Below are 284,348 nucleotides of genomic sequence, written 5' to 3' on the forward strand. Positions count from 1 at the left end.
CTACTTTAACTAAAGTATTTGTGTACTTTGTCCACCTCTGCTGAAGTACTGATGACTGCAAACTACAGCTGTTTAGTCCTGCAAATACTTCTGATACAAAGGAGTGTTACTGCTGCTGTTGCTAACCTGGATAGCATTTAGAGATCATTTTCTGGGTTACTGACTGCTACAAGGTGCTGTGTAATATGAACATACCTTTTATTGTCCAAAGATCAATCATAAATCAAATCATGAAATAAAATTTAGGCAGCGGAAAGAGAACACAGTGTGGATGTTTGCTGGCTTGCACTAACTGCCTGTGTTTTCAGCTGAACAGCTGCCCATCCTGTCTGGTCTAATCCTGTTGCTTCTTCTGCCCTAATCGGGTGCCCACTGCTTGCCAGTCTTCTGGACCAGCTTGATGACCATGGAGCTTCCTGCTGTGCAACGATGTGCAAACCTCACCTGCATGAACTGACTCTCCTGATGTTGCTGCTGCATATTCAAACTATTTAATCAGAGCCTTTGCTTCACCTTATTTTCCTCTTTTCTGTATTTAATATTCTATATTAATGTTTAAAGCTTATTCTCTGTTTATATTGCTCTTGTATTATTGTTTGCTATCCAGTGTCAACCACAGGAGGATGGGTTTTGAGTCTCAGCTCAAGATTTCTTCCTCTTGCTCTTAGGGAGTTTTTCTTGCCACCTGAAATAGGAAACCTGGGTGTGATCTTAGACTCTGAGATCTGTTTTATGCCGCATATAAACACAATAACTAAAGCAGCTTTCTATCATTTGAGAAGTATCACTAAAGTTCAACGCTTTCTATCTCAGAGCGATGCAGAGAAACTTGTTCATGCATTTGTTAGAAGCAGAGTTGATCACTGTAATGATCTTCTCACTGGACTTCCTAAGAGAACAACTCATAAAAACACAGCAGCACAGATTCTAAGAAAAACAACACAGAGAAATCATTTCACTCCCAATTTAAAAGATCTGCACTGGCTGCCTGTGTCATTCAGAATAGACTTTAAAGTCCTGCTGCTAGTTTTTAAGGCTCTAAATGACCTTAAAGCACCGCTTACATCACAGAGTGTCTGTTCCAGCATGTGACCTTAGATCTGCAGATGACCTTCTGAAAAGGCCTTCTGTAAAATACAGAAATCATGGAGAGGCCTCATTTAGTTATACTGCTTCTAAACTCAATTCACCTTTTATTAGACAGTTAAAAACATATCTCTTTAACTTAGCATTTATTTCAAAGTCTGTCTTTTGGTATTTATATATTAATTTGATCTGTGTCATTTTCTTATATGATTCTAAATTAATACTTATAATTTCCAGTATTACTGTATGCTTTATCAGCTATCTGTAAACCACCAGCATGAAAAGTGCCATATAAAAAAAAATAATATTATCATTATTACTGTTATCATTATTACTGTCACCATTGGTGGTGCTCATGGGGGTTTGGTCCTGGATTTTTCTGTAAAGCTGCTTTGCGACAACACCCATTGTAAAAAGCGTTATTAACAAACTTTGACTACCATAAAACAGCAGTTTGCTCCAGTATTTCATTCCTTTTCTCGCATTCACTCAGTTGAGGCACGGTTTTCCCTACTTGCACACTGTTGTGCTTTTTAGACCAAGGATTGCTGCTATTACTTTCTGAAACCTCACTATCAAACATTTGAACGTGTCTCAAATGGGCTAATGTCATCATTTCAGCTGGTCCACGTGATCAGAGCCAAACATTACGTAGCACATATTTATCCTGCAGTTTTAGTGTCTTGGCACCACAACAGTGCTTGCCAATTCCAGTTCTGGGGAGATTTCCGCTATGCTAACACACCTGACTCAGCTCTGCTGATAATTAGACCATCGTGAGTTGAATCAAGCATGTCTGAACAGCAAACACACTGGAAACCAGTGCTGTACAAACCTGCAAAAAAACCAGACTCTCAGAAGAGATGAATCAATATGGAACTAAATTACATTCAGTTTCACTCAACGGAGCTGAGATGTGGGAGCTAAATATAGTTTTGAAAGTCTTAGTTTTCAAGGTGTCACAACTATAAGAGTCTTTTGTGTGTTTAAATCAGCTACATATCACACCACGATTAGCAGAGCACTCCTCTGGAGATGGCAATGATGTTTACTGATAATTGTTTTAATTCACACTTAGTGAGACTGGATAGATCAGCTGTTTATTACACTGTATGGGTGTAACAACAAGAAAGTTGCTCTGAATTGAATGAATGGTGTTTTTTAAAGGTTGTTTTTGGTATTTTATGGTTTTAAAGCATTTTCAGGAACTCATTTCATTGTAAGCAGTTAAAATTACTTTTGTCATAACCTTAAACACTGAGACATCTTTGACAACAGTTATTCATAATGCCAATACTTTTTGTTCCTTGCACCGTGTTGTTCCTGGAGGAATGTAATTTCACTCCACTGTGTATTTGTACATAGATGGAATGACAATAAACTTGATTTGACAATAGTCATCATTTTGACTGCATACATGAGACTGTGTTTATTGTATTCTTTATGGGATCTTTTTTCCTACTATTCCAGCAAGTTGGATATATTTTAGAAGCCTTTATTCAGTAGCCTTCTCGTAGTGACTCATTGACTTGTTACAGAATATCGGGAAAGGACTGGTTAATAATTTACAAAGTAAAGTCTAGAACAGAACAAAATGAAAACAATAGAGGTAGACAAGTCAGACAATACATGCTAGGCAATAAAAACATTGAGAAAGTGACTAGAAGAGTATAGAAGAGAGTCTAGGGCACAATACAGGAGAGAGTAAAGGAGAGAGATGTTGTGAGATAAAGATCAGTTTTTGATTATATTAGGAAAGGGTTCATCAGCGTCAACTGCAGCCAGATATGTGCCATGCACACCAGTGAGCGACCACCACAACCTTTTCTTTTACTCCCTATTATATTGCTGCTTTCAAAAGAAAACCTTGTATCTCTCCATTTTTGTCGTTTTTCAGTTTTTGACATAATTTGAAAATACCTGTTACCCTTTACATTGTGTGTAAATGAACCAAACAAAATGACCCAAAATCACTTGGGGAAAAAAAAGTCTGGTTCCATTGACTTACATTTCAAGTGAAGGTTTTTTTCATTATCATGTAAAGTTACCATATATATATATATATATATATATATATATATATATATATATATATATACATAGGTTATAGGTTTACTTTTTTCCTTTCCTTTTACTTTTTCCCTTCTCAAATACATAAATAGATTTGATAATTAACATGTTTTCTCTCTTATATACTACAGACACATTTCAAATATGTTTTATATTATTATTGTATATACTGTTATATTATTAATTGATAATTACCACTTTCTCTTCTTAGTTGTTATATTATTATATTAGTTTTGCAGTTGTTGTCAGATGGTCATTCTGTGATGAGGGTAGCAGGACAAAAAAATATCCATCCATCCATCCATCCATCCATCCATCCATCCATCCATCCATCCATCCATCCATCCATCCATACATCCATACATCCATCTATTTTCTAAGCTGCTTCTCCGTCAGGTGAAGGGGGTGCTGGAGCCTATCCCAGTAGTCTTCGGGTGGAAGGCAAGATACACCCTGGACAGGTCGCCAGTCCATCGCAGGGTAATGTAGATATCCAGTACAAACAAAATACCCAGTAAACAGACCCATTGACAGTTCTCTCTTTTTTCATTTTGTCCCTCTCTCAAAAGCACTTCATGGCTTTGAGAACAAATAAGTCCTCTTCTGATGGCTGTGTTAAACGTTTTTGGAGTGATGTCCTCTACCTGTTTACAGCTATGTGTTAATTTAGTTAAAAGATGGAAGAGGAGCTCAGCTGGACTGAGTGATGTTGTGCTTTGTGTACAGTTGCTCATCACTGTCTGTGTCGAATCTATAGAGTTACATTGTTTAGTAATGGCAGTATTTTCCCTGAGAACCAAAGAACCAACCTTTGGCTATGTGTTGGTTGAATAAAATAAACTGAGCAAACTAATTTCACAGGTTCATCATAAACAGTCGATGAAAGGGAACTTAAGAACTCAATGAAAATGTTTTGGACAACCTCAACAATGACTAGTCAGGTCTGATGTGCAGATACTGATCCACACATAACAAAGTATTAAGATCAAAACCATGGGAGAATACATTAAATAAAATAACCACTGTGCAGTTTGTAATCTCACTCAAAGCTCATTCAAACAAGAGATTTTTTTAAAGGTTATATATTACATTACCTGAAGGCAAAGTGAGATTTCATTGAGCATTGGCTGATAAAAAAACTCTTCTTTAACAAACAAAAAAATGGCTTTGAAGCTCAAAAAGAGTCTCACTGGAGGAAGCCAGAATTCACACCATTACTTCAGCTACCTGTCCATGACACCCCCTGTGTGGGGACAGTGGCTACTTCAGCCATTCACAGTCTGTCAACTGCCTCCCTGAAGCTCCAATTTCTGACAAAGTGGACTGTTTCACTGACTGAAGCTGAGATCGAAAACATTTTGGATAAACGATGACTCTGACAGGGGGACACAGGAAGAAAAAGGAACAAAAGCCCACTGCTCACCTCATATTCTCTCTGGGGCTGGAACACTTGACCTTGGTTGTGGAAATGAAAGTCAAAATGATGTTGTTGCTGACAGATGTGAGGTGGCAGAGGACATTGATAAGCCCAGCAGGAGGTCTCCAGGGGTGGTCTCAGAGATAGTGGATATGGAGAGAAGGACAAAGGAAACCTCCACAATGGATATCTAAACTCCTTTTTCCTCTTCAAAGGAAATTATAGTAACATTATTGTCACTGTTGTAAAGTACTGTGCAAAACTTACCCTTCATGTTTAATTTCTAGTGAACGCAGCCACTAAGTACAAGTTTTCAGGACAAATTTCTGAGGGAAATAGATATACATACAGTGTATCACAAAAGTGAGTACACCCCTCACATTGCTGCAGATATTTAAGTATATCTTTTCATGGGACAACACTGACAAAATGACACTTTGACACAATGAAAAGTCGTCTATGTGCAGCTTATATAACAGTGTACATTTATTCTTCCCTCAAAATAACTCAATATACAGCCATTAATGTCTAAACCACCGGCAACAAAAGTGAATACACCCCTAAGAGACTACACCCCTAAATGTCCAAATTGAGCACTGCTTGTTATTTTCCCTCCAAAATGTCATGTGACTCGTTAGTGTTACTAGGTCTCAGGTGTGCATAGGGAGCAGGTGTGTTCAAATTTGTAGTACAGCTCTCACACTCTCTCATACTGGTCACTGCAAGTTCCAATATGGCACCTCATGTCACAGAACTCTCTGAGGATCTTAAAAGATGAATTGTTGCGCTACATAAAGATGGCCAAGGCTACAAGAAGATTGCCAACACCCTGAAACTGAGCTGCAGCACAGTGGCCAAGATCATCCAGTGTTTTAAAAGAGCAGGATCCACTCAGAACAGACCTCATGTTGGTCGTCCAAAGAAGCTGAGTGCACTTGCTCAGTGTCACATCCAAATGCTGTCTTTGAAAGGTGAATAGGTGCAGGAGTGCTGTCAGCATTGCTGCAGAGATTGAAGAGGTGGGGGGTCAGCCTGTCAGTGCACAGACCATACGCCGCACACTACATCAAATTGGTCTGCATGGCTGTCACCCCAGAAGGAAGCCTCTTCTGAAGTCTGTACACAAGAAAGCCCGCAAACAGTTTGCTGAAGACATGTTAACAAAGGACATGGATTACTGGAACCATGCCCTATGGTCTGATGAGACCAAGATTAATTTGTTTGGTTCAGATGGTCTCAAGCATGTGTGGCTGCAATCAGGTGAGGTGTACAAAGATAAGTGTGTCATGCCTACAGTCAAGCATGGTGGTGGGAATGTCATGGTCTGGGGCTGCATGAGTGCAGCAAGTGTTGGGGACTTACATTTCATTGTGGGACACATGAACTCCAATATTTTCTGTGAAATACTGAAGCAGAGCATGATCCCCTCCCTCCAGAAACTGGGTTGCAGGGCAATGTTTCAGCATGATAATGACCCCAAACACACCTCTAAGATGACCACTGCTTTATTGAAGAGGCTGAGGGTAAAGGTGATGGACTGGCCAAGCATGTCTCCAGACCTAAACCCAATAGAACTCCTCCCAATAGACGAGCGCAAAGTCTCGAATATCCACCATCTCCGTGATGTTGTCATGGAGGAGTGGAAAAGCATTCCAGCGGCAACCTGTGAAGCTCTGGTAAACTCCATGCCCAGGAGAGTTAAGGCAGTTCTGGAAAATAATGGTGGCCACACAAAATATTGAGACTTCAGGAACTGTCTCTTAGGGGTGTACTCACTTTTGTTGCTGGTGGTTTAGACATTAATGGCTGTATATTGAGTTATTTTGAGGGAAGAATAAATTTATACTGTTATATAAGCTGCACACAGACTACTTTTCATTGTGTCAAAGTGTCATTTTGTCAGTGTTGTCCCATTAAAAGATATACTTAAATATTTGCAGAAATGTGAGGGGTGTACTCACTTTTGTGCTACACTGTAAGTCAAAGAAAAATTACCTTGGCTACAAGTCTCTGGAACTGACCTGGAGGGATGGAACACTGTTCTTTCAAAAGATATTCCTTCAACCATTGTCACATTGAAAGTGGTGGAAAGCGCTGTATAGCTCCAAAACTATTATGATAAAATGTCTCAACTGGCATCAGTGACCGTGAAGGCCATACTGTTTGAATACATTTTTAGTAAAGCTGCAGTCACGCTGGACTGCCACTTCTCTGTTGTCTTTGCAAGGGAGAAGCAAAATTAAAGCAGCTGTTTTTGGTCCTGTTTTGAGGTGGTTTTAGAGGGAACATGTTGATTTAATGTATTAAGTTAACATTATGTTAATGTAGCTGATAACTGCTAATTCACCTTTAAACTTGAAGGTTGGTGTGCAGACAGCTGGTCACATAGCAATGCAGACAACAGTCTTGCCTAGGTAGTAGCTAATGAAGCAGCAAAGAGAAAGACTTAAAATGAACATCAGTGATTTGGAGTTGACTTATTTGTATTTATAAACACTCCAACTGGTTTCCTGATATGTTTAATCTGCAACGGGAAACTGTCAAAAACTAAAAAATCACATAGCTGAAGTTAGCTATAAAGTCAGTTTCCCGTTCACCAGCTTTTGTTCAAATGTTCTCGTTTCACCTTAAATGGTGCAGCAGTTACATTCTGTCACCTCAGGCCCCATTTAAGGTGGAATGGTAAAATAGATATAAAATGTTGTGGTATTTGACCTAGATGAAAAAGTGAAAAGTGAAGTTTAACACAACCACAAACAAGTTTACATTGTTTATTTCATTACATTTTTAATTGAGGTGTGATGACCGCTTTAGCCTGTCTTCCATGGCCTGTAGGTGGAGCTATTCAGCAGAGGAAGAGGAGAACAGCCACCAGAGAAGGGAGGACAACAACGATGGGGACAAGAGGCATGAAGCTGGGACTTGAGTCTTGAACTCCACTGCCCAGGTCCGCCTCTGGCTAGACTGCACCTCACATTCGATCCAGGTGGCCAAGCTGATGATGGGGAGGCAGAGCAATGTACTGTCTGTCCCTCTTGGTTCAGGTGTCCTTAATGAGAGCCTGCTTATGCTGATCTGGTGAGGGCAGCATGAGCGCATTTAAAAAGAGCAGAGAGGGAACAGAGAAAGAGAGGAACGAGCAGCAGCAGAAGAAGACAAGACTGAAGGTAACATGGGCCATCCTACACACCCCTACATACAAAACTATTTCAAATGTGTCAGATTGAAATCAGATGCCTTATCAGATCCTGTCTTATTTAAACATCACATATTTAATTTGCTCTTTGTTATTGTAATGAATTATCATGCCTAGATCAAAAGATCTTCAGAAAGAAAGTTGTAGATCCCTATGAGTCTGGGAAGAGGTTTAAGAAGATACTCAAAATATTGGAAATCAGTCATGCTACTGTCTAGAAGATCATCTAAAATTGGAGAGATTTAACGCCACTGCTAACTTGTCCAGGCCAGGCTGTCCTAAAAAATATAACCAAAGCTCACCTGTAAGATACTAAATGAAGTCTCCGAACCCCAAAAATTTCATCATAGGATCTCCATTCCGACTCCAAATAATAACATGATTCATTTCTTAGTCCATTTGTCATGAAATGCTCAAACAATACAAAAGGCAATTAAAGGCAATTGTTTTTTTTGAACAATGTAAATGTATGAATACTGATATGAGTAACTTTATGAGCTGCATCATAGTTTGATGCTTCTCACTAGAATTCCTTCTGCATTTAATCTGTTTGCTGACATTGAAAAATTGCGTTTCCCTTATGGACTCTCTCTCTTGCTTATCTCCCGCTTTCCCTCTATTCTCATGTATGCTGCGTGTTTACCAGATGCAAATGCCTTTTTGTGCATGCCTGGGAGAATTTGCAGTGGTTAATAATACAGGATTACATTATGCTTACCAGTATGAGCTCTTATAGTGGTGCATAATGGATTACGCTGTCACTGTCAACCCAACACAATAGAAGGCGAAGTGGAACTGGTCCCATTCTTGATAACCACAAACAGCAACGCTTGCTTCTTGTATTCTTTTCAATTGAGGATAATCTGAGCTTCGTCTTTGTAAACGTTGAAAATTGCCAACTTTTCAGTGGTAAAACCCACTGTTGAATAATGTGCTCTAAAAGTACATGCATAGTCTACACTTGTCCTGATATCTTCATTCATTTATGAATAGCTTCTGGTAAGTGGAAACATCTTAGTGAATAATGTTTCTCACTATTAGACTATTCTGAGAATATTATATGTTTATTTAACATTGTGTCATGTGTTTTAAGCATTTTTATCTAATAAAATGCCATTTTCTATTGGTAGATAATCTTGTTTGAAGTATTATTCCTCAAAACAAGCAGAACACATGCCATATCCTTTGAATAGGCCACCTTTTATGTTTCATTTTTTTCCAATATACTAAATTAATTAAATAAATGGACATTGTGCATTAAAATGTGCAGAAATATGTTCTCTGTAGAAGATGTTTTCACTTATTTTCACTTAAAAAATCAACAAAACATGCAATTTGACCAGGGGTTCACAAACTCTAGCATACAATTGCACCTCCTGGAGTGTTTAGTACATACTTTTGGTGAATGATGCCTGTGGCGAGTAGCAGACTCATACAGCATACAACAGAAATGACTACACTAAGGGAAAACAGACTAAGCCCTATGATTGACTTTAATTGTAATCATGTAGTTTAAATAAATATCACATTTAAACTATATCTAATAAATTAAATATCTCACACACAGCTTTGTGTTAAATGATCTTTTATCTAAGTTGTTTCAATGGAGCCAAGACCACAAGAAATTGGAAATTGTTATTAGTTAGACATCCTGCCTTTTGTTTTTCTTGCTCCATGTGCTTTTGTTGTTGTTTTGGTCTTTATCTCTTCCCTGGTCCTGACTTCTTGTCATCTGTCTCACCCGTCTGTCGTCTGTAACCCTGCCATCTCATTAGTTCCAGGAGTTTTTGGTTTGTGTGCTTTGTGTTGGTTTGGCATTGTTCTCTCAGGCCCTGTTTTTGTTATTTGTTGTTTGTTATCCAGTTTGTCCTTTTGTCTTTTGCTTTCTTTCCATCTAAGTAAGTTGTCAGAAGTATTCCTTCTTGCTTAAGTCACTTTTGTAGATTAATTTTCTTCTTCTTTTTTTTAATAAAACAAAGGACTTGCACCTGCATTCTGATCTCGACCAGCATTACAGTTATTTACCGAACATTGTTTAACATAAAATATTGTATGTAATTTACTTGAAACAAAAATCTATTTTGTAAACTATTTTTTGTCATACAATCCCCCACTACCTCGCCCAGGACCTCAAAAATTGTTTGAACACCCAGGCATAGAAGAGTCTAGGCTAAATGTTGCTTGTTATAATGTGCAGAGCTGTTTCATTTGTTCATGGTTATTATGCCACATGCAATATACAATGTTTATAGATCTAAAAGCAAATTATGAGCTCATGTCATTAAGGTTAAGGCAATAATGGTCTTGTCTTGCTGAGATCTGCAGTTTAACCCAACGTATAGCCTCATTGCCACTCTAGTATACTGCCCTGACATTTCCTTTTGAGCATAAGAGACTTAAATAATTAAATAAGTGCCTATTAAGTTATTAAGTGTCATTTGCTTCTTCTGATCTAGCAAATCAAAGAGTGAAAGTAATAAGAAGTGCCCCTTGCTAAAAAGGTTTCATAATTAATAGATTTTTGACATGAAAGTCAGGGCATGCGGTTGGAGATGGGTGCAGCTACAGTACAGCTGCTATTACTCAAGCCTGTGAAGCAACACTGTAATGTTTTCATAAGAAGAGGGAGGAGATGGAGGGGTGCTGGAGCCTATCCCAGCAGTCTTCGGGCGGAAGGCAGGATACACCCTGGACAGGTCACCAGTCCATCGCAGGGCAGACAGACAGACAAAGACAGTCACTCACACCTAGGGGCAATTTAGCACGTCCAATTGGCCTGACTGCATATCTTTGGACTGTGGGAAGAAACCCACGCAGACACAGGGAGAACATGCAAACTCCACACAGAGAGGACCCTGGCCGCCCAGCCGGGGAATCGAACCCAGGCCCTCCTCGCTGTGAGGCGACAGCGCTACCCACCACGCCACCGTGCCGCCCTTGATGCAAAAATGACTGCTAAAAAAATTTAAATAGTAGACTTTGAGATAAAAGTCATATATCGCAAGTAATAATTTGAGATAAAAGTCATACTGTATGATATTTAGAGAACAAAGTCATTATATTTTGAGAATAAAGATGTAATATTTAAAGAACAGTCATAATATTTTGAGAAAAAAATAGTTAAAGTGGCATTAATACCAGGAAAAGTCACAATATTGTGGCCAAAGGGTTTGCTCAAGGAAGGTAGCAACCTTGTTATGTTAAAATAAGGGGTGTTGAAGAGTTGCTAGAATTATATTTTTGTATCAATTTCTCCCATAAAGAAACACTCAGTCTCCTGACACATCAGCACCAGATTGTTATAGTATAGTAGCGGCTGAAATTGCTGTGTAAGAAACTGTGTTTATTTAGAATAACCAGACAGACTGGAAAATTGTCTGTTTTGTTGAAGGAGAACTCGCAGGCAGAGGCCGCATACATGGCTATCTGTGGTTACATCTTCATGCCATTCAAAGAGGGCATGTAGTTTCACAGGATGATAATTAAAATGATTGATCCCAAAGAGTGGAACTCTGGCATGCTCAGTGTCGTTGCTGGTACAACAACAGGGGCCCCAGTGCATTATGGCAGTCTCATTAAAATTAGCCCACTTTATCCTCGAAATACCATGAGTTTATTCTTGTAACTTTGTTATCACAATATTACAACTTCAGAATTGTATGACTTTATTCTTGAAATATTATGATTTTATTTTCAAAAATACAACTTTATTCTCAAAATATTGCAACTTTATTCTCCAAGTCTATGTTTTTTAACAGTGGACCTAAAATGCCATCGTAATAAGGCTTATTGATAGATTGATAGATAGGATATTGATAGATAGGCTTATTGATTGATAGATAGGATACAATTTTATGTTAGACAAAAATAACAGATTTGCCAAAATAATAGGTTGCCAATAGGTTTGCATCCATACAATGGCAAAAATTGCCAAATGACTCTGTCCATCAGTTTCAGACTCCATGTAAAAAACAGTGTTAATATTCATTTAATTTTTTGTGTAAACACTCATCTCGAGGGGCTTAGGTTTTTACATTGCCTGTCAAAAGTCTGGGGACACCACATCATGTGTAGACACTTTTGTCAGAATTTGTGCCAGTATTAGTAAGAGTGCTAGCTTGGGAAGCCCTATCCCACCCATTTTATACCCTTAATTTGATATCAACACTCAGAGATGTCCAGCAATTTGGATCAAAAGAGTTTCGGTATGTGCTTTCAACAATAGCTTGAAAAAGAAAATTGTCAAAGTATTATTTAAGACAAAAACTACTGTTGAACATACTGCTGGGTGGTTGGTCAGTGGGTAACATCTCTGCCTTCTACACTGTAGACTGGGGTTCAATCCCCACCTGGGCAAACACCCTACACTATACCAATAAGGGTCCTTGGGCAAGACTACTAACACCGCCTTCGCCTACCTGTGTAACAATAATCAAATTGTAAGTCGCTCTGGATAAGAGTGTCTGCCAAATACCGTAAATGTAAATGTACTGTTGATACCAAGGAGGACACATAAACATGGTGCTAAATATATGCAAAGGGTTAGTACATAGCTGCGTTATGCTAGCAAAATCTTCATATTCATATCTGCGTATTAAACTGAAATATAACAGAGGAAAAATCTCAAAAGAAAGCAAGGTGTCGTCTAACTTGGAATCACAAAGCCCATACTGTTATGATAATGCTAACTGCTATATTTATGGACGGCTACCTGCTGGCTTTCATGTCTTACTCAGAGCTAAAGCGTCTGTAGGTTGCTGGTGTTAACTCATTTACACCTCGTTCACGCCAGCCACCTCTGCTGCTGGCAGTAGCCTTGACTCTGATTGCCCGCCAGCCCTGCAGGGATCAGTGGGAAGCCAGCTGTATTGCTTGTAATTCATAATGTTTTCTTGTTCTTTTTCAGAAGTTTTACAAAGCTCTGGTAGTTTCCATGGGAAGAGGAATTTTCATGGGGATTTCATGCTGTGAAATCCTTCCAGCAAAATGAAAAAAAAAAACAGTATATTCTTGCTTTCTGAATTCACACCGGACATACAGACTTCATGGAAAGAATTGCACTAGAGATTACTTGGTGGCCACAATATCAGGCATTAAGTGTTAACAGTCGCTACTCATCACAGTGCTTTGAAAAAAATATTTATTCCTTCCCAATTTCTTCTATATTTTGAACGTTTGTCACACTTGAATGTTTCATATCATCAACGTACACTATATTGCCAAAGGTTTTCACTCACCTATCTAAATAATTGAATTCAGGTGTGCTAATCACTTCCATGGCCACAGGTGTATAAAACCAAGCACCTAGGCCTGCAGACTGCTTCTCCAAACATTTATGAAAGAATGAGTCGCTCTCAGGAGCTCAGTGAATTCCAGCATGGTACCGTGATAGGACACCACCTGTGCAACAAGTCCAGTCGTGAAATTTCCTCACTACTAAATATTCCACAGTCAAGTGTCAGTGGTATTATTACAAAGTGGAAGTGATTGGGAATGACAGCAACTCAGCCATGAAGTGGTGGGCCACATGAAATAACAATGCGGGGTCAGTGGATGTGCATAGTGCGCAGAAGTCACCAACTTTCTGCAGAGTCAATCACTACAGACCTCCAAACTTCATGTGGCCTTCAGATTAGCTCAAGAACAGCGTAGAGAGCTTCATGGAATGGGTTCCCATGGCAGAGCAGCTGCATCCAAGCCTTACAACACCAAACGTAATGCAAAGCGTCAAATGCAGGGGTGTGAAGTGTCTCCATTGGACTCTAGAGCAGTGGAGATGTGTTCTCTGGAGTGACAAATCATGCTTCTTCACTTAACAATCTAATGGACGAGAATGGGTTTGGCAGTTACCAGGAGAACAGTACTTGTCTGACTGCATTATGCCAAGTGTAAATTTTGGTGGAGGGGGATTATGGTGTGGGGTGTTCTTTCAGGAGTTGGGCTTGGCCCCTTAGTTACAGTGAAAGGAACTCTCAGTGCTTCAGTAGACCAAGAGATTTTCGACAATTTCATGCTCTCAACATTGTGGGAACAGTTCCCCTACCTGTTCCAAGATGACTGTACACCAGTGCACAAAGCAAGGTCCATAAAGACATGAATGGGCAAGTATGGTGTAGAAGAACTTGGCTGGCCTGCACAGAGTCTTGACCTCAACCCAATAGAACACATTGGGATGACTGAGTGGAGACTACAAGCTTCTCATCAAACATCAGTGTCTTCTGGAAGAATGGTCAAAAATTCCCATAACCACACTCCTAAACCTTTTGGAAAGCCTTGCCAGAAGAGTAGAAGCTATTATAGCTGCAAAGGGTAGGTCAACATCATATTAAACCCTATGGATTAAGAATGGGATGTCACTCAAGTTCATATGCATGTGAAGGTTGTGAATACTTTTGGAAATATTGTGTACTTTAAACATTGGACTGCCAGACCTGTTGAATCAAAATATTACTCCAATAGAACCTGTCTGGCAATGTGAAGCAAGCTAGAAAGTCTCAAAAAGCAGCATGTGATGCCACAGTCTGCAGAGATTCAAACATAGATGCCCACAGCATCCACAAATGAAGAAAACTTGAAACAGCAGCGAACCTACCCAGGAGAGGTCGGACTACCAAATTTCAGTGCATCAATGGCTCTTCTGGGAGATCACAAAAGAACTCAGATCACCTACATCTAGAGAACTGTAGGCCTAATTTACCTCAGTTAAGGTCAATGTACACACTTACTCAATAAGAAAGACACCGAGCAAAGATGGCATCCATGGGAGAGCTGCAAGGTGCAAAGCACTGCTGACCAAAAAGAACACAAAGCCTCATCTTGCAATTGCCAAAAAAAGGTCTAGATGATCTCCAAGAATTTTGGGATAATATTCTGTGGGCTAACAAGCCAAAGGTGAAACTTTTCGGAAGACAGGGCTCTAGTTATATCTGGCAAAAAGCTGACCACATTAAGAACATCACACCAACAATAAAACACGCTGGTTGTAGTGTCATAGTCTTGGGCAGCTTTGCTTCTGCAGGACCTGGAGGACTTGTCATAATTGATGGACCCATGAATATCAGGCTGAGCTATTCTCAGGTTATAGACTTGTGTAATAAACTTTTGGGTTGGTTGGCCCTGGACTTATAAGGGGTTAAGTTGAAGTATTTACTAAAGAATTCACTGAAAAGCTGTCACAAGGTAAAAATGTGTTACAATATAAAATATCTTATATTCATTTCTTTTACACTTCAAAAGTCAGAGTTTAAGCTTGTGCTGCATAATAATAAACCCAAAACTACAGTTATCTTGGCACTGACATAACACTGCAAGTTCCATAGAGACTGAATCCCATAGATAGCTGAAACACTTGGCTTTTTCCCATATCTCACTTGAATTGTATCAGCCAAGACATGTTCGTTGTCCAACTTTCACTTGCTAGGCAAACATTACTAAAAACACTAGAAGTCAATACAAGTCAATAAACTTTTATTGTGTTTTTATAGAAATATACTGTTTATCTTGATTTTTCAAATGAACTTGTTAAGGTATAGAAAGTCATATTGTGCCCTACATCATCAACAAGTCAGCACAACCTTAATAAAGACCTGGTTGTGGTTTAAGCAGGTTATGGAAAGTTTTGGGGTTGTATGTACAGAAAAGATTGGGGACACTATTAACTTCTAGTGCTCGTCAGTAACACTAGCCTCATAGCTCCATACCTAACTAAAGATGTCAGTGTCTTTTGGTTATATGTCTTTCAGAATAGGAGCTTTCTATTTAAAAGATAATGTCTTTCTCAGTCATTCTGTATGTCAGACACCCTCTTCCCTACACCAGTGTTTGTAAAGGAGCTCAGCCACCACAGTGCTATAAAGGGCAATGAGGAAGCCTTCGGAATAACTATGAGGCTGGTGACCTATCAGCAGAGCTGCCGGCCTTGGAGCATCTGCAACCAAGCACAGAGCATTAAAGGAAGGAGTGCTCGAAAGGTTAGACATTATTCTGGGCTTTTTCTTCTTCTTAAAATACCAAGGTGGTCCACCATGTCATTTAAAAAAAAACATAAAAATAAATAAAATACTTTTGAAACTTATGTTAAAATCAGGATGCAGAGAAGTTAATTAGAAGCTAATCCAGCCATTGTTTTGACCACTGCAAGTTGACCAGAACAGTCAGAATTCGGTAAAGAAACCTGGGGTCACACTCAAGTAAAGGTATTGTTACTTCACAAAAATAATGTCCCAAGTAAAAGTAGCCTGCCAAAATCTAATTCAGTACAAAAGTATTAGTCCAAAAACGCTTGAGGTGCTGAGCACAGAACTGCAGTGGAACATCTCAGTATATCCAGCATCTATATGAGAAGGTTTGCTCTTTTTGGATCATTTTGGTCTGAAATGAACACTAACTTTTGCTCCACAAATGATCACAAATACGAAAAATAACCAATTGATTCACAGTTCACTTAACTATACCGAATATAAGATGTAACACTTTATTGTAAGGCAGTGCTGTAAGTGGGGTTCCACTTTATAGTGTGTCTCTAATTATGATGTAGTTACACATAAATAACATATGCAACAACTCTGTAATGGTGTGGTAATATAGGCATTGCTTTGGGGTAATGCAGCACATTTGATTAATGTTATAAAAGTTTTAGATAAAGGGACATCTACTGTACTGTCAACGTTGAAACTGGTTACAATGTCACAGCACTAGCAAAATAAATGCTAGCTAAATGTTATGAAAACTGGCTGATACAGTGTAAGTAATGTCTTAATTTAAGTTATTACATACTTTTACGGCTGGAAAAAAATTGTCTGATTACAAATGTATTTGTTATTATGCTTGTGTAATTACATGAGATAGTATAGGCTTACAGCTATTTAGATAAACTCATGTAATTACATGAGGCAAAACTGAAGTTGGTGCACGTGTTATTACATGAGGTTTACTGCCATAATCCATCTGTAATAGTGATAGTAATAAGTCATTAGTAGTTAGATTGTTATTGCATATGTTGTTCACATGTAACTACATAGTTATTATAGAGACTTAAAATAAACTGCGACCCACTGGGGCAGTCTGCCTTTTGTCACTGGGGTAGTACCCTTAAGGGTACCTCAAGGTTATCTCAGTACCTTTAGTCAGGGAACATAATTGTACTATAATCCACCGAAAGTTGTATTGACTCCACACACTCCATCTCATCTCTAGGGTTTTATTTTATTGTTTAATGTTTTAAAACATTAAATTATTAAAAGGTACAGAGGTACTTTTCACCTGGAAAACTTTAAGATTCACAATTAGAACATTTACATTTTTGTACCTTGGTGAACAAAAAATGCACCTGTACAGAACCTTTGTTTCTCTTACATAAGCTTGTCGTGTCAACCAACATACATTTATGTAAACATCTGTAAAGGCTTATTCTATGTTAGTTGCCATCATTTGTTATAAAGGCTGCTTTTGTCTCAATTTAAAGAAAATATGCTATTACAACAATGACGTTCCCAACACCAGGTGACGATGTATTCATCATGGTGCTGCATTTTCTAAAGTAAATGTATGCATTTTCCATCATCAAGATGTAAACAAACTCACTCAGATTGGTTTGATATAAAATGATCAGATGCAGAATTTAATGGGTCAGAATAATTCAGATGCTCGCAATTCTAACAAGCTTCAAGACTTTAATAAAAAAGGGGAAATCCAAACTTGGAGATTAAACAGGCCAAGGTCAAAACCAAAAACAACCAATCAAAGGCCTGTAGAGACATCCAGAGAATAGTCTAAAAAAGCCAAGTCCAAAAAAAAAAATGCACAAAAAAAAAATAAGCAAGAAGGGCCAAGATGAAAAAAAAGAGACATAGAAATAGGACAGAACACAAGAAGAAAAAAAGAAACAGTAACACTCTTTATGCTCAGGAAACTGGGGCAATACTTTGCAAGGAAAATCAAACAGTTTAAACACAGCGGAGAACAGGTGTGACGATCAGTATTCAAGCCAGGCAGATTTGTGATAGCCTGATGCCTGAGATTTCTGAGTCACATGATATCCCCTGGGATTCTGGGAGTTAGAGTGGGGTAGGGGGGTTGGTGTCTGCAGAGGCAGAGAAGGGCGTGACAGAGAAATGTACTGACTCCAGTGATGGGGATAGGAACCAGGGGTCACAATGTCTACAACACAAATATAGCCATTTTATTTACTATCCAAAATAATCAGGAAAGCAAAAAACAACAATAATAATAAAGGGTTTTTATCATTTCATTGACAGTAAAATGGTAAAACTGAGAAAAAAGAAACCGCCAAAATGGCCCACATGACTCTCTATGTGCCTTTCGTTTCACTTTAAAATATATTTTCGGCAATAAATTCTCAAAACTATGAAATCAGTGTCTCAAGCATCAGACAGTACATTCCCAAAAACTTATGTAATAACTTTCTTTGAGGGAGTTTTTAGAGGAGGACGTCTGGTTCTTATAACCACCACTGTGAACAATTGTGACTCGGTAAGTTTCTCTAGAACAGAGCATTTCACACCAAACCGCTCTGAATGACTCTGTTTCCATTTTGTCTGTTTAATTATAAAGAATTGTCCAACAATGGAGGAGAATTAGCCTTAAAGTGCATTTAATTTAGTGTTGTTAAGTAACTTAAGATAAGTAATTGTAACAAAAAAAGGTAAGTAATTAAGACTGGTTTCTTGGTGACCATCATTTTTGTTTTTGCCTTGAAGGTAAAATGATTCCATTGATTTCTTGTCAGAGTTTTCTCAGCAGATCCTCTAAATGAAACAATTGTGGCAAATGTTCAGCTCTTACATTATAATTGTCTGTAAGCTTTTCTGCTGTGGCATTCACACTGCAGCATCTCTGAGCTGAGAAACCACAGCTCTGATCCCTGTGATAGAAAAAAAAGAAAGAGAGCAAAGTTGTCGACCACTGGCTAAAGGTCAGTAGTGGAATGATCTAAACGAGTGAATGTTGTAAAGTGGATTATGAGCCTCATCCAGCCAGAGCACAACACACTTTATAGAAATTGAGTTTTCAGTCTGGCATGAATGTCTTAGCTGGTATTTTACAACGTCCACTTACTAGTCTGATCCAGACATCAACAACTGGTGTCAATATCTGTGCTCGAACCTTGGCACACAGCAATGACAGTGACATATCATATCATGCCAAATTTCATATGCTGCCATGAGTTATCATGACTGATTATGTCAAGTAAAATAACAGTGTCATGTAAACACTACCAGTAATTATTATGGCAGATGCAATGTTTGTCTTGGTGGCCAAACTATATTCACAGCAAAATATTAACTTCTTATATAAGCTATCATAACAGAAAACACTTTCATGTTACATGACAGGTATGTTTATGTTATGGTTACGTCAATGTTGTGTATGTTAAGAGCTCAACATGTCATCAAATGATTGTTCCAGTCATAGACTTGGTATTTAGCTAGGAAATTGAGTTATTACTGTCTTATTGCTATGCTGGTCAAATGCAATTACTTCATTAGATATTTAGATCATTTAGATATTATTTACATATTCAGTTACCAATTCATTACAAAGACATTCAATTTTCATTCTTCTTTGACAGGATTTTCTGCAGTCTTGATATTGTTTCTGTTTGTAATGATGTCAAAACATGAGAAAAAATTAAAAGATGTTTTTTACTAGTAATAGTAATAAATAGTAATAAAATGAAAACTTCCAAAGAAAAAAAAACTCTGGTAGATAGCTCATTCATTTAAATGAACTGTTGCTTCACTGTTGTGCTGTCTCTTTTAGGTTTAACTGTAAATGAATATTTAGTCATTAGTAATTACATCATCCCAAACTGCAAGTCAAGAGTTATTACTGTTGTTTTGCTATACTATTTAAATGTAAATGCATAATTATGTAGCTAATTATAAACTTAATTACACAATGATTTACATTCTTACAGCCACCTTAAAAAGTGCAGAAAAGGGGTCAGCAAAATGTATTTCTTTTACTATGCTGTTGTAGCTCCACAGCAGAATTAGATTTCTACGAAAAAATAGATGAAAATCCCCTTTTGCAGGAAAATAAATCTCTGCTGGTCGTTCTAACACAGTTTTAACAATAAATGGTCTTAAACACTGAAGTTAATCTACAACTGATAATTCATCCTTTAACCCTGTGGTGTGCAGACTACTGGTTACCATAGCAAAGCAATGCAACAGTCTCACTTAGCTAGTAGCTAACAAAAAGGCAAAGAGAAAGATTAAAGACAAAAATGGATAATTTAGAGATGAATTGACTTATTTGTGTTTATAATCACTGCTGGTGTTTATAATCACTCCTGGTTTCCTAATACTTTTAATCCGCAATAACACTGTCAAACACTACAAAGTCGCGAAGCTGAAATCAGTTTCTTATTTGCAATGTCCCGTTCCACCTTAAATAGAGCCACAATTACATTCAGATGCCTGAGGCACCATTTAAGGTGGAATGAGAAAATTGGAACAAGAAGCTTAATGCAGAGCAAAATAAGTCAGTGTTTTTGTTTATATTTTTAACCTGTGCTAGTACATCAGCACATATTAAGACATAATTGCAGCCAAGATGATAACATGGACATACAATGTTGTGGTCAAAATGGTTCTTCTTAACATTTGGGTTGCTGACCACTTGCTTATTAGAAATATTTAAACAGTTGCATTTAAGAGTGTATCTGCAACACTCAGCAGCAGATTTTTGGATATAATTTTAACATGTTAAGCATGATGCATAGAAAACAGATCAGTATCAATTTCACATATGAAATGGCCGCTAAAAAGATATTGCAATATAAGAAGCATTTTTTGAGTCAAAATGCCACTTTTATTTATGTCCTATACATGTTACTTCAGTATTCAAAATGCAACAAACAACTTTTCGATTCAAAATGCTTGTGTGGCATCTGCCTGACCCCCGCGCCCTGACGATGATGGCTGTGAGAGTGTGGTGGGGCCCGAACACCCAGTGGCAAAGAACCTCAGTGAGGATGACAGGGACAGAGCCACGAGTGTGGAGGGGGCAGAGTGCAAAGCCCAAGTTCTCCCGATAGATGCGAATCCGAGACACCCACAGAGCCGGTCACAAGAGGCACAAGAGCAAGGAGTGAGTCCCGAGGCCCAGGCCCCGCCCCCTGTTATGCAGCGAGGTCACTTCACTACACCTCACGTTTGACCCGAGTGGCCAAGCTGCCAGTTGGGGGTTGGGGGCAGTAATGAGGAGGCGGAGCAGCGAGCTCTCGTTTCCTCTCGGCTTGGGTGCTCAGCTGATGCTGATCTTGCTGGCAGCGTGAGCACCTTTTAAAGAGCTGAGAGGGAGCAGAGAGAGAGAGAGTGAGTGTGAGGTGAGAGAGAGAGAGAGAGTGTGAGGTGAGAGAGAGAGAGAGAGAGTGTGAGGTGAGAGAGAGCGAGAGAGAGAGAGAGAGAGAGAGAGAGAGAGAGAGTGTGTGGTGAGAGAGAGAGAGAGAGAGAGAGAGAGAGAGAGAGGGACAAGCAACAGCAACAAGAGACTGACGGAAGAGCTGAAAAGCTTGAGTAAGAGATTGAAAAGTCTAGCCAGCTTAAGCCACTGAAAAGTGGCAGCATAGTTTTGGTTATTTGGGTGGTGTTTACTTTGTATATTTATTTCTGGTGAATAAATATGGCTGCTGCAACCCTGAACCCTGCCTCCAGTCACACCTCAGGCAGTTTCTGACTGCATTTCCCAGAATGCATTGGGTGATTACATGCATGAGCAACTTCCCTTCCAGAACAGACTCCATTGCCCACAATCCCTTGGGAGATCACATGACTTTGGACAATCGCTCATGCACCTAACAGTGTTCGCAAAACCCCTGATTATTAATACCGTGCACCTGTGTTTGTTGTCATATGACTCATTTAGCCTAGTATTTAAGTGCATGAGTGCCAAGTCAGACCCCAGAAATGCAAGGCACCGAGCCCTGGACAAACTCCATGTGCTAATACCCACAAAGGAGTGGGTTTCAAAATCTGTTATGTTGCCAGTCACAATATGCTTGTCATCCACAATCTCTTGTTATTTCAGCCCTGATTGATTCCCGAAACCCAGCTTAAGGTGGGAGCGTTGGATGGAGGACCAGTGGGCGCCAGCATGATTTCCCAAGACTCAGATCCATTAGAAGTACAAGCCAGCGCCCTACACATAGAGACCTTGTCCTTTTAGTGCTTGAACATTCTGAATTCAAACTCCTCCTAGGACTCCCATAGGTTGAAAAACATAACCCTGCCATATTGTGGTCTGAGCACACCATAACTAGACAGTCTGACTTTTGCATACAGTCCTGTTTCCGTACTCCTACTGTAACCCTTTGTTCGACCTCAGTAGAAAGCCCCAATGCTGAAGCTCTGTGTGAAATCCCTCCTGAATATATTGATTTGAAAGAGGTCTTTAACAAACACAATGCTACTAGATTGCCCCCTCATAGGCCCTATGATGCAATAGACCTAATAGAAAACCTTGTTTTCCCCAAGGCCACAGTTTATCCTCTAACCCAAGAGAAACAAAAGGCTCTTGATGTGTATATTGACGAAGCACTGAGCCAAGGGTTCATCAGACCATCCACATCACCCATTGCCTCAAGTTTTTTCTTTATTATGAAAAAAGACGGGGGCCTACGTCCCTGTATAGATTATAGGGCCCTTGACAAGATTTCCAAATCCTATCCTTATCCACTTCCCCTGGTCCCTGTGGCCTTAGAACAACTTCAAGGAGGTAGATATTTCACTACATTAGACTTGCGATGGGCCTATAATCTCATCAAAGTAAAAGAAGGAGATGAGTGGAAGACTGCATTTTTGACCACCAGGGGGCACTACGAATACAGGGTGATGCAATTTGGGCTCTCTATCGCCCCCTCTGTGTTCCACGCCTTCATTAATGACATTCTCATTAACATGTTAGGGCAATATGTCATTGCCTATTTAGATGACATCCTGGTATATTCATCATACCATGTAAAACATGTTAGAGCAGTGCTGCAGTAACGTTTGCAAAATAACCTGGATCTAAAAGGAGTTCCACTTGCAATCTGTATCCTTTTTAGGTTATGTCATAAGCCAACAAGGGGTAGTTATGGATGATCAGAAAGTAGATGCAGTGATTCAGTGGCCTGTCCGTAAGACAATAAAGGACCTACAAAGGTTTTTGGGCTTCGCTAATTTCTACCGCTGGTTTATTTGTAACTTCAGCACTATTGCAGCCCCTCTCACTTCTTTGTTAAAGGGGAACCCCAACAGAATTATCTGGAATCCCCAAGGCAGAAAGAGCATTCTGGAACCTCAAGAAGGCTTTCATCCCTGCCCCAATTCTGAAGCACCCGGATCCACAACAACCCTTTATGGTAGAGGTGGACACTTCATAGACTGGAGTAGGTGCAGTATTGTCACAAAGAATTGGATCTCCCAAAAAACTGCACTCTATAGCCTTCTATTCATAGCCAAAAGTTATCACCAGCAGAGAGGAACTATGGGATTGCTAGCAGTAAAATTAGCATTGGAAGAATGGAGACACTGGCTGGAAGGGGCTAATCATCCGTTTTCTGTAATCACAGACCACAAAAATCTCCAGTATCTCCATAATGCTAAAAGGTTAAATGCTCGCCAAGCCAGATGGTCTCTGTTCTTTTCTAGATTCCAATTTAGTATCACCTACAGAACTCATGTCTCTCATGACAATCCCATCTGATTGGGCAAAATATTTGATTTGGGCAGAGATGGCCCAAAACTCATTAACAAGTTCTGTTACAGGCATGACACCATTCCAGTGTTTCCTAGGACACCAACCAGCTTTAGCCCCTTGGACTGGTGCACAGACTGACATCCCAGCTGTGGATGAATAGATGACTCAAAGCAAGCAAGTATGGGAAGATGCTCATCAGTGAATAGAAGAGGTACTTCAGAAACAAAAGGAGCAAGTGGACCGCCATTGAGGCCCAACTCCCATGTATCAACTCGGGGATAGAGTGTGGCTGGCTACGAAGAACTTCCGACAACCATAGGGAAGTTGTAAGAAACTTCAACCCAAATATATTGGGCCATTTAAAATAGTGAAACATATCAATGATGTTACCTATAGATTGGACTTACCCCCTCACTTTAGAGTTTCACAATCCTTTCATGTTTCTCTACTAAAACCTGCTATAACAGGGCCATTGGACAAGGTTATGCCAGACGTTACTCCACCCCCAACAGAAATGATAGATGGGGCTCCAGTTTATGCTGTCCATAGGCTGCTGGACTCCAGGAGACGTGGGGGACAGCTGCAATACCTGGTTGACCAGCAACTCTGTTTCTATCTATATAAGAACAACATATATGAAAAATTCCAATCTGGTTTCAAGCCCCACCATAGCACAGGGATGGCTCTAGTTAAGAAAACACATGATCTTCTTCTTGCCTCTGATCAAGGCCACGTATCTCTGCTGGTACTGCTCGATCTAAGTACAGCTTTTGACACTGTAGATCACTCTATTCTTTTAGACAGACTACAAAACATGATTGGAATTAGAGGAACAGCATTATCCTGGTTCACATCCTACCTCACTGAACGGTTTCAGTTCATACAATTAAACAATGTATCATCTAATTATACAAAAGTGAAATATGGAGTTCCACAAGGTTCTGTTTTAGGTCCTCTGTTATTCACATCATACATGTTACTATGAGGCTTAGTTATAAATAGACATGGAATTAGTTTCCACTGCCACGCTGATGATACACAGCTGTACATATCAGCCAAACCAGATGATAAATCCAGATTAAATGAAATAGAAGATTGTGTAAAAAATACAACCTTCTTGGTCCAAAGGTTGCTCGGAATAAAGGCTCAGATTTAATGTTAAATCTTGCAAACTTCTCTGTAATACCTGGTTCAGTAGCTAAAAATCTCATTCAGATCTAATATTTAATCAACACATAGGTATTATTACAAGGACAGTGTTTCTTCACCTCTGAAACATTTCAAAGTTAAGAAATGCATTATCCCTACATGACTCTGAAAAATTGGTACATGCCTTTATAACTTCAAGTCTAGACTATTGCAATGGTGGAATAATCTCCCAGTTAATGTTCGGGACTCTGACACAGTCTCAACCTTTAAGTCTAGACTGAAAACATATTTGTTTAGTTTAGCTTTTGATAATTACCCTTCCCCTTTAGATAAAGGCAGGAGATCCATGGGTTCATGGACATAGAGGCTTATGGAGATATTGGTGCTGTTGACCCATCACTTCATGCGATCACACAGGTTTGTTGACGGTAGAGTGGGGGGATCCCAGTGTCTCAGGGTACTCTCATATCTATGTTACCTTCTGGTTATCTCCTTTTAGTTTATGCTGTTATAGTTAGATCTGCTGGAGTCACTAACCACACTCTGGGGGAAATCATTTTTATTACAGTCATACTCCTGAGCAGAACTAATTTTGTCTCTTTACTCTTCCTGAGATAATGACTGCCCTCCCACCCTTGTGAAGACTGACCATCAGAGCCTCCTCCTCACCATCACCAACCCGCTCTCCTGTTCATTTGTGCCAACTGCAACACCCTCAGTTACATCACTGTGCCTTCTAGGTGTTCCAGCACCTTGTACCTTGAGATAGGATGGGACTGTTTCAGCTCACTCCCACTTTTCATAAAGATTCATTCAGAGACTGCTTCAGTCAGAGACCACCTCTACCAGTGCAGTTTCTAAAGCTTTACCATCCAGTGTTCCAGTGAGATCCTCTTAGCTTCAATTTGATATTTAGCTTATTAAATTGTAAACACTGTTTGACCAGAGGAGGACGGGTCTCCCCTTGTGAGTCTTGGTTCCTCCCAAGGTTTCTTCCTCCAGACTGAGGGAGTTTTTCCTTGCCACCGTCGCCTCTGGCTTGCTCACTGCTGTACATTGTTGTAAAAAGTGCTATACAAATAAACTTGACTTGACTTGACTTGACTTGGAAGGGTATGGTCTGGAAGAACAGTGCTGGGTGTCTGCTAAAGATATCTTGGACCCGGCTCTGATTGCAGACACGAAAGCAGTCTTGCTCTCTTCCTACGTGTCTCAGGACTTTGCAGGAGGAGGGTTTGTTGGTCAAGCACCTCGGCAGTTCGGAGAGCCAGTGGTGCGCGTGGTGGTCATCCTTGCCGGCCTCGGTCCAAGGCTCGCCTAGACTCTTTGGCGGGGGGAGTGCTGTCATGCCTCAGGTGGATTCAGACTGCATTTCCCAGAATACATTGGGAGATCACATGCATGAGCAACTTCCCTTGGACTTGAAGTCCTGAATGGTCTTCATTGCCCACAATCCCTCAGGAGATCACATGACTTTGGACAATCATTCGCGCACCTATTAGCACTCGCTATCCCCTGATTATTATTACCATGCACCTGTGTTTGTTGTCATGTGACTCATTTAGCCTAGTATTTAAGCCTGGGCTTTAGTCATAGTGATTGTGAGGTATTGCTTCTTCCTGAACATACTGAGCGTTTACTGATCTGTTTTATGACCTGGTTTTTGGATCAGTGTTTTTGACTTTTTTGGCTTGTTTCTTTGACCATGACTCTGCTCATTCCTTTGGTTTTGGCTGCCTAGTGTTATGATCACTTTGGTGATTCTCTGGTGCTTTTTGATTATGACCCACACATGTTTTTTGACCACACTTTTGCTGAACATTAATAAAACCCTGTTTGCATTTTTCATTTTCAAGCGTCTGAATTCTGTCGCACCATCACACCGAGGTAGCACACGCCCTGGTACAGCTTGTATTTCTTTTTTTTTTCTAATTTAATAGTGTTTTTCATTACACATTGTATTATTGGCATAGCATCAGAGCAAACAGTAGAACATTTTGACTTTTAACAAGCATTTTTGAAGCATTTTAAAATGTCTTCGTATATGGTGGAGTGTCTCGATTTTGCTCTAATGGCAGTGTGCACTTAAGTTGGCTCCACATATATGCACATCTGATGAGTCTGATGAGCAGATCAAATCCACTTGAGAGTCATCTAAAGATGAACTTCACTGAAAGAGGTAAGAAAAAATATATAATATTTTAAAGGCCATAACATGCTCAATACAACACTTTAGCAAAAGTACACTAGATGTACACTAAAAAAGACAAACAAAACTGTTGTACTGACTCCAAGAGTGATTAAATGGAAATGTGTAGCATAATTGTTTTTATTTTTTGTTAATTGCCCTTTTTAGAAGAAACCAACACTTGATGAAGGTTAGGTTTAGGATTAGGGCCAGGATGAGCATAAGGTTTTGGGTAAGGTTAGATTTTGCATAATGAAAGTAACATATCACCAATACATCTACTTAATGTAATAATATCACAACAGAACTTCTACAAGATATTTACTTCAGTGCATTCAGATGCTTCACTGCTGCTACTTCCCTGATGTTGTTGATGTGATTTTGATCATCTCTTAATAGTTCATTAATCACCCAGAAAGGACTGCTCAAAATAAAGTGCTACCATTTTTTGAATGCAGTGTCTTCAATATTTCTTCTGTTTTATTTGTCATTACTTTTCTTTGTTTTACTTTTTTTTTATTCTGAAAATTGCTATTCTCAGATGTTAAAAATGGTCCCTACTGTGTATATCATCTTTTCTTGTTTAATGATGTCTGCATATCCTTGCTTTAGTGCTTATTGTAGTGACTTTTATTTTTCAGTGAAAAAGCCTTTGCTACAAAATTCTGTTGTAGAAGGACATGTCATGACTGTGCTTCAAAAAAATTCAATGGCCAAAACTGCCCATGTTGTCTGACATGATTTTAATTTGCCCAATTTGCAGAGCTTATATTGGACAAAATGTAATATTTACTGGTTAATGGTAACCCTGGAACTAAGGAGCTGCCACACTCTAAACAATCAAAGCCAAAGATTTCACCCACAAAGAAGAAAGTATTTTGTAAATTTATATTTATGATTTTGGAATTGAAGCTCTTTGAAACAAAATAAAGACGTTTTGGTGAAAGATTTTACCCTTACAATCTGTACTACACTGATATTTGTAAGTAGAAGAAGAGATATTTTATTATGATTTGACTTTGATGGTATGTTATTGTGGGTATAATTACATAAGAATAGTAAAGTAAACTCTTACTTTCTAAGGCTTTGTTGCCAGTTCTTGCTTGTAAGAGTTTACTGGATGTTATTATCTGATGTGTTATTATGCTTCAGAGGTCAGTTGTCCTTACTCAATGACAAGCGAGTGCCGCTTCCAAAAAAACTGAAACTCAGACGGTGCATTTCATACATTAGATCTTTAAATTACTTTATTTCTGATTTCATCATCAAAATTTTTACAAAACATGTTTTTTTCTGACAATAATATACTCAAAGAAGAGCCATAGTTTTGCATCTGGAGCAAAAAAAAATGTTTTGACCTGCAAACGGACAAAGAAAAAGACAAAAAACAACAACAAACTAACAGAAGGATTTGAGATGATGTAGCACTTATTTACATCCTGCAGGGAAAAAAACAAAAAAACAACAACATCAAGATCCCCTTGACTTCACACCAGACAAAAGCAGAGAAACAAGCTTTTCACTGGGATTGTTGAGTGAAGGAGAAAGGTTGGAGGTTTTCAGTCCATTCCTTGGGGAACCCTGCCAAGTCCACATTTTCATTCTGTTCCAGCTTCAGACATGCCTCAGTTAAGTAGTCAAAGGCTGTTGGATGCCGATTACCTGCCTCAGGTGTGAAGGACAAACTGAAAAAGAAATAAATGTGGACCACTAGCAGGTCCCCAAAGGACTGAATTGATACCCCACCTGGACTGGAGAGTCATTTGGAGTACAGGAGAGAAAATCTTTAAGAAAAGGGGAAGAGTATTGCTTTTCACTCTGTTTGTCGCCCCTACCTTAACTTGATGGGGGGGGTCATTATGATCCAGAGATGCCACATTTGCACGAATCATTAATTTCTCATAATTTCTCACTTCTTGCTGATTTGCCAACACAATGCAACCCAACTCTGCCTTTTGTTTACAGATATTATTACCAGGGAAAGCTTGGTTATTAATGTCATTTAAGGCCGCTGCTTTCAGCTCTCACAGGTCAGCTTCTCAGATCGTTTCCATGATGTCCTGAGGTGTTTTTTTTTGTTTTTGTTTTTTTTTAGCGGAAAGGGTGACGCTTTGCAAGGATCAAACAGTAACTTTGTACTACATCAGTATTCAGATAGCAGTGAGATGATGCAAAAAAGAAGGGAAAAAAAGCCAATTTAACAGAAATGGCTTGAAAAGTTGAGGAATGGCTTGATTTGACTCTTGCCTCCTGGCTATATACAGCAAACTACACAGATACAGACAGCCATTACCCACAGTATGAACGAAGCGCATAATTCAGCACATTTACAACGTTGGATCATCAAGCTGTGCAAGCATGGCTGTTTTCCAAGGGTCAATTTGGGGTCATCTATTTTAAGACTTTTTTATTCTGTGGAAATGTGGCATATGAGCCTCTTAAGATGCCATCATTATCATTATTATTACCACCAATTGGTTCCTAGATTTTTTTTTACAGGTGAATGTGGTGGAGTCTTGCCCAAGGACTCTTAGTTGTATAGTGTGTAAAGGCTGCCAAGGTGGAGAATCAAACCACAGTCTATTACATGGAGGAAAACAATGTCCGATGAATGAAGTCATTTTATTCAATGGTTAAAATCTCGTAGTTATATTCTTTTACAGCTACTATTGCTCAACTGGAAAAAACTTTATAGAATGCTGGAAAAAATAGCATTCAACCTAATGAGAAGCTGTAGAATTTTTTAGTCATTTGAAGCAGAAAATTAATTTCACGTTTTTATTGTGTATGCATAGGTAATGTCACACTGTTTAGAGTAAAGTGGGTGCAGTTTTTTAATTGAGCTTCCTTTTGTATAGCAAATTTGTTGCCATGCTTAGTTTACCTCTACAGTAATGCTAATTTCTGCCAATGGAAGTCTGTGTATTTGATTGTGCACTATGCTAGAGGATTTCACATGGACACTTTTTGGCTCTTCTATATTAATCACAAACATTTGGAGCTTGTAAAATACCTTCTTCATTTGTGACAGACATTAACATATATATAAGCAGTTTTACAATCTCTTTCAGTAAAGATTCTGGCTTTGAGCTGCTGCTGTTTTTCTTTCCTAACATCTGACCGAAACCTGGTTAGAATATTGCAGTCAGTTAGAAGGCCCAGAAAGAGGTGCCCAGTCCTAGTCCTGGAGAACTGCCATCCTCCAGCCCTAATCTATCACATCTGATCCAGGTAATGAATGTTTTCAGAGGCATCTAAATTTTAGAGCCAGGCGTATTGGATCTAAACTATCCAGTGTGGTAAATCTCCCTTACTAGGCAACCCTGGCTTGGTCCCACCTTCAGATGATCTGCCCACATGGAAATGAAATGAATTGATATCTTCTGCACACAAAGCTGGCCACAACTATTGGTATTTTGCTTGTTGAATTCTGATTGGCCATCTGCATGTCTGTGTATATGCGTTTTCATGCAACCATTTTTATCTCTTTTTTATCTCTTTTAAAACTCTTATTTTTCCAGCTAAATATTTGTAAGCAACACTGAACTATTGCCTGCTTTGGACATCATTCCAAAGCTGCAGGCTGTGATTTGTTATTTTGCATGTCCATCAAACAGCCTCTTCCTGACAATGTCGGTGGTTCTTGCCCATGTTATGTAGTGAATTTTGCCAATAGACATAAGTCTGGATTGTGACTACGTCTGACCTAGGATGATGTTTTTTTCCATCACAAAATTGTCCCATCCATGGCAAATCAAAATATATCTGGTTAACTTCACTGTAATTACATTAACAGCTAATCTGAAGCATTAGGTCTTCAGTTTAGCTCCTGAAGTTCTAAACAATGGGAGAACTCACTTGATGACATCTACCTAGATATGACAGAGAAAAAAAAATCTTTGTTGAACAATTTTCCATTGGGCATTTTAAGATTTTATACCTTTTTTATTTTGAACCAAAGTCTAAAAATGAAATAATACTAGTAGCACAAAACTTTCAGAGTTTAAATACAAGTATGATTGTTCAATAACATGAAAATCAAACACATATTACAGACATTGCAGAAACGGTTAGGTCTTTTTTGGAACCCCCTCTGAAACCGAACATTATCTAGCTACGCTAAGCAACATTATGTGGTACAATTTCTCATTAGCTTAAATGAGATTTCTGCCAGTGTTCTTTACAGCTTATCCAACTCTGCATTGTTTCCAAGAATGAACACATTTGTGGGAGGAGCACTGAGAAGTCAGTTGTATCTAATTGTCTTCTCAATTACGTTGGACGTTCTGAGCGTACTGATACATGGTTAGACTTGGTGGAAATTAGAGAAACTGCGGAAACTGTGGATCCCAAAACAGCTCCAGCTGTTCCTCCCTCAGGCTGAAGCTAAACTGGCTGCAATGACAGCACTAATGTTGCTCTGCCATGTGCAAGCCTGCAGATAAGAAAGTGCACTGTTCCTGTGTGTTTCTTTTCTGTAGAGATGAGCAGGTATGTGTATATATGGGTGTATATGTGTGTGTGCATGTGTGTGTGTATGTTGTCAACAGTCTCCTCTGTAGTTTTAGGCTTTCTGTTAGAAAACACATTTGGCCCTCATCCTTATTCTCGTTTTTTATTTTTATTTTCCCGCTGTTCCCTTTAGCCCCTCTGGAGATTTGCATTTAGCCACTCCTCAGAGCATCGACTCGCATACACATACATATGAAAGTCTTCTGCAGCCCTTTAATTCTTCCGCCCCTGAGCAAAAAACGTGTTCTCAGTAGAGACTGGAGCTGAAACGCTGGGGAAAAGAGAACAAACCCCAAAAACAAACAAAGCAGGAGGAAAAAATAAAACGCCTGCCAGCATCGCCCAGCTTCCGCTTTCGTAACAGAAGTTTTGTGTGCACATGAGCTTTGGTTTTGCCTCCTAAATATTCACCAGCTCGCCCCGGCAACAGCACATGCAGGAGATAGCGGCAACACAAACACTGCTGAAAGTGAAATCCTACCAGTCTGAGGATTGAAAATGAACATTGTGAGCCAGGTAGCACAGCAGTGAATTTAAATGAGCATAATGCTCCTGCATTAATTGGACTAAACCGCCAATCTTATGCTACCATACACATGCTTACAGTAAGTAATTGGACAGTGACACCATTTTTGTTGTTGCTCTGTAAGTCAGCAAACCTAAGCTGCAAAGTAATGATAGCTGAGGTTAGAGCACAGAATGTCAACTATTCCAGTGGGCTTTTTATACTTAGACTTCCAATTCTGGGGAATTCCACTGATTCCTGCATAATAAAACAGTTAAGACAAAGTTATTCTAAAAAGGTTGATGCTAAATGTGCCATTCTAGAGATGTGGAGTCAAAATTGTTCACAGTGGTGGCGATTAGGAGCCAGACATCTGAAGCGTTAAATGTCTGTAAGAGTTACCTCACATTAAGTTATTATATGAAATGGTGTTGAATGCACTGCCTGATGCCTTAGATGTGTTTTGGCCTAAAACATACCTTTTTAAAGCCATTCAATGCGGAGAGGTAAAAGCTTGGTGTCATAAGGCAAAATAATCCTAAAAGCACTTTACTGTCAATATAACATACTATGAGACATTGCAAGCCCTGTTTCCTATCACCATCAAGAAACATGAGCTTCTCTTTAATGAACCACTCTGAACTTTATTTACATATCAACCATTGAAATATGCAGAGGTTTAAGTTGAAAACTGCATGGAATTCACCTTTAAGCAACTGGTCAGTTGGCTGTTTTTTCTTGGTAGCTGTGCATTGCCGAGTCATCAGATCGCCCGCAATAACTATCGAAAGGTCTAGAGTTGTTTCTAGATGTGGCATTTGCATCTAGAATATGTTACTGCTGTCTCTGAATGTACCATGGTGACCAAAAATGAGAGACTAAATATGTGACACCCTTGATTGGGTGAAAGAATCCCCTGCTTCTTTAGAGACCACCATCATTTATTTAACCTCCAGTCAAAACTGTCATTCAAAAACTCCTAGCAACCACCTGCAAGACCTGGTAGACCACTAACACTGTCATCATCAGACAAATGCTATAAAACTTAAAGCTTTCATCCTTGAACAAACAAACTAAGAAGTTGCTAGTGGTCTCACAACAATGGACTGGCCACCCCAGTCCAGACCTCAACATCACTGAATGATGATGGGTTTACTAGGATAGTGAGAAAATGAAAGTGTTTCTCTTCAAGGATTCTTAGGGGAAGGTGATGTTTTATATAGTTCAATTTTTTGCTTAAATGTTTTTTGCATGGTGACATGGTTCTTTAGATTGATGGAGAATGTGCTGTATATGGTTCAGTATGAAACCTTTTTGAAAACAACATATAAAAGGGTTCTTCAATTGTTAGAATCTTGATATTGTAACAATAGGAGAACCGTTTTTGGTGCTATATAGAACCATTTTTCAAAAAGTTCAGTTTACAGCACATTCTCCATGAATCTGAAGAACCATGTCACCATGCAAAGAACATTTTGATTGTGCAAAGACTCTGATGGAATCATCTTTTCTTAAGAAGGTAGAACCCATCCTTCTAAGTAGACATACAGCCTTTAATAAAGAACCCTTGAAGAACCTTGTTTTTATATGTTTAGTTTATATGTGTAGCCTACTAGCTAACTTCTTGATAGAGGCTTTGTAGTGGCAGACCACATAAGACCATAGTAGTGGATAACTGGAGAGTAACTGTTGAAGAGATCAAGACGGCTGTTCAGGGAGTACAAACACGTCATCCATTAAAGAGCAGAGTTCAGAGGGTTCACAGCAAGATGCCAACCATTAATAAAACTTAAGGAGAGAAAGGCCACATCGAGTTACAGTTACAGTAAAAACAAAAATCATCCCAAAGCCTGTAGATTTTTAGGTCGAGACTAATGTATTGAAATGAGATGGAGATTCATTTCTACTGAGTGAAGAAATGAGAAAACTAGAGAACACAAGCTGCTTCTGATCCAAAGCAAAGCACCTCATCTGTGAAACATGGTGACATAACTAGTGAACCTGCATCACTCAAAGCTAGCTTCACTCTGAATGGCACTTCCCCATGCAGCATGACACTGACTTGAAGCATGCTACTAAACTAACTACAGGCCAAAAAGTGGAATGTTCTTGATGGGCAACATCAATCACTTGAACTGAACTTCACTGAGCATTTCATTTACTGAAAAAAAGACTGAAGGAAGAAAGCCCCATGTAACTAGGAAGAATTGAAATGAACTGAACAGAATGTACACAGCATCTGGGGATGTCTACAGATTGCAGTCTTTTGAAGTGTCTTTTGATTGGGAAGAATTTGCAGTCAAGAACTAAATATGAGAGTTTTATTTTATATAACACAACAGTTAATTCTAGCTTCAGCCTCAGGTCCTCGGTCTGTATGTTTTGCACGTTAAGCTGGTACAACTGTCAGAATTTTGTCAATTCTGATTGGTTATCCACATGTCTGTAGTTACCCACTTCCGTGTGAATGTAACTGCTCTTTGAAGCATTTGGTAGTTTTTAAGTGGAATACCCTTGTAAGTTTGCCAACATTTTAGTTTGCTCTGGTCATGGCATTGGTTTTTGAAACTCTTGTCCTTACGTATCACATGAAACAATAATCTGTGGTTGGTTATTATGTATGTCAGTCAAATGTCCATGGACGATGTTAAAGGACAAAATACACCTGACTGTCTGATGATAAGCTGAAGTCTGGCGTGCAGTATCACAGTTGGTTATAAACAAATAGTCTTGTTGGTTGAAATATCTTTTACCCATGTTGGTATATCCTATTATAACTCATTTTTAATTGTATTCATCATATTACTGTCCTCTGGTTGATAATCAACAGAAATAGTACTATGTGTTCAGAGAAGGTTGTTTTCTCAGGACTTGAATCTAAGTTTACTGTTACGTTTTTGTTAGAAATAGTTTTAATATTTAATTATTAATAATAAGTTATACATTTTATATTATAGTTTTAAAATGCTCAACAGACTGAGAAATCAACAAATCATACTGTGATTTATAGTAGACAGGGCAAGTTTTGTGAGAAAATGGCACTTTAGGCCTCCTGGAAGTTCTAGACACATTACTGGCTGTAAATATGAGCCATAGTCTTACCAGGTTTCAGTGAATTGTTTGAAATGGAAAACAGTGGCAGCAGCTCCATGGCAGGACTCTACTGGAAGAAAACTGATACATGCAAGCTCAAATATGTGTTATTGTCTTTCAGAAACTTCGAAATAAAAATTAGTAGTATTTTACAAGCTTCATATATCTATGATTAATCTATAATTAAACAGTCAACGAATGTGAATTTGCACCACTGTTAGCTGTTAGAGATGCCATAAGGGTGCTAGAGAAATATTGAGCTACTGTAGTGTTTTTTGTCTTATATGGCCCAAATTGAAGGCCTATATCTAATAACCATAGATTGACACTGATATATGGTTCACTTAATGTAGATATAAATGCCCTCCAAAAGTTGACATTCTGCACTTTAACCACACACCCTCTGTTTTATTTGGAATCCATTGCGCTAGAGTACAAAGAACTGACACTGTCCAATTACATTATATACTTCAAAGAAATAATTCATGCTAAAATCGCTGACAAAGAGTAGCCAGTAGCCACCTATTAGCACATTGTTTTACGGCTATTTGCTTTCATTCAAAATTAGGAACATTAGCATTTTTATCTAAATTGCTTTAAATTCTGTTACAGTGTTTGTGTTGGTGTGTGTGTGTGGACTTTTCTTCTGTTTAGAAATTCACCAGCTTCCACACTGTTCCTGACCAAAAAAAAAAAAGTCACATCACGTTTCTGTCAGTTTAGAACCAAAGGCTAAATCATTGTTCTAAATGTCCTACAATAATGCACTGATCAAAGGATAGATTAATTGAAAAGGGGCTATCCCCTTGGCTGGACGCTGCCAAGGGGAGTTGGGCAATGCAGGCAGAAAGGAGCAGGCAGACAGCTGATGTGATGCGACCTGTCACACTCTTCATGCCTGATTGGGTCAGCCTGGAGTGATGGAGTGAATAGGGAATGTCTGCCTATAAAACATTAGAGCCATACTTTACAAAACAAACCAACTCGCAGTCATAAGGAAACCTTGTAACTCTGTGATTTACATTTTACCATTTGTCCTTTATATTCTATACACAAACAAGAATCATTTGCAATCAATGATTATAAATCATTAATAGACGTTCCTTACTGCTACTATAAAGTATAATAAAGAAATACAAGGTTTTCTTACAACAGCAATCATATGTTCTCAATGTGAACCAACAGAGACAAAAAAATAAAGCATCAAAAGCACTTTGTGCTCTATAGTGAAGCAGGGCCTTGAAAACCACATTAGTCAGGTCAATGAGATACAATTTTGGATTGTTTAGAACACACCTTTCAACCCCCCAATGGCAGCTGTAAAGGACCCTTTAGTAAACAGTGCTTAGCATACAAAACCCACTAATTTAGACACTGAAAAATAAACCCAGTAGGCTGTTTTAGTGTGTATACTTGTGTGTGATAATGTGCTCCATGGACAGGGGTTTAAAAAAGCTCATGAAAGTGAATTTCCATTCATTCAGGAAATTAAAATGTCTTTATTTTATCATGGCTGTGGACTAAAGGTTAAAAAGTCAAATGTTACTCAATGACTTGATAAACCCGACTAAGAAATGAGCTTATTTGTTTTCTCACTTGACTTTCTTTAATACCTGAACGTCATTTCTGAAATGGGTCTTTACTAAAGTGTACAGAATTTGTGTTATTTTTGTGATTTATCTGCACATCAATAAGTCTAGCACATATAACTAATTATGTCTTGCAGGGTCATATCTTGCAGTAGCATAAACAGTCATGTAGGCCCTCGTTACTTTTTCAAGAACTTTTTATGAAAGCGTCATGATATTGCTTCTAAAAATTCAAGAACAGTGAACTGTTAAAATTAGCTTTAGAATATTTACTCTGTGTTTATTCTTTGTTCCTGGTTGTAGTTAAATATTTTGCAATTTTAAATATACAAGAAACTCATTTAGTTCCCATTTCCATTGATGATTCTTTAGAGAACAATTTTTGTAAATTAGTGTGAATGTGAGTTATAAATCTCCACTTAGAAAGAATCTTGAATTAGTATAGAACCTATATTCTGTAGGAAGGTTTTTTACATTTGCAAATCTGTAGTTCAAACCTGATACTTTACAGAACCAAAAGTGGTTCCTCTGTGGCACTGGCCGAAGAACTTTTTTTTATTAGTGTAGTATGTATTACTTTGTTGCCTGATTTCTCGCAAAGGTGATTATTTTTTTTTGCAAACATTCACAGACATGAACTGTCCCAAAACCAGTCAATGTCTGGCTGTTGGCTTGGAGACAACCAAGATAATGGAAGGTAATTTTAAAATCTTTTGCTTTTTCATGTTTATTCATCATATTTTGAGTGACATGGCCTTAAGCCCTGGCAAAGTAATGTAACTGAACCAATATTATAATTATTACAGCCAGTAACTTTGTTGGTGAGACTCTCCCATAATACCAAACACACAGGCTGACTTTTTACAGATGAAACAACATGTCCAGAAAATAGAGGGATGCATATTAATGCTGTCTTTCACATAAAGTCCAAAACTGACAGACCAATACTTTTAATCAAGTTGACCATTTAGAGCTCTGTTGTAATGGTTGCAATTCAAGCAATTGTGCTGAGCACTCAAATTCCATTGGTGGTGGAACCCACTATTTTAACCAGTATATGCACCTTATAGCTGTTAAAAGAAAAGTGATGGAGGGAATCCATGTTTTCCCATTTTCTTCTGCTTTTTCTCAAGCCTTTAAAAAAAATGCTTTGGACTTGATGTAAAGGATGCGCTGCATTGAAAATCACACAACCTTGAAAAAATCCAACTTGTTGTTAAACCTTTTTAACCTGTTGTCCACAGCCATGACACAATACAGCTTGCTGGGCAGCCCTTGGAATTATTTGGGGCTTGAACATCACAGAAGGGCCGGATGATATTGTGCAATAGTGGAGCATTCTGGGTAATTCACAGCCATTAACAATAATATCAAACCAACAGCTCATATATCATACATGAAGCTTTGGAACACAACACAAGCCACTCTTATTGTACAAATAGATAATCTCTTTTTTTTTTCTTTTTCTTTTTTTTTGTATATTGCCAGGACTTTTCAAAACTGTAAAAACAAAGCAAGTGGAAGTGGTGGTGGAGGTGAATACTCTGCAAAACAATGATGTTCCTCCTGTTTGGAACAGTCGCAGGAAAATACTGTTGTAAAATGAAACCGGGGCATGGACACAAACGTGGAAACAACGTTAAAACGATAAGATATTCAGTTTAAACTTTACACGGTCAAACTCCAAACATCTTGATGGGTGATGAAAAGCAATGGGCACAATGAGATGTAGAGGTGAGGAGGGAGCAGATATAGAAAAATATCGATCTTTAAAATGTGGATATATTACTGAAGATGTCTCTCTGCAGAGCAACACCGAAAGCCCCCCTCCCGACACAATAGACATCCGAGAGCCCGCATGTGTGTGTGTGTCTGTGTGTGTATCAGAAGAAGCAAACAACATGATACTTTTTTCTCTCTATTTACAAGATAAACATGTCCTGTTGAATCTGTGTTCATTAATTAGCGTCTGCAAACATTGTGAGTCTTTGAGTGCCTTCAGAGTGATGTCTTTTTCCCAGCTTTCTCTTTTTAGTTCCTCTTTCCAGTTTGAGAGTGAAATCTGCCCTCTGTTCCAAACATTCCCACAAATCCTAGGATTTGGGAGTGTTTGAATAATAACAATATAAAAAGAAGAAAGAAAAAAAAATCCGGAAAATCCACACTAGCTGTTAGTGAGGTACAAGAATCCACATTCATTGTGTTGAGTCCGAACACACAGGCACGCAGGGTGACAGAAAGAAACAAAAAAAGAAATCCGTGTTTACAGGCAATAATTCCGATATTCTTTCATTATTCCAGGAGGTCCATGTACAAGTTGCAACGGAACACAGAAACAGTTGCAGGTCCACACTGCACTATCAGGCATGGAAAACGGTCTTCCTGTAGACTGGAACATGGCTTCTAGTGGCAAACATGTACTGCTTTCTCTATGGTAGAACACGAGTAGGGCTGGGTATCGTTCAAACCTTTTTTAGTGCCTACATTTTGATTTCAATACTGATTTTGTTTTCAAATATAAGTCAGAAATGTAGCTTAAAGTGGAAGTTCATAAGAGGTGCTGGAACTGGGTATCTTTACTGACCACAACAGATTTTAGACTAATGAGGAATAAGCAAACTGGTGACTAAAGTTGTCTATACCCCTCTTTCTTTGGTGCTATACACCATTCTAAATACTTTAAATACCATACACTATAGAATACACATGTATGAATTAGGATTGTATAGAATTAGGGACCCTGTTTGAATCGATCACTGGTACTATATAAGTAGGTGTTACACTAGCTAACAAACTAACCAAGCCCATTAACCAACAATTTTTATTATTATTACGTGGTGGGGGCTGGGTGATCAAAAGGCAGGCCAGCCTGAATATAAACTCATCAATTGGATCAATTTGATCAATTTGTTAAGTAGATCTAAGTAAATCTCTTTAAGTACTCCACAGAGCTTTGTATAAATCTGTGTTACTTCATGAGGTGATCTTGAACAATGGCAGAGGCCATATAAGGTCAAACTGTTTAACCAGTAAGCCAACTACGAGGCTGCTGGTACAGTCTAAGGGCTAAAGGGCAGAAGCTTAACCCCCTTCTGGTGTCTATATTTGCACGTTCCTAAAATTGACTACTTACGCATAGAAATTTTATGTTGTTTGATACTTTGTAGTATTGTTATAATTTGTTCTGTACCATAAAAGTATTGAGCGATACCCAGTCCAGCTCAGGAGGCTCTCATAACCTAGCATCAAAATCTAAAGTCTTAAAATATCCAAAGCTAAATCCTTACTATCAGTGGGAAATGCAAGCTATCATCAAAACCAAGCAAACAGGCCTCAACAGGGGAACAAGCCAAACATATACTTATCTCTACAGTTTCAGCAATAACCTTACCCATTGTGAAGTCCAAAAAAGACATTTTTCTTTCCATTTTTTGTTCATTTCTGGGTAAATGCTGAACGGATTGAGGTGCAGGACTTCTCTGTTAAAGGAAAATCTGTATCTATTGCCCAGTTTTTTTCACCTCTTTCCTGTGGAAGCTCTCTTTTGGCTTCCCCTCATTAAAGATTTTTGCCTTGTTACAGCGAGTGTCAGCAGATAATTGGGTGGGGGTCTTTGAAGATGGCTCAGAAGGTTTTAGAGGAATGTGACTCCTACCTCAAACGCACATACATACACATACACTATAACTGTCTCTGTGAAGAGACTCTTTTTCTAGATGCAATGCACCTCATGAACCTGACTTGGAACTTACTCACTCACTCATGTTTAGTAGGCTGAAGATTCAAGACAAGGGGTTGCTATAAGCAAATAAATACTTCATACGAGTGATGCTTTGCATCAGAGACACTGTGTGTCCCTGTTCTTCACTTTAGGGTCAATGTGTTGGGCCATGAATTTGTGGGTTGGAGGTTTTGGTAGCAATAAAAAGGAAATTTGAACTGTACATCTGAAAGAACACTTGATCTTTGGTACGTGTGCACACCCGCAGGAGACCAGGCCTTCCAGGCTTTTAATTAAAACTTTTTTCCAGTGTCGGAAGAGCAGAGATACCTCAGCGATCTCTCCATTTGAAACGGCTCATGTCTGGACAGACATCATTTTAATCAAATAATGGCGCTATTTATGACCACTGGCTGATAACTTAAATGAGAATAACAGCGAGAGGTCTCTGAGCTCTGGTAAACATTAATTTGTTTCATTCCTTCTCTCTCATGCTGCCTCTTTTTTCGTCTTCCCATAGCCCCCCCCACCCACCTCTTTCTCCATCTTCCGTCACAGAAAGAAAAAACTTGTTTATTGCACATTCCTTTTCATTCTTTTCGCAGCGTGAGCGAATCGCCATTATCAGCTCCTCAGAGGAGACGTCCTGTTGGGCTGGTGCAAAGAAGAGGAGGCAGAACGGGGAACCAAAGCGATGTTTAACGTGCCATGCATGTTACATCGGCTTTCAATTTTCCATTGAGTTGGACTTTGCATTGAAAAAAAAGAAAATAGATAAAGAAAAAGAATAGAAAAACACAAATGAAATGAAATCCCATCTCCCCATACACAAGCTCACAAATCAAGCTTCTGAATTTCTCAGCCATGTTGTGGATCCATTCATTCTCTGTGTGAATTTTTTTCCTCTCTCTTTTCCCTGCTCTCTAGAAAAGTGTTCACTTAGAAGAAGAAGTAGAAGAAGAAGAAGAATCCTCTCGACAAATTGCGCAGTTCCACTCATCCAGCAGGATATGGATCTTCAACCAAGAACAGCCTTGTACTCCATGGATTCGGTGCATTAGCATTAGTGTCCCTCAGAAATTTTAGAAGTAGAAGAACCCTCCTAATGTTCCCACAGTTTCAGCCCCTCTTGGGGTTAAGTACAGTGGAACCCAAGATCTCCCTCTCCACCTGGTGCATTAGTGCACTAGCATTAGCGTCCGAATGTCAGGGTGCTAGTGGGGCGCTCGGTGGTTGGGTAGCTTATGGAGCGTTCTGTGCTGGGATAGGGGATGCTAGGCCCCTCTCCTGGAGCTCGGATGGTCGGGGGAGAGCAGGGCCCAAGGGTGCCAGAGCCAGACGGCGGTACAGCGGGCAACGCCACGGTCTGGATGGTGCTCCTATCGCGGGGCACTAACTCATCCAGCCCTTCCAGGCCCTGTGGCGGACCCTCATAGCTCATGTTGAGACGCAGAGGCTGGTGAGCCTGGCAGTAATCCACCACAGGCTGCTCATATCGGTAGAAGGTCAGAGCGCTCATCTGGTGAGGGACCTGCACACGGAGGGATAGAGAAGAGAAAGAGGGAAGAGGAAAAGACAAAAAAGGGTTTTGCAATGAAATGTGTAGAATGTATTTAATTCAATGAATTCCACACAACAGTTCATCAAAGCTGAAACGACTTTTGTTGAGGAGAACATAAACATGCTGATAGGGAATTATGACTTTAATACTGAAGGTGCTTTATGGTCAGGGGTTCAAAACCTAGAGAATAAAGTAAAAATCCATTCTTCATGGAGTTAAAAAGCCTTTATTATAACATGCCCATGAACATAACTCCTCTCAATGTTAGTAGGCTCACAGTAAAACATAAGAGAGCTTTTTGTATTTACCTATATTATGATAAATGAAGAGTGCCATTAATTTTCATTTTCTTCTGAAATACATTTTGTTTAAAAAACAAATCTTGTAAATAAGTTCAAATTTATTAGGCTTGTTGTGTGACGTTTTCTTCTTTGGTTTTGCACAGTAGCTATAAGTTTATGCCCCACCAATTAGCATTTCTGCTAATCAAGAAGACTACAAGATCTACAAGATTTCAATAAAAATGCTAATGCAGCTGCATTTTGTCCTAATTTCTACACTTTATGACTGTTTATGGTTCAGTAGAAATGAATATCAGAGATCAGCATCTGCCCTCAATTCAGTGCTCAATTGAGCTTTTTTTAACATCTTGAAGCATCTTTAGCATCTCACAGACCCTTATCATCCTCACTCATTCACCCAACTAGGTATTTTTTTCAACCAGGATTCATCTGTACTACATAATATTCCTGCATATTAATACATATCAATTGTGCAACATATGGCTTTTTATGCCCATAGAAACTTTTCGCAGTGGAGGCAGGAGCAAGTGTGTTCAGTTGCATGACAATCAGTCAAACTATGGCTAGAAAAGCACTGACCTCCTGCAGACTGAGTGGCTCTAAGCTCAATAGCACTGACACTTAATTGGTAAACAAAAGTTTGCAGTTGCCATCGCATTTCTTAAACTAGTTCAAGTTCATGAAGGGTTTATTTTCATATTATATTACATTATATTTTGTATTCAGAAGACAGCATATTCAGAAATACAGTCACATTCTCGCACTACAGAAACGTTCCTACATATAACATAAAGCGCAAGGAAGGAACAACAAGGGGTGGGGGATATGAGAAGGGTATTGCACATATTAGACAGTACAACAGACAACTAATAGCAATAAATATCAACAGCATTAAAACATTCCAGATATCTGGCAGTATATAGGTTGAGGAGATATACCAGTACAGTGTAGAAGAAAAACAAGTAAAATACTGCATGATGTAATGTAATACACTGTGGAGAACAACATAGTATGAGATACCAGGTGGGAGGTAATATACTCTACCATTGCATATACAGTATAATGCAATATACACAAATTACTATAGTGCAGTATATGCAAATGCAGTATAGAAGAAAGGAACAACTCGCTCGCTGGACTGAGAATAACCCACCAAATAAGCATATCAAATAATATCTGCTCAGTAGTGGTCCTGCAGGGGTTCTGCGCTTTAACGACCTAGTCTTATTACATACTAAGGCTTATTATTCAGTAACTACAGGAACTTCAATGTAAACTGGTTGAGCTCTTTTTAGATCATAGAAGTGAGCTCACCGGCAGGGTAAAATGAACAGGGCAAAAGCAAAGTATGCAGAGAAACAGATAGTCTACAGTATGTAAGTGCACTCATATGGTAAGTGGACTTGATCAATGAGCATGACTGTAATACATAGGTGTACATAATAAAGTGGTCAGCAAGTGTATGTGCACATGTACCTGCAGTACAGTAGAATAGTCATAGACAACCTTTCATTCATTTAATTTCCAGTCAAAAGTACAGGGTTTTTTATTTGAGTTGAGGTCTGGACTCTGGGGTGGACCGTCCATTGTTCTGAGAACAGCAGCAGCTTCTGTTTCATTTGCAAACTACATCTACACATACTTGGGGAGGCTATTTTAACCACAAAAAAAAGTTCTTTCAACTCATTTTGGAAACTTCTTGGTTCCTTTCACTTTCACCCATTTCATTATTCAAATGGATTGTCTTATACAGGGAGATTCACTCGAAAGAGGCCCTGAATATTCTGTTGTAGCTCCCATTAGGCTGAAGCAATCTGAACCAATAAAGTAGCAGATATGTCTGTCCTCTTGTATCACCCTGTTGAACCATAATGTCACCAGTAGTAGAGATTTCACATCTGCTACACACTCACACATGTTCTATCAGCTCTCATCCTTTACCCCTCACACTTCAACCCTCCTCCCCTCATGTACTCACACAAACACTGGCAAACAAACTCATAATGGAGTGCTAGTGGCGTACCTCGGAGTGTTTTCCCAGAACCCCCTGCAGCGTATTGCTTTAAAAGGGCCCAATTACCAGAGGTTGAAAACGAGCAGCCAGTGATGTGAGCATGACGGCAGTCACAGCAAATTAAGTGAGTGCTGGGGACGAAAGAGTGTGTCGGCATGACAGACGATGGGGTTTTACAAAGGGGCTCCTGACAGAGAAACATAAACAAAACAGCCGAGAACAACAAGCGCACAGCGACTCGAGAGAGAGATAACAAGGTACGGGTGAGAAGCTGGGTGTGTGAGCATCTATAAGGAAAGAGTACACTCCAAAAACGGGGCGTGGCAGAGCAGGTCATGTTTAAGCTTGGTAGGAACTTGCCCCTAAGGGTGGGTAGGGTAGTATGGATCCATACTGACATACAGGTATTGTTACATCAATGAAACAAGGGTAAAGATAATTACGGTCAAAATCTAGTTTTTCTGTTTTTTATATTCACTTTGAATACAGCAGCTGCTCTTTACATCACATAAGTATTTCATGATGAATAGAAATGCTCCAAATGTATTTGGACAAGTCTTGTTACATTAACTAAAACTTTAGCACTGTTTTTTCCTTCTCTTGAGATCCTACTAGTGTGGGTTTCCTTTCTTTCACTGATGCTCACAAGGGTGATTTGCATACTAACAACTTCTCATTGTGAAAAACATAAATACAATTACCTGTGGATTCCCTGTTTATCATTCCAATGGTATATACTAAACAAAGTGAGTGAAAATGTAAATTTTAATCAATGAAAAATGGCATAATTGATTTTAATAGACTAATCATCACAGCCTAATTTAGAGTAGAATAAACCCATACTTCAAATAAATTATTGTTAAATTATATGTCTCAAGCAGAATTTAACATAGCCAAGCATGTTAATTTCCTAGACCTCGTCTCGTACAGAGTTCCTCTACAGAACAACAATGAAGCTTATTGGCACATCCAGCATCTATTAGCATATGAAGGTAGTTAGGTTCTTCTTTTCTCTTTTTTTCAGATCCACCAAAGGAATTGCTGAGATTTGATGAGCTGACCAGAAGTGAGAGCTGACCAGTCACAAAGCTGTTTACAAGCTGAACTAACAGAACCGAATGGAATGAAGCTCAAACAAGGAATTAGGAGCTAAACATAATGATTAAGATGAGTCAAAGGTCAATTCCTCAAAACCCTACTTAAGCAAAAACATCTAAGCATGTGAAAATCCTCAGAGAAGTACAAATGCATCAATGCGGTACTTAAGTACATGTAGATAAATGGAAATGAATAAACGCCAACCTCTACTAGTTCCAATCTATCTAAGAGATGTAGGAGATGGACATGATATCCAACCATCTATTTAGAGAGAAATGGCGTGTGAGTGTGCTTCAATCACCTGTCAATCATTCAATCATCAGAACATCAATAGCTTGCAGTGGTGTGTTACAGCGGTCAGGCTTTTATAGGTAGTACTTTCACCAGTCAAGTAAGATTTGCCAGTCAGATGCACACTAGATTGAGGTTTTATTTCAAAGAAGGAATAAATCATTTACGCAATGTTTCCCCTAACCTCAACTGTATTCAGTGAACCAAGGCGTGTTTGCTTCTTTGGTTTTGCACTGGAGCTACATGGCTAATGTAGCTACCCAGTAATGGGAGTTTTACCCTGCCAGTTAGCACGGTGTTAACCGCATGCCTACCTCATCAAACATTTGCTTCAAACTATGTGGAGCTGTTAAACCATCGCAGACTTGTGTGGTTTCTGACACTGTATATCGTTATCTACAAAAATGGACAAAGGTATGTAGCGTAGCTAAAAACAGTAGCAGAATCCATCTTGAAGCTTGAAATTCCACTGTCCTTTTGTCCACTTCCATACAGTACAGTATGCCACACATTATCACAACCAAAGTAAGCAAGTCTAAAATCAGTGTTGTGTCATTGTGAGTAAGCGCACACTGTGTCCAGAACAGATGGGGTATGCTAGCATGTTGACTAGCTGTGTTTACTGGCAGAGAATAACACTTCATCTGGTTGCACACTGGCCTGCTTGTGACAGCTTTGGCATGGTCTTCCTGTTTCAATATCAGAGGTCAGACCCCGTCCACCACTGGAGGACCCTTCCGATATGTGAGTGAGCCAGCAAAAACCACAAGGAGGAGGAGGGGGAGGCTTACAGTTACAAAACTGAAAGCAGTGTGCTGCAGCAAATGGGAAATAAACAAGCAAGGGGTAGGAAGAGGTGGTTGCAACGTGCTTTTAGTGAGGGTGGCCAGTACAAATGCTTTTTTTTCTTTTTCTTCTTTTTGTGTTTTGTTTTTTGTTTTTTTTTATAAGTGCTGACTCATTGTCAATTTTATCAGATCCCTTTTCCACACAGGTGGACTCTGTAGTTCTACAATTACATATACAACAATTACTATAGTCCACCTGTTTCTCTTTTCTCTGCATATTTTGTTAGCCCCCTTTCACCCTTTCCTTCAGTGATCAGGAGCCCCACAACCCCCCCCCCATTACTTAGGTGGTGGATCATTTTCAGCACTGCAGTGACACTGATGTGGTAGTGTGTTGTGCTGGCACGAGTAGATCAGACACACCAGTGTTGTTAAGGTTTTCAAACACCTTAGTGTCACTGCTGGACTGAGAACCAAACAGATCCAGCCAACAGCTCCTGTGGACAGCATCATTTGGCCACTGATGAAGCTCAAATAGACCAACACAAAGAATGAATATATCTATGCAAGGTAATAAATTTAGAGATCCTCTACAGAGAACACATTCCTGGACATTTTTGCACTTAATTACTGTTTATTTGCTGAAAAACATAATTGATAAATAAATAAACAGTCCCATAGGTTAGCCCTGCTTTCCCCTGGACATATTTGCCCTGAAGATGTATGAAAGCACAAACACATAACCACAAATACTCCCTTTCTAATTCTGCTGCTCTTTTTAGCCTATGAATGCACACACTCTCATACTCACACATGCACACACAGATGAACACACACAGTCTTGCTGTATATTTCTTTAACTCAGATAAACACACACAAGTACAAGCAGATTTATGTGGAACACAGTGAATCGGTTTGGAGTTAATACTCGATAATTAATCCATGGCACCTGATGAGAGAGCGACAAGGAGGAGGTGATTAGGAGAAGAGAGAAACACAGTGTTTGTGTGTGTGTGTGTGTGTGTGTGTAGGTGTGTGTGTGTGTGTGTGTGTGTGTTTAGCGTGCATGTGCAAGCGTGTGTGTGGATTAATCCTCTGAGTGCCCATAATGTAATGAGTAAGCTCAGCTCAAGGGAAATAGGTATCAATGCACACTTATTAACCCCTTAAACCCTATCTAAGAACAGGTATTATTTGGGTGGATCATTCTCATCACTGCAGTGACACTGATGTGGTGGTAATGTGTTAATGTGTGTTACGCTGGTGCAAGTGGATCAGACACAGCCGTGCTGCTGTAGTTTTTATATACATAAGTGTCACTGCTGGACTGAGAATAGTCTACAAAACAAAATTATATAGCAAACAGCATCCTGTGACCACTAATGAAAGACCAGCAAGGTAAGAATGTTTAATAGGTGTACAGTGTGTGGACACAGTTTAAAACTCCAATAGAACTGCTGTGTCTGATCCACCTGCACCAGCACAACACACACTAACACACCACCACCTCGTCAGTTTCACTGCAGTGCTGAGAATGATACACCGCTCAAATAACACTTGCTCTGTGGCGTCCTGACCATTGAATAACAGGGTTAAAGGGGGCTGACAAAGTATGCAGAGAAACAGATGGACCACAGTAGAGCTAATAAAATGGACAATAAATGTGGACACATACATGAATATACTTTATTTATACATGTAGGACACCATGTTCTGACAATGTGAGTATTTCAGTGGAGCACCTAAGAGTATGCTAGAGCTGCAGCCACACACGCTGGCTCAGCATTTTCTCGAGTGAACTGTGAGCGTTAAGAAGTCAGTGGTAATGGAATTAGCTGTTAGTCTCACACTGACACACTGAGTGCGATGAAGTGGCTTAATTGGCTTACATTGTTCTTTTCATTCTTGCAGAGGGAAGCCATGTTGATTGATAATACACTTGTCATGGTGCGTGTATGTGTGTGCAGTACTGTGTGTGGGGGGGTAAAGATAATGGTGTGTATCCACGAGCATAAGAAGTATCTCTTGAAACAGGTGGTGTGGCTCAGAACGCCTGCACTCTGAAAGAAGAACAGACTAAAGCCTTCACAGTATTTGTCACTGCCCTTGCTCCTCTAGCTGCTGGTGCTGTAATTTGGAGTGGTACATGGTGTGCTCCCTTTGACTCACTGTCTTTTGCTCCATTACCCAGACTCCAGTTTCTTGTCCATTGTGACAGAAAGAGACTGCTGGGGTCTATCAAGAAGAGTCTGGATCAAGCAATTTTTTGTTAAGCTGGTGCCTTTAAATATTAAATGAATATATAATTATAAAAATAAACAGTACACAAATAACTCAAGCATTATACAGTGCACTGGAGCACTGCTGAACCATCTCTTCAGTTGGAACTGGATCAATATTAGGGAACATATTGTGGAAGTTATCACTGTATCACTGTATCAAGTGTGTGAGATCATTCAGATAAGTATGCACTTATTATTGGTGTGTTTGGATAGGCTAAAAATATAGCATTGCTGATAATTGATATATTCCAGCTCATGTTTTCTTGTAACACAAACTACATAAAGACCATTCTTTACATATGGAAATAAATGATTAACGCGAGAAGTGCAGGTTAAACAGCAGAAACCATTCTTTTTTTAAAGGCCTTAAGGTGTTAAAATTTCAAGGCAAACCGTTTCATTCACTCCCCAGTACATTAGAAGTCTTCACAGGCATTAAACCGAAGCCTAAACACAACACAGTCTGAGTATGTAAACCTAGATTAGTCACAGCCTGAGTAACTAAGCCTGGATTAGTCATAGTTTAAGTATTTAAACCTGGATTATTTACAGTCTGAGTATCTAAATCTGAATTAACTATTCTAAGTATTTAAACTTGGATTAATCATAGTCTGAGTATTTAAACCTGGATTACTCACAGTCTGAGGGACTATATGGATTAGTAATAGTCTGAGTTTTTAAACCTGGATTAATCATAGTCTGGGTCTCTAAACCTGCATTAATTACAGCCTGAGTAATTAAAGCTAATCATAGTCTGAGCACCTAAACCTGGATTAATCACAGGCTGAGCACCTAAACCTGGATTAATCAAAAGCTGAGTACCTAAACCTGGATTAACCCTTGTATGGCATTCATGTTGTTGTTACGCAGTGATCTGGTGGATCCACTGCATTATCGTTTTTAAAAATCATCATCATAACAATTTATGTAAAAATGCCAGATGTTTAAAATATCAGAAGTGATCACTGTAAGATTCTCCTTTACCAGCTGTAGCCAGTCAGCAGCCTGTCCATGTTGTCCACCCTCACACACACACACACACACACACGCACACACACACACACACACACACACACACACACACACACACAAACAGCAGGCCATGTAGGAGGAGAACAGAGTAAAGGGACACAGAACCTCCACACTTTTATTTCCCGCAGGCTCACCCCGACGCCACATGTGTAATAAAAATGTGTAAGTGGTTTACAGTGTGAAGTCTTTAAAATTGTGTTATTTTATATGTTCTTCACAGAAAATGTGCAAAGGCCACGAAATCTGAGGTTAAATTAATGATAAATCACATCATTTTTTATTTTGTAAACTTTGAAAACGAGTCCCATGGAGCCAAACACCACACAAGGGTTAATCATAGTCTGAGTATCTAAACCTGGATTATTCACAGCCTGAGCATCTAAACCTGGATTAATCACAGCCTGAGCATTTAAATCTGGATTAAAAGAGAGCCCAGAAATTTTTAGGGAGCCGTCTGGCAGTCACAGGGCCCTTCAGCAGCTATTTATATCTCATATTCATTAGAGATAGTACTGCTATGGACTGTAAAGTTACTCAGAAAGAGACTCAGAGAGGAAAAGGAAAGAGTGCACAAAAGAACACATAGAATTTACATAGTCATGAAAAACCAGCTTGAGCCCTGCCTGAAACTTTATATTTTATCAAGCCCCATCAGGTCAGGTACCAGACCTTTAATATGGACACTGAGCTGCAAATTTGGCCAGTTTTGAAATAATCATGCTTCTGATGTCACAACTATGAATACATTCAGCCTGCAGCCTTTTAGCCCTGCTGATTCACACTGAAGTTATGTGGAGTGTTGTTACTGCAGATGTGAGAAAACAATTAAACGTTGGATCATCGCATAGTCTTCTAAAGCATCCACACTTCTGAAGCGAGTTCTTCCCATTTCTTATGTCCCCGATTTATTCATTTACGTATAAATTAAAAATACATACAACATCCTGTTTAATTCTAAAGGATAAAATGAGGTTGGAAATGAATAACAACTGATGATGAAAGTGGACTTGTAATGGTAGAAAAATCTAGAACATAGGCCAACACTTTAAACTGTTTCACTTATTATGCATTAGATGTACAGTTTATGCTAAGTGGCTCGGTGATGACACCATACTTACATATTTGCTACAATTCAGGCATGTGCATTAATTATTCCGTAAAGTTGGGTGCTTCAGCTTCAGCTGCAGCCATATGATGTTTGGCTCTCTTTGTCACAGCGTGTTTACCACTTTCTAAAAGGAGAAACAGGGTCACGCTCACGTCTAATGCAGGCTCTCCGTCTGGCGACGGCTCGTCCTGCACTAAAGTACGAATGCATTTATGCATGAGGCTGATGGTGGCGGTCGCTTTCCTGTGACATGTGCAATCGGGGAGTGGGGGAGCGAATGTTAGGAGCCATTCACTTTCACGGGCCAATGAGTCAATTCCTGTCATTTAGAAGCGCAGGCCTGCGAAGCAATAAGATAATGCACGGCAACATGTTATGGGATGTCACAAAGTTGAATTGATACAATTTGCATGCAACGTGTTTGTAAATCAACTTGCGTTTGAAGAGAAGTTCCTTAAAAAAATCTGTTTGCCATTGGCTGTAAAGAAGGCAAGGGGCAATTTCAGAGCAAGTATAACTCGTATTCATCACAATTTGGCAGATATTTGTGTTGCAGCCGAGAGCAGTTAAATCGTTCTGTGGAAGTGCTTAAGAGTGTCTCAGTGTGTGTGTGTGTGTGTTTGTGTGTGCGCTGGAGTGTGCGAAAATTTAATGTGGCGCTGGCGTGTGCGGGGAAGATGACACAGATGTTGCACTGGGGGCCTGTGTGACAGTGAAGCCACCAGACACGTTTTCAGTGGAGCAAAACACATGTCTGAGGGCGAGCTCAGGCAAGCGAAACCAAATCCAAAAAAAAAAAAAACAGCAGGGGGAGGAACGAGGTGGAGAGGAAAAGGAGGGAGTAGGGATCAGCTGCTATAGACGGGGCCAGAGACTGACTTTAAAGAGACCGTCTGGGCTAAAAAGAGGTTAGAACAGCAAGAAAGTCAACAGCTAGTGTATCCATGCCAGCTTCCATTCGACGTTAGCAAGGCTATTTATTTGAACTATTTATTTATTTTTAACTTCTGACTTAATCCTATTAAACTGAGCACTTCATTGGCAAGCTATTCTGAGAATCTGGCAAATTTGGCCCATTTAAACCTTCAAGGTTTAGTCTGTGACTCTCTAGATTTCCTGTATTTTTGCATATTACAGTAAATGGCTTCAAATCCACATACAAAAATATGATACAAGCACAAAACACCAAGACATTGAAGAAAAAAGTTTTGCAACATCTACATCACCTGTGTGAAACAATGTTATTGCCTCTTAAATTCTTCATAACTGGTGGTTCCCCATTTAGGCCCAATCTTACTTTTATTTCTACTTCTTGTTTTCAGGTGTCACCTTGCCTCATTGAACTGAATTTCCCCTATGAAATGTGGCAGCCCTGGCATAGAAAAGAACATTACTTCATTAACAGGCTACTACTGGTGCTCTGTAGGTGAACCTGCCATTCTGCAAGGATATCATTGGAAGGTAAAATCCAGCAACCTCGCTGCTGGGCTTTAATTACATTTAGAACCTCTTATGCCTTCAAAGCAGGGGACAGTAATTTATTATCGCCCCCCCCCCCCCCTAATTCTTCTGTGATTTGAAGTTGAAGTCACCTATTTGCCAGCTTCTCATTTGAACTTTCCTGTTCCACCCTAAATGGAGCAGCGGTTACATTCTGGCGCTTCAGGCGTCAGTACTTCTGGACTGTATAAGGTGGACCAGAAAACGTAGCTAGCTCGCTAACAAGACATCAGCATACTCTTAGTGATTTTCTGTGCTTGTTATGAAGAAACAGGCCATGTAAATACCAAAAAGTATTCACTCACCCATCCAAATAATTAAATTCAGGTGTTCCAATCACTTCCATCACCACAGGTGTATAAAACCGAGTACCTAGGCATGCAGACTGCTTCTACAAACATTTGTGAAAGAGTGAGTCGCTCTCAGGGGCTCAGAGAATTCCAGAGTGGTACCGTGATAGGATGCCACCTGTGCAACAAGTCCAGTCATGAAATTTCCTCGCTACTAAATATTCCACAGTCAACTGTCAGTGGTATTATGACAAAGTGGAAGCAATTGGGAATGACAGCAACTCAGTCACAAAGTGGTAGGCCAGGTAAAATAACAGCACGGGGTCAGCAGATGCATACTTTGCAGAGGTCGCTGACTTTCTGCAGAGTCAATCACTACAAGCCTCCAAATTCATGTGACCTTAAGATTAGCTAAAGAACAGTGTGTAGAGAGCTTCATGGAATGGGTTTCCATGGCTGAGCAGCTGCATTCAAGCTTTACTTCACCAAGTGCAGTACAAAGTGACAAATGCAGTGATATAAAGCGATGCCACTGGACTCTAGAGCAGTGGAGATGTGCTCTCTGGAGTGATGAATCACACTTCTCCATCTGGCAATCCGATGGACGAGTCTGGGTTTGGTGGTTGCCAGGAGAACGGTACTTGTCTCACTGCATTGTTCCAAGTGTAAAGTTTGGTGGAGGGGGGATTATGGTCTGGGGTTGTTTTTCAGGAGTTGGTCTCGGCCTCTTAGTTCCAGTGAAAGGAACTCTTAGTGCTTCAGCAGACCAAGAGATTTTGGACAATTTCGTGCTCCCAACTTTGCGGGAACAGTTTGGGGACGGCCCTTCAGGTTCCAACATGACTGCACACCAGTGCACAAAGCAAGGTCCATAAAGACATGGATGAGTGAGTTTGATGTGGAAGAACTTGACTAGCCTGCACAGAGTCCTGACCTCAACCTGATAGAACACCTTTGGGATGAATTGGAGTGGAGACTGCGAGCCAGGCCTTCTTGTCCAACATCAGTGTTGGCCACTTCTGGACTTCTGGGAAGGTTCACCACTGCTGTGAGTTTTCATCATTTAGAGACAAAGGCTCACAACATGGTTCAAAGGTGTGCCAGAGTCTAGAAATGGCTTTGTAACCCTTTCCAGACATATTCCAGATATATTTCAATAACTTGCAGGACAGTGTGATGATCGTTGAGATCTTGTAGCCTAAATCGCATTGCTGGGAAGGTTCTATTCTATAGAAGTGATGTTTAGATAAAACAGGGCTGGGAATAATCAAGGCTGATTGTGTCTAATTTAATTGATCTTAGTACTTAACTAAATTCAAGTAATTATTTCATTGAGTGACTAAAAATATAATTCCTTTTGTACACTGGACTGTGATGTACTATGCTCTAACAAAGCTCACACAGGTGATGCAGTTGTTGAAAAACCTTTTCCTTCAATGAAAGAAAGAAAAAAAAAGGTTTTGTGTTTTTGAAGGTTCCTTGTATCATATTACATTTTGTATGTGAATTTGAAACCATTTAGTGCAACAAATATACAAAAATAGAGGAAGGTTTTTATCATGTTTGTATTCTGAATGAGCAAGTAGCATAACTCCTCTAGAAGTAGAAACTCTGTTTTCATAAGGTTAATGTGGTTAACTCTGCCACTAAAGCAGATACACTGCATGCATATTCATGTTTACCACAGCATACCAGGATGAATGGTACTTTCTTTGTGATATCATGTTTCCTATCACTGTATAAAAGATTCACAAGGCTGCCTTTTTTGTTGCTTACAGTGAAATTCGAGCTAATTCAGAGCACAAATCAGTAAATACTTGTATTGCTTTGTTTAATCAAAGTAATGACAAAATGTATGTGACATATAATCAAATTCATGTGTTTTCATGTTGAGAAAGTTTGTTTGTGAGATAAACCAAAAAAGATGAGATCATGTTCTTCACACATCACTTAAAGGCAACTTCAGCACAGAGAAATGATTAAAAGACAAGTGCAGATTAAATGTCAGAAACAGCATGTTTTCACACCATGCTTAAAAGGTTAACCTTTTTGTGCAAAGGATAAAAATCCCTATTTCTGCCTTTTTAACTACTAACATGAAGGAAGCACAGCATGACTGCCATTAACTACCACTGAGAGAAAATAAACTAATACACATGCTTACTTTTTTAATTTTGGGTGTTCTTACTTTGTTCTCTCTTTGATGGACCGCAAGTTTCCAACATCAAAACATCCAGGAGACACAATAACAGAATTTGTTTTGTTTAGGCAGTTATAGTTCTATAAAAAAGTAGCCCAAAAAATACATGAACATTTGCACCATGCTTAAAAATGTATTATTTTTATTACGTTGGAAAGCAAACCATCAAACCAAGTGGTATTTCTTTTATAGAGGCAATTTCAGGAGGGTGATTTTCTTTCAGCAAAGACTTGTTTTAAAAGATGGCTGGGCATTATTGTTTGAGCAGATTCTTTGCAGACATTCATACGTTTCTGAGTTCATGATCCCATCAATGGACACAACTTCAAAGACCTCATATGAGAAAAAAAGATATATATTTCTAAAAAAGATACATTTCTGTGTACCTGACTTACATTTCAAATGTATCAAAATCAATGTTGAAATACATTGCAAACACTACAATGTATTTCAGAATATATTGCCAAATAGGCACTGAAGCACTGTGACAATGCAGTTATGATTTGATATCTTGGTACATTTTATGTGTTAGTACCACATACACACAATGGTTAATGCAAAGTGCAATGCAAAATACAGAAGCCAGAAATCTGTAAAACTTAATACAATTGGAAAAAAAAAAATTAAAAATGAAAATATTCAGAAACTACATTTCAATGCCTTTTGTATATTTAACAAGCCAATTTGTGTCTATTTTCATATATTTCTAAAATACATTTAACAAACAAACAAACAAACAAATAAATAAATAAATAAATTCATTAATTCCATATGGGACACCGCTGTAAGAAATCTGCCTCTGTGCTTTACAGTAGCCTTAGTCCATTCTTTTTGGAGCTTTCCTCCAGCTTTCTCCTCAGGGAGAAGTTTATGCCCTATTAAAAGTGTTTTTCTGTGAAACAATATTTTGTTTAGCATTTTATGAAGGAACCTAAAGAACCGAAAGTTTCAAATACTTTTATAACATAATGTTGAAGTTCATGTTTTGCATGTATATAAAGTTACACAGAACATGCATGTATAGATGGATTTGCCATTCTTTCCATTTTAAATCAGTTGCAGATGCTGGTGTCTCTACTACTAGAAATCCTCTATATCAAAAACTATATAAAAAAAAAGTCACCCTGGTTTTAGATTGAATCCCAACATGCCCACAGACATCCTTAGAACAAGTTCCAATGTCTGAAGTGCCCTTCAGCTAGATACTTTATCCAGTGTTGCTCCAGGGGTCCTACAACATGGAAAGAATAAATGCGTTATGTTGGCCTGCCCGTCAATCACTGTGTAAAATCTTGCAGAAGTAGTTCTTTTAGCTTCTAGGTCAAGTCTCCACTGATCTAACAGCTGTTGAATTAGCTGGGTTACTAGAGCTCATGTTAGCTTCTTTGACTGATCTATCCATCTGATAAATGATTTGCCCTGAGGCTTTCAGTTCGAATTTCAACTGGGCATTCAGCGATGTTGATTTAGCAGCAGTAGGAAAGCTGACGATTACCTTAGCCAAGCCCTTTTGGCTTTCAAATTACTGTTGGTCATGTTTTTCACTGAACAATCCATTTGGTAAATGAATGGTTCAAGGCTTCATTTCAGTATCCAAAGACACCACAGACATTGATTAGTTTTAGAATCCTACAGGTTCTAAAGTCTCAAAGGCAGCTTTGGCCCTGAGCAGTTCAATTTACCCCAGGGGTCCTACAATCATGTACCCTGGCCTTGAAAAAAAACTAACCTTGCTGTGTTACTATGACTTTTTAGTCTCAAATGTTGCTGAAGCATTTGATGCTAATTGTCATCAAGTCTCCATTTATCTAATATCTGTTGCATTTGTTATATAGCTCAATGAAATAAGCAGAACAAGATCTGGGGCCAGATTCACAAAAGTTTTCTTAAGAAAAAACTTGCAAAGGTTCTTAAGACACCAAGACACTAAGAAGTTCATAAGAATGTCCGTAAATGCAATTCTCGAAAATAACTTAAGAAGTTCTCAAACATTCTCTTAAGATAATCTTAATTATTAGTTTTATTTTCTTAAGAAAATCTTCATTATTTTGTTATGTGGACTGCATTGCGTTCTACTCTGTACCACAAATGATGTGAGATACATTCAGAATTCTTAATAACTGTTCTTTATATCATTTAGTTTAATCCATCCAGAGGAGCAAAATGGAAGAATATTAGCAAACAAGAACTAGAGGTGATGGAGAAAGAAATAACCAACAGCAAAAATCATCAATGTAAAGTCAATAATTGTGGAGTGATGGATGAGGATGGTCAAGAGCAGCAGAGGTAGTGTCAGTAATAAATTTAGACATTGACCTTGTCAAATCTTACAGCCTAAGACAAGGCTGTCATAGTGAGGCTATCATAAGGATAACAAAATATATAAGAACATAATATTTTCAAGAATAACACTTGCTGTTAGAATTATTCTTAAGAAAATAATACAATTCTTGAGATGTTATTTTAAGAATAATCATTTCACAACATTTTCCTTAAGGTTGAAGTTATAAAAAAACACACACTTAAGAATGTTTTCTTTCTTAAGACCCTTTCGTGAATCCAGTGCCAGATTCTAAACCTTCGGTTCATACTATGTTTATGTTTGTTTGCAGAAGAGGGGATGTTGCTATGATTCGAATTTGATGAAGTTTTTGCTGTTGTATTGTTTTACAGAAAAATGTATACAAATATATTCTAATCAGTGAGTTCAGTGAGTTAACTGGAATGCTGAGGCTAACAGGTGCCAGTGGTCCTGGTTGCTTTTCGTGCCACAAAGTGACGACCCAGCATTTTCTCCCAGAACTACAGAACCCATCCATCTGCGTCTGCTTGCATTTTCGCACGGTCCCAGTAATGAATGCTTCCAAAATGTAAAAAGGGTTTTTGGCTCAGCTTGAGCCCCCTCTGCCCGACTTTAATCAGGAATATTGGGAGGCAGTGTGTGAACCTGACTTTTAAAGATGAGCTCTAATCAGACATGGCCGTGAGAGTTGGACCGATGCCAGGCCTTTGTGTGGGCCTCCTCACGTCTATCTTTCTTCATCTCCGCCTCCTCCACTATCCCACTCTACAGCTCTCCAATTTGATTTGGCTTCAGAGAGGCAGGCCATCTAAAACTAGACATTTTAACTGGAAAAGAACAGCCTTGTCCGAACACACTCGTGTTTGAAAGTGATCGATGCTAGAGTTTCACTCCCACCTATGGTTCGATCTTGTTTTCTTTTAAACGTTATATTTTTCTTCAATTTTTTGTTGTAAAATGTCAGGACGTAGGGTTATATATTCCATACATGAGGATAACATAACGCTGCTGTCAGAACAAAACCTTGTATCTTCAAAATGATAACTTTACAGGAGAAGGATCAAACATACATCACTTTTAATGTAAGTCAATGGAACCAGATTTTTATCCAAGTCATTTTGGGTCATTTCTTTTGGTCCATTCATCATGAAATTTACGTACAATATAAAGCACAACAGCCACTTTCAAATTATGCCAAAAATGGAGATATGAGGTTTTGTTCTGACAGGAGCGATATGTAAATATATACAGTACTATATGATTTTAGGCATCTGGGAACATTTTAATTGATGCTTATTTGGTCACAAAAATCACTAACAGCAGAATAAATACAAATAACATTAATAAGTAGTGATTTTACATTATATCATTGTGTTCATTTAACCATTTCCAAACCTCTTTTTTTTTAAATACCACTATTAAATGTAGTCATAAACCAATACCTAGTTTTACTAGTCAGTTTTCTGTTACATGAAGTCAAATGTGTTGGTAATGGAACTTTACAAATCTGTGAAGATGAAAACTGGAGCTACACTTTGGTCTTCTACTTAGATCACAGGATATCAACTCCTTTTGTGAAAACAAGACATTCTTGTTATTGTTTTTATATCTATTTGCATTTATTCTAATGATGTGTGGTAATTTTCCAAGCACAAAAAACAAGTATTCATCTTTTTAACATGATCTGTCATTGCCTTGTATGATTTTAACTTAATATCCATAATTTCTCCTATTATGATAAAGCTTTATCACTCATCTCTAAAGCACTTTGCTTGAGGGAGGCAGGCTAAAACCAGACATTTAAACTGGAGAAGAACAGCCTTGTCTGAAGATGTTTCAGCTCGAAAGCGATCAATCTTACTTTCACTCCCACTTGTGGTTCAGGCAAAGTCTTGTTATCTTTTTTTCATGATAGATGCCGATGAGCAGTACAGTTGAAAGGATTTGTGTACAGTCAATTTCAAAGGCCAAAGCAATTGTCCAGAGTTTACTTTGCTGCAGATGTTCTGGCTTGGCTTAGCAAATCTTTTCAAACTCACAAAATGACTGGAACTTTTTGTGTCGTTCTTCTTGCAGTGCTCACATCTTCAGAAAAGCTTTTATGGCAGTATCTCTTGTAATTGGTATGAAAAGCCATACAATGGAATAATCCATAGCCTAATAGGCATTGATGACTTAACTCACATTCCAACAGAACATGCATTAAAACATTTCTCTTGTTTGCTTTCTTATGCAAGTTAAAGCCAATGAATGAAATACACTCAGAATGAGATAAGAAGACATACGGAAACATGATCTTAAGATAACTACAGTGTAATATTTATCTTGTATGTATGTATGTATGTATGTATGTATGTATGTATGTATGTATATATACTCATGTAATACCTTAAATACTTGACATTTCTACAGAAACAAAACTAGTTCAACTCAGGTTTTCAACTAATGATCTTTCTGTAGCTCTTCTTGACAATCCAGCCCAAGTAAAAGATCAAGAAGATCAACAAACTACAGCAACATCCATCTAATGCAAAAATGTTAAAATGCAGTAATGAAAACCTGGAGTGAGTAGTAATTATTTCCATTCGCTCAGTTGTATGAACTAAATTCAGTCCTCATGGTCCGCTTAGCTGTCCGTTCTTTGTGTGCACTTTAAAAAAAATCTGGTGTTCTTACACAGCCCTGGCTCTGTAAATGGTAATTAAACAATGTGCCTTGGGCCAAGACACACCACACTATTCAAGCCAATCAGCTCATGCACAGCAACAAAAAAAATGTTAAGAAGGAGAGATCAAAAAGAGTTGAAGAGCAAAAGATCTGAAGAACAAAGACTGAGAAAGAAGTTCTTAGATCAAGCAAGAGTAAAGAGCTGTGTTAACATTGATGATGGCATTTCAATGGTGGAGAGACCTCAGAGAGCAAAAAAGCATGAAAAGGGATGAGGAGGTTGCTCTGTTTAAGCAATACCAATAGTTCAGCAGTGTTTCATCCTGTTTGCTAATGTTTGTGTTAGCTGATTCCAACTGGTTAGCAGCAACTGTAGCAACATTTTGCTAATCTACAACCTAGCCAACATCAGTTACATTACTTTTAGTGTTGCTGTTGTCACCTTGCCGCTGCAAGTCCAAGAATAAACTAAGACTAACATTGGCAAAAAATGCAGTATATTGTAAAGTATGTGCAGTGCTGTCAGAGGCTGGTTACCATGTAAACCATTTAGAAATGCCTGATCAATCTGGGACTCTGGAACATTCAGTAACACAGCGTTCCAGACACAGTGTCTAAAGTACAATGAAAGCTCTACAGAAAAAAAAAAGGACAAAATGTGCAAGCACACACACACACACACACATAGTTATTTTATATAATGTCAAGACAAATAAATGGTTTGCAACACTGCTGTTGGAACAGACTGTTGTGTCTCCATTTGGTCATTTTTTAATTTTTGGAACAGTTTGAAAATGCATGCTGCTCTTTACATTGTGTGTAATTTTTTATGATAAATGGACCAAAACAAATGTCCCAAAATGACTTGAAAAGACGTTCCTTCTCCTGTAAAGTTGTCATTTTAGACATATGAGGTTTTGCTCTGACAGCAGCGATAAGTAAGTGTCTGTATTATAATGTCCCATATTTACAGCACTTTGCCAAAATCAGAGACCCATCTTCATTTATTTAATTTGCAGTCAAAGCTGCTATAATATAAAAAAGTTATTAATTTTTCCATATATATATATATATATATATATATATATTACACAGAAGCCTCAACAACTAATTATCAAAATATTTTTTTCAGTGTTTAGTGTGTCCACCCTTTACTTTTATTACAGCTTTAGTTCTTTTCAGGAGACTCACTTTCAGTTTTTCAAAGAAACCTGTGGGAATATTGTTCAGTCTTCAGTTGCTTCTCACGTTAATTGCTTCTCATGGTCCAAGTAATCCCAAACAAACACATTCAAAGTTGAGGTCTGAACTCAGGGATGACCACTGGGATGTTCACTATTGTGTGTAGAGCAATTAGGACATGATGTTTCTGTCATTTATTGTGTGTCTATCACTGTATAAAAGATGCATGAGGCTTCTTGTCGGATGCACTGTGTTTTTTTCTGAATGAGCACATAAGCTCACTCAGAGTGCAAATCGGATGAGCAAGCAAAGCAATAATTGATTTATTTAATCAATAAAGATAAAGAATGACTGATGTGTGACCTGTATTCCTATTCATATAGTTGCTTGTTCAAAATTGTAGCTTGTGAGACCAGCTAAATAATTACATATGAATTTTCAACTTTGTTTAATTGCATTCTTTACATACTTACTTTTTTTCTGTTGGCCATAAAGGCCTAAGCCATCTAATGCAGTTGTAATGTTTGCAAATGACTGCATTAATTAGGCTTGAGTCAATTGATTATGGTATTATAAATTGTTGATAGTTTCCACATCTCACCACTGTCAAGTCTGATGATTTAAATGTCTGAAAACACTCAGTCTGCGATTTTAAAAATGCACTAAAGCAATAACTGTCCTGCAATTTGGTTTCTTATAATGAGTTTTTTTGTACTGTTAGTCTATATGCTGAATTGGCCGTGACATGTTATCTGGCTTCAGAGCATTCTGTAGCGGTGAGGTCATTTTTTCCTTGCTTGCTAAAGTGATAAAACCATGCAGCGCTTTCCACACATGGAATGGCTTCCTTCATCAAAAAGACAGTGTGCAGCTATAGTAACAGTAGGCTTTAGGCTACTTTATATGGTTAAGCTTTAGTATTTTTATTTTTTAACAAACAGGAACATCTTTTTTAGACCTTCAGTACCAAACCACACTAAAAACAAAGTTAGCTTCTAACAAAGTTTCTGACCAGAAAACATGGTCACCAAGAACAGGAAATGGGAAAAAAAAGAACATGAGGGGCTGTTTGAGTTGAAAACTGAAAAAATATGTCACATAAACAATGGACTAAAATGAATTAAAGTACATTTTCAAATGCATTTTTTGATCCAAGTAAAATTCCATTCTAATTTGATTCTATTCGCAGTTGAATGTATATTGTGGTAATGAAGTTGGTGTATACTGGCTCCATTTCACTTCATTAAATGGAAAAGTGGGCCATAATTGAATTAAGTTCACAATTTTTTTTTTTAACCACAGTATTACAATATCACAAACCTGGCATTTGTCACCTCCCATTCCCGGCTTTAGTGTCATTAATGAATTGTCAACAGTTAATTAGAATTGTGTTGAAATTATCATGAAGATGCCTGATCGTGAGTCCAAATTGAATCAAACAGTGGACTGATTATCATTACTGTGCACACTTACTGGGAAGTGTCTTTTCAGTGTCATTACTGCAGTATAAAAAACCCCAACCAGTGTCTCACACTGCTTTAAACATGTCAGGTATCGCAGCAAGTGTGCGTGTGTGTTGGGGTGGTTTGTGGAATGTGTCAAGACGTTTTACACTGAAGCCGCCATTTCATGAAACGTGTTTGAGCAGTCAGAGGAAAAAAACAAACTGTAAAGTGTGACTGCCAAGGTAACAGGCTTGGATGGCAAAACACAAAACAAACAGGCTTCCATCATGAACACTCACACTCACAGTGCTCTGGATGGGGCTGCTTTCATTTATGAATTACAGCGCTTTAAAAGCAGAAGGTGGGTGAGTTCTGGTGTGTAATTACATTTTTGTGTAATGTTGTCCGCTTGCTCGCCCTGCGCGTGGAGTGATGGCATTAGAAAAAAAACATGTTGCAGTGTTTCAGAGGCTGCTGTAATGCTGGGTTTGTTAACTCTATGTGTGTGGGTGTATGTGTGCGCGAGTGTGAGTATGTATCAGTGAATATTAGTGTATTAGTGCGAGAGCATGTCCTCGCTGGGTGTTCTCCTGAGCAGGCGGCTCTGCAACCAATCTAAATTAAAGTGTTAACAACAACTTATTTGAAAGTAATTATGATAGATAGTGCTCTATGAAATTAATGAGGGGGCGTATGTTTTTCATCTAGGGAATTAATTAACCATGGGCCTGGAAGAAGAGTGGTCGAAAAAAAAGAAAAAAAAAACACATTTGGTTGGTTCCATGTGTCACTAAAGGGTTGACAGAGCATGCACACAGATCAACATATGCACTGAACACTGGCAATCAAAGGTATTTGTTCCCCTATTTTTTTATGTATTTATTTCTTTTGCACTTTGAAATGAGAATGATTTATTTGATGGGTTGTAATAACCAAACATATTAAAGAGTAACCAGGCTTAATCAGAGAGAAGCAATACCACGTGTAAATATTTGAGATAATAGTTTACAAACACTGACTGGCCACTTTATTAGAAACCCTTGTAGGTCAACCTTGCTGGGGTACAGTTAAATGCTGTAGCGCATGTGTTGATTCACAGTTTGACTTGACATTCTTCAGACCAGGGACCGGCAACCCAGATGTTAAGAAAAGCCATTTTATACTTTCAACAAAAATCAAGCCACTTTGGGAGCCACAACATTTTATGTCCATTTTACTGTCTTGGCTGTAAATACACCATATTTCCAAAGGTATTCGCTCATTTGCCTTCACACACATTTGAACTTGAGTGACACCCCATTCTTACTCCATAGGGTTTAATATGATGTTGGCCCACCCTTTTCAGCTATAACAACTCTTCTGGGAAGGCTTACCGCAAGGTTTAGCAGTGAGTTTATGGGAATTTTTGACCGTTCTTCCAGAAGCGCATTTGTGAGGTCAGACACTGATGTTGGACGAGAAGGCCTGGCTCACAGTCTCCGCTCTAATTCATCCCAAAGGTGTTGTAGCGGGTTGAGGTCAGGACTCTATGCAGCCTAGTCAAGTTCTTCCACACCAACTCACTCATCCATTTATAGATAGATCTTGCTTTGTGCACTGGTGTGCAGTCATGTTGGAACCTGAAGGGTCCGTCCCCAAATTGTTCCCACAAAGTTGGGAGCATGAAATTGTCGAAAAATATCTTGGTCTGCTGAAGCATTAAGAGTTCCTTTCACTGGAACTAAGGGGCCGAGCCCCACTCCTGAATAACAACCCCACACCATAATCCCCCCTCCAGCAAACTTTACATTTGGCACAATAGAGTCAGACAAGCACTGTTCTCCTGGCAGCCGCCAAACCCAATCCATTGGATTGACAGACGGAGAAGCGTGATTTGTCACTCGAGAACATGTCTCCACTGCTCTAAAATCCAAAGGTGGCACTTTACACCACTGCATTCTATGCCTTGCATTGCGCTTGGTGATATAGGGCTTGAATGCAGCTGCTCAGCCATGTTAACCCATTCCATGAAGCTCTCTACGTTGTTGAGCTAATCTGAAGGCCACATTAAGTTTGAAGTTCTGTAGCGATTGAGTCTGCAGAAAGCTGGTGACCTCTGCACACTATGTGCCTCAGCATCCGCTGACCCTTCTCTGTCATTTCATGTGGCCTGCCATTTCATGGCTGAGTTGCTGTCATTCCCAATCGCTTCCACTTTGTTATAATACCACTGACATTTGACTGTGGAATATGTAGTGGCGAGGAAATTTCATGACTGGACTTGTTGCACAGGTGGACGGTACCACGCTGGAATTAACTGAGCTCCATAGAGCGACCTATCCTCTTACAAAAGTTTGTAGAAGCAGTCTGCAGGCCTAGGTGCTTTGTTTTATACACCTGTGGCCATGGAAGTGATTGGAACACCTAAATTCATATAATATATATGAATATATATATATATATATATATATATATATATATATATTATAAAAATATACAAAATAATTTGGATAGGTGACTGAATACTTTTGGCAATATAGTGTATGTCTCAGTATGTGCTAATGTCCTAGTATAGGCTAAAAAATAGAAACAAAAACACAGACTTACTTTGCTCTGCTTTCAGCTTTATCTCAGCTGTAGCCTCTTTTCTCGTATCTCTGACAGGAAACTTTTCCATGAATGTGAAATAGTTTTTTGTAATATGTCTCTCAATGTTTGAATTTTTACAGAGCTGAAATCAGCCTCTCATTCACCAGCTTCTTATTTCTTAAATGAAATATACTTGAATGTAACTGCTGCACCATTTTAGGTGGAACGGGAAAATTCAAACGAGAAGTTGGCGACTGAGAGAATTTTAGAGTTTCTTGTTGCAAATTAAACATATCAGGAAACCATCTTATAAATGCAAGGTCATTTGACTCCAAATGATCAAAGTTCTCCTTAATTATTTCTCTTTGCCTCTTTGTTATCTACTAGCTAGCCAAGACTGTTATCTGTGTTGCTGTGTGACTAGCAGTCTGCACACCAACCAACCGATGTAGCGGTTCTACATTAAGTCCAGCATTTAAGTAAATACAGTAAACATACAAATCTTTGCTGTCAGGGCAGAACTTTGTCCATTTTTTGGTATTTTTATTATTTACATCATTTGACAACTCCAGCTGTCCTTAAAATTGTGTGAAAATATAATGGCAAAGGGATCAATATAAATTGTTCACATTTCTAAAAAAAAAAAAAAAATCTATTATGTTCCAATAAAAGTTTGGAAGGTTTTTCCATTTTGGAAATTTTTAAGGTTTTGTTCTGACAGTGAAGGACTGAACAAATATAGCAGATATTTCTGATAAAATGGACAGTGAATATATGTATAAGGTAATGAAATTGTCAATCAAAAATAACTTTCTTGGCAGCTTCACATTCTTTCTTTATGTGATTATAGGTTAGTAGCCAAAGCAATTTCTAACTGTAAGTTGTATAAGCAGTCACCTAGGGCCCCTGTGCCAGGAGGATAAAGAGAGGTCAGGTTAATATTTACACAAATGTCAGAGGGCAATATAGAGCTAGAAGCAGTTTCACTACATTAAGATAAAAGATTATGGAGAAACAAGAGGGTTGTTTTTTTAATATGATGGAAATATTGCTTACTATAACCAAAAACATGAAAACATAAGGTACGGTTTTCACTTTAACCCCTTCAAAACTTCACTGGGGGCCCAAAGTTTTATTACACACTTTTGTAACCAATGAATACCTCAACTAGTTAGCACTAAAGTCACTGTAGTTACTGAACGATAAGCCTTAGTATGTAATACGCCTAAAAATTTAAGGGGTTAAAGCTTATTTCAAACCTACATACTTCACACACTAAAGTCTGCAGTTTGGTTGGTTTCACCGTCCAGTGGCTGAAGTGCACCAAATTATATTGTTATTTATAATCTTTGATTGGTGAGAAACACTTGTCTTCATTAATTCACCTCACTCACATTCATGTTTTCATGTATCACACTAAAAATAATAAACTGTACTTAATCTCTGCTTCTTTATCATTGATTGGTTTAATTATGAAGTTTGAATTCACCCAATCAGGTCACTGATGTCAGGCCCAACTTTTCAAAAATACTTTCTGCAATACCTAAGTCAGATATTTTGCTACTTCAGTGCTCGCCTTCTGTTGTACAGGCCTCTGTCAAGAGTCAACAGAACAGAGTTACATGGTTTGGTGCAAACCCAACTACAGATGGCACGTTCACACCTATCAAAATGGACTGAACTAAAGAAAGAAATTGAGTGGTACCCACCAAACAAGGTAGGTGTGAAAGTGCCTTAAGAGCGCACATTATCTGAACAATTTCAAAAGGAAGCAAAATGTTCCCAAATGTTTGATGTACTGAGTACACACTCAGACAAACACATATACTCTCTGACAGCACAAATATGTGGAAAAAGTGTTTTTACCAGAATCAAATAGTTGTGTTATGTTGTGTGTGGGGAAGCCTTGACCGGAACACTTTGAAAATGAATGTGCTGAAATGGAAGGCATTCATGTGTGGCTGGGTGGCAAAGGCGGCAGAAACATTCCTCCATGCCTCAGTTCATCATGAAAGGGCCAAAGCTGCTTTGCAGCCTTACAGCAAGGCAGCTAAATGACAAAAGGAAGGAAGTGTCTACCAAGGTCTCCCCGTCTATCCCTTGCTTGCTGTAATGCACTGACACTGGGTTCTCCGAAGTTCGCTTTGTTTAGGCCAGCCAAGCATTCCTGCTAACAGCAGGAAGGCGGAGAGAAGGCATGGATCGATATTATTAACAGACACGATGCAGTGTGTTGTGCTTCTCTCTGCGAGTTCTTTATCAAAGCCTGGCCTCCACCACTTTGATCTGCTATTCCTAAAGAGGAAAAGATAAGGCAGGAGGTCCAGGGGTTCTCTCCTGACTTCCTGTGCTCCTGCATGCTAGCCAAGTTGCCTGGATTAGACACCTGCTGGGGCCTTGCTGCGTTCACAAAGAATGTACAAGTAGGAGGGTTGAACTAGGAGCAGGTTTTGCTCCATCTGAGACAATCGCTGTCATTTGATCAGGCTTCTCCAGCTGCAGCCAACAGTGTGAGTTTTAGTGCAGTTTTGAGCACCTGATTCAAATTGACAGCAAACAATCTAGTTGTTCATGAGTGGAATCAGGTACTAGGCTGTATTTAGGTGGTATAAAGTTGAGCTGCTCAAAACTTACTAAAACCTCACTCTATCATGTGAAACCTCCTGGACATTCAACCACAACAACCATTCCAACTTTCTGAATGCTTCATAAAAGAAATAATTCTGTGAAAAATCTAATTTACTCAACTTTCCACCCCAGATGTAGTTGATCAGCCAAGGTATGTTTGCTTCCTTAGTTTGGTACTAGTGTTTTGAAGCTAAAGCCCTATTCTTTTTCCATGGGGGGGTGGATTATTCCAATGTACCTCAGGATGTCTGTAATGTTTAGAAACAATTTGAATGGTATAAGAAATCGTGATTTAAATGACAGTGATAGGAGTGGCTTCTCAATGTTTGTGCCACCATCGCATCAAATTTTGCCATTCCAGGTTCAATTTTGCTGCAGTTGTTATTATGATGCCTGAAAGGCCTGAATGAACTGCAGCATTATTAAAGGTTGAACAGGAAAATTCTGGTGAATAGGAATCTGAATTCAGCTTTGTCAGAGAATACAAGTAAATTATTATTTAAGAGCATCCTTTCTTAAGAAACTCCTTTTCTACAGGATATGATAGTATTTTTAACAACATATTGATATGCACGGGATCAATAACTTCCAGTTATTTTTATGGCTTCTTTTACAGAAGGTAAAAGGCATCTGGATCTTTACTGATACACGAATGAAAAGTCTGTAAAAAAGACTGACCTGGAACATTCAGATGGGACTAAAGTCACTGAGAAACACTGATAATAAATACATTATGCCACCTCCTCATGCTAAAACTAATCTTATCTAAATAGGGCTTAACACTGCTAATATATCCTATTAACAGAGATTAGTAGTCAGCCTAACTTTTTCTTTAAATACTTCCCCAAAACGTCCTTCAACCTGCTCAAACCATATAACTTAAATTTTAAGGTTGCACAGACATTAGGTTACAGTATGACATACTGTGAAATGAAGATGTCACTGTGTCGCTGAATGCTGCAGGCAGCTGTTGTAGACAATTCTGACTACCTTTGATGTGCCCACACAGCATACAGATGCTATATATTACTCTAGAGTTGTTTTTTCCATTTATAAATTACTCTTATTCTTGAATTTTTACATGAAGATATATGTTTATAAATAGAAACAACAGAAGCTGTGAATCTAATCTAGCATCCATATGCCTGCATGACTGCATGCATGCAAAAGGGGGACAGATTTTGAGGGGGAGTCAGATTTCGGCACAACACCTGTCAAAATAGCTGCCCACTGACTTCAGATACACAAGGAAGTTTTTCCATTATTATAGATAACAGTAAGTGACTGTGTCCTAAACTGTGTGAGCTAAATAAACCTCGGTGTGGTTTAAGTGAGTTGAAGGCAGAGTGGGAAAGTTTTGGGGAAGTATTTACAGAACAGATTTGGGTGAATGTTGACTTCTGGTATTTTTTAGCAATGTTTAGAGGTGGATAAAGTAGGCCCAAAACGTAAAAACCATCCTAAGAATCTTTAGAAATTATTGTTAGCCAGCTAACAATAGCATGGTTAACTATTCAAGCTGATCAATATGTGCTGTTCTTTTTTGTCAGCCTGCTGTTACTCAAGCTACAAAACTGCTAACAAATACCATTTGTACCTTTTGTAAGTCGATGTTTGCTAGATATCAAATACAAAAATGTAAATGTACTAAATTTGCTATCTAGTAAAAGAATAAAATGTGTTGCATGCAACTAAAAAAAAAAAATTAAGAAGAAACTTAAAAACATCATTAGTTAATTTTCCTATCCTTGGATCACCACCTTACCTGTGGTGGAGAGGTTTGCGTGCATACATGATCCTAGGAGCTATGTTGTCAGGGGCGAAAGCTGCTGATAGGGTCTCCCAAAGCAAACAGGTCCTAGGTGATGGGCCAGACAAAGGGTGATCCAAAAACCCCATATGACGGAGACCATCAGGGCCCAGTTTCCCTCACCCGTATTAGTGTTACCAGGGCCTCACCCTGGAGCCAGGCCTGGGGGAGGGGCTCGTCAGCGAGCACCTGGTGGCCTTTACCCATGGGTCCCAGCCGGGCTCAGCCCGAATGAGCTACAAAGGACCACTCTCCCATGGACCCACCACCTGTGGGAAAAGCGCTTATGGGGGTCCGTTGCAATGTGGATCGGGTGGAGGCCGAAGGCGGGGGCCTTGGCATTCCAATCCTCGGCTACTGAAACTGGCTCTCGGAACATGGAACATGACCTCTTTGGCAGGGAAAGAGCCCGAGCTAGTGTATGAGGCTGAGAGATACCAACTAGATATACTTGGGCTCACCTCAACACATGGCGAGGGCTCTGGATTAGACTCTCTTGAGAGGGGTTGGACTTTCTGGAGTTGTGCAGGGTGGTGTCAGGCAAAAGTGGGCTTACTCATAGATCCCTAGTTCAGCGCCTGTACGTTGGTGTTTTCTCTGGTGGATGAGAGGGTTGTTTCCCTGCGCCTTCGGGTCAGGGAATGGGCTCTGACTGTTGTCTGTGATTATGCACTGAATGGCAGTTCGGAGTACCCGGCCTTCTTGGAGACCCTGGATGGGGTACTGGAAAGTGCCCCCTGTGGGGACTCCATTGCCTTGCTGGATGACTTCAACACTCACGTGGGCAATGACAGTGAGACCTGGAAGGGCGTGAGTGGGAGGAACAGCCTCTCCGATCTGAACCCGAGTGCTGTTTTGTTATTGGAGTCTTGTGCTCTCCACATTCTGTCCAAAACAAACACCATGTTTGAACACAAAGGTGTGCATAAGCGCACATGGCATCAGGACACCTTAGGCCACACTTTGTTGATCGACTTTGTAGTTGTGTCATCAGATTTGCGACCATGTGTTTTGGACCCTAACCCGGGTGAAGAGAAGAGCGGCGGTGACCACCGGTCACCACCTAGTGATGAGTTGGATCAGATGGCAGGTGAAAATACCAGACAGCCCTGGCAGACCCAAACGTGTTGTGAGGGTTTGTTGGAAACATCTGGCAGAGGAGCCTACCAGAAAGATCTTCAACTCCCACATCTGACAAATCTTGACCACATACCGAGGGAGGCTAGTGACATTGAGTCCAGGTGGGCCCTGTTCCGTGCCTCCATTGTTGATGCAGTGGATCGGAGCTGTGGCCGCAAGATTGTAGGTGCCTGTCATAGCGGCAATCCCCAAACCCATTGTTGGACACCTCAAGTCAAGGAAGCCATCAAGCTGAAGAAAGAGTCCTGTCAGGCCTGGTTGAGGCAAAAGATGGGTACTGAAGGGCAAAGCGGGTTGCGGCTTTGGTGGTTGCTGAGGCCAATCTCGGGTGTGGGAGGAATTTGGTGAGGCCATGTAGAAAGACTATCGACAGGTACAGAGAAGGTTCTGGCAAACCGTCAGGCGCCTCAGGAGAGGAAAGTGGTTCCCGATCAACAACCTGTATACAGTGGGGCTGGAGGGCTGCTGACTTTGACAGGGGATGTCATTGGACAGTGGAAGGAATGCTTCAAGGATCTTCTCATCCAGACCAACGATCCTTCCCTAGAGGAGGGCATTGCTTGGAGATCCGAGCAAGGGTCCATCCATCACTCGGGCTGAGGTAGCCAAGGTGGTTGGAAAAATCCTTGGTGGCAGAGCACCGGGGTGGATGAGATCCAACCGGAATTCCTGAGGGCTCTGGATGTTGTAGGGCTGCCTTGGCTGACATGCCTCTGCAACATCGTGTGGACATCTGGGGCGGTCCCCCTGGAATGGCAGACCGGGGTGGTGGTCCCTCTTTTTAAGAAAGGGGACTGGAGGGTGTGTTCCAACTATCGGGGGGGTCACACTTCGCAGCCTACTCGGTAAGGTCTATGCAGGGGTCCTGGAGAAGAGAGTCCGACCGATAGTCGAATCTCAGCTACAAGAGGAACAATGTGGGTTTCGCACTGGTCGTGGAACACTGGACCAGCTTTTTATCCTCACCAGGGTCCTGGAGGGTGTACAGGAGTTCGGTCAACCAGTCCACATGTGTTTTTTGGATTTGGAGAAGGCATTAGACTGTGTCCCACGGGGGATCCTGTGGGGAGAGCTCCGGGAGTACGGGGTGAGGGGCTTGTTGTTACAGGCCATTCAGTCCCTGTACCTACAGAGCAGGAGCTTGGTTCATATAGCCGGCAGTAAGATCAGATTATATTTCTCGACTGTCTTGGGAATGCCTCGACATCCCTCCGGAAAAGCTGGAGAAGGTGGCAGGGGAGAGGGAGGCCTGGGCCTCTTTGCTTAGGCTACTGCCCCCGTGACCCGGACTCGGATAAGTGGATGACGATGGATGGATGGATTTATGGATGGATGGATGGATGGATGGACTTGAAAACATACCATGAAAGTCCTGTGTTACAAAGAGATGATGGATAGAATAACTAGATACCTTAAAGAATAGTGTTTTTTATTTAATTTCATTTTGAATTTCACTCCATCTACAAAGCTATGAGATGCTGCTTCTCTGCTCGTCAATCAGCATTGCATTACAGAGGTTTGCACAGAATATTGAGTTTTTGGGGCGATTGTACATTACCTGCTCAAGCTTCAGGCAAATTAATAGTTACAATAATTACAAATTAATAGTTACTTTTCTGCATTTCTCCTCAAATACATAGTATGTCTTCATAGAAGTATAAATTTGCTTTTAAACAGCAGCCAGAAACCCTGATCCAGATCTTACACTGAGATACTAAAGGTGCAGTAAAGCTGAGAGTACACTTCAAACAACAATGACAAAGTAAATCATTTCAACAAAATGATATGCTGGATGCTAAACTGATCTCCTGATTAACTTGACTGTGAATGGTTTGTGTCACATGGTTGTGTGTGGTAGCAGTGCTGAGTGTGTTCTTTTTAAGTTGTTTTTAAGAAAGCACATTGGCCTTAGTTCTTTCATTGTTTGAAGTACACTAATCTGTACCTTGGTAAAGTACCTGTGCCTTTTTCCCATCACACAACAGAACCGTGAAAGTAGGTGGGGTTCCATGAAGGTTGTGTGGTCATATGTTTTCTTCTGTGATACTGATGTTAACAGCAAACACTAGTAAGCAGTAGCAACAATGGAGGAGAACCCATGTTCTGATTTACCCTTCACAGAATCGAAGATTCTGGCTCTCTGAAATTGGTGGTTATCTTACTCAAGCACAGCCATTATCCTCTTTGCATGCTGTGCAGCATGTTAGTCTAACAAAAGCTAACTGAGGGTTCGAGTCTCCTGTGACCAGTTACTTTCCTTTTTTATCTCATCACCCTTTTAATTTGATCACTCTCTAATTGGTTTTTGTAGCTCATAGCTCCTTTCATTTCTTTTCTGAGCTCCTTTCTCCTGATCGCAACAACTAACATAAGGGTCATGAGTTTGATCCTTACTCAGAGCGAACTCCCTGGCATGCTACAGCGTTTGACCAATCAATGAACTGCACTATTTCTATCTCCACCCATATGTTCCAACTCTGCATGCTTAGTATCATGGCAAGAAAACTTGCCAATATCAGCATTCAGGTATAGCACTATTCAGTTGGCAGTGGAAATCATGATAAAATACAAGAACACAGATTTGTAAGCATATGGTGCCGTTCTGCACTGCCCAGTGGAAAAAAAGCACAGTAACTGAGAAAGGGACTTCCATATCCCCTCCTTCAGTATAGAGTAATATTGGGCAGTGTGCTGAGTTGCTCGCTTTCCATTTGGGACACAAAAACAGTTTTCCTTCCCATCCTTGTTTGGGCTGATTGCTTCTGGGGAGTGACACAGGTGATAAACGACAGGCCAGTAAGAGCTGCCTATTGCCGAGCCACCACAAGAAAAAGGGACTTTGAAGACAGAAGCGAGGCTATTTGTGCTTTTGCTGTCCACTGAAGAATTATAGCCAATGCTTATGAACGCATAATTCATAATAATGCATTATGTTGAAAAGTGTGTAAGAAGGACACAGACACTGCATAATCCACATATCACTGAAAAGTGACCAGCTTAAGGGTTCCACATGCTCTCTATTCATTGATATGAAAAAAAAAGAAAGACATAAAACGCTGTGCTTGAGGCTTTACTGCCATCCAGACCTAAAACATGCTGGAAATGGCTTCCATCCACTTGAGTGGAAATCAAAAGCCATTATTTTTTCAGATGAGTGACTATGAAAAGATGCTCTGAACAGCCTATTATGAAGTAATAGTCTACTTAAAAGTTGCTGATAAGGCCTTGTCAGAACTTCCTCCATTTTCCGTTTGATGCTATTAGAACTTGCACTTGCCGTTGGTTCCTATTACCCATAATAATTTTGACCCCTGTTGGAAATCCATGCTAACGTCACTATCACACCCAAGCACTGACACTCTTTTAGCTCTTACGACGTTCTGCATGAATCGCTCGAGAGAAAACCGTTCATTAGCACAGCTCCATGGCTCACAGCCCTTGGCCCCCTTGTGGCCCTTCTTTTATTATTAATTTATTTCCAACTTCTCTGAGCGGTGACGTCCATGAGCAGCGGGGGTCCTGCCGCAGTGCCAGTTGAATAGAAGGGTGAGTAACCCTCAGAGCAGCAATTACCCTAATCACTGAAGACCCCATCAGCCTCCTGCTCAAGCTTTTAAGCTAGTGGAGAGCCAACCTCGAAAATCCTGATCATCACAACTCTCTAATCAGGCACTAATAAGCGCCACTGATAGCGGCCCATTTGTCCTCCCACTGGCCCCTGCGCTGTCAGATTTCTCTGCAGACTTCATTCTCAGAGCTGCACGAATCCACAAATTTAACAAATCTGTGTTTCAAGCCTTGGAATTCAAGCGATTATATTCTTGATGCTGTACATTTAAATATGATTACCTAATCAAACAAATGAAACATGGTTATCTGATTAGTCACATTTACATACACTGTTAGAAATAAAAGTTCTGTGCAGGTACAATGTTCATTAAGGTACAAACAGTTAAATGGTCCCTCCCAGGTACAACAGTGGTTTTAAGATCCAATTGTTCACCTTAAATAACTTTACATATTTGTACTTTTTATAACCTCATGTTACAAAACAGAACAATAAAATAAAAAGCCTGGAGACGAGACGGAGTGTGAAGTCAATAGAACTTGTGGTACAGTTATGTTCACTGACTAAAGGTACTGAGATTTACCCTTGAGGGTGCCACCCTGGTGACAAAACAGGGACCACACTAGTAACAGTTTAATACCTTTTCTTTCTGAGAGTGTACAGTCATTGGCATAACTAGGTTCTTATGGCCCCAGTTCAAAACAAATTGCCCCCCTTGTGAAAATTTGCTTGTTTTCCTGCTATTCTTATGTCTCAAGGAAGTTGAGATGGCGTATGCCATTCCACTAACATCAAACATTAACGTTAATGTTTACATAAGGCTTTAAATTTACATCGCAATTATTATACATCATATTCAGCTGGCCAAAGAAGACAGCTTCACTCTTTCCTGAGAAGCCTTGCCTTGTGAGTATGTGCCTTGTATATGTTTTTAATATAATTTTAATGGAATAATTTTGATATTTTAATATTTTACAGCTGTAAATAAAGAATGCATCATGTTGCAGGTTGTGAAGGATCTATTTGAAAATAGATCCTTTTTTTACACCTAAACACTGATCTTGAATGAACTGCAAGTTGTAATTTCTGCATTTGCTTTTGATGATTAAAATTAAATTAAAACAACTATTGCTAATTGGACCATCAAAGGCTTAACAGCAATATTAGTCGACATTGAATCAGATTGCAGGGGAAATGCCTCGAGGAATTCTAGTGACCCTTTTTTTCCTGTCACTAAATTCCAGGGATTTGCAAGGAAAAACAAACAGTAAGAACATGATGGGTTTGGCTTCATCCTGGGTGTAATGACACCTCTGTAGCTCAAACTGTGCCCCCCCGGTCCCCATTGCTTTCTGCTCTGAAGCTGTAGTGCTGTTCTGGTTTTCAGCGCCGGCCGTCCCCCTCCTGTCACATCAAATCCCCCGATGGCCAGGGCTGCTGTGGGCGAGGGACGGGGATAAGTAAACAGGGAGATGGGGCCCGGATTAGGCCCAGCCAGACATCGCATCACATTACAGATGGCAGGTTTAGGGAGCGGGATTTGCACAGAGCCCGCTTTCGCTGGGAGATTTCTCGGGGGAGGGAGTGAGATGGTTTATAGCCGATGGATGTGTTATTGTGATAGGTAGCCTGGTGATGATACTGTACTTTGAAATAGATTTGCGATTATCCTTTCAGAGGCATTTTTTTTCCAATTTTTTCCTGCTCTTTCTTTCTCTCTCTCTCTCTCTCTCTCTCTCTCTCTCTCTCCCACTCCCTCTCTCTCTCTCTCTCTCTCTCTCTCTCTCTCTCTCTCTCTCTCTCCCACTCCCTCTCTCTCTCTCTCTCTCTCTCTCTCTCTCTCTCTCTCTCTCTCTCTCTCTCTCTCTCTCTCTCTCTCGCTGTCCTCTTCCTCTCTGTTAAAAGTTCTCACACCTCCACAGAATCCCAATGACCCCATTTCATAAACATGCCAGCAGAAATAGGAATAGGGCTCTGAAGCTGCATGCCTCATTCTGGCAACCAGAAACAATTCACTCTGTGTGAGAATGTTCAAGGGGGTTTGGTCATGCACCCACCACTCCCCTCAACCCCTGCCAGCTAGTCAGAAGCTTGGTGAAGGGTACAAATCAGTGGTATTAAGTGCGGAGGTGCCTCCGGCTGATTGGCGCATAATTTGAGTAGCTTTTTTCCAGACATTTCTCAAGGCCTCGGCTCTGATCAGTTTAATTTCTGCTCTGACTTGGGGCACTGGCCTAATCAGAAACACTCTCTCTCTTTCTCTGCAGCCTACATGGCCGCTTACCAGGGCCAACAGGGCAGAAAGCTGTTTAATAAAGCACAGTTGCAGTTGAACTCGAGCATTGGGAAATACAATTACACCGCAAAATGCAGATTCTACCTTTTAAAGCATGACTGTTGACTGCTTGTAATGCTCTGACTTGGCGGTTCTTGGACACTTGTGGAAATAGCTGAGTTTATAACTAAGACATAGACCCTTTTTCTGTGATGTAGTGATGTAACAGCATGGGTATGTTTCTACAGTCACGCTGGAAGAGGTTACCTTCATTTGCTAAACACTCTCAGCTACTTTGTTGAGTCAACAGAAATACGATCACAGCCTGGCGGGTGTCACAACACCAGCATTTCTCATGCTTGACTTGCAGCCAGGCAACAGAAGGGATTTGGCAATGGGTCAGAGGGGCCAAGCTGCTATTAATAGCACTGATTTTCTTTGTACGTGCAAAAAGCCCATTTTGTGTGGTGCGAGATGATGTCCCATAGCCAAACCTCCTAACCGCTGTGCCATAGATCTCCCTTGGCAGCGAGCTGGGTGCCTGCGGGCAGTGTCAATCTCCATCACTGAAGCCCTTTTTCCACTGACAAGGCACTGGAGCCTAATCTTAAACCTTTCCCATGTTTCCACTGTACACAAACCTGGTTCTTTGCCATTCTAGCCTCATTAACCTGCAACCCAGTGACAAAAAAAGCTGTGAAGCAGGGTTACATCATGAAGCTGTTTATAGGAAAAAAAGATCCATCAGCAGTCCACAGAAGATACCACCACTTTAATCCATTAAAATCCCAGGCTTATGACATACTGTACTTATTATTCAGTACCTACATGGATAACAATGCAAACTGAATTATTCTTAGGTTATAGAAGTATGTAGTAAAATGTTGGACCCACCAGTGGACCCTGGCCATTTAATAGGTTAATGGCAATGCACAATAAATTGCTAACATACTCCAACATTGCTAACAAGCAGTTAAAATTAATGTCGGCAATAGACATGATTTCAGTTATATCACTGTACTACATTTTAGTGAAAGAAGTTGTAGTTTCATCATAGACTTTTTTAGATACACAGAGTAGCTCTGGTTTCTACGCTGTCACAATGGAATCCCATACTTTATTTGATGATATTGGTCTGAGCACCTTCCACTTTGTGGATCACAATGCTATCCTTTCATACTGAATGTACTATCTAGAACAGGGGGGCTGTTATTTAAAGTTTTTCTGGTCCACGTTCTTGGCTTGATGTAATAGTAATATGACGTAATTGTGGCAGTGGTGCCCTGCGGAAATGGAGTGGTAGTGCACATGATCAGAAAAACAGTAGATTGTAGGTCAATGCAACTCAAAAATATATAATTACAAAGGAAAATAGTACAATTATGTTCCTAAACTAAAGATACTAAAGACTACAGTTTGACACCACATCACTACAGTGCAGTGGCATGAAGGGCTGGTTAGTACCCTTTTTTCTGGCAGTAATGAAACTAAAAACATGACACCCATTAATAGGATCCAAAAAAAAAAAAAACCCAAACAAGTCCATTTTGCAATTCTCTAAATTACGCTCTGTGTGTTATCTATTATGTGTTACAATATTGTGATAATATCATAAAGGACATTAGTTGGCAAGTTATTATTGTGATTAAGTTCCTAATTAGCATACAGCAACCAAACGATGAGGGTCTCAAGGATTTTCATGTCAACAGTGTGACCACAACAATTAGGTCTACTTCTTAAACTCGATAGGTCTTCCTAAAAGCAAAGTTGTTTACACCAGCAGCACCACTACAGCATGCGTTCGACATATATCTCTGAAAGTGTTTTGAAAAGCTCTGTTCTAAAGACAGTGTGTGGAGCTCGTACGCCCACATCCAGTTTCGTAATCATTTGGCTATAAAGCTGCTGTCTTTGTGGACACTGCTGACATATCTTTGCCTGTCCCGGCCGTCTTCTACCCATCTCAGGTGCTCTTCGAGACGCCTCTTCTTCTTCTTCTTCTCCTCCTCCTCCTTCCATCACCACTAACTTCCCTGCCACAGTTTCCATAGCAATGGCAGCCGGTGCCCATGACGACTGAATGCTCCGGCCCAAAGCCGGAGCTTTCTGAGATAACTGCAGAGGCTTTTTTTTTTCCTAAAAAACCTCTTCACAGACTCTGTTTTTCTCTCAACATTCTCACGATCTTTCCATCTTTCTCGCTTTGCCTCAAATGCTGTCTCTCTTTACCCTCTTTGTCTCTTCCCCCATTCCTCATCCCTCTCCATGATTCATGCCTCTCTTTCCCTCTCTCTTTCTGTGGCTCTGCCTCCTCTCAGTGGCTCTCTTCCAGCTCCTCTGTCACATTCGTGTAATTCACCTTTATGAAAAATCCCAGCAAGAACGTGACAGCCTCAGAAAAAAAGGGGAAAAAAAAGTGCACTCTGACGCCTGTTGAAGCCTTCATAATAACAGCTCCTCCCTAGCGTAGGCCGGGGAGCGTAAAATAATATGTCTGTTAGGGACTAATCTCTTTCGTTTAGCATTTCTTTTGGCTGAGAGAGCAGTGGAGAGAGAGAGAGATGCTGAGACAGATGTGGTGGGATGAATGAAAAAGAAAAGAGCAGAGCAGAAAAGCAGGGAAGCAATACGAAAGAGAGAGAGAGAGAGAGAGAGACGTGTGATGTGGGTGGATGGAAGGATTGATGGCTACAGATGTTGCTGAGAAAGAGGCAGATTTTTGGGCAGAAGCAGAGAGGGGGTGGATGGGGTCTGCCCTGAGGTTGATCCAGATGTATAGGAGGCAGCTGAAGTGTGAGACAGGGTTACAGTGATTAAAAAAAAAGAATGCAGATGGTAAAAGCACTCTGTAATGCTCTATCTATCCACATTAGGTACTACCTTCTTTCTATAGTCATTGTCCATTTTATCAGCTACACTGACCATGTAGAAGCACTTTGTAGATCTACAATTACAGAGTCCATCTGTTCCTCTGCATACTTTGTTAGCCCCCTTTTACCCTGTTTTAAAATGGTCAGGACCCCACAGGACCACAACAAAGCAGATATTATTTGGGTGGTGGATCATTCTCAGCACTGCAGTGACACTGACATGGTGGTGGTGTGTTAGTGTGTGTTGTATTGGTTGGTGCAAGTGGATCAGACACAACAGTGCAGCTGAAGTTTTTAAACAATATATCCACTCCGTGTCCACTCTATTAGACACTCCTACCTTATCAGTTCACCTTGTAGATGTAAAGTCAGACGATAGCTCATCTGGTGCTGCTGTTTGTGTTGGTCATCCTCTAGTCCTTCATCAGTGGTCACAGGACGCTGCCCACAGGATGCTATCTATCCATGCATCCATTTATATGTGACTGTCTATCTTCCTTTCTACCTATCTTCTCTATTATAGAAATAAAGCTCAGAGACACAGCTCTAGCACTGGAGCAGGGTGCCATGGCCAGCGTGTAGCCAAGCGTAGGCTTTTCTGTACTGATGTGGCAGAAAATTCAGGCTGACAGGAAACGAGCACAGCAGCTGTCCCCCGGTTACTGCATCATGCCGCCTGTACAGACGAGAGCAACAGTGGCAGCAATGAAAACTAAGACTTCAACAGTGAAGCTAGTGACCCTGTGACCTAACATCAGCAGTGCCACGACACACACAAACTCCAGACCCTCCAACAGAGACATGGCAATGAAACTGTTTGAGCACAGGAAAGGGGGTTGAAGGTGTGGTCAGTTTTGGCCTTAGGTCATCTCCTAAATGCTGGATCCAGAACTACTAGTGAATTCTGTTCTGAAATCATAGTCGTGGTGCAGGCAATCAAACAGTGGGAATTCTACAGAAGCAGTCAAAGCTGAATACTGTTTACAAACAAACACTGCATTTGAACTACATACTATTACAAATATACTCATGGCCATTTTATTAGAAACAGCCACCTTGTACTTCCACTTATTGGACACTTTATTAAAAACACCAACCTTGTATGTCCTCTCTCTGGCCACTTTATTCGAAACACCTACTTTGTAATTCCACTCACTGGCCACATTTTTTGAAACACCAACCTTATACGTCCACGTACTCGTCATGTTTTTTTACAAACACCTACCTTGTACTTCCACTCACTGGAGTTACAAGAGAGGAGTTTCTAATAAAGTGGCCTACAGTGTACAAGCTGTATTATCAGCTATCCGTTACCCTCAAATTAAGGAACAAAGCCAAGTGTCCAAGAGACATACTTTCAATTCAGGTCTGCCACATGAGAGAAGGCAAAGTGACACCCGGACACTGCCTGTCAAAAAGTCTGAGGACACCTTGCTCACTTTTTTGAAATGTAAATTCTCACTGAAACTTTATAATTAAGTAAGAAAATAATTAGCATAAAGCAGCTATGTGCTAATCCTTTGGGTATATTTATTTTCAACACTCAGCCTTATGTTAATCAAAGTATCTTCCTTGGTATGAAACCAGGTTTTGCCTAAATAATGAATTGGCAGATTTCTTTCCCTAATTATTGTTAAAAGCACAGATTTTCACCTTTTTTTTTTGGCCCAAAAGTGGTTTAAGGAGGTTGAAGTGCTGATGAGTGCTGACACTACTGATTTTGAATGAAAAAATGCTCTCTTGCTAAGTGCATTTCAGACTATAGCTATCTCTGAAGGCTTCTCCCCTTGCACTATGCATGGCAGCCTTCAGCCAGTGTTTCACATCTTTTTTGGGCTGTTATATTTAATCTGGCTATTACAAGTACACTACACCCTGTTGCACTTACTAGAGTAAATGTAGGAGGAGTCAGATTTTGGGATTTTAATATACACTGCTCAAAAAAAATAAAGGGAACACTTAAACAACACAATATAACTCCAAGTAAATCAAACTTCTGTGAAATCAAACTGTCCACTTAGGAAGCAACACTGATTGACAATCAATTTCACTGCTGTTGTGCAAATCGAATAGACGACAGGTGGAAATTATTGGCAATTAGCAAGACACACTCAATAAAGGAGTGGTTCTGCAGGTGGGGACCACAGACCACTTCTCAGTACCTTTCTGCTTTCTGGCTGATGTTTTGGTCACTTTTGAATGTTGGTAGTGCTTTCACATTCGTGGTAGCATGAGACGGACTCTACAACCCACACAAGTGGCTCAGATAGTGCAGCTCATCCAGGATGGCACATCAATGCGAGCTGTGGCAAGGTTTGCTGTGTCTGTCAGTGTAGTGTCCAGAGCCTGGAGACGCTACCAGGAGACAGGCCAGTACAGGAGGGCAACAACCCAGCAGCAGGACCGCTACCTCCGCCTTTGTGCAAGGAGGAACAGGAGGAGCACTGCCAGAGCCCTGCAAAATGACCTCCAGCAGTCTACAAATGTGCATGTATCTGCACAAATGGTTAGAAACCGACTCCATGAGGATGGTATGAGGGCCCGACGTCCGCAGATGGGGGTTGTGCTCAGAGCCCAACACCGTGCAGGACGCTTGGCATTTGCCAGAGAACAGCAGGATTGGCAAATTTGCCACTGGCGCCCTGTGCTCTTCACAGATGAAAGCAGGTTCACACTGAGCACATGTGACAGACGTGACAGAGTCTGGAGACGCCATGGAGAGCGATCTGCTGCCTGCAACATCCTTCAGCATGATTGGTTTGGCAGTGGGTCAGTAATGGTGTGGGGTGGCATTTCTTTGGAGGGCCACACAGCCCTCCATGTGCTCGCCAGAGGTAGCCTGACTGCCATTAGGTACCGAAATGAGATCCTCAGACCCCTTGTGAGACCATATGCTGGTGCGATTGGCCCTGGGTTCCTCCTAATGCAGGACAATGCTAGACCTCATGTGACTGGAGTGTGTCAGCAGTTCCTGCAAGATGAAGGCATTGAAGCTATGGACTGGCCCGCTCGTTCCCCAGACCTGAATCCGATTGAGCACATCTGGGACATCATGTCTCGCTCCATCCACCAACACCACGTTGCACCACAGACTGTCCAGGAGTTGGCAGATGCTTTAGTCCAGGTCTGGGAGGAGATCCCTCAGGAGACCATCCGCCATCTCATCAGGAGCATGCCCAGGTGTTGTAGGGAGTTCATACAGGCACGTGGAGGCCACACACAATACTGAGCCTCATTTTGACTTGTTTTAAGGACATTACATCAAAGTTGGATCAGCCTGTAGTGTGTTTTTCCACTTTGATTTTGTGTGTGACTCCAAATCCAGGCCTCCATTGGTTAATAAATTTGATTTCCATTGATGATCTTTGTGTGATTTTGTTGTCAGCACATTCAACTTTGTACAGAACAAAGTATTCAATGCGAATATTTCATTCATTCATTCGATCTAGGATGTGTTATTTGAGTGTTCCCTTTATTTTTTTGAGCAGTGTATTTGGCCTTAGCAAGGAACTTTGGCCTACACTAGCTGAAATAACTTGAGGTTGGCTAACTTCAACTTTTTTAGGTTTGTAGCTGTTTTGGCCCCAGCAATGTTTTTTTTGACTACAAGCCAATTTTTCACTACAGTTTTTACATTTTTCTTTGCTTTCCACTTTGTCTAAAACAAAATACAGCAGATAATAATATAAGAATATTTTACTCTGTCTGTGTTTGTAGATATAGCCAAACTTGAACGTCACTATGTGGAGTTCAAAGCTTTGGGGTTGACTACCAATTTCTGAATGCCTGGATCAAGAAATTGATTTTTCTCCATTACCAGCCATAGCCAACAGAACTCTAATCAGCAGACAGGACAAAGTGCAATTATTTGACATAAGAGGTGTCACAGAGATGCAGCGTTAAACATAAAACTCAAATTCATATGAATTAAATGGATTAAAACTTTTAACATCATGTAGTGACTAGGGTACTAATACTGGTTTAGGAAACAAAGGCCTAACACTTCTCTGTTTTTCTTATAAACTTTGAATTGGCTGCATTTTTTAAAGCTGTATGTCACCTACCATTCATTTCTGTGGTCTGGATGATGAGTTGAGCTCATAGAAATAGACCAGGACTGGAAGCCACTGATTGGTGGTGCAGATTGACTCAAAACGTTACAGTCCCAGACCGGACAGTGTCATTTCTAACATTCTTGCACTAAAGGACTACGGAAATAGTCAATTTGAAACACAGCTAGTGAATTTGCCTACAACCTCCTGCAGCCCTGTGTCCAGCCCTCCTGTACAGGCATCCTTCACTAAAACAGAGAAGAAACTCCAGTCAGCTCAGGTTTAAATACCCATCACCACTGGACACAATCCACATTCCATGAGGAACGGCTTCATATACAAGACATGAAGATGGCAGAGGCATGCAGAGTCAGCCATCCATCCCACTGCTCAGAAAAACCTACATATTTCATAAAAACTGTAAAAATAGATGCAGCATAGAGCTGCTATCACAGTATGCAGAGGGACACTTGAACACCTGCTGCATTTATGCTTAGTAGAGAACATGGAACAGTGGAAGAGAGTGTGTGGGTCACTTTGGTTTGAAAATAGCAGACTATATGAAATCTTCAAGCAGAATGTATTTACATTAATTTACATAAAATATGTATGCAAAACCCACTTGTTAAAACTGGCTATGTATAATCGTGTGCATTAATACATACAACTGACTCTTTCCATGTTTCTTTTGTCATGGTCATTTTGAAGACACTAAAAAATTATGATTGATGATGCTACCTAACCCAACTCTAATCCTAAAAGTGTATTCCTTAATTCTATTTAACATCTGCATAATTTAACTGTTGAGGTGTAACCAAAGTCATCCAGAGTAGTTTCATTTGAACTAGTTCATTGTAGAGAAACTTACCAACTCAGAGTTCTTTACAGTGGTGGTGATAGGAACCAGGGGTCATGATGTTTACAAGGAGGACTATTTAACCTTTAATGCCCTGTGTGTATTTCTTCAAAATTAATAGATTTCAATATGCTTTGGACCAAAAAGTTCTTAAACGTTCTTAAAAGTTCTTTTTGTAAAACATTGTCTCAAGCATCAGGCCGCATATTCATAACCTTTTCATGTAGAGCTTTCTGTGAAGGTACTTTTTAAGCACTGAACTTGTCAGTCATCTGCTTCCTATCACCAGTTGTGAACAACTCTGACTTGGTGATTTTCTTTAGAATGGATCATTTCACACCAAACCACTCTGAATGACTTTATTTATATCATAACTGTTTAATTATGCAGACGCCTTGGAAAAATGTCCCTGTGGTGTAAGACCACACCAACAGGAATAAGACCAGATGTTGATGCTTCCTCCACTGAAGACTCACTCTCTGAAGACTCACTCCCATGAGTCGATAAATGTAAAGAAGCAGAGATCTTGCGGATGTCCTAACACTGTCTTTCCCCTTCTATCTAGTCAGGACTAATTGCTTCAGCTGGGTTTCAGGGTTTCATCTCCATTTCTTCTGCAGGGCACTAATGGCTGTATTTTGCTTTAAGTGAAACATCAATAGGTGACACGTGCGTTGGATTCTCTATGTCTTCCTCTCTCAGTGTGTCTCTCTCAGGCCGTGTGCATCCCTACTGATCTCATTATGGAACACCTCTCTCCTTGAACTGTTCTGTCACCTCTGAAAGGGTGCATATTCGTGTTCCTTGGCTACTCAAGTGCATGAACAGGAACTGTTTGGTCAGTTTAGGAATTGAAGCAACCATTACTGCTCAGTTTTTTTAGCTTTGTAGTACTGTCATTGTTCCAAAGCAGTTTTTCCAGAAATATTTAATTATGATCTGAATTTATTGAAAAGTCTGCCATAGTTTTCTCACTGTTGACACTGAAGCAATCTGAAAAGAATACAAACTTTTGAAACAGAATGCAATGTAAATGTACTAATTATCTATCTAACTATGCACTGAATCATGACATTAAATATAAATATGAAATGTGACTCAACTATAAAATGACAACTATAATAATCCCACTTTAAACGGCATGGTCAGTAAGATTCTGATTTATATCTCCAGTAATCTAATCCACACTGCCAGGCTAGAGTGACATAAGTTCACGCTATTTCTGGGTAAATTTAGCCTCAGACAGTGGGACAACACCTTTTGTCCTTCAAGAACCTTGCACAAAGACTTAGACATTTCCAACATATAAATAGCTCCTGAATCACCCCATTAAGACAGTACCAACTGAGACCATCTAAAGCAGGGCAGCACGGCATGAGCACTGGGGGCAGGAGACAACCGTTTTCTTCAACAAACCTAATAAACACCCCCGCAAAAAGTGGCATGGATTCAGAGCAGTGTGGGAGGTCGTAGGTGTTGCATTGCTTTTTGTCATGCAGCTGAAAGTAATGAGGTGTGCACGTTGTAAATAATGACTATGGCCATGGGCCAAAGAACTTTCATTGTATAAAGTTTAGAGATATTCACCACATGTATTCATGGAGTCTATTATTATTTGTTATCCCATTAGCCAATTATAGAAGACCATTCACTTCATAACTGCCAGTGTGTAAAAACAGATTCATACAGGATTAAATACCTCCACAATTATTACTGTCGGGGTGTGAAAAAACTACATACACTGTACATTAATACTGGATTAAAATCACTCCATAATTATTACTGTTGAGCTATACAAACTACACACACTGCAGTTTCATACTGGAGTAAAATCACAAGGTAATTATTACTGTCTAACTTTAAAAAGTACACAAACTACAGAATCATACTGGACTAGAATCACAGATGTTGTCTAAAATCACTTAAATTGTAATGCCTAATTACAGTAAAATCAATCCAGCATCAAAAGGGCTTAATAGATAAATTGTGTAGTTATTAGCTTCAGCCTCAGATGCTTCACCCATAATGTTACATTGACTGTGTATTACAATTTAGCTATGACAGTGTAAAAGTGAAGTGTGGGAATATGCAGGTGGTTTAACCCCTTAAATTGTCAGGACCCATAGGCAGGCCCAAAGTTTTATAACATGCATCTATGCCCTAAGAATGGCTTGGGTAGTTTGCACTGTAGTCCATGGAGTTAGTAAATAATAGACCTTAGTATATAATAAGCCTGGACTTTTAAGGTGTTAACAGATTAATAACCTTGATTTTGGAAAAAAATGTTGAACAAAGAAATGTGTCCAAAATGATTGAATTTCCCAAACCTAGATTAAGCCCAGTGATGAGACAAACCTGAATTTAATGAATGTCTTGAAGCTGTTGTATCAGAATGTGGTCTGTGATCTACAACTTGAGCCAATCTACATTCATCCTGTCATATACAAGAGTGGGCAGCTGTTGTAATGCTGTTGGCACTGAAATACCGTGAAATCTGACCCCTTGGGCATTCACTTCACACCTTCGCCAACATTTCCTCTCTTAAATAACGATGCTCGTAGGAAAAAAGGGGACTGCACTTCATTGGCGGCACACAGCTAATCTTACACTAATGAACACACGGGTTTCGAGCTGGCTGATTATTGCGGCCCATGAAAGGATTTCTGCTCCACTTCATCCAGCAAAAGGGCAAGAGCATCAGAGCAGGGACTGATATAGTGCGCTGTCTACCGAAAGAGAATTACTGCTATAGCCAGTGTTTGCCTGCCTGTGTGGTAGAAAAATGCCAACACCATGAAAAAAGTACATCTTACTGTTTCCCTCAATGCATTAGAAAGAAAAAGATAAGAAACACATACGTAAGAACACATACGATTCTTACGATACCTTGTGTGAGGAAACTAGTAAATACTTATTTTCATTTAAAGCAATTTGTTTGCTATTAAAATATTTAGCACAATACATAGTTGGTCAGCCACAGCATGTGTAGTGCTCACTTTTCTTTAGTTTTGCCCTGGAGCTATGAGACTAACAATTAATAGAAGTGTAAGGCCACCAATTACCATAAAGTCAGCTGCTACTACTGTTTTTATCCATGCAATGTACTTTACTTGACTTTTATAGATAACAATAAAACATACAGCATAAGAGACTGCATAAGCAAGTCTATTCGACACAGTTTGAGGCAAGTGCAGTGATTTAGGCATGCAGTTTAAACCAAGTGGCCAGATTTAGGTAGTAAAGTAAAATGTGTAATAGCATTAAAACATTTCTTTATAGTTACAGGAGAAGGGCAGTGATCAGATTACAAATACATTATTTAAAAAATGAGTGAGTAACAGGATTACCAAGGTTGTATTAAAACCACTCTAGCCACCAAATTTGATTTCTTTGGCTTGTGAAAACATGACATTGTTTTATTCACCCTTTTTAAATTTTCGCAGGAAACATGAACTCTATACACCACTCTGTTGTCTCTGTGGTTGGCAGCTAAGTGGACAGCTGTGTTTCAGACACATATAACAAGTGTCAAAAGGTCTGTTCACTGCTTCTGCATCTCCAACAGCAGCTCAAGCTGCCTACTGCAAGTTTCGGCTTCTGAATGAGGCAGAAGAACAGCCGACCTTTGCCTTTATTGTAAGGAGCAAATAATATATTTATTACTTAGAAGACATTGTGCCATTGTTACTTTTTGTTCATGGTGCGAAAGGGAGACAGTGAAATCCAAAAATCATAAAAAAAAATAAAAATAAGAAAATAAGTAATTTACTTCACATCTGATTAGGTTCCATAAAACAGTGTAATTTTCTTGTTTGCTTTCTTACAAAAACCTTTAACATGTCTTTATTTTATTATATGCCTTTACAAACATATGTAATATGAAAGTAATGGAAAGTTAATTGATTAATTGCTGTAATCCTTTTGACATTTGTGTGAACTTTGAACAATGCTGAACTTTGTTTTGAAAATAAATAACATTTCTTTATTTATTTCATTTGTTCACATTCAACGTATCTAACGTGCACATCTGCAATAGATTCTCCCAAAGTATTTCAGCCACCTCGAATCTGGTGGTCTGAGGCCTTCTGAGGTCTGTCACAGACCCCTGGACCCTGAGCCAGCATCCTGGGCCTTAATACAGCCCTGTCTACAGATACATATTTTAACAGGAAATCAGTAATCTGACCAGGAACACATTTAAAAAATAACCCTCCCCTCACTAAAATAGCATGGTGCATTGAATTTACTTTACTCAAATGTGTACATTGGTTCCATATGAATAAAATACAATGCATTATAACAGTTCTTACCAAAAGGCAGTGACAGTTATTGTGTTTATGTAATATATTATATTGATGTGGAAGTTCAAAATATCACTTTTTCCAGGGAAAATTAAGGAAGTTCTGAAATATTCAGACAGCAAACCAACTAGATATGGGGTAAAAGTGCACATTTTTATTCTGTTTTTATTTTTATTCTGTTTTTCTGAATCATCAGTTTAACTGTTTTTATATCTTGTGGTTCTCCAGATGTATGTACAGACATTTTGGAATTTAGCTGGTTTTAACACAATCGATGGAGGCTTACAGCGCACAAATGCTCACTTCCCTTCTGACCATCTGCTGGCAGCATTGTTTCAAGTGCGGTTTTTGCGCCGGGGATTTATAGCTGTAAAACTGGCCTCAGAAATGATCACTCGGCCACAGTGGGTTTTTAATCTGAGCAGTGGACATGGCACACAGCCCTATGCCCTTCACCAGCTCAGTCGGCCAAACGCTGAGCCGACGCTGTTTACTCAATGAGGAGTGTTTCTCTGCTTTGGCTTTTCAAAGCTCGGTGTGAGTTTGCAGCAGTCTGTGTTAATGGGATACGAGCTCTACGGTGTGTGACATGGCACCCATCAGTGGCACGGAAAACGAGGGATAGGATGGGGGAAAGAAAAGAGAAAAGGGGAGGAGAGAAATCTCCTTGACATTTGAATAGACTGAGCATCTGCCGTTTTCAGAGTGCTCAGGGAGGGCGCAAGAGGAGAGCAAGTGAATAAAAATATCATGTCAAGATGATGCACGGAATGGGAGGGGAGAGAAGAGGGGGAGAGAGAGGAAAGGAGAGAGGAGAGAGAGGGAGAGGAGAAAGATAAAGCAAAAAAAGACAGCAAAAGAGAAAGAGAAAGTCAACATCTGCCCCAGCGGTGATTTTCTATCCCCATTTGTCATCGAGAGAGGGTATAAAGTTCAGCCTCGCAAATTGGACGGGGGAATTCACTTCCCTCTGACATCCTCCACTGCGGTGTCACTCTGCACAGCCGGCCTACTGCTCTTTTTGGTGGGAGATGACGGCCACCGTCGGTATGAGAAATGCTCGCTCTGCTGCCCGCTACACCACCGGCACAGGCCTCCAGCTGACCTCAGAACATATGTGTTGAGGTTTTCAACACTTTCTTGTAACACTATTTAAACGTGTAGAGTTTGGATATTTTTAATTAACATAATTAAATGAAATGTTTTTTGACCATAAAACACTGGTGTTAATTTAATGTAATAGTCAAGCTTTTGCCAATTTCTTCTCAATGAGAGAAACAGCCCTAAATACTGGGACACATTTAAAAAGTGTTAACCCCTCAAATGCACATGTCTGTTACATCCTAACGGACCACAATTAGTTGTGCATGACTGTGCTACAACAAAAACACACCAGCTAGAAGCAAAGCGATTTATGGCTCTGAGGGCATGCAGAATGCTTTGACAGTTTCAACAAAGAATTTTTTAAACAACTTAGCAGCTGCTTGCTCCTGGTGACCAATTAGCTTTTTGGTATGGAACTCTAGACAGCCAACAGGATTGCAAGGTTTGGATTCTTATTGGATTCTTATAAGTTTCAGTCATGATCTATATTATCATAAGAACCAACAAAGAACAAACAGACTTGGTTATCTCTCATATGTTAACATAATCAGGCTTACATTGAGAAAATGTTTATAGTATAATTTACCTTCATCCATGAACCATGAACTTGATAAAAACAGGCTAGAAATGCTATGACGCAAGCTATAACAACCTTCTTCAGTCTTAAAATTAGTCAGTGAATGAAAGCCAGACATGCTGCTGATCCAAAAACACTGGCTAGTTCAAATTTGTGTTAAGCTGTGCATTGCACAAAAAAAAATAAATAATAATAATAATAAACAAATATATAATTAAAAAAACATCACTGTCAAAATACTGTAATATTCAATGGCCAATACCTGTTTTTTGGGGAAAAGTTAAAGCATGAAAATAAACCTTACATGTACTGTACTTTAACACTGCTATTGCTAATTTACAGAAATAGAATTGTAGTTTTGTTTATGATTTGTCTTTTTTTTTTTTAAAGAAAAATAATAATTAATTTCCCACTTTCATCTTCATTCCTTAAACCAGTTTGAAGCAATTAGGCCTATAACTCTGTGGTGTGGGTGGAGCGTCTGAGGCTGAGATTGTGAGCCTGATTTTTTAGGCTGAGATTGGCTCACAAAAACTGAACTGATCCCAGTTGTGTTTTATGGGTCAGCACGCGCTGGTGGGACAAGGACAGCGTTTGTCTTAATTACCATGCTGAAGCAGTCCAGCTGTCTGGATGCCTCATACAAATGTGGCTGAGCATCAGATTATAGACGAAGCAAATTCCCACGAGGTTCCTGCGTGATTGCAGAGGGAAGGATCCTGTCTGACTCTGTGCTGATCTCTTCATCAGGTCAGGCTTCATTTTTTTCTCTCACTATGTGTGACAGGGGGCCCACGTGAAAGGCAAACAAAACCCCTCCACAAAGCCCCACCTGAAACCATCTCAGACAATTTGGAAAAATAGACTGGTCACTGTCACTGTCTAGAGGAATACAGACACTTTCCAAATAATCCATTTCATGTGCTTATAATACCTGATGATTCTGTTTTCTTATCAAATTAGAAGATTTAGTCGCCACTTCGAGGGGGGGCACGGATAAGCGGCTTAGGAAATGGATGGATGGATGGATAGTCGCCACTTAAAATGAAGGAACAGTTCTTTTGCTGTAGGAGGAGCCTGTCTCAAGACTAAATGTATGCACAGTTTCACTATTTTTCTGGTAAGAAATGCTTCTGTTTTAACTTTTTATGCAAAATTTCTGCATAATTAATGGTTAATATGTTCTCCATGAGGAAAGAAATGCTTCTCCCTCCAAAAAAAATCTGCTTGTCCTAGAAGAAGTATAAAAGGGATTATGTTACAGATTTATGCATTACTAAACAGTTAAGATGTAATCAAAGTCATTCAGAGTGGTTTAGTGTGAGATGCTCCATTTCAGAGAAATATACCTACTCAGAATTGCTCACAGTGGTGGTGATAGGAACGAGAGGTCCACCTCTAAAAACTCTCTCACAAGAGGTTATTACTTTAAATAGTCATGAATATGCTGCCTAACCTGAAACACTGTTTACTATAGTTTTTAAGATGAGACATAAAAAAAATCTATAGTTTTAGAATGAGAAAAAACAGTCCCCGACGAAATGTTGTATTTTCAGATTTATCACGATTTTCCTATCATCAACATTGCACATAAAAGACAAGCGTATATATGTTGTTTTAATATGTCTATATTTGTGTTATAGACATGGTGACCCCTGGTTCATATCACCACCACTGGAAATTAATCTGAGTCTGTATGTTTCTCTACACCAAACTACTCTGAATGGCCTTGTTGGACTTGTTCTCAATGATTACAATCATAATAAAAAAAAACTTTAATATTATGTATTTTAAAACACTCCAGAACATTTCTACTGCTATCAGCTACATCTCAAGTCTTCTGGAGAAATACAGGCACACAGACACTCTGGCGGAATATAAAAGAGAGAGAAACCCAGGTGCATATTCCACCTGATGACTCTATTTTCTTATATATTAACCACTTAGCCAATTAAAATAAAAGAATCGCTGTTTCCCCGGAGGAGCTACACTGAGATGTGCTTCAGAAATCACATGCACACAATTTCACAATCTTTTCACGCCTCACTTCATTCACATGGGCTCACGAGATTTCAACTAGAATCAAGCTCAGAATCTTAATAAGCAATGCGTCTGCTCCTTTGGGTGGTCAGTTAATATTTCAATGCATTCTTTGATAGGTGAACCAGCTGAATCACAGTGAGCAGAGAGGACTCAGAACTCAGCAGGTCAGCAGCACAGAGAAGGGATTTTTTTGAGTGAACAGGAGTTAACCAATAATGATACAGGGATTAGTAAATTTTACATTAAAGCTATGTGACTAGAATGTCTTAGACACAGTGGAAGAAAAAGTAGTTTTCTAATAATAAAAAGAAAAAAGTTATCTGGCAGCTCATGTCCTTTAAACATCCTTTAAAAATATAGATTTTACCATCATTGACAAAATATGCTTTTAATGTTAATTGATTTTGTATGGAACTGTGACTTTTCAACAGCCTGGAAAAGAAAAAAAGTTTTTTTGGCAGCTCATCTCCTTTAAACTGATTTACAGTAATAAAATGCTTTATAGAATATCAGTCATGTCATATAATTTTCTTTAAAAAAATAACATTCTTTCTACTTCTGTCCAGCCATAATGCTCTTATTTAGTTTCAATTTATTGTAGGAGAGGAGACATTTGGGGTGGGAAATACAATTAAATTTGTCATTATTTATGTGAAGTGTTGAATACAAGTCATTGAATTTATAGTCTTTTAAATATGATGGTATTTCCTAAATGCATCATTGCTGGATCTTATTTATTTGCTCAAATCAGAAAAGCAAAATATTGTGACATATAAAATGAAAAGTACTGAAGTACTGCCTTTTTCATCATGTCACCCACCTTCAGAGACATGCTGAAAATCCTGTCTCTGGCTGGAAAATTTATGCATGGTTGCATCACTTCCACGTAATTTAATTTTTAATTTCATTACCATTACACATGTATGCAAAAAATAAAGCGTTCCAGCAGCACTTATGTGTCTGATCCACTCGCACCAGCACAACACACACTAACACACACTATCATGCCACCCACCACGTCAGTGTCACTGTAGTTCTTAGAATGATGCACCTCACAAATAATACCTGCTGTGTGGTGGTCTTGTGGGGGTTCTGATTATTGAAGAACAGGGTGATGCGGGACTAACAAAGTCCTGCAATTGAAGAGCTGGTAAAATGGACAATTACTGTAGAAACAAGGAGAGGGAGAGCAAACTTAGTACTCAGCTTGGAATCTGTTTCATATGGAAACTTGTCTTATGTAATGCCTGTGTGTGGCTGTCCACGGTGCTGAAGGAATACATTCATGCAACTGTAAATGGGGCCGAACGCATGTGTATGTGTGTAGCTGTCCGTGGTGCTGAATGCATCTAGCTATATGGCTCTTCGTAGTGTTGTATGTGTGGCTGCGTGTGGAGCTGTCCAAGGTGCTGAATGCACACATCCATGTAGCTGTAAATGGTGTTGAACGAATGCATCGGTGCATGTAGCTCTCCGTGGTCCTGAATGCATGCAGCTATGTAACTGTCCATGATGCCGAAGTGAGTGCATGAAGAAGCTTTGAATAACAATGAATGCATGAAGGCAGCACAGCAGGTACAACAGACCACTGATATGTGGATCTGAAGTGAGTACAGCAGCCAGGTGTGTTTGTGGTCCCTCACCAGCTGTCTGGAACAGCGTGTGACCAGGTCACAGAGCTTTAGCCCGTTTGTGGGTCAGCTTCAGCTAACAGGGACCAGGGAACAATATGAGGATGACACAGCCAGCGGGGGCGCTGCGCTGGGACATCATCCGGACAGATTAGAGCGAGAGTGACACAGCAGAGGCCTAATCCTTTCTCTGGGAGATTAGGGGAACATGACACGGCACTCTCCAAATCCATTTAATCATCCAAATGTTCCGTCTTCTGCCAGCAGCACATACACCAGAGTTTCAAGTTTGAGGAACAAAAATGAAAACTGGAAAGGTCATTTTCTTTAATGATGATCATTTAAAATTAAGTGTGGAATGATTTCAGTGCCATATGAACAAGTAAATAATTACAACAAAAAAGAAAATTTATCAGAATGTAAATCTATAACATGGACACACCCCCCAGTTCACTTAAAAGACTCTTATTAACTGTTTTCCATTGAAATCATGGTAAGCAGGTGGGATGGGGTGGGGCTTAACTTATGCAAGCTACCATGCTCAAAAGAACTTTTTTTTCCTGAAGTACTGTGAAAAAGTTTGGACTCCCCTGGTAAAAAGATGTGTCTTATTTTCTAATTGAAACTAAGTTAATGCATCTTGTACAGAGAACACACTCCTGCACATTTTAATGCACAATTGCTGTTTATGTGCTGAGTTTAACTTAAAAACTTGGGATTGAAAAAAAAAAAAAAAGAATAAATAAAACATAAACTGAGGACTGGGAAAGGGTTAAGGTTTTTTTTTATTTGTAAAATTAAATGATGAGGTACAGTTTCAGGAAATTGTCATATTCCAGTTTGTTCTCTGTAGAGGATAGGTTCACTTTTTCACAAAACATACAATGTGACCAGACATATTCAGACCTTTGCACATGACTGTATATTACAGATTTTAAAAATTTTATTTTTAGTGGGTTAATAAAGTTAATTAAGAGTTAATAAAGTTCTGTTCAGAGAAGGTTTATTTTTCTTAGCCAAAACATTTACATTTAAAATCTATGAGTATTTCATTTGTCCACTGTTTACTTTTAGTACTTTTACAGCTGCACCTCCCAAAAGAAGCTGCTCTCAGAGGAGTAACTAACCATATGTTTCCCTTCAAACAGACACTGATGATTCAATTTTTGCTGTTTTAAAGACTTGTTATCACTATTGTTATTTTAAATTATTTTCATTTTTGCTTAATATAAATTAATAAAAGTCTTTTCTTTATAGCTTATCAGAATACAGCTACATTATGGTTATCTTGTGGTGTACACTCTTAAAAAAGATTATTCTTCAAGGGTTCTATGTAGAAACATGACCACTCAGAGAACCCTTGTATGAATAAAGGCCTCTAACCACCTTCACTTAGCCTGCAACTGTTTTACTTGATTTTTCTTCACTTTCAATACCATGTTTTGCTATATTTTAGCTGTTGTTTCACTTTAATTATTCTTTTAATTAATTTTTTTTTTTATACTTTAAAATTATTTTTATTTTTATTTAATTATTTGGCTTGGCTACATTGTAAATGAGGGTCTCCCTTAATGTACTTTCAGTTCATATAAAGGTTGATTGATATGGAACATGAAAGGGTTCTTTAGATTGATGAAAAATGTTCATGGATGTGTTATACATAGTTCTGTATAGAACTTTTTTGAAAACTTTTATACAGCACCCAAAAGGCTTTGTCTATTGTTATAAGCTGGTCATCCTAACAATGGAATCCCTTTGGTTGCTATATAGAACCATTATGTAGAACCAAGGTTCTACAAGGAACCATCTACAGCACATTCTGCATCAATCAATAAAAAGAACCATTTCATGAAGCAAAGAACTCATCATGCAAAGGGTTCTTTGAGTGTTCATGGTTCTATATAGAACTATGTTCTTTACTAAAGAACATTTGAAGAACCATCTTTTTTAAGAGTCTAGCTGGCTGTGGAGTCACAGAATACAATTAGTACTTTTATTTACTGTTAGCATGCTTCAGCAAATTTCTGTGAAAGTAATCAACTGATAGTCAGTAAATAACTGTAAATTTACAATGAACTTCAATGAAGAAAACACAGTATTTGTTTTGTTTAACTAATAGGACTAAAGAAGATTTCTGAGAAGATTAGATATAAGAATAAACTTGCATAAGGAAGAGTAAAGTCAAAAGAAAATGAGAGAAAAAAGTATCAAAACTGAAGTTTAAAAAATGATGGAGCTACACAGAAAATTAGATTCCTAACAACCACCTGGAAGACCTGGTAGACATCAGAACTGCCCCTTTCACATAAACAGCATAAACAGCAGAGCGAGAGAAGAAAATCAAGCTCCACACTTGCTTCAGAGCTGACAAAGTCCCTGGTGTACCACATTTCAGGGCAGGATTGTTCTCCACTGTGTCCCAAAGCGTTGCTGAAAAGCATGAATGCTTGTTTTGAGTGAGTGTTTGTCTTTGAATAGGGTCTGGCATATTCAGTGGCATCTGGGCTGCAGTCAAGTCCCAAAGTTCAGCATCCATTCAGGAGATAAATTCAGTTCACAAAGTCAATTAAACCAATTCTTTGCTTAATGTGCTTCGAAATGCATAAGCCAATGCACGTCCCAGCTTGGATTTCAGCTCATCGACTGAATTGCATGAGCTGAAGTGGAAGTGAATGAATTGAAATGGAACTAAGTTGTAGTGTATTGGTTTCTGTGAGAGTAAACAACTGTGAATTGAAGTAAAAAAAAGGGTTCTGGTGTAGTTGCTTCACAGTATTATACATTTTAGGCTGCATTTGCTATGCAAATCAGCACCAGCCATTGGACCTAAAGGAGAATTCCTCAGGAAGTTAAAGATAGCTAAGTTTTCGAGTTTCTGAGCTTGCTGCTCATTGAAATAGGTAGATAAATTATGTGGAAAATGCAGATTCTAAACTTTCAAAATTTAGATTTAACAAAGTATGCAAAGCCTGCCAACACAAGGACTTCACAACACACGTGTTAGCACTGAATAACATGTTTAAGAAGCTAAACTTGCATATTTATTATCAGCCTATGTCAATATTCACAAGATGACATCAGTTGTTTATGAAGTAGACATTACATTGATATAAAAGTGATGGACATTTGTTTTATTCATAAAACTGTTATGAAGAGCTTGTAAGAGAGATGCTTTTATAACACCACAATATATCAGTATGAAGATGCAGCACAATGTATGTGATTAGCACTAATTTGAGGGCACCAGAAGGTTCCATAGAACTGCTAGACTGGGTGTTATAACTGTCCATATACTCTGCTTAAAATTTCAAATACATAGGAACTGTGCTTTATAGCAGTGTTATGAATAAAACAAATCTCATTTCCATTTAAGGTTTCTTATCTTATCTCTTTAACACTCACATGTGTTATGAACACTGGATACAGAAAGCAAACAAAATGTAAACAGAATTTATCATGTAACTCATGTAATTGTGAACATGAGTAAAGGTGTAATTACGTAATTACATGTGAATAATGTAGTTAAAGCTTAAGAACATGTTTCTTCTACAAATGTATAATTTCAGAGATACATGGTTCTTGTCAAGAACAATTCATAATTCATAGTAGATACTAACTAACTCATAGTATATGCTGAATAATTCATAGTAGTTACTGAATAATTCACAGTAGTTAATGAATAATGCATAATGGTTGATAAAAAGTCATACTGACTACTTAATAATTCAGTTTAGATACTGAATAATTCATATCAGTTACTAAATAATTTATAGTGGTTATGGAACAATGTGTTGTCATAGTAGACACTGAAAAACGTATAATAGATACTAATCATTCAAAGTATTTAACAATTATTAAAATAATTATGGTTACTGAAAAAATAATTATTTAATAATTCATAGAAGATACTGAATAATTTCTACTAGATACTGAAACATTCATATTAATAACTGAATAATTTATAGCAGTTATTAAGTATTTTGTAGTAATTATTGAATATCTCATAGTCTATACTGATCAGTCATAGTAAATATTAAATAATTCATATGACTAAATGAATAATTCATAGTAGCTATTAAAAATCTTTGTAGTTATTCAATAAGTAGTTGTAGTTATTGAAATTCATAGTAGATGTTGAGTAATTATTAAATTAAATTCTCAGTGGATACTGAACAGTTTGTCATACATTTTTAACAGGTCATAGTAGATACTGATCGTTCATAGTGCATACTGAATCATTTACAGTAGTTATTAAATAATTCATAGTGGTTATTGAATAATTTGTAGTAACTATTGCATAATTTATAGTAGATAATAATCGTTCATGGTAGATACTGAATTATTCATAGTTGTTACTGAATAATTTATAGCAGTTGCTGAATAATGCATATTTAAGATTTAAGAATAATAACTCAATAATAATCCCACAGTTTAAGAGGTTAAACTCTGTTTCTTCTCTCTATTAGCCTGAAGCTGAGGTGCTGCTGACCAGCTTTTGGACTTCAGTGTGAGGAAGCAAAACAAACACAAATCATGAAGGCCTGAAGCAAAGCAGAAAATGCAGCAATCTGAGTTTGTGTATATGTGTGTGTGTGTGTGTGTGTGTGTGTGTGCCCTGCAGTGGCATGCAGCAGAAGACCCATTCTGCACCTGTGTTGTCATCTGGCCTTGTGTGGGAACACTCAGATTAAGTCATTACTGCAGGTGCACTGTACAGCCTCACTCTCTCATCACAGATCACGCTCAGCTCTCGGCCAATTCTATACTCTTTAAACAAGTGAAAAATAATTGTGTCTAAAGTCTTGTTTAGTGGAAAGAACAAAAATTTTATTTAAATACAAATACACATACAGATAAGCATGCAACATACACAACAAACAGCTACACATCCTTTCCAACCCATAGCACATAGTTGTCTTCTCACAACGGAAGGATGGACAGAAACACCTGTGGATGTTTTCTGATCTGAAGCAGCCTGATTTTCTACTCTTTCTCAAAGACAAAAGGCTAAAGTGCTGTTAAATGTATGGAATAACATGCCATATTTATAACTATTTGTATTTATAGTTAAGTATTTATAGTATTCATAATTTTACATGCCAACAACTCATAAAATGTGCATTTCAATGTTATGTGCTAATTACCAAAAAGACATTTTAAGAATGCTATGAACAAGACGTTGTTAAATAATGCATAATCTACTGTAAATTTAAATAATGCATAATCTACTGTAAATTTAAATAATACATAATCTACTGTAAATGTAAATAATGCACAATCTACTGTAAATTTACATTAAGCATAAACCACTGTAAATTCTAGCTTACATTAATCATCAATTCATTACCAGTCCACATATTTATGGATACTCAAATATATTTCATCCCATTCAAACAACATCTAATTCCATTGTGCCTCATTTTTATCCATTGTTTTTTATCCATCAATAGCCAAGGCACACAGAGTCATGGAAGAAAAGCATCTCTCTATCTCCCTGTGGTCATTTCCATGACCTAAACTTGTACTTTCACCAAGTCTATAAAGTGTAAAAAAAAAACTGTAAAAAAAACATCTCATTCAAATACCTGTATAAGTAAGCACATGCTATGATGTGTATGGGTATCCATACAGTCCTACTCAAAGGTTTAAACAGCCTCAGTCAAATTCTGTGTGTGGAAATTTGAAAATAACAGAAAATAACTAAAAATGACCTTTTTTGTCTAATTTGAAGGCACGATTTCTATTGATCTGCAATCAGTTTGGGTTTAATGTTTTTAAAACAGTGATTCCAGTCTTTTGAATGCTGGTGTATATATATATATATATATATCCATCGCTACATGTTCTCAGATTGGTGGATACATGCATTCACCCCCCCACTACACACATATGAATACACACCATTCTCCATACGTATTCAAATATATACAAAGACTACTTTATGTATAATTTCCTTTGATTTGTAAAGAACATATTCACAAATAAGTTGAAATAAAGCCAAGCACAATACCTACAGATATACACACAGGCATGTGCATCTCCTGCATGCCTCGCAAAGCATACCTACTCATTATTATCACACAGACCCCTACATACAAGCATATAGTAGCCAAATATTGCTCACTGGGGAGCCATAGAAACCCACTCTCAGTAACAGAGTGATTCTTTTTCACTGTTTGTTGGTGAGTGAGGAGCATGGCCATGCACACTGGAGCCTCCATAAAAAAAAATAAATAAAAAATAGATGGCCAAAACCTCCAGGCGTCTGCAATCGCCTTGCTGAGATGCATTCTTATTTGGTTTATTCATGAGAACAGTCTGATGAGGGGAAACTAAAAAGCTGCCAGTGAATGCTACAAAGAAAATAAGGAAGATGAAAGAGAAGAAGAAGAGTTGCCACCAACCTTGGCATATCTGAGAGCTGAGAAATGTCTGATATCCATGGTCTGTCTACAGTTCTTTAACAGCAGCTAGAAAAGTTCCATTCACCCTAATGAGAAACTGTACAGTGCAAGTTCTACAACTTTGTCAAAATATCTACAGTTACAGGCAGGGAACCTTTAGGGTCTTCTAGGTCTTCAGAAAAGGCCTAATGATTTCTAGGAACTCTAAAAATCTGGATTTTTTATTTTATTTTTTTTTGTAATAGGTGCATACAGCAAGGTGAGCTCTCCCATTAGTAAAGACTTCAGGAGCTGAATACATACAAACATAATTAGGAAGTGACAGTGGAATTAATCAATTACATGGATTTACGATAGAACCAATTTTGTGTAAACACATCACTCTAGGTCTTCTGGAAGTTCTAGATTTGTCACTGACTTAACATACAAGATGTAGTCTAATCGGGTTTTAGGTAGTCATTAGGAATGGAAAATAGTAGCAGTAGCTCTGTGAAAGGCCTTTTTACTGAAAGAGTTACTGCAAAACGGCTACATGTCTGCTTCAAATGTCTAATGTGTTTAATCTTGAGCAACCAAAGTTTTATATGCACTAGTGTTAGCTCATATATTAGAAACCCTTAGCTAAGAGAGTACACCTTCATTTTCAATCGTATTTATTTTGTATATGTGATATTGGCAATATTGTTAAGGTAGATCTGGTCCTGTTATCAAGCTCACAATCTCACAGTACCAAATTTGTCTGCCTTTCCACTTATGGTTAGCTACAACAACACAATATAGTTTTACATTGAGGGTAACATTTTAAACTGGAAATGAACAATACAACAAAGCTGTGATATGAACAAAGTTGTGCTACAATTTCTCCTTAAGCTGAATAGAATTTGTGATTTTAACACAGAATACATTTGTGGGTGGAGCATCAGATAACGTGTTTGTCATTGCCTCGCTTTCAATCCTCTTGTGCTCTCATTCTCCTTGATTAACATGCTCTACACTTGTGAGACTTTTAGCAGACCCGTGTGCGCTCTGTTCGGAACAGCACACCCTCAAAAAGCATTCTCTCTCACTTTTACACATTCTTTCCTGTTTTTTCACAGTATGTCCAGTACTTGAACTCACTGGCCAAAAAACACCCACCTTGTACTTCCACACACTGACCACTTTATCAGAAATGCCCACCTTGTACTTTCACTCACTGGCCACTTTATTAGAAACACCTACATTATACTTTCACTCTCTGGTGACTTTATTAGAAACACCTATCTTGCACTTCCACTCACTGACCACTTTATCAGAAATACCCACCTTGTACTTTCACTCACTGATCACTTTATCAGAAATGCCCACCTTGTACTTTCACTCACTGACCACTTTATTAGAAACATCTACATTATACTTTCACTCTCTGGTGACTTTATTAGAAACACCTATCTTGCAATTCCACTCACTGACAACTTATCAGAAAAGCCCACATTGTTCTTTCAATCACTGGTCACTTTATTAGAAACATGCACCTTATAGGTCAGCTATATAAGTGTACAATTACAGGGTCTCTGTAGCCAAAGTATCATTGGTCATTTTCTGACCACTGTTATTCAGATGCTATTTGGGTGGTGGTTCTCAGCACAGTAGTAACATTGACATGATACCACTGACACATGTCAGTGTAACCACTAGGTCAAGAGTGGGCCAACCCCCAAAAATATCTTTTCAAGACTGAATCTGTAATCAGAAACTGACTGATGACTAACACAAACTGTATATCAACAGATGAGCCACTCTGCACAATCTACACCAGCAATGTGGAGCTACAAGAGAGGGGTGTCTATTACAGTGGATGGTAAATGTACACGTATGGGATCTTTAAAAGCTCTGTTAAAATCCAGAAGGCAAACAATAAGACAATAGCAAAATATGTTCTAACATACATCCACTAAAAGACTTCACACTCCACTCCCACATCGCTGACCTTTAAAAACTGTTTTATCACAGTGACTGTATAAATTAGTGCGCTAATTACTGTTATTTATGTCTTACTGCTTTTCCCCTGTAATTATATGCAGGACTGGATAAAAATACTTTATCTGAAATCCGATCTTCTCACTTTTTTAGGCTGTCAAGCGATCTTTGTTTTCGTATTTTGCGATTGAACGGAGACACTAATTGCTAATCAACAAATTGCGAGCTGCCTGGTTTTTCTGATGAGGAGCATCTTAGGCCATGTGAATTTAGGAAACGGCCTGTAATCAATGCCTGTCAAAAATCATGTGATTATTTGGATGACTGCTTTCCAAAGTTGTTAAACATCAGCTTAAAGTGTTTGTTCTGTGAAAGATATATAGATCCTGACATAATGAATCATTCAGAAGTGCGACCATCTTACACATGCTTAGTTGGGGTGCATAATATGGTGAAAAATACCATATTCCATGCAATATATTAATCACACATTATTTATTAAACACACATCACTTTTATGACCACAATAGCCATTAAATAAAATGTGTTAATTTTTCAGGAGATGTTTAGGAAAGTAGATGCAAGATAGTCTGTTTGCTAAAGAAAAAATAAGTGGAAAAAAATGGTTCTGCTGAGAATAATCCACCACCCAAATAATACCTGCTCTATGGTGGACCTGTGGGGGTCCTGACCTTTGAAGAAAAGGGCAACAAAGTATGCAGAGAAACAGATGGACTACAGTTTGTAATTATAGAATTACAAAGTGCTCCTATGTGGCCAGTGGAGCTGATAAAATGGACAATGAGTTTAGATACAAGGAGGTGGACTTACTAAAGTGCTCAGTGAATGTATTTATAATGTGTATATAATATATACACACCAAAATACAGCTAAGAACCAAACCTGGTTCTTCTATTCCCCACATTCCTCAGACAGATGCTTCTCAAGCTCTTACACCCACTGATTCTCAGCTTTGAAACAAACCAGGTTCTGATGAGACATGATGGCACATCATAGTGGAAAGTGTCATTAAATATGCACAGTGTCTCACAAGCAGTGACATGAAATGTCTTACAACACCTGCCATTTCGCCTTGTCACTGCTGAGGGATCAGTACAAGAAGGAGACAGGAGAAATAGCTTTAAAGAAATGGTTTGGTAAAACGTCTAATTTGTACAGTTCTCCTTATTCCACATAAAAGTGCAAAGAAAAAAATATAAAATTCAGTCTTCAAGGCTGTTGATACTACCCTGTGATGTCATTTGGTCTTTTTTGTTGCATTTCTGCTCACTGGCTACTTTATTAGAAACAGCTTCCCTGTATTTCTGCTCACTGGCCACTTCATTAGAAACACCTAAGCCAAGCTGCAGTGTGCTGTATGTTTCTTTGAAAGAATCCATGAGTGCATCCCACTTGTTCAAATATAGCTTTGAAATGGCTTTTAAAGCCATATATTCAGCACATTTAGCAGACTATTCTGGACAGGGTTTGTGGGAGAACTATTAATAAATCAACAAGCAGTAAACTAACAAAAGCAACAGCAAAATGAAGTTCCAGTTCCCCTTGAGAATCTCCACTGAACAACAAGAGTCCACAAACTATATGAACAAGAAGGAGAGTTGAAATCATTGACCGTATATGTGGTACTTTATATAAATACAGTCACTGTTGCTCTCAATGGCCAATGGTGATGAATCTTGGAAGCTGTGTTCACTCAGTGGAAATCATGAGATTCTCATGTTCAGGTTCTGTGTTGACACAATGGAGATAATGAATGTCTGAAAGAAATAAATAAATTGTGATGAAGCTTATTTCATCTGCTCACATAGCTATAATGAAATACCCTGCATTTTGAAGGGAGGGGTCCTTACGGTGAGATCACTATACAAAAATATTAATCTTAGGAGTGTGATGTTGGGAACTGACAACCATATCAGCTATAACAAAATTTTCTAAAAAAACAATCTCTCTTTAGGGTCATATTTGAACTATTAAGACTAATGCGATTAGTTGTGTATTTTACTACACACAAAAAAAGATATTTTAATTGCTTGACAGACCAATTTTTTAATTGCAATTTAACTACACATTAAAATGAGATTAATTGCAATGATTTCTTTAAATTGGCAGTGGAAACCGAAACTGTAAATAATTCTCAATTCTGCAAAGAGTTACACCTTCAGGGCTAGAATATTTTTGTTATTTAATTTTGTTAAAACCTGCTGTTTAAAACCTGCTGACAGTCATATCAGCTGAAAAATGCTCTCCTTTAAAAAAAGTAAAATTTCAAATATGATTTATCACAATTAACTTCACAAAACATTTTATGTTATTTCAAATGACCTGACAGAACCAATCCAAACCTTACATTAATCATGACAATAATGTTATCATGCAAAAAACCTTGTTTCTACAAAGAGAGTAATAAAGAAAAAAAAAACAAAAAAAAAACAAATTATCATAGCAGAAATCAGAATGGCAAAGATTTGTAATTAGCACCACTATAAGTGCTGCAGAGTTTATAATATTAAAATTTCTGCTATTTAAAATCAAATTATTGCAGCATGAAATCAACACAATGTAAAATTGTATTGGCAGATACAAATTTTTAGATTCTTAAAATTGTAGTCCTCAAAATTACATAAAGCAATCAATTTGAGATGACTGAACAGCTTGACTCGGTTGGAGTGTAAATTGGTCTGTGTACATTTGAGTTTTGGCTGAGCTGTCCATTTAACAGAATCCAATCTTCTTCTCTTAAGCTTTAGAAAATGTTTTCTTCTCATCACTGTGAAGTACACAGACAGACGGGAAGCAGCAAACATCAAAGTGCCAGTAAACAGCAGAGAGATAAATCCAATTTGTATCATATAATGAATCTGTCATGTTTGAGATCTGATTGGTGAAGCTGTTTCTCATTAGTGTAGAAGGACAGAAGGACTGAAGGGCATTCTGCGGCCTGCAGGACTTCAGTGTTCGCCCTCTTTTAACCCAGGCTCAGTGCTAAAGCCTGGCGTTAACACGGGGCACACAGAGTCAGCTAGCAGGCTCATGGGATGGAGCGCTGTTACTGCTGCAGCTGAGAATGAAAGGAGGGATTGGACATATAAAAGGCAAAAGGAAGGACTTTACTACCATGAAAGGTAAGTCTATTTACAGTGGCAGTGTCTGGGGAGAGAGAGGGGGGGGGGGAGTGGAAGGGAGAAAAAAGGAAGCATAGAGAGGGAAAAAAGAACGAGAGAGGAGGGTGTGAATGAGAGAAATAGAGAGAGAAGCAGGATAGAAGAAAAAGGGAGAGTAAGTGCGAGAGAGAGAGAAAGAGAGAGAGAGGGAGACAGAGAGAGAGAGGGAAGGAAAGTGGAAGGGAGAAAAAAGGAAAAAGAGAGGGAAAAAAGAAGGAGAGAGGAGGGTGTGAATGAGAGAAATAGAGAGAGAAGCTGGATAGAAGAAAAAGAGAGAGTAAGTGTGAGAGAGAGAGAGTGAGAGAGAGAGAGAAAGAGAGAGAGAGTGAGTACAAAACAGAGATGGGTGAGAGAAAAAAGAGAAGAGAAAGAGAGAAAAAGAGAGTGGAGAGGAACACATAAAGAGAGAAGAAGAAGAGAGAAGAAGGAATAGAAAGAAAAATGCTAAGAGAGGAGAGAGAAAGAAAAAGAAAGAGAGACAAAGAGGATGAGAGAGCAGGAGTGAGGGGATAGAGCCGTAGAGGTAGAGCAGGAGGACAGAGATTAGGTAAAGAGAGAGAGAGAGAGAGAGAGAGACAAGGAGCATGAGAGAGAGAGAAGGATTCAAGTGGGAGGGAGAGAGAAGATAGAGAAAGAATGTGAAGAAGAGAGAGAGAGAGAGAGAGAGAGAGAGAGATGAGGATTTGAGAGGGAGGGAGACAGAGTGTAAACAGCTTCAGGAAACATTTCTCCAGACTTGGGGGGAAAAAAACTGAGCGAAACAAACAAAAACAGAAAGCGCGTGAATCTCAGTGAGAAAGAAAGCTTCAAAGCCTGCAGGTCGATGTGCAAAATTAACTTCATTAGCATACAGTCGACTGAAGGCCGTGTGTTTGAAACACGAAGACACGGAAACAAGGCCACAAAAGAAAAAAAAATAAACACCTGAGTGATCACTAATACTGTTAAATCCAGTGCAGCGGACCCAACAGACAATATTGTATTCTGAAAATGAGGCAACAACAAAGGAGAGGAGAGATAGTGAAGGTAATTGATTTCGTTATTTCACAAGGGTGCTGTTTTCCCCCACAAAGCTTTATGTTCAGCCTCTCACAATGAAACATTCAGGCTCAAAAGACCAAAGAACACTGTGGAGAGAATACTGCTCACTCCAATCACTGTTAGTGGGGAATGGACAAAAGTCACCTGATGAACTCCATTTTGGAACAACACACAGAATAATGCCACTGAAACATAACTAGCATTATTTTGCCAAAATAATGATGATTACAGAACAGAAACACAGCAAAAAATCTGATCCAGTCTACCTGGTGTTAGGCGCTTCAATTAAAACAGCTTAAAGCTTATTATTTATAAAAAGAAAGAATATTGTTTTCAACAAATACACAAGGTTTCAACAACAGTACTGAGGGAAAACATGTGCCCTGCCATCTCTACCAAATACAGCGATTATCCTTCAGAAATATGTTTATACCTTTATATTTGTGCACATGCAGCATGATAATATATAATCTAAAGAATCATATTTGAACTTCACCCACAGTGATGACAGTACTGACAGCACTTCATTTAGTTTATCCAGTGAAATTGATAATTAAGCACAAGTTATTCATTTTCAGGAGGGGTTTCTCATAAGACTAGATGGAAGATAATCCACTTGCACAAACAAGGAGTTTCCAAAACTGAAGATACAGAGATAATGGTACTATGCAAGACCTGGTAGAGACCAAAACTGTCCACACCCGGTAAACAGCACTCAAAGCTTTCATCTTTGAGAGAGAGGAGAAAATCCAGCTGCTTCAGATCTGAAACAATGCCCAGGTGTTTCTGTCCATACTTCCATTGTGAGAAGAAATGTGAGTCTCAAAGGATGTGTAGCTGTCAAGAAGCCTCACTGAGAAAAGGAGACACATCAAACAAAGAAGCTGAACAATGGACTGACCACCCCTGATTCCAGGCCTCAACATCACTGAATGTGTTTGGGATTATTTGGATGGTGAGAAGCAGAAACCAAGAATGCAACCATGTTCTATGATTGAACTTTGGAGGTGTAGAAAAAATATTTCTTCAGATTACTTTGAAAAAAATGAAAGCAAGCCTCCTGAAAAGCCTCCTGAAAAGAATGGAAGCTGTAATAAAGTATGGACACGCTAAATACTGAAAAAGTAATATTACTGTCACTGTTGGAACAAAATCTTGCATATATGTGTATATATGTTCATATTTTTTCCACTTACAGATATATAATATTACAAGATTTTCCTCAATAAATAAATGACCAAGTCTAATGTTTTTGTCTCATTTCTTTAAATGTGGTTTTCTCTATCTACTATTAGGATTTGTGTGAAAATCTGATGAAGTTTATGCAGAAAGAAAGAAAATTCTCAAGGGTTCACATACTTTCAAGCACCACTGTGTGTATATATATATATATATATATATATATATATATATATATATATATATATATATATATATATTGCTGCTGTGGGAGCAAGACCTCACATCTATAACTTTAAAGGAGAAGGAAAAAGCATATTTTACTTAAATCAATTGAACCATTTTTTTTAAAGGTTTTTTTTTTTTTTTTGCATTTCTTTTGGTAAATTCATCATAAAATATACACACAGTGAAAAGTCCGACAGGCACTTTTAGAATATGCCAAAAACTGAAAAATGACAAAAATGGAGATAAGAGGTTTTCTTCCGACAGCATATAGCCAGTTTGAATTTTGCAGTGATTCCTGCCAGTGGTATTGATGCATCACTATTAGATTTATTGTGCATCACTACCCAACAGTGCTAATTTTTCCCGCCTGCTGTGCCCAACTTTCACACAACTTCATGAGCTAACTGAAAGAGATGTCAGCAATCCCTGCATGGCGCAGAGACATTTTCTTTGGCACATGACAAAGTATTATTCAAACAGACCTGTATCTGAATCAGATAAGGCAGTAGCTTCAGTATCTCGCAGACTCCTCGCTGTTCAATTTCCTCACAGTATCCCTGTGGTGCGAGCGAATGATGTAGCCGATTGCAACCCAGGTGCCAGGCTGCTGATACACTGAACAAAGCACGCAGCATGCCCTGAGCACTCTCAGGGGAGAAGAGGCGCTGATGAAATTCAAATCCAGACATTTATTTATGGATTAAAAGATTACTTGAGCAAAGGTAATAGTGTATATGAGGCAGGTGATCGCACGTAATGGCATAATGAAGTATGTGCTCCATTGAATAGAGTCGATACTCATAATAAGTGGATGGAGAAAACAATGGCCAAGAGCACTGGGAATACACACATGCAGATAAGCCCTATACACACTGTATATTCACTATATGGACAAAAGTATTGGGACACACCTTTTAATCATTTAATCCAAGTCTTTCATTGAGTTCCATTGCCACCGGTGTATAAAATCAAGCACCCAGCCATGCAATCTGCCTTTACAAACATTCGTGAAAGAATGAGCCCTTTTTAAAAGATCAGTGAATGTGACCTGTCTGATTGCATTGTGCCAACTGCAAAGTTTGGTGGAGGAGAGGTGGTTTTCAGGGGTTGGTCTCCTAAGTTCCAGTGAAGGGAAATCTTAATGTTTCAGCAGTCCAAGATATTTTGGACAATTGTATGCTCCAAATGTGTAGGAATGGTTTGGGGAAGGTCGTTTTCTGTTCCAGCATGACTGAGCCCCTATGCACAAAGCAAGGTCCAGAAAGGCCTGGCTGGGTGAGTTTGGTGTGGAAGAACCTCACTGGCCTGCACACAGCCCTGACCACAACCCCATCAAACACCTTTGGGATGAACTAGAATGGAGATTGTGTGCCAGACCCTCACAAATGTAGGTTTCCCAATACTTTTGTCCACATGGTGTATACTTATACACATACACACAAGTAATGATGAAATGTCCATTGGAAATACCCACTGGTTCTCAGTATTTGCATGTTTCGTTTTACTGTTTACTGTGATACAGTTAGGCCTAAACCAAAGATATCAGTCATTTTATGACAATGTCGATTTAATTATGTACGGTGTGCAAAATAACCCCTGGAATTTCAGGGGTCCTATGTTGGTTGCCTACTCCAGCATAAGCTGGCTACTAACTCACTCACCAAAGCAGCACAGATGCTAACTTTAATGGCAACAGCTTGAACTGATTTGCTCCAGCGCCACCTATAGAGGCAGACTTGTGCTGCATCACTAGTTAGTTAAGAATAACAAAAACAGGCAATTGCAGGTGAAGCAGCTAAACAATGAGTTTTCAATGAATTTGTATTTGAGTGTCTCTTTTTTCCCCCAGCAGATTTTGAGACATTCAGGGGGTCCTTGATATATAATTCACTGGTTAATGTAAACAAAGTGATCGAAAGTGGTTTGACATCAAAAACTTACCAGAATTTCTCAGCCAGAGTTGTTCAAATAGTGGTGATAGGAGCCATAGGCCCAAATGTAATGTCTCTAAAACGATTAGGAGTAGGGTTAGAAAATGTAGCTTGGGCCCTGAAATAATGTTTTATGATAGTTTTGAGTGGTTTCTGGTCAAAAACATTCAATTCTAAATATATTTAAAGTAGAAACATTCATGCAGGGCAAAGAAAAACAGTCCCCAGATAAATACATAGTTTTTCAGATTTCATACAGAAAAAGAAAGTGTAGGTTCTCTGGTCATTTTAGATAGTAAATGAAATGGCTATATTTGTGTTGCAGACATTGTGACCTCTGGTTCCTATCACCACCACTGGGTGATTCTGCTTCAACAAAGCCCTGCAGTCTTTTGTGAAAATAAAAGGGGGGGGGGTAAATAAATAATGATCTCATGCTTTTTTATTTCCATATTGAAAAGCTTTAGTATGATCAAAGGCAAAGTACATACTGGATAACAAAACGTATGTATGATTATAAGCCTCATTCACGTCTGGCTCCAGAACCATTCATCACTATCTATTCACGGCTTACTATCATACCAGTCCTACCTCATCCCTTCCGATCAATCTCATCCTTTTCTTCCATGGAATTCAATACCTATAATGCCCAGGTGTGAAACAGAACAGCTCACATAAAACTCTATATTTTTTGTTAATGTTATTTGGATGTCGGCTCTATTGTAATGCCTAATTCTGATAGCTTCACTTACCATTTGGCAGAATGAGACACTTCATAGCTCCTTGCCTATAAAGAGCTAAGTCTATAAATGTCTAGCTAAACATGCTTGAATTCCAAGAAATATAATACTATTTGAATTCTGAGTTGTTGAATCAGCCATCTTTCATGAAGGATGTCTGTCAGCAAATGTATATGGCAGGTAATTGATAGAATTCACAGTCACAATAGGGCATATTCGGAAACGAGGCAGGAAATCACACGCTATTCATGTTGTTTGCTGAATGGTTTGCCAGTGCACGTCGCAGTGCATAACTTCAAATAAATGTTCTTTTATATTCCATTTATACCTGAACCATCAGGCAAGCAAAGTATACATCTAAGCTAAAGCTAATACCACTTGCTACAAGGGCTTGATTGAGGGACAGCCAACCTAGACAAACATGTGGGTGGAACATTTTATTCAAGGACAAGCAATGGGAAGCTTTGCATCCAGTCAGATACCTTATTTAGTGGTCTGCACGGGCTGAAGTCTGAAATCCAAGTCCGTCATGACCCTGAATGGCTGCATCCATAATGAATGTTTCTCTGATTAGATTATGTCAATCCTCAAAATACTATTGCAAGCGCTACACTGTATGAGACCAATGTTCTTTTTGTCTAAGGTCAAACTTTCCACAATGAAAATGTTCCTGAGTCATTTAAAAATTAAAACAGCTCTCCTTAAGCAAGCTTTCTTCAAGCTTTGGCAAACAGCACGACCGAATGCTGAGCTTTGTTGTGCATTCTATTCAGTTCCAGAATAAAAATGTCCTTTCACCAGACATCTGAGACGAATAACTAAGCAGCATTAATGGATTAATTGTCTTGACAATCTTGGGCCTGATTTCATACCTGATAATAATAACTTCCTTAGAACTGTTTAAAGACTCATGTTAAATTTAGGCTTTAACAGTTTTAATTGACAAGTAGACAAATATATGACAATATAAAAGAGAATGTGAAAGACTGAGGTGTTCTATAAACATTTTAAAACTGATATTATCAAATGCAAAGTTTGATTTTCTTAGTTAAAATAAGTTTATACATTCTCTACAGAAAACATGGAAATATGGCATTTCTCCACAGTTAGCAGGGGCATTTCACTGACCATGATATAGAGTCACATTTCTAGGTCCTTAGAGTCCTTAACCAGAAGTCAAAGGTCTCACACTGCAACTACGGTGGACCACACAGGAGACCTGCCCAGGATACCTCAAAGGCTGAAAATCTCCTTGGCTTTTTCCTGCAATTGAACACCACCAGTTCAGGCAGCTGCAATGCACCATCATCCATTTCTCATCCTTTTTTTTTTCTCCACATTGGATGAATGACTGGAGAGAAGGTATGCTTGATATTGACTGGTCAGCTATGGGTGCTGTAGAATGCTCTTTTATGGCCACTCAACACAAATGATGATTTTTTTTTTTTTAACATAATCATACAGTTTAAAAGTGTGAATGGCATTACACAGACAAGAAGAGTACTGCTCTAGCCATGAAGCGTGTTACTCAATAGACAATATCGAAAAGAAGTGTGCTTGAGAAAGTTTAAAAAGGCATCACCTTATTCAGCAGAGGACAGGTGTGCAATGCCTGCCTGATATGTAGTCTGTCTGTGTGATGGACGCTTGTACTTGCAATAGACTACAGTTTAGCAAGCCTGGTAAGTAACTGGCACATTGAATCAGCAGGGTTGGAGCAGAGAAATCACCAAACCTTCCAGTGCCTGGAGTGAATGTCCCTGTTCTATGAGTTTAATCTCAAGTTCTTGGGGAGATGTGCAGCAATCTCTAACACTATCAATGCAAAAAGTTAACATGGTCCAGTTACAGCTCAGTGTAATCTCACCTGTGTTGTGCTAATTGGCCTGAAGAAGGCATCATTGATTATCATTAATATTAGCACTTAATGTTGAAGCACCCCTCTAAGACTGCATTTTCCAATCCAAAACCCTAGAATGCCTGTGTTCACAGAGTTTAATGGTTTCCCACTTCCAATACATCTGACTCAACTAATCAGCTAATTAATGAGCTCTTCATGAGCTGGATTGAGAGTGTTAGAGTAGCGCCAACACTAAACCACGTAATGTGGGGTTACTGTGCAATCGTGACTGGGAAACGCTCCTGTAGCTGCCTCACGCAGTCAGCTCAGCAGTTTCTAATAAGCATGGGCAAACGGCACCAGTCAAACCTGATCGCACATTTTTTAAAATCATAAACACATTTTGATCTCATGCTTAAAAGGTTTCCAAGCTCTTTCTAAGACAAATATAAGTCTTCTAATTTAAGTCAATGTGCAAATCTATGTTCAAAACATTTTAAACTATAAATGGAAATACTTTGCATTTAGGGCATATATTTATATGTGAAAAGCAGAGTTTAAACTGCAATCATTATATTATCCTAATTACTATCGGCTTCTTTTAACATAGTTCATTACTTATTTATTTAATTTATTTATTTAATTAGTCATATTCATCCTGGATAAAGTCAATTATTTATGTCATGATGAGAAAGGGCAGGGTCTAAATAGCCTTGCTTAGCAGACAATCAAATATTTCCAGCCAGACTATTTCAGTATGAATATATTTCATAGTTTAGATGTCTTAATTATTCTTCTGATACAATAGCTGAAAAAAGAGTAGGTGTGTCCATACTTTTAAATGGTTGTGTACATTTAGATAATACTATAAAAAAATCTGCTCACTATTTCTCATGCTTTCATTTGCTTGCTAAGAGTGGGAGTTCATAGCAGAAACCTAAGCATTTTCAGCTTTTATTCATAAATACAGTAATGTATTCATTTGAACAAGGACAATAGAAATAAACATGCTTAAATGCAAACAATGTGATGTGTATATAGGTCTAGCCAACGCTAATTTGCAGACCCTCTCCCTGTATTTGTCCTGTTGAATTTGGGAATTATTCATTTGTTGATTGGTTAATTACTTAATTAAGTGCTGCAATAGTATCTAGAGTGAGATTTCCTGATTTACAAAGTAAGAATGTCACCTTCTGATGATCTGATGTATCTTGAAGTTGGAAGAACTTTTGAAAAACTATAATTGCTTTGGGGTCAACACTTTGTTCGCTGATACAGATGGAAGCTAGATAGACAATTCTGCTGATAGGAGAATTAATATCAGTGGCAAAGCTACAATTGGGATGTCTTTATTGCTGTGGTAGGGATTCCCAATGCTCTCAATGCTATGTTGTATTTGTATAATGTATGCTGGGTGTTGTAGTGAGACAACACTGACATATTGAAGGATGAAAAGCATACAGAATTGTAAATTCTGTCACACTGCTGAGGCTGAAAGATGCTACATCGCCCAACAGAATACTGCATATTAAATGCTTTTTTGGGGCCAGATTTGCTCCTTACACTTTTTGATACCTCTGTGTAAAGGGGTTAAGATGTATTTCTCTGTAAAAAAAAACTCCAGTTTCCAGACCTGCCCAGCTTCACTGCACGTCTCAGTAATTTCCTCTCAGAGAAGGTCACACTGTCGTGTCTGAAAGTGTTCTCAGGTTCTAGAGCTTCTCTAAACATGCTGCCCTTGAAGCCTTCAGTCCTCCAACTCCAGCTCCACACAATACAGTCCTCCTTTCTGTCACAGGGCCAAAGAGTCAGTGTACGAAATACAAATAACAGCAGAGGAGTTAAGAGGTAAACACACACACACACACACACACACACACACACACACACACACACGTTCAGTGAGAAAAGTGTCAGACAAGGCACTGCTCATTCAATAATCAACACAGGTCAGAGAAAAGGTTTTGCATCATATAGCACTGACCATTCCCACTTTTATACAGTCTGCCGTCTGATGCATAATTCATCATAAAACATCATCTCTAATTGATTTTTGTGCGTCATACATAGAGAAAAGACTGTTATTCCTGCCTTAGTTCTTTTAAATTGCCTACTTTTTCATGTTTTATTCACATACAATGAAAGTAGAGATTTCACACAAATTACAGCAAGATCTAGTGTTCTAATTCAGTTTTTTTACAACAGCTAAGAAGCATTTTTCAGTACCAAGGTTATTTCAAAATGCTTCAAAACACCTCTCTATAGCAAAATGTTCAAAACACACTACAGCTATAAAAACAATGCAAAAGCATCTCAAAATTGATTCATTCCATCGAATCACCAACCTTTTGGAATTAAGCAATATCTACTATTTTATAAATCTATGGAGTAGTAAAGAGTTCACGTTACAAAAAAAATGACTAACAAAATGATATGTCTTAACTCCTTAACAATAAAAATACCTGGTATTTCACATTATCTACTGTAAAAAACTGTACTGTAAAAAAATTACAGATACTGTAATATAATATAATGCTGAGTCTGCATAATGATGTCCTCTTCTGCTTCTGCATGCATGAATAAGCTCTTACTCATTATGTGCTGGGACCATAATGAGCCATTCATTGTGAACAAAAAATTGTTGTCCAAAGTGGTGTTTGTGATTTAGCTAATTAATTTGTGGTTTATTTTTAAGTTCAACTATGTGACAGTGTTTACAAGCATTTGCAAATTGGACAACATTCATACACAGTTTTGTTAAAGGCTGAGACTGAGTGAGAAATGAGCTAAAGATATTTAGATATTTGAAAACTGTGATTAGTGCAGGAAACTCTACTTGGTTAGGACAGAGTGTTGTTTGTTAATTATGTGAATATTTTGGGGGAAAGAAACATACTCAGCACTGACACATCATGTTAGCGATTGTAAAACAAAAAAAAAAAAACAAGAGCAACAACAAAAAACAAACAAACTGTAACACCCAAACAATGTACTATATTTGAAATGTGCAATATTGCACACTTGCGCTCAGCACCATCTTGAGAATGCAGAAGGAACCACTTGTGGAAATTTTCAAAATAAGCATGAATTATAACACCAATTCCAAAAAAGTTGGGATGCTGTGCAGAATTTAAATTAAAAAACAATGCAAAGATATGCAAATCATGTTACCATATTTTTAAAGGAAAACACAACAATATACATATCAAATGTTATCAAAATCGTAATCAAAATCAAACTGAGAGATGTTATTGTTTTTTGAAAAATATATGCCCATTTTGAATTTGATGCCAACAACACATTCCAAAAAAGTTGGGACGGGGGCATGTTTACTACTGTGTAGTCACCTCTTCTTTCAACAACACTCTGCAAGCGTTTGTGAACTGAGGAGACCAACTGCTGTAGTTTTGAAAGAGAAATGTTTTCCCTGTCCTGTTTGATTCAGGATTTCAGCTGTTCAGCAGTTCAAGCTCTCCTTTGTCATACTTCCCATTTCATAAAGTGCCAAATGTTATCAGTGGTGATAGGTCTGGACTGCAGGCAGGTCAGTTTAGCACTCTTTTACTATGGAGTAATGCTGTTGTAATACATGCAGAATGTGGTTTGACATTGTCTTGCTGAAATAAGCGAGGCCTTCTCTGAAATGTTATTGTTGAGAAATGTTATCCTTGAATGTTTGCATTATTTGCCCACATAGTCTTTCACAGAGTGGTGAATCCTTCCTCATCTTTACTTCTGAAAGACTGGGATGCACATTTTTATAGCCAATCATGTTACTGACTTGTAGCCATTTAACCACCAGTTTTTTTAGCATCACACAACTTTAACAGGCTTTTATTGCCCACATCCCACCTTTTTAGGAATGTTTTGTTGGCATCAAATTCAAAATGGGCATATATTAAAAAAAAATAACAAAAAAAAAACAATGACATTTCTTAGTTTGAACATTTGATATGTTGTCTTTTCAATTAAATATACAGTCCCTGACAGAAGTTATGTCACTTATCCATGTTGTGGAAACAAAAGCTTATAACCTGACTTTAAATTCATCCATTGGTTTTAGAAATGACTCCTATGAAACCTGAAACCCTCCCAAATGAGGTTTAATTTACGAAAGTAAATTTGCTTCACTGCAGAAATATTGATCATTTAATAAACGCAGAAAGGTAAGATTTTGGCATGACAAAAGTTTTGGCGCATTGTCATATAATGCACCCAATCCTAGTTTACAGCCTCACCTGTGCTCACTAATTGATTGGTTAATTAGTGGGTGTGTATAAAAAGAACCCCAGCACCCCAGACCTTCACTTGAACTGCAACTTGACCTCTGGCAACATGCCAAAAATCCACCCTGTGACCAAAGCCTTGATTATCAAGAGGCTGAAGACCAGATACACTGCAGAGGTGGCTGGCACCTTTAATGTGTCTCAGCGTCAAGTACAAAGAATTGAAAAAAGATTTGAAGAGACTGGAGATGTTTTTGACAAGCCCAGGTCTGGTAGACCCCACAAGACAACTGCTCGGGAGGAACGTTTGTTGTTTAGAAAATCCAAAGCTAGCCCTTCTCAGCCTGGTCACCTCAAGTCCTTGTGTCAACTAGTTTGTAGGATTCTGTCTCGAAATGGCCTCCATGGTCGAATCAGTGCCCAGAAGTCAGCACTAAACAAAAGGCAATTAAAAAACCGTGTGGCATTTGCCAAGGCCCACAGCCTGCTACACGGATGGACGCTGGAAAAGTGGCAGAAGATTTCTCAGATGAATCTTCAGTTGAATTACACCACAGCCGCTGCAAATACTGCAGGAGACCTACTGGAGCCCGTATGGATCCAAGATTTGCCCAGAAAACAGTTAAGTTTGGTGGTGGAAAGTTCATGGTCTGGGGTTACATTGTATGGGGGTGTGCGAAACATTTGCAAGGTGGAAGGCAATATCAATAGTCTAAAATATCAAGAAGTATTAGCTACCTCTTACATTCCCAATCATAAAAGGGGTCAAACTTTGCAGCAGGATGGTGCTCCATCTCATACATCCATCTCTACATCAAAGTTCCTCAAGGCGAAGAAGATCAAGGTGCTCCAGAACTGGCCAGCCCAGTCACCAGACATGAACATCATTTAGCATGTTTGGGGTAGGATGAAAGAGGAAGCTTGGAAGACAAAAGCAAAGAATCTTGATGAACTCTGGGAGGCATGTAAGACTGCATTCTTTGCTATTCCTGATGACTTCATCAATAAATTGTATGAATCATTGTCGAACCGCATGGATGCAGTCATTTTATTAAATATGGCTCTCATAGCACCACAACTTCATTCACCAATGTTATGAAACATATCTTTGTATTTGAAGTAATTTATTTTTTTTGATTTTCACATTTCTTTCTGAGGGCGACAAAACTTTTGTCTTGCCAAAATCTGACCTTTCTGTGTTGATTAAATGATCAATATTTCTGCAGTGAAGCAAATTTACTTTCGTAAATTAAACCTCATTTGGGAGGGTTTCAGCTTTCATAGGAGTCATTTCTAAAACCAATAGATAAATTTAAAGTCAGGTTATAAGCTTTTGTTTCCACAACATGGATAAGCGACAGAACTTCTGTCAGGGACTGTATTGTGCAGGAGTATAGCATATAGTTTGTAGTGTTTAGTACAAGAATATAGGCTGTAGTGTATAGTGTAACATAATGTAGAGTTTATAGAATAAGAAAATGCATACACAGTGTAAGCACATGAGGCATGGAGTATTGTGCAAGAACACACTACATAGTGCATAGTGTTATCTAGCCCAGAAGTATATAGCAATAGAGGATCCATGTATAGCATATGGACATAGTGCACTCTGTGTAGTGTATTATAATGTACAGAGCTTGAACTAAGAGAACATGCCCAAATATGCGATAATGTACTGTTGCTTGTAATATAGCCACCTTGCAGTATATGTATACCAGCCTCCTACCTACACATGTAAAACAGAGAGAGAAAATAAACTAAATTGAAGATTGCTGAATAAAACAGACACAACTCTAAGCAGTGCAGGCTTTACTGGAACAAATTGGTGAGGCTGCTCAGTAAACAAGCTAAGACAGAAAGAGGACGATCTGAGAAACTACAGCTTTAACATGCCCTACGAAGGAAATGGTGCCGCTGCAAAATTTAGTCTGACATTTACACTTGAACCCAAACCTGGCAGCTCAGAATCTGTCTTGTATCGGGTTGATATGGGTACACTGAGGCTGCTTCTTTGAATGTCACAGCGCTTGCCCTATTCTTACGATGTGTGCTGTGTGTGGGTGTAAGTGTAATATCTACCCAGGCGCAATGCAGTGTCTGAAAAAAGCCTAAAACAGTAGGAAATATACACAAGGCTGCATGCATGTACAATGCTTGTTATTTTGAAGCAATGCTAATTGGAATACTGCTACTCCATCAAAACAGGGAACAAAGAAAGATTTAATATGGGACTTATACCTGATTTATACCTCCAGCTGGTGTTTACACTCAGGACGGCATTTATGAATCATACACCCGATCCTTCCCTCCAGAGGAAAGAATAAAGGCTAAATTCAGGGCTGCCATTTTGTTAGTCTGCAATCACTAAATGTTTCGTGCAAGCAAACACAAAATGATACTTATGCAGTGAAGCAGGAACACAGAATTTTCCAACTTGGAAGTTCCTATTTCTCACTTCGGTTCGGCTGTTTGAAGTGGGGAAAAGTGCTCACAGTGAGCTAGCCCTGCTTCAGTAGCACAACACTGTAACTCTCAGCCTCAATGATTCAAAAGAATTTGCAATTTAATATTTTGTTCCTCAACATTCTTTTACTAAGATAACCAGCATGCATTGCACGAGTACATCATATAACCATTGGGGATCACCTGTGGTGTCAACCAGTCTTCACTGCTAGTCTAGCCACTGATCTATAGATTAAGAAACAGAGTTCAATCAGCCACAATTCAGTTCAATTCACGATACTGGATCTATTAAAAAATACCATATTTTTAACAAAATATGAATGAAGAAAAATGCTAAATGTATTCATGTTGTTGCATAACTTACTGCAACACTAGAGCTGGAAGGCAAGAGGAGAACTGCAGTGGGCTGTTGTTTTACATGCTGGTCTGAACTGATATGAGCTGGTCTTAGCTAGTTTATGCTGGTTGAACAACATACTAGCATCCAGAACACAGCACATCGCCATTGTTGGAGCAAGACCTCGTATCGCATCATCATTATCATCATCATCATCGTTACCCATTTAGTCCAGATAGGGTCGCGGTACCTTGCATCTCCATTTTTGTTATTTTTCTGTTTTTGACATTTGAAAATGCCTGCTGTCCTTTACATTGTGGATGAAGTTCATGTTGAATGGACTAAAGGAAATGGCCCAGAATTACTCAGAAAAACAAAAATCTTACATTAAAAGTAAAGCATGTTTTTCCTTCTTCTGTAAAGTTACCATTTTGTAGATTTTGTTCCGACAACAATGATATGCTAGTTTTGCTGGTGACTGGCCATGCTGGTCTGTGCTGATCTTTCTCTAGCAGGGATCTGAATAACCTAACTTCAGCTTTCAGCTTGTTTTCTATCATCTCACTAGTCATTTAACTAAACTGTAATCCTGATTTGAAGACAGTTACTACACTTACTACTAATGTACGCAATATTTATTCCCCCTGCAGTTTTTCAAAAGTTCCTGCCACTTTTAAGATGCATCAAAGGGGGCTTCCCTCGTGTTTAAACTCTGGAGACTACTGCAGCACTGCTGGAAGCATGTATACAACAGATCTACTGATTCTTCAGTTTTTCATTTTGGCCTTTTACATTTTATGAAGGTTCTAAGTTTAGTAAAAAAGAAAATTATGACATTGCAACTCAGAGTGTGAATTACAAGTTTTAAAGCTGTTCAAGTGGATTTTCTTCCACTTGGAAGCTGGACACTTCCCCACCCTGGGGACACCAGACCACTAGGGGCACCCTTCTGCTGCCAGTTTATGATGACCATTGTGTTAATAGCCTACATTTTATAGCAGTGGTAGTAGGCTAACCTGTAAACAAAGATGTGCCCTAGTTAAGATGTAGCTTTTAAAGTAAACAGAGCTCAGAACAGACGTGGTTCTCAAGAAAGAGCTAAGAATCGATTGCAAAACTGACAATCATTTTCAAGCTCAAAGTTCATGATGTACCTGATACAGAAGCATGCTATTGCTAGCAGTGACAAAAGCAAGAATCCACTTCTAAGGTGAGTTATTTTCTTTATGTACTTGACTGAATGTGTTACATGTTGTTGATAGTTTGCTGGTAGCATCTGCTTATTGGAGCTGCATGGATTGGTGGACAGTTTCATAGATTAATGTTTACAAGAGCTAATAACTTTTTAAGATTCTTTACACATAGGGTTGTTGCTTGGCCCATTAGTTGAGACGAGAGGGTGACAATGATATGACCTCAGCTCAAATGGCTGATGAAAACATGTGAAATGTGTAGCTTTGTCTTGGACTTTGCTTTCGGACTTGGTTCTGGCTCCAACTTGACCCTGTTCTCCAATCTTCTGGCTTTGTGCTTCATTCATTACATGTACATGTGTCTTGCTGAGATGCCATCAGTACTTTTTTGTCAAGAAACCTTGCTGTTTTATTGTCCTTTGTAAGCCTTGCTTTCCCCTTTGTTCCCTGATTCCTACTCTTGTAGCTTTTCTGTTCTCTCATGTGCATTTTCCTTGTAAATTTTGCTTTCTTTCCTGCTTGTTTCTCCATTTCTGGTTATGGGTATTCCTGCATTAACTCTGTCTCCATGTTCTCTGACCTGTGCTATAATAATTATTTCCTTGAAAAGGCCTAATAAACAGACTGGCTCCCCTATATATGAACTTAATTCTCCATTGAAAATACTTAAATTCCTTTGATTTTTCATGCAGAATGGCATTTCTGTTTGAAAAATTAAAGCATATAAAATCAAATCCCTGCCATTAGCTGCATCCTTTGACTTAATCTGCAGCAGGAGGTTGCCGGAAGCTGGAGATAGAGCTGCACATTTCTGGGTGGGCGACCCCTGCAGAGTTCTAACTTATCTCTGGCCTGTCTGCCTGCCTGGACTTCAGGAGAAAAAGGCTAGAGGGAGGAAGAGCAAGAAAAAAGGCAAAAAGGCCATCAGAGGGAATTTTTTTCTCTCTGCTGGGTGTTGAAGCCAGAGTGGCAGGCGGCCTCAGAAGTCAGGCTGAGCGATCCTGAGTGAAAAGTCGAGGTGATGAGAGCCGTCCTGCTGTCACTGTACTGCTCTCCTGGACCTCAGAAGATGCTCTGCTCCCAGGGGAGCCGTGATAGAGTGAGTCTAGTGCGGGTGTGGCAGGAAAAAACGCCTGAGGTCATACTAAGAACAGCATGTCGCGGCAGAGGTGGCCATGCGGTTGTGAGTGACAGCGACACACTTTGAGTGTCTTGTTTCTAGACGCCTGCTGCTCAATGCCAGTGACACCGTCACAACAACTCCAGTTCATCTGGCTCCTTCAAGGTTCCAGACTTGAGCTGCTTCCTGTGGTCTCCACAGTGTAAATTAAAATTATAAGCTAACTAAGTTAACATACAACATTAGCTACTGCAGCAGTGTTAAAGTTATGGTTGGATGCTATGGCAAAAATATCATCAATACGTTAATAAATGTTAACAATAAATAATACTTATCACAATATTTCAACATGGCACAATGCACTACTAGTGCTTCATTTAAAATCTGCCATACATTTTTTAAACATTTTGTGTATTTACTGTACTGAATCTAATTAACTGGGATGAATTCTGCATGTCACCCACCTTGTGCTGAAGTTACTTTAAGGTAGTGATGGGCATCCCAGCTCTTTTCATTAAGTCAGATTAATTAGCTCAGTTTACCAAAGAGAGTCTCTTTAGGCTCCCAACCCTAACCTCTCTTCAGTCAGTAGCATTGTCAGTTTTTTGGCTCCCAAATTAGCCATGATTGAAATAATGATTATATATATTGATGTTAAGTAGTTTAATTGGATGAATTTCTCTGCCCATCAACACCCAAAAGCAGGCGGAAGTCAAAAATCAGAAGAATTAACGAGGCCCAATTTGAAACCACTAAAAATGACATGAAAACCCACATAGAGCAAAACCTGATCCAAACAACACAACGCAACAAAAGCAGCAGGTGTTGGGGATAATTGGGGAGTAGAACCATTTGTTTTGTTTTCATTTGCAAATGACCAACAAAAAGGCTACTCAATATGAGTCAGCCCCCAACAATCACTAAAAGAGCAGAGAGGCCAACCACATGTACCTACTTTGAGGTAGTGTTTTGTAAACAATAAGCACTGTTGTTCAATTAAAAAAGGATGATTTAATTATTAATTCTTGAAATAAGTAATCTAATCACTCTTTGCTTTACTTCTATCCACCTTGCAAAAACATACACATCTGTAGCATCTGTACAAAGAAAAAACAGTCCTGTTCAGACATTTATTTCAGAATGAAATAGTCAAAATCATAGAAAAAGGCCTGTCACTGTGCCTGACTTTGCTCTGAACAAGACACAGTTATCAAGTTTTACTTGATAAATATAAGGAACGAATGCTGTTTGAAAACTGAAGAACTAGCCAGTAGAAACGGCTGCTTCAAAATACATCTTTCTGAATAAAATGTAAAGCTTACAGAACTGTTTCTGTATCACTGTCTGGTCTGTTCAGATGAAGTTTGAGATTTGTATAATATTTATGAAACTCCCAAATAACCAGCTAATATATATATAATACCGTGTCAGTCCACCTTGTAGATGTAAAGTCAGAGACGATAGCTCATCTGCTGCTGCACAGTTTGTGTTAGTCCTTCATCAGTGGACACTGGATGCTGCCCACAGGACGCTGTTGGCTAGATATTTTTGGTTGGTGGAATATTCTCAGTCCAGCAGCACTGCTGTGTCTGATCCACTCAGACCAGCGCAAAACACATTAACAGAGCACCATCACATCAGTGTTACTGTAGTGCTGAGAATGATCCACCACCCACATACTACCTGTTCTGTGAAGGTCTCTGGGGGTCCTGACCACTGAAGAACAGAGTAAAAGGGGGCTAACAAACTATGCAGAGAAACAGATGCAACTACAGTCTGTAGTTGTAGAACTACAGAGTGCACCTATCTATGTATGTATATACATATATATTATATGTGTGTGTGTGTGTGTGTGTGTGTGTGTGTGTGTGAGTTTCTGTCCCTCTGTCTTTTTACACTGAAGAATCTGTCAATTCAATCATGCTAACATAAAACTGTTGAATGAAAATGGAAACGTCACCTGATTTGATTTATATATATCTCTTATTAAGTTGACTGACCTTGAGCTTATCCAACCCTGTGAAAACAACCCTAACAGAAAATGGCCAGTGCAAGGAATGGCCAGGTTATTGTACGACCTGAAAAGCACAGTCGAAAATGCAATTTAATATTTATTTACCCTGTTTAGCATGCAATTATGTCTTGAATTACACAGCTGTTGTGAAGCTGTGTTTAATTGTTGGAGCTATTCAGTTTTTACTGCTTCCACAACAAGCTGATAAGCTCCACAGGCCTAAAAGCATTAAATGATAAAACTGTTTTCATCCATTTTCAGACAACTTCCTCATACAGGAGGTCGTTCTAAAAACAAAAGGGATCGATGGTGCGCAGACAGAGTTTTACAGTCTCCTCGTGAGACCCAGACGAGACTTAAAGGCATTTCTTTTCCGAGTCTTACAAAATGGCCCTTTAAAGGTGGGTCAGGTCTTTGCACTTTTCCTGTCCTAGTTAGAGTTTCTCTCACCCAGACCAACTATGGCTCAACACCACATGCTCTCTCTCTCTCTCTCTCTCGAGATGGATAGAGATTCTCGCTCGCTTGCTTTTCTCTCCCACTTCCATTTGTCTTTTTGTTCGGTCTTTTCCTCCACCTTGTATGTAAATGACTGGCCCAGATAGGCATGAAAAGCACACGCCGATGCATCTTGGGCGCTAAGTACGTAATCTGAGCACTTTATCACAGTATGTGGAGGGGGAGGGGCTGCTGACAGCCTGAACCACACACATACAACATGAGGGAAAACCCATCTTTAACGAGCTCTTGAAAGAAACAGAGCTGTAAAGTGAGGAGTTGTGAATTATGGATACACAAATGTCTCAAAAATTCAATTAAAAAGACATAAATAGGGAGTGAAACGATGTAATGTAGACCTACTTACAGTAAACTCTGGGTCTTTCTAATCAAACTCTTTTCATGTTGTTGAAGCAGATCAGTGATGCACAGCAGAAGAATTAGCACTGGCAGCCTCCCTACCACCACGCAACACTAATGGGCCGGGATGAGAATGTGTTTCTGTTTCTTTCAGCCGAATGATCAATACCGAGACCATGACAGCTTGTCTGGATGTGGTCCTTAAAATATATCATTATCATGTAAGGTCATGGTTAGTTTAGAAGTCTTTTTCTTCTGCTTTATAGGACTGTGCTTTCTGCTTTGTTGCGTCTATCAAACCAGTCCTAAGGGGCCTCCAAACCATCCACATTTTTGCTTTATCCCAGTTTATTGCGAGTATGGTTGGACCATTTGAGGGGCCCTGAGGACCAGTTGAGAACTGCTGACCATCCTGGGAGTGGACTTGGAAGACTTGGTGATTAATCAACTTTACAGAGTTCTGCTGCTGACATCCTGTATAAATAAAAACATTGCATGGCCATGACTTGGTAAAGCTGTCGGAATGAGATAATTAAGCCTTGATCAGTGCTTAATAAGGCATGATCTCTTTCCCATGCCTTATTAAGTTGTGGCCACAAATGAATCGTCTCATTCCCTCATCTTATAAGTTGTGGCCACGCATTGTTTTTATTTATACAGGATGTTGCCAGCAGGGCTCCATTCTAATTTGCCCAATTTACTACACTCTTAATTTTTGAGGCGCCAAATGAGTCTGGTGTGATGCCATCATTGAAGAACCACCTTTGGTTCCCTAAAGATCCTTATAATAGATGGTTGTGCTGAATGATTTGGGAAAAACAACTGATATTTTTTACCAACATTGCTGTTGTGAAGTAAATGTAATTGTTTTCTGGTCAAAAAGACCAGAATGTCCTTCTTTCTTTCCTTCTTGTGGCTTAAGACTGCCAGTTAGTTGTGGTTGTGCTATGATGCAACACAAATGTTTGATTCATTCTGACTGATCTACAGCCACACGTCCTTATAAATTTGGGACACTGTGCAAAATGTAAATAAAAACAAAATGCAATGATGTGCAGACCACTCTGTGAAAGACTGCACAATCAAATTCAAGAAGAACGTTTCTCAACATAAATTTGCGAAGACCTTTTGCTTTTCCTCACCTACGCTACATTATTATAGTAAAAGATTCAGAGAATCCTGAGAAATCTCTGTATCTAAGAGACAAGGCCAAAAAGCAGTATTTGCTGACCATGATCAAAAACATTTGGCACATTATTAAATGAAAAATACAATAAATGAACCCCTGAACTGTTGAGCAGCTGAAATCCTGTATCAAACAAGAATGAGAAAACCTTTCACTTTCAAAACTACAGCAGTCGCTCTCCTCAGTTCCCAAATGCTTACAGAGTGCCGTTAAAAGAAGGTAAACAGGCCCCATCCCAATTTTTGTTGGTATAAATTCAAAGTGGGCATATAGTTTTAAAAAAACAACAATACATTTCTCATTTTTCAACCTTTGATATGTTGTCTTTGTACACGTTTCCTTTAAAAATATGATTTACATAATTTGCATATCATTTGCATTCTGTTTTTATTTACATTCTGCACAGCATCCCACCTTTTTTGGAAATGGGGTTGTAAATCATCTGCAGGCCAATCTGAAGCTCAGTGTTATTAGGTTAAATTTTCCCACATAAAACTTGTTAAGACAACATTTTTGACAAACAAACAGCAAACTGCAATTTCAATTTAAAAAAAAAAAATATATATACAATCTTTTATAAAATCTTATAAAATCTTTCAACCATATTGGATGGTTCTTGAGCCAGCATTTTCAGTCTGCTTCATCTGTTCACTCCCAGAAGTAAAGGTACTAAACTGTCACTGGGGCAGTACCCCTCATATCACTGGGGTGGTACCCTCAAGGCTACATCTCAGTACCTTTAACCAGGAAACATAATTGTACCATAATCCACTGAAATTAAATTTTCTAAGTTGTATTGACTCCACACACCTCGTCTTGTCTCCAGGCTTTTTATTTAATTGTTCTGTTTTAAAACTTTAATTTATAAAAAAGTACAAATATGTTAATCACCTGGGGGGAAAAAAAACGTATTACAACCACTGTTGTATCTTTGAGGGTATATTTACATTGTTTGTGCCTTGATGAATGAAAATGTACCTGCACAGAGCCACTATTTTTAACGGTGTAACGGCATGTGATTGTCAGTGGCATGTTGCAGAGGGTCCTGGGTTGCCACTGACCCCCAGAGAAATGTGATTGACTACCATAAGTGTCTGCCTACTGAAGCTGGGAGTTAATTGGTTGTCAGGTTGTCAGTCCTGGTTAGTTTTTTTTCTATATCCATATCTAATAAATTAAGTATATGTAATGAAATGGCATGTATAGCTTGTGTTGAAGATTTTATTAGCAAAATAGATTTTTTAAAGCTGTTAGAAATTGCTGAAATTTCCCTTAATGCTATATAGATTTTTGATTTAGGTTTAGCCACAAAGTCATATTACAACCCCCCACAGGGGATTCTGTGAGTACACTGACACCTACTTTCTTGAAAACAAATTGTTTTGGATGCACCACTGATGGTTGTTTACGTTTACATTTACAGCATTAGCAGAAGCTCTTATCCAGAGCGACTTAAAAAAAGTGCTTTGTCTATCTAGAGAAAGTATCTTTGCTAGTTACCAATAGGTTGGAGAGAAAGCTAGTCCTGAGCTCAGATACTGCTAGAAACAAAAAGTCACTGTTGATACCCAGAGAAAAAGGACAGAGTTGGAACACAGAGCAGTGCAATACAATATAATTTTCTATAATACATAAGAGCAGTACAATACATTACAATGACCACTTAACTCAGTGCTGTATGAAGAGATGTGTCTTCAGTCTACGTTTGAAGACCGCGAGAGACTCTCCTGTATGGACAGCCAGTTGGGAGTTCATTCCACCACCTGGGTGACGGTGCAGAGAAAAGTCTTGTTGTCCATGGACAATAATTTAGTTGCTTTTCCCTGTATTTATTCAAAACACCTGCTTAATGGCTGTTATTATAAATATGTTTGGAGTGTTTTTCTTTTGCTAAGTACAAGGAAACATGTCAAAATCTGTGTTAAGCATCCATGCACTACAGGTGCTACAGCTAGAGATAAGGTTTAATACGCTGGAGTAGTCCTTGAAAGGTTAAATGTGGTTCTTCTACACATAGCTCCATAAATCCCTTTTCACACCTTTATTTTTAACAGCGTTCCAGTGATTATGATTAAAAATCATAAAAAGGCTTTGATTCGGGCCTTAAACGTTGTTTCACAGATCCAGTCAGAAAAGCGTCCTTGACTGGCTATAGTTCAGCAAGTTAGATGAGGTCGAGGAGGTCAGTTTGTTCGCTTAAAGGATTTGTTCAGGAAGAAACAATTACTCTTGAAGTACTTCACTGTTGAAGGCCGCATTTGACTTACAGGTGCATGATGACTGTTGGTGGGACCAAAGGCTCTGAGGCCGGCTTGTTAAAACACAGAAAAGCACTGTGATTTCTTTCAACATGAAACTAACATCAGTCTTATTTTTCCTCTCTCTCTCGCTCTCTCTCTCTCTCTCTCTCTCTGTCTCTCTCTCTGTCTCTCTCTCTGTCTCTCTCTCTCTCTCTCTCTCTCTCTCTCTCTCTCTCTGTCTCTGTCTCTCTCTGTCTCTGTCTCTCTCTGTCTCTCTCAAAATAGCTTTATTAGCTTGACTGTGAAGTATAGTATTCTAAAGCATCCCAGCAGCAGCTGATGAACAATCAAAACTGTCCTTTAGGTGGTGACTTATTGTTATGTATTTAACAGTAAGGGGGGTTGTGTGCCCCTCTACAAAAAGGATTTGTAATTTCTCCAGATTTGTACATCTTTCAAAATTCGGGATTGATTGGTTGAATTTGTTTGTGTACATTTTTTCGGTCTGTTTGAATTTCTTACAGTAAAGAAGTACATCTCCATCTCAACCTCACCTGTCCTGCAGTGATCATGCTGTCTCTCTCTCTCTCTCTCTCTCTCTCTCTCTCTCTCTCTCTCTCTCTCTCTCTCTCTCTCTCTCTACATATGTCTCTCTTTCTCTCTCAAACATAAAATCTCTTAATTGATAATGCTTTAATAAAGGGAGTTAAGTCTCTCTCTTTCACCTTCACATTCTTTCTCTCTCTTCTCTCTTCCTATTCCTAGGATCTGTGTATCTCTCCTGTGCTCTGATTTTCTCTTGCTCTCTTTTTAACTCTGTTTCTGTCTCTGCCTATCTCTCTATCTCTCCCTCTACCTCTTTCTTTCTTTCTTTCTTGACCTTTCTGTCATGCTCATACTATGTCTAACTTCTTTTGTTCTCTTTCTACATGTCTGTCTCTCTCTCTCTCTCTCTCTCTCTCTCTCTCTCTCTCTCTCTCTCTCTCTCTCTCTCTCTCTCACCATTATCTACACATGCTCTGTGTGAATGCTCTGTGTAGCATTCAGCTGCATTCACAGTCATTGACCGGGCAGCATCGTTTGATCAGCAGTTAATGACACTTAGCGAAATCGTTCCGAGACAACCCGGTGCTGTTTAGAGCGGAACAGATGTTTTCGGCAAAACGATCCCGCGGTTTTAATTAGCCATTGATACTAAGTGCATTAGCTGGTGAGAAGCTGCGCAGTTTGAAATATGGCCGCCGCGTCGCACACACTAATGCTAATAGAGACTCGTGGGGTTTTGGAGATGGAGGGGAGCGGAGGAGACACAAGGCGATAATCAGCATCAGTCTGCAAGCTCTCCTGGGCAGGCTTTGCTGTAAGGTGGTTAAGGTGGATTCATTGCTTTAGTTTATGGGCGCTAACATCTGGAGCAAAAGCAGATGTGTCTACACCATGCTGAGATGGATCGGCCTCTCTGAGGTGAAAGACTTTCACACAAATCTGAGACACACCTCCTGAACCTCCTAGTACTATAGGAAAATAAGCCAATGACTAATATTTTTGTGCTCATAATTTTAATGCCAGGTGCAAGGTCTAGTTTAGAGTGACTATAGACTAATTATAGACTATAATTATCTACACTTCCTCTTATTTCCATTTGTAACTTTCCAAAGTTTGGAATCCCCCAAGATACTTGCCTAAAATTACAATATACTATAGGCCTAAAACCAAATATAACAATAAAGAAATATGCAGGGATGAGTGGAGTGCTAGATGATTCCATAATAACTGAGAAAGCTTTATTTTATCCATAACGAACTTGCATTCAAAAAACCAGTGACCAAATATTCCCAATTGAATAGCTATTCATAGTTAATTTGTTACAACTGTTACTGTTAGTATATAATAAAGATTTTTACTTTTGGTGAAATACCTAAAATACTCTCATGCAGTGTACTGTTGCAAACAATGATTTCATTACAAGTGTATTAAAAAGGTACATTGTTTTTCTTCAACTGTTAACTGTATGAAATCAGCACTTTTCAAACTAGTCCATAGTTTTTGAAGCTAACTTTTCAACGTTGGTCTAGAAATACTCTGTGGCCTTACTAGGTAAATAATTATGCAAAAATGTTGAATAACTCATCTTTCATTGGCCTGATCATTACCAAAATTATAAACATTTTTATAGATTGGCCTTTAGGGGGTGATTCAATTCAGTGATCAGAATAACTTTGTAGTTAAGTTTCATAAATTAAACTCCTTGATTGATATTTTAACTGTTTATTCAACGAGTATAGTTTATTATACGAAGGTCAAAAGGTCAATCTGAGCAAAACTTGGAGGATATCTTTGATGAATTTTTGATGATCCATTATTATTATTATTAGCTTTTGACCCATTCTGACCCACTTTTATTTATCTCCTCTATGCCTAAAGGCCCCTTCTGGGTGCATTAGGCCTCATTATGTCATGCATGTTAAAGGGTCAAACATGGAAAAAGACTTTTACAACTATGACAGAAATTTGACCACTGCTCTTGTATTTTAGACGTCCATATTGACATTCTTTTGCATGTTCTACAAAACTTAATAGATGTGAGAATAAACACATATTCAAAGACTACTGCTTATTGTTTATGGCAACTGAATTTTTTCTCAATATCAGGTTCAGATCAGCTTTTTCAGTATTTGTCAGATGAAGCTGAATGTGTCAGATGAAGCTGACCAGAATGTGATATTCTTGTCTAGTATTATCCAAGTTATCTAATGTGCCTGTTTTTGTTTTTGTTTGTGCTGAAATAGAAACTCAGTAATGTATAGCTGCAGCATAATGCAAGTCACTACTTAGCAACCGTGCTCAGCAGAAGGATACAGTTATGGTAGTTTCCACAGTAGCAACACAGATAGGCAGCTTCTCAGAGATAAGATTGCACTTATTATTGACATTTTTTAATTATAATTCATTTTAATTAATTGTTTTTTTTAAACATACATGCTTTTCTACTTTCAAATCACCTTGAATTACATTTTGTATGAGTGACGTTTTGCTATTTAAGGACTTTTGCCTTGCCTTCTCAGCCAATTAGCTCATGTCACTGGAACTATCTGTTGTATGAATAACATATTTAGCATAAATATCATTGCCAGAAGAGAGATGCAGTTTATCACCGTAGCCAAGCTTAGACCTACACATAAACACCAACACAGGGTTCCCACAGATTTGCAGTCTTAAAATAGCTCCAATGAATTTCATAAAAGGTCATAAAATGTCTTGTTTTACTATCAGTGATATTAAATTTGTGAATGATGAGTCATTTTAATAGTACCATTCAAAATAAGTTCAATCCAGTTCCAATCCTTTCTTTCACTTTTGCTCTCTGTTTACTATGCTCTGTGAGAGTAACCGTGACTAGAAATTAGACAGACATTAACCACAACCTGCAGCCATAAGGAATGTTGTAGATTTTATTGCACATTGAGGTAACCATTAACCATTGTCAGGGAGGGCAATAAAACCGGATCATATGGATTGTAAGGAGGGAGCCGAAATCTAAGCCAAAAACGTAAACATATCAGTCCAGAATGGCACATTATGCATAAAATTATGCACAATTTACTGTAGTATAAACTGGCAGCCTAGCTTATCGTACCTACATTGTGCAGATATGCTATGCATGAAAACACAAAAATTGGATTAGATTCAGAATCAGCTGATACTCCATATTGAAAGAGTCAAATCTGGTTGGATGGCAGGAATGGGGTGCAGAATTAGTCAGAGACAGCAATAAATTACAAACAATAAATTACGAAAAAAACACTGTTGTTGTACATGTACTCACACAGGGCAGGTCCTCGAGCTCTGATCCACAGCCGTATAGTCCCGCACATCTCTGTGTCGTTTTCTTCTTCTTTTTTTTAATCCTTTTGTTCCCTCTGTAGACTCCAGTTCATTTTTGCCCCAACACAAGCCCTATCATTCCCTGTGCCAAACAGCCAACAAACTGCAAGTACTTGTTAAGGGCAGTTCCCCAAGCTCTGGTCCACTGCCACACTGACCTGCACACCTCTGTGTATCATTTTTTTCATCCTTCATTCCAATAGACTTTCAGTCATTTTAAACAACACCTAGCAATGACTAGGCAACCCCACCATGGCAACCTCTTAGCAACACCTGATCAACCAACCATTGTACTATAGCAACCACCTTGCAAAGTAATAAGCTTAAGCTCAGGAAATGCACCATTGTTCTTTAATTTTTAGGTAATTCCTAAAGAACAGATACTTTTAAAAAAAGTAATTCAGAACAGTCAGCCAAAACTATCCATTTGACAGCAGTCATGTAGACCGAAACTAACCACAGATGAAGGACTGTAGGTTGGTCAAACACATTGAGAAGAAAGGGATCATGCAGTCTCAACACATCTTAAATCTTGTCAATACATCTAGTATTTATTATTACTATTATTAAACAGTTGCAAGAATAGTATCTGTCTAGTGAGAGTATCTTACTCCATTGGCAGGTCATTTTACTTGTTTCAAACATCATGTATTTAGTTAAAAGTTACATAGTTTTGTAAGAATATTACAAAACTTACACTCAGAAATATTAGATATATTGACTCGATGCCCATACCTTTTTACACAGTCCATTTGCATGAAACAGACAGTCGCATTGGAGTCATGTGGGACATTTTATGGCAAAAATATTAGGTTTGCTATGTTGAGGTAAAACAAAAAGGAATTAAAAAGCACTACATTTAATTTTAAAAAGTTTTACAGCAGTGCAGCAATTCAACACACACAGTAGCCGTCAAACTTCAAGCTCAGATTTGAGCTTTTGTAACCATGGTCAGTTCAAAATCACACTCCACCACTTAGCTCAACATCTAGCCTTAGACTCATACCATGCCCTGCCTTGCACACAATGGAACACAATGATTACCCTGCATCCACTTGTAGCAGTCTAGACACCTGGCCTCCGCCAGCTTCAAAAGAATTTCATCAGGGGTTCTAAAGCCACAGCTGATGCTGTGTTTAACCTTGGACACACGCACTTCTGGCCCCCTGCCGCCATCCTCCCCTGCACCTCCAACCACCTGCCTGGCTGAAATGCCTGACCACCACCTGCTGCCCACTTTGGCCAAATGCCAGACCTGTATTGTATATCTCCTGCTAGCATGACAATTCCTTTTTAATCCTAATATGCATGCTGTAGTGTAATGGTAATCTGGGCATTAACATTAAATAACAGTTGACTAGTCCAGTTATTATTGTTATTTTTGCTAAGAAACATACACTACAGGTCCAAAAGTTTGCAGACACTCATTCATCCAGCGTTTCTTTTGAAATGAAGGGTATTCATAGTGGGTTTGTCCTCCAGCCTCTACTCTTTTGGGAAGACTTTGCACTAGATGTTAAAGCATTGCTGTGAGGATTTGATTGAACATCATTGAGGTCAGGTACTGATGTTGGATGATCAGTTCTGGATCACTCCAGCTCATCCCAAAGGTAATTAAATGGGTTTCTTGGATTGGATGGAGCTTCATCACTCCAAAGAATGTAGCTTCACTGTTCCAGCCCAGTGCTGGGGGCATTATACCCATCTAGCCCATTGTTAGCACTGAGTATGGTGGCTCATGTACAGCTGCCTCAGAGAGTCTCATTCTATTGGTCAATGCCTTTCAATAGATATTAAACAAGTTGTGTGCACAATTGAGCATGTATCAGTAACAAATGCAGCTGAATTTAGTAAATAGAAGAGGCATTTGAACATTTTTTTAACTTTGCATTCATAGGGGACCATGCAAATAAAGTGTGGCCCACCATGCATGTCACTGTGGCAAAAACTGTGACTCATAAGGTAGCAGATTTTTTTAAATGGATAGTTCTGTCCTAGCTGTTGTAAAATAGACTTTGTCACCATGACTGATTTCTGTATTAATAATTATTGTGCCAAGTCACCAAAAACACTCTACTATGAATGGACTGTCATGCTGCTCATGTGGACCACCAAGTGAACTGATGCATAAAGTAAGTATTAAACTGAGGGACTGACAGCTTAATTAACAACTAGGCTAAAAAAATAGCCAAGATACCCAACAGGCTAAAACAATCCTCCATTAATATTTAGCATTAGGCTTTGGATTGAAGTATTTACTGAATGATTCACTATAAAACTGTGGTATCAAAAGTAAATAACATTACTTGAATGTCTTACATGCTTCAAATATTCTTATTGTTGGTTAGATGTCTTAAATCAGCGTTAAGCTTAGTGTGGGGACACAAATGTGTAGCATCGTCTGCTTGATGCTATAACTGTATTGGGAATAGCATAGAGGTGCTAGAAAGCAGCACTGGCATTGCGGACGTGAAACACTGGTATATGATATTTTTATTGTATGATCATTTTAAAAGTTAATGAAATAGCTGCAGTATACAGTGATGGGTGACAGTTCTTGATTAGTAATAAATGAATACTTAAAATAAACAAAATAATACTTTATTGCAGTTATTATTGATTTGATTTTTTATTTATTGAGATTTTATTATTGTCACTGTTTTATACACTCACTGGCCACTTTATTAGGTATCAGTTGCTTGTTAACAAATATATCTAATCCACCAGTTACATGGCCACAACTCAATGCATTTAGGTATATAGAGCATCAGAATGGGGAAGAAAGGTGATTTAAGTGACTTTGAACGTGGTGTTGTTGTTCTTGCCAGACAGGCTGGTCTGAGTATTTCAGAAAATGCTGATCTACTGGGATTTTCATGCACAACCATCTCTAGGGTTTACAGAGAACGGTCCGAAAAAGAGAAAATATCGAGTGAGCGGCTGTTGTATGGATGAAAATGCCTTGTTGATGTGAGAGGTCAGAGGAGAATGGGCAGACGTGTTTGAGATGATAGAAAGGCAACAGTAACTCAAATAACCAACCAAAATCTCTGAGGAACGTTTCCAACACCTTACTGAAACTATGCCATGAAGAATTAAGGCAGTTCTGAAGGCAAAAGGGGGTCCAACCATTTACTAGCAAGGTAAGTGTCAAGTAAGTGTGGAATTAGCGAGCCAGTTCAGGCTGTGCCATGCGTGACTTATTGCTTTATTTCAGAAAGGGAGCTGATCAGGAAACAGAAAAGCACAACCACTTTTACACATAGTTTCCTCAGGAGACATGTACTACATGTAGGTGGCTGCAATTTCTCTAGGACAACATAGAAAAGAAGCAGTAACTAAATCTCCTGCCTTAACCAGACCCCCAAGGTGCTGAGCACTTCCTCAGCCTGACAGGAGACACCACTGAGGTTAGAGTCTGATGACACCCCCCATAATGACACAGGAAATGAATTTGCAGTTAGGGGTTATTGTTGTGTGTAAAAGCGCTGGAGCAGTGGGGCTCTTAAAGAACTTTAACAGCACTAAACGGCTGCGTGTACTGGGGGAGCACTCAAATGGTATAAAAGTGGCAGGTGATGCAACGGGTTTTTCATATGTGCTCGTAAACACCCACACAAGAGCCGGCGGCCATAAAGAAAGAGGAAAAAAGGAGCATGAAATGAGGTGAGAGTTTATAACTATGCAGTCCTGCTGGGTCTGAAGAACTGGAGAACATTTGTGGCAACACCAAGCTTCACATTACTCATGCACAAGTACACAGAAAGAAAGAGCACTTCAATTGACTGTTGTGAGGAAGACTAATGGGGGAAAAAAGCAAAAAAAACTGCCATCAGAGCTTAAGAACTACCAAAGCAAAGAAGTAAAGAATGTACGCAGATTGCACACACTAACCAATACTGCACTGCTCTTTGTTCTACTTCATTATACTTGTGAGTAAATGACTTTCTTGTATTGCCTGTTGGTAGAGTGAGAATGTATATAAACAGTTTGTGTGTGTGTGTGTGTGTGTGTGTGTGTGTGTGTGTGTGTGTGTATGTGTATGTGTGTGTGTGTGTGTGTGTGTGTGTGTGTGTGTGTGTGATATTACGTGTTTAATATGTCGCTGCTGTCAGAATAAAACCTCATATCTTCAAAATGACATCTTCACAGGAGAAGGAAAAATGTATATACTGTGCTTTCAATATAAGTCAGTGGAACCAGAGATCTTTCAAAGCAATTCTGAGCCATTTGTTTTGGTCCATTAATCATGGAATTTAAACACAATGTAAAGAGCAGCAATTATTTTCAGATTATGTCAAAAACAACAAAAATGGAGATATGAGGTTTTGTTCCAACAGCAGTGATGCATCTTAAAAAATCACAATAATTGAAGATATACCAGTACAACTATTGCCAAAGCTGATTTCTGTTGCTATAATATATTTTACTCGTGGAAATGGTGTAGTAAACAGGTCAGTGCACTTGAAAATAAGTGGAATGACAAAATTGAGTTAAGTAGTAGTTGAGTAGTCTGTTAAAATCACTTGTGTTGCATTAACCCTTAAGAGTTCATCTGCACCAGTGAGACTCGCTAGGCTGATTTCTCAGACCCAAAGCCTAGACTGAATAGGTTTTTAGTAGTGGAACACCTCTGGAGCTGCAATTTATGCTGCATTCAACTAAATCTCCTTGGAAATTTCTGATCTCCAGTTTAGAGAAACCTAAGAAAATGCTCCCTCAACTGTGAATTCCTACTTACAAAGTCAGGATGGCCAATGTATATTGGCCTAATATTTATAAGATGCAGAAACTGAGATTTTGTCTACCTGGATTTCAAATGTAAAGTTTATTTCTACAGTTATAAATATAGTAAAATTATAAAAATTCAGCACTGTAGCCCAGTGTCTCATCCTGCTTTTTTTTTGCAGGGCAATAAATACATAATCAAATGTCATATCAGTTTGAAACTTTGGTCAAATCTAAACATCTGTATACTTCTGATTTTTTTTTTAAAGATAATATCTGCTAATGCCATGCTTCCAGAAGCAACATCAACACATGAACTGTGCATCAAGAGCTTCACCAAATTGCTGAGCAGCTACGCACAAGCCTAAGATCACTATGCACAATGCCAAGCGTCAGCCGAAGTGATGCAAAGCACACCACCCCTGGACTCCACAGCAATGGAAAAGTGTTCTGTGGAGTGATGAATCACATTTCACATTCTGGCAATCTCATGGATGAATCTCGGTTTGACAGATAGAGGAGAATGCCACCTACTAAAAAGCATGTTGCCAATAGTAAAGTTTGGAGGAGGAGGGATAATGGGCTGGGGCTGTTTTCAGACCCCTTATTTCCAGTGAAGGGTGATGTTAATGCTTGAGCTTTCAAAGACAATTTAAATGATTATATTCCACCAACTTTGTAGTAGCAGATTGAAGACCATATCCTGTTCCAGCATGAATGCCCACTGCATAAAGCAAGTTCCATAAAGATATGGTTTGACAGGTTTGGTGTTGGAGTGGCCTGCACAGAGCCCTGACCTCAACCCCACTGAACACTTTTGGGATGAACTGTAACATTAATAGTGAGCCAGGCCTTCTTGCCCAACATGACAAATGCTCTTTTGACTGACAGATTCCCACAGACACACTCCAAAATCTTGTGGAAAGCTTCCCAGAAGAGTGGAGGCTGTTATATCTTCCAGTTGGGGCAACTCCATATTAATGCCCATGGTTCGGGAATAGAATGTCCAACAAGCTCATCTAGGTGTCTACATACTTTTGGCCATATAGTGTAGATCAACACTGCCGATGGTGGTGGTGTTAGCTGCTAATACTACAGAAGAGTCACTAGGAGACTTCTGGCAAAGAGTAGCAGCTGTTACTATTGAATTTCTGTGGGCAAAGACCTTGTAGGTCAGACTAATCTACAGAGCAAACAGAAAAGACACTCGCACACATACACGCACTTACAAACAAAAAAAGACTGGCTCAACTGATAGTCACAAGGCAAAAAGAGGCATTTCCAAAGTAACTGCATATGTTTTGTATATGTCTAGGTCACTCTCAAAGACTCAGCACATAACAGTATAAATCGTTTAGAATAGTACAGTAGTTTACATGCATACATTTAGGTTTATGAAGGATATGCGATGTTGTGTTCTCTCTTACTGGCTGTCAAATAGCGCACTATATCTATAATGTCCTGCTTTACGGAGCGGAGATGCATGCTAAAGGCTCAGTGCTTTGTTTTAAAGAGCAGGTCCACAGCCACAGCAGAACAGTGTCTATTTCCATTATGAGTTTTATAGTGTGAGTGTTTCCTAGACAATAGATTAAATCTATGAGGAGAGTCAAAGGTGCAGTTGCAGACAAAAGTGAATCAGGATGAAGGATGCTAAGATCAGAAAACCAGAGTAAAATAGGGTTTACCCTGCTGGATTTTACATAAAAGCTCCATGTTTATTTATTTATTTATTTAGCTGAAAGAGCAAAACTATTTGTCTTTCGTCCCTATTGGTCAAAATTAGCATTAGGGTCAGACATTTCAAATTATGCATAGTCAAAACAGCTACCATTTATTTATTTTTCAGCTACAAAAAAGCATAAGAGCTGTATGTTTGATGGGGATTAAGCTCACCGGACAAAAAATTAGTCACCTGTGACTGAAACATACCTAATAGCATGTAAAACCACCATGAGCAAGAATAACAGCTGTGATTTGATTTGGTATGGACTGAACAAGTTTCTGGATGTAGATGACGTCAATGTTTAGCCAGTCTTGCATCAAAGAATTGTGCAGTTAAGCAACATTTCATGGATGCTTTCCTTAATGTCTTACTCCTTGTTCCACGTAGTCCCACAACAGGCAAAACCTGGTTGTCTAGTAGTTCAATGCAGGTTCCAAATTTACTGTCAACTCAACCAAAGGACACCTTTCTTTGTTATTAAAACACCACCAGAACACCACAAAGCCTACCTCGGCTTGAACCAAACCTTCCTGTAGTCCTCACTGAAGGCTTCCTGAGGTCTATGATAAACATGACACCTAGCATCATTCACATACAGGCAGCAATGAGATTCCTCTGACCAGTTAATATGTTTCCAGTCATGAACATCCCAATTTTTGTGTCTCTTCGCCCACTGTGCCCAGGCAACTTTGTGAGCAGACGTAAGCAAAGGCCTCTTGCAGTTCCTTGTGGAGTGTTCTTACAAAAAATTGGTTGTGAAGGACCTGACTTGACTTCTAGAAGCAATTCGTACCTGGAAATGAAGCATGATCATCCTCATGCAACACCATCTGCAGGAGCCTTAAGTTACTACTACCTTAAACATGCAAAGTGACTCATTTTTTAAGTAGGGTTTTTTACAGGAAAAATCACACTTACTGCCAAGATAAATATGTTTAAATATTCCAGGCTGTCTAAGCCTTTTGTGCAGCTCTGTACATAATAGCTAAGTATAATCCCTGAGTCCTGTTGAAGTATAAAAACAAGCTCATATGTGTGTGGATGTCCAGTAGTGTAGGTAAAGTGCCTGATTGTGTTTACTCTCTCTCTCTGTCCCTTGAGGAGATGACAGGCTGTATTGTAATTCCACTCCCATTTCCCGGCGTGTGGTGACCGGCGCTGTCGCTCAAGAGCACCAGAGAATGGATCTGTCAATCAATCAAGCCACCATTACCCAGAGCTCTCCTCTAACATGCACGCACACAAACGGCCTCTTAGCATAACTGCATCAGGCCGCTCTGTCAATGCAGTGCAGGCAGCCTGATTAGCCTGGTGAGAGAAAATAGAAGGCGAGAGAAACCACATCACTTCCTCCATCCCCAGACAGAGAACACAACAGGATTAAAGGCAATTAAAGCGATTGTTTGGCCAAAATTTTAATTTCCACATTTACACCTTCCTCCCAGGTATAATCAATCAGACAAGACATGCTTGATGTCTGTCTTCTTCTTTAGTTTTGCACTCAAGCTACAAGGCTAGTGTAGCTAACAAGTAAGAGAAGCTTCTGACCAGCAATATAAAGGGGCACTTGCTTCAAAGTTTGAACATCCATGGTGATTTTCTAAGTGAAAATAAAGATAACGTATCCAGTAACACAGGGAACAAACTTAAATCTGACGTTTTTTAGCAAATCGTAGAGCACAATTTCTGTTTATTTGCTGAGTTTAACATATTGGGGGATGAAAAATGAAAAAAAAAAAGTGCCATAAATTTTGCACAGGTCATAGTTTAGGTTAGATTTTTTCCCAATATGTTAAATTCACCAAATCAACAGTGACGTGTGCATAGGATCTGTGCAACAACTACTTTTCACTTATAAAATCAACTAAATGCAATGTGACGAGGGGTGCTCAAACTTTTGCACATGATTGTAGACTTGCTTCAGTGCTTTCCGATGCTTTATGTGCTGCTTATCAACATTTTATTCAGAGGGGAACCATCAAAGCTTTCTAGGCCTTCAAGAAATACCTTTTTTTCAGATTTATATTTTTGTAATTAAACTCTGAAATATTGTAGTAGCACTCTAGGTTGTAAAAAGAAAAATGATCTTGAAATGCCCAACAGCAACTTATCCAATCAGGACCTAGGTAGATTCAGCCAAGCAAGCTCTGTCACTGGTTAGGACTTCAGGAGCTGAACTGAAGGCCTTACACATTAGATTGACTGCCAACATAATTAGGAGTTGATACAGGAATCAATTTACAGTAGGACCAATTTTGTTAGAAATAACATCACTCTAGATCTTCTGGAAGTTCTAGACATGTCATGTCATAGACATGATCATAATCAGATTTCTGCAGTTATGGTCATGTAAACAGCACACTCTGATTTCTTAGATTGGAGTAGGGTCTAGAAATCAGATAGCAGCTTAAATCCATGTTTATAGATACAGTCTAAGAGACCACATAAGCAAGCAAACTCTAAAACCTCAGGCAAGTGTGAGATGATTTTGCTTGATGCTAACTGGCGTGGTAGAAACTTCCATTACTTGTTGGAACAAACTTCAGGCACCAAACATCTCTTGGCCATCTACGTCTAGGGTAACACTTTGTTTTGGCTGAACTTTTCCCTTTAAAGTGTCCGAGTCTGAACACTGCAACAGTAAGATGCTTCTAAAAATCCTGCCTGAAGTTTTATTTTTTCCTTTCACACTGAGCAGAAATGACACATTATAATTGGCAACCTGTGGTTCAGCCTTCACTGTGTGTTTGAAGAAGGAAAAGAGAAAAAGAGGTAGAAGAGAGGGATGAGCTGACAGAAAGTAAACGAGCAAAAGGACTTGTGGGGTTAAATCCATCAGCTACTAACAGATAGAAACACGGTTACGTTTAGAACAGAACACATTCAGAGCAAGAGAGAGAGTCTGTGTACTTCATCCATCTCCCACTGAGACAAAAGCACAATGTGAAACGAGAGAGAGAGAGAGAGAGAACATGGAGGGGGGATAGAGAAACAGAAAGAAGGGACAGAAGTAAGAAAAAGAAAGGGAGCAAGACATACTAGGAGCAAGAAGGAAAAAGGGAGAGGGAGGAAGAGAGAGGTAAGACAAAACAGAGGAGAGAGAAAAGAAGAGAAAGGGAGATAGACATTCTGAAAAACTGAGAGAGGAGAGATTGAACAAGAAAGAAAGTGTGAGGGAGAGGGAAAGGAAGAAGAGAGAGAGAAAAGAAGAGACGGGGAGAGAGTCATACTGAAAAAGCAAAAGAGGAGAGAGAAAAAGAAAGGGAGAGGGAGGGAGAAGTGAATGAAAAGGAAGAGAGAGGCTCAGAGAGAGATTGAAGGGTATATGAATGAAAGAAAAAGTGAGAGAAAATGAAAGACTGGGTTAGAGAGCAACAGATGGAAGAGAAAAAGACGGATAGGGAGCAATAGAAAATAAGAGAACTAAACAAGGAGAGAGACAGCAATAGAGGAGAGAAATAAAGAGGGAGTGAGAGAATGAAAGAAAGTGAGTGGAAAAAAGAAAGTTGAAAAGAGAGACATAGAGAGAGACACTGGACAAAAGTGAGGGGAGAGAGAGAGAGAGACAGTAGAAGGTGAGAAGAGAAATGAGGAGAGAATGGAAGGCAAAGGAGATAAAAATAGAGAAACAGATAATGTGGGTGTGATGGGGGGGGGGGTCAAGAGGAACATACTGAAAAAAGGGAGATAAAAAGACAGGAGAGAGAGAAAGAGAGGGAGAGAAACTTTGAGAAACGTGAGAAATGAGACAGCTCACTGTAAAATGTGAAGCTCTGTATAATTTTGTATGGCACATTATTCCAAAGAGCAGTTCAGTACGTGAGAGGAATTCTCTGACACATTAAGACAACAGAAACCGCAGCACGCTGCGCTGCTCAATAGTCTTGCTGTCGTCTTAGTGAACTGATTCTTTTTTAATATGAGCTCACCCTTTGACTCCACCGGAAAGAAACACGCTTCATATTCCTCTCGGCTCTAAGAAGAGAAATAACATCTCTCTCTCTCTCTCTCTCTCTCTCTCTCTCTCTCTCTCTCTCTCTCTCTCTCTCTCTCTCTCTCTCTCTCTCTCTCTCTCTCTCACTGTCTCTCTCTCTCTCTCTCTCTCTCACTGTCTCTCTCTCTCTCTCTCTCTCTCTCTTTCTCTCTCGTTCTCTCTCTCACTGTCTCTCTCTTTCTCTCTCTCTCTCACTGTCTCTCTCTCTCTCTCTCTCTCTCTCTCTCTCTCTCTCTCTCTCTCTCTCTCTCTCTCTCTTTCTCTCTCTTCCTCTCACTGCACGAGCAAGCTGCCATTTTGACGGGAGAGGAATGAGTCTGTCAAAAAATCTTACTGTAATACCCTCTTTTCTCAATGGACCCCTTTATACCCCCTATCTGTGCGCACACACACTCACGCTGAGCTGCTGAGCTCCACAGGGGACAAGCAATCGATCGTTCTGAGTCAGCTCTGTCCACTTTAATTCATTAAAACTCTTCTGTCAATGCCCTTTAGGCAATTCCGCTAATGTGGAGAGCCACATTGTAGCACACACACACACACGCACCCTGTACACATGCCTATAGAGATCCACACTACGAGCACAGAATCTGAATATTTGACGATCAAAATCTTTGATAATCAGTGTCTTAGAATGAAAATCAGTATCTTTTACAATGAGAATCAGAATTAGAATCTATTAGAATCAGTATCTTTTAAAATTACAATCAGTATCTTTCAGAATATTTCAGAATCAGTATCTTTTCAAATCATTGAACAATCAGAGTCTTTAAAAAATAGGTTTTAGAATCAGAATCAGACTCGTTTAGAATTTAGAATCAGTAGGGTTCCGAATCATAACCTGTCAGAATCAGAATCCTTAAGAATCAGATGTAATTTTTTTTTTTTGTTTGTTTGTTTGTTTGTTTTGTTTTTTAGAATCGGAATCTGAATTCTTCAGAAGGAGTATTTTTTGAGAAATCAGAGTGTTTTAGAATCAGAATCTTTCAGCGACAGGACATTTTAAGAATCTGAATCATTCAGAATCAGAATCTTTTAGAATCAGTTGCTTGTAGAGTCGGTCAGGGTTTGATTTGGAGTCTTTGAGAATCAGAACGTTTCAGAATCAGAGTTATCATTCATAAAATGTACATGATTGATCTGAAAAAAAAGGGTACACTAATGCCTGTATCATAATAATGTAAGCCTGTATGCATATTAATGTTTAATAAATGAGGCCTAGATTTTTTTAAGAGATGAGAATGAGAATCTTATAGAACTTTTCAGTGAATGTGGGTGTTACTTTTCCCTCAGACTACAATCTGACTACAAGCGATCACTGGAGACACATCTAAGACACACAGAAATGCCAGGTGTAAACAGCAGTTCAGCTTTCTGTACACTTGATCAAATCACTTGAGGTGAATGTTGATTCCAAGTGTGAACAAGACCTTAAAATCAGAATCTTGTATAATCAGAATCAGATTTTTTTTTATTTCCTGAGTACAATATCTACAAAGTATTCCTCTTGGTGCAGATGTCAACATACATTCTAAATTAAAAACCATAAATAATGTACATAAATCCAGATAAAATATCAAATATGAACTGAGTTTTTGTAGTTACACTGTACATATATTTATAGTGTGTGCAGTTATAAAGTATGTACTGTATATAAAATATGTACCAAGTACAATTATCAGTATGAGAAATGGACATAAGTACAATTGCATTATGGTAAAATGCCTGTACATATGCTCAGTGAGTCTTTAAATAAACAAGTTTATCTTGCTTGTTCTGTATGATCCTGTTTATCTATGTACCCTGCTGTTTATCCTCTTGTTTGAGTCACTTCTCTAAATCTTGAATTCTCATTATGCTACCACTGATGTTATACAAGGCTGCATTAACTATTGCTGTTGGCACTAGTCATTTTTTAGCACATATCACACCATGGGACTGGGGGAACAAAGTTTTTGTCTGGATAATTCTGTACAAGCGCAATGAATAATGATAGTAAAAACTAGAATTGATCTGCCTTGTCACTGTAGGCCTGCATTAAATATTCCACAGAAAGATGGAATGAGCAAAGAGAAAAAGAAGTTTGAAATACTCCATCACTCTTCTGTACACTGATCTGGGAACCTCTAGCTTTTCAAAATGTTTTTGTTGTTTACAATAACTTACAATATTAAAGCTTAAGCAGGTTTATTTAATGGGAAACAATATCATATGTGTAAATATAAGAAACCATGTTAGTGCTACATTAAGAATGCTCTGATATTGTGATGTCAGCACTCAAACCTTTCAGATATTTACACCACCTTTGGGCCTAAAAGAGTTAGAATGTCCACTTAGGAAGCAACACTGATTGACAATCAATTTCACATGCTGTTGTGCAAATGGAATAGAAAACAGGTGGAAATCATTGGCGATTAGCAAGACACACTCAATAAAGGAGTGGTTCTGCAGGTGGGGACCACAGACCACTTCTCAGTGCTTTCTGGCTGATGTTTTGGTCACTTTTGAATGTTGGTGGTGGGTTTCACACTCGTGGTAGCATGAGACAGACTCTACAACCCACACAAGTGGCTCAGGTAGTGCAGCTCATCCAGGGTGGCACATCAATGCGAGCTGTGGCAAGAAGGTTTGCTGTGTCTGTCAGCGTAGTGTCCAGAGGCTGGAGGCACTACCAGGAGACAGGCCAGTACACCAGGAGACGTGGAGGAGGCCGCAACCCAGGGCAACAACCCAGCAGCAGGACCGCTACCTCCACCTTTGTGCAAGCAGGAACAGGAGGAGCGCTGCCAGAGGCCTGCAAAATGACCTCCAGCAGGCCACAAATGTGCATGTGTCTGCACAAACGGTTAGAAACCGACTCCATGAGGATGGTATGAGGGCCCGACGTCCACAGATGGCGGTTGTGCTCACAGCCCAACACCGTGGACGCTTGGCATTTGCCAGAGATTGGCACATTCGCCACTGGTGCCCTGTGCTCTTCACAGATGAAAGCAGGTTCACACTGAGCACATGTGACATACGTGACAGAGTCTGGAGATGCTGTGGAGAGCGATCTACTGCCTGCAACATCCTTCAGCATGACTGGTTTGGCAGTGGGTCAGTAATGGTGTGGGGTGGCAATTCTTTGGAGGGCCGCACAGCCCTCCATGTGCTCGCCAGAGGTAGCCTGACTGCCATTAGGTACCGAGATGAGATCCTCAGACCCCTTGTGAGACCATATGCTAGTGTGGTTGGCCCTGGGTTCCTCCTAATGCAGGACAATGCTAGACCTCATGTGGCTGGAGTGTGTCAGCAGTTCCTGCAAGATGAAGGCATTGAAGCTATGGACTGGCCCACCCGTTCCCGAGACCTGAATCCGATTGAGCACATCTGGGACATCATGTCTCGCTCCATCCACCAACGTCACGTTGCACCACAGACTGTCCTGGAGTTGCCGGATGCTTTAGTCCAGGTCTGGGAGGAGATCCCTCAGGAGACCATCCGCCACCTCATCAGGAGCATGCCCAGACATTGTAGGGAGGTCATACAGGCACATGGAGGCCACACACAATGCTGAGCCTCATTTTGACTTGTTTTAAGGACATCACATCAAAGTTGGATCAGCCTGTAGTGTGTTTTTCCACTTTGATTTTGTGTGTGACTCCAAATCCAGGCCTCCATTGGTTAATAAATTTGATTTCCATTGATGATTCTTGTGTGATTTTGTTGTCAGCACATTCAACTTTGTACAGAATAAAGTATTCAATGAGAATATTTCATTCATTCAGATCTAGGATGTGTTATTTGAGTGTTCCCTTTATTTTTTTGAGCAGTGTATATTGATGAACATAAGGCTAAGAAATTAAATATATTCAAAGGATTAATGAGTAGCTGCTTTTTTTTTACTAACAAAACCTTCACATTTAATTGAAAGAACTTCTGACAGGCAGTTGAATTGCACTTTGTACTAAAACCTCAGACCAGTTTACAGAAAAGTTAGAGTTCTGCATCTCGTCTACACCATTATTCAGAGCATCTGTGGTGTTTCTAATAGTTATCAATGTTAAAACAGTTGAAGTTGGCAATCTTTCTCCTCAGCATGTCAATCAGTTTCCCCTAAAACCTCAATACAGCCAAAGCTCTCCTTTTAGACCGATTTTTTTTCAGGAGCCGAAGGCCTCACATATTAGATGAACTAACTAAATAATGAAGAAGTGACGCAGTAATCAATCAATCATGTATTGATTTACAATAGGATGAGTTTTGTGAGAAAACCATCACCCTACGGCCTTTGGAAGAATCTAGATACGTCACTGACCGAATACGAGCTGTGGCCTAACCAGGTTTACCCACGTTAGTTGTTAGAATGAAGTCATCAGTCATATGCTATGTATGTTAGAAGCTTCAAATGAAACATCTGGAATGTCTTTCACAAGCTTCTAATCTATGAATCTATGATAAAAAAAATGTTCATGCACACCAGCATTAGCTTAGTGCTAACAAAATATAAGAAATCCAATAGGGAGGGGTAACTGAAATTAGCATTACAGTCTATGTAGCATTACATGTTTTTGACATGTATGGCTCAAAACTGAAGGCCTACCGCTAGTAATGAAAGCTCACCACTTGTAATAACATGTAGATATTTTGACTCACACCTTTCTCATTAGGTTGCATATAATTTTTACCAATGTTTTGTAAAGCTAGTCCAGCTGAGCAACAATAGCGACAAACTGTCAGACAACAGTTTTTAGCCTTTGAGGGTAAGCTTTAGCTTACAGAGCAGAAGAGTGAGACCAGCACTCAGTTAAAATAACAAGAGAAAGGTGATAAAAAAATAATAAGGCAACAAACTTCACTCGAGATATGCACACAATCCATTTCTGCACTTGTCGGCTTAAAAGGTCACCATATTAGCGGTGTCTGCCTTTTAGTCCACAGTTCAATTTCCAGCCAGCCGTTAGAGCAGAGGAATTGGCAGCAACAGAAATAATTGGATGCTTATTCTGATACGCTGGTGAGTTGGTGAAAATAATCTGCATCACCAGCGTAACATTAAAACCCCTGTTACACTCACAAAGAGGTTACACAAAGTGGGGAAAAGAGTTCTCATCAAGAGAAATGGCTGGACTAATCTAACCTGGCATGGCTAAATCTGCCCAGGAGCTTTCATCTTTTGATCATTAAGGCCATCTCATTAGTTTATATCATATCTATATGTCTGTATCACATCTCCATTTGTGCTATGAGCTGATATATCATGTACTACCCCTATAATAAGATGATAAGTAGTAAAGAGCTTTCCAGGAGTAATAACTTAGTCTGCCTTTTGGCCTTCACAGCAGTTTTAATGATTCCTGGAAGACTGTTCAACAAGTTTTGAATAATTTCTAATGTGAAATTGCTTCTTCAAAAAGAATAGCTGGAGAATCATGCTGAGTTTCTGAGAGTGAGAATTATGGGCTGAAGCATTCTTTTGACTTTTTCAAACATATTTATAAAAAAAAATAAAAATACAAACCATTAAAGGAAAAATAAGACAAGTTAACAATACAACCTGACAAATCTGTTTATTAACATTAAATACAACTAATTTATTTAGCTGATTCTTCTTTTGTGTCGGTGGGATTTCTTCCTATTTTCTCCCCAATTTAGCCACATCCAGTTCCACCCACTAGTTAAGATGCCCCCAATGACATAATACCACCAGTGCTAGGTGAGCACCAGTGCTTTCCTTCGAGACCTGTGAAGGGCCTCCGCATCTTTCCAAACTGACACTAATGCATTCATTGGACTCATTGGACAGCTGCACACGCTTGGAGGAGAGTGCTAATCGCTAATTCTGTTATGTCAGCTAACAGATGACTGCGGTGACTAGCATTGTGCCAAGTGATGGGGGACAGGAAGGGCCATCCAGCCCACCCAGAGAAAGCAAGGCCAGTTGTTCTCTCTTGGACCCCCACGCAGATGACTGCATCATCACTGGGGATTGAATTATTCTTAAAAGCATATTTGGCAACAGTTTCGTGCCAGAAGACTAAAAGTAAAGTAAGCTTAAACCTCACCATTAAGCATCATGCAAACTGCTTACCTGTACTATCATACACTTGCAGCAGCGTTGAGTTATAACGTAATCTCAAATAAATTTGCTTATGTGGTCTTTACAGTGGTGGGAACCAGCGGTCACAATGTCTACAGCACAAATGTGTCCATTTTATTTCATATTCAAAAAACCACCAGCGAACTTAATCATGTTTTATGTATAATGTTGATGATGGTAAAATATATTCAGAAATTGAAGAAAAGTTTTCTTTGGGGACTAGTTTGACTCACAAAACCATGTGTTTATTCCTTCACCATGACTGGATTTTAAAAATATATTTTAGGCCAAGCAGCTTTTCAAAACTACTGACATCAGGCAATTTATTCATAAGCATTTCATGTAATAACTTTCTGTGAGGGAACTTTTAGAGGAGAACGTCTGGTTCCTATCATCACGACTGTGAACAACTCTGACTTGGTGTTTTTCCTCTAGAACAGAACATTTCACTCCAAACCTCTGAATGACTCTTTACCTTTTAATTATTTAATCATGTAGATTAAAAAAAAAGGTGAAATTTGCTGCTAAAATGTACTGTTCTATAGGACTGGGTCAGAGAGGTAGTCAGTTTTTATGGGCTTTCAGTGTCTGTCTCTGTCCACAGAAGCTGAGATGTTTTTCATGCAGTTGAAGTCCACTCTACTGCTGTCTGTCTTGACACATTAAAATGTTTTGCTGCTTCTATGACTGGCACATCTATAATTTGTTCACCAGACTATACGACTCCCTTCACAGTTTGCCAAATGTCTCATTTTTTGCTTTAGAAACTCAAACGTTAAAGTGTAGGAGGTGAAAAAGCATCCCAATGGGTTCAGAAAGTGTTATAGCAGTCATAATCTGTCTGTTTATTCTATTTCGGTTCACTTTTTAAAGAGATGCCGCTGGGGCAGGGACTTCTGTAATGTTTCCAAACTAATATGACCTTACCTTAACTCTAGAAGTTTTTTATTTCTTTTTTCCCTTAAGAGATGAAGCGCTGTACTGAAAACAACAATAAAATAGGCATGGATTTTCTAAATAGTTTTAATGACCTCTTGAGCGACCACTTCATAAAACAACACTTCTGCTGGCAACACACAAAACATTATAATTTTTCATACTTTTATTGTACACACCAAGGAAATGCTTACAGCACTGGTGGAAAAAGTAAGTGAATCCTTGGCTTTAATAATTGGTTGAACTTAAATTGGCAGCAATAACCTCAAGCAAGCACTTCCTCTAGCTGTGGATCAGACTTGCACAGCATTCTCACAGACCTGCTTCAGATCAGCCACTTTGGTGTGAATGGTTCTTTTGAGGTCAGTCCACAGCATCTCTATTAGGTTAAAGTATGGGCTCTGACTAAGCCATGCCATTTTATTTCTTTGAAGCCTTTCTTTAGGAGATTTTCTTCTATGTTTAGGATCATTGTCCTTCAGTATCACCCAGCTTTTACTGAACTTTATCAAGCAAACATTCACCTTTATATAAGCCTGTAGGATACCTTGATAAACCTGGGAGGTCTTTTTGGCAGTTGGTCCAGGCCCAGAGCCAAGCCACATAAATATATACATGTAAACGCACCCAAGATGTATTTTAAAACAGATACAAATCTGATCGCTCAAACCACGTCAGGAGGTGGTCTGAGATGCATTTGAGCCACATGTTATAGCAACATTCACACATTCATCTCTCCAAGGCACATTCAACAGCCAGACTCCTCCCAGTACGACTGAAAGTACTCCCCATGCAGTACATCACTGGGCAAGTGATCCGTGTCTGCAAGGTAGATCATCTTAGAGGACGCACATGGTCAGAGACCAGACAAAACAAAGTGATTTAATGGCAATCCAACAGACAATACTGTGCACATCAAACTGCAGATGAAGAGGCTGAGCAGATAAACAATTGGAAACAGGTTGCCACGTAAGAGTGGATTTGCATATCCCGTCCCACACAGCAATCGGATTTCAGTCCAACTGACCAGAGAGGCATCTGACTACCAAGTGCGACTGCATGTGGCTAAAATCTTACCAGGATACAAACCAGACACTACTCACATGAAGTGGCTAAGTGTAAATGAAGTCTTCTGAGATCTCCTTTTTGCAAGGAATGATTCACATGAGCAGATGCTTCTTATGATTACCAAAATCAGAATATCAAAAAAGTGGCTTTAGCCTACACTTCCAGTCTGAGTTCATTCATAAACTGGACTCCAGGTTTGCTAACTCCTGACTACCAGTTAGCCTTTGTTTAAGTCGTAAGGCTAGGTCACACTGTTAGAAATAAAGATTTTGTGCAGGTACACTTCGTTTGTCAAGGTACAAAAAATGTAAAAGTTTTCTCAAAGGTACAACAGTGGTTTTATGGTCCAGTTATGAACCTTAAATACGTTTTTCCAGGTAAAAAGTACATATATGTGTCTTTTCATGACCTAATGAATATTCATGACATGAATATTCTTCTGTATTTTTACTTACAGTTTCTTTTATAAATAAGTATCTTTTCTCATATTTAACTGTAAGGTTATTACTTTTCAGCTACAATGAACTGCAAGGGTATACTATGGGAGTGCACGTCTCTGTGTACATATTTATTTAAATAGTTTTATTTATGTTTTTCTTTATTTCAAATACACCTCCTTCCCCCGTCTTTTTCCTTCTTTCTTTCTCTATTAGGCTCATTTCTTTAAAAAAAAAAAACATCAAAAAAACAAAAAACACAAGTGAAAGTTACAGCAACTCTGAATGATTTAATAATTGCTAGGAAACTAATATGATGAGGGTCCTTAGAGTTTAACAATGAAAATTATGTTGAATTTACTGCATTTTGGCTGTGAAAAGACTTAAGTGGTCTGAGGGTCTTTCTGCCAGCTGACGCTCCGTGTCTCAGAGAGGATGGAGAGAGGGCGGCAGTGTGAAGGAGTGAAGCCTCTGTCACCTCCTCTTCTTCGCTCCTCTGGACAGAGACATCATTAGGATTCTAGAAGGGTCTTTTTCCCCACTGCTGCTGCCAGAGCTTCATTCACTGTTTATGGTTTCACCACAGCACTAATTTAATCTCTTCCCCACAGAAATTTCTGCCAGCTGCTTTGTGTGTGTGTGTGTGTGTGTGTGTGTGTGTGTGTGTGTGTGTGTGTGTGTGTGTGTGTGTGTAGGTGTGTTACCATGTGCAAATGTTTGAACACCCCCAGACAAATTAAATATTATGTTGATTTTCTAAGTGAAAATAAGTAACCACATTGTCTGCAGGGAACAAACTTAAATGTGATATTTTCTTGCAAATTTTAGCCCACAATCTGTATTATTTTGAATTTAACATATTTGAAAAAATCTAAATAAAATCTAATTTACACCATGTCTCCCTGTTGCTAAGCAATAGTGGTGTCATACATGTCAATCAATTTTACACACTAAACAATTAGTCGTTTGCCTTTTAGAAAGTGATCTACTATGGACTAGTAGATCACTGCTAGAAGATGCTGCTAGGAAAACAACAACTGCTTTTTATTTATGCCATGCTAATTATGATGCTGAAAAAAAAAACTGTTCAGGGTACTCAGCCACGCCTACCATGGGTGAAGGCCCGCCTTCCTTTTGATATGATTGGTCTGATTGGTGATGTAGAGTACTTGACTTTTCTAAATTAAATTTTTTCAATGCTGAACATCCAGAGTGCTCTGCACAAAAGACAGCTGCACAGGGTACATGCACTCAGTGCACAGAACGTATCTCCCTCCATTAAAGCAATACAGATATGCCTCTCATCCTCGCTGTTGGGTGCAATCAGACAACAGTACATTGCACACAGTCTCACTGCCTGGTCTGTGGTGATGTACTGAGATGTAGATCTACAGGCTGTTTGTTTCCCCTTTTCAGTGTTCAGACAAACACGTTGAGCCAGAGAGAATATGCATGACTTGCCAACCGATGCATTTGACAATATTTAGGCCCTTATTTTACATATTATTAACTGTGGACCACATAATAATGAGAATTCAAGTGTGTGTGTGTGTGTGTGTGTGTGTATGCATGCATGTGCCTGCGTGTGTAATGCTGGTGCCTCGTTGGGGATGAAGTAGTGGTATTCAGACGTTCTCATTAAGATGCAAGTCCTGACCTGGTTGGACAGTGTTCGAAAAAGAGGAAAGAGAAAGGGAGAGGTGGGAGGAGGAGGGGGAAGAGAGACAGAGGAGCGGGGGGCTGGGGGGGGGGGGGCTGGAAGAGAGATTGGGGAGAGGGAACGAGAGAAAAAAAGGAAGATGGACAGAGATTGGGATAGAGAGTTGGGGAGAGAAAAAAAGGGGAAAGACAGAGAGACCGAGGGGGAGGATAGAATGGTGAGGATAGAGATAAAATTAAAAAAGAGAAAGGGGAAAAGGGAAAGAGAGGGGAATAGAGAGTCAGTGGAGAGAGACAGAGACAAGGGTAGAAGGCAAAGAGAGAGAAGGAACAAAAGAGGAAGAACAAAAGGGGGAAAGAGAGAGAGATAATGGGGGAGGATAGAGTGGTGAGGAGAAAGATAAAATAGAAAAAAGAGAAAGAAGAATGGAAAAGAGAGGAAAAACAGAGGCTTAGAGACAGAATTAGACAGAATTTCTGCTTGTTTTAATGAAATACACGTCCTGTATCTTAAGTTACAGTGAAATAACTCATTAGGGTTAATGATAATGGAGAGCCTTTTACTTCATCATCTAACAGATGCACTGTCATTCTGAAACTCAAGTGCTGAAAATTATGTATTTTGGCAAGTTATTGGGCACTGGGTGTCTATATCAGGGTGATACTGTCAGATTAGTCAAGCTCAAAGGTACTTTCAAGTCCTTAAAAATGGAGCGGGTGGTGAAAGTGTCAGTATAACTGACTGGCCAATCCTCAAGGGTTTAATATTGGATCAGAAAGGAAAAGGTGGCACCATGCCATTTCTAATAGCAATGTTAATAAACTTCCTGGCCGAAACATGTTCCACACAGTTTTGATAAACTCAAAAGAGAATGAGATGTGGCTTTATGTTTAACGTTGAATGAAACTCTTTTTAAAGAGTCCCTAAAGCTCATAACCAGCAGCATAGTGCAAGGCCTGAAAAATCCGGAAAGTGCTCCTTCATCGCTAAGCCACGACGCCTCTCACCCGGTGTCCTTGTACCAATAAACAACTCTTTGAAAACAGCTTTGAATGGCTCTACACTGACAATAGCTTGGCTTTCAGTCTGCAGACATCTTCCGCTCAATTTTTGCATCATATACTGCTGGACCAGCCTGTGCCTTAGCAACAAAACCAAATGAAGAAGGATGCTAAAAAAAATGATTATGTAACGTGGATTAAGTTTCTCAGCCCTCAGTCTGTCTAATGGACTGAAGTGCACACACACATACACATACATATAAACAAGTGCATTAAGATGCAATCCATCAGCAACCCCAAAGCACAGAAGAACACAGTGAAAGATAACTTCACCCACATATTTTCAGCTCCCACAGCACCTAAGCACCGAAAGAGGCTCCTCCTCATCTCCACCACATAAATTCATTATGTCCTTCTCCTTTTCCTGTGTGTTCTTCACAGGGGCAGTAATCATTTACTCATAAGCTCAAGAGAGACCATTACCAACAGGAAACATTACACTTTCACACTCTTCTATCATAATCTGGTGTGCGGCAGGTGCCATTTTGCTGTTCTGCAGAACTCTCAAGTGAGTCAATACATTTCCACCACATGCAGAAAGTCAACGTAATAAAAACGCTACGATCCAATGAGCTTCTTCAGTGAATGTGTCTGAAACTGAAGACAGCTGATGCTTTGATGCCTTGCTGCCCATGTGGTCTGACGAGTACCTGTAACTGAATCGCATTTGAGACTAGGCCTGGACAGTATCTAAAAGTAATTAGCACAAAGTCTTCTAGTTGGAAATGGCAATTACTGATTATAACACCCCCACCAACCAATGCACACTGTTTGTTACAGCTTTGACCTACTTTCTATTCTGTTGTTGGTTTATGTGCTATTTTAAAATTGTTTCCTAAAAATCACGTATTGAATAATATATCTAATATAGTAACTAAGTAACACAGCAACTTACGAAAATCATCTTTCTGCAAACAGTGTCTGCATTTGTGAACTCCTGGAGTAGATTCATGGTGACATGTGCTAACAACACTCCCGATAAGCAATTTTAAAATGATAATAATGCTTTACATATTAAAAAATTGAGGCCTTTAAGGCATAGTCATCAGGATACTTTATTTAATACTTAAATAAAATAACTAATTAATGAATTAGTTACATGAACACCGTAGCTGTTTAGCTTACTTAGATTAGTTTGATAAATTAGACTACCAGCTAAAACAGAGTTGTGGAAAACAGCTTTTTTTCATATTCACTAGGGGGGCTCGGAATATTGAGGGTTGTCCTAAATTAGGGGTCGGCAACCCAAATGTTAAGAAGTGCCATTTCGTCTTTTCAACAAAATCAAAATTCCTTGGGAGCTGCAACATTTTCTGTCCATTTTATTGAAGTAACGCTTTACCATCCTGGCTGTAAATATGTCTCAATATGTGTTGGTATAGAATAAAAAATACATTATAAACAAACAACCAGACTCACTTTGCTCTGCTTTAAGCTTCAGCTCAGCTATAGTCGCTTTTCTCGCATCTCTGGCAGGAAACTTTTCCTCAAAAATAGAATGTCTCTCAATATGTTACTTTTTGACGAGGCTCAAGTCAGCTTCTCATTTGCCAGATTCTTGTTCAAACTCTCCTGTTCCACCTTAAATGAATGTAACGGTTACACCATTAAAGGCGGAGCAGGGAAAGTCAAATGAGAAACTGACTTCAGCTTCATGACTTTTTAGTGTGTAGATTGTTTTAGATGTGTAACATTTTAAGCATGGTGGAAAAAACAGCAAACCGATGTTGCTCTCACTTTACTATTACTTTTGCTATGCACACAAAGGTTGGTGGCATTTTTCTCACAAAATCAAAATGAAATTAAACCTCAAAAATGGCAAATAATTCACGACTTATGTCCATGTGATCAACAATTTCAAAATAAGTTTTACTGCATGTGTCTGCAAGGCATTGCCTTTCAAAACATACCAATCACTCCCTACTCCATTTAATCCATATATAGAAAACAATTGCAAACACCACCTGTTTCTATGATGTCAAGAGAACCAAAATATTTACATAGATCCACCTATTCAGCCTACAGAAGTTTAGCCCCGCCCATTCATGGTGAAGCTGTAAGCCACGTTTCACCTGTGAATGCTTTTTGAATGATACATAATGGAGGGCAACCTCAGAACAGAGATCATTACATATATCAGTTTAAAATGCACAGCAACAAAAGCTTTAAATCCAACGGATAAAGAAACGTTGGAGGGTGATGTAAATCAAGTTTAACAAGCATAAAAGCACACAAAAGCTATGAGTGGCCTTTAGAGGGGAAGAAGGAAAAAAAAACAAGATACAAGGAAAATGCAGGGAATGGTCCCTTTAAACTGATTTCTCTTACTCACTTGTCAATCAAATGCGCCCCCTTATAAGCACATACTGCTTCTTTTATAAGCACAAGATGTGGCCTAGTTTAAAAAAGGCATTGCCCCTTTCCTTTGTAAAAGAAGATGAATAAAGACACAAGCAGACCGTACGTCTTGCCTCTTTTGTGATGCTGTTCTGTGATTGTCTAGAAGAAAAGAACTGATTGGAAACTGCCCCTCCCTCTTTTCCAACTTCCAGCGCAGCGTTGCTACGAAGGCCGCCAGCCTCCTAACTACAGATTGACTGCTCTCATCTCCTCTGCAGATCTAGGTCTCCCGTGTCCTGAGCGAGATGTGTATTTTAACCGGCTGTCTTCTGAGCAGAAAAGGGCTATTTTTCACAGCTCTCTTAACCCGTCCTCAGATGGCTTCAAAATGCTTCTTTCACCATGATGCATTTTCAACTTAGTTAACCTGTACAAAGTTTAAAAATTTTAAGGTCTCTATACCCAGTCTCTTTCTGTCTGGCTCCTTTAGGACACTGCATGGCACACGCCCTCCCGTTAACTCTCCGAGGCCTGCGTAGAGACAGCTCTGTTCTCCGGTTTACAAATCTAGGAGCGCCGTGAAGCTCACCACTGCAATTGTCTCTTCCCAGAGGGTTCCTCAATCATTTACGCTCTTTTGCTAACCGCCTCTCCTTCGAGCTGGGGGAAGCTGGCTAACGCTTGAGTTTTGAAAATTACAGCCTTGTAGACTTCACTGTGTTTCATGCCTCCTACACAGCGAATGGAGCAGGCAAAACATCTCGCAAAGAGGTCACAATCACAGATCTGCTGGAAAACAACTTTGAAAGACATTTTTACGTCCGATTTCAGTTGTTCCACATCTGCTGCGCTCTCACTTGAGATTTGGGGATCCAAAAAAAAAGTTTGACAGCACTGCAGGCATGCAATATGCCACATGTTCACCCCACTAACCAGCAGAGTAAAAAAGTGAGGCAGTGTTAGCAATATCCAGGCCAACAGGGGTATTGGAAAGGACGTTGTTTATATATTTCTAGTGTATTTGTGTCATTTGTATTCAGGCGGCGAATGAAACTGGTTCATCTGTATTTGATCACTCTGGCTTATTCAGGCAAGCTCTTCATGTGTGTTTTAGACTTTAAAACAACTGCACCAACACATACAACATGGACATCTACTGCAATGTCAGAACCTGAACTGCTGAATCATTGGTTCAGGTCCTCACAACACCACAGTACTATGAACAACAGACACTTAAATGGCAAAATGTAGTGTACATTTAACAAACGCAGATCTGCCTTATATATGCTACCTCTTTGGGCTTGTTCTATGGATGTTCCAATATCCTTAGTCCACCATTCAAGTTTATAGGTTGAGTTTTAGTTGGAAATGAAGTGGTTAGGCTTCTGGGTAAATACAGCCAAGCCAACTCTCCCATTGGCTAAGACTTCTCATGCTGGACTGCAGTCCTAATGTGTCAGATTATCACTAACATAGTTACTGAGAGTAATCACATAGTGATTTACAATGGGTGGTACACGTTTTAATAATAATAATAAATCTTAACACCCATATAAGCTTGTTGGACATCCCATTTCAAAACAAGCTACATGATGCCCCTCTCTTTGTGACTATAACAGGCTTTCCATAAGAGTGTGTCTGTGAGAATTTGTGCCCATTCAGTTAAAAGAACATTTGTGAGGTCAGACACTGGTGTTGGATAAGAGGGCTTGGATAGCAATCAATGTTCCAGTTCATTCCAAAGATGTTCAGTGGGGTTGAGGTCAGGGCTCTGTGCAGGCCACTGGAGTTCCTATACACTGCACAAGAATACTGCAATTCAGTATTTTTGTGATATTATTAACAAAATTCAAACAAATAAAAATGATCACAATCATATTGTTGTGCAGTTTGCTCTGTGAGATGGGAGTGCTGATGAAAACACTGTCATAGTTTTCATTGCGATATTACAATGTCATGAGGCATTCTTACTCCTCAACCTTGGTTATATCTGTTATTATTATCTGTCTTGAGTGAAATGATCACAGCTGGACAACAAGACATATCGCTATTTACACCTGCCGTTTCCAGTTATACTTTGGTTTTTAGTTAGTTTTTATTTTTCATTGCATTTTTTGTTTAACAAAATGTCCCCAGATTCTTCATTCATGTAAGAGAAATTGCAAGCATTGAGATTACGTGGGCAAATGAGACGAAGAAAGAAGCACACAGTTGCTTCTGTTGCCTCTGCTGTGATGATGCTGTTGATTAAGATGGTCCTTTGCTGTTTAAAGGATGCACCAGGATTCTTTAGCATTATTCTATTAATGTTATGTGGTCATATGCATATGTGTCATCCTCAGAAGGTGATCACACTATATCGTCGCTTAAGTGGATCACTGATAGTTAATGACAAGCATGAACAGAGCCTCTTACTATGAATAAGTGTCTTAAAGGTACTAGGGTATTCCTGCTTCTACAACATACTACTTCTATAAGGCCACTTCTAACAGAATACTTCACATCTCTCAGAGCTAGTCAGAAATGCCTAATTGAGACTCCAGGATAGCAACATGTCAACTTTTTTTATCATTGTGATCTGTTTGGGACCTGCTTGACCTGTGCAAGGGCTCAGGTAGCTTTAGCACTATGCTAAATGATTAACTGGGATGGCAGCTCTAACTCTAACCCAAATTAACCATTCTGATTCAGCCATAGAGTTCCCTTTGGTTCCCTCTTTATTTGCATGATCTGAGATTTCTCTCTTACTTTCACTCTGACCTCATGCAAACACCTGAAAAGAGCCACACCCAGGAGCTCAACCCAAACCCCAGAGCTGAGCGAATACTAATTTGCCAACACATTGGGAAAAGCCTGAAGGAAAAAAAGAGCATAAGGAAAGAAGGATTTATTAGAGTGAAAATTGAAAAACGGGACTTTGCTGTTGCTACTTGATTTCCTGAGCACTCTTGAAGAGAAGAGAGAAAAGCAATTAGCTCTCCAGCTCTGATAGTAATGGAGAGGTAGGAAAACGCAGATTTCCTAGGGATCATAATTTTGCAGCGATGGAGATTAGAGCAAAGAAGGAGTCCTCCAAGGAAAAAAAAAAGTGCCAAAAGGTACAACAGTGCACAAGTAGATGCTCTACTGCCATGTAATTCACTCCTTCTATGACACATCCCTCAATATTTTAGCCTTGAGTATCGATTAGCTGGAGAAGAAGAAAGTTAATTTACAAGGAGCAGGCTGAGCAAATGGAACCCTAAGATAATGGTACTGCATATTCTGGCCAGGCAGATTTCTGATCAAATCCTCAATACACAGTTTCAGTCGAGTTTGCTGTTTCATTGTTACGCTTCACTGAACATGAAGTAAGAATCTTTGTAGAGCTCGCTCTCTTCATGGCCAAATTTAACACCAGGACAGCAGCTAAATTAGACTGGGGCCTGGGTTGTGGGACTGTGTGGTCCTGGATGGCCCAGCAGCACTGAGACACACTCTCTCTGCTCTTAATTAACATCTGGCCTACTGCGTGGGCGACCCGCAGTCTGCCCAGCCTGCCAAGAATAAAATGGGTTGGACCTATTTGCCAACCCTTTGAAACAAGGTAGGAGGGCATTTCCAGGGTACACTGGGTACACCACATCTTTCTACCAGGGTACTTCAACTAGGGCACTTTGTCTGACATTATTCCACTTGTTCTAGGACTCTAACCTTGGATGAACTAAGGTACTCCTACTTTTTTAAGACACTTCCTAGTCTTAGAAAATGGGCTAGGCCTATATGCTAAGCCCCCAAAACAATCTTTTAGGATAATCATCTAGGGTATTCCTACTTCTACTAGGACACTTTAACCGGGGTACTCTTAATTAGGGCAGTGGTTCTCAAACTGGACCTCTGGGACCTCCAGAGAGTCTACATTTTTGCTTGTTCCTTGTGGGTTACAAGTTTATTTGGAGCAAAAAATTTCAACCTTCTGAGTGTTCCTAAGAACTAGTTTGAGAACCTCTGAATTAGGGTACTGCTGCATCTACTATAGGGGTCTACTATAGGGGTATCCAATCTTTCCCTCAAAGGGCCAATGTGGCTGCAGGTTTTCACTCCAAACAAGGTGGAGCACATTTGAGTTCTCTTGTTTAATTAGTTGATATTGCTCTTTAAACATTTCATCAGGTGACCTCCTGCTTTGTTGGAGTAAAAACCTGCAGCCACACCAGCCATTTGCAGATAAGACTGGACACCCCTGTTCTACTAAGATACTTAAACTAAGACATTCATATAAGAGTCCTATTAAGGTACTTCTGTTAGTGTCCTTTCGTTAGGGTAATTCAATTAGAGTACTCTTAATTCCACTAGGGAACACCTGCTTCTTCTAGTCTACCTCTGTTAGGGTACTTTATCTAGTTTACTCATTTCTAATTATAACAATAGAACTTTTCTTTATTACGAAAATTAAAGCAGGTAACTTCTACTGCTGTTATAATAATTAGACCAGGGTAGTCTTACAATATTACCAACCATTTTTGATATTATCCATATTCTAAGGATTTTCTGTTACAGAGAAGAATCATTTAATTAATGTGGCAAAGAAGTATTTATAGATTAAAATGGTTCTTTGAGGTTTTATAGTTCTATAACAAGGTTTCTGTTCATTAGTAAACACTCTGCAAATTAATTTTGACTTCTCAAATAAAGAAATTACCCATTGTGATAGATGATATTTTTGTTATCACAGAAATTTGGACTGACATATTCTCTCAGGTATACTCAAGTAAAACAAGTCGTGTTTCTCTGGATTTAGTGCAGCACAGTATGGGACATACTGAATAACAAACATTGTAGTCATAGTATTTGCTAGCAGTTTTTTTGCAACTGGGACACCCCTCGTTCGAGCCCTGGGATTGTTTTTTAAACAGTGGAAAGTGCTGGAAGAGAGGAATAGTAAAACTTGTAGACTTTGTGCAACATTAACAACAATGACTGGAATTTGTAACTATTTGTCCTGCAAACTGAATCATTACAGGACACAGGACCGTGAATGGTACTAACGTTCTCTGTTCTTTATTCAACTTCCTTTATTAAAGAACTATAGCATCTTACCTATCGGTACTTATACCTCTGCTGGTGCACTTCTTTAAAGATCTTAGTAGGTTCATTTTTCTTGAATCTCATAGCGCAATGCACAATTCAGTTTCTCTTCTCCAACTAATCCAACTCAAAAAGGGTTCAGAAAATAGCCAAATGACCTGCATCAGATGTGTCAGAGTAGAAAAACCACTCAACTGTGCAGTGTTATGGCTACCTAGGCCTGGATTAGGGTTAAGACAGTGGATAGAAGCACTGAACCTCAGGTTTCAGTGTTTCTTCTTCTTTCCTAGTAAAATATTTCATGAAATAAAATGCAATTTGCTGACATCAGATCTGATGTGAATACCTGCAGGTTGCAATGCCACTGGCATACAATTAGAAGGGATTACACAAAGGGTATTTAACACTACTACACATAACATTGTGATTTGCATGTGATGCAATAGTAATTTCGTAGTAACAAGACTCCCTGATCAAAGCACTCAATCTGCCAAGCGGGAACAACATAAAATGTGATTGTGTCTTGTGTTTACTATACAGTCTTCTTGTGTCCTTCCCCTGCCAAGTAAAACAAGGTGATTAGCATACCACATGGCCTGATTTCAGCAAGATTCCACCTCTACATCTCAGCACGCCTCACAAATACAATATGAAGACAAAGCTCAATCGACAGCAGCCCTTAATCTCTGGATTCTGGCTCTGGTAGCACAGAATAGCAGCTTTTAAGAGTAAAAGGAAAATCTGCAGCCTCCAAGAAAAGCAGAAAACCTTTATTCATTGCCAAAAGCCTCACGTATTCAGATTACAGTAGAAAACACAGGCCATGTGGGCTTCTGCCGAGGTTAAGCCCTAGTTTCATTCAATTGAAGAGGAATAATCAAAAACTGAACCTTTGCTCATAGCCTTGGGTCTAACCTTCATCCCGATAGACCTACAAACACCTTATTTGGACTACAAATGCAGCAAGAGATTTTCATGATGTTCTGATGAAGCTCGATAGCATCTTAATGTTCTTCTAATTTGCTGAGCAGGATGTCCTTACAGCAAAAGACTTTTCCTTGAAAGCATGAATTAATCCATACTTTGATAGGGACCGCAATTAAAAAATTACAGTACAGTAAAGTACAAATCGTCTGTTTAATTTGGAAAGATTTAAGATCATATAGCCTGGGCCATAATTCTCCTCCAATTTCCTTGCTGCTCTGAGGATGTGAAGTGGTAATTATTAGCTATTAATTATTACAAGACTAATCTACAATATTAATAGGTGCTAGGAACAATATGCAAATGAGCTGTAGGCTACTTAAGTAAAAGAATGTGTGAACCCAGAAGCCACCCAGCTCTTTAAAACTCTTTAGACACGATAACACACACATATATTTCCTGTAGTGCAACAAATTATCAGGCCCATATGCAAAGCCTTTGGACCGGCCTATATCCAAGACAACAAATGCAAGATGAGTCCAGAAAGACTGACACATTAGCGCAAAATCTGCATATGGTTGGAAGTTATTATCATATATAGGTAGACATAATATAAACAATGTGCATGATTTGGGTGCCTTTGTATTATATTTCAGTGATGGTATCCGTTTTTAGGATTAAGTAAACAAATGTTGTCAAGGTATTATTCACTACACTGATTAATCACCTTCTAGTAGTTCAATGAGTGTTGTATGTTACATATATGTTACATTTGTTATGTTACATTTGGGCTGGGGGTGAAACCTGCAACAGGAGGGTTGTCACCACTGTTCTGAGGAAATACTCAGGAGCTGCTCTGTAACACACCGGCTACCACTTACCAACTTAGGCTTTGGAAAATGCTATACTGAAGTGATACAATGGCAATTTAATCATGCTACAGATTTAGGCAATTGTAGTGTTAGGAGTCTCGCCCAAGGACTCTTAGGCTTAATCCCATTTCACCCCTTGCCCCTACCACTTAGCCCTTACCCCTCCGTTTTGCATGTTTATTTCTAGTGGTAGGGTATCCCGATTTTTGTTGAGATAGAGGGGTTGAGTGAAGTGTTGGGACAAAAAATAAAAATGCAGTAAGATGGCCGCGCTAGCTACCAAAGAAACCCACAAATGCAAGTATTCAGTTAAAAATTACGATAACCATTGTATTATCTTAGTTTTATGATGTTTCAATGTATTAGGATCCTTTTCTTGCTAAACACATAAAAACCGTTAGTAGTTTGCTAATGTCTCAGTAGCTAGCTAGCGAAAGTTTCCATTTCAGCTTAAACAGTGGAGCAGTTACACTGTGGTCCATCAAGCTTTAGAAATGCAGCACCATTTAAGTAGAACATTAAAATTCAAAGATTAAGCTGGCAAATAGCTGCCTTCAGCTTCAAATCATTGAAGAATTAGGTATGGGCATTGATGGATAATTGTTGCATCCGCCCCTTTTAGAAGGCCTATGGTGCCCTGAATTTAACTAAGCCCAGCAGCGAGGTCGGACTTGTAGACTGGCAGGGTGGCCTACAGAGCACTGCTAGTATCCTGTTAATGAAGTAGTGTTCTTTTTTATTTGAGGGTTAGCCCATTTCATAGGTAAACATTTCAAAAGGCAGTTCCGGGGGTCAAGGTGACACTTGAAAACAAGGATTAGGGATAAAAATGAAAAATAGGATTGGGCCTCAGTGGCATAGTGTCATGTGCTTGCCCAGAAAAGGACTTGAACCCCTGTCTACTCTGTCAAAGGCAGCAGTATATCCCAATGCTGGGTGTCTATGGTGACAGTAACTACACTGGAACTTCAAATTCAGCATTCATGGTAAGTGAATCATTCACACAAAGGCTACTAGCTCTGTGTGAAATTAGCAATGTGGTACCACTGGATAAATGGACAAATCAGTCAAGTTACTTAATAAAAATAACATGCTGCATTTTTTACTTTTGACAGTTTACAGTTTTGTCATTTCATGCCAGAAAATGTGAAAGGTGCAAGAAATGTATAATTAATATCTTGTTGTGCTGCATGCAGAAAAGAGGCCAATTCTCTAGATTGGATGCTATTTGACACACACTGCTGCGCTGTGTGAACAGCCTGTACGAACATGCTAACCTGATAACATAGGCACCTAAATGAAAAGCAATGCACTCACCCCACGCAGAGATAAGGTGGCTTGGGAATTGCACCGGAGAAGCAAAGGCTCTTTGGCATTGATGTCATAAAGCATGGGCCTGTGTACAAGTGTATACCCTGCGCAGCCAGTCACTGTGCCACTGTACCTTTTGCTGTAAACCCTATCCTATTCTAAGTGAATTATAACAAATAGAAGTGGTGACCAGATGACACTAAAGTCCAGCTCCATATATCTGGGCCTCCTCTACATTCTCTCACTCTTTCCGAGGCTTAGCCTCTGACAAGCTCTCCATCACGCTTCAAGGAGAAGCATAAAACATGGCTAAGCGAGAAGTAGGGACACTCGAGGGTTCTTATCTGTGTAATACTGATCCGAAGATTACGGACGAGAGGGGAGAGAGGGAAGGAGGAAGAAAGGACTATCTGCATTTGTCGTTGCCTGGTGACTGAGTCCATCCCACTAATAGCTTATTGGCCATGTACAAGTAGGTCTAACTTTCATTGCTATAAGAGGGGAGGAAGCAATAGCATTTACATGAAGAGTGCTTCTCAAGAGCTCTCTCTCTTCCCACAAGCCTGAATTTAGCTCGGGCTCATCTGTGACCTGGCCATGACACCGTAAGCCTTCAGAAAAGGGCTCAGTTGAAGTGATAGTTTCGTGGAAATATCTACTTTAAAAAGTTCTTCTTACCTCAAATGTCATCAGCTGACCAAGGCATGATTGGTGTCTGATGGTTGCTTCTTACATTTTGCACTGGAGCTATGAGGATAACAGGTATTGGAATCTTATCTATGCTAATTAGCATCATACAAACTGCATTTACTTGACTCAAACCATGTTCCGCTGTTTAGTTATCACAAGTAAACTTACTTATGTGGTTTCTGACACTGTGTGATGGGACTGTACAATAAGAGAAGCAATAAGTCATGATTAAAATAGTGCATCCCTGACTGAGTGTGTCCTCCCTTGTGCCCAATGCCTGCTGGGCTACGCTCCAGCTCCCCCCATGACCCAGAAGGATAAGTGTGTGTGTTTGTGTCTGCGTATGCAACAACTAGTCCTTTTTTTGCCATGATATGAAATCCAAAAACTTCTTTGAGCAAATAGCAAAAAATGCAGCATTACAATTGTACCATCCACTATTCACAAGGCAGCTGTAATATAAAATATTAATTTAAATGAATGACTATTATCAACAAAAGTCATCACATTTAGATTTATGTTACAGCTGCCTTCTACCTGTCTCTATTGCAGAATGGTTAATTCACTGACTTTACATATGCTATACTGGGGTTGAAGCCCTGGCTAACACAAGCATGCAGCTAAGCTAATATTGGACAGGCTACTATGCTACCTTCCCACCAATCTATCTAATGTGATAATAGTAAATATATAAATAGGCTTGCAGGCCTACTTGAAGCTGAATTTTGTCCAGGTTAAAAGATACTAGTGTGTCTATACAGAGTCTGCAATATGCTCATTGGTGGGATATATTCTTCATTACTTGATAGCTACATTAGCCTCATAGCCTTGTAGAAAACCTCAGACTCCAAAAATGTCTTTGCTGATCAACTATATTTGGTGTAAATTGAGGAAATAGGTTTAACGATTCCTTTAGCTGCTTTGGCTGGGCTATTAAGCAAATAAAAGCTCCTCATAATCGAGCAAATGCACAGCAAGAAGCAAAGACACAGCACCATCCACACCCGGCACACCATGTACTCTTCTTTTAAAACTCCCTGTGTGGTCATGAAATTAGGCAAGAAGGTTCTATTACCCTGACACTGGGGTGTGTAATGAGCCATGGAGGGAATGAGCGAACTATTTACAGGAGATATGAAAAGAAAGAGAAAACAGTATGCGGATTAACTCGATCACCCCCTACCAAACAAACAAATGAATAAACAAACAAATTCACCAAATGCCCTTGCATGGGCTATTTGAGGGAGCCCGATCAGTGGCTCAAGCATCAGGCTCCTGAAAGGGAGAGAGAGAGACACACACAGAGAGAGAACAGTAGCTAATTACAAGATTTGAAAGATTTACGAGGTATTATAGAGTGGCCCTGCCATTCCCTTAGCTGTTTGTGCAGTTGTGTGTATTTTTTAAATGGAGGTGAAATTAAGTGAGCGAAAACAAAAGGAAATGAAGGCTTTTATGGCTCTCAGCAGGACTGTGGCCAGCTGATGAGTTAATGGCAATAGGTCCTCCATAGATTATCCGCTCTCTGCTTATGTTTTGTTTATTTACTCCTCACTTCTAGCTCGTTAAAACAAGAGGGGAAATTGTGTGGAATTTTCAGATTCTTATTTTCAATCCATACCATAGTTTTAAAAAAGTTCTTTTTTAGTGTAAAATGTTTTGCCTTTTTTGTTGCTTTAGAAGCAGATAGAATTAGAAGTTTAGACTTGAAACTGTTGGTGCAGAATATAAACTGAATGTAACTGTAGACTTCGGATTAACTGTAAATTAAAGAGTGAAAAACAGAGCAAAAGAGAAGGCATATGCATGTAGGGCTCTGAAAAGTATGGAACAATCTCCCAATTAATGTTTGAAATTCAGAGTTTAGTTTTTTAATCTAGCATTAAACACAGTTTTAGTTTGGCTTTTAATGAACACATAATTTCTTTTTTTATGTTATAATGTTCTTTAACTGATTCTGCTTGATGTCTTTCATTCAGTTTTAAATAGTGTTATAGTATTTGTGGAAATTTAGTTTTCTTATTTTTGTGTCTAAATTGTTTTGTATTTTCGCTTATGTTTGTTCATTTATTCTTTTGTTTATTGATCACTTTTGCTTTATATTAATTTTGCATTGGTAATTTACATTTACTTATGTAAAGATGCCTTGTAATATTTGAAGTATAAAAGTAAAAATAAGTACAAAAAAGTTGAGCTGGGTTGAGTTCACAACTTCACAATTGAAGAACTTTCACAACAAGTTCAATTGTGTTCCCTTGAGTTGAGTTTAAGTGAGTTGAATTATGTACAATTCAATTGTGTTTAAAGGAGTTGAGCTGAGTTCAAAGGAGCTGAGTTGAGTTCAAATGAGCTGAATAGAGTTGAGCTCCAATGAGCTGAGTTTAAAGGTGCTGAGTTGAGTTTAAAGGAGCTGAGTCGAGTTCAAATGGGCTTAATTGAGTTGCGTTCCAATGAGTTGGCTTGAGTATAAACAAGCTAAATTGAGTTCAGAGGAGGTGGGCTGAGTTCAAAGGCGCTGAATTGAGTTCAAATGAGCTGAATAGAGTTAAGCTCCAATGAGCTGAGTTTAAAGGAGCTGAGTTGAGTTTCAATGAGTTGGGTTCAAATGAGCTGGAATGAGTTGAGTTTCAATGAGTTGCATTCAAATGAGCTGAATAGAGTTGGGTTTCACTGAGTTGAGTTTAAACGAGCTGAGTTGAGTTCAAATGGGCTTAATTGAGTTGAGTTCAAATGAGCTGGCTTGAGTTTAAACAAGTTAAATTGAGTTCAGATGAGCTGGGTTGAGTTCAGGTGAGCTCAGTTGAGTTCAAAGCAGTTGGGTTGAATTCAAACACTTTATCATAAACACTTACAATCTCCTTCACTTTGTTGAAAAGCCTATTGCGCCTTCCACTCGCTGGCCATTTTAATACAAACTCCTACACTGTACTTATGTGAGTGCTGAGTTGAGTTCAGTTTAATTCGGGTTAATTCAGTTAAAATGAGGTAAGTTGAGTTCAAATGAGCTAAGTTAAGTTTATATGAGTTGAATTTAAATGAGATGCATTGATTTAAATCGAGTTGTTGAGTAAAGCTCAGTTCTGCCTCTCTCAGTCAGAGTGTATAACTCTCAGAGTGGGTCTGAGGGTCGCTCATTTCATTCCACATTCAATAAATCATGGTTTTAAATCTCAGCTGCCATAATGCTGTTAACTCGAAAGGCCAGTGCACCAGCACATAATTCACTGCTGCATGAATTCAGCCCAGAGAAGAATGCTGATGCTCCTCTCTTTGCAAAGAGAACAAAAAGGGAATTCAAGCCTTTAAACCACAGACTTATTATCCAGTTATTAATTTTATTATTATTCAGTAACTACTATGAGTTATTTGTAAACTGGGATGAAACTACCCTGCAAATGATGTTTTTATGAGAGTGAGGAATTGAAAGCATGAGAGATTGAAAAATGGATGGGTGGAGGGCGAGGAGGTTGAGGCAGAGTGTCAGAGACAAATGAAGGAGAGGGAAGGTGGATGAGGAGGTGACATGGAATGGAAGAGGTGTGGAAGAAAGATGGAGAGGTGTGAACAGGACAGGTGTGCAAAAAAGAGATAAAAGCAAAAGATGTTAGGGACGGAAGGGGAGAGGAAACCAGATGGGACAGATTTGAAGATGAAGAAGGAGAGGGTTTTTTTGGGGGGTGGTGGTGGTGACTGTATGTAAGAAACGAGGAATAGGGAGCGGTTGCAATGAACGGAGAGAGCAAGAGTGAGAGCAAGAGTGAGAGAGAGAGACAGGGAGAGAGAGGTTATAACTCAGCCAGGCTCTCTTGGGGAAGGTCCCTAAATTACACTCCAATGTGGACAGCTTGTCAATTGCAGGGCCAGTGCCCTAGCTCCAGAGCGATTCTGTACTTGTTTCATTAGGTCCCCCACGTCAGCGCCCAACCTTAAATCTCTCCGTGCTTTATTTATTTATATATTCATTTATTTATGCTGCCACATCCTCTTCTTGTGCTGTCTGCTCCAGGCTCTTCGCCTACATCCCAAAGTCTCAAGCAAGACCCAGCAACAACAGCTTTCAGCCAGTGAGGCAGAGCAATCCAATTATGCACAAGTTTATTACTTAATTGGCAAAGTCTAGACAATACAGCTACAAATAATGATGCACTCACCATCAACTTCTGTCAAATACACATGACACAATGTCCAGAAAGACTCGACGATGACTCAAAAACCCTTACCAGACACTATGAATGAGAAAATGCTGAATCTGTGGCATAATGCACTCACTGTCCACTACAGTTCTTCCACTTACTGGCCATTTTAATAGAAACCCCTGCTGTCTCCTTCACCCACTCGTCACTTTATTGGAAACCTCTACTGTCTCCTTTACTCACTTGCCAGTTTATTAGAAACTCCTGAATTTGTGGTATTATGAACTCACTGTCCACTATTGTATTTCCACTCACTGGCCAATTTATTAGAACCTCCTACTGTCTCCTTCACTAATTGGCCACTTTATTGGAAACCCCTGCAGTCTCCTTTACACACTGGCCACTTTATTAGAAACCTCTGCCATCTCCTTCACTCATTGGCCACTTTATTGGAAACCCCAACTGTCACTTTATAAACCCTTACCACCTCCTTCACTTTATTGTGTCTTTCACACAATGTCTTTCAGGCTGTTTCATTAGAAACCCCTACAATATCCTTTAATGCTGGCCAAAAAAATAAAATAAAATAAAACATTTCTTCCATTCACTGCCATTTTATTACCAACCCCTAGCATGTACTTCTGTGAGTACCACCTTTACAGATTGTAGCCCATCTATTCCCACATAATTTATCAGCCTTCCTCTATCCAATTCATCACTGGTTAGTTTATGTCCAAATATTGCCAAGAAGCCAAGAGCAACTCTGTGTCTGTGGTCAGAGAGTGGGCACTGATGGAAGGGCTAGAGGATGGCTAACACAAACTGTGCATCAACAGATGGGCTACAGTCTCAAACCATACACCCGCAAGCTGAAGTGTACAGACAGGGTATAAACAATATTGTATGGTAACAATGTAACATAAATCAACAAGATGCAAAATAGGAAGATATGAAAGACCATGAATGATGTTGAAGTTATAATAACTGCTACTGTCTCTGCTAGTTGTGCAAATAGAGCAGAGTGAGGTAATGTAGTATGTGTAAACACTGAAATGTGGTATGTGAAATGCAGATGGGGTCATCAGCAAACCATTAATATTAGCTTCAGCTCCTTCAGAGCTCTGGCACAGAGCTGCTGCTGCTGCTGTTTTCCATTTCTAACATTGTACTTTGGACAACACGTTTGTGCACCCCTGACCTAGAGTGACGTTTTTCTCACAAAATTGGTCTCGTTGTGAATAAAAGTGTGCTTGGTTGATTCTACTGTCTGTTCTTAATTATGTCAGCAGTTAATCGGACATATTAGGCCTTCAGTTCAGCTCCTCAGGTCCTAATCAATGGGAGAGCTTTCTTGGCTGTATGTACCTAGATAGCACAGAGAGAAAAACATCATGTAATTTTCCATTGAGTGTTTAACCATTTTCTTCCCAACCAATACTCGACAATGAAGTCAGTTTCTAAAACAATACTTGAAGTGTTTCAGATTCTATTAAATAGAATCACAGAAATCATTACAGAGGACCCTGATGGCTCCCCAGGATTACATTAGCAAGAACCAGGAACCATCTGTTGCAGTTATGTCAACTAGACATTGGCAATGTTTATTGTATTGTTTAACTGTACTAGCTAGATCTTCCATCACCCAGTGTCACTCTACCAATGGATGCCTTCTGAACCAGCATAAGATGATACTAAACAGAAGAATAAATCACTGTAGAACGACATGCTTGTGTGTGTTCAGTAAGATGCCGCAGTATGTACAGTCTTCATCTCTGTGTTTTGCGTCTCGTTTAAATCTGGGGATTGTCCTACTTTCAGGGGTGAAAAAAACCCAACCTACTGAAAAATGACTGACGTCTCAGTTCACTGGATTTTACTGTGCATCTCCCTCACTTTTTTTTTTCTTCTAATAGAGAGAGATTCTCCTTTATTGACAAAGCGTTCATTGAATTCCGGCTCTATAAGTGGGGTAGTGTAGAAAAAAAAACTGAGACATTATTTAATATCAATAACAAGCTCTACTGTCTCATCTGAATGCTACAGATCAAAATCTGAAAAAAAAGAAGAAATCCTACTGCATTTAAGATGTGTACTTGAATCCTTTAAAGCAGGCTACATGCTGCTTTCATTTGTGCTTCAATATCACTGAATTTATTCTCACAACTCACTCAAAGTTTCTATCAACTGCCTTAACCTCAACTCTGCAGTATATTTTATCGTGTATGAATTTTTATCTCTGTGTGATTTCTTTGGGAGTTATATCAGGTAGTGGTCTCTAAATGTGTCAAAATGGAACTAACATTTTATTGATTAAATGTAACGAAGATTGATGCTACCCGTGCTAGCTAAATGCATTCAGCTAACATTTATTAGCCATTTGTGAGCGTTTTAGCATTGTGTGTGGAAGTCTAGTGCAAATGATTTCAGTAAAATGCAATCACTGAAAACCAGAATAATTGTTAGTTAACCTAGAAGTGCATTGCTGATCCATATAGCAGGGAAGTCTGCAAACTAGCTACTGCAGACCACCTCAGTTGTGGGCATGTTTACGATGTGTTACTTGTATATGATGCAGATTGGGACCCTCAAGGCCTACAAGGCCTTCAGAGACTGCTAAGTTTTGGATGGTAATAAAATCTTGAAATGGAAAGCTGTCCACGCAGGTTTGTTTTTTTTTTTTTTTTTACCCATGGTTTCTAAGCAGATTCAGCCAAGCAAGCTCTTCCATTAGTTAAGACTTCAGGAGCCAAACTGAGGGTCTTCCATGTTAGGTTAACTACCAATATAATTAGAAAGTCATAGATAAATCAACCAATCATGTTTTGATTTACAGTGCCTGAGAACAATTTCATGAGAATGTCATTCAAGATCTTCTGGAAGTTCTAGATATGTCACTGACTGCAAATAAAAGCCATAGTCTAATCAAGTTTCAGGCAGTTATTAGAAACAGAAAACAGCTGTGGCAGCTCTACTGCATTAATGTCTGTTACACGCTTCAACTAAAACATATGGAATATGTTTTACACGTTTCAAATGTCCATTTTTAATGTAGAATGGACAAAACACTTACGTGCACCTGCATTATTTTAGCATTAACATGCTGCAAGAAACCCCCCTAGAGTTTAACATTATTGTAAAGGTGTTTTTTCCTCAGGATTCTGAGGACCTGAGATCTTGGATCTTATAGATCTTTTAATAGTCAATTGTTTTTCATGATTAAAAATAATAAAGCATTGATAAGGGTGCATATGACATCCCTAATAGGATGGCCTCTGTGTTCAGAAACAGCTCTGGCAATGATTTTGGGTGTTTTAGTGGTATCGGAGTATATGGGCCACATACCACCAGAGGTTTGGAGGGCATCTGTAAGTGATTCACTCATTATTATTCAAGTATTGATGTGGACACAGTGACCAAGACTGGAAAGTACGTTATGTAAAAGCTGCTGTCTGGCAGGCTAATGAACTACTTTAGCTACAGTGCTAGTCAGAAGTTCAGACACAATGACTGATGAGATTGATGACAATGTTTTTTTTTTTTTTTTTTAACAGTCTTAAATACAGTTTGATTTGAAGGCTGGTAAAGGAGAATTCCATTCAATTTGAAAAAAAGAAATCTATATAATTCAATGAATGAAATATAAACAGTCATTCAGAGTGGTTTGATGTGAAATGGTAGATTATAGATACTCAGATTTCTTTACAGTGATGGTGATAGGAACCAGGGGTCTACAACACAAATATAGCCATTTTATTTACTTTCCAAAACCACCAGTTAACCTAAACACGTCTTCTGGGAATGAAGATTTAATAGTGATTTTTTTTTTTTTGCTTCAAAACACCCTGCACATACCTCTCCATTATGAACATATCCTCAAATATATATATATATATATATATATATATACACACAGTATCTCATAAAAGTGAGTACACCCCTCACATTTCTTCAAATATTTTATTATATCTTTTCATGGGACAACACTATAGAAATGAAACTTGGATATAACTTAAAGTAGTCAGTGTACAGCTTGTATAGCAGTATAGATTTACTGTCCTCTGAAAATAACTCCACACAGCCATTAATGTCTAAATAGCTGGCAACACAAGCAAGTACACCTCACAGTGAACATGTCCAGATTGTGCTCAAAGTGTCAATATTTTGTATGACCACCATTATTATTTAGCATTGCCATAACCCTCTTGGGCATGGAATTCGACAGAGGTGCACAGGATCTTAACTTGAGGATGCCCCACACGTGCTCAGTTGGGTTTAGGTCTGGAGACATACTTGACCAGTCTATCACCTTTACCTCCAGCAAGGCAGTTGTCCTCTTGGAGGTGTCTTTTTGTTATCGTGTTGGAAAACTGACATGCGACGCAGTTTCCAAAGGAAGAGGATCATGCTCTGCTTCAGAGTGGCACAGTACATGTCTGCAGCAATGCTGGCAGCACTCATGTGTCTATTTTTGAAGCCAACCTCTGGATATGAAGCTGAACACGTGGATACAGCTTCTTTGGTTGACCCTGGCGAGGCCTGTTCCGAGTGAAACCTGTCTTGGAAAACCGCTGTATGACCTTGGCCACCATGCTATAGCTCAGTTTCAGGGTGTTAGCAATCTTCTTATAGCCTAGGTCATCTTTGTGGAGAGCAACAATACTATTTCTCACATCCTCAGAGAGTTCTTTGCCATGAGGTACCATGCTGAATATCCAATATGAGAGAATTGTACCCAAAACACCAAATAACAGCCCTGCTCCCCTTTCACACCTAGAACCATGTAACTCTAATGAGTCACATGACACCAGGGAGGGACAACAACATAAATGGGCACAATTTGGACATGTTCACTGTGAGGTGTACTCACTTGTGTTGCCAGCTATTTAGACATAATGGCTATGTGTTATTTTCAGATGACATTAAATCTGTACTGCTATACTATATATATATATATAACTATGCTATATATAGATAGATAGATAGAGAGAGAGAGAGAGAGAGAGAGAGAGAGAGAGAGAGAGAGGCCTTGAACTCTTGAGATGTCTGGTTCCAATCACCACCACTGTAAACAATTCTGACCTTAAACACCAAACCACTCTCATATTGTGTGAATATCTTACCATAGCATAGATGTTTATGCATGTCCCTTCAACAAAGTGGCTCCCCAGGAAGCTGTTTGAGAGAACAGTAAGTATGTGTAAAGCTGCATCAACACAAAGACTACTTTTAGAATGTAGTTTGGTCTTGCTAGTTCAGACCATGGCCTTTAACATACGTAGAAATTGTGTGACTGTAAAACGCAGGAAGACTCTGCGATGGAGCTAGAACACCAGTGGTGTAAAGCACGCCACCACTGAAATTTGGAGCAGTGGAAATGCATTCTGCGGAGTGATGGATCACACTTCTCTATCTGGCAGTCTGATGGACGAGTCTGGGTTTGGCGAATGCCAGAAGAACGTTACCTGCCTGACTGCATTGTGCCAACTATAAAGTCTGGTAGAGGAGGGATAATACTATGCTAAGTGGTTGTTTTTCAGGGATTGGTCTAGGCCCCTTCATTCCAGTGCAGGGAAATATTAATGCTTCAACATCCCAAGACATTTCAGACAATTCTACGCTTCCAAATTTGTGGGAACAGTTTGGGGAAGAACCTTTTATGTTCCAGCATGACTGAGCTCCAGAGTATGAAGCAAGGCACATTAAGGCAAGGCATTAAGGCATGGAACTTGACTGGCCCGCACAGAGCTCTGACCTCAACCCGATCAAACACCTTTGGGATGAACTAGAACAGAGATTGAGAGCCAGGCCTTCTCACCCAGCATCAGTGTCTGACCTTACAAATGTTCTTCTGGATGAATGGACTAAAATGCGTACAGACACACTCTAAAGTCTTGTAGAAAACTTCCCAGAAGAGTGAATGCTGTAAATGCTGTAAATCCTGCAAAGAGGGACCAACTCCATATTAATGCGTATGGATTTAGAACGGCCTGGAGAAGCGGAAGATGATGGATGGATGGATGGATGGATGGATGGATGGATGGATGGATGGATGGATGGATGGATTTAGAACGGGATGTCATAAAAGCTCCTTTAGTTGTAATGTGTAGGTGTCCCAATATTTTGCCCATGTGGTGTATATTGGTGCCCTTATTTAGACGCATAAATTCACCACATGCTGCAGACCACTTGGCCTTCTTTAGCTCCTGGATGAGACAGGAAGACAGCGTTTAATTTAATTATTCTTTCTTCCTTTCTGTAAAACAAAAACATTTACTTTTCGTTGTCAGCGCAGTGCTTCTTTTACCCTCATTTGACTGAGTTTGACATCACAACTGAGCGAGACCCATTTCAAGTGCTGTATTATGGCTGTATTAAGTTATGTGAAGTACAGAGTGGAGCAGAGCAGTAGATATTAAAACAGTGCAAACTGCAGGAATACATTTGCCATGAACAGGTCAAGTTAAGGGCTCTTACATTCATTTAAATCCCTTGCCTTTTCTGGCTTTGAGGCAAACCTTAACATTCAGGGTAAATGGGGCTTTTGCTATTCATTTTTATAGAATTTTAATCAAATTGTCTGTCATGCAGATCACAGACTGTACAAATGCATATCTCACATTCAGTATTCAGCCACAGAGGTTCAGTTGTCTATATGCCACACAAGAATGCAACGGGAAACGACTATAATAGACAAAAACCCTGTCAATGTCTAGTGATTACAGGAGTCCTAGCAGAAAAACAACACCTAGCATAATGGGGTAAAGAGAGAGAGCTTTGCTCTGAGACATATCTATTTTACCCTATTTTAAATGCTTATGCAGTTTTCAGCAAGGTCACCATCATTCAACTGCAACCTTAGGCACAGAAAACAGCTCCTGACACTCTGATTAGGCCTTAATGTGGGATTAGCAGCATTAGCCACAGAGAACAAAGCTCAGATGTAAAATGAATGACTTTACATAATGTAGAAGTTCATTAGTGGCTCGATTATTCACCCAAACCAACACAGCAATCTGAAAACCTTCATTTGACATGGGTATGCACACAGAAAGTCATGAATATTTCATCATGATGCAGACACATTTCTCCATGCCAAAATCTATATTTATATGTATATTTATGTGAAATAGGATAATTCACTTGCATAAGGAGGGGAAAGTCAAAGGGAAGTAAGTGAATTTTGAAAACTGGAATTAAATAAAAAAAAGAAAAAAAAAAGAAACTCCCAACAACTATGCAAAATCTGGTAGACCACCAAAATTATCCTTCAGATAAACAACACTTAAAGTTTTCATCTTTAAGAGGACGAAATCAAGCTCTGCAAGAAGTTGTTGGTTTTCTCTGAACAATGGACTGACCACCTCAGTCCAGACCTGAATATCACTGAAAGTGTTTGTATATGCAACCAACTTCTAACACTGAACTTCAAAGATGAGGAAAAATATCCCTTCAGATATTGTTAAAGAAGTGGTAAGTGAGTCTCCTTTAAAGAGCATAAGGAGATTGAAAGAGATGTGCAGAAGATGCTGCAGTAGTTTTTCCGCCATCTCCTCTTTCCTCTCTTCTCCACTGTCCCCCTGCAGGTGTGCATCTCTATTTGCTCAATAATTTACACACCTGAATGTCTTATTTAACAGAGTCCTGGGGCTTCACACGTTTTAAGTGCCCAAGGTTGGGGGGATTCTCACGCTCACACAAACGCAGACACACACTCTTGCCAGCTGTAGTGATGCATGCTAAACACACTCATGCACATACAACAATAACTGTTCCTTTTTGTGTTAGTGTGTAAATAACTAATGTCAGAAAGCTCTCTGAGGTCAAGAGAAATACTCATTCAACTTTAATTCAGAAGCTCCAGCACATGTTATTCTTCTGGCAATAAATCGTACCATCTCATCACTCAAGCCTAAAAGACTGGGCCGTCTATTCCAGCCAAACGCTATAGGCTTTAAACGGCCACCCTTACCCCGAATCGAAACTTGTGCTCTTTGCAATGTGTGTTCAGTCATTGACGTGCTGGAAGACAGTTAATTAGCCTTGTGCTCTGAGAGTTCTGCAGGCACTCCTGAGCACCAATGCCATGCATCAATCAATGCTGATATCTGTCAATCAGAGAGCCAGTCGATGGGATCTCTTGCTCTGCTGAAGCTTGCGCTGGGCCCAGGCCATGCGTGACCGGCACCGGCTGAATGAAAGCGAGCATGAAGCTTGAAGTCTGGCTGAGACGATGAGCTCCTTGCAGTCTCTCTATCATACCAAATCAGCCCTGCCTAACTCCACACACTTCTCCATTTCACTCATTTGGTAGACAATGAGGGTGGAAAATGAAGTGGCCCTCAAGAGAAGACAAGGTGTAATGATTTCTGTAAAACAAAGTATATACGTCTGTAAAACATTTAGTTTGTTTGACAACATCTATATCTAAGTTTCTTCTGGAAAATTCTTGAAATGACCAGTAGATAACTGTCCTTTTTTTCTCTGTGGTATCTAGGTAGTAAGCTCTCCCATTGGTTAGGACTTTAGGAGTTGATCTTAAGAATCACATTATATTAATCACTAACATAATTAGGCAGTGGAATCAACCAACTAGCCTTCTGAAAGTTCTAGGTATGTCACTGTCTGCAATTATGACTGGTGTATTCACCAGTGTATTCACCAGTGCAGTCACATGGAAAACAGCAGGGCTGAATAGGAGTTACTGTAAAACTGTTTGACTTAGAATATAGTGAATTTACAAGAGAAAGCAAAATGATCTTAACTTTCTGTGTTCATTTTTGCCAATCTGATTGTATACATTCCAATTATAGATTAAGACTGAGGTGTTCATATGCTCACTCAGTAATCTGATGGAAAATCTCCATTTACATACACACTGCAAATAATCAGCTCCAGAATCACGCACATACGTAGAGAACCACTTACTAGATGTTACCATGACAACGAGCATCACATGAGTCCAGTCAAAGTGAGACAAGCAGCAGTGAGCAGTCCTTGTGTTTTTAATTACTTTAAAATGATGTCAGACTCTGGAAAACATATTTCACCTGTACTTATTAAAGAAGGGGTGAGAGGAAGACGTTGTGTTCTGAGACACATCAGCTGGATGCCCATCTGGCCACCGTCTTTTAAAGATCAGAGCATAAACTTCGTCTCCTCTGCAGACCAGTTTCTGCTCCCGCCATGTTGAACGGTATAAACTTTCGCTTTGACGCGACACACATGCACAGAAAGTGCTTAAACTTTCCGATTGGGAATGCAATCAGATACAACTGGCTATTATTGTTCTATTTAACAGATTATTTACAGGATTACCCACCTCATTCAATCGGATAGGAATTGTACTCTGAATGATTGAGCTATTAGTTGAATTATTAACAGATTATTAGGCTGCTATGTGAACAAGTGATTTTTGGAGCATTGCTATTGATCCATTTGTCAATCATTTGCATTAAATAGTACAGCTGCCATGTTGAAATGGTATAGAATACTGAAAATCTGACATTTAAAACCGAGAAACATTTTTGCAACAATAGCAGTTAAAAAAATTCAAATATATCATGAAATGTATTTTACAAGTCTTTAATCTAGAACTGCTAAACAATTTCATGTCAAACACCATTAGCTCAGTGCTAACATACTATTATTTTAAAAAATAATTCTGAGTCATACCAAAGTAATCAAAAAAAAACTAAACTGTGGTGAAATCCTAAACTTCATTTAGAATTCTAATTTAAGCAAACTGAGGTCAGAGATTTACACCCCTAGAGGCCTACTGGTCGAATATTCTGTCAGTGCTTCTCTCTTACTCTGCAGCTCCCACCGAGACAAGTAGGGTAACTCCCGCTCTGCTCCCCCAAGCTGCTGCAGGCGTGTCTGATGCGCCGTAAAGGACACCAAAAGCAAGTCCCTGTTTGGAACAGGCTTCGGGTCGGGAATGGAGCCACTTCAGGGGGAGTTTTGTGCAAACTCCGGTGTTTGTGAAGAGCTCTGAGGCTGAACAAAGAAGACTGTTTATCTCTAGAGTATACACAGCACTCCAAAACCCTGGACTAGACAGTTCTTAACATTTGAAAATGGGCAAAAAAAAAGAAAGAAATTCAAAACATGATCAGAAAGCGTAAGCAGAAGAGTTGGGAGAGTTCTCAGACTGACCAGGTGGAACAAAAGTTTTAGTCTGGTTATTGGACAAATATATCGCTGCTGTCGGGAAAAAAACCTTGTATCTCCAAAACTGTAACTTTACAGTTGAAGGGAAAAACCTACATTACTTTCAATATAAGTCAATGGAACAAGAACTTTTTCCAAGTCAATTTTGGTCATTTATTTTGGTTCATCCTTCATGAAATTCACACACAATATAAAAAGCTAACATGCATTTTCAAATTATGTCAAAAACTGAGAACTGACAAAAATGGAGATACAAGGTTTTGTTCTGACAGCAGCTATAAATATATATATATATATATATATATATATATATATATATATATATATATACAAAACCCCAATTTCAATTAAGTTGGGACGTTGTGTAAAACATAAATATAAACAGAATACGATGGTTTGCAAATCATTTTCAAACTATATTAAATTGAATACACTACAAAGACAAGATATTTAATGTTCAAATGGATAAACTTTATTGTTTTTTGCAAAAATTCTTTTTTTTTTTATTTGATGCCTGCGACATGTTCCAAAGAAGTTGGAACAGGGGCAACAAAAGACTAGGAAAGTTGAGGAATGCTCAAAAAACACCTGTTTGGAACATTCCACAGGTGAGTAGGTTAATTGGAAACAGGTGAGTGTCATGATTGGGTATAAGCGGAGCATCCCTGAAAGGCTCAGTCGTTCACAAGCAAGGATGGAGAGACGTTCACCACTTTGTGAACAACTGCGTGAGCAAACAGTTTAAGAACGTTTCTCAACGTGCAATTACAAGGAATTTAGGGATTTCATCATCTACAGTCCATAATATCATCAAAAGATTCAGAGAATCTGGAGAAATCTCTGCAAGTAAGCGGGAAGGCAGAAAACCAACATGGAATGCCCGTGACCTTCGATCCCTCAGGCGGCACTGCATTAAAAAGCGACATCATTCTGTAACAGATATTACCACATGGGCTCAGGAACACTTCAGAAAACCACTGTCAGTGAACACAGTTCGTCGCTCCATCTACAAGTGCAAGTTAAAACTCTGCCATGCAAAGCGAAAGCCATATATCAACAACACCCAGAAACACCGCCGGTTTCTCTGGGCCCGAGCTCATCTGAGATGGACTGACGCAAAGTGGAAAAGTGTCCTGTGGGCTGACGAGTCCACATATAAAATTGTTTTTGGAAATCATGGACGTCGTGTCCTCCAGGCCAAAGAGGAAAAGTACTGTCCGGATTCTTATCAGTGCAAAGTTCAAAAGCCAGCGTCTCTGATGGTGTGGGGGTGTGTCAGTGCCCATGGCATGGGTAACTTGCACATCTGTGAAGGCACCATTAATGCTGAAAGATACATACAGGTTTTGGAGCAACATATGCTGCCATCCAAGCAACCTCTTTTTCAGGGACGTCCTGCTTATTTCTGCAAGACAATGTCAAGCCACAATCTGCACGTGTTACAACAGCGTGGCTTCATAGTAAAAGAGTGCGGGTACTAGACTGGCCTGCCTGCAGTCCAGACCTGTCTCCCATTGAAAATGTGTGGCGCATTATGAAGCGCAAAATACAACAACGGAGACCCCGGACTGAAGTTGTACATCAAGCAAGAATAGGAACGAATTCCACCTACAAAGCTTCAACAATTAGATTCCTCAGTTCCCAAACGCTTATTGAGTGTTGTGAAAAGGAAAGGTGATGTAACACAGTGGTAAACATGCCCCTATCCCAATGTCTTTGGAACGTGTTGCAGGCATCAAATTCAAAATGAGTGAATATTTGCAAAAAACAACAAAGTTTATCTGTTTGAACATTAAATATCTTGTCTTTGTAGTGTAATCAATTTAATATAGTTTGAAAAGGATTTGCAAATCATCGTATTTTGTTTTTATTTATGTTTTACACACGTCCCAACTTCATTGGAATTGGGGTTGTGTGTTTGTGTGTGTGTGTGTGTGTATATATACAGTGATATGCTCAGATGCATATGGTTTCTGCTTTTCCAATGTATCATATATGTAGCAGAGAGATTGTAGCTTAGGAGTTTGGTCTGCATCACATAACTCCCTGTCTATAAAACAAGTTCCACTGCGGCCCTGATTCAAAATATGACAGTTAGATTCACAAGCGACTCCTCCTGTGATCCTCTTGTGTCACTCAGCTACTCTAACACAAATTCTTAGAAGAGAGTTGTTGTTGTTGTTGTTGTTGTTGTTGTTATCATTAATGAAAAAGAAAACAGGCTCAGTCTCAGTAGTGGTAGGCAATTATTCAGTCTCTTCAAAATTAATTTGCGCATTCGCCCTCTGACTGAAAACCACTCATTTCCAAATACAAAGAAAAAAAAAATAAGATCTGCCCTCCACCAGTAGCGCCTCTCCACTCGCTCCCTCACTCCAGGCAATTTTCAGGGAAATAAGAGGGATTTGTTCAGCTTAGGTGGAATGGACTGTGGCTGTGAATCCAAACGAGCTTTGCTGAGATGGAGCCGAGAGAGGGAGAGAGAGGGAGAGAGAGAAGAAGAGGGGGAAAGAGAGAAACAGAGAGGGAGGGAGGGAGAGAGAGGAGGGAAGAGGTAGAGCAGCGTCGGAAAAGATTCTGCCAGAAACCCCCGGCGTATCTCCCTCACAGAGGCTTAGGGACACCCTCCTCTAGTGAGACTGGCTGAGAAGGGGAATAATCACTAAGCTGGAGAGCGTCAGGCTGGAGCACGCTCACAAACTCCTCCAAGTTCCTCCTCAGGTACTGAGAGTGGGGCGGTGGGGGGGGTGGGGGAAGAGGGGGGTGTGTGAGGGAGCAGAGATGGAGGGAAAATTGAATTAAAGGTGGTGCTGAATATAAAAGGGTAAATGAAAATGAGGGGAAACTGATGGAGGAGAAAATTAGACATCTATTCTGCAGGTTAACTAGATTGAGGTTCCAGCAGCTGCATCACTGTTTTGCACCATACATCACAAAAAAGAAAAACGGAGAACAGTCGTTCATTCGCTGTCTGTTAAAATAATGTCTTTTAGTTACATGTAAAAAAAAACAGACAAGATGATGTAAAAATGTATTAGTGTGTTTGTGTTTTTTGCCACAATGTTTGTCATAATTTAGGCCATCTGGAGCAGTATTTTATTCTCTCTCTTCTCTTACTATTCTCTCTCTCTCTCTCTTTCTTTCTCCCTCTCTCTCTCTCTCTCTCCCTCTCTGACTCTTTCTATCTCTCTCTCCCTTCTCTACACCCCAAATTGGCCCTGCATTTAAACTGATTATCTCTCTCTGCATCTCTATCACAGCTCTTTCTCTCATACACATGCACCGCTTTGCTCTTTCCTTTTCTTTCTCTCCCCCCTTTTCCCTCTTTCTCATACATACTCTCTCTCTCTCTCTCTCTCTCTCTCTCTCTCTCTCTCTCTCTCTCTCTCTCTCTCTCTCTGTCTCTCTCTGTCTCTCTCTGTCTCTCTTTCTCTCTCTCTCTCTCTCTCTCTCTCTCTGTCTCTCTCTCTCTCTCTGACTCTCTTTGACTCTCTCTTACTCCTCTCTCTTTCTCTCTCCCTCTCCCATTCTTTCTGTTTGACACATCACTCTTTTTCGTTCTCTCTCTTTCTGTCTCAAAACATGGTTTGTAATTTACTTGCATTTAAATGGTCTCCCCCTCTCTCTCTCTCTCTCTCTCTCTCTCTCTCTCTCTCTCTCTCTCTCTCTCTCTCTCTCTCTCTCTCTCCCCCCCTCTCTCTCTCTCTCTCTCCCCTCTCTCTCTCTCTCTCTCTCTTGCTCTCTCTATCTCTCTCTGACTCTCTTTCCCTCTTTGACTCTCTCTCTCTCTGTCTCTTACTCCTCTCTCTCTCCCATTCTTTCTGTTTGACACATCACTCTTTTTCATTCTTTCTCTTTCTGTCTGAAAACATGGTTTGTAATTTACTTGCATTTAAATGGTCTCTCCCTCTCTCTCTCTCTCTCTCTCTCTCTCTCTCTCTCTCTCTCTGACCTTCTTTCCCTCTTTGACTCTCTCTCTGTCTCTTACTCCTCTCTCTCTCTTTCTCTCCCTCTCCCATTCTTTCTGTTTGACACTTCACTCTTTTTCATTCTTTCTCTCTTTCTTTCTCAAAACATGGTTTGTAATTTACTTGCATTTTAATTGTCTCTCTCTCTCTTTCTCTCTCTCTCTCTCTCTTTCTCTCTCTCTCTCTCTCTCTCTCCCTCCCCACACACACCGAAAGAGATAAAATACCCCCACAGAAAGGCAGAATACTCGTCCCCAACCTTTTTTGCATTTAACTCTCGTTTAAGTGGATAATGTCTGAAGCAAAGTGCGCCACGGAAAGCCAGAGCGTTTCCCCCCTCGGCGGAGGCTGGATACGGAGAGACCTCTGCGGTGAACGGCGCGGCGGAGGCTGCTGCTTTAGTCTGACACGGCCGTTAATGCGGCAAGGAGTTTATTTATAACTCCAGGAAGGCGGCAGGATGAGGAAGGGGCGGAGGGGGTGGTGGTAGGGGGATGCGGCAAAAGAGATTTACCAAGAGGCTCGTTAGAAGAGCATCAGGTTTGAGCCTGTCAGAAACAGCTAAGAGAACACCTCCACAGAGCTTAGCGCCTGTGGCTTCACCCCCTCCTCACCACATATCTCGCTAACAGGAGTCTATGGTCATTATGACTGCCCTATGAGTCACTCGAGCTCCGCTGGGAAGGGGGCTGGCACTGCCGCACATGCTGCTGCTGCTGGTGTTGATGTTGTTGTTGATGTCGTTAGCATCAGAGCTAATATCGACAACCTCTCTACAGCAAAATGCAATCTAGCTATGTTTACTCACGGGGTCACCGCTGCACATCCTGCCTCTGGCTTAAGGCACTAGAAGATCTTTCAAACTCTCAAGCTCTAAGACAGAAACTATGTCCAAACATGACCTTGCTACATGTTAGGTAATGGGGTTTACTCGATTTCTCTTCCAATGACTCTGCTTCGAGGATTCGTTATGTCTCGGCCTGGTGGTGATCTGAGTCCCTCTGGGCCAAATCTGCAGGTTTGGGCCTTGACTCAGGCCACTGCAATGAGGTTTCCCCGGCAATCACATCCTTCAAGCACTGGCTAGTTCACAGTGGGTAAAAGACCTGCTGGTTCTATGGCTGTGTGTGTGTTCAATTTCTGCAGGCACCTAATCAAATGTTGGAAGTGGGGAAATAAGTCACTGCTACTGGGCTTTCACTGCGTTTTTGCTTTTCCTGAGTGGCCAGGCTGGTGAGGCCTGCGTTGTTTGGTGTGTGTGTGTGTGTGCAAGGAGCACAAAAAAGCACTGCACAAATAAAAATGAACTAAACTCAACTGTGTGAATTTCACTTATGCAAAAATAATAAAAGTAAGATAATAATATATAATGTGTTAAATGCTAATGGAGAAAGCAGTGACATGTTCAATTTACAAGCATTACAAAAAAAAAAAAACAATATTTTCAATATTTGATATTTTACTTTTATTTTGTTTGTTTTTATATGTACATTGTGTGTTTTGCTGTAAAATTAATACAATTTACAATCAACACTCTTAATTCAAAATGTGATTGTAACATTTTCCAAAAAATTGGAACAGGAACATGGTTACCCCAAATCTACATCCATATACCATACCAGACCCTGGCTTTTGAACTTTACCCCAGTGATAATCTGGATGGTCCTTTTTTCTTTGTCCCAGAAAACATGACATCTGTTATATAAGGCTGAAAGATTGACTCATCAGACCGCAGTAAATGTTTCAACTGTGCAGCAATGTATTTCAGATGAGCTCGAGCCCAGAGAAGTTGGCTGTGTTTCTCATCATCATTGACACATGGCTTCCACTGTGCACAGTATGGAATTAACTTGCAAATGTATATATGTGATGTAAATTTTTGGCTGTATTGCACACTATTTACTATTACCGTTACACTGCTATTAGAGGGTCTACAACACAGCCTGGAACAAAAAAAAAACAAACAAAAAACAGAGAAGACACTTTTTTAAAAATTCTAAATTATAACCAAAAAAAAGTTAATTACGGAAATAAATTAAATCTGCTGTGTTTATACAAATAGGTATCAGGGACAAAAATGTGTAATCACCAATACAGTATCATTACTGATAAATGATAATCAGAACTCTAGATGCATTATCTTAATCATGTAATTAACCATGATCAAAGGTTAGGTAATTATCGTGATATTAAGCTTAATATCAGCACATGCCTTATAAGGACTAAAGGTGGCTGTGAACTGCAAAGTGACTAGAAATTGCAAATCTAGCACCTCTGACTAAAATGCAAATATTCTTCCTTCCAAAGCCTGTTAGACCTTTTGATGTAGGTACAAATCAGACAGACCTTGAGAGGACCCGACAAAAATGTTGTGTGAATTTAATCAACCCTGTCAAGTCAGCACAGCAAAGTGATACATCTTCGTGCTTTCCTTGCAGCTGTCCTTTCCAGCTAAATTTGACAAAAGCATCATGGCTTAGGACAAAAGCATAACCTGACCCAAGATATCCTCCAGTCGGTGTAATCAGATCTGTCAGGGAGACAGAGAGCCACAGAGGCTTTCTGAAATCTGCACAGAGAGGAGAGATGCTGGTAACGGGAGGATGAAGAGGAAGCTCTTGTCCCCTCTCTCTTTGTCCATATGGCCCTGCCTGCTGGAGATGCCAAGCTCTCATGGGATTCAGAAACAATTTCCTTCACAGAATGCAACTTATCAAAAATAATTCACCCCTAGGGCATGGAAAAAACAACAGGCTATTGGCACTGGCTTCAATTACAATTGAAGAGCGGGATCTGTCTCCCAGTTGGCTTTGCCACTCTGCGAAAAGAGCCATTTGCGTTTCATTGATAAATGAAAAGGGCCTTAAAAAGGGGCAATGGGGGCTTCCAATCATAATCCAGGCAATATGCCCCCCCTGGAACAGTCGAAAACGGTCCCACAGTGCAAGTTTGGAAACACCGTTAATTCAGCCCTGTTTGTTTTCTGCCACAGTGGCTCCAAACAGAGATCTCTGTCTCTCTTTCTCGGTTCTTTGCCCACTCAGTGGATGGGAGCCACTGACAGGCACAGGAGCAGATGGGGATTGACAGGGCTCCTAGGCAGAGAGCTAATTGAGGGGGACTGGGGAGGGCTTTGACAGCACGAAACGCCAGCCGTGATGGGGGAGAATCGATGCGCTCATCAAATGCACTAGCTTCGCTCCCTAATCAAGGAGCTCTTCGCTAATTTCCCCATGGGAACGGATGATTTAGGAAATGCTGCCCTCGTAATCTGAGGTCCGGACCTTATCTCTGCCTCCCCTCTGTCTCTTACCACTGTAGCCCATCATCAGGTGTACCTATCAAAAGAATCACTAAGAAAACACTGTTCCCATTGAGGGAATGAATAGAAACAGCAGACAGCTGCTTGTTGTGATATGACTCAATAAAACAAGCAAACACTCTCTCTTTCTCAGTGGGCTGGGCTCCAAAAAAATAAAAAATAAAAAAAAAGAAGAAAGCCTACCAGAGGCTCCCAGGTGGGAAAGCGCCACAGTCACCTTGAGCTGAGATGATGTCGGTCCATAAATATTCAGCAGAACTGAACAGGCCTCAAAAAAAGTGAGTCACCTCCGAGTGAAGGTTTGGGTCAAGCTTGTGTGACAGTGCTGTGCCCAACACAGGACCGAAGCGGGCGGATGATATGCTGCATGAATCACCAGCAAGGCCAGTCTCGGGCTCGTCTTGCAGATGGTGGGAAACAGACAAACACCTTGGGATCCGCAGAGGGTGCGAGAGACTGGTGCAGGCTGCGATGGGCAGTCAACAGATTGGCTGATTTGGGATTTCAGGCTGAGAGCAAAAAAAGAGGCCATCAAGCGCCAACCATGATTCATTCCTCCCTCACTGCGGACAGGCAGGTAGACACTAAACCGCTTAGACAAGTACGCTGCGTGCTGTGCCAATGCACCAGACAGCAAACCGGGCTAAGGGGTGAGACAATAGGAGCAAATCTGCTCATTATTATGTTCAGTCTAAAAGCCATATAACAAGGACTGTGGTGTTGCTCTCTGAAAATGTTGGGAGGAAAAGACACTAGTTGATTCTAGAAAAAAAAAGAAAAATGTGTAAAAAAAAAAAGTTTTTTTTTAAATCTATTGAGAATACTGCATAAATTCTATTTTCTTACCTTGATTTTTAGTAAAACCTAATTGAAATACAGCGTTCCCTCGCCACTTCGCGGTTCACCTTTCGCGGACTCGGTGCATCGCGGGTTTTCAAAAAACATTGATGGAAAAAATATATTGCGGATTTTCACTACTTCACGGGTTTTCTGCGGAACTCGATCTGTGGAAAATATATATATTTGATGAATTTTTACATTAAAAAAAGTCCCACAATGTATAAAAATATTTTTAAAATATTAATTCTAACAATAAAGGAATGTTATAAATCATAAAATATTACGGTTTACAGTAAATAGTGCATATTTACTCAGTGGATGAATACACACCGAAAACGAGCGTCCCTACTTCGCGGATTTTCGTTTATCGCGGGTGGTCCTGGAACGTAACACCCGCGATAAACGAGGGAACACTGTATTACTAGGTCATAAAAAAACATCCTTGACAAGTTCTATTAAAACGTTAGCAAACCGTCCTTTTAGACGTAGTCTTAAACCTGAAAATGACCTTTTGGTCAACTCGACTGCACCTAGAGTTAAAATTGATACTGTCACCTCAGCTTGCAATGTGAGTGTCGTACCAAATTATAATCTCCAGTGAGTCCAGTATGCAAAGCTGGCAATAGTCTCACAGGCCAGACATGAGAACATTTGGAGAACCATGAGAAATTTTAGGCCAAATGTGGGTGAGACTGTAATTTCTATATCCAACATCATTAACAACAAGCCTCTCATTAGGCCATTGTTGTAACATAGGTGCCCCTAAAAAGTCCAATTAAGTATGAAGATGTGTGTCATCTGCACACATAAAAATGAAACAAATTCCATTAGCTTGTAAAAGTGCTTGGCTAGCAAGTTGTTTTTTTCTAGTGTTATTGCTACACAGATGCTAAAATAGCACTGACTATGTGAATCATGGGTGGGTTTTTGAGGGGATGCATTCTTGTTAACTGTGAATTTAGTCACAATCCAGCATCAGCCGTTTAACAAGCAGATACAGTCAGATGTGCAGGGGTTCATAAAGATGTAAACGTGGGTTATTTAGATAGCTTTTCCACATTCTGATACCTAAATGATTCAATTTTTTGAATATTAAGGAATGCTCATGTGGCAGCCCCCTTAAGTTCTATCCTGTCACAGAACCCACACCTGAGGTAGATCATATTTACAGCCAGGCAGTGAACAGAACTCATGGAGCTAATAACCTCACCAATGAAAACACCTGCAAACTCTCATCTTTTCATGAGGTCTGTGCGTGGGTGAAGGCCTGTGACTTCAGGAAAGGATGAAACGAACGCCACACTCTGGGAAGAGGAGGAGGAGGAGGAGGAGCAATGCAGATTATGACTTGATTCCCCCCATGCTTTTTTGATGTTCGATTAGTTGCTAAGCAATCAAGAGCTGTGGCCTTGATTACAGGGAGATAAAAATGCAGAAACAGACATCTGAAGAGCAGATTAAATTAGAAAAGCAAAAATGATGGATGGATGGATGAACAGTTAGCTAGATATTCAGTGAAGAAGGAGTAAGCAGATTGATCTGTAGGGAGAGCAATGTAAGAGGGAGAAAGAGGGAGAAAAGAACAAGAGAACAAGTCACAGCGAGAGAGTAAGACTCAAAAGTTTGGCCGTCAACATGAATTCGGGTAGCCATGGCAACTGGAGCACAAAGACCAGCTTAATGTTGTGAGGATTGCTGATAACAAGGCCTTAAATATTGACGCTACTATATAGTTTCATCCTTTGCCTGCTATACTAGAGAGACTTCTATTTCAGCGTCTATTTTCTCTCTCCATCTGTGTCTTCCTGACCTCTTCGCACTGTATATGAATTTATTTTTGCTGTAGTTATACTTGGCAACTCATTAATGTTTACATCTCAAATGGAAAATCAACATCATGGTGATAAAGATATGATGGCAATAGTGGATTTTACCAAGTTTTGACTGTGTTTTCTTCAAATACTCTTTCAAAGCACTCGCAATCATCACATTCATCTGCTTGGGGAAGGGGTCTGAAGCACAACCCATGTTGCATGTGATGCATGTCCACCACAGAGGTCTCCAAATCACCAAAATGTGTTGTAAACAAAGGGTTTGATGCATGGTTCTAGAGAAACTTGCTCACAGTAAATTGTTCACAGTGGTGGTGATTAGAACTGTCTGAGTTTAATGCCTCTAAAAACTCACTCACAAAAAGTTATTACATGTTATGTTTACAAAAATGCTGTCTGATAGTTTTGAAAAGGATTTGCACTAAAACATATCGCCCCCTTGAAGCAATTTATTTGAACACAAACAGTTTATACTCGTAATCTATTCTAAGAAGTGATGTAACAGTGTCTATATTATCAGACAGTTCAATTTAATGCTTTCTATTCATTTTATAACATTTATTTTTATGAACAATTAGTTTTTCTATTGGCTTGTTTTTATAACCTTCAGTCATCTTTTTCTTATTCAAAAAACCACAGCAGATTATGTATAAAGGTCATTGCTAAATATTTGGTCCAATGCAAAGGTGAGTTTTTTTCAGTAGAAACCATTAATTAAAGTTTCCTTTAGGTTGGACCACAACCAGCTTCTGTAGTAACAAGTAAGTGCTACACTCTAATGAGCCAAAATGTCTTATTTTGGAAGAAAGAATAAAAACAAAAGATGAATAAATGAATTACTTTACTGTTTGTGTTAATTAAGACCCAGTCCATTCAAATGTTCATTATTATTTTACCTCAAAGCTTAATATTTATAAAATATAAGGCAGTAAGACCTTTTTCAAGAACTGCAAGTTGTTAAAGAATGAGAATATATGAATGACTCGAGACAAAGTAGTACCCAAAGAAAACCTATTTTTACCATCATCACAATACAGAAAGCACATGTAGGTTCACTGGGTATATTAGATAACTATCTTATCCTAGTAAATGGCTCCTATCACCAGGGTGACTAGGGATATTTTTGACTCTTACTTACAAGACGCTGTGTGTGCTGTTTGTATGACATTACATTTACACATTTTGCATAAACTCCAGATAACATACACTGCAGCTGTTCAAATACATTAGTTTCTTACTCACGATTAGCTACAGGTGCTGGAGAGCTATTTATGTGCAGCAGCTGAGGTGCCAGCTTTGAGGAGTTTTTCATCTGAGACATTCTTTTGCTGGGTGCGTTTGTCCTTCAGTAACTTCTAATAGAATTCTCTGCAGTCGGCTCCAAAATGTAGTTAAACAAAAAGCACGGCATCATTGTTTTGACATTCGTATGAGTTTTTTCTGGGGACCAAATAGCATTCATGAGCGGAAAAACACTCAACTGGAGTGAACGTTCCGGGAAAACAAAGAATGAACTCTATGGCTTTGGCCAGTCTGCAGCATCCGACACTATTCTTGTCCAGCTCTCTGAAGACTTCTCTCCATCTGTCAGATACTTCAAGCTTCTGTTTATTCCACACAGGAATGCTTCGACTGATCACTTCTCTAGCATTAGTGTGTTCCTCAGAAAGGGCATTTTCATCATAGACAGAGTGGTGGTATGCTTGAACTGAAGTGAGAAAAACTGTCCTGAATGTGGGATGTTCTCAAACAAGGCCCACTTTAGTTTCTCAGTGCTTTCGGTCCAGTGCAATGATCCAGTTAGTCAACAGCAGTTGAATAAAATGTGTCAAATAGCTCTGTAGAAATCCGCTTCTCTGATGTCGCTCCCTGACCAAACTGTCCAGCGGTATCCGAACATTGGTAGTGACATATTTTTCATTCAGTTAACATGCCTTTGAGGTTACAGATGTGCTGTGAAACTTTGATGGCGATGACTTCACTCTCAATAGTATGCTGAAATGTTGCTGTCTGCTGGGTGGCAAAAGAAGTCCCAAGATCAGTAAAAAGCTTTCCTCATATAGTGGGACACTTGCCTTGTAAAAGAAAGTACGCTTTTAGTCCATGAAATAACAGGAAAATTCTCTGAGGGGCTGGCCCTGAAGAGAAACTGTGTGCTGCTATGTTGTAAAAGGTTAGCATACTCAACCTGAGCTAAATCACAAGTCTTTTAGTATGTTGTGTAAGTGTGAAAGTACTTGTAAATGTCCACCACAAAACTTTCTAAATCAACTGGAAGACAGTCTGAGAATACAGTCTAAAGACAATTGTGTATGTGAGCAGCACAATCTATCCCTAATGTCTTTTCTCAGTTTCCCAAGAAGCTTTCTCCAAGTGTTATTTCTCCTTGTTTGTGCTTCTCGATTATTGTTGATTGTTGATAGTAGATCTGCTCTTTCCCCAGATAATGAAGCAAACTCTATACTTTTAGTGTTTTCTTCACTTAATTGTTGGAAATAACACACCAACGCAGGAAAAAGTTCAACAGCTATCTGTGGTTGTGCAACAACAATACATTTAATGAAAGAACACTATTGTAAATCACTGTGAACGTCCTCCTCAGACAGCAGAAAACTGCTGACAGCAGAAAAAGCACAAGAAAACTGAACATTTTTCACCTTTCTGATGAATTTTGTGGTGCAGTCTGCTGACCTGAAACTACGTCCATGAACAACTGAATGATATGCAAACAGTCCCTTGCTTGCATGAGCCCTGTTTGCCTAGTAAAACAACTGGTCACATATGGAGTTGCACACTTACTTTTTGTGGTTTATTTGCATTTTTTCGTTTGAATATGCTTATTAATATCATTGGGCCCTCAATGCGAAATTGACACCTTAGCTCCACGTCTGGTAAACCACTTTGCTGCTATCCAATTGAACTTTTCTCAGAATCTCTGTTCTTTTTGAAGCTGGTGGTTAAAGCATGTTCGGCCATCTCATGAGTACAAATGCCTTTCCAGATTGAGGCCAGAAAGTCACATCCATGAAGGGCGGCTGATAATTGATAGAATTATTATATGTTTTTGCAGAATCGGTGAAAGTTATTGCCCATTTTAGGTAGGTATGTACACAGACATGTAACTTATAAAATAAATGGTGTATTCCTTTTGCATTACATTTGGTGGTGATTCTCTGCCAAACTCTCATTTCTTTTGACATATGGGACACCATGGGTGTTGGGACTCTAGGATATGGTCTGAAATATGAGAAAGTCCTGGGGAAAATGGGACTCATCAACCTGCCTATCATTTCCACTGTTAGGGCATCTGAGTTGGTATGTTTCTCTCCAGTGTATCATTTCAATGTAAAGCAAGTAAAGATTTTAATGATTTAAAGCAATCTATTGAAGCACAGGTCCAAATTTGTGGTGGGTAATGGCCATTTCAGAGTTTCTTGATGTACCAGTGCTAAAAGCAAATCTCCCCATGTGCCCAGCCTTCTGCTAAAAGCAGGTCTCCCCCTGTGCCCAGCCTTCTGTGGTGGGATTGAGAGAAGGGCAATGGTTGAGACAAGAGTTTGCCAGGCAGAGAAGTGGGTGGAAAATCGCAGAAGGCTCTGAAGGCGTGTAAGAGAGCATTTCATGAATAACCCGAAATGTAATGCAAGGCCGGCGGACAGAGGGTAGTGCTGCAGAGATGGAGCCGCAGTCTGAGCTTTAACCTAAGTGCTGAATATAAAAACAGTTTTACCCGAGAGTACCTTTGGTGCACTTCCACAAAGCACACATTTGCGAGAACTTTGCTGAACAAAATGCGTGAAATTGAAGGAGGCAAGGCACAACTCCACAAAATGTCAATCAATAAAACTAACAGCAATGAAGATAAGTGCTCATCCCCTGTCCTCTTTTCTTCTTTTCAAACATAATAAAGGAGGGAGGAAGGGTAGGGATATGGGTAGTTAGACCTTGAGGTAGGGAGGGGGGAGGTTGGCTTGGGTGGCCAGCTAGCATACAACTTATCGGACCCACGCAGCATTAGCCTGCAGGGTGCCATGCTGCAGAGGCTGTGGATAAGCGCATCTGAAAATTGGATGCAAGAATATGCAGCACCAGAGCTTTATTATCCTCATTTAGCCCTGCTCACCAGGACACGACACCTTCTGGACATGTTGAATTAGAGTCGTCTCTAGCCCTTCTTTTTAAGACTCTACAATCAGTCATCTTGATCTTATGAGACTGGGGTTGCACCGATCATGGATTATTATGCCTGATTCTGACTTCTTGACAGCCAAATTTTATTATCTTATTTTAAAAGTCCAAAATTGACACTGTCTGGACTACATAAACATACAAAACACACTAGAAACTTTCCAGGAGAAACATTTCAGATGGTAAACAGATGGTACACGACTATTCACATCAGATTTGGTCGGGTTTGGATGTTATTTGTCAGGCATGACACATGGCAAATTTCTCACCTCTCACTTTATCCTGTATTTCCCTCTCCTTCCACCTTACTTTCATGATGTTAAAGTGTGGTTTTGAGGTGGCACACCTGAGCCACCCACTCATGAATTTAGCACCAAGACCCAAAAGGCCTGTGCATTTTGGAAAGTCTTTTGGAAATGTCTCAGATGTTTCAGAATCTCTAATTTCCAGTACTTTCTATTAGCTAAAGTCACAACGTAAATAACTATTTGTTCTTTAATGGGTCAAACTGGCACTCTTTAAAAGATCTTGACTGAAAATTGCTTACATAATTACTCCATTGACAAAGTGGCAACTGGTTATTTAGCACAATACATCATGGATAATTATATAACATATGTGACATTTTGGTTTAGGTGTAGCAGCAGCATTCAAATACAGCGTAAGAGCACTTACCTGCCTCATGTTATTTGACTCATAAAACTGCAACATAGAATGGCCTAATTGAAAACATGAAACATGACTTGTGTTGCGGGTGTCAAGATTTGCAGATTCTGATCTTGGCTGACAATGGAGGGGCATCCAAACAAACTCAGAGATGTGGTGAGCCTTGTTTTTTTCACGTTGCTCAACTCTTGAGTGCAAAACTGCACCATTCCAATTTTATACTGGCATGCAGTTTTGGGATTATTGGCAAGTAAGTATTAAAGCAATAAAAAAAACGGTCTACATTAACCACCTGCTTTAACTCAATGTAAACTCTCCATAGTGGTTTCTCAGTACATGCGATGTCTTAAGAAAGGAAAGCAAAGTAAACAGAGGACATCTTATATGCATAAGCTCAGAATCATGTGAGATACCGATGAGAATGAACAGGAAGGGTCATGCAGGGACAGAGCGGCATGGTGGGAGAATTACTTCAGAGAGTCGCAGGGCTCCAGGGGATGCAGAGGGCACATTCGAAGGAGGCCATAAGTGGATCATTTGATTTGGGAAAGCCGCTGGGTCTGGCAGTAAAGGGGCTGTTTACTGCTCTACAGCCCCTTCACTGGGGGCATTAACTGTCTTGAAAATAGGCCATCTGTAGAACGCTAAGCATCAGACCGCAAGCAGAGGGAGACAGTACCAGAACTCGAGCTAAAAATGCACATCAAAAAGGTCTTTTTTCCAAATATATGCTAAAGAGTGACACAAATTATGTAATGTGAGAGGAAAAAACCTTGAACTCGCTCAGTGCTCTGATTTCCAGAGACATCTAGTAAGGCTCTTCCTGTTACCACTGATCTCAGTGACTAAAGCTGAATGAGGTTAATTAAATCTCAAAATGAAATAATTGTGCCTTTCCATACAGGAACACTCAATCAGCATTTCCCCCCAAAGATAATAGAGATGTCAGATGCTGCTAAAACCTGTTGGGAGATGATAATAATACTTTTGAGAACATTAGATTTCTTTTAACAAGCTCTTCCACGCTAATTTAGGAGTGCAGAGGCACCTAAGAATTGCGGAGAGAATCGAAATGAGAATCAATTTGACACTAGATTCCCTCTTGGGTATGGACAGCCAGTGTCCTGTCACCGGGGGACTGTAAGGTGCAGTCACAGGCCGTAGTCATTACCTGCGAACCTCTATTTCACTAGGCTGACACCAGCCGGGCTTTCGGGACGTGATCTCAGAGCTCCCGACAGGCTGGGGCGAGAGACAAGACACGGCAGACAATGAAATGGCACATGAAGGATTTTTATGACCACCAAGCAACACTTCCCGAGATGGGCTCGACATGCCATCCTCCCCCTCTGTTCAGAGACGATGTCTGTCAGCCTCTGCTCATTGCTCCCAGGCCCCTGGGACAATTCCATAAGCAACAGGGCCCACTGCTCTTTTAGGGAGGAAAAATAAATAAATAAAATCCACTTGCACTCTAAATGAAGCCTCCTCTGCCTGACTCAAATGCCAATCCAAAACTTGTTCCTTATGATTGCAATTATGCGTGTTTACGTCGAGCAGTGGTACATGACAAGCTGTCCATCAGCACTGTGTGGGAGCATTTCTGCAGGTGATGTCCTGCTTTTCTAAGCCAATCAAAAGCATCCTCTTACATAGAAAGGGAGGTTGAAAATGAAAAGGAAAAGATGAAGATGGAAGACAAAGTAGATCTGATGAGCACTTTTAGAAACTGGAAAAAAAAAAGTTTTCCATGTAAATCTGTCATGTGATAGGCCACATGGATGAATTATATGGCAAAATGTAATGTCATGGTAACTGAAGACATTTTCAGAATACAGATCATGATATTAAGTGTTTCTAAAATTTTGCTATATTGAAACAGACAGACAGTCCCAGTAGTGCTAAAATACTAATAGTACAGTACCTGATTTTGTTCAGCATATCACATACTGAGCTGCACTGAACCCAGTTAAACAGGACTACTTACTACCTTTGTAATGCAACTGAAATGTAGTAGCCATGCATTCAGTAAATTCTATGGCTGAGGCCACTTGTTGATCTATTGCTAACTGTCAATAATGGCCATTAAGTTGATAAGTAGAATGAATTTTTTCCTTAATTTTGTATGCATGTGCATCCTGCACTTTGATCCACAGAAAGAGCCATGAGAAACATTATGTTTCATGCTGAATTATAGTTTAATGTTTAGTTGCCACAAGGTCTTTTCCCATTGAGTCATTCTTCATGGATCAAAAAAAAAGCTAATGCAATTTTAACGCTTGAAAACATTCACTTCAGTAGACTTTGCATTAAACACTTGTAGGTAGAAGACAAAGAGAAGAGTCATTGACCAGTAACAGCAACAATGTTATCAATTGTCTTGTGAATTTCAATGCTGTAGACAATAGATAACAGCCCATCCTGCTAAAAATGATCACCAACTCACAGAGGTTTTCAGTAGAGTTTAAGGCTTCTTTTTTTTCCACGTAGTGTGATTTTTTTTTTTTTTTGTCCTAATGTGTCGTTTTTTTCACATATGACATCCACATTATACCTAAAAAATATTGTAATACAATACACCAGGGTAACATTAGGGGTGCACTGATCTGAAATTTTAATAGCTGATTCCATTTTTTACATTTTTTAATGGCTGATTCTGAAGTGTTGGGCTGTTTTTTACTAGCCTTCTTTTAATGCGAGCCCATTCTGTCTGGGGTAAATAACATTTTCAGTACTTTTTATTAACCAAAGCTGCAAAATAAATATTTTTATTTGAAAAAAGGAAAAAAAAAAACAAATCAAACGTAAGAGGTGACCATTTAGCCTAATGAGTCATGTACAGTTATGCTACAACACTCAACTGCAGCAATCATACTCTTACCTGGTTCATGTTATTTACCTTATAAAATCACAACATAGATCTGCTAAAACAAATTGGCAAATTTTGTGTTTTAAGCTAAATCTGCCAATTCTGATTGTGAATCCATATATACTTATGATAGCTAACATCATCGTATTGCCCACCCCTTGGTGGCCTGCAGCAAATATGTGGATATAGTCCCATTCATTCATGGATTGCCTTCCATTTAAAATGTAAAAATCACCCAAACAAACTACTGTATTACTGTAAACATGTCAGCAATTGAGCATTAGCTTGCTGTCCACCAAGGCAGGGAACAGTTACAGTATATAACACCACTGGTGCTATTAACCATGATGGGCCAGACAGAATTTGTCAACATCTCGAGAGCATATCTCGCAGTGTCAAGTCTTGATGTCACGGCTCATTTAGAATAACGAAGTGACTGCTGGCCTATATATATTTTTAATTGTTAACAAATCTAATTAGACATCTATCTGCCAGGCAGTGAGACAACACTTGCTTAAAACGCTCTGAGTCACTGTGACATTTGAAGGGTGAAAAGAAGGAAAGCTACGATCAGAACAAAATGGCTGAAGCAACAAGAGACACAAATTGCTCTAGCATGCATCACGAAGCGAGGGGGAGGCGAAAGGCCTCAGCCTGCGCCGGTTTAGCGGCCCGATAGAGCCATGACATGATGCTAATGAACGCGGGCAGGCAGGAAAGCTGGGGGAGCATGGCTGAGTGCTCTGCTCTCGTCTGGTCACTGCAAGCCCCTCTTAGAGCAGCAGCAGGTCAAAGAACATAAGAAACAAGCACTCGGACTCAGTGCACAGCTGGACTTTGTTCACGGCCTCTCCCTGTCCGAAACACAAAGACGCCCACTCAGGAGCCTCCACGACCTCCACAGCTGAGAGGGCCTGTTTATCATGAAGCAGCATATTGCAGCCATGCACACAGGAGAGCGAGAGAGAGCATGGAAACGTGTCAAGCATAAACCAAATGAAGAAGAGGAAGATGGAAGGCAACGTAAGAGAGAGAATGAGAAAGAAAGAGTGAGAGAGTACACACTGAAAAGTACACACCAGAGGGGACACAGGCTAATTAAGCGAGGCTGGATTAATTAGGCTTCCCGTCACCAAGTCTCTCATACTCCCAGCGAGCTCCGACGACCACCATCATCTATACCCACTCACAGGCCTCACGCTAAGCTCCAACTTTTATAACCACAAACCTCCATCTAGCAAATCTATCCTTCTAGAGCTCCATCCTACACCCTCACCATTCTCTATCCCTGCTAACAAACCCCTCAGTCGAGCTCCAACTTCCACTATCACTTTTTTCCATTCTTGCTAACAAACCCTAACTAGAGATCCACCTCTAACATGACCATTATCCATGCCACTAACAAACCCTCACTGGTCAAGTTTATTTATAGGGCTCTTTTTAAAACAGGTGTTGTCACAAAGCTGCTTTACAGACTCACTTAAGTTTCAACTTCCACTATTACCATTCTCCATTCCACTAACATACCCTATCTACTAGAACTCCATCTTCAAACATCTGTTTCTCCATCCCCACTAACAAGCCCATCCTACTAGAGCTCCATCATGCACAATCACCATCCTCCATTCCAAACAAACAATTTAAATTTCCCCCATCTTCTGACAAACTTCCATCAAACTCACAGCCGTTTTACCAGAGTTGCAAATAACAAGTAAGCCTTAAGTCTTAACACTGGAGTACTGAGTCAAGTCTCAAATCAGTATAGGTAAGCCTTAAGTCAAGTTCCAAGTCCTAATCTTCAAGTTCTAAACAAGTCAGTATGCATTCCTTACCTAATTTAAGGCCATTTCAAAACTGAAAACCAAAAACGATGATAACAGTAGTATAGCTTTTCAGAGACAGCATGTTAGTCCTGAATGGCTGTTTATTCATTTTTTATTAATCTATTTTCAACCTTTCAAATGAATACAAAATCCATGGTACACAGATAAACATGACAGTCATGACAGACATACTGGATTACACTGAGTAGAGCAACTACACATGAAAAGAAATACTAGAAGAACTATTAAGCTTATTAAAAAATAATTTTTGATGATTTTTGGGAACACTGGGCACATGATTAATATGAAAACCAGCTCAGCACTGAAACTAGCTCAGCAAACTAAAAACAATCATTGGTTTGAAAGGAAATTCAATGACAACAGGAACCAAACTGAACAAAGTTTACAGAAAAAAACAGCAAAATGATGATGATCGTATGAAGCTGAGGCTGACTTTATTCACCAGCTTCTTATTCAAATTTATTATTACTCCTTATTTAAATTTCACTCAAGGTGGAATAGAAAATTCCAAAAGTGAAGCTGGCTAATAAAGAGTCAACTTTAGCCACGTGGTGAATGTTATGCTTGTTTTACCTGCAAAAGCTGTTAAAAGCTTTCAAATATTCAGAGCTTTTTCTTTTGTTTTACTACTCTGAGGAAAAGGGTCAGTTTGCCTGGTAAGTTTCTAGTATGTGTTTAAGCTCTCAGGAAGGGCACATTGATGCTTCGCTTGTTTCTAACTTATGGAGATGAACTTGAACAGTACCAGACATTTGAGGATGCTGCTGTATGTCACATTTATGGAAACAAATCCATTCACATGAAAACTAACCAGCTGTGTAGAGTCCTGTCTGCAGTCAGACTCTCCACCTTTCTTCAAGGTTGGATCTTGAGTCTGAGTCATTGGTGTTCAAGTTCAAGTTGAGTCACAAGTCTTTCTCGATTTCGTTGAGTCTAGTCTCAAGTCATCAAATTCATGACTTCCAAGTCATTTAATACGAGTACACACCTCTGCTTTTTACCATAATATAATTACGGTCTTAAGGTCTAACTTTGCACCTCAAATAGATCTTTCTATAGAGATGTAAGTAAATTTAGAAAATATAACTGCACTGAAAAATTATGTTCCCTAAGTAAAGGTACTGAAGACGTAGTGCTGAGGATTTCACACCAGTGATGGTTCAGCACCTTTTCATTGAGACTGTAGGGATGCATAATTTATTTTAAAAAGTTATCTTAATTGGACAGATTTGACCAATATTTCTAATTATATATTTTTTGATGCATGTACTGTATTCTGGAACAGCAGGACATTTAGGCCAGTGGTTCTCAAACCAGCCCTCAAGGCCCCCCAGATGGTCCACAGTTTTTATTTGTCCTTTTGATTTGTATTATATATCTTTATATTGGTGCCTCCCCAGTTTCAACATTGAAATCAGATAGATAGCTGATTCTGCTAACTGTCCTCCTGGCTTGTGCTTTTACAAATTATTGCCTACACTTTTTCTTCTTCCCCATCTAGGAGCTAAAGGACACACATCACAATCTAATGTGCCAAAGTACCAACCATTCAAAGTTTAGGTCTCTGGTGATAAAACTGGATTGAAGAGCAAAACAGCATCAGTTTATCGGAAAAAAAGGAAAATAAATAATAATCATTTCGGAAAAATACTTGATTTTTATCATGATCACCAAGGATTTTCCCCTTCTATTACTTTCTCAAATTCACATTAGCATGCCTCTCACGCAACGAGAATGCAAACCAAACTCGCTCCGCCACAGGTAAACAAAAGGTAATGGGGTAAAATCAGGACCAGAAGGTCTTTTGAAAGTTCAAACAGTCATTATGAACACAATCATCATGCCTCCTCCACTAGAGAAAACGTTCGCTGTGCTGATTGCGGAGAAACATTAGAATTAAATGATGAGTTAGTTTATGAGGTGGTAATAGATTTGTCTGTTTGCCAATCGTGCACAATCTCAGAGCTGCACTTCCTCCCGAAAGGCTTCTGGGAGAGGACGCGCAGATGAATAAAAAGGTCAAGCACACATTACTAGCAGATTCAACGCTGCTCTTGGTCACTTTAGAAGCAACTTTTTTAACAAGGACGTTAGCTCATCCTGGTCTATTTGAACCATAAATTTACAGAAGCCTTTCAAATAATAATGTGTTCCTATTATTCTTCCCTTCTGAATGTAATCCAATTAGGGACTACTTCACTCAAACTATGCTGGAATGAATACACCACCTGGGAGAACAACACTTGTATGCCCATCAACTCCAAAACCCCCAACCGTACACACACGCACACCCACACACTCCGGATCCCCTCAGTAGCCTTGGTGTGTATGATCAAACAGGATGAACTACTTTGAAGTTGAGGGCCCTCAGTGGTGCTAGCCTTGTTCTTCGTTGAGTAAAGAACACTAGGAGACCCATTAAAGTCCAGTCCATATGAGGATTTTTGATTCACAATGGCAGGGAATGCTGGGAATGAATATTTATCTGGAGTGTGCATGCTTGGTTTTGTGTGCCAAAGCCTATTTCATCCATCCTAAAGCACATGAATTCATTTTTGTCCAGTACTTTAGGATTTCAGACTCTCTGTGAATATGGATGCTAATATTGGAGAAGAAGCAAAGGGCTTTAGAAGAGAATCTACTATCACTGAGATGTTTTAATGTAGCTTTTGGCATTAGCATTAGTGTTTCTCATCATTGTCACCAGCTGTACTGATACTGAACCCATTATTTGTTAGATAATGTGGACTGGTCAGGCAAAAAAGTGGACACTGGTTTGTGGTGGAGCTGCCAACTGATAACACAATGAGATACAAAACAAAGCTTTCGTGTAGGTGGAAGTGAATATTTATCAGAAGGTCAGGCCTTGCCAAGCTGTTTGTGTGTGTTTAGCATATTGTGGCACTTCTTCCATCATTTAAACGCCCCCAGAATGACGGAAACCATGAACATTTTGGCATCGTGGGGACATTTAGCTGCTCACTACAAGAATAAATACTTCTTCCCCAACAAATATTTTAGTTGCTGAGGAAGTTGAAAGGTAATTCCAACACAGCTGCATAATTCAATCGTTGAAATGAAAGTCATCCTGAATGATTTGAGTGTGAAAAGGTTCATTGTGGAGAAACTTACCAGTTCCTCACAGTGATGGTGTTGGAAACCAGGGGTTGGAATGTCTATGCATTACTTACTTTCCAAAACGAACAGCCCCCACCCTGTCCCGTGAGTTTTATTTGTAATCATGACGTAAATGATAATGGTGAAATTGGGGAAAAGTTCCTTTTGGTGACTCGTTTTGAGTTACGATGCTCAGCATGTACAGCATGTGTGAAAGTCAGAGACCACCCTTTCATTTACTTAATTTCCAGTCAAAAAGGCCATTAAGTACAAACCATAAATTATGAATCACAAATTATAAAACAATGCCCTTTATTTTAGCTTCCAGTCTTTTAGCAAAACTGCCTTTGAATGAATCTGCCAGGATATTTTTTCCACACCTCCAATGCTCAGTCTTAAAATTCGATTCAGCATTTTCTATTACTCACAAGTCAAGTAATTCAAACTCCAAACTTAGACTTATCACTCATTAAACCTTACTCCACATCTCATATGTGCAGTTGTGGTTTGACAGCGTTGGTGTCTACCAGGTCTTCCAGGTGGTTGTTAGGAGTTACATGTTCTCTATATTGTTTAAAACGCCTATAATGTTTGTCGTATAGGCAGTTTTTTTGCCCTTGGTGTCCATATATGACATTTCTATGTACCAAAACCTGAATAATATACAACATACATACATAGCCAATTTCCAACTTCTTTATTTCTGTTTTTATTACTGTACCTTTAAGACTGATATATGTAAATGTGCTCTGTTCAGACCGTTTGCCTTGTATTGTGCTTTATTCAAAAAGGAGGCTGAAATACTTAGAATTACAGTGTGAATGGGCAGGGCCAACCTGTTGTAGCCTGAAAAAATGTATATGTGAAAATGTGCTGGTTTTCGTGATATCACAGTAACAGTTGATTCAAAATGGGTTGTTTTTTGTAGCTTAGTTCCCATTTCTGGACCGTATGGACCGAAAAACGAATGGTATCTTTTGAAATGTAATAATGTCCTATATCAAACTCAGATCTGACTGTTTGGTTTTCCATGATATGTATCCTGTAATCATTGTACTTAAATGGCATTTTGACTGGAAATTAATCAATGAAGGGTGGTTTCTGGCTTTTGCACAGTACTGTACACGCTAGAGTGGCATGTATGTGTTGGCGGAGAACAGGGGAAATAAAACCAGGTGAAAGGAAGTCATGTGAGCTGTTCCATTGCTGTCCTGCTTCATGCCACAGCTCATTGGCAGTAAGTCACTCTGGGGGTGAGTCTGCACTGCCCTTGTGACGTTCTGCAGGCCCAAGTTTATGATAATCTTAATAAATTATGATGCACTGCACAGACATTAAATCGTGTGATTGGCACTAAATCAAAAGGCCTGTGCCTCTCGATTTAGGCTGCGCCTTCGCACTCACTCCATCTCTCGCTTTCATTTCTCTGCGGCATTCCTCACACTCCTCAACCCTTCTCCTCCAGCTCACCGCAAACAAACCCATCATTCGCTTGTGAGTGTATTTGCCCACTTCTGTGAGGCCTTCACCCTTACGGCTTCTTCTATAGAGTCCTCTCAATATAAGCAGAGGAAAAAGAGTTATTTCTGTCCTAAAATTAAAAACAAAGCTCAGGCTGTAAGTTCACCATTAAAACCAACCTGTCTCTGGCTTTACAGAGGCATGGCATTCATACCAAATGCATTTTTCACAACAGAACAGGCCAAAACACTTGACACGGTTCACGAGCTTCCCAAAATTATCCACAGGTGCAAAAAAACAGCTCTCTTTCGCGGTCAGTGAGCACAACGAAAACTGTCCTTAATCTTTTCTTTGTTATTTTCCCCCCACTTTACCTTTCACTCTACTTCCCTTGTTTTTCATTTATGAACTCGTCCCCGGCCCGATAACCAGATTGGTGGCGCGCATATTAATCTTCAACAATCACTTTCGGCTGCTGAGAGGATTAGTCCATTTTCATTATTTACAGGGGTCAAAGGTACAAAAACACCAATTTGTTAACTAAAATTTGGTGAGTCTAATGGTGATTAATGTCCTCATTGTGTGCCTTTTTTTCCGTTAAAATGGAACAAAGTTCTTTTTTTCCCCTCCACACACAAAGCAATTAGAGCAATTTAAAATCTGCATGCATAGAGGAGCGATGGGTTAAGCTTTTAATGCAAATGCAACACAACTACAATGTACAGTCAGAAAGTGATGGCAGTGGCCTAATTGCTCACAACCAACAAGAATTAATATTGAATGAAGCTGAGAAATGCCTTCAAAAACACTTGAGGTTTTAACTCGATGGCCCTACACATGCTTCCACATTAGCTGCAACAAAAAACCTCCCCGCATTACAACTGAGTAATTCAGTGTCTGCTGTAGGCCTGTGTGTTTTTAAATGTTGATAAGTGAACACTTTATGTGTAATAAAATAATGCCTGTGCCCGTCTAATGCTGTTGGAGTACTAAAAGGAAAATGCATACAAGCAGTAAAGCACAGACGCCCTAAAACTGGATTCACATGTTTTATTTATTGTGGTTCCCTGTGGTAATTACTTTTATTTCTCAAGATGTTATCATGACATATATAGTCATCTTTTTGCTGGCTTGCCTTCCTCTTGTACCTTCAAATGTTCTAAGCATTTCCTTTATGTCTTTATGGTTTGTTTTATAATATGTTCAAAATAATGCCTTGACTTTTGTTATCTGGATTTTGATTTAAGAATAAGGTTTGATTTCGTCAACATTTCAATAGTTTGTTTATTTCAACATCCAAGGTCCTCTGAAACGTCTTTGCAAAGTTTACAGGCATCGTTTTCCCTGTTTTGTTTGTTTATTGTCTGTCCTTCACATCTATAAAAAGCCACAGAGACCTCATTCCTCAAAGAGACCTCAAATCTCTTCTTAAAACCCACTTAAAAACCATCTTTTCACAAAGATTTTAACATTCATCAGTGTTTTCTCATTTGAGATTTGTTCTTAAGTAAGAAAAGAATCTGCACACACTTAAGAGCACAAAGATGAGAGCAATTCTACAGTTTAAGAACACAATCTGATGTAGACTTTAAAATTTGATTTGATAGAAGCAATTGTTGAATACTGTCATTGCTGTAGGAAAATAAGGCTAGTAATTTTTTATTTGTTTTTTTGTTATTTTTGTTAGTTAAGCATTGATAGCAAATACAAAAACAATAATCTCAAACAATCAGAAATCACATCAGTCATTTCTGTGCTGTATTGTAAACTGTGCTCTCTTTCTACCTCTTAAGCAAAATGTCCTGTTGCTGTAAAAAAAAAATATATTTTTATGGTGGCATTAATAAAAAATATTCAACAATGTTCATTTGCATTCCACTGGCAGAGTTGCTGCTAGGAGGCCTGCAGAAAGGGGTTAATTGTTTGACAGCTCTAGAAACAGTCATTTACATAAAATATGTGAATCCATGGCCTTTCAGGTCTCCCACAGGAAAAATAAGTCAAACACAAGCTGAACTTTCTCTGTTATGCCAGGGGGAAACACCCAGAACTGAGAAGTGAAAGCTTGGACAGCTCCAAAACCTTGATGAAGCTATGCATGTTACGAGTACGGGTCAATAGCAAAAACTAAACAAAGGTCCCAAAAGAAGCTTACTGGATTCATGGCTATAAATCCCAACCATGGCCATCGGCAGTTCTGTCAATAAGGACCCTTTTATCGCATCGCCATCCAAATCACTCAAAGGGGGCATTGTATTCAGGCATTACATTTTACAACAAAAGGATCTTCAAACAGTACGTGTCAGTTTTACCGAGAGGTCTCTCTCAAGGTTAGGGCAGAGGAAGCTCTCTCTTCCTCTCTTCCTCTCTCTGTCTCTCTCTCTAAACACTCTTTATCTGCAGTTTCTTGTCACTCGCGATCAGGCGGTGAAGAGATGTAGAAAGGCATCAAGAGAACACGGGTTTTCCAAGACAAAAGCAATCCGAACTGTATGTTTGAATCTAGCTCGTTAGCGTGATGTGAAAAGGCCCCGTAAGTCAGGTGTGTGTGTGGAATACCAAATCGCTCGAGAGAGAATAGAACTCATCAATCATGGGGTGACGTGAGCTTTGCTGCACGGGAGAGCAGCCAAACCACATTATGTCTGACGCAGCGGCGCTCTGCTGTTGTGAGGGAGACAGAGGGGACGGAGAGCGAAGTAAACAATTCACAATTACAGACAACTGGAAATATCACCAACACATAAAGGGGCATCATAACGAAACAGTGGGCTTCGAGTAGCAGGACTGACTGCCATCTTCAAAAGGGACACTTCAAACTGGGCTGGGCTAATTTGGCTAACAACATAGTCTTAGTCATTGTAATGCTAAAAGGAAGCATCACCTTTCATTCACTACTTCACAATAGGAATCAAGTGTGCGGCTGAGGGGGTGCAGAAGCATACCTACTATCACAGCCTGAAAACTGTTTGTAGGCTTTTTCATAATTAATGTCATAGAAATGTAATTAGACTAGCAGTTCATAAATCATTTCCACTTATGAAATATGTGTCTAGCTAGGTACTCTAACTCTCTCTGAGAACACACAGTGGGCTGCTGATTAGAGAATTTCTAGTTATGAGAAGTGCCAATTGATAATGTCTTTCAGGGTGGGCAGACACTAGATGGCGAGAGAGAATTAATAGATTCCTATGGAGCTTTGCGCAAAATCATAAGTTGCAAATGATTCTACATTTTTACACAGACAAATGAGCTTGTTTTCAAAACATGAAACAGCATGAAATATGGCGACACTGAGCACAATGAACTCCAGTTATAGGCACTCTACCAGTGCTTCAGAACTGCTTGACCAATAAACAGGGCTCAATACTCAGTAGCAGCAACACTAACATCCTACTGCCCAAAAGCTGTTTGTGGTAGAAAAAAGTAGAAGCATTTTTTAATATGTTTTATATATTTTTTACAAAATAAAACTAAATTCTTTGTTTTAAGCAAAACATGGGAAAATTAATTAGTTAACATTTTTAGCTGTGGAACTCTATTCATCTCCATTCATGGAGGACTGCTCATGCATGCCCTCCAACACTTTGTCATTTTTTGCTATGAAGGAAAAGTATGTGGCCAAGTTCCCCTTAAACTGGCTCTGACTGCTGATATAAGATTAATTGCTTAATCAAAATATTTATTGACACCCAATTATATATATTATATAATATATATTATATTATATATATATATATATATATATATATAAATAACCATGACACCACAATGCTAGCATGTAGACCGACCATGCTGCTACTGAAACAGAAGCATGCAGTTTGTGGTATACAAAGCCTACCTAAAACTCTCACTGCATAAAAGGAATTCCATCAAAGCACTGATGCCAGAAAACTCAGAAAATGCTGCATGTTTACATTTCCAAAGTAAAAATGGATGCAGAGCTGGCTAGTTCAGAGTCCTAATGAAATGCTGGTGACAGCACACTCACTAGTTTTGAAATAAGTCAACCCATGTAATTTGCTCCCACCAAATGTTTATACACTTTATGATTTTTTTTCTCCCCTAATAATTTGTAAATATAATTATCTTTAGTGTTTGTTCTAAAAAAATAGTCATATTTAGTTTTTTTAACACTGATTGGTGTCTGTACTTTGACTACAGGTGTGACAAATTCAATAATGATTTCTCTCCCCAGTATCGATTCAGATATTTGGTCTCAGAGCACTGGCCAAAAACAAGTACCAATCTGATACCAGTGCACTGTTTGAGCACTATTGATAGTATTCCTATGATGCCATAATCAGACTGTCACCATTTTGGTAGGCAATGTTTAAGTTCATTCAGCAGTGCTGTGGCGGTTTGTAATGAGATAAATTCATAAACGGTCCAGCAACGGCAGTAAATAATTTTTATTAATACTTTTTACATCCCATTTTTAAAGCATATCAACCAATGTAGGCTTTTGTATTGACTTGATTTTTTATTTTTTATTTGTTGCTGTATTGATGACAAATGAAAGCTAAAGTCTAAATCTAAATCTAAATCTTTCCCACTGCATGATTATTTTCATGTCCCAAACAGCATACTAGCACAGTGAATAGTATGCAAAAAATAGTGCATATACTATTAAAAGTGCACTCATTAGTGTAGTAGGTGAAGTACAGAAATGTGCGGTTTGGGACGTGAGGTAAGATCAGTCAGTGCTCCATGTTAGTTACTCTGTAAATATTTCTCCAAGTCTCCAAGCAAAAGTTTGATTTACATATTAATTAAGGATTTATTAATGTAAGCTAATGAAAGCTTCATATTCTCCAGCTTTTGGAATTTGTTCTATCTATAAAGCACCAAGTGTAACTGCAGCACTATTTCAGAAATCAGGATCAGAAAATTCTAATGAGAAGCTGACTTAAGCCTCATATATACGTATGAGTTTATCATTTAAGAGCTTTGGCAGTTTTGGTAGCCACTTTAATTAGTTTTTAATAAAATGTAATGCACTGTCATGTTATGAAGTCTGGGGAAATGCAGGTTATACGAATCTGGACTACCAATATAGCTTATCTCCTCATTGTAGCATTATCATTTCTCATTTGTCTTTTGATCTTTTTTGTGGTCTATTGTCTTTGGTTTTTATCCACCTGCAGGGCTGTATCTGCAGTGATGAGACGAGCTCTGTCAGAGCACAGTCAGAATTACAGCTCACCTACCAACAAGGTGATGTGGCCTTCTTAATGATACAGTCAAATACCATGAATGGTACCTGCTCAACTCAACTCAACTATACTTGCCTTATTTGGTTTTCTGTTGGCAAACCTAGTGCCTGGTAGTACTTTTGGGATCGCCTCCATTGAGATTCCAAGCAAGCTGAGCTGATACCAAAAAATAACATGCATAACTGCAGACCATTGACTGGTTAGAGAGAATCGTCACTATCACATATTGTTGCTGTCGGAAGAACCTTGTATCTCCATTTTTGGCATTTTTCAGTTTTTGAAATAATTTGAAAGTATCTGTTACTCTTTACATTGTCTGTATATTTTATGATGAGTGGCCTAAAAGAAATTACCCAGTATGACATGGGAAAAATTCTGATTCCATTGACTCACATTGAAAGTGAAGTAGGTTTTTTCCTTCTCCTGTAAAGTTACTATTTTGGAGATACAAGGTTTTCTTCCGACAGCAGCAATATGCTAACATGAGCTACCAGGATAGTCAACCACTCTTGCATTGCCTTTGAGCAACCAGGATCATCTCCTAGAAACTTCTCTAGTATTCTAGTATCTAAAGATTCTCTGGTATTTATCAATCCCTCTTTATTTTTTATTTATTTTATTTTTCTGTAGTCTTCTATCTTGTTGCCGTTAGCCTCTTCTGAAACGGCAGTTTCATGTGGCGCCACTTTGATGACCAGCTACATTAAGGGGGATTAAGATCTGCAGTGGACAACAAAGTAGCTGGTAACAAAAGTGAGTAGCAACAAGGCCTATTTTTTGTAGAAGCAAAGTAGCATCATATACAGTAAACACAGTGTTCTGACTAGTAGCTAGGAAATGTTTGTTTCTATATTGCAGTAGAAGCTTTATGAAATTATACAGTTTTATAATGTCTTTAACTAAGAAACAGTATCAAATCTGCACTGATCATGTCTGGCATTTCCAATCATTTACAGTCTATTTATTAAGTTTTGTATGAATACAAATACTGTTCCAGTATATTGGATTACTAAGTCCCTTGACATTGCGAAGCTACATGTTCTCTTTAACACACTCCAATATATCCTATAGCTTAGAAAAACTAATTTTCCAATTTTTTTGTTGATGTTCAAGATATATCAGTCACTCCCCAGTCCATACAGTCCATACAGTCCATACATGAAAATTATAAAGATAGTCCATTTTGAATTCACTGGCTTTGTGTTGTGCCTTCACCTAATTTGCTTATACCCACCTGTTCAGCAGTTTAGCCCCACCCATTTATGCTAAAGTTAGAGGCAGTGTTCCAGGCTAGACTGATAATTGAATGAAGTAGCCAATCACAACAGAGGCCATTTACATACATCCGTCATTTTAGTACATAAAGCTGTACATTATAAGTCAACCTCAAGGAATATGAAAAGAATATGAAAAATGTAGGACATGAGCCCTTTAATGTTCATTCTACTGATATTTAAACCTCATATATAACTACATTATATTCAAACTAGTCACCTGTAAACATTTTCTTTTAGTGAAAATTGGGCAGATTATTCTTCAAATATATCAAAGACAAGGCGCAGTAGCGTGCTGCGAAGTACACGTAAGAAATGAATAAACAAGTCAACACACACTCTCTCATCCCTTTGTTTCTTTCCTCTTTTGACTAGACGAATCAGTCACAAAGCAAAACATGCCAATCTGCGGGAGTCTAAAGCACACTTCTGATCTGTCTGAAAAGAAAATGGAAAAAAAAAACAACCTTTGAGCTTGGTGAATCAGACTGGACAGGAGCGTGTGAGGGAAGGTCAGCCCCCGCTGTCTGCACACCATTCCGTATGCCTGTGCGCTCTCTGCAGCCTTGACCACCTTCGTCTGTTCACCAAGTCCATTCCTCTCACCCGCTCACTTGTCTATCATCATGTCTATCGGTCTCTTGGTCTGTCTGTCTGTCTCTTTCTTGGCATTGATGCCTGTCTCTTATGTGCCTCTGGCCCAAGTGACTCTGTCATGGCACTGCCAGAGGCACTGGTTGCAGCTAATGCTACCAGACTTTGCCAGGAGCTGACAGACTTTCAGGGCCCAAGAGACAGAAGTCATAGCCTTCTGGAGAATTGGGAGTGCAGCTGAATTCCAAAATGTTCCACCACCACAAACAGAACCAACAACATTGAATAGATTATGGGATGCCTCAGAAACCTACAGCCGTAAACTTCACTCACTGTAGAGCATTAAACAACACTGAGGCAGAAATGAAAGCCATAGCTTGTAACCAGTTATACATGTGAGATTAAGAAATCTGTCATAAATATGAGATGCTAGAGAGCAATTTTGTGGTTTAAAGATGTACCTTGAAAGTAGGAGGAACTTTTGAAAAACTACAATTTGTTTGAGTTCTTTTGAATGCTGTTTAGATAGTGAACACAAAAGGAAGGCAGATACAATCGTGTGCAAAAGTTTGAACACCCCTAGTTCAATTATATGTTTTGTTGATTTTCCAAATAAAATAAGCTAACACATCATCTAACTAAACAACATGAAATATGGCAGGAAAAAACATAACAAAAGCGCTGCAGGGGTCACCAAAATGAAGGAACAAATGATGCAGCAAACTTAAAGTAACAGTTGCATGCTGGGAGTGGTAAAAAACTTGAATATCCATCTGCATCCACAAGGCATGTGTAAAAACCTAATTTTAGGGCACAGTTTCTACTTATTTGCTGTGTTTGGCATACTGAGGGAAGCCCTACATAAAATATAGTGCCATAAGTTTTGTACAGGCTAAATTTTTATTTTTTAATGTTAAATTCAACAAATAAACAGTAACTGTCTATTAAAATGTGCAAATGTGCTGTCTAGATACCTTACCTAGCGATATAATCACTGTTTTCTTTGATGACTATATAGGAGTTACACCAGTGCTAGCTTGGATGCATTTACTTCAATTACGAAGCTAGCAGGCAGAATTGGTTGACCCCACAGGGATTCCCAATTGTTGTATTTGAGGAGCACATGTTGGGTATTGTAATGATGAACAAAATAATGGAAAATAGTGTGAATTCTGTCAAATCAATAAGGCTAAATGATATAACGCTGTGCAGGATACCGCATAACAAAAATAATAAAAAAATATATATTACCAAGCCAAAGTTTTATTGCACACTTCTATAACCAGAGAAAAACTCCATTAGTGTGCACTCTAGATGCTGTAGTTTATTAATAATAAGCCTGGAATGTTCAGGGGTTAAATGCTTGTTTTAGACTGCTGCTTTCACAGTGTGATTAGAACATTTCTGAATTGATTTAGGGCGCAAAGTGTAGAATTTAAAACTGAGGTGCTAATTAAAAAAAAAAAAAAATTCTTGAAAGAAAGATGAGAGGGAAAAAAATCAAGAATCAGGATTTGAAAGAGCTTTGGGGGCTTTAGGGTGAAACAAAGAGAAAGAGCTAAAAGGAGAGGACAGAGGGGTGTCGTTACAGACACTCACTGTTCTAAGATTATTGGAGGGAAAAAAATGTGAAAAAAGAACTGTCCTTTCTTGCTTTACAGGTAATGTGATCACTACACTGGCAATCTATCACCCTCATTAAGCACAGATCAAACAGTCAGGAAGACCCAACAGTGCTGTACTGGAGACAGGATTAGCTGGATGAGAGAGATGTTCTCCCACTAACGGTGAGTGTTTGAAGTCGTGCTGCATGCCTAATTGTGGACCAACGCAAGCATCCACCTTAAGGTTTGATACTAGCTGATGCACTAGCATATTCTTAGCCCTAAGCCAAAATGTTTACATTAATCATTTATTACAGCACTTGATGCCATATATGCACATTCACGTACATGTTTTTGCTTCTGTTGCTGACCATGTTGAGGATCTTATTCAAATGAATCATTGAAAGTGCTATACTTTTTAATGTAATTTTTAACCATCAGTAATGATGGTACTTTTTTAACGCTCTTTAAGGAATACTTCACATCAAAATGTGAGAGATGTGGAGATCTGGCAATTTGGTTAGCCTAATGCTACATCCTCTTCATCTTTTATCCCTTATAAATATCAGCGGTTTGAGTATTTTCTTCATAATTTACGTGGCCTTATTGTTGACTTGTAAGTAAAAGAAATGAACAACAGCACTGCTCCAGCACTATACTGTCCAGACGTCATCTCCAATACATTGGACCCATAAAGTATATGTTGTTCTCTGGTATCAATGGAACCTATGTAACATACTGGAAGTATTGCACTGCCAGGAAAAAAATGATGAGATTTTTCAACAAAGTCTTTCAGGACTACAATGTAATTTTCACAGCAATGTTTCCAGGTTCTGTTCATACAAGCAAGCATATGGGGAACATGGTTTATGATTATATTTGTTTGTGTGGCAGCATATATTTCTTGCAAATACAACACTCCCTTTCCAAGGAGAGAAAAAAAAAAAACTAAGCTGAACATAACAAGTCCCATTCTTTAGCACGTGTGAATCAAAATGCACACATTTTGCCAGAGGTTACAGTCTGAGCCAAGGAAACTTAAAAGTGCTTCACATCCCACACTTACAAATGCTTCTACTCAACAACAGGGAACAAAAAAGCAAAAGATGCAAACACAGCACCATTTTTCTAAATGCCATTTACGCTAACATTTTGGTTGCCTAAGAGTAAAAACTTGTTTCAGAAGTAGCAAGTTTAGTCATACCTCGCATTCTCTGGAACCGGAGATCGTGTAGGTGCATGGCCCTGTGCCGTTGACCAGAACATCTGTGGCCTCGGAGCTTGATGGTTTGTAGTCCACATAGTACTCCTGCAAGGGGGTGCTGAGCGTACGTTCAGTCTCCCTAGACTTTTTCCGACGCTTGCGGGCAGATGACGAGTTTTCCTGTAGCTGCTTGACGCTGCTTGGATAGCGCTTCCATGACACATAAATCACCAGGAGGATCATTGTAACCGACAAAAACAGGGCAACACTCCCTGCCACTATCTTATGGAAGGACACTGGCTCAAAGTCTTGCTCAGGAGGAGACACATCAGACTGAGGTGGTCTTGAAGGGGTAGGATGTTGCAAGGACGTGCCCTGGCCTTTCCTGCTGCCTCCAGACTGAAGTGTGGGGACAAATGGAAGGGCTGCATTCAGAGCAGGGGTGCTAGAAAGAGTAGATGGAGAACTCACAACTGATGGTGTAACAAGCGTGACTCTGCAGACTCCACTTGCCTCTACAGCATCCATGACCTTCTCACCTTGAACCTCCTTGGGTGAGGCGCAAATCATGGGAGTCTCCTTGTTTCCACGGAAGTTTATCAGCCAGTTCACTAGGGGGCAGATGGCAGGCCCACAGTCCCACATGTTTCCAGCCAAACTGATCATTGTCAAGGTTATCCAGGCCGACACTGCCTCCTGAGAGACGTTAACCAGCTTGTTGGAATCCAGATTAAGCGTCTGCAAGTTCGGCATGCACTGGTACACCTCCGGCTCAACCTCCTGTAGGTCGTTTCCTGAAAGGTCTAACTTCTGAAGAGATGTCCAGGTCCATGTGAGGCCTTCACTCATGGTCCGGATGCGGTTCCACTGTAAGTAAAGGGCACGCAAGTTATACAGCTTGGGGAAGTTGGAAAAATTTATCTTGGAGAACTGGTTATGCTCAAGATGCAGTTCGGTCAGCTTCAGCAGCCCTGACATTGCATTACGTGTGATGCTGCGCAGACGGTTGTAGCCAAGGTCAAGGAATTCGAGATTGCGGCAATCCTGGAAAAGGCGAGATGGCAGGTTCTTCAAGGAGTTAGAACGCATGTGCAGGCTGAGGAGTTTGCGCAGGCCTTGGAACTGGCCTGGCTGCAGAGCCTGTAGTTTGTTATAGGACAGATCCAGGTTCCTCAGGTTTGGTACCAGGTGGAAGGTAGTATTATGCAGGAGTGTAATCTTGTTAGAACTCAGGATCAGCTCTTTTAACCTCCTTATTCCTTGAAAGGCCCTTGCATCCACATTTGCAATGTAATTGTGGTCCAGATAGAGCCAAATTAGCTGATTGAGGCCAACAAACTGGCCAGCACGTAAGCTGGCCAAGCTGTTGTAACGCAGGGACAGGCCCTGACACCCACCAGAGAGGTTTTTGGGCACATCACGGAATGCACTGGACTCACAGTACACAATTTTGCCATCGCAACGGCAGCTCCGTGGGCATGGCCGCTCACCGTAACAGAAATTTGCAGAGAGCCATGCCTGCACCAGCAGTGGCACCACAAACCATCGCCGTCGCATGGCAGAGCCTGAAATCAAGTAAAGAGAGAAAAAAAGGGAAATTAAGTTTTCATCTTTTTCTAGAACACAACGATCTCTGTTACTTCCAAAGCAGCGATTAGCCAGTATCCATAAAGTGAAGCTACAACGCTGCCCGGATTTGAAGCATCACATTCATTTGGGGTGCCACACGGGACTCAATTAACAATGCTGATTGCCTGAATCAATCCTGTCATGGTTTGTTGTATTCATTTTTCATCTCTGGCATTGCAAAACATGCTATCAGAGCAAGCCAGTCATACAATACGGCTGGACATGAGCCCACTGCAGCATGAAGGGAACCGTCCTTTGAGACACGCTGAAGCCATCCTATTAGACCACAATTACAATCTAAATGAGTGTCAGCCAACCAAATCAGTTACATTCGTCAGGCCCTTCAGTTGCCATGCTGCCATTCTTTTGTCTTTTGGATCACTTTAATCCGCAGAGGAGGACTACAGGTCATGTTTGCATATGAGGTAAGTCATGACATGAGCAACGAAACCATGATTGAACATTAGCTTAGTAATCCAAAGGTCTGTGCAAAAAAATGATGTGTTTTTGTGTGAAGGTTGCATCCTAAGCCTCATAGCAATGTTAGCCAGAAATGGATTTTTATAAGTGGTAATAGATCTTTATCAGCTTCATGTAAAAATGAGTGACTCAGAGATCTACTCTTGGTCCTGGTAAATTTAATTATACAATGCAAGACCATTATTAGCAAGAAATATCCATTATTCCAGGGTCTCAGATGTTATCTGTCTATTATATCAAGTAATAGATAATGTGGGTAGGCCCAAATGGATAACATTGTCATATGACGGATCACTACATCTCAGTGACATTGTACTGTTTCATGGTTATAAATCTTCATAAACCAACAGATAATAACTTGCCCAGTTTTTAATGGCATAACCACTGCAGTTGTCCAAGCCATATCAAGTAGGAGAGGCATTAAAATTCTCTGCTTGAAAGAAAAAACAGACCCATATACTGTCCACTATTAGACAATAAAAGGTCACTGGAATGAACTTCAAAATACGCTAATATACAATATCTTATTTCCATATTTGGCTCCATGTCACTCAGTACTAAATGCTAAGGCATTTATGATGTGTGGCTCTAAAGCGGTCAGTCAGCGGCAGTCTCGGCTGCAAATCTCAAATCTATGATTAGCAAATGCATGCACTGACCCAATATACAGTCCACTGACAGAGCATACAGAGTGGCCTAATGAATATATAGGCAAATGAATCGCAAGCAGTCATAAGTCATAATAATTAAGGGAAAAAATAATTAACATTTAAATTGTATGTGCTTATGATGGTTCAACTGTAGTAATGAATGACACATCTTTGAACACTGGGACTGGTAATTAGGCCTGTGCTGGTATTATTCGGATAATCATGTGTAAATTATTTATTAAATATTAGTCATTCTTAATTACATTTTATTTCTATTAAGACTCAATTCACATGTTATCACTTTCTTCATTCCCATGTCCACTTCAGAGTTAGGAACCATCTTAATGTGACGGGAAGAAATCATAATTTAGTTCTTTATTGTATTATTTAATGTTGCTATTAAGTGACTATGCCTTAGAAGAATCTGCAGATATACTACTACTACTACTAATATTGATTGAAGTTTAACCTTTATTAAATACAAGATCATAAATTTGTTGTTGTTGTTGTAACATACTACCATCTTTAATTTGCCCACAAAATTATAACTAATCTCATAAAAAAGAGCTGCCTAAAGCTGTGGTGTCTGTAGCCACTTAGCTTTACCTTGTAGGAGAGTTTAGACACATTATTTTTCCTGAGATCTGAAGCTGTTTTGTCTGATATCTGAAACCTGACAGTGTGGTCTGAAAATCTTGTAGTCTAAAAATGTCCAATGTAATTTGCATGTGGCTTCTTGTGAGGGCATGATATCCGCGCTGTATTTTCACATTTCAAATAAATAAAACCTATTGTACATAAAACTGAATACATCCACATGTTACTCAACTATGTTTAATGAAGGGAACTTTTTTTGGTGATGTCAAACACTCAAATAGCACTCTTGAGTTGAATCAACATATTGCAGTCAAGTTAAGTCTGTTGCCATTGACAACTCTGGAACCATCACATTCAAAGAAACTGTGCTGCTGACTGTCGTAATCGTTTCTCTCTTGTTAATGTTACTCAACAAATGTGTCTAAACAAGCTTACTTAGTTTCACTGAAATACAGTTGACAACACAATTTCTTGTGTAAATCATACTTCTCCTATGGCTCCTGCTTCCATCTATTTATATATTTGGTGTTTCTTTCTGCTTGTTTTATTTACTATCAGTGTGCTTTCATTCCACATAGGCTACCTTCCCTTAGGCATATGACAATCACATATATTTGGCTTAGGCATGTGTTGCTAGCTTATAGCATGAAATAGTTCTCTTTGCTACTTAGTGTGGCTCTGTGATCGTACATGACCACATTCATACCAAGTGTTGACCCACCAGTGTTAGGCAACATGGTCAATATTACTAAATCAGAAACAGTTATGCAATTGTTAAAATATATATTTAAATCAAGGTTTCAGATTGAAACAAGAAAACATGCATCGATGTTAACTAACAAAAAAAAAGTTATTTTAAAATGTGCTGTGTTTTGTATTTTGAGCATATTCAACTTAAACTTGCTGGTTTGTTTACCAATGCTTAACTTGATTTTATTTAGGGCAAATTTTTGAAGTTATGTGAACTTACTTGTGCTTCCAGTGCACCTGCAGCATGAGTGCGTTCAACCAGCTCAGCTCAACAGCTGTGTTTACAGAATGGTCATATCTAGCATCAACCAACATAGGGTGGGGAATGTGGATGTCACGCTATTGTTTGCATAGAATAAACAAACAAACAAAACAAACAAACAAACAAACAAACAAACAAACAAGTAAATAAATAAATAAATAAATAAAGTTTTAAAACCAGTAGTAAATAACCAGTTACCATTACTGGGGTGGGGGGGCTGTTAGCATGGTAATCTGGAAATCCTCACCAGGCACAGAACTACTGGCACTATTAGTATTGTATAGTCCTCTGATTGAGTGGCATAACATGGATCATATGGGCCAAAAGCTTAATTAAAATGAATGCCCCCTCTACCAAAAATCGCTTTTAACAAATAAAAGAAATGCCACTCCACCCAGTAGCATTTAAAGTCATCCTAAAGGTTTGCATTAGACTGCTTATTTTAGATTTTAGAATTAGAGTAAAGATTCATTATAATGAATATAAAGTTTGGTTGTGAAGGATCCGGCTGAAGATGGTTACCATGGAGGAGCTGCATTATAAATATAAAGAAGATAAATAGACATCAGCCCTCTGGGTAAACTGTTGATGGAAGATAACTGGTGAGGCATGTTTGGATCTTTTGCTGTGAGTCAGGGGTGTCAGCAGTCAGCAACTACTCTTTAACACAGTTTGTCATGTCGTTTTGGGTGGATCTGAGTGACGCAGAGCAGTTTTAGGACCCGTGCATGGCCAAGACGTCTGTTAAAGCACCCACAGTGATACAGCCTAACCCTGTGCATTACCAGAGAATGGTTGTAACTGGGGGTGGGCGAGGGCCATAAAGGGGTCTGTCTAATTAAGGGAAATATTAATAAAGCTGACTTATTGTGCCAAAGCGTCCACGTCCGTGCACGATAAGCTGCAGAAGGGTTTCAAGCAGATTACTTGACAGCTTCGTCTACGTCAGCGCTAACGGTCAGCTCCCCCCGCGCCCTGTTGCGCTGACACGCGCGTGAGATCCGGGAGAGAAAACGCGCCACGACCACGCGCGCGGAACCGAACGGGAAAAGCGTTGCGCTTAAAGACGTCGACGACGTCTTCCTCACGCGCGCGCTCGCGCTCAGCCAGCCAGCCAGCCATCCACCCACGCGCGCACGCAAACACGCAGGCCTCGCGCGCGCTATTAAAATATGAAAAGGTAAAAACAAACAAACAAACAAGCAGCAACAAAACGCGCGCGTTTTTCAATGAAGCACAAACTCTCCGCGGAAACCGTCTCTCCGTGCTGAGCCCTCGCGCGCTGCGAAGTTGACTCGCGTCCAAACAGCGCGTTCCGCACGAGCCGAAGGATCTCCATAGACATACGAGGGCCGCCTGCTGCGCGCGCGTCCGCCTCATATCTGGTCGCGAGCGTGGGTTCCGACAATTGCGTAAAAAAAGTTGCACACAAATTTAAATGGCACGAGACAAATGCACGCGACGGAACGGGACTGCCCGCTAACATGCACGGCACGAGCGCACGAGGACGTAGCTGCATTCCACAGGCATGCACAGAGGCCGGGGCAGTGCAGACTATTGAGCTATTATTAGTGGATGTATTGATAATGATGGTAAGAGAAGAAGAAAAAAACACTGCAACTCAATCTCGAGTCCCTACAAGCTACAGTCCTTCTATTGATTTATTGGTTATTGATGATCATATAATACGATGGGGTAGAAATCCCGGGCCTCGTTGAGAAACGATGGCATCTACAATCGATAATCTATAGTGTATAATATCACTGACACGTGCTGGGCCTCTGTCTACCCCTGCACCCCCCCCCCCCCCCCCACATGTCCAAACCTTAGCGCCCCTGTATATCACATTGCAAGCAGTAGTGCAGAACTACTGGACTGTTCAGGTGCTGATCCATGATTGTTATTGATGGCGGTGGTAACAGAAGCGCTGTGCAGTTGGGAGAAACATCCTTTCATGAGCTGGGCTGTTGCAAATTATTATTACTGATGGAAATAATGGAAGAAAAGTGCGATGCAACTCAGCACTGGATCCCTGCTTTAGACGTCCTATTGCAACCTATTGGGCGCCCATTGCTCCATCAATAAGGACTATTATTGACAATAATGATGCAATAAAGGAAACACCGTGCAAGTCAGTGCTGAGTCCCTGCGCGCCGTAGCGCAGCACCTGGCCCACTGCAACACACTGAGCTCTTAACAGTGACTTGCATCGATTTATTATTGATGGGAAGAAACCACAGTGCGACCCAAGTCTCTATCCTCCAAACTCACCCATCACTGTCCACGACTGTCCGCGCGTCTTATGTCCGTCCACGGTCCACCGTCCTGCATCCGCGCTGCCCTCCTCCACACACACTCACACACATACGCTCACGCGCACGCACACACACACACGCACACACAAACACACACACACACACACACGCACACACGCACGTACGCCGGATCCTTCACTCCTCAAGCCGCGCCGTTTCCTCGGGACCCGCGCCGCGTGCGCCGGTGCCTCCTCCTCCTCCCCGGCTCTCACTATGCAGCATGTCGCGCCACACAAACACACACACGCACACAACCACACTCACGCACACACACACACACACACACACACACACGCACACGCACACACACAAAAGCCACAAAAAGTCCGGGTCCAGGTTTACGCGCGCAAAACGGAACGGTCAAGCGCGCGGGTTCTCCTCGTTACTTCCACATCCACAGTGATCGGGTATCGGTGGTTCTGCTTTTGCAGCACGCAGAGAAAGTCATCCAGAAAAACTTGAGCAAATCCGCGAGAACGCTCCGGGCTCCCTCCGCGGAACCGTCATCATCACGCGCGCGGATAAATCCACCGATTTTCCTTCAGGGGCGGGCCGAAGACTGAAAAGCGCACTTTGGAGCAGCTGAATGCTCTTCAGCTCCTCCGTCTGCTCTCCTCTGTTCTCCTCCTCTCGTTCCTGCTGGAGGATGGAGGCGCAGCTGGAGTTGGAGCGGTTTAACGAGGCGAACGGGGACGCGCCCTCTAGCGGCCAGCCTCGAATCACTGAGAACTGGAGAAAAGACAATAAAAGCGTGAAAACTGTTACGTAAACAAGCTGAAATATAAAGCGAACCTTAAAATGCGTGACGAATGGACAACTAGTATAAACAGGGGGAAATACTGTGCCTGCAGAAGACCTGATGCTGATTCACCACTAAGGCGGCACAGCTGGTGTTTTCCGGTTGTGACAAGAATCTTAAAGCCTTTAAAGTGCTGATGGATGCTGAATCCCTATTTAGAACTGGCCATAGGCGTTGCTGTAACTCAGGGGTGCACAGCTCCCGTCCTGGGGGGCTGATGTCCAGCTCAAACGCACATGATTTGACTCATCAGGTTTAGTAGGTGTGTTTGAGACACACTCTTTAAGGGTTGTTTAAGGTTGTTTTAGTAAAGAAAACAGTTCTATATAGAAACTTGAACACCTCGAGAACCTGTTACATGATTAAAGAGTTCTTTGCATCTTTAAAAGGGCCTTCAACTTCGTGGAGACTGTGTTGCAGATGTTTCTATATAGAATCTTTTTGAAAAGCTTGACATTGTACCTATAGCAGAACCATTTTGGTGTTATATAGAACCATTTTCAAAAAGGTTCTATACAGAACCATCCACAGCACATTCTCCACCAATCTGAAGAGACCTTTTATGATGTTAAGAATCATTTGATCATGGGTTCCTTGAGTGGTCACAGTTCTATAAAGAACTATTTTCTCTAAAAAAAAAAACCCTCAAAGAACCATCTGTTTTAGGAGTGATGGGGAAAAGTCCAAACTGGGCTGAACTCATTAGAAGTATGTTAACATGAATCTGTATATCACATTCTGTTATTCTGAGGTTTAATGAGCTAAAATGTAAAGACAAGCAGGTTGCTTTTTTCAGTAGATCTTATTTTACAGTGTACGTTTAGCTTTGAAGGAGACACTACACAATGAGTTTAACTTTGCAGGTATGCTATACACACACTATAGGCTACCATACAGCACTAGCTATGATAGAAATGTGAGAGTTTAGGGGGATTAAAAGATTAGGTTTACAAAATGCTAACCTCATAATCCAGTTTATATTTGACCACTTGTAACATTTAAATCAACATTCTGCCACCTACATGTTTAGGATAATAGGCTATATTAAATAAGCTATTAAATAAGAGCCTAATAGTCATTCATCTGAGAACAAATGAAATGAAACAGCATAACTGGAGTCAAATTTGTTTATGAAACAGTAATAGCAGGTTATGGAAGACTGGAGGGATGGTGAATAAACAAATGAAAGGCAAAGGTACACAAACATCATGGGTGGGAGAAAAAGGGTGTCACGAAGTTGGTAAAAAAAAAAAACTAAGAGAGAACAGAAATTGGCAGTTAGTGTAGTACAAATATTATGCAGTTACTTTCTTCACTGTATGTGAAGTAGGTCACTTTTCTGAGGTCACTTATCTTAGTTTTTGCCCTGGCTATAAGTCTGAGTGTGTGGGTACTGTCCAAAGGGGGGCCAAAATTGGCCTGTGTGGAGGTTTGATTTGGCCCACTAGAAGAGTACCCCTAACCTGTGCCAACAGCCTGTACCATTCATACATTGTTCTGGAACATACAAGATCAAACACCTGAAAAATTACATACATTTGGGTAAACGCTATCAAGACAAACAGTGTACAAACAACAAGACCTATAAAACACACATTTAGACACATAAGGTCTACATATATGCATCAGTTACTCTCTTTGAGAGCAGGCTTTAGAACATCTCTTTCAATGGAGTAGCTTGTTAAGGGCTGATATGGCTGTAGGTATGAAACGTTTTGCAAAGCCTAATGTTCTAATGCCGTGATGGAAGTAAAGAAAGCATTCAGTGGGTGATCTGGGTCTGGTACTATTGTGATGGCCCTTCTTAAAATAGCCTTATTGTTTAAATTTGATTGGTTGTGTGTGAGAAGGCCTATGATTTTTGAGGTAATGTGCAATGCGCAACAGTTTGTTAATGTTTGACACTATTAAATTCATTATGTTTTTTTTTTCCTTTTATCATTTTTGAAGTAAGCTACATGGCCAAAAGTAAGTGATATATGAACTTCTTGGACATCCCATTATAAAAGCATTGGCATTCATATGGACTTGCCCCGCTCTTTGCAGCTATAACAGCTTTTACTCTGCTGGGAAGGCTCTCTACAACATTTTGGAGTGTGTCTGTTGGACTTTTATGCCAAAAGAGCATTTATGTGGTCAGGCCATAATGTTGGATGAGAGGGCCTGACTCACGATCAATGTTCCAATTCATCCCAAAGGTGTTGAGTGGGCTTGAGGTCAGGGCTCTGGAGTTCCTCCACACCAAACACATCAAATCATGTCTTTAAGGAGCTCGCTGTGTGCAAAGTCTGAAACACTCCTAAACTGCTAAACAGGCTAAACTGTTGTACGATGCATATATGAATATATCATTGCTGTCCAAGGAAAACATGTATCTTCACAGGACAGGACAAAAACATTCTTTTACTGTCAGTTAATGTAAAGATATTTTATTGAAATGAATTTTAGAGCATTTTTATTGGTTCATTCATCATGAAATGTCGATACAATGTAAAGAGCTGCTGAGCTCAAATGATGTAGAAAAACTTGAGAAAAATGGAGACGGACGTTGGTCTTTGGACAAAGATGATATGTAAACGATTTGTTTTTTAATTTAGTTTATATTACCTGGACTCTTTAGATTGAGGAGTGAATGGCATGTTTATGGCATGTATTGAGGTTTTAAGTGTTCATACACTACTTAATTTTATTCCAGAAAAAAAACTGAGGAAAAATATTTTCAGATTCTCCTCCAGTAAAAAGGCACACACATAGAAAGTGTCTAGTGTTTAAAGTAATGCATTAAGTCAGCATCTCTTCCTCAGAGGGATCCTCAGTTATCACCATTTAAAAGCGCTGCCCTTGTGTCCTTTCAGAAGTCTAATTTGAGACATGAGTATTAGATATATGTTTTAATTGCTCTCCCTTGCTCTTTCAGATCTATGATATCATTCAGGACAGTCAAAACAGCTCCGGGCTGCTTCAAGGCTACTGGGTTAGTCTGAAGCAGCCTCCGCTCGCTGTACTTTAAAAAGAGGCCACTGTTAAAATGGGCCGTCCTACCTCTGACTCCTCCACTGAGTTCTGCTGCTGTTCAGCATCTAGAGGAACCACAGATGGTGTAATAGATTGATTTTAAGCATCTTCCTGGGTTTTATAAGAGGTTTACATGTGATCTCTATTATCCATCATAATCAACACATTTGTCAATCATTCCATTAGATGATGTTCCATGTTATATTATTGCATTACACATATCACTGCTGTTGGGATAAAACCTCCTATCTCCATTGCTGTTGTTTTTCAGTTTTTGACAACATGTGGAAATGCTTGTTGTGCTTTATCTCTTTACATTGTGTTTAAGTGTCATGATGAATGGACCAAAAAAAAGGTCCCAAAATGACATGGAAAAAAATCTGGTTCCACTGACTTACATTAAAAGTAAAGATTTTTTCCTTCTCCTGTAAAGTTAACATTTTAGAGATATGAGCTTTTGTTCTGACAACAGCAATATCATTTTATCTTACCAAACTGTTATGCACAAATTTGAATGACAATATGAAGTCATATTCTCTGAAGTCATTATCATCATCATCATCATCATCATCATCATCGTCATCATCATCACTTTTATTTATATAGCGCCTTTCCCATGCTCAAGGACGCTTTAAAATCAAAGAGCATCAACACATTAAACAAAAAGACAATCCAGGTAAACATTCAAGTTTAAACGGAACAACAATAACACGGTGAAAACAAGTACAGTACGTCTTTAACAGAGATTTAAATGAAGACAGAGAGGTTGCATCCAGAGTAGACTGTGGGAAAGTATTCCGTAACTCGGGGGCTACTACCTTAAATGATCGACCACCCATAAAAGCCAATTAAAACCTAGGAACATGACCTAGATTTTATGGTCTCAAAGTACAGGATAGGATGTAATATATATATATATACTCTGCCAAGTATTGAGGAGACCAGACGGTGCAGAGCTTTATATGTTGTAAGGAAAACTTTGTACTCAATACGGAATGTAATGGGCAACCAGTGAAGACTGTGAAGAACAGGGGGGATGTGGTCATTCTTTTTTGAAAAGGTGACGATCCTAGCAGTGGCATGTTGAACATACTGTGACCTAGTGAGGGTATTAACAGGGAGGCCAGAAAAGAGCACATTGCAGTAGTCCAGCCGTGACATCACTAATGCATGTACAAATGTTTCTACATCGACTTGGCTGAGAAATGGTCAGAGGCGAGAAATATTGCAAAGATGGAAAAATGCTGTCTTAACAATGGAATTGATGTGGATCTCAAAAGAGAGTGTAGGGTCAAAAATAACTAAGGTTGCGGACATGGGGAGAAGGTGTTACTAGAATCCCATCGACATTGATGCCAAGGACAGATAAGCTATGTATCAATGACTTTGAGCCGATTAAAAGCAAGTCAGTTTTGCTAGTATTCAGTTTTAAAATGTTCAAACTCATCCATGACTTTATGCCATGGATATAGATAGAGCAGGTGGTGGTGTAGTCTGAACAGGGCTAATGCGAACATAGATCTGAGTGTCGTCTGTGTAACAATGAAAACTTCAACCATGAAGGCGTATTATTTGCCCAAGTGGCAGCATGTAAATGGTGAAGAGGAATGGACCTAAAACTGTCTTTGTGGTGTTATGTGTTTAACTATTTAGGAATGTTAAAGAGTTTTACAACTGTATTCAAAAGTTCACTATATAGGGAAAAAATATGACATTTGTTCTGGAAATTTCTAAGTTTGACATGTTGGAAAAAACGTTAAAATTAAATGGGCTAGAACTTTTGCACAGGCCACATTTAAAGTTACATTTTTCACAGTATGTTAAAATCAGCAAATAAACAGAAGTGTGTAGAGGACTTATTTTCACTAATCAATAAACATGTCATTTTACACCCCAGCAGTATGTATGCTACTTAACATACACGCATTCAGGATGCCATAAGAATACAATTCATAGGAAGTGTTGATTTGGATTTATTAGATAAATGGATTTGGATTTTCATTAGAGGCACAGACACTAATAATATCAATGCAGTTTTAGAGTCAGGTTTGACAAAACTGTCCATATTCTGGCTGTCCACTAAGAATACTGATGATGGTATGTTTTGCCAAACCTCAGCACATTTCCTCCAAAAACGAATCATGACCCTCTTGCTCTCATTTGAAAACACACCAACCTGCATCTCTCGCTTCCATACCAATGACCCTCCGGCCCAGCCGATTGGTCGAGCCTTGGTCAGAGATTGGCCTGCTGCCAGAGACTGTGCTGCTGACAGCAGCAAAATGACTGACCTATCCATGCTCCTCCTACAAATGCATAAAGAATCATAGAAAAAAAAAAACACCAGGCAAAAGTGATGTCAATTGGAATGGACACAGGGTCTGAAAGGGTTAATTGACCTAACCAATCCTTTGCCCACAAATGTGCTTTTATAGCTGCTGTTGCAAGGCTGGAAGAGCTTGAGCAAAGCTCTTTCTGTGTGTGTTGAGATTTTGTGGAAACTTTATTTTGAGTCCTTTTAGACTCTCAAAATATGAAACGTATGAGGCTTAGGATTAGGTTTTGAGGCTAAGGTTAGGACTAGGAGCAGGGTGAGAGTTAGGATCAGGTTTTGGGTTGAGGTTAAGGTAAGGGTTAGGTTTTGAGTAAGGTTGCTAAGGTTATGTTTTACGCAATGGAAGTAACATATGAACAATACATCTAATTGATGTATCAACAGAGATTTTTAGAAAAACAAACGATTCATAAGCTAAGAAGAACGTTCACCCGTTTCAGTTTCAGCATTGCTAGCTAAGTGTTGTTTCCATGTATATCTTCACTAGATATTGTGGAAGCTATTAGACTTGCAAGTTCTCACCAACCTCACCTTTTTACCTTATTGGATACATGTATGGACTACATGTAACCTAAATTACTTTTCACATGCAAATAAAATGTATTGGTTCTGTACTTTGGTTGTGTAATGTTTGTCCAATCTAGCTAACAGTAGCTACGAAAAAAATGCATCTGTGGTGTTGGTGTCAACAGGTCAATTAATGCCAGTGAATTTGCAGTGCTGACCACAGCCCTCATCCAATGAGACACTCTGGGAACATTTGAAACAGAGAACTGACTCAAACAGGAACCAACGAAACTTACAGTTCTGGATTTAATGCATCTTCCACCTGCTTGATTTACAGCAACTGTCAACAGCCATAAAGCATCTAATTTGGCTAGTTAATTAGCTGCCATGCTTTGTGCTGACATGAACCAATATAGCAAACAGAATGATGTATGGAATAAAATAAAGTTTATATTTTTATTGGTTGAGTGTGAAAATGACTCAAGCATAAATGCTTTAGAGCAATAAAGCTTCATGACTAGCTCAATGAACTCCGACTCATGTAGATAGTCGTTCTAAAATAGCAATCATCAACATATCATCCAGTTCATGTTCTGGTGGTCACCATTGGTCACATAGTAGTGCTGATGACCTTATCCCCACCTGGAAGAGTAAAGAAATCATTAAAGTGTTGTTAGCTTGAGATTCAAGTGTCCAAACACAGAAGAGAAGACCACTGACTACAATTAGGTCCTTTGGTATGAATATTAAGTAGGTACCAAACACCACCAAACTACTCTTCTGATTGACCGATGGCCAATAGAGACTCCTTCATTCCAGTATTCTTGTGCTCAACGTTCCTGTATTTGCATTGAACAAAAACAGCCTTTGCTCATGTGAATTTTAAGCATGGTCCAGGTGTTCGGCCAAGGTGTCTTGAGAATGGAGAAGAAACGGATAAAGAAGACGTTTTCATCATCAAACAAGACTCCAGTTACTCATCAGTGCTCAGAACTGAGTAAATAGTCATTGCCAGAGCTACAGCTGTAGAAATTATCTGAGAAGCTGAACACACAGCCAGTCCATCAAAAAATCTTTATGAGGTGTCAAGCGAGAAGGAGAGGAAGACTGAGCTTGTTATTTCTGAATCCTGGTAGAAACACAGATTGCACTGATTCATAGATTTCAAACAAGCCCTGTAATGTGTATTCCTCAGCATTGAGACTTATTTATGAATCCAAACACAAGAAAATGAAACAAGAAAAAGTGAGAATTTATTTTCTTACAGGAGTTTGCAAACAAGATCAATCTTGTCTGCTTATTTTTGATATAATAACACTATTAACAAGTATACTCCTTTATTGTAAAATATTATATAGAGGTTTCAGCTTTCAGACAGCCAGCTGGAAGCAATTTTTTTTTAGGCTTAAGCCCTAAATAAGTGAAAACAGTAAAAATATACACATCATAGTACATTCATAAGGCATTCATAAACATTAACGCTGACAATATGGCATTATGAACACTACTTGTAATGCATTATAACAGTTCTTAATGCATTATAAACATAGATGTAAAGTCTAAAGCATTTTCATAAATGTCCATATTTATAATACATCGTTAATACATTATAACACATTTTGAGTGCTGTAGCATTCATACAGAGTGATTTCTCTTGGTCCATTCTTCATGAACTGTTCATGCTGCTGCAGTTTTCAGGTGGTTGTGATATAATAATGATGAAATATAACATCAGTATGAACTTTTTTGGCATTTAGCTGGTGGCTCAGCAACGCTGTGGCCTCAAGCTTTTGGTTGATGCCCTGAAGGTACTGAGATTTGAATCCCACAATCACAAACAGAAGTTTGCCTTGGTGCTAATACCTGAACGAGGTGTTTAAGAGCCTTCAATCCATTGATCTACTGTGACTCAGAGAAAGGAATTCATTCTCCACCCCTACACCCCCAACATTTCCCCGCTCTAAACACCCTGAAGTGCATCTGACCCCTGATCTTACCAAATGAGTTCATGACTATGTCTGGGGGGGCTGTGCAAAAGATACATATTCCAGTAAAGCCAGAGGGCTTATTGGTCAGTCCCTGGACTCCCCCCTTTTATGGCTGCCGTGGTCTTCAGAAAGTTGCGTAAACCCTGCTTATTTCACTGCAGAGGTGCCTTTAAATGGTCACTGTTCTGATTAGTGTTCTATATTCAACTTTTTTTTTCCCACATGACCACTGTATTCTGACATTATGGTTGAAATATCCAGTCAAGGAAAGGAAATCTCCCTCATTTGTTTACCAAAGTCAAAGAAAGTGTGCTCAGTTTATCATTAGCATTACATGACCTAGTAATGTCTCTGGAACATTGTGGGACAACAGCTGAGGTAAGCTGAACAAGAATCATACAAGCATAAATTTCTCAAGAAAGTGCAGCTCTTCAAGAAAACATATGATTGCAGTGTTATAATTACTCATTGGAAAAGCCAAGTTATCATTGTTGAAATCTATTTGTATAAAATCCTACCAGAATGAAATACCAGTTGAACATTGTTGCTAGCAACAGACTCTACAACCCCTAGGGGCCAGGACTCACAGCAGGTTTCATTCCACACTTTTATAACCTAAGAGGAGCTCAGCTACTCTTAATAAAAATAAATAAATAAATAAAAAAACCCTGTTAGAAAAGCCACAACAAAACCAGTGTACGTTGTTTTTTTCGAATGCTGGTCTACAACAATAAAAAGCCTTTACACTGATTACCAGCATGACCATTCTGGGTAACCAGCTGAACCAGTACCAGACCAGGCCTAGACCAGCAGGGAAGACAGATTTGAATTCAAGCCTTCATAGAAGGAGATAAATAAAAATTAGAGAGATCATAAAAAAATGCTACTTAAAGTTAAAAATGCTACTTACATACTTAAAATGTCTGTATAGAAACTAGAATTGACATAAAATCCAATATAGTGCTGGTTAAAAAAATGACAAGTAGATCAGCAGATTTCCACATGAAATATTGTTGTGTACTGCCATGTATGATTTAAAGTCTGTGCCTGACAGTGCAAACAAAAGTTAAACAATGAAATGAACTTTTAAAAATGTATTAGCATAAATAATTGGCACAGTCTATAAATAGGATCAGTTTGGACTGAAAGGCTCAGGAACATCAGAAAAATGTGTGGATGTGGATGTTTTGTAAGGCTGCAAAGATTTGCTTCTTGACAGCCATGAACAGCACAACATTTAACGTTCATATTCTAATAACTCTGCTACAGACAGTCTGAAGGAAGAGTGGAGTGTATTACTTCAGCATGAATAGGTGATAGAACTGCTCTTTATGGTATACCCTTGGTTGTGACATCACAGCCATGGTGGACTCAAAAAAGGCTGTTTTTCTAGCTTAGTTTCCAAAAATGGACTTGGGAATGAACAATACATTTTGAGATTTTAGCAATGTTTACATATCACTCTTTTAATGTTAAAAATGAGCTGTGTATTGGGTGCATTAACAGGTGCTTTTTGAAGTTGTTAATAGCAACCCAAGTCACGTCTACAGTGTCAGAAGATACTGGACACAGCTCTAGGCTGTGGAGATGCTCGCTGTGTGCCAGCCGTATATGGATGCTCCAAGTTTATGCAGCTTCATTTTGCTGAAGGCAGGTTTATTGAAAACTCTGCACAGCTCATGCAAGATAATCACCTTATTGACTTTGTAAACTGCCATTTGCCTTTTGTTATGTGAAAAATGCAATAATTATTCACACCTAAAAAAACAAACCTGCTGACAAAACCAAATAAAAAAAACATTTCTTTCATTAAAGCAGACGCTGTTTTCCATTAAAGCATGGAAAGGACAGCGAGTGGAAAACATTGGCTGGAAAAAGAAACAGCTGCATCTCACAATGTGCAAACATCTAACAGAGACTTAAGTGCTGCACCTTTTTTCTCACAATCAAATATCGGTGGTAATTTATTTACAATGATAAATGTGTTTGTCTTTCTCTCCCCAGAAATATGAAACATAGCACAATGGAAGTCCTAAATAAATATATCATGGAATTCATGAATAAATATTCAAAAGATGTATTTATTTGGCTTTTTCCATGTTTATATTCAGATCCCATTTAACTGTACTAGGACCCCCATGTTGCATATGCCTCAAAACACCTCTTCTTACATTTTAGACTTAATATGTATATTAAGATATATATATATATATATATATATATATATATATATATATATATATATATATATATTAAGATATATATATATATATATATATATATATATATATATATATATATATATATATATATATATATTAAGATATATATATATATATATATATATATATATATATATATCTTTTAAAGCATACAAGGTGCCCTGGTGTAATTACATGAGCTAAAAACTAGTTGATATGTAGATTCATGTAAGCTGTAATCAATCTGTAACTGTGACTACCAGTAATTATACTGTTGTTGCATGTATTGTTAATGTGTAACTACACAGTAACTAGGGATACTAAAGTAAGTCCAAGAACTTGAAAGAAAAACAATACTATGCAGAACATCTCTTAAAATTTCAAGTTGGCTTGTTTGTTTTTTTTTTTACAGTGCGGAACTTTATTTGGTAGTGTTTGTTTCTTTGTTTGTTTTACTGCATGTATAGGTATGTGTTGTGTATGAGGGTGTGGGTGGTGGGGATTCAACTTCTTTAACCTCTACCCCACGCTGTGGCCCAATCTGGAGCTCTGCAATCCACTGAGTGTACTGAAGGTTGCAGGGATCAAGCTCTACATGAAAGCAGACATATGGCCACTGGTATAACTAACCGCTCGACAAACTGTGCAATATCAAAAGCTATGTTTACATGAACAGTTCTGCATGTGGAAAGCCCTCTTAGACTGGCACAGGGGAGCGCTGGGTATGAATTCGGATCCATGTTGGGAGGAAAGTGAGCAGCGCCTGTAGGGGCACGCTCGAGTGGTCAGGCTCATTTAGCACGGAACGGCAGTGGAGTGCGTTTGAGACCCCGGCAAATTTATGGGTTGTGTTTCTGCTGATGCAGGCCTGGCTGTCAGGAGGATCGCCGTGAAACACAAACACCACCCACATTCACTGGAAAAGCATATACATATGAAATGGACATGTGAGAAAATGAAACACGGAGGAAACACATATGTAAGGCTGAAAACATTTGGCAAAAAAAAATAATGTAGTAAATTATGTAGTAATGTAATAAACTGAAGCTTTTGTACACTGATTAGCATTATCCAAACAGACTAAATCATTAAATGCTGCTTCATCTCAAATATGGAAAAAGGTACAGTATTAGCTGCTGCTTCTACTGCTGCTTTTATCATTTTACATTCATAAAATAATGTCGGAAACCACATAAGCAAGTCTATTAGAAGGTGTTATATAACTCGGCAGAGTTTGAGACGAGTGTGATGATTGCTGGGGTTTGATTATTTGTTAATTACATTAGCCTTATATAGTATTATAGAGCAAAAATCAGAGACCGGTTGTCTTCTCTCCAGTCCAGACCTTAACATTATTGAAAGTGTTTGGTTACTTGGATCAAAGCAGAAAATACAACCAGCTTCTAAGACTGAACTTTGGAGGTGTAGAAAAATATCACAGCAAATTTCTTTGAAAAACTGAAAATTAGGCTCAGGACAAGAATGGAAGCTGTTGCAATGATAAATGGATGACATACAAAATATTGAAACAACATTATATTTCTGTTAAATATGCTTCATTTTCCTGATGCTGAAAAATGAATACATTTCAGCTACTGGCTGTTTTGACTAGAAATGAAATGAATAAAAGGTGGTCTCTGACTTTTGGGCAGTACTTAAGCCTCATAACTAAAGATGCAAACGTCAGGCACCAAACATGTCTTGGATAGCTGACTGAATTCGGAAGAAATGTTTAGAAGACAAACAAAACGCATACAAGATGGAAAGAAAGTTTGGGAGAAACTATAAAATACAGAGGCCGCCAAAATGGAGTCAAAATGCAGCACCAGCTGGAGAAAGATGAAGTTTTTAATGAGTTGTCCAGACCTCATTAACATGCAGCAACAAAGCAGCAGAGGCTGCATTTTGACACGATAAGCTACACAAATTATGAACCGCCTTCCACTACTCTCTGTCCGTTTCATGAGCTCTGCCTATCTTCACCTACAACCACTATATATGTGTACAATGACAGACTGTAGCCCATCTGTTGTCATGCACAATTTATCAAGCTAGCGGATGGTTAGCACAATCGTGTATGGCACCAGATGGGCTACAGTTAGTAACAGTTTCTTATGGTTAATACAGAGATCAGGGGAGGCAGTCTTAGACAAGACATCTCAGGCTCAAATCCTCATATGCAAGAAATGCAGGTGCATCTCACTTACAAAATCAAAATGGACAATATTAATCCTTTCCAAGATTTTCTACCCTTGATCAGTGTTTGCTTCTTATTGTTGCACTGCACTGTGAAAACAATTCTATAAAATTAACAGTAATTTGCTGGCAGCAGAATAAATAGTAGTATATTTACAGTCATACAGAGCAAACAAGTAATAGTCAAGTACTGTAGCATATTTAAAGTGCAAACTTAGAAATACACTTTATAGCATTTAACATTTATTTACTGTGCTTTTAAAGTACTTTATTGACTACACTGCAAACATCTGGTGTGTGACTATAAACAACTGTGTCACTCTAAATGTCCAATTGTTTAACAGTATAATCCTGTAAAATAACATACCAGTATTTTACTGTAAACACTGCAAATGTTTAGCAATTTCTAACAGTGTGGAATCACTGGCCCAATTTTACAATAAATTAAGTAGTAAAAAATGGGCTGTAGATAGATGACAGCTGTTGTTTAAAGGTTTGAGACTTACATTACTACTTGCACAAGCTGAAATTTGACAATGTTTTATATTTGAAACATTTGAAACGCCCCGCCTCCTCCCCCCACCACAAATGTTTCTTTAGGGGTGATATTACAGTGTTATGCAAAATATGCAAAGTAATACATATGAAAACCACAATTTTATTATTGAACAGCCAGGGGAATCGATAGGTTTTTGTGTTGGATGAGTAAAATGGGTTGCTTCTTCATACAGCCATGCTGTTTCTGCTGTTTTAGTCACTTCCTTAATGACATGTACTTGGCATTGTGCTAATGGTAAGGTACACATTTTTTTGTATACACACAAAAATATACACATTATATGGTGAAATGTATCGGGACACACCTCTTAATCATTGAATTCAGGCATTTCATTCAGTTCCACTGCCACAAGTGTACAAAATTAAGCATCTAGCCACACAGTCTGCCTGTGAAAACTATTGTAAAAGAATGGATCATTCTGAAGAGCTCACTGAATTCAAGCTGGTACTCTAACAGGATGCCACCATTGCAAAAAGTCAGTTTGAGAAATTCCTTCCTTCCTAGAGATTCCATTATCAACTGTGAGTGGAATTGAAAAGTGGAAGCATTTAAGATCCACAGCAACTTTAAAGTTACAGAGTGGGGTTGTTGAGGTGCATAGTGCATAAATGTCAGCTCTGCTGACTCAATAACGCAGAGTTCCCAAACTATTCTGGCATTAACATCAAAACTGTGTGCTGGAGGTTTCATGGCCTGGGGTTCCATGGCTGAGCAGCTGCATGCAAGCCCTACATCTCCAAGCACAATGCCAAGAAGGAGTGATGTAAAGTACACTGCCGCTCTGGAGCAGAGGAAACATATTCTGTGGCGTGATGAATAACCCTTCTCCTTCTGGGAGTCTGATGGACGAGTCTGGGTTTGGCAAAAGCCAGAAAAACATTACCTGCCAGACTGTATTGTTTCAACTGTAAAGTTTGGTGGAGGAGGGATAATGCTATGGGATTGTTTTTCAGGAGTTGGGCTTGGCCCCTTAGTTCCAGTGAAAGTGAAATCTTAATGTTTTAGCATAACAAGACACTTTGAACAATTAGATGTTTTCAAATTATGGGAACAGTTTGGGGAAGACCCTTTTCTGTTCCAGCCAGTTGCGGCTCCTGCCAAATATCTCAGGGGGGGCAATTGTTGAGATGATAGCCAAGGTTACCTGTTCAATGGGTAAATAAAAAAAAAAAACAGCTAGCTAACCAATTCACACAGCCAGTAAGACGAGCCAGAATGTGGCTATCTTGTAGCTCTCGTCCAACTGTGTGTCAATGTTGATTTTCCCGAAAGCTGAAAATTTCAGGCACCTGTTCATACACAGCTTTGAAGTTTCATGCTTTTTCAACTTTTTTGAGAGATGATGCATGTCCGTGACACCTGTAGTAGTCCATGCGGTGTCTGTGCCAGTGCCACTATCAGGATGGAACAGAATGCAGGCATAGCAGAAGAGGGCGCTAGCTACTTCACATCCTGCTAGCCATGTTTTCCGTTCATACCAACTTCATGAAAATCCCCGGTTACATGATTTTTCGCCCTTTGTGGACATTTGCATGATGTTTAAATTTGGTCTGGGTGGCCCTACTTCCTTAGTTGCTAGTTTATCCTGATTATTACGATGACTGAATGGTACTTCTCTTAATTACATGACTGAGTTGTTCTGAGTTGAGGGAACGCCAGCCATGTTGATCAGATCGCTAGCTGCACAATTTGCAAGCCCTCCTGCAACCTGCAGAGATTACGTTGCGGTGCCTACAGTTTTAAAAAAAAACATTAATATGAGAGTCTACCAGAGCAGTCAGGGTGAATTTCAGTCAGACTAAAATCGCCCAGAATTGCACTGAAGGAAATACACCTCAACGCTGACTGGACAATGACATTCAGAGGCAAGAGAAACTGTCTAGAACAGTCATAACAAGTTGAAGGCTGTGGTAGAATGTGATAGAAAAACATTCTTCCCTTTCATCCTTTGGTGGTGCCACCCATGGTTCCAGCATGACTGAGCCCCAGTTCACAAAGCACAATCAGCAAAGGCATGGCTGGGTGAGTTTGGTTGGCAAGAACTTGACTGGCCCACACAGAGCTCTGACCTCAACCCCATCAAGCACCTTTGGGATTGAATAGAACGGAGACTGCGAGCCAGCCCTCTCATCCAACATCAGTGTCTGACCTCACAAATGCTCTTCTGGATGAATGGGCTAAAATTCCCACAGACACACTCCAAAATCTTGTAGAAAGCGTCCCAGAAGCCCCACGACCCTGAGGGAGAATGTGTGTGTGTGTGTGTGTGTGTGTGTGTGTGTGTGTGTGTGTGTGTGTGAGTTTCCCAGAAGAGTGGAAGCTGTTATAGCTACAAAGAGGGACCAACTCCTTATTAATGCCTTTAGATTTAGAATGGAGTGTCATCAAAGCTCCTATAGGTGTAATGTGTAGGTGTCCCAGTACTTTTGTCCATATAATGTAAATTACATGTGACTTTTAGGCTTTCTGGAAGTCTACCACTCAGTAGTTTAGCTTTTGAAAGAAGGAGAGTTTTTAATTCATGCCACCAAAAAACGCAAACCAGGCTGTCAAATGATACACTGGAGCTTTTATTAGAAAGGAAGCGTGTGCTGAAGTAACTGCAGTTATCAAATTGAGATGATGTGACAGGGCTGTCTAAACAAAAACTCATGTTCTATTGCAAAGTTACAAAACCTTTTTCCCTCATAATAAAAAATGCAACATGCGATCTCTTTTTGTTTTCATGTCATGCTCCCTCAACCACTGAAATATGAACATTTAACTTGTGACAGTGAAGATGAAGTGGAAAGTGGTCTTGTATCCACTATGCAGGCTAGGTGTATGCTCTAGCCTCCTCTTATATTTTACAGCCTGGGTAAAGCAAGAATTAACCCTAGGATATTTCCATTTTTCCATGACTAATTTTCATGATGTGTTGGAGATACTTGATTATGACTTGATTCATTTTATTTTTGTGTTCAGTCTTGAACAAAAACATACTTTACATTTACCAAGTTTTTGTCATTTCTACATATCAAATAGAAGAATGGACTCCAACCCGTCAATGCAAAATGTGGTAACATTTTATTTTGAGGGGTCCTTGAGTAGTAAATGATAAATCATTTCTTAACAGAGTATCAATAAGACATCAGTGAAGTTGAAGTAGTGAAGCATCTGGATATATTGGAGGGAAATATCTTGAAGTAGATATTATGTTAAGTAGCTATATGTTACATAAAGTAAACTTTAGACCTTATCCAAAACCTAACCCTGGCCCTGATCTTTACCCTAATCCTAACCTCAAATAAAAGCCTAACCCTAATCCTAACCCCAACCTAAACCCAAAACCTATTCCTAACCTTATAATGACAGCCTGTTGGGTATTTATTTCATCCAAATGGACCACTCAGTTATAAAATGTCACCCACAATGTAAATTGAATGTGAACGTAAACAGCGCTAGCACTAGATTTTCAGTAGTATAAAACCAATTTTGTGGCTGATACCTGTGTAAAATGACTTTATTATGATGCTTGTTCTCTTCAACTTCACAGATTTCAACTAATTATACCTTTAAGAAAAAAGCAAAATTAACCAAAATATTAAAAAATATTGCATTTAACTTATTAGTGTTTCCAGAATGCCTGAAACATTGAACTAACAATGTAACATAGTATTTACATCTACATTTACATCTACACTGCATTTTGTACTATATATTCCTTTACAAAAAAAATCAACAAAACCCAGGGGAGCCCGAACTTTTGCATATATATTCATGTATATCGCTTAGGTAATATATATATATATATATATATATATATATATATATATATATATATATATATATATATATATATATATATATATATATATATAATCTGTATAAAGATCACAAAAATGCAGCAATTCCAAACTTTTCAATTACTAGTTCTCTGTAGTGTAATTCATTGCGTAACTCACCATAATGCAGTACGTAATTATGTTATTATATTTGAATACCAGAGTTATATATACATGTAATAACTCTAGAGCTCAACAGGTTAATTTCCAAAATAACAGCTCTGGCAAAAGTCTAGATCTGCAACTCATATCAGTGTAACTGTGCTCAGAGCAGCCACTACAGAGCTAAAAGTAATTACATTACAACATATGTCAAAGAACCGAAAGGCTTCATGCACTGTAGAATCCGTTTTTTTTTAAATGTAAGATTTAATCAGCTTTTAAGCATCACAGAAGACCATCGGTGGCATCAATAAACAATCAAGATGGAAACAAAAAAGCAGAGCTGGGGGAGTCAGGGCATCGAAGAGGTTTTTAAAAATAAACTAACAGACATAATGAAAAACGATCTCTGAGCTGACTTCACAATCATCTGTTTCACTTATTTATTTTCATTTCTACTTCATTTACTTATTTATAGACCCTCTCTGTGCTTCAGATGGTGAGCAGGGCTGAAATGGCTGGTGGGAGAGGTGAAGTGCAGCCTGGGTCGTGTGCCCTGCACTGAGGAACTCGCATTACAAAAACATTGTGAAAGACGTTTTTTTTTTCTGTTTCTTTCTTTCTTTTTGCATGCTCAGAGCTCTTCAGAAATGTCTTTGCTTTGAGTGCATGGATTTTCAGAGCATGCTTTGGAGGTCTCTAAAGACCATTAGAGCCATTTGCCATCATGATAAAGCAGAAAGGGTAGCAAATAGTGTAAGCAAAGAGCAGCGTTGTGTGAAACATCTGCTTTTGGGGCAGAGAGTTCAGCACTTGAAGCCTGTTTGTGTTCTTATCTGAGCTGAGTCTGTTCATGAGTGTGTGGTGTGTGTGTGTGTGCAGGGCCGGAGGAAGGTGACTCCTGCAGTGTGTAATTAGACAGCAAACTGCCTCACTAAACATGCCGGCTGCCCCACTGAGCATATCCATCCATTCATACATACACATATGCATCTGTGTTTGAGGCCAGCTAACCCCCTCTCTGAATCTCTCTATGCATCCTCGCTCACTCTCTCTCTTTTTCAGTGTCCATTATTCTCTATCTTGCTGTGTGAAGCTGCTAAAATGACTTCATATCAGCTACGTGTAAAAATCCATACATTTCTGTGAGCTGAAAGGCAAAATGAGGGCTAGTGAGTGAACACTGTGACTGGCTATTGTGAGTATTCAAATAATCCAATTATATGGAGATATTCAACAAATTCTTCCATAGTTCTGAATAAACACAAAGAACACAGAAGGTTTAACATCTGTTTATTCCACACAGCTAACATAAACTATTAAAATATGTGTGGCACAACCATGAAAATGGCTTAAACATTTACCATGCATTTGTCAAAGTCACGTCAAAGTCTATTTATATAGTGCTTTTTACAACAGGTGTTGTCACAAAGCAGCTTTACAGAAAAATGAGCTCTGATGAACTCTGATGAGCTCTGATGAACATCGCCAATGGTGATAGTGGCAAACTCCGTAAGAGCAAGAGAAAGAAACCTTGAGAGGAACCAAGACTCATATGAGGAACCCTTCCTCCACTGGTTGATACCTAACAAACGATAACAGCAGAGAATGAGGTTTGAACATCATTGTAAGATACAGAAAAGTGAAAAAGCAGGAGAAGCAACATCTATGATTAAATAAGGCAGCAGCAGCATCAGGAGTGTCGGTTCATGCAGGTGAGGTTTGCACAGTGTTCTACAGCGAGAAGCTCTGTTATGGTCAGACTGGTCCAGAAGGCTGGCAAGCAGTGGGCAACTGATCAAGGCAGATGAAGCAACAGCATCAAACCACCCAGGATAGGCAGCTGTTCAGGGTGGGTGCAATTTGGGTGCAACGTGTAGCATAACCTAAGAATTGGGTGTAACATTACCATGTAAATAAGTGTAGTGAAGCAATCACAATCAATAAGTGCAACATTATCATGGAACAAGGTGAAGTATAATCATGGAAATAAGTGTGACATTGTTATGGAAATGGATTTAGAGTAACAATGCAAATAGATGTAGCATTAAGACTTTAGTGTAACCATGGAAATGAGTGCAAAAATAATCAAGCAAATAGAGTGTAATATAATCATGGATATGTTTGTAATATAACTGGAAATAACTGTATAGAAATCATAAATGTAGCTGTGGAATAAACATGTTTATGAGTGCAGCATTAAGAAATGGATGTAGCATTTCCATGAAAAAAGTGTGTAGCGAAGCCAAAGAAATTTACAGAGTGTAACAATGTGAATGAGTGTAACATAATTAATCGAGTGTAGTGAAACATTTACATGCTCTAAACAGTCCACGATTGGCCCCTCCCAGTCTTCCATGTGTTTTTTTTTTTTTTGGTCTTGTCCATGTGCTTTCTTTGTTTTGATTCCTTCCCAGTGTTTTTCCTAGTTGTTGGTTGGTCTTTGTATTGGTTCTGCTGTTTTTACTGTTCGAAGAGTATTGTTTGAATTCTGTGTTTGTTTTGCTATGTCCGTCCCTCCTGCTCTCCGTGTTGGCTCGTTGAACTTGGACTGTCTTGACCATGACCCTGGATTTGCCTTGAATAAATCTCGCTTGTCTCCGCAGATGCATCCGCTTCATCGCTCCCTACCGTTACACCGATTATAATTTCTGCAGTTATCTCATTATTCAAATGATCATGTCAATAGCACACTCCAATTTACAAATCTGATTAAGGAATATAATAACGAGAGCTGGATTTTAGCCCAGTAATCAGATTTCTTAGTACATGTAAACTCTTACTTTGATTTCTTTCGGATTTCTCAATCTGCACATGTGCAAACAGATGGCAGTAACAGAAATGAGCAAGTAGCATTGCTGCAAGACAGCAGCAGAACACCTTTGGAGTGACTCTGAAGCAACTACTCTTGCTGAAATTAAAGATTTAAATATTCGTTATCTTCTAGATCATGTATGTTCATATTGTCGAGTAAAGTGGTGCAATGTTTTTTTTTTAAAGCTGCGACATGAAGTTTGAGTTTTATATTATGTTTACATCACGTCTTCTTCCGTGAGTTTATTGGCTGGTTGCAAAGCAGAAATCTGATTATTGCCTGATTCATGTAGACCCAGAGTTTTCACATTATCTGATTACCCAAGTGCATGTAAACACAACTACTGACAAAGTTATCAGATTATTAAGTGCATGTAAACAAACTCAATGGAGAGGAGTATAGTATTACCATAGAAATGAGTAGAGCAAAACCATGGGAATAGTTGTAGCATAACCACAAAAATGAGTATCATGTAACAGCAAAATAAGTATAGCATTACTACGAAAATTCTTTATAATACCTGTAAAATTGGGTATAATGTACTGAAAATGGTAATCATGGAAATGGGTTTATCACTACCATGGAAAGTAATGTAGTGGAATGGAAGTTTGTGTTGCCTATTGATACATATTTCAATGAAGTGTTTTGACTTATAATCAACCCTTAGGGCACTAAAAGAGCCTTGAATTGACTTGATTCAAATGTGTACATTGGTTTCACAAAGATAAAATATATTACATGAGCACAACTACTGTCATCCCTTTTATTTACTGTTAATATTGTTTTCATTTTGTCAAGGATTGTGTGTTATGCTCATGTGGAATAGATGTACATTTGAATTTGAAAACTACACCTATAGTTTCAGCGCTTTATATTTTATTCCTCAAACATCATACAATCTTCTGTATATATTTTTGCTGTTATTGCCCCCGTTTGGTTCTCCTGGGTTGAGTTCTTTGAAGGTTTGGGCTCTTGCTCAGTAGCATTTTGCTCATTTGTGTTAGTTTATTGGGCCCAGCAGGCTAAATGAATCTTGACCAATGTCTTAGTGTGCCAGGCAAAACTAGTCATTTGGAAAACCTTGAGGACACAGCCTGGAGGCTTGGACCCAGGCATTTAGAATTTGCTTTGAGCTTTAATGGAATCACATGTAAGAGCTGAATTTGCCTTGTAATAATATGTCTGGCATTTTTATTGCAGTTGATTTATTGCTCATCAAGTGCGCCTCTCTCCTTGGAGCTTATTATTCCTGTTTTTACCATACCCTTTTCATAAATAATGGTTAAATAAAGGACTTGTAATAAAGTCAAGTCTCAGTGTCTGTCTGCCTCTCTCTGCGTCTCTCTTTCTCCATCTCTCCTCTTCTCTCCCTCCCTCTCTGTGCTTGTGATTATCATTCTGTTATGAGAGAGCACAGACGATGTGTGCTGTGTCACAAGCGTCAACACATATCAGCAGATCAAACATCACTTAACAGCCCCTCTAATCTCAAATAAACGCAGCATGCTAATTATTCACTATAAGCCTGATCCTGCGTTAGTCTGTGTTTATTAAAGTCAATGAGAGAGCAAAGGTAACAGTTAACAGGGCCGGAGCAAATGTGGGCTGTTTCTGGATTATTCATATACAGATAAATGCTTATCAAAAGTTTAGAAGGTAATATGTGGGTGTTTAGTAGTTATATTTCCTCATGTTTAATGGAAAGAGACATACAGTGTAAATATGGATACAGTGTGTTTTGTTTTAAACAAGACACTCTCAATAATCAGTACAACAGCTACACTTTTAGAAATAGAAATGATGTGTACCTTATAGTTCTGCTGTGTTGAGTGTCTCAGGTCCCCCTTTTAAAAAGATGCTTCTTGAAGGGTTCTTTAATAAAGTTAGTGGGTCTATATAGCACAAGGAACACTCAAAGGACCATTTGCATGCTTAAGTGGTTCTTTTACACAGTGAAATCGTTCTTCAGATTGATGAAGAATTTTCTGTACGCGATTCTTTATAGAGGCTCCTTGAAAAGGGTTCTATATAGCACCAAAAAGGTTCTCCAATCATTTTGATGTCAAGCTTGTAATAACAGAAGAACCCTTTTTGGTGCTATATAGAACCGCTATCTTTACCAGAGAACACTTGAAGAAGAGAGTAGAAAGCCTGTTTGCTAGCTAAGCGTTGACTTGTTCAGGCTTACCAATGGATATGAACTATGATTATGGTTTCATTTATGATTACTGACTGCTGAACAAAGAATATTAGAGTAACTTGGTCAGTTGACTAGTTAGTAACAGCCATCTGAGGTGGAAATTATGTGCTTAGAAAACTGAATTTCTCTTTAGAGGTCTACAGTTACAGTTCCATTTTGCTGTTTATGCAAGGTACATTACACATTTATTAAGATGTGATTACATAACAACACTAATAATTGCACAGGTATGCAGTGATTTATCATTACATTACATTTTTATTCGGAATCAACAGATTATAGTCTACACTTCTGACTTTTTAATGTTTGTTCTGATGTCAATCACAAAAACAACAAAACTAACACATTTATTTCCACAAAACTATATTCAGAAATATGTAACTTTCCATCAACTTTTTGCTTCTCTGCTTGTTTCAAAAATGGTAGAGATGAGTAATAAATCTGTGGTTCTATGATTTCCATGATTCAGAAAACATAGATGAAATCATGGAACTGAAACATAATACACATTTCAGATGTAACCAGAGAAATGTGTTGAATTTGAAGAATTTGAAAGTAAATTACTACAAAATACCTGAACATATTAAACATTCTGCCCAATTGATTCTTTCATACATTTGAAATGAGAAAAGGCTGTTCACACTTGTCTGTCAGCTCCTGGAATAGCTATTTGACCTATTCAGTAAGACAACAGCATTATACATATCACTGGTACGTATTGCCTGTCTTCAGTCTAGCTCAATCAAGTCAACATTTCTCATATACCTAAACAGTTTATCACACATCAGTATTCCAAGAGCAGCAGTACTGAATATTCTTTGTGTTCACATACTTATGTTGGGAGTGTTACACAGCTTTTACTTCATACATTCCCAAAATGAAAGCGAAACTGTCTGTAAACATGCATCCCTGGGATTCTGCTGGTGTGGGTTCTCATCAGTTTTCTCTCATTCAATGAGGCACACAAAAACTGAGTGATAATAGTGCCTCTAGTGGAGAATGTGCTTTATAAAAATCTTTCTGTTTCAATTAAAAAGATAAACAGTATTTATTTTACATAAAAATGCAACATGTTACTGAAGTATTTTTTTACAAAGAAATGCAAAAACAGAAAACGAAAAATGGGAAAAATGCATTTCAGGAAGAAATAAAACATGTAGAGGATGTTTACTTGTTTCCACATTGAAAATCAGCAAAAGAATTTGACGAGGGGTGCCAAAACTTTTGCATATGGCTGTATTCTGGTCGTTTGGAAAATGAAGTATGAGTGAAAGGTCTGTGAATGTTCCCAAGAGAAGGTTTGGAGCAGGGTAGGTGTACTAATACACAGTCTGAGCTGTCACTCTGACAGCCAACAAACCCACTGGCAACATGTTCAACAGAGATCTGACTCTGTAAGCATTAACTGCATTATGGGAATATTTTCCTACTTTTTAGACCTCTCTGTGTTTCTGATGTGGCTCCCTGGATTCTTGTTATATATAAAGGCTGGAAAAAAACATTAGTGAACAGCTTGATATGACACCAATTGAAGTACCAGGAGGCCTGGTTCAGGTAGAGCAAGCCTGCTCCAGCCCTGTCTGCCAGCCATGCATAATTAAAGGCCTTTAACAAAGCTTTGAGTTGGTTTGCATTCATTAAACGTTGGTTAATCTCTGAAGCCCCGTCAAGAGTGATGCGCATCAACAGTGGAGCGGGCACCCCACAGTTCTACATATATCTACATATATAACACTATCAAACTGCAGTGTGTTGATCTTCTTGATCTTTCTCTGTTGCATATTAGGTGGAATCAGGGTGGCTAGAGTCAGTATAGATGTTTAACCACAGTCACCCCTCTAAAACAGCCCAGGACTCTCTCGATTTATGATTTGCCGGCTGCCTCCAGCAAGCCCAGCTGAATAATTTACATTGTGCTGAGGCATGCGTGCCTGGAAAGGCCGATAGCGGCGCAGCATGGGTGTGCTGTGTATGTGTGTATGAGAATGGAGAGAGAGAGAGAGAGAGAGAGAGAGAGACTGTGTGGGGGGCACAACGCCTTCATTTTGGGATCCGTGTGTATTTGTGTGTGTGTGGCAGTGAATAGATGCTTGAGAATAGAAACAGAAGGAAAAGGAAGAGAAGAAACAGTCAGAGTGGAAGTGATTTCTCAGCCTGGTCTCAGGAGGGAAAAGTGTAAATAATACGAAATTGTGAATTGTGTGTCAAACATAAGCAGCAATAAAAAAGATATGAATGTTAAAGTGATACTATGTAAATGAATGCATTTCAATTATTTTTTAAATAAGTGCAGGAGACACACACAAAGAGCTTTTTCATAGAAGAAAAAGAAGGTATTTAAAAAAAAAAAAGCCTCCAATACAAGTAATTACTCAAACTCCCCATAGCTGCCTTCAAAATTCTTTCTCAAATGCATCAGAAATGGCTAAAGGAGATATTATATATATATATATATATATATATATATATATATATATATATATTAAGAAAGAGAAAGTGAAAAAACCTAAATTATTAAAAGCTTTAGAGAAAATTGGGCTCCTAACAACCACCTGGAACACCTAGTAATCCACCAACATTGTCCCTATCAGATAGACATCACTTAAAGCTTTCAGCTTTGAGAGAGACGAGAAAATCAAGTTGCCTCAGATCTGAAAAAATCCACAGGTGTTTCTGTCTGTCCTTCTACTGTGAGAAGACAACTCAATGCTATGGGTCTGAAACGGTGTGTAGCTGTCAAGAAGCCTCACTGAGAAAAAAATAATAAAATGGACCAAATCAAAAAATATTTGCACTGGAATACAGAAGCATCATGATCCAGGCCATATGTCACTTGGATTGTGAGAAGCAGGACATATAACCAACCTCTAAGACTGAACTTTGGAGGTGTGGGAAATATTCCTGCAGATTTCTATGAGAAATTAAAAGCAAGCCACCTACAAAGGTGCCAGCAAAGTGTAGACACCGTAAATGCTGAAAAATTTGACTATAGGACAATACTTGTGCTTAATTACCATTTTCATAAATAAAACTGTGGCCTCAGATTTTTGCGCAGTATGCACATGCATAGCAAATACAACTTCTTCTTCTTCTTCTTCTTTCGGCTGCTCCCTTTAAGGGTCGCCACAGCGGATCATCTCCCTCCATCTTGCCCTATCCATTGCCTCCTCTACTTTCACACCTACCATCTCCATGTCCACCTTAACTACATCCATAAACCTTCTCTGAGGCCTACCTCTTCTCCTTCTACCCGGCAGCTCCATCTCCAACATTCTTTGCCCAATATATCCACTATTCCTCCTCAACACATGTCCAAACCATCTCAACCTGGCCTCTCTGGCTTTATCTCCAAACTGCTCCACCTTCATTGTCCCTCTGATCTGCTCATTTCTAATCTTGTCCATCCTTGTCACTCCCAACGGAAATCTCAGCATCTTCATCTCTGCCACCTCCAGCTCAGCCTCCTGTCTTTTAGACAGAGCCACAGTCTCCAAACCATACATCATAGCAGGACGCACTACTGTCTTGTAAACCTTCCCTTTCACTCTTGCTGCTATCTTGTCACACATCAGCCCTGACACCCGTCTCCACCCACTCCATCCTGCCTGCACCCTCTTCTTCACCTCTTTTCTACACTGTCCATTGCTCTGGATGGTTGACCCAAGATATTTGAAGTCATCCACCTTTACGACCTCTACTCCTTGCATGTTCACATTTCCACCTGCCTCCCTCTCATTCACACACATGTATTCCGTCTTGTCTCTACTGACCTTCATTCCTCTCCTCTCCAGTGCAATCCTCCACCTCTCCAGATTCTGCATAGCAAATACAACAAGGCATGTTTTTATTCATCATTATTTCTTACTTTCAGTAAACACAAGGATCCTTCTGATGGTGTTGGAAACACTTGTGATGATTCAATTTATTTTCAGTTCCACATAAAGATTTAACTTATTTCAGGGATTCAGTTCTATTCATCTTGCTCCACTTCACTATCACGTGGATAGTAAAGTTCTCACAGGAAGTAAAACAAAACCCACTACACCATTCAGTTTAGAAACACTAAAGTGAATCAGAGAAGATTACTGTTATCCATGCTGGCAACACTAACAACATTAGTGAATTCACTTAGGCCAAAGCCACTGGAGAACATTGTTTAAAAGTAAGTATTAGCTTCAGCCTAAATACATTTACAGTTGAGGAGGTTTCAAAGGAGTAAAATCCAGACTGAATCTACATCAGCAGATCAGAGATTGTGAAACTAATGTCTGAACTTGATTCGCACCTGCAGCTTTGAGACTTAACCTGATCTGAAATCTTAAATCTGACCTGAACCCTCTCTCATGCTCTAACAGAGATTATCACAGATACAGCTTTACAGAGCCTCACTGAGTTGATTGACGGAAAATGTTATACTGCGATGAACTGGGATTTTACACTAACAGTGTTTAATATCAGTGTGTTTTGTTATTGCTGATGGTACTGTAAGAGATCTGGGATCTTGCCCATCCAACTATATGTTATTCAATGGTATGAAAGAATGAGAAATATAATCATGACAGGAGTGTTATTAAAGTTCATATATATGCATAAATCATAGTGTACCAGTTAATAAAAATTGGTAGATTAGACGTTTCCTGTGCCTTGAATTTATCTTTATGGTGTCTCTGGTTGAACTAATCTAAGTCAAAGCAAATGTCCATGGTCACTCTATCAAGGGAACGGGAGAATGTCATGTGCAATTAGGCTCCAAGAAGTATGCACATCACATACATACATACCACACGCAGACATACTCACATACGCAGGTACACCTTTCATCTCAGTTGACCACATTTCATCTTTAGCTTTAGGTAGTATGGAGTTCATCTCCCTGGGGGTATTTCCTGGCCATTAGTTGAGAATCATGTGCTCCTGGTCATGAGGTGAAGGTCAAGAGTTCTCTGTATGCATTACAATGTACGCCTGTATGTATTTCAATGTATGCTTGAGGTTATTCTATGAACATTTGGTGTTAGAATCATGTGCTCCCGGTCATAGGTTGACGGTCATGAGTTCATTTGTATGTATTACAATGTATGTTTTCTAAGGAGTGTGCAGTCAGTGTCGCTCGTCTGTGTAGGTCATGACAATGAGTGCTTGTCTGGTTGCGAATGCTGATTGGGCCAAGAGGCCACTTCAGATATGCCAGGGTGTTATAAATTCCTATGGTGAAAAGTTAGGGGGGTGTGTGGGCTGGAGAACAGATTGTTGAGACTTTGAGAGATAAGCCTTAACTCATTGTCTTGGCCTAGTTGGGAGAAAGACCGCAGCTCACTCAGTTTTTACTGGGGTGATGGGCTCTTTAATGGCTCTCAAGACAATTTCATTTATTCTCTTTCACCTTTGTTAAACGTTTTCATATTTAGCATGATTTTTGTCTTGATTTATATTTTTCATATTTTCCTTCCTATTTTAGTGGATACATCACCTTGTTCACAGATTGAATGCATCTACGCAATGATGTGTAGAGATGTATTAAGAATAATTCTTTCTGGAAAAGTAAAAAAAACATATACCATTATGCACACACTTTCTCTCTCAAACTCCTGGAGTGTGTGGTAACAGAAATTATAATTAAAAAGCACTGATGCTGCTTATCACTCACAAAGGCATCATTTCTGCTGAGAATGATCATCCCTCAAAAGAATCAAGTAGCAAGCTCGAGCTAGACCACTGGTGTCATTAATTTGATAACTATTTGTGGAACAGAAGCTGTGGCTTCATTTTAGGAAACTCACGCATGAGAGAAGGTTTGATGTTTAAGAACCTCATTAAAACACTTGTTAAAAAGTGGGCTTTGATTGCGTGCACGCCCGCTAACTGTAGGGTATGAACAAAGCAGGGAAGCGGACAATTTTCCATTTTTCACAATCTTATAGTACCTGGCAGAGAAAAGCACCCACCCTCCACTGATCAACTGTTTGCCCCACTGCGCTAAGGTTCCTCACGCAACTGCTACTTCAGAAATGCTTTGAGCAAGCTTAACAAGCAAAATGAAAAAGACCTTTCACCAACCCAGCATGTACACTATATAGAGAAAAGTACTGGAGTACTTTCACATTACACCTACAGGAGCATTCATGACATGCTAAAAAATCTATTGGCATTAATATGGAGTTGCCCTCTGCCTCTTCTGAAAAGTTTTCTACAAGATTCTGGAGTGTAATTAGTCTGGAGACTAATTTTATCCATTGGTGTGGCTGAAACACCCAAACTTAATAATGAGGAAGGGTGTCCCAATACTTTTGTCCACATAATGTACCTCTTACTATCAATAAGCAAGAGAGAGAGAAAGAGAGGGAGAGAGAGAGAGAGAGAGAGAGAGAGAGAGAGAGAGGATCTACTGGAAGTAGACACTTCACAAAACCAAATCTGAACTCAGTAAAGATTTGGTCTATTCCCTTCTAACACTGCTTTCAACAGACAATTGTACACCTACAGATTACTTATTAGGCTCAAACCAAGTAACATTTTCTAAGTTCGGACTGTGTCTTCAACATATGGCGGGTGTAATGTACAGTGAGATAAAGAGGCAGGACGCAAATGCAAGTCCTTGTTTTTCTTGAATGACAGAAGAATCCACAGCAAAACAACGACAACACTCACTAACAAAATACTATGACAGGAAAGAAACAAGACTAAAGAACATGAAGATGACTAGAAAACAAACAAAGGATATGACAAAACTGAGGACACAAAACACCAAGCAAACACAAAGCACACAAGCAGGAGTAAAAGTACGAATGGAACCAACCAGAAACACCTAGGGATAATGTGAGGGTGAGACTACAGACAACAGACAGGTGAGACAAATGACAAGAAGGCAGGGCCAGGGAGGAGACAAAGGCCAGAACAACAGCAAAAGAACATGACCTATGTAAACAAAAACACATGGAACAAGACACACAAGGGAGAATAAACAAAGACAGACAGACAGACAGAAATGAGGAAAGACAAAGTAAGGCGAGACAGGACATTGCAGAGGCAGTATGAGGGTAGAGTGTGATTGAAGGAGGGAAGAGAACTGTGAGAGCTTGTGTTGGAGTTCTGAGTGGCTTCTGCTGAGATATAGAAGGTTGGACACCCCCCCCCCTCACCTTTTTAAACTGTGGCAGGATTAAAATAAGACAGAGGAAGAGGGAGGAGATGAGGTGGTGGTAGAGACGGAATGTAAAAAGGGGAATTGCAGGGTGTTACATTAGGAGAAGGAGGGGGTTCAGGCATGATCATCTCCTCAAATTTCATGTGTTCCATAACTCCATTATGTAGACAATGTTTTACAGTGAGTGTACAGTATAGAACTTAGAAAACTGACAACTAATCAGTAATCTGTAATTTTTGTGATTAACAACTGATTTGCATTTCAGTCCTTCCCTTCAGTATCACCATCACTTCACTTACCAACTGCTTTCAGGTAAAATAAAGTGATCTTGCTACACAGGCAACTTTTGAGTGATTAAAATAGATACACAGGTGAGAAAAGAATGAATACTGAAATTTTCAAACTGTTTGGACGATAAATGAAATAAAATCACATTCGCACATTCTGGGAGAGATCCATCCCCTCTGATATCACGTCAGAATTGATCCCATGCAGAGGCAGTATGTCTTCCATTACCATTAACTTCTCCTGATAAAACATTGGTTACAATCACTGAATGTTTTCCTCCTTATTTATTTTCACCACTGCAAACTCATTTAGGGAGGACATCTGTCAGGGCTGGGAGGTAGGGTTAGCGTAATGTGCTTTGGAAATCTAATCTAATTTCAGATCTTTCAGCAAAGATTCTAAAAATGTAACTGCTGATCATTTCATCAAAATCCTGACTTGTTTCACACCCCTTGACAATACAGTGTGTGGTCTTGAATGATAATATTATTGCTAAAGTTTAATGAATACACAGGCGCCATGAATTTAGGATTTGCATTTTGAGCCCTGCTCTGGTGCTTCAGGTACTGTACAGCAGGTCTGTAGTGATTCTTAACCTTTCTTTTCGGCCAAGTCGGAATAATATGTATATATTATTTGAGATTCAGGTCTTGCATCATTATGTATGAATCAAATGAATAAAATTGATCATATTATTCAGCACACAGCTTTTTACCATGCTCAGACAGTGAACAAGTAGAAGCAAACTGTGTGGTGCCTAAAGTCAAGTTGAGGGTGAAAGAAAGTGGTGAATGTGGTTACTGACTGCTTTTCTTATTTGCGTGTAGCTTTTTTTTTTTTTTTTTACCATTATTAATCCTTTCTAATATTGTGTAGTGCTATACTAGAACAGGCTTGTGCATTTTCTACTTCTTTAGATGTTTTAAGCAGTCTTTAAGCTGCCTATCCCCCTGGGGGTCTACCAGTCTTAACAGCTCAACGAGTTGTCAAAGGGGCATTCCAGCCTTAAACAAGATTTTTGCATGTTATTTGTTGTGTTATGCTGGCTTCTGTAGTGCGGCACTGTATCCCCCAGCCTTGTTGGTTTAACAGAAGTCAGGAGATCATATTATTTTCCATGGTTGTCTTACTATCATACACAGCATGCATTACGCAGACATGTCATACAAGCATTGGGAATCCCTGTGGTTTCAACTAATCCTGACTGCTAGCATAGATGCTCATCTACAGGCTAAAAAAACAACCAAACTCCAGGGAGATTCACTCAAAAGAGGCCCCAAATATTCTGATGTAACTCCCATTAAGATGAAGCAATCTGAGCCCAAAAAATACATTACATACCGTGACGTATGTGTAATTGATTGCATTACATTCGATGCTGGAAGTGATCTCTGTTTTCTGACAGACACATGAAGGGGTATGGTGGTATGCACCCGGAAGTTGCAAATGGAGGATGAATGTCGTGACAACTGTCCGGCGCCGACCTCATCTCTCCGAAGCAGGGGCATCCTGGCTTTTTCGAAGCTCCATATACTGAGGAGCACATTGCACAATGTTTTGCTCAGATTGCTTCATCCTAGCAAGAGTTATTACAGAATATTCAGGGCCTCTTTCGAGTGAATCTCCCTGTATAATTAGTGTACCTCTTAGCCTATTTGTAAAGCAAAATAATCAAGAAAATAGTGATCACATCTTTATTTGGCACAAAATAAACACCAAAAACAACACTTTCAGTCAGCCAAACTGAGGTAGGCTGCTTACGTAGCCAGGTAGCTACCTTGCTTTTTCCATGTTTAGCTTTTATCTTATTGCTTTTCTCATTTCCTGAGTCATTTCTGTCATCTGAGTAATCCATTTGCTCAATTATAATGATGATTTCAATGCAGCTTCTACAGTTACATACAGCACCTAATGAAGCCTTTAATACACATCATCAGTTTGCCTAGTCTAAACAGAGAATCTCACACTAGAGAGAACTGCAGCACTGCTGTAAGAAGCAAGTAGGCATGTTTACAACAAACATAGTGATGCTTACATTTTTCATTGCAGCCAGAGTGCTTTAAGTCGGTTTGCTTCAAATAAGCCTTTGGCTGGCCAGTTCATTTCTCAGTGCATTGCCTGACAGTTGAACTCACAATATGAAGACAAATCTCATAATAGGGGCTGGAAAATGTTAGACTTAATGTTTGTGCTAATGCTATTCAGACTCAAGATGTCTCAGGATGTCTGCCCTATTGTGTTTCTACATCTACTGATAGCTTCAACAACCATTTCATAGAATAGGGAGCTTCACAGTTGTAAATCAACATCAATAGTCAGACTGCCTAGACTGATTTCGCCCATAACCTTATAGCCTTTGATTAGAACTGTATAAAGACTTGTGTCAGCTGTTAGTCAGCAGAGTGTTGTGCTACTCGGTAAGTTTGAGAAAATATTTCTGAGAAATATGAAATGCTAACCACTCATTTATAGGCTAATGAATACTGCCAAGCTAGCACAAAAGAGTAGCTGTGCCTTTTATTCTGATAAAATAATTGTATATTTAACTTTTGTACTCAGTTCACTGGTAACTTCTATCTTTCTGACATGTTGGCTGCATTCCACAGTCTAGGCTTCAGCCAAGGTAGGGCGGGTCTTTGGTAGGACTGTCCTATGAAGACTCCTCCTTAATAGTCTATTGGTCACACAAATGGAACATTCCTAACGAGGCTGCGTGGTGATGTTACCAGAAAGGTCCCGCCTCTTGCAATTGCAGCGCGAAACTTGTGAAAGCCTGTTGCATTGTTTTCATTGCGTTTTCATTCCTTCACGGTTCTTATGCAGTATGATAAACTACATATATATAAATACTTCTAAATAAAATTATACATGGACGATATGAGATAAAGCAACTAAGGTGAATTCAAGGACGTGAACAACTCACGCTTTAAAACATGCTCTGCTCCAACAACTTTGTTGTCCATCATTTTCATATTTCTGTTTTTTTTTTCCTTTTCTTTTCTTCATGTTGTCCATGCGCAGGGAACTATGGGTAACAGAAGGCCTGGAAGGATGCATCTGTTGTTTCCTCAAAATCACTCAGACTGCAGGCTGCATTTCTAGGCTGCACACAAAGGTGTTTTCAGAGAAAGACCTGTTTGTGCTGGAACAAGCTGGATCTGGATCCAGCACCTATTTTAGTGGATACATCACCTTGTTCACACATTGAATGCATCTACGCAATGATGTGTAGAGATGTATTTAGAATAATTCTTTCTGGAAAAGTAAAAAAACATATACCATTATGCACACACTTTCTCTCTCAAACTCCTGGAGTGTGTGGTAACAGAAATTATAATTAAAAAGCACTGATGCTGTTCATCATTCACAAAGGCATCATTTCTGCTGAGAATGATCATCCCTCAAAAGAATCAAGTAGCAAGCTCAAGCTAGACCACTGATGTCATTAATTTGATAACTATTTGTGGAACAGAAGCTGTGGCTTCATTTTAGGAATCTCACACATGAGAGAAGGTTTGATGTTTAAGAACCTCATTAACACACTTGTTCGGCTCTTTCTTAATGCACATTTATTTATTTATTTATCTCAATTTTGTTTTCAGGGCCTTCCCCTGCCCCATTTTCCTGCCAAGCATTTCAATACTCCACCCCAGATATACATACAAACGCAGGCACAATTCAAAAGTGGGCCTTGATTGCGTGCACGCCCGCTAACTGTAGGGTATGAACAAAGCAGGGAAATGAAAGAACCATTAACAAACTGCAGACAAAAAATGAAAGTGGTTCTAAAGGCTCTGCACATTGAGCCCTCAGTGTTCTGGGATCATTTTCAAATGAAGCCCTGAGTAAGCCTGTAGTTCCCCTTGACCATTCTGTGTCTGTTATCCACCTGATGTGCAGCTTCCCCTGTCTCCACCCCAGAAACATCACACCATATTTCAGGAGAAAGCTGTGTTGTGTCTGGTTTAGCTAAGTTCAAAGTTCAGGATGTCCCCTTTGGAATATATCATGCTCAAGTCACCTCACCATCAGATGGCATGCTGTGCTGTCCCTCTTATACTTTTGCTCTCTTTATCTCTCTCTTCATCACAGCAGCTCTGCGGAGGCGAAGCCTCAGGCTAGGCAGTGTAAAGACCTTGATGACTTTGCCTTCAGAGGGTTTCCCTCACTCTCCTGGTATGTACTGTAAAGCTACAGGGCATGGGCTATCTCTAGAGAATAGAGTAGGGTTTCCAGGAGGCCTATTAGATGCCATGTTCCCTTTTTAAGCTCATGCAGCTGCCATTTTAGCCTTAATGTACCAGCTCCATTGAGATGTTCATCACTTGGTTTGTTAGGCTCTGAGAACAGAGATTGTTATTAAGGGCATGTGGAGAATCCAGAGAATCCCTCTTTGGTGTCAGCTTATGAATCGAGTATGTTGATCATAAACCTTGATGTTTCTTAGGAGATTTAAATCAATGGTGCTTGTGTAAGTAAAGGATGAGCTCACTGGAGCAAATTCATTATTGGTGTATGTTTCATTAATTGAGTTATTCTTAATTCATGCGTGAAATTTCATGTCTCGTTAATTGGGCCTAGCGCGACTCGTAATGAAGGGTGTTCATTCAGTCAAAACCTAATCCGTCTAATCAAAGTTTGTGTTGCACATGAGTAAAATTATGTGAGACGGACATAAGAGCATAACAGTGGTCGTAATTGCAAAGGACCCCTGCCACGGTGACCCGTATCTGTTTAAACACTTGAGCAAATGAATGAGGTCCTATCAGTCTGTTATATAACCATCCGCAAACCATTTGTGACAACATGATACCCAGTAACCCGACGTGCTTCCTGAAAGTAGGCCTACAAATGTCCTAATGAGCACATTTGGGCCCAGCAGAGCGGAACTGAGCAAAGAACTGGCTACGCTGTACAGCTGTGCGCATAATGAAAAAGACAATTTGGTGGAGATGATGCCCAAAGAATACTTTAACACATTCTTCCCATTTCTATATTTCTAGGAAGGGACATGTTGGTGAATTCCTACTATTTGCGTAAACCGTCTCATTAAGCTTAAACGGCAGGAGATATAAGCAAACCATTAGTCTCTATTGGTCCACAGAGATTCTTTACAGCTCATAACCAATCCTGCTGGAGGATTTGGTCTTTAATTCAATAGTTCTTCTTCCAGTTCATTGTCTTCTTCTATTTTGCTTTGTCTCCTTCTTGGTCTTCTTCTTTGACATCTTCCTCCTTCTTAACAGCTACACATCCTTTCAGACTCATCAGACTCATAGCACTGAGTTCTCTTCTCACAGTGGAAGGATGGACAGAAACACCTGTGGATTTTTTCAGATCTGAAGCAGCTTGAGTTTCTCCTCTCTCTCAAAGATAAAAGCTTTAAGTGCTGTTTATGTGGTGGGCACACTTTTGGTGGTCTACCAGGTCTTGCACAGTTGTGAGTCTAATTTTCTCTGCATTTTTAAGATCTTTTTTTCCTTTTAGCTATTCCCTTCCTTATGAAAGTAGCTGTTTTGACTGGGAATTCAATGAATGTTGGGTGGTCGCTGACTTTTGCACAGTATTGTGGTCTACAGAAAAATTAAAAAATGAATGAGTTCAGAGAATGTATCTCTATCATATTTTGGAGAGAGGGCAAATGGGGATAGAATAGAATGTATACAGCCTGATCTACATAACACTAGGGGGCAGCCTGCATTTTGATGTGATGACTTTTCATGCATTGCAATGTACTATTGAAAGACCTGCAGTCACCAAGTTTAAATTATGCCACAGATAAGAGACCAGTGTCTACTCTGCTAACAATGGGAACAGTATAGCAACTTGCAAAAACTCTGGAAGCACACAGTAGCTCTTAAAACAACTACTGAGACCCACAGCATCCACAGAGGAGGTTTGATGTTGTGTCCGATTCAGCTGACCTTGTGCATGTGCATTCACTGAAATCAGCTCCAAACAACACTGAAACTATGGAAAGTAAAAAAAGTTAAAGAAAGGCTGTGAAAGGATAACATAATCAATAACAAATGACTGTGAGATGTTAACATTTTCTGAACTTTTTTGCTTTCTGTAGTTCAAGTCTTACTTGCCGTTGATTTCTGTTCAGTGAATTTCCGTACCTGAGGTCTTGATTTATTTAGTGACTGGATCATATGCTGACTCAGCTATGGGTTACTACAAGGACTTGTATTTTGGTGTACTGGACAAAACCGCCCAAGAAATCCATGATAGATTCTCAGCTCTAGAACACAACCTGAAGCAGACCAGGCATTTCTTTGTCATCGCTATGGATTTTCCAAGAGTAGACGGAAATCGGCATTGATCAACAATTAGTACTTGTGTCAGATCTGGGTGATAGCCTAGTAAACATGGGTAACCTCTTCCAATTGTTCCTGACTGTACCAATGAGCAGAGCATCATCTGAAAGGAACTTTTCTTGCTTTAATCAATTGAAAACTTACATGAGAAACACTATGAGCCCAGTGAGACTGTCTGACATTGCAGTGCTGAATACATTTATCTGCATTAAAAAAAAAAAAAAAAACTGTTGGTTCATCTGGTGCTGTGCATGGAGGGCGCCTTCTTGCACTTCACTCAGACAGGACACTGTTTATACTTTGATCAATATAGGTTTTTGCTAAAAATAGATTTCATCCTTATTATATAGTTTATTATGAGTCCCCAACATGAGTCTCAAATTTCACCCATCACTATGCACACATGAAAAAATGATTTACTATTAAAATAACTTATAGTCAAATCAAGGTGGCCTAACTAATGTAATTATAAGCAAAGTATAGAATTCATATTTTTAAGAGTAATGTTCCAAAAAAAACAAAAAAACAGTCCAGAATCAGTCTAGAATGTCACATCATGCATACACTAAAATTTACTGTAGTATTAATTGGCAGCCTAGCATGTGTGGATGTATTATCTATGAAAAAACATAGTTTGATTCAAATCTCATTGGTATTGGCGAGTATCTCAACATTAAAGTACTCAGATAGAATCAAGGGCAAAAAGAAACTGGGACATCCCTAAGTTGTACTTCTGTGGATGACGACCTGTATTATGTATGGAACATGATCATAATCTCATCTGGACTTCTCAGTCTATTGATTTAAATTTTGCATTTGATGAAATGGTCAGTTAGCTTTAAATCACAGTCAGAAGAGGTCTGTAGTACAAGACTGGGACAGAAAGAAAGGGATTGAATTCTCATTCAGAAACAAGTGGATGGTTATAGCCAGGAGGCAGGAGCACATGACCCCAAAGATCTCAGCTGCAACCCTGAACCCAACAACATACAGTCTAATCAACCATTCTAGGATTACTCATGGCGGCGAGGCTCCTCAGGCAGTTGTTCTGAACTGGTATGGACCCTATACGTGTTTAAATGAATAATTCAGCTGGGCTCCTAAAGGAAAAGTAATATTAAAGCTTTGCGTCCTGTCAAGGGGAAATCAGATGGTTGCCCCCAACCAGATGAGCTGTCCCCCTCTGCAGGCTTATTAGAAACATGTGAGATGAATTGGTTATAAAGATCAGATGCTAAAGCTTTGTAGGCTTGGGAACCATCACTCTAGAGGCAGACTGTGGGAGCATATGGGAATCTCACTGGCTTGCATTACTAAGCTGAGTTCCAAATAAAAATGACGTGATTAGACAGAAAGTGGATAGCAGCCGCTGTTGCGAGGGAGTGGTATTGAATTCAGGGGAAGTGGGTTTAGATTGAGCTTTATTAGATAAGAAAGGGCTGCCCCATATCTTCAGCAATTTAATTCATGCAGCTTCAATTGTCCTTCAGGAAGTCAAAGAAGTGGTCAGCCTGTGACGTCCTTATCGCAAATTTCCTGTTGTTGGCCAGCTATGGAGCTTCACATGGGAATATAGCTATTCACATCGCAGTAACATCCTCCTCCTGTGCGATCGTGAAGATAAGGCGAGACAGCTGGAGATCACCTTGTTGATACAGGGCAGTGCTTTCTCATCCTGGTCCAGGAGAATCATAATGTAGAGTTTCCTTTAAGTGGAATTCCACAGATTTTCTCAAAATGTCAAAAAGTCAGTTGTTAAGATGTAACCAAGGTCATTCAGAGTGGTTTGATATGAAGTGGTTAATAGTAGAAAATGTACACACTGGTTTGTTTACAGTGGTGTTGATAGGAACCAGGGGTCATAATATCAACATCAACAACACAAATATAGCCATTTTATTTACTGTCCAAAACAACCAAACCAAAAATACATTTTAGGCTTAAACCGCTTCTATTCAAAATAACGTCTCAGGCATCAGGCAGTGTATTCATAGCCATTTCATGCGATAACTTTTATTTTGTTTGGGAGCTTTTAGAGGCAACAGATGTTTGTTTTCTATCATCAGCACTGTGAACAATTTGTACCAATTTTTCTTAGATGGGAGCATTTCAAAACACTCTGGCTCACTTTGTTTACATCTGAATGATTTATTTATGCAGACATTAAAAAAAAACAAAAAACAAAACAGAAATTCTTCTTTCAGCACTACTGATAAAACAAAAACACAGTGCCCCCCAATCAAAATGTAGTTAATCAACCATAACACTATGTTCTTTATTTTTGCTTTGGAGCTATGAACCCAGTGTAGCTAATAAATATTTGCATGCAGTTTGCCTCAAACTGTGTGGAGTTGATTAATAATCTCTAATCGCCTTTCTTATGTAGTTTGTGAGACTGTATTACACTGATAAATGCTAAAGAAGTGGGGCAAGATTTGGGAATCGCAAGGCACGGTGGGTGTTAATAATTGCCCTAATTGTGCATGCTTATAAATCTTGGCATTATTTATGAGTGTTAAGGTTTAGTTAACTCCTTTGTTTCCTGAGCATAACAATAGTGTATAAAATATTTAGCTAATTTTATTCAACCTAGATTACAACATACTTTTTAGGGTTACTTTAAGTGTAGCACCATACACTTTCTTAATTATGTTCCACCTCTTCCAGCTAACAAGTTTTAAATGTGGAGTTGTAGCAGAGGATACAGCGTTCTCAATTAGTGCTGGCATAATCCAGGAGCACAAACAGAAAACACTGCCGTAGGATTGCAAGATGCTGCTCAGCTTGACTGAAAAGCAGCTGGCAGCAGCAAACTCTCAGCTTTAATCTGCCCCACTACTGCTAATTCCACTGCGCTGTTCCGAGGAGGGCAGGAGGACACTCGACCCGTTTCCATGACGTTGTTTTTGTTTTTAATTTGATCTGTCCGTCCTTTGTTAGACCCCTCTGGCAAGAAGTCCACATCTGTTCTGAAACACATTTTAAGGATTTTATTATCCTTCTTCCAGCAGAAGAAGCCACTGTCCCTCCCCCAGCATGTGCACAGTGCTTCAGCAGAGGGACAGATAATGCCAGGATTTAAAAAAAGCCCCTTTTTAACAAAATGTCCAGAAATAAGGCTAGAAAGCAGAGATTAGTGGGAAAAAGTAGGGAAGTAGGAGGAAGTGTGTTGTGCTCAGCAAATTAGGAGAACATGCAGCATGATATAATTTAGTATCAGGGGAGGGGGGGGGTTGTTACAGCTTGAGAGGGTCAACATAGCATAAAATATTAAAAATGTTTGTATGATACAGAAATTTGGTATTCTATCAAACATTAAACATTGAGCAAAATTTCTATGAAAAAAAATCAAGATGATGAAAAGAAGCTGAAAACAAACTGAGATCAGACCTATCTGAGAAATGTCTGGACGTGGCTTAACATTCAAACCAATGCATGTAATTGACTGCTCTCAGCCTGACTCTCCCAGACCCAGTATGTCACCAATGAACTAAACACAACAGTGCTAGAAAAGAGTGAAATGGGCTTTATATATGCAGGTTGAGTTGTAGACTTACAGACAGACAAACAAACAACCAGAAGAGTGGGCACAGGAAAACTTGGATAACAGGCAGACAGACAAGCCCGTCTGATTGCTTAGTTATGGTTGCTTATGCTCAATTAGCTTCCGCTTGGTGGTTAGCTTTTTCTCTGAAAGTTTCTCCAATGCGATCACAGAGAGACTGTTGCAGAACACAGTTTATTTAAAGCGGTGTGGGTGGGACAACCCACATTAGTCTTGTAATTGGTGAGGATTCTGCTCATGTAAGTACTAGCCAAGATTAAAACTGACCAATTTAACATCCATTATCCATAACACTGCACCCCTATTTTTGAAGGACTTTATTCAGCTTTGCTCTAAGATTCAATACAGGGCTACAAGGTGTACCTCCTTGCTCTGATGCTGGCCACAAAACAGGTAAAGAGGCCTTCAGGAAGAAAATAACTTTGAATATTATACTTGCTTATCTGACTTAGCTAGCTAACACTGATTGCAATAGCAAATGGCAGCGTACCACAGATGAAGCTTAAGTTTCTGTTCCACCTTAAATAATACAAAAGGTTAAGCCTAGAACTATTGCTGTGCCATTTAAGCTGGATATTTTGAATAGAAAGCCAACTTCAGCCTTGTATACCACAGTGTAACCCCTTTTACAGCAAAGGTTATAGAACTTTAGAGCGAATGGGTAAAGATTATGATTTCATCTTACTTTTCCAAGGCATTGAACTTTGTTTTCTTTATCATAGTCAACAACTACTACAACTAGACGATAGGTATTATAGTTCTCACAATCAGGAGCAAACTAATGCTATGTTTACATGTTAACAAATAGCATCTTTACATTATAGAAAGCATCTTTCCATGCCTTTTTGCACAGCGGACAGCAGCATGCAGTGATGTAAATGTTTCCATGGTAATAGCATCCATCAATTTTTTTTTTTAGAGAGTTTTTTTCAGTCTCTCATTTTTATTTATGGTTGATAAAAGGCTTGAGGATGACCATAATTATCTTACTTTTTAATATTTTTATTGACATTGGAATAACAAAACAACAGTCAGAAATGTGGGGTCAGAAATGTAAGGCCCCCCTGTAGCAACGCCTGTGACATGCACACATCCCGTGTTTGTTGTCCTCCTGGAGCTCTAATAAAATATGGTGCAGCCTTATGTGTGATTTATGATCTCTATCAATTTTCTGCCACCTGATCTCCGTCTTGTCACCCGGTTTGCTCCTGAGACGCTTTATTAATTGCGAACAGCTGAGAAAAACTACAACGGGGGAACAAGGAAGATGGTGCTTCGGAAAGGGGCTTGTCTTTTTCTCTGTATTATGTTTTTTTTCTGTAGTGTGTGGCATCTCTTTTTACATTCTGGGACAAAGGCAATGGAGAATATAAGCAACACGTAACAAGCCGTAATCTGTTTTTAAATATTGTTTTGTGCCGATATTAAGCACATGGTGGGAAATAAATCTAATTGACATTCAATAGTCCTTCAATCTGAACCAGATTTCATTATGCTCCATATCATAATCGTCTTTCTGTGCTGAAATAAAGGCATTTGCTCATTCAGTGTAGTGAATGCAGCTGCGACCAGCTTCCACAATATATGGTACACATTCTGCCTCTTTAGACTGTAGCTGTAGCCATCATGCAAACCGCATGTCCAGACCATTATGCACTTATCTCAAACCTTTTCAAGTAATCTCAGTCCAAGTAAGTAAGTCCAGCACAAGGCTAACCAGAAGCTCTCTGTTTGAACAATTCAGTTCTGACTAAATGTCACTTAGGGTGTTCATTTTAAATGAAGCTGAAAGGAACCTGCTTTCTGTCTTCACAATGTAAGTAATCTTTGAAGGGGATTTGGTTCTCTTTCTGGTCCTCTTTAGGGCCGATGAGACCCAGAGACATTATAAAAGAGAAGAGTGCTTGTGTCTGTTTATAGAGAAAGTCCCACCCCTATGATTAATCCTGGTTGGTAATACATTGTGCCAGTAAAAAAAATAAATAAATACTACAAAATGTAGGCCATCACATGATTTCTTAAACATGATTAGTAGATATTAGTTCATAAACAACATCAAAAACAATCTTTAACACCTGGACATAAGTACTAACACACAAGTGGAAACACTAATGATATGATGGGGCCACATGAGAGACAGGAGATGCTAGAGTCAAGATCACTTTACATTAAGAGCTGCAAAACTGTTACAGACATTGATTAACTAATAGTGTTTGAATTTGTGTCTCACAAAGTAATATTGATACATCTTTTTTTGGAAACAGGGTTGTATGTTAATAGCATGAATGTTACTTAAATGCATAACAATACATTAATTTAAGGGTTAAATATAAAATAGCATGTGTGTACACACCTTTGTGTGCTACCTAATATTAAATCAAATCCACTTTGATAAACGTACATTGTGAGAATTCTGTAACCTTCAAATCTCATAGTTCCAAACATGCAATATTTATCCAAAATCTACTCCAAACCAAATAAAGAAAAACTGAGTTTGCATGATGCTAATTGTTTGGGTATTAATTGTTAGCCTTGTTGCTCCAGTACAGACCTAAAGAAGGAAAGTCTAGACATGAAATATGAATTGCTTGAACAATTTTTTGATCTATGAGAGGCTTCAACCAAAATTTCCACACAATTTAATGGTTGACATGTAAACAGCTATGCCTTGTTGAGTGGTATTACATGTTGAGTGGTTTGAAGTGAAATTGATTATTTGTGACTCTATATCTTTACATTGGTGGAGATAGGAACCATGGCTTGCCATGACTATGACACAAATATATTTCATTTACTACCCAAAGCCTCCAGTGAATCTATCTGTGCCTTGAGTTTATGTAATATTATTTATGCTAAAATAGTGGTGGGCCTGAAAAACATGCCTCACAGAACCCTGAATGTACCCCTCAACCATTTGTGGACATTTATGATACATTTTAGGCCCAAATCTTCCCGAAAGAATCATATAAAATGTCTCAGACAGCAGGCAGTGTATTCAGAAACATTTCATGTAATACTTTTTACGTAATGTAGCTTTGAAAGGCATTAAACTCCTCTAATGTCTGGTTCCTATCACCTTTACTGTGAACAGCTCTGACTGCAAATTTTGAATCTGGATAATGTTGTGTACATATTATTAATTTAATTTAGCAATCGTTTTGAGAAATTGGTGGAAATCATTTTTAATAGGTTACAAACATTTCTAAACTTTCTATTTATTTCTGCAATCATGCTAAAGCTTTGTACAAAAGGTTGTATTGCCCAACATGGAGAGCTACAAGAATGGATCATGATGTTTTCTGCAATGAGTTTCCCTGAAGGGGCATATGAAATGCATCTACAATAAGTTTTTGACACTTGTCATATTTCAGGGCTGAGCGAGGTGGGCCAATGACAAACTCCTTAATGCGAGACAGCAGCTCTTGGCCAAACGTTAACGTGCATTGGCACTCAGAATATTTTAAAGGTGGGTTTATGGAACCAGCTCTGAAAGTTTATGAAGTTCATCCCATCTGTGTCACCTCATATCTGCAGTCCTTTTCACCCTCTGTGCTCTGTACTCCACTCCTCACTATCTGGAGTGAAGAAGAGCGGATGTGAATGTTGAGTTCTGGCTGAAGGCAAAGTCAGCTCACGCTGCCTGTATCGGAGATGACGGGACAGAGGATACGACCCTTTTCCTCACGTTAAGCTGCCTCTAATCCTAAAAGGCAAGCAAGGTCACGGGCCATTCTGTCTCATGGCAGTGTGAGAGGATCACTGCGGTAACCATTACTTATTCATTTAAAGCAGTAAGCATCATGGCCAGTGTTTAATCCTAAACAATCCAAAGCTTTTAAAGTCAATGCTTAGAGATTTGCACATCATTATTATTCAATTCAGCTGGGCTCGTTTAATTCATTTTCTGTATGCTCTGTTTCAAGCTATACTTTGAAAACAGCAAAGAAGTTAATTAGACACGGATTAATTCATTTCAAGGCCACTACAATAAGCAAAAGTATATATGCAGTATTGTGCAAGTCAGAAACAAAACTTCATATCTCATAACTTTATATGAGAAGGGAAAAATACCTCATTTTTAATGCAAGTCAATAGTACCAGATGTATTTCCAAGTAATTTTGGACTATTTCTTTTGGTCTGTTCATCCTGAAATTTACACACAATGTAAAGGGCAACATGTACTTTCAAATTATGCCAAAAACTGAAAAACTACAAAAATGAAGATACAAGGTTTTGTTCCGACAGCAGAACTTTAAACAGAAGCCTCAACAATTAAATATAATATCAACATTTTCAGTATTTATTGTCCACTTTTTACCTTTATTACAGTTTTCATTCTTTTCAGGAGACTTCATTTCAAAGAATACCCAAGGATGTTTTTCCACTGCCATAGTTCTAGTTGGTAAAGCATTTAATGCAAGTGACCAGTTTTACACACACCTAAGAACAGCTCAACCAGTTTGCCCTGAAGTGCTGTAGTTGCTGAATAATAAGTCTTAGTAATAAGCCTGCGATTTTAAGGGATTAACATACTAATAAAACATAAAATGCAGCCTATGCAAAAACTGGGACATTTTATAATGCATGTTTAGTTTTAATCAATATGTTAAACTCAACAAACAAATAGAAACTGAGCACTAAAATTTGCAGGAAGCTCATATTAGATGTGTTCCCTGTAGACAGTGCATTAACTTGTTTACATTTAGGTAAACGACATGTAATTTGAACGGATGTGTTCATACTTTTCTGATGGAGAGTTTGAATATTCAACTCTGATGTATCTGGGAGTTGAGGTAGAGTCTTTGCCAACGACTCTGTGTGTCAAAATGCTTCATAATTGACTCAAGGGACATTCAAGAGTTCGAGCTTGTGAGTTTGTTTAATTACCAGGTTTTATGATATGCAAATGCTGCTGTAAGCACAAATTCTGGTCACAAAAACATTTAGTATATTAAAGTGCTGTGTACCCAAACTCTGCTGTGAACAACAAAACTTTTCATATTCTTGGTGATGAGGGTCGCAATAAACAAGGATTAGAAATGTTGTGAGGAACAAAAATAAATAACATTTTCATTACATACAACTACATATTTGGTTCTCTGCTCTTTCTTTATTTCCTTGAGTGCATGGCTTAACTTTTCACCATTTCCTTATTCTTTTTACCTATACACATTTATTTTAAGCTCAGATATCTGAGTCAATATAGAAAAAAAAACGCTGCATTGACCCACTGCTCCTGGACAAAATGATTTCCATTCCCAGACGAAGAGGCCTAAGAAACTATTCATACAGTTGAAAAAAAAAAGAAAAACAAAAACAAAACTGCGAGAGAATTGCAGAAGTTGCGGAGGCAGACGGTGAGCGTGTGGCTGAGAGAGACATGCTGAGTCAGCAGGATTCAGCTGCAGCAGCACAGACTGGCAGCATCATCCATAGCTGCCATCCACAGAGCTCTCACTGTGCTCTGGAGGGCCTCCTGCACGGAGGGGAAATGACCTGCCTCCACCGAGCTGACACGCACTCCGTCTTCAGCCCGCAAACTCTCGCTGCTTTTTCTGCAGGAACATCATTTTTATAATTGAGCGCTTTTATGTATAGGTGCAAATAAAGGCGTTCTCATTTTTTGGTGACAAATTGCTGCAGGGTGTCATCTGTCAGGGGATCAGGAGGATGAGTGTGGGTCTGAAGGTGAGCAATGACGAAAGCCTTGGGAGCTCCTTGTTCACCAAAAATGTAGAATGATGAAGCTGAAGAAGTCACAGAGTAGACACTCCGTCATCGGCTGGAAGCTGATCAGCACTGAGGGGAGGTAGATCAGTTAAACTTGAAGAAGAGTATCAGCCAACAAGGATGACCAGGCATGCCGCATGATGCAGGATGCAGCAGGATGCTGAAATGCAGCATCTTACAGCAATGTGATGTTGTCATTTAACTAATGTTGTGGGAAGTGAGCTGGAGGTCAGCATATCAAGTACATTCATATTACATTTTGAAAGACTTGTGTCTTGATCTGTCTTGTTTGTACTGATGAGTATAATGAATATTGTACATAACTGTTGTGACTATTTCAGATTCTAAAAGTTAGAAAATTAGGATTTTTTCTACAAACAAGACATATAAGAAAAAATGAGGTGTGCTTGTACACTGATACAACATGGCTGTCACTTTACACTTTACAATTTTTTCATTTGTTTTATGTTGTTTGTGTGTATGATGTGTCCAACTGTGGCTCAGTTTCGTACTGGGTTCTCTTTCTGGGTGAAGCTACATCACAGCTGTAATGCAGCCTGGACCAGCTGCTTGAGTGACACTGTATCGTGGCTCGGAGAATCTTTGGACATGGCATCTAATTGATGCTACATCGCAGCTACACAGCTACCTGGGCCAGCTGCTTGCATGATGCTACACTGCAGCTGTGGGGCTGCTTGGACCGGTAGTGTTTGGCTTCATGAGCAGAGCTATGCCACAGCTACAAGGCCTCTCGGGCCAGCTGCCTCAATGTCACTACTTCGGCTCCTAGGCCAGCCACTTGGATGACACTGAGGCAGCCTGGACTGGTAATGTTCGGCTGCAAGAAAAAAAGCTACCATTTCAGTTTTAAGAACATGCTTCCAATGAGATAAGAACTTTTTTCCAGCCGCTTAAAACTCTTCCTGGGCTAGCAAAGTGACTCGATACTGTGGTCAGTGGACCATCTATTGTTAATCATTGTCACTGACTTGCGTGGAGACTGTTAGATCTGATACGCACAACAACATAATATGCATTGGGAAAAATACCTCTCCAGCTAGTTAACCTAAAAGACAAACAACACTGTGGTTATCTTTCTCTTGCAAAAATAAACTGTTATCTTACCTGCTGATGTGTCCTCACTGAAAATGTCTGTGTTCTCCATATCCGACTGAGTAGAGCTGATCTTCATGCAGTTTTCTCAATGGAGATCCCAATTCTGAGCAAATATTGCATCAGATATGATTTATTACCTGACTTGTTAACTACTTGTTTAAAGTGCTTAAGGAGCTGCTCTCATCTAAATTAACAGCCATTAACAAAATATCACCAGAACTTGGACCTCTGTGACTGTGTGTTCTACAGTAGCTGTACGATGTGTCTTTTCACTGTCTGTGCATCAATGTGCCAGTCAGACTCAGATGTCATCAGACATTACTGTCTCTTTTCTTTTTTCTTCTTCCTCATTTTAATAATTTGAACAATTCTTTTTAATATCATTTTAGTCCAAAGTATCAAAAGTAAGAACCAGTATGTGTTGGTATCACGTATTTGATACCCAGCCCTGTTTAAAACTGTATTGCTGATATATCACTCAGTCTATCAGGGTCTACCATTTATCATTTTCATGGATACCACCATCAGAAACCAGGGAGCATCTTATCAGAGTAAAGGCAGGAGGGGGTGGAGTCTGTGTGCTAGGCATTCACAAATGACTGGGATTTTTCTGAAGTCACTTCCAGGGGTTATTTATTAACTGGGTTTAAAAACATATATTGTTGTTTTTAGAATGTATCTTCATCTATCTTTACAGGAGAAGGAAAAACATACATTACTAATGTAAGTCAATGTAACTAGACTTTCTTCTGTAACTGTGGGCCATTCATCATGTAACATACATAGAATGTAAAGGGCAATAGACACTTTCAAATGATGTCCAAATAAAAAAACAAGACCAATATGGAGATATGAGCTTTTGTTCTGACAATAGCTATATATAAAATATTAAATGTACCATAGCTTTTGCATAGGCTGCATTCTTTTCCCAATCATCCAATAAACAGTAAATTTACGGTAAAATGTGCAGAAGTCTGGTCTCTGTAGAAGATGTATTAACTTATTTACACTTTCAGGAAAACATGGAATTTTGCATACACACTGTAGATGTGTAGTATAATTACCCTGTTATGGGATATAAGAATGTAGTATTATTCATGACTAATATAGGGCTGTCAGTAATGCAGTACATTATTAATGGCATTATTATTTTTTAATGCTGTTCCTCATTTACATTCTGATTAAGCTAATTTTGTCCACTCATGTAGCTACAGCATATAACACTGTTTTTCGTAATATAAATAAATAAGACATTGTGATTAATTATATAAAACATGCAATTAATTGCAATTAATGGTAATAAATGCTGCATTATATAAGCACTATATTATAGCTACTGATCAGTATTCATGCATGATACTGGATGATGTTAATAAAGAATCTGTTAGTGCTTTTTGAACATCGACATATAGAAGCCACAAAAATCTCTTTAAAATGCTGCTCGTAACTTTCTGTGCTCTGAAGCATTGTTGCTACAGAAGCACACTTGGCTGTGAGCCTGCAAACAGCAAATTAAACCTTAAGGGTTTGGGTGAGTGACAAAGATTTTACAAGATATGGACAAACTGTGTTCCCCAATCATGCCTGTACGTTTTGTTAGCTAACTGACTCTGCTGTTTACCACAGTGAGAAAGCCTGATGGAGTCAGGCAGTCAGTCTAGAGTGGGAGGAAATGCATGGCTGGTTACAGTGTATGACTGAAGTTGTAAAATCTTTATTTCTTATGTTCACCCAGAGTAGTAGGCAGTGCCACATGCTACCCTTAAGCTTACTCATACAACCTCAGTCCTTAATCCTCTGAAGTGCCCCATGAAGTATAAGCTTTGAAATGCATCTCCATATATTTTGTTTCATTATTTCTCGCTCATAGCTCACAGAAACAAGCAGTAAGAAGAGCACAATTTAAACGTTTCCTTCTAACTGGCTTGACATTTGTGCTTGTAAGTCGAAGAGGAGATGTTTCATTATCAATTTGATGGAAAACATTGTTTTGTGACGTCTTGTTTTGCAGAAAAAAACATGCTTTTTCCTTTTTTGGCATCAAAACAAATAGAAAAAATATCTAATGCTATTGATACAAAAGGTAAATCTACTGTAATTGTAATGTAATATGTAATTCTGTACAAACAAGACTAAGTAACTGTACTGAACTCACCCTTTAGATTGCCAGGGCTCACCGGTAGGCCCACATGTTTAGAACATAAGAATAACTCAGCTAGTTTGTGTTGTAGCCCCTGTAGTTACCAAATAATAAGCCTTAGTATATCCAAAACCTGGGATTTTAAGGGGTTAAGTATACGAGTACAAAATCCAGGGATGGCACTAGCATTTTTGGGGCCTTAAGCAGGACTATTTTGGGAGCCCCCATCTCCCTGGGCATTTCTCCAGAGCTACACCTTATTAAAAGTTAAAAAATAATATCCTTGATAATCTTTTTTTTTCACAATAATTCTTGAGAATTAAAGAGTCTTTGGCGTAGGCGTTGTCCTTTGCCCATTTCTTGGAGCATTGAGACACTGTCACAGATCCTGCTGGATAGGGACGGCAGGGTGGAGCCCACTCACTGGATATCTGCGTGGGGACTAAACTGGTGGTGGTGGAGAGTAAGAAGGGGAACGTTAAAGCATCCACACTTAAAACAGCAGAACAGGTAAATAAAAAAAATTCAAGTCTTCTTGACAGAACTTTCACTAAGGCTTCCATTACAGATAACCGTCTCAGCGTTATCTTCCCAAATTGACAACGTGTTTTCTAACTTAATCCCCATAAAATGGGATAACTGGAAAATAAACCTAAAAAGTTTTGGCACTTTTTAAGAACGATGATCACGACTGCTGTTTTGTGCATACATTTATCTCCGTCAAACATTTAATTGCTGCAGCCTTTCAGTAATTCAATGTTACAATGTAGACTAATTAAGTACTACCCACTCAGCAGCCTGCAAAAATATATCATATCCTATCTAATAAGTATCTAATAACTCTAGGATCAATCTGTGCAAGTATTTATTGAAATAGAAGTGTTCAGTATCAGTGATGGGAAACCAAGTCACCTGGCTCTCCTAAAGGGCCTAATCATTATTTTATAATTTAAATCAGGTATTAACCTTCAATGTGGCTATATCTACTTTTCATGTTTAATAACATGATTTCTCAGTGCTGTTGTCACATTTGTTTTACCTTAATGTTATTTGAACATGTTCACATCAACACTCAATAACACAATATATTACCTCAGTTGTTAGTCTATCAGATTTAATTTGCATTCCCATTCTGTTCAGAAAACCTTTATTAGTCTTTGGTTTTCAATAATTCATTTCATTAATCTGTATTTGTCTTTTTTTAGCCTGTTCCCTGGTAATACATATATATATATATATATATATATATATATATATATATATATATATATATATATATATATATATACACTGCTCAAAAAAATAAAGGGAACAGTCAAATAAGACATCCTAGATCTGAATGAATGAAATATTCTCATTGAATACTTTGTTCTGTACAAAGTTGAATGTGCTGACAACAAAATCACACAAAAATCATCAATGGAAATCAAATTTATTAACCAATGGAGGCCTGGATTTGGAGTCACACACAAAATTAAAGTGGAAAAACACACTACAGGCTGATCCAACTTTGAGGTGATGTCCTTAAAACAAGTCAAAATGAGGCTCAGTATTGTGTGTGGCCTGTATGACCTCCCTACAACGCCTGGGCATGCTCCTGATGAGGTGGTGGATGGTCTCCTGAGGGATCTCCTCCCAGACCTGGACCAAAGCATCCGCAAACTCCTGGACAGTCTGTGGTGCAATACAGTATGCTGACAGACACAGCAAACCTTCTTGCCACAGCTCGCATTGATGTGCCATCCTGGATGAGCTGCACTACCTGAGCCACTTGTGTGGGTTGTAGAGTCCGTCTCAGGCTACCACGAGTGTGAAAGCACCACCAACATTCAAAAGTGACCAAAACATCAGCCAGAAAGCAGAAAGGTACTGAGAAGTGGTCTGTGGTCCCCACCTGCAGAACCACTACTTTATTGAGTGTGTCTTGCTAATTGCCAATAATTTCCACCTGTTGTCTGTTCCATTTGCACAACAGCAGTGAAATTGATTGTCAGTCAGTGTTGCTTCCTAAGTGGACAGTTTGATTTCACAGAATTTTGATTTACTTGGAGTTATATTGTGTTGTTTAAGTGTTCCCTTTATTTTTTTGAGCAGTGTATCTCTATGTCACTGCTGTCAGAACAGAACCTTGTATCTCCAAAATAGTAACTTTACTTGAGAAGGAAAAAACATACTTTCCTTTTAATGTAAGTCAGTGGAACCAGACATTTTCCAAGTGATTTTGGGTCGTTTCTTTTGGTCCATTCATCTTAAAATTACACAATATAAAGGACAGGAGGTATTTTCAAAATAATTCAAAATATAGATTGGACCCAAGGCCACTCCTGAAATTTGTGTGAATCCACTATTTACATTCATATTTCAGTTACAAATAATACAGTCTTTAAACTTAATTCTTATGCATGGTGGTTTCTTTCTCCACACCCATTTCACTGTTAAAATGCACTCTTTTCATATCAGATAACAGATTTTTATTTTGTTTCTTTCATAAGCTAAGACTTTGAGCAGTTGAACTCATGAACAGGAAGCCACTTTAAATTTCAGCAGGTTTTTATTGTTCTGATGAAAACAAAAAAATGCCCATTTTAATTATGTTAAAGAAGTGTTTCTATAGTGATGTACACTGTGTTCTGAATGTGCGCATATAGTACATCCAACAATAAAGGCGGTATGGATCTTCTTTTGTACAGTGATAGGAAACACAGTAGAACACAGAAATCTCCAATTCCACATACTGATCTATTTTACTGCCCAACGTGAGCATGCATACAAACTGACTGGTGTGAGGTCAGATTTTAATGAGTTAACCCCTTATCAGTTAACCACAGGCCTTTTAACATACTAAAGCTCATTAATCAGTCACTAAAGGGATGTCAGTGCAAACTGCCTGAGCTATTCTTAACTTATATGAAGGTGTAATAAAACATTGGGCCTGCCGGTAGGCCCTGGCCTTTACAACGGATCATCAGTGAGATGTTAAACAATATAAGGTTTAAGCAGTGGAAATGTGCTGTGCACAGGACTGGAAATGAGAGCAAAAATAAATACAATGAATAAAGTTATTTATATCATATCCCTGTCATACTGGATTAATTCAAAAGTCAGATTTCACAGTGGTTAAAAGATGGTCATGAGGTTGTACTCCTGGCACTGCTGGTCTTAATCATGAGTGCTCTCTTATATCTGCATGTACAAAAACAAAATAAAGTTTAATGGACCAGTGAGAGGCCACTTCAGCTCTCTTAAGCCTCGCATGAGGCAATTAGTTGAGGTGATGAGTTGGAAAATGATTGCCTTGAATCTTCCGACTCCCACCCCCAACTCTTAGCCAGGGAAAAAGGAAAACAGTTAATCTTCTATGGTGTATAGGTAGGCTTAGCTCTTCTTGTAAACATTATTAACTAAATGAAGTAGTCTAGTGAAGGAAATCTGGGTGTTTTCCATATGCAGCTAATTCAGTTTTACAGATCCAATAAGAGTGCAGTAAGTGCAATAAGTGCAATAAGAGTGGTGCTGCTTTACTGTAAACCTCGTATTACTGTGTTTTCTCCAGCAGTTGCTCTGTTTGAGTTAAACAGTATAATTTAACTGTACGACTTCTAATGCTGTGAGTATAGAAACACAGTGAAGCAGGCATGAGATAATCCAGCACAGAGCTCTTGTTTAACTACATGATCAAATCAATCAATCAATCAATCTATCTATCTATCTATCTATCTATCTATCTATCTATCTATCTATCTATCTATCTATCTATCTATCTATCTATCTAATCAAAATCAAAGAAAATCTCCTTTTTGTAATATTGGTCAGCACATTTTCAGGCACTGTTTTTCTTCGGATTATCACATTTTATTTTACACGTCACTAAATTCTAGGTATTAACTGGGTATGTGTGAGGTACAAACTCCAAAGTTCTAGGTAATTATTCTGACCTGATTTCAGGGGCTGTGCCACACCTCCAAAAGTTGTGGGGCAAAACTTCTTGTTAAAAAAGTAACAAAACTAGACCATTTAAATATGATTTTCACATCATTCTAATTTCTATAAACCTGTTGATGAGAGTTGTATTGATGTTTCATTTGGTTCAGCTTGGTTGTTTTACACAGCAACTTCCAAATTACATATGGAAGTATTCAATTTTGGTCCGAAATTTTGCAAGGATGCAATCACTCTGTTACTCTCACATTTGGCATCAGAAAAACATAAAACCAGAAACACAAAATCTTGATGCTTCTTTATGATTGGTTTACCAATTTGAATCAACCTATCAGGTCATTGATGCTTGGCCAAAAATATATATTCTGCAAGCAATGCGCCAAACTCTAAAGTATGTCTTTGCTATTAATTTTATTCCTTGCCTGCCATTATACTCATGCTGCAGGAATATTATGACAGTCTGTAAAGAGTAAATGCTAAAACAGGCAGATTATGTGCTGAGAAATATAGCATTAAATTGTCTCATTTGATGTGGACCATTGCAAAAATGCATTCCCACCAGCAGCAAACTCAGCAGAGTCATCGGTCCATGGTCCAGTTGTGTGGTGCGGAGCTGAATATGGATGGATCGATGTTCACATGCCAAAACAGACTGAACTGAAGAAAACAATCAAGGCGGGGGGGAGAGTGACCTTAGTAGTACAAGGTAGCAGTAAAAAATATTAAAACTGACATTGAGTAAATTTAAACTGTCAACCAGTGCATTAGTTTATGTATCAGTAAAAAACATTTTACCAGATCAATAAGCTGCAGCTCCTCTCACTGCACATGAAGACCTTATTGTTTAGGAAATGTTGGTGCCGCCAAATAATTTATCCCTCTGTTTGTGTTTGTTGGTCAGAGCTTTGTTGTAGTTTAACTTTTTTATGATCTGAGCATCCTGAACTTGGTCTTCGCTCCAGTACTTTGAAAATTGAGTCAAATGACAGCACATCCCTGTCGTTCCAGCACTCCTATATGGTAGTAAGTTCCAAGGCAGTTTAACTAAATTACTCTGAAATGTGAAACACATTAGTGGTATTAAGTAAGGACCAGGACCTGGAAGAGGTTACAACATATCATTATCTATGCACTTGTTTAGAGAGTTCATTATCATCCTCTCACCATATGACCGAGCTACACTCCAAGGCTAAGACCAATCTTGGTTTTTCATACACTGCTCAAAAAAAAAGGGAACACTCAAATAACACATCCTAGATCTGAATGAATGAAATATTCTCATTGAATACTTTGTTCTGTACAAAGTTGAATGTGCTGACAACAAAATCACACAAAAATCACCAATGGAAATCAAATGTATTAACCAATGGAGGCCTGGATTTGGAGTCACACACAAAATTAAAGTGGAAAAACACACTACATGCTGATCCAACTTTGATGTAATGTCCTTAAAACAAGTCAAAATGAGGCTCAGTATTGTGTGTGGCCTCCACGTGCCTGTATGACCTCCCTACAATGCCTGGGCATGCTCCTGATGAGGTGGCGGATGGTCTCCTGAGGGATCTCCTCCCAGACCTGTACTAAAGTATCCGAAAGAGATAAGAGCGAGACATGATGTCCCAGATGTGCTCAATCGGATTCAGGTCTGGAGAACGGGCGGGCCAGTCCATAGCTTCAATGTCGGGCCCTCATACCATCCTCATGGAGTCGGTTTCTAACCATTTGTGCAGACACATGCACATTTGTGGCCTGCTGGAGGTCATTTTGCAGGGCTCTGGCAGTGCTCCTCCTGTTCCTCCTTGCACTAAGGTGGAGGTAGCGGTCCTGCTGCTGGGTGGTTGCCCTCCTACGGCCTCCTCCACGTCTCCTGGTGTACTGGCCTGTCTCCTGGTAGCGCCTCCAGCCTCTGGACACTACGCTGACAGACACAGTAAACCTTCTTGCCACAGCTCGCATTGATGTGCCATCCTGGATGAGCTACACTACCTGAGCCACTGGGTTGTAGTCTGTCTCATGCTACCACGAGTGTGAAAGCACCACCAACATTCAAAAGTGACCGAAACATCAGCCAGAAAGCAGAAAGGTACTGAGAAGTGGTCTGTGGTCCCCACCTGCAGAACCACTCCTTTATTGAGTGTGTCTTGCTAATTGCCAATAATTTCCACCTGTTGTCTATTCCATTTGCACAACAGCAGTGAAATTGATTGTCAATCAGTGTTGCTTCCTAAGTGGTGTGGTTTCTTTAGTAGCGATGCTGTGAAGGTGTAGGAACAAACTCTTCGGTGACACTCGTCTCTTGCATATAAAGATGTTTATTAGCATTGAGAGGTCGAAGTCACAGACAAGCCTTCGCGAAACAGCTTGGAGAGAACAGCCAATAGTTTCTCTGACACATACATTCCAACTCCTGGTTTTTATACCCGGTGTGGACATCTGGTTTCTGTCAAGATAGCCTCAGTCCACTGTATGGATCCTCTCAAGCCAAATTTGGTATAAACATACATTCTTCTCCAAAATGGCCCCAGTCATCTAACCCCCATATATAGCATTGTTCACATTCAGGGGGCCCCTTTCCTGTTTCAGATGCCTCCTGCATCAGCTCCACCATTTCAGTCAGAGGCCCACAGAATAAACTCAACCAGAATCTACACGGTCTAATAACCAGTATAATAGAAAATAATATTACGACTATAGAATTAATAAGATCAAATTCACCACAGTGGACAGTTTGATTTCACAGAAGTTTGATTTACTTGGAGTTATATTGTGTTGTTTAAGTGTTCCCTTTATTTTTTTGAGCAGTGTATTAAGATTGTTTCTCTTTCAGTCATGCTGCCAAAATCACTCTGGTTCAAATGACTAGTCTTCCTCTGCTTGATTATGGTGATGTAGTTCACAGACTGGTACGTAAAGATGCTCTGTAGAAGATTGATTTCTTTCTCATTCTGCTATTTGTTCTGTCACAAATGCCCCTCTTAGCACACATCACTGCTTTTGTTACTTTCTGATTAATTGGTGCACCTTACCCACTTGTCGCAATATACACTGGTTGATTCTGCTGGGCAATAGGCCACCTTAATTACAGTCATTGATACAACCGCTGTCTGCTCAGTATAACACTAGTTATAAAACTAAAACAGACATGTATTACATCTCTATTATTTCTGTCTGCTTCTGCATGATTGCATTTATAAATACAAAAAAAACAGTAAAGTTGAAATTAATCTCAACCTCTTACTTCAGGCCCCTCATTTGTCTGTTGCAGTTTTGTTAATTTAGATTTTTTTGGTGGTTGTTTATTGTTTTTGTCATCCCCTTTTTTATTTGTAGTTGGCTATTGTCTCATTGGGTTTTGTTTGTTGCTTTTTCTATTGATTTATTCATTTTATTCCTCTTTTGATTTTCAATTAGCTTCTGCTGCTTGCTACGCCACCACTGAATATAAGAATATGTTCTCAATGACTTTCCTGGTTAATTTAAAGGTTGAGTAATAAAAAGTGTGCAATACAATTTTAAATGTTCTTTGCAACTATTTTGGATAAAAGCAAACAAGGGTAAGACAGTCTAACAGGCCTACCAGGTTTGAGCTATTACAGAGATAAAGGGCATAGCAAACTATCACATAACAGTAGACATCATTTGGAATAATAAGGTGGTAAGAACATACATACACTACATTTCACTGCAATGTCTCACACTTAAGCAGGAAAGTAAACAGTGAAAATCTCTGAGTAAAGGTTAAATCTCAGAGAAAAGGTTAAGGTCCCTGTTAAACCATAGTAAGAATAAGTGTTCTGTTTTACAGCCCAGATTTAGTTCTATTTCCAGGTAATAAAATGTAAATACTATATAAGAGTCTCTGTGCTTCCTTTTTACCACATATAATAATAAAAGGATGTATCTGCTACTGTATTCACTTTTTTAGGTTAAAAGTATGACGTTACAATGAAATACAGTGACTCCACTTATATTTGTGGCATCAGTCATGTAAAAAAGGAAGTAAAACATACTTCATATACAGAGTATAAATCAGTTATTACTCTGGTAAGCATTAACACGGTGACAGTGATGACAACACTGGTTTTTCCTGTTATAAATGCTCAACTTTTTCTCAACTAAGCTGCTACTCCTCATGTTTCCTGTGAATTGCTGTTCATCATAAATATCACATTTTCATGTGCATGACACAAAGATAAATCATAGCTTGATGATCTAAACCACAGAGAAAGTTAATAACTGCTATCATAAAATGAGTTGAAAGGACATTCTGGTAATGATGAAAAAATGAACCATTATTATCATAAATATTGTGCAATCACCCCCGACATTAGTGACACAGAAGCTAGACTGTAATTTTCCGGTTTAAAGACTAACACCCCCCCCCCAGGCCACCCCCCCCCCCCACACACACACCTAGACCACCCCCCCCCCCCACCCCATATGCAGGAGGGCAGACAGCTAACGTTACTCTGGGAAGCCAAATGCCATGTATATGTTTATTAGCTTCATCATCAATGGCTATTAACTAGTAACTGCAGTTATATAATATAATATGCTGTCTAAGTTGAACATGCTTCATGAAAGAGGCCCCTGGTTTTATGGTGTATTATGAAATAAAACTGTGTAGCAACTATATAAGCTAACTCATTAGAATACCCATCCCTTTGTACTGCAAATCAAATTACCGCACCATCCTAATGTGTAAATTCTTTGTTTGTATGCTTATTATATCATCCACACAAACAAATCCCTTTTCTATGACATTAAGATCACATCTGGCGTCAGTCTCATATCACTTCGGCTTAGCAAAGACACGGCTCTAAAATTCAATTCTCACTGCAAGTCCAGCTGTCCTTTCCTGAGCAGGTTTTTCTGTTTGTGTTCTCCGGCTGGCGCTGTGCCTCGAGCAGCTCACGGCACCAGGTGTTGCTTTATTTATCACACGAGCCGAAGTGACCTTTACCTTTGCGTAACTCCGCCAGCCCAAACCTCTAAACCTCCCACCATGCCTGCTCTCGGCCCACTTTCAGCTCACCTGAACACATGCCCCCCTTGCACCTCCAAAAACCAGCTCAACAAGGCCTAGACAGACCCCTAGGTGTTGGCTAAAAAAAGCATTAGACCTTTGAAAACCCGGTACGTGCCTTCAGAGGCAAATTTTGCTTAAAAATCGCCCTTGCGAGCTCATATGTTGGGGTTGCATAATAATAACCTGGCAGCTTTTGAGCCATGCTCGCAGCCGACTACAGTAGAAAGTCAAAAATAGCTAAGCTAGACCCAGGCACTTGGTGTGTAGGTTATTACCCACATTAAGAGAGGGGGCTGCCCTGCAGAACGGCTCCGGTGGCTTTGCGGTTGATTAATAGACTCGGCTGCCGCACTGCAAGAGTAAGATAATGAAGGAAGCAATGCCCTCTGTGTTTCAGCCTGTGTTACAGCTTTTATCTGGTTCAGATTTAATGATCAATCACCCAGCCTGAAAATGGATGCAGTTGGACTAAATCAGCACTGACTTAAACTCTCTTGCCTCCAACACTTCTCCGCTCTGCCTCAGCCTTAGCCTCGCACTTCATTGCCAGGAAATGATTTTGATTTTGCATCACGCTATACTTAGACTGACTGAATACACAGGGCATGAGGAGGTTGCTTTTTGCTGGTGTGATGTTATTGTTTCCCTATGTAGCAGGTGGCTAAGTGAGACACAGCTGTGGGGACACACATATTGCTCTTGCTCAAGAGTTTGTGACAGCTGTGTTGTCTATACCACAGACAACTGTTGGTCCAAATCTGTTCAACCACAGCAGGACCTTGGACCGTTGACATAAAAAGATGCAACACTGAGGAACAAATAACTTTACTCATTACTGTTGAATAACAACCATTCAATAGCTGTTCAGTGTGTGGTCATAGTTATACTGCATGTAGTTCATATATGTATTTGTATTTGCATATGTACATGTATGCATATATGTGGTTGGAGTCACTAATCCAGAGGCATTTATTACCTGTGTGTCGATCATAGTCTTGCATTGAATTTTGCTCATTTTGACTGTCTTTTTCTTCTAAATCCCCAACATTTCTGAATAATTAAACATTATGATCATTTAGAATTTATTATTATTGTTTTTTTTTTTTGTGAAACACTCCATTCTAGAAAAAACTTACAAATCAGAATTGGTTAGAGCAATGATGACAGGAAGCAGACATCCTGCATGAGAGGCACATTCAAGGTACAGGAAGATTATTATTAGGCTACATGAACTTCTAAGTAAATCTAACATTTCTCCTGTTGAGATTGTTATAAGCTTATTTGAAGATTATTGTGACACGGAGTGAGGAGGCGGACGTGCTGAGTAAAGCGAGATTTATTCTGGGCAAATCCAGGGTCGTAGTCATAACAGTCCAGGTTCATACAGCCAACACAGAGAGATCGCTGGACAGACATGGCAAACAGAACACAGGCTAAACACAGAGAACAGATAGCAAACATATAACTCAAACAAACATGCAAACAGCATGTCAAAACAAATCAAACAAGTCCAACGAACAAAGACCAACACATACCAGGGCAAACACGGGGCTTATATAAAACAGGGATAATGAAGGACAGGTGGAAAACAGGTGGGAGCAATCCGGGACAGAGTCAAAAAACAAGGGCTGTGAAAACCAAAACAAAGAAGCACGCAGACGATCAAAAAGTAAACAAAAAGCACATGGAGGAGTGGGAGGAGCCAACCGTGACAATTATTTTAACTTGTTACTTGTTTTAATTATCTCAGCTATATTGGCAGATAATTTTGCTTGTTTTAAAAAATAGATGTAAAATGAATTAAGATTAAATAAATGAAAATGAATTAAGATTAAATAAATGAAAATGAATTAAGATTAACTGTACAAAATTATGCAATTAAAAACAATTCATTAGTCATTTCAAAGTATTTCATTTTACATGTGTTGACACAGCCAGACATTTTGATACTGTTGCAAAAAAAAAAAACATAATTTTCAGCATTTTCAGTATGTGCATTTTTGTTATTATTTCGTCCTTCTGTCCTTCGTCTATTCAATAAAAAATAAAAGTACCACTATGGAAACCTCAGCATAAGTGGCTTTACATCACAATGTATAGTTTGCAATCATCAGTAATGAAGGTCTGTAATATGTATATCTATGGTTGATGTATCTATATTGTTTGAAACAATATACATTTTTTCCTCAAAAGGCAACCAAGATTCTGAAGACCTGTTTAAACTGACAAACAACAAAATCACCAAAGAGAGATTGAGCATTTGTGGCCAATCTACACTGATTTATGTAGTTGAGGTGGTTTCTCAATATATAAAACACCTTTAATGCCTGTAAGGGGGAGCGGTTATTGGGACATCTGAGGATAGTGGCTCGAGTTTGTGAAGCTTGCGTTTACAAATCTGTTTTGATTCGGTGGCACTAAATGATGCACACCCCGCTCAGTCTTTTTCCTTATGCTGGCGCGAGGGCCTGTGGCACTGCAGCCTTGTTAAGAAAACCTACATCATTAAGCTCAAGACAAGCTTGACAAAAAAGGCAGGAAGCATTAGGGGGGAAAAGCATGAATTTCGCCATTCAAGAAGAAAATTATTTTAATGATCTCATGTCCTAGTCCTTTGAAGCACTATCCTTGCAGAGAGGCTTGTGGTGAGAGTAACTGAGGTTGCGTACAAAAGAAAGGGGGAATGGACGAGTTTCTCCAGCAAAACATATTGAGCAGCGTATCATAATACACCGCTGCTGAAAATATTCCCTAATTATCTTGTTTTGAAACTCTGTAACGCTCTCAGTGTCTTAATTCCTGTAGGCTGATGCTGTGTAATGTAATTGTTGCAGTAGTTGCACATTCAGACACACGAGCTTATTGTGTTCCCTCCTATTCTTCCTGCAGATGCCTCTTCCTGTGCTGTCATCTTACTGGAGTCATTTTATTTCAGGCACTGCTCTCAGTATACCTATCTGTCTCATACTCCTCTCTCTCTCTCTCTCTCTCTCTCTCTCTCTCTCTCTCTCTTTATGTATATATCTTTTTCTCTCCTACTTCTTTCTTTATTTCCTCTCTTTTGCTCTCTCTTGTTCTTCCTCTCTATTTCTTGCTATCTCTCTTTTTTCTCTGTATCTCTTTCCAACTCTTCCATTTTTATTTCTCTCCTCTCTTTCCCCCTCTTACTGTTTCTCTCTCTCCTACTCCTTTATTACCCATCTCTCTCACTCCCTTTTGCCCTGTCTCTCTTCCTTTCTCTATCACATCTCTCCTTTTTCACTCTTTCTTTCTTTGTTTGCTCTCTTTTACTCTCTCTCTCACTATCTCTCCCCCCTCTCTGTATCCATCATTTGTTGTCCTTCTTCTTACCTTCTTATCTCTGTCTCTCTCACACTTTATCTGTCTCTTTCCTACTTCTTTATTACCTGTCTCTCTCTCTCATTCGCTTTTGTCCTCTAGCATTTGCTCTCTCTCTCTCTCTTGCTTGTTCTCATGCTATCTCTCTCACTCTCTCTCTCTCTCTATCTCTGTATCCATCTTTTACTCTTCTTATCCTTTCCTTCCTATATCTATCTCTCTATCTGTCTCTCTATCTGTCTCTTTTTCTCTCTCACACAGTCTATCTGTCTCTGTCCTTTATTACCTTTCTTTCTCTCATTCCTTTTTGCTCATTTTCTCTTTTGTTTCCTTTCTTCTTTTGCTTGCTCTCTAGCTATCTCTCATTTTCCCTCTTATCATTCTCTCTTTTTTTCTCCTTCCCTCTCTCTCTTACTCTCTCTCTCTCTCTCTCCCTCTCTTTCTTTCACCTCTCTCTCTATCTCTCTCTCTGTGTGAGATCTCTGGTTAAAGCATGTTGTAGGTGTTCTGCAGTTACTCGTCTGTGTGCTTGACTGCGCTCTATTTGTCTGTATTAAGGCCGAGCGCCTCTGTGGACTCCTTCAGGCGCACTCTCCGGGGTTTGGTGATGAGGGGGTGTAATTACCGCTCAGACAGCACCCACTCTCCGCCGCACCTTCTGTCCAAGCACGCTCTCCCAGCAAGCTTAGTGTCTCCGTGGCAACCGCACTTAAAGGGGATGTGATTTACATATCTATTAGTCTTATTTGACTAATCATAACGACAGCCTTCTGACGGGGAGGCGGCAGAGGACGGCATGGTGTGTTCTGAGTGCTGGTTTAGAACATCCGCTCATAATCAAATAAAAACTGTAAGCACCGTGGCCTGTGATTGCTGTTCAGTCCAAAGCCGTTATGAAGGCAGAAATAAACAGAGGCATCTCTGCTGACCTTAAAGTGACATTTTCCCCAATTTTCCTTTCAGCCCAGATTTAGTCACTTGACCAAGAAGCTATCTGAAGTTTGTTCCTTTAGTTTTGCACTGGCGTTTATGCAGCAATGGAAGCTTAAACCCAGACAAGGCTCTGTATCTAAGGCCCAATTCCATTTCTTGTTTGCACCCATACCCCTTGTTTTCAAGTGTCACTTTGCCATTTGAAACTGAGTTGCAGGGCATTGTGGTCGGAATCTCCCCCAGCAAATGCAGGCCTTTATGTGTACATAACATGTGCAGGAATAATTGTGGTTTCTGATGGTTTTGTAATGTGTTTTTGGCTCATATTTTAACCAGTTAACAGTGATTGATTCCTATACTGGCAATAGTATCTCTTCCTGAATGGTAATATGGTGTCACATATAACCAGCACAACAGTCGCTGTTAACATCAGAGTCGTTATAAATGAGGAGACCACGGTTAAAATATGAATGGGACTCTTGTAATGCTCAACTTTCATATATGGAGTTTGTTTACAAAGCACAATCACGCTATCCTACTGTGGATGCGTTCCACTGGCCTGAAACTGCGTGTATGAATCTGTGGCTCTGCGGAAAGGGTTCTTCAGACTGATATAGAATCTGTTACATATGGTTGTGTACAGAGCCTTTTTGAAAAGGGTTTTATAACAAGTCCGGCAGCCTACCCATAGAAGAACCTTTTTGGTGCTGAATGGAACCCTTTTCAAAAAGGTTTTATATAGAACCATTAACAGCACATTCTCCACTGATCTAAAGAACTCTTTTATGGTGCAAAGAACCCTTTAATTATGCATTCTTTGAATATTCATAGATCTATATAGAACCCTTTGCTTTACCGAAGAACCATCTTTTTTAAGAGTGTTGGATAGAGTGCAAACAAGTTTTGTTGTATTCAGCTTAGCTACACAACATGCTAGATAGCGTGTATAATGTTACTGACTTTGGATTCCGTTAATGTTGGATGAACTCGTTTGTGATACACATGTAATGTGTTTGTTGATTTGTGTGTTGACTTCTCATAACACTGTGCCTCTGAAAAACCTCTGTTTGGAGGATCATGTAGCCCTAATACTTCGCTCTCCCTGTCTATCCCAAGAAGAATCAGGACACTTGTGAATGCACAAAACAGAGGGGTAAGATTAAGGTTAAGTGACCCTTATTAGCCCCACAACGGGCAAATTTCACCCACGCATTTAACCCATCCATGAAGTTAAACACCACATAAACTCTAGTGAGCACACACACACTAGGGGCAGTGAGCACACTTGCCCAGAGCGATGGGCAGCCCAATCCGTAGCACCCAGGGAGCAGTTGGGGGCTAGGTGTCTTGCTCAAGGGCCCCCTCAGTCATGTGCTGTCAGCTCTGGGGGTTGAACCGGTGACCTTCCGGTCACGAGGCTGGTTCCCTAACCTCCAGCCCATGACTGCCCCAAGTGGAGAAAGAAGGGGAGGGTAGAGCTATTTGGTAGGGGCAAAGGGTGAAATAAGACTGAGCCTTAATCATCACACCCTGCTATTGTTAAACCATCTTTAGTAAATGGCCTCATGTGATATCTGACATTACTTGACATACTTTCAGAGTGGGTTGGCTCTAAGCAGTCATTATGCACGTTGCATAGGTCCCCACAAATTATGCAAGGGCTCCACCTCTCCTTCATTTTAAAGTTGCTTACTGTTTACAACTTCGATGAGAAAATGAAATGACTCTGTCCCTTAGTGAGTTGGTCAGTATGGGCGTGATGGCTCACTCTTCATTGTAGTACATCATTTTAAAACAAGACTGTGATGAACTAGACTCTCAGTCAAGGTTTATTTACAACTCCGGACTAAGGTAAAATGGAAAGCAATGGATTAACATTGATTATTTATTAAACACGGAATGTAAAATGTTAATTAGTGGGCATGCTGGGCAATTTGGACAATATGCATACTCCAAATATCAGTATTGTTGCATATACTGCATGTACTAGGCAATATGCACATCTCACAATAAGTAATAATCATCATCAGGTATTCAGCCAAACTATAGTATAAATAGTATTTAAGGGTTGAAATGCATAATGCATAAAAGGAAATTTGGAAGAGCCAGTCTCAATGAATGAAAGTTACACTTATATGAGGTCACCTGTATTTATTAACCTATAGATGAGTGTCTAGGCTAGCAGTCAGAAAAGATCACATTTCTAAACACTACATGTTAGCATAATGCATGCTGGGTATTTCATTGCTAGAACATTGATGAACAAAAACATGAGAATGATATAAAATTGTCAAACTGATGAGGCTGAGGGATTATACTGCTGCACTAAAACAATACTGCGTAACATGGTAAATAACATATTACACCCTAGTTTTAAGCCATACCCTCCAACAACTTGGTTTGAGGCAAGTGTCATTAGCTATGCAGTTTGCAGAGTGCTAATTGGTAGATTATAAGCATCTATTACTTGTTAGCTGCATAAGCCTTGTAGCTCAAGTGCAAAACTAAAGTCAAGCATAGGGGAAACTATTTAAATCAGATTTTTGTCTTAAGTATCACTATAAGTCCTGCATGACCTTACGGTTCAACTTGGTATCGACTCTTCAGGTCATGTGTAAAGATGGTAGAAAAATGTGCCAG

The 284,348-nt window shown here is 39.3% G+C and overlaps 1 protein-coding gene across 1 annotated transcript; it reads right to left on the minus strand.

The window, feature by feature from the left end:
- Window positions 1-37,094: 37,094 nt before the first annotated feature.
- LOC108427250 (leucine-rich repeat transmembrane neuronal protein 4) lies at window positions 37,095-220,306 on the minus strand. Its single transcript, XM_017697251.2, has 3 exons — window positions 219,580-220,306; window positions 212,941-214,505; window positions 37,095-41,765 (listed from the first exon to the last, which is right to left on the minus strand). Exons 1-3 carry the CDS (start codon window positions 219,581-219,583, stop codon window positions 41,427-41,429), a joined length of 1,908 nt encoding a protein of 635 aa, XP_017552740.1. The 5' UTR covers window positions 219,584-220,306; the 3' UTR covers window positions 37,095-41,426.
- Window positions 220,307-284,348: the final 64,042 nt, after the last annotated feature.

The sequence above is a fragment of the Pygocentrus nattereri genome, chromosome 18 (genome assembly GCF_015220715.1).
Source record: "Pygocentrus nattereri isolate fPygNat1 chromosome 18, fPygNat1.pri, whole genome shotgun sequence".
Lineage (NCBI taxonomy): Eukaryota > Metazoa > Chordata > Actinopteri > Characiformes > Serrasalmidae > Pygocentrus > Pygocentrus nattereri.

Bases quoted from the DNA above. Each gene is read 5' to 3' on its own strand.
- LOC108427250 (XM_017697251.2), bottom strand. The intron at 41,766-212,940 runs GTATGACTAAAC...CTCCGTGTGCAG, and splicing joins CCGGTTCCAGAGAATGCGAG to GTCCCTCACCAGATGAGCGC.